Source organism: Trachemys scripta, chromosome 7, assembly GCF_013100865.1.
Source record: "Trachemys scripta elegans isolate TJP31775 chromosome 7, CAS_Tse_1.0, whole genome shotgun sequence".
NCBI lineage: Eukaryota > Metazoa > Chordata > Testudines > Emydidae > Trachemys > Trachemys scripta.
This window is the reverse complement of record NC_048304.1, coordinates 121,285,359-121,573,716: the sequence shown is the minus strand read 5'-3', so window position 1 is coordinate 121,573,716 and position 288,358 is coordinate 121,285,359. Positions and strand designations below refer to the sequence as shown.

The following is a 288,358-nucleotide window of genomic DNA, read 5'->3' as shown; positions in this document are numbered from 1 at the left end:
CAGAGTGGGAAGCTACCTCGGCCATATTTATTTATTTACATACCAATGATAGCCATAGCAACAAAACACTATTTGCAAAAGGGATGCAAAATAAGATTGCATAAGCAACCCACAGTGGGGTTGCATTAAATACCAGCTGGTAACCTACTCAACCGGTAACTTCCATGCACCAGTGCTCCCACAACCACACCCCAGACCAGCAGCTCTAAGGCCAGGTCTACACTACAGACCTATATCACTATAACTATGTTACTCAGGGGTGTAAAAAATCCACACCCCTGAGTAATGTATGCCAACCAAACGCACCGTGTAGACAGCGCTACATAGCTACCGTCTCTTGGGGAGGTGGATTAATTCTGCTGACGGGAGAGGCTCTCTCATCAGCATAAGAACATCTTCACTTAAGCGCTGCAGCTGGGCAGATGCAGCGTTTTAAGTGTAGACCTGCCCTTAGTTAGCCCCCTTTACAGCCTCTGGGTATTGGAAGAAAGCCACTTACAGTTAAATAGTTATCAGCCCAGGGTGGAGAAATGGAGTGATTTGCTACTGTTTCTCACACCTGCAGCTCTGCCACATGCCACCTTTTTAGGACTGAGCCCCTGGCTTGGGTTTATTAAATTACGGTATTTAAAGGAGCTCACACCACAGTGAGCATTAACAGTATAATGGATGGAATGCGTGAGGAACACAGTATTTGTATGTGTGTATATGAGTAGGGTATAATGTTTGTGTGTGCATGGGAAGGGCACGGTGTGTGGGACTGGGAGGAAATCAGACAGGGTATAGTACTGATTTGTATTTCCGTTGGGTGGTAGTGTGTGTGTGTTCAATTGTAGTTACTTGGTCATGACTCAGGGTACTGTTTGTTTGGCCGAAACATCATTAGATCTGATCTTCTGCCATTATGAATGGCTATACCATGAGAAGAGGCATTTTTCAGCCCCATCCTTAGCCCCATGGAGCATTAAAAAAGCCAGTTAAATACAAACACAAATATCAATACCAAGACTGTATGTTTATTTGGCTTTCTGTGGAACCTGGATGCTCCGCCTCAGTAATTAATGCTTGGCTCCAGTTCCGAAAAGGAATCGGAGCAGACGTCGGAAGAGGTTGCATCTTCAAACAAACAAGAATCTAATTACGCTTGTGGGGCACAGACCTTTCAATAAAGTTGTTGGCTTAACACCACCTTCTACCTGGCTCCCCTCTGGGGCTGTTTGAGTTCTAAAGTATTTTGATACAGTGATTGTGTTTCTTCAACCAGTGGGTGGTCAACACAGCCAGCAGTCTGAGAGCTGCAAGAATTCCTCACAAATGCAAAAGAAGAGAGGTTTCACCCCAAGAAAATAGCGTCAAAATGATCTGGCAATTAAATGCAACTTGCTCGGGTGACTTTAATTTGGAGGGCTTGCCTCCACACAAAAGTTGTACCAATGTAACTACATTGTTTTAGAAATTTATAGTTAAATCAATGCTCAAACTGAGTGCAGACAAGCTCTGAGACCGTAGCTAAGTACATAAATCCACAGTGCGAACTTTGGAGAAACGTACTAGCGGTGCGGTTATTCAGGATGAGTTCTAGGAAGCAAATGCCTATTGATCTCTCATGCCCCTAACTCTTCCTGAACATTGATCCTGGGGGTTATAAGAATCCCTTCTTCTTATCTTCAAAAAAAGTGAGAGTTTCATTTTCACTTCACTATTCAATATGCAGGAAAAACATCCATGACAATTTCTGAGAGCTGTGTGCATGCATCCATAGGGAAAGTAGGGATGAGATTTTCACACTCAATATTGGCCTAAATCTTCCCCCTCTGACATCAACTGACTTTTTATAGGAACAATTAGCCCAATTTTGAGCACTTTTGAAACCCCACCTTAGATCACAATTAACTGCCTTAAACCCCTAACCATTCAAAAGAGCGCACAGACACTCAAACCACACTGAAGTCAATAGGATAGCCAGCCTCTTTGGGCTAAATTCAGCTGGTTAAATTGGGTGCAGCTCCACCAACTTCCATCAGTTTCCAGTTGACTTCTATCTGGGACTGGGCCAATGCCCATTGGAGTCAATGAAAAGATTCTCATTGACTTCAACACATAGTGAATTAGGCCCCATGGAAACAGATGCAGTCACTAAAGTGTCAGAAAGATATTGACAAATCAGAGGAAATTCAGAACAGAGCAACAAAACTGATTATTGGGCAGGAGGGCCTGACTTGATTTAAGGAACGATTACAAGAACTGTCAGTGACATTCTGCACACATGAGCGGTAGAAACAATGAGATGAAACTGAGCAAAAGAAAATTTAGACCAAATATCCACACACACAAAAAAAGCCATAACAGCCAAAGACTCTCTCAGTGGAAGTCCCAAGATTTCTTTGTCCCATCCAATTTTAAATGACTCAGGCATCTGTTATCAGGGAAATGGATGATGTGTCAACTTCTTATGCAAGTTTCAGAGTAACAGCCGTGTTAGTCTGTATCCGCAAAAAGAAGAAGTGGGCTGTAGTCCACGAAAGCTTATGCTCTAATAAATTTGTTAGTCTCTAAGGTGCCACAAGTACTCCTGTTCTTCTTTTCTTATGCAAGATCTGCTTTCACTCTGCATTCAAAGTCAGATCTGCAGGCTTTACTAACCAAAAAAAGCCCTTGGAGAGTGAACTTGATTCTTTTTTGGCTTATGCATTATTTAAGAATTGTTAAATAAATTCTATGGCAGGACAAACTTCTGCCCTCAGTGGCACAGATATCGTAAACCTGGAGTCACCCTATAGACTTAAGAGAAAAATTGGGCCAGCAATGTTACATAGATGGAACCAAGGGCAGATGTGGCCTGTAGAACCGTTATTGCTGGTGATGACATGTCACCCCTGGTGTGAGACATTCAGACCCCAGGGCTTGCTGGGGGGAACCCCACAATTTTTTACCTGTAAATGGATTAATGTTTAATCTGGAAATTATGGAGGCACATGTAACATGTAACCCCATACAATGCCATTTTTACAGTCACTTCTCAATGGAAGTATTCAAATTGTTCCACTTTTCCCACATTTCTCCCATTACCTTGCTCCCTGTTCTGAGATTTAGGGCCTATCCATACAAGGGATATTTGTACCTGGGTAGCTACACCCGTACAGAGCCCCAGGTATATACACTGTACTGGTGTAAGGGTTTGTCTATACAGCAAATTACTGTGCAGCAAGCCAGGGTGTGAATCTACAGTGCACCAGCTTGCCATGCAATAACATCCCATGTGGACATTGTTACAGCACACTGAAAATCCAGGAGTGTTGTTACACTGTCCATTCTGGATGTTACTACACAGCAAACTGGTGCGATGTAGGTTCACACCCTGGCTTGCCACGCAATAGCTTGCCATATTGACAAGCCCTAAGCCGGGGTTTGCAACCATTTGAAAACAGGATATACAGTACTACAACTCTGTGAGCCCCGCTTTTCACCACTGGGGGGCTTGCATTGTGTCGATGCATAAGTGTAGCAGCACCAGTACAAGTTTTCCCACAATAGGCAGGCCCAGCGTTTCCACATGTAAAGATATGCTGATAAACCCAACCCTATTTTCCGGGCTTATCCCTTTTGGTAATTCTTGTTCTGCATCAACACTTGGATGCAGTTTATATTAACATGCTTTGATTTCTAACCTTGTGAGTGACCCCGAGATGTAGTGCGGGAGCAGCAAAGCCAGGGCCTGGGAAAGGGAGCAAAACTCCTTGAGGCCCTTACAGAACAATGACAGGTCTCCGGGGATGTTCCTATTCCAAATCATGGAAATTCTTCAGACAGTGCCCTACAGAATGGTGGGATCTCTTCTTCCTCCGCCCCCTTTGGAGTAGAGGAGACAGGAAAGTTCATGTAAACTAAGAGGCCCCCAGATTCACAAAGCCTGAACTGGTGGCTGCAGTCCTTTATTTGTGATCAACAGTACATGAAGGAAAACTTCAGCAAGTCTGATGATTTCTATATTGGTTATGTGGTTATGTCTCTGGTGGGAGCGAAGAGGATAAAAGCATATACAAAATGTATTTGGACAAAACTGGCCTACTATCTTTCACATAACTCCAAACTCTAATAGGAGTTAGAAAGATGGGAATTTTGCACTTTAGTTCAAAAGTTATTAGAATTTGGGAGCGTTTAAAACTAGCTTTATCTTCAAATTGAAAACTGAATCAGGAAATTTACAGCATCTTAGATCTTTGGTTAAAATCTCTCTCTCTGCATGCATATGTATAATAGTTTCTGTCAAACTGCAGGGGAAGATTGACACTGTGGAGCTAAATTAGGAAAAGCCAGCCTATCCCTCCAGAGGACTGGAAGGATATAATGCTAGCTACCATGGGCCTAATCCACAGTCTTTTGAAATCAGTGGGAAGCCTGATTTAAAGCACTGAAGTCAATGGAAAGACTGCCATTAACGTCAATGGGCTTTGTTTTAACGAGTTTTGGATCAGGCCCATGAGCAAAACGCTAGGAGAAACGCATCGTCTGTGATTGCCCAAGGTTCAAAGACTTTTGGGCTGACATTAGAAAACTGATGCAAGAGTTAGGTGAGGGACAGATCGGTTAGACCGCCGTGATTATGGTGTTAAACTAATTTTTAAAAGACAGGATTTAATACACATTTTGTATGTGGAATATGAAACGTGTTTGCATAGGCTATTCCTGAAACCTGCAGCTACAAAGCTCTGAACTCTCTGTATCATTCTGTTTCTTTGGTAAGTCAAATTATCATCTCGGTGCTCTCATTTCCTCCTACTCTTCTCCCAACCATCAATCATCTTGACATACTCTTTCCTTTCCCTCCTTCTCCTGCTCTTGGTTTCCTGGCTGCTAACATGCTGCCTGCCACGTTCAGAACATTCTCTCCCGATCCTCAGCATCCAAATATCTTCTGTCTCCTTCTGCTCATGGCCAAGGTGCCATGGAAACCTAAGGAAATGGATATCACCTGTTCCTCTTCAGAGGCACTGTTCCGTTCCACTCACAGAGACAGTATTGTAACGTATGCAACACTGGCCACTTCTGGAATTAGCAGCACAGAGGCACACAAGGTACACACACTTGAGCCGCGCTAATGGAGGCCCTCCTTTAGCTCAAATGGCAGCAGGGGCCTGCACTTTGGAGCAGAAAGACCTGAATTCTATCCTCAGCATCAACTGGAAGTTTCAAATGGGCAGGGTTTGCAGCACACTGACCAATGCGATGTCCAAGGTGGCTACAGATTGGAAACAATATCTCTGGGTCCAAACAGATATCCCAGTGGAATGTATTAAAGCAGAGTTTATATTGTTGTTATATTGCCTCTCCAGATAACGATTCCCCCTTTACAGCCTTCACATATCAGCAATCATGCAAATGCAGGTAACAGACTCGGTTACAGTTAGTTCAAATTAGTTCTCACAGTGTCACCAAGGATACAAATTACCTAAGAGTCACTTAAATTTTATTTAATTTCCTTCCCACTTGCAGCAGCAATTAGACGACTTCCCATCCTTAGCCTGGAGTTACCGGCACGCTTCAAGAGAAGAATGCACCCTACAGAACTGTATTCTTCGGGAGCCGGTCTCACAATTGTTAACTCTCAGCTGCCAGTTAGATTAGGATCAGTGGCACTGGGCTACTCTTAAGTAAATATTTAGGTAGGAGGCACTGACTACACATGCTACACAAAGTCTTTGCTTTCTCCTGGAAGTTCAATAGTGGCACATAGACTAGTTGCAGGGTAATTAGTTAATAGGCAGACTCTATTTTAAAGACTAAGGACCAGATCCTCAAAGATTAGTTTGGTGTCTAAAGACACAGAGGTGCCTAGCACAATTTTCAAAAGCACCCAGGCACCTACCTCCCAATGGGAAAAACCCACTAGAGGATCTCTGCTTCTTTAGGTACCTCAGGGCCAGATTTGTAAAGGTGTTAAGTGAGACGAATGAGGCGAAATGTTTCTCCAATACTCCTGTGATTCTATTGCAGCAGTTCACATTTAGAAACTGAAACAACAGTAATACATTGCACTTCTCCAGCACCATTCTGAGAAGTGCTCAAAGCTCAGTCACGAATTAACCCTCTCAGCCTCTTGTTAGATAGGTAGGGGTTTAGCATCCACATTTTGTAGAGGAGAAAATTGAGGAAGAGACAGGTTAAGTGTTTTAGCCAAAATCACGCAGAAAATATGATGCAGAGTCAGAGATTGAACCCAGGTGTCCTGAGTCATTCTAGTCTTGGCTTTATCCCATGAACATCATCCTCCCTCTTCAGTGAACCTTGGAGTTCATTTTTCCAAGCATTGCACTGGTGTTTGGTCATGCAATTTTGATTAAACTCTTAAGGGAGTCAAGGAGAGAAAGGCCTTTTATACTGATACCCTTTAGCACCACTTTGATAACTTACCACAGCAATCCGCTTCCAGTTTGCCTATCAGTCTAACCCAGGCCAGCCACGAGCCACATAAAAAGAGCGTTACTCATTTTCAGGAAGCAAAATTTGTTTCTGCAAGTCAGCAGTGGTCACCTTGACGCAAACCTTTTATATTATGTGTCCTATTGAAACCAGAAATAAAATATGAATCAGCAAAACAACGATAAGCATTTACATTCCTGCCAGATTCAGTGTCTAAGGGCCTTTGGAACATTAAACAAACCCTTCCTGTGTATCCTCTAACCAGAATGCTCTCTGACGCTTAGCCAGTTCAATGGATTTACAAACATTTCACTTTGAGAATCACAATTATAGCTGGCTTCATTGACCACCCAGTTAAACAAAACCTTGAGATATTCTATAATGGTTACTTAGGACACAGATTTGCCTATTGGAGATTAGAAGTGAAATTTTCAAAAGTGCCTAAGAGATTTAGGAACCTACATTCCATTTCCAAAAGTGATTTAGCTACTTAGGAGCCTACATCTTGTTGGCAGCCTAGGGAATTTAAGCTCCTAAGGGCCAATGTTACTTTTTAAAATGAGCTTTACGCTCTTAAGTCACTTACACACTTTGGAAGTTTATCCTAGATATCAAGTGCATTTTTACAGTCATTCACAACCCCACCAACCTACTAATAACCCTCCCCCCGAAGGCAGTATTGTTATTTACCTACGCACCAGATGGGCCTAGGCCCCAACAAGAAACAACGTTCTCCAGACTGAGACCCAGGACTTGATTCTCCACTGCTCTGCGCAAAGCTCTGCTCTGTTGAGGGGTAATGGAGAGGGCAGGGTTATCCAGCCCTGGCTCAACCTAAACTTGGGGAAGCAGAGACTCTAGCCCAGAGTCCCAGGAATAGGGTAGACAGAAAATTAAAATAAAATGCTTCCATTTTGATTTGACCTGGCCCCGTTTGTTTCACAGCCGCTCTCCAGCCACCAGGATGTTTTGTCCAACACATTCCTATGCACAAACACTTGGTGCCTTGGACATCAATATTTACTGCTTGGGGTGGCAGTACTAGACAGCCTGCAGGTGGATTGGACTAGGAAAACAACATTTTTATTCTGACCCCAGGGCAGCAAACAGGTTACTCCAACTGTTACCTGAAGGCCTGACTGTGAGACTCACATGCCTACTGCCCCTGTTATCAACAACTACTTGCTCTGTAATGCTTTTCCTGAGCATTTATTTTTATGAGCAGATTCATCTGTTATGTCAGTATCATACTTTAAATCAACCCAGCTGTTTCTTTTTGCAATCCCCATTCAATCCATACACGCTGCTTCCAACTCACAGGCATAAACCCGGGCTGCATTGAAAGCTACCAGCAATTATTACGAACTAAAAAAAAAAAAAAAAAAGACGACTCCAGAGAGGAATGTTTGCAGTACCTAATGCAATGCCCCTGCAGCGTTATCAGGTAACAAATCAGGGTGGTTCTAAAGCTTTGGACTGGAAGGCAACAAGCTGAGCTCAGAGAGGAGACTTTCACAGATAAAGGAGTTATCAGTTTGCATGCACACCTACAGCCCTCTGCAATCAGGGAGAAGTCAATCCCAGGCCACATGGCCCAGGGCTAAACTGCCAAGGAAAAGATAGGGGAAAAGTGGTTCGGGGAGAGCCAAGCTAACCAGCCACTCCCCACAGCCCTCTTTACGCAAGCAGTACGGCACAACAGGGTGTGAGCTGAGCGCTAATAATTTACACCATGTGTGCGTGGCACGAGGCAGCAGGTTGAGTGCCATTAAGCACGAGGTGTGAATTACATCATCATAACTCACAGCCCCGGAGTCCCTTATTTCAATTAGCAAACGGCTCTGAGCAGACCGGCTCAAGAATTTGTAATTCTCCTCCCCACACCAAACTCTTAAATACAGATATGTCCAAACCTCACTCATTTCATGAGCAGCGAGTAGAGCTATCAGGGCTGTGCCTTCCTTAGAGATTTAGTAAAAAATAAAATAATTATCTGCACACACAATCCATTTCCTACCTTGGAAGGACACAAAAGACCCGATCCAAAGACCTGATTCCCGACATCAACAGGAATCTTTCCATTGTCTTCAATGGACGTTGGATCAGGCTCACAGCACGGTGGGCTTCAGCTGTAGCACGGAAGGTGTTGAAGTACACCCCGCTGGCTAAGACCCTGAGAGCCCAGGGCTACGAGGTCCAGATACACACCCTGATCGTGGGAACCCTGGGCTCGTGGGACCCCCACGAGCCAGTTCTGAGAGCGTGCGGAGTCGGTCGACGCTACGCCCGGCTCATGAGACAGCTCATGGTGTCTGACACCATCAGGTGGTCCAGAGACATTTATACGGAACACATCACAGGACACCGCCAATACCACACTGAGTAACTGAGACCGCCGACCAGGGAAATAACCCACTTCCTTCCCTGACGAACTAAGGGACGCACCCCACCCATGTACTTATCCACTACACCGATACTGACTTGGACTCCTTATACGTTCCATGGGTGGTGTACCCGAGCCCACTTATCCACTGACACTTTAAAAACCCTTGCACCCCAATCTGGGTCTATGCCGGTTATGCGATATGTATGTATCTCTTCATCCTTGCAACCGAAACCTGTTACTCCCCATAACCCAAGCCTGACCCCAGATGTCCAGTACCTTCCCTCTTCAGTTGTGTATATTTCATTTTAAACATTAACTTTAATAAAATTTTTCTTTCCTTCCTCCTTTGCCGTAGCTGCTGTGTTTACTCCTTACCAGGAGTGGCTGGGGTCTCTTCCATTTCACTGTCACTTAAAGCTAAATGGGGGAACTGTACAAATACTCCAGATTCAGAACTTGATCAGGCAAAACTCCCACTGAAGATAAGAGTCCTGTTGAAGTCAAGGAGAGTTTTGCTTGAGCAAAGATTGCTGGATCAGACTCATGGCAGGTCACCAGCCGGACAGGCTGTCATAGTTTTAATGGAGCAATTTACACCAGTTTAGGATCTGTGCCTTAGAAGTGTTCTCTGTCACAGAAAACACTTGAAAGCAGCTACACCACTGCTGAAGTGCGATAGAGCCAAATGCTAGTCACAGCCAACTCACTGGGAGATTTGCCATTCTCTTCAGTGGGGTGAGGATTTGGCCCAAACTTAGGGAGACCAGATGTCCCGATTCTGTAGGGACAGTCCTGATTTTTGGGTCTTTTTCTTATATAGGCGCTTATATATTACCCCTCCACCCCCTGTCCCGACGTTTCACATTTGCTGTCTGGTCACCCTACCCAAACTACAGAAAGAACCTAGCTTGCAAGGTCAGCTGCCTGCAAAGTGCCATTACTCACATGAGGCTTAGGTACAAAGAGAGGAAAATGCCGAGCTCCTTCTCAACTTGGTAGTGGCATTATACACCACTTTGAAGGCAGCCAGGGTTGCTTTCAAGTTTGCACTTAAAAAAGCAAAATTGGGACCACTGGAAAGTCAACCAAATCCTGCTGTAAGCAGAAGTTTCTGAGTACGGGCTTGTCTACACTGGCACTTTACAGCGCGGCAACTTTCTCGCTCAGGGGTGTGGAAAAAACACACCCCTGAGCACAGCAAGTTTCAGCGCGGTAAAGTGCCAGTGTAGACAGTGCACCGGCGCTGGGAGCCACGCCCCCCGTGGAGGTGGCTCTGCCACGACTACACAAGCCACGTTAAAGCGCTGCCGTGGCTTTAACATTGCCAGTGTAGACTAGACCTAAGTCTACCACAAACAAGAGTCAGGCCTGGTTTGGAGAAGCTGCTGACGTTCTCATTTGGGGGAAGACTTTGAAAGACCCAGAAGCAGACAGAACTAAAGTAGGAATTATTCCAGACGGGAAAGCTGCCGGTTTTGAATCCAAAGAGGCACTATTATACTCAAATGGTCCCTTTTTTCTGTTGACCATCCAAACTGCTCTTGAATGCAAGAGAAAGAAGCCAATTAGAGAACTGCTTCATGATATAAAAGGGGATAACCCCCAGCCCTGCTCCTGCGGGACAGCTGTGCACACTGCAAAACCCAGCACCATAACGGATGTCCTCCAGGAGAATCTCAAAAAGGCCAAGGACTGAATGTGTTCAGAGACTGAACTATCTACTCACCCCTAAATGGAAGTGCAGCATAGCAAAGTTTACACTGGCGCATCCCATGATGTCCCCAGAGTTGACAATGGGGCATCTTTCAAAAGCACTAAAGTATATATTTAAAAGACACTTCCATGGCTACTAAAGGTGGATGTGACCTTTGCAACAAAGCCTAAACGCTTCCAGTTCTTCATGGTTATAAAAAGATCTCCACAGCAACCATCCATTTTTTCTACACTAATATGCAACATGCTTTGCCTTGGCCACAGGAATATCATCTGCTAGTCTTCCCGACGGTGGAGTCAGCCTGGAACATACAAAGCAGAGACCCTGCATGTGCTTAATTCTGCTCCATCCAAGCAAAGATAAACATCTTGAACAAAACCACCCACTGAAATCACTGTAACAGCAGCAGTTTGAGGCCCCAATTCACCAAGGCACTTAAGCACGTGCTTAACTTTAAGCACATGTCTAAATCCCATTGACTTCAGTGGGATTTAAGTACTTTGCTGAACTGGGGCCTGAGTGACCTTCAAAATTCTCCTCTTTTCACAGGCCCTAAATACAAAGAAGTGGCCACTCACACTCCAGCCCTTGTAAATGTGACAGTTGGTCTTGAGAGCTCTGAGGAGAACCCCACCACTTGAAAGAAGTACCTGCCTATCAGAGATTATTATGGCCATTCTTGCCCAATGGATCTAAGAAGGAGCTTAAAATATGTTGAACTAGTTTGGCTCCATGCTGCCTATTGCTGAAATATGGAAAAGCCGCCTCCAAGGCGCAAATTACAACCTACAGACCTGGGAAACCAGCAGCAATTGCACTTGTCCTTGGACAGTAACACCGGCCAGACCACTTAGAATCCTGTCTACCCTCTGACCAACGTGAGACCTTCTCTTTGACTTGAAAACTGACTCCAACACATCGTTGAATTGCAAATCTCTCCGACAGGGAATGATTTAAAAGTGAGGTCTGCAGCTAGGGATCTGAGCCAAAGGCTGCATCTGGCCACAATACTGAAAGTCAGTTCATAGAATCATAATTCCCCAGCTAATAATCTCACAGTCTCCAGTGAAGTGTGACATAAAAACACAACCCCAGGAATACCATTGCTGGGTTACTTTCATTTTATTTTTTTGCTCAAAGGGCACCTGATGTCCAAGGCTTGGGTTTTATCCCTTGCTCCAGTAGAATTGGCACCAGGATCTCCACTTCCGAGGCAGGGAGCAGAACGCAGATACCGCCAGTTCAAGCATCGCTCCTAACGTTTTTCCAACCATTGTACATATGAGCCAATCCCCCATCCTCTCTCCCCAGGGCAGTTGCAGTTATGGTACTCACCCTGCAAACTGAGTGGGAAGGGAAGACGGTTTCCAATACTGCGGCTCCAAAATCAGCAGCTGTGACGTCGCTGCGCATGATACAGCCGGAGCCTCCGTTAGGGAGCCAAACGCATCTCCCCCGCACATATACAAACACACCAGCCTGACGTGTCACGGTCTAGAGCAGTGGTTTTCAGCCTTCTTTCATTGGTGGACCACCACAAAACTTTGAATGCAGGTGCAGACTTCTTTGGAAATCTTAGTCTTTGGAAAACATAGTCTGGGGACCCCAGGGGTCCGTGGACCACAGGTTGAAAACCACTGATCTAGAGAATGCCAGCAAATGCAACAGCTTGTAGGTCTATTCGTAAAGCCAATTCACATAAGGCTTCCTGAACTTCCATTGCCTTGAAATGACATTTCAAGCCAGCTCTGGCAATGCAAATGCTAAATTCAACTGCAGTGCTTAGAGTAGACGGGAAGTGATCCTCATTCTTCTAAAGACTTGTCCCCTACACTCCTGGCCCGGTCTACACCAAGCTTATTGCTCTTTATAAATTTCCCACTTTTTGTGTAGACCTTAGTTTCTTTTTGGAGGTCTCTAATCCAAGCCCTCAGGCCCTACCTTGCTTAAATGATTAGATCAAAACCTAAAAGCGTGTGGCAAACAGCAATGAGTAACGATATGCTCGGGATGTAAAGCTGTTGCTGGTTGATTTCAGTAGTAACTTGTCTTTGGGATGAAAAAAGAAACCTTTAAGGGATCAACTAAGGCTGACAACTCCTCAGTCTTCTCTAAGCAGAGGAGAAAAAGAAGGAAATGTCCAGAGAAAGCTCAGGATCTGGTGGCACGAAGCACCTAAATTTGGAACATGCCACCAAAATGTTTCTCTTTTACCCCTTGTAATATTCCTTTGGGAGCTGGAACACTCTGTAGCTGAAAAGGAGATTAACTTCTGCAACATCCAGAGATCCCAATCTGGGTGAGGGTAGGGGGTGAGGAAAAGGGGAGATCTACCAAAAAAAAAAAAAAAAAAAAAAGTTTTTGATGGGCTCTTAAAATGTAAAGTAGAAAGTCAAACTGTGAGAACTCTCTCGAACAGGCTCCCTCCCATCTGGAACATCAGCATTCGCCCTCAGAACTCGGGGCAGGTAAACCTGAAAGCACCAGATATGAAGATGTTCTCCTGGCAAAGCAGGGGTGGGAGGCCGAGATTATTTGGCTATGGGGGGAAAAAAGGGAGCATTTTTATACAAAGTTAGTTTACTGTCTTAGGCTGTAGCCAGTGCTCTCTCACTGCCAACTGGCTACTATTTTCCTATTCACTACAGAATACTTATTTGATTTGCAAGGTATTATTTTAAGGCATGATGTCCTCTTGGAATGTACTCTGATACACTGAATTCCTTTTAAACCAATCATTTTTACTCCCCTGATCATTAGCAGCACCTGGAATTAGTTAGGTGCTGTTTGCAGAATCCAGCCAGGATTCAATGCCTGCTCAGCAGAGCTAAGCGTTCTCCACTCAGTACCTGTTGCACACACAATCCCAACAGCGTTATGCTTTAGAGGCAGTGCGTTGAGAACCAGGGCTCCAGCTGGGCTGTCAAGGTCTGACAGCAGGGGCTAGACTGTGTCCTTCAGAAGCACATAGGTTTATGAAAGGGATGGGGAGGCACTGAACCAGTAGCAGAACGCCAAGCAGGCAGAATGTCTTTGCAGTACTAATGGGAGCATGGTGATGAGCAGCTCCGACACCTCCTTTCTGCGGAGGCATGATGCACTCCCCACTGCATCAGCCCTGGCCCACCAGCCAGTATAGGGTGGGCAAGACCATGTCCCCATTCTGCCATGCCCCACTGGGGGCTGCTACTACTGCTCACGTGCTTGCATACGAGGAGCACTAGCACCCACGTCCTGTGCAACTGCACAAGTAGCGCTCTTAGTGGGTGTGATGTCTCCCTCCGGTGGCTGGCTCCTATAAGGGTAACCTGGCCGCTCCGGGAGTTGCTCCTTTGGTAGGAGCTTTTGATTTCAGTGCCGAAGGACCCAACTTGAAGCCCGGCTTGTGAAAGTGGTGTTTGTACGGAAGTAGCCATCCTTCGTTACCCAGAGAAAAGGGAGGGCTTCCTGTACTCTTTTCACCTCCGCCCACCCATACAGGGGTGACCATCTATTGACACTCCAGCTCCCAGATACCACATCATTCTTCAGCTGGCCCAGAAGCAGCACTGATGAACTTCTGAGGCAGCCTTTCAAATCATTTTGAAATACAAACGCTACAGAGTGATCTTGATTTATCGCGGGAAGCTCGTATAGAAACACGGCAGAATAGCAGCACATCACGTTTAATAAATCCACTCCTCTAAACAGGGCTCCCAGGGCAGGATTAACATGCAGCAGCTTGTTTGTGGCACACTCGAATCCTCTGTGATATAAAAAGACTATTGACCTGTATGGCATGTTGAGCTATCAGCTGAATCACGCACGAGGATCTTGTTCCTAAAACATTCTCTCTCTAGCTTCCCACCCCATGCGCGCACACGCGCGCACGCACACACACATGCACACACACACACACACACACACACACACTCTCTCTCTCTCTCTCTCTCTCCCCCCCTCTCTCTACTACTACAAACCCACCATGGACAGAACAAGTGTAATAACAGATGCTTCAAAATGTCAACTCCAAAGGTAACCACGGTTGATAGTCAGAGATGCAGGGCCTCATTTAAAATCAAAGGGAAAAGGATCAGTTTTCTACATCCCGTGCCCCGTAGTCACCTTTTCCTTGATCACAGCCATTCAATAAGGAAGAAACTGAATATGGTGTTTCTATGAACAAACTGTGTTTGTGTGTCAGGGGTTAAAGCATGGGGGATGGCAAGGCCGTCTGCAACAGCAGCCTCAAGAAGAAACTGTCACGCAGTCTGCACCACCAGGATTACAGAAAATGTCCTCAGCAGTTGCCAGGGTAAAAACTTTAAAAGAAAATTGCAACAATCTGAAGATTCTGGAGTATCAAACTGCTTTAAATTTGTTCCCGTTGGGGCTGATAGAATACAAAGTGAAGCCCTGGAGTTCTGCCAGCCAGTCAATATTTTTACGACTATCAAAGCAAACGTTAAAAACAAATCAAAACTTAATGCTCAAATTCAGTGCTGAGTTAATGTAGCTCCACTGAAATCAATGGAGTGATACCAGGCCTGAATTTGGTCCTAACTCCTATGGTCTGATCATGGGCATTTAAAACTGTATTTGGTTTAAGAGAGAAGTCACACCGGCCTAAAACCCATGGGACAGATTCTGAATTACACTGGTGTAAATCCTGATAGTCATTGGGGGGACTCTGGATTTTCCGTTACAAAGTTTATAAATAAACACCACTATACAAAACCTATCAACTATAACAGTATATAGACACCAGCAAATCCTGTGTAACCTTCACAGTGTGCATTACTCACCCAAACAACTGCATGATCTCAGGGTCTTAACACTCCCTCTCTCTGCACATCACCTCCTTCTCGTCTCTTAACCTGGTACCCATCCTGCAAATGCTACCAACCGTAGTGCTTACTACCAGGAGTACTCGCCATTCAAGTGACTAGAAATATGCCTGTGTGCAGTGTTGTTGCAGCCATGTCAGTCCCAGGATATTAGAGAGACAAGGTAGGTGAGGTGATATCTTTGGCCTAGTAGTAGTACCAACAAGGCAGCTTACGTCAACCGAACTCTGCAAGCGTCTACACAGAAATGTAGCTCCCACCAATGTAATTTGCCCACTACACCGACTTAATAACTCCACTGCTGGGAGAAGCATAGCGCTTAGGTTGATGTAGTTAGGTCGACGTAGCATCAGTGTAGACACTGTGTTGCTTACATCGACTGTTGCCTTTCAGAAGCCACCCCACAATATCCCACACTGACAGCTGCATCGGTGCAAGCGCTCCGGGTGAGGACGCGACCCGCCAACACAAGGACAGTAACGTGGACATGGAAAAGCAATGTAATTACTGTGGCAGCTGTACGTCAATGTAACTTAACTCAACTTAATTTTGTAGTGTAGACTTGCCCTTTTATTGGACCAACTTCTGTTGGGAAGAGAGACAAGTTTTCGAGCAACACAGAGTTCTTCAGCTTTGGGAAAGGGACTCAGCTAAGTCACGGTTAGAGTGACACAGCTAACTACAAGATCAAACAGGCAGAATATGTGCTAACTACTTTTGATAAACTATCAGTTTGATCTTGTGTTTAGCTGTGATGCTCGGAGTATCTTTCCCAGATCTGAAGAAGAGCTCTGTGCAGCTCAAAAGCTTGTCTCTCACACCAACAGAAGCTGGTCCAATAAAAAAATATTACCTCACCCACCTTGTGTCTCTAGAAGTATTCCTGGCAGTAAGCACTACACCCCATAGTAAGGCCTGGTCTACATTAAACAAAATAAAATCAACCTAGCTATGTGACTCAGGGCTGTGAAAAATTTCATGCCGTGTGCGATGTGGTTGTCAACTTAGCCTCACTTACACTGGGAGTTAGGTCGACAGAATTCCTCCGCCAACCTATCTACCACCTCTTGGCGAGAGGGATTAACTACAGTGATGGAAAAAACCCTTCCACCGACGTAGGAAGCATCTGGTACAGATGGTACAGCGGCCCAGCTGCAGTGCCGTATCTGTGGTTGTAATGGCTGTAGCGTAGACCTACTCTACGAGTTTGAAGGAGTGGGCTCTCAGATTGCAAATACTTGGTAACACAACACTTAGTACATGTGATGTCGCCCCCTAGTGGTTGGCTCCAGAAAAAGCTTTATTTGTCACGTAAATTGCCCTGCACCTATATACTGTGTTGTGTACATGGCAGAACTGATATCAGAATCTCATTCAGTATTTTCTGTCTATCCAGGTTCTGATATGGACAGTTAATGAGACCTCACTGGTGCTGAGGAGGTTCTAATGTAGGGTAAGCACTTTAAACATTTGCAGGCAGCAGAGGGTCCTTTACAGCTAGACTATGGTGAATAATGCAACAGCATTAGTCCCTTATCAATAAGTGAGACCAAGGGCACCAGAACAGGGAGTCAGGGGGTCATGGCCCTCCCACTTTTTACCGGCCATAAGGGCGAGCCATTGAGGGGAAGGGGTAGAGAGGAGCGAGCAGGGGGCAGGGTCTTGGGGGAAGAGGCGGCGTGGGAGCAGGGCCTCGGGGGAAGGGTCGGGGTGAGGGTGGGGCCAGGGTTTTGGGTGCCTGTGGCCCCTCCACTTTTAGGGACCTTCTGCCACTCCTGAGTGAGGCTGGTATGGAAGACCAGACTTTAGCTCAGCAGGGGATGTTGCCTGGCCACAGAGTGGTGGCAGCCATTAACTTTACAGACTAGTAATAACCCTGTGGCACTTTTAGATGCCTGGTGGAATAAAGCCATACAAAGTGGCCACGGACATTCGGTGCTATGGACTCTTGCTGTCTAAGCATGTTGTTGTTTTGGTTTAGAGCACGACTGGTTTCTGCAATGCCAATGTAGTTATTGAGCGTCCCAACTTTCTGCTACCTTAAGTCAGCACAGAGAATGGGGAACCACCACTGTTCTCCACTTAGGAGAAAGCTGGCATGCTGAGTTACTACAAGGCAGCAGATAACACGTGCAAAAGAACCATGTGCCCCTTTCACATTCACTCTGATAAGCCAGAAGGGAAGCAATAGCAAGCACACAAGTCATTGGAAAGGAATTTGTATGCTGGTGGTTTGTGGTGTGGTCCACACTGCCTGTCAGCATCAGAATAACTCCTGACAGTTTCTCAGTGATTTCACCACCACAGAACATGGCGAAAGCACCGGTCTGTTTCATACCATTCATGTCTCTCCTCCAGAGCTATATAACTGGGGTGATTTACACAGGGTTTCACACAGAGATTTAAGTGCACCTCCCCTCCCCCATGTTACAGGTACAGCTGATCAAAAACGGGATAATTTCCTGGTTTTGTTGATGTTTTCAGTCTTTGCACTCAGTGAAAATTTTTCATTTCAAATCGAATGAAATCAAAATGAAAAAACTTTTTTGTGGGGGGATAGGTTGGTTTTTTTCCCTTCCTGTTTTCTAATTGGGGGGGAAGGAAACAACAACTCAAAAAAATGTTCATTTTGATTCCATTCAAACTGCAATTAATTTTTTTCAGTTTGAATTGTTTCACCAAAAAATTGGAAACATTTTGAACAACGTGTAAGTGTTTTGATAGGTTCTAACTAGAGAGAGCTGCAACCACATATGGGGAACGAGGTATAACACATAGTGTACACTAGTTTAAACACTTTCATCTTGCAGTGTAGTTTCCCAGATGAAGAAAATGCACTGTAACTGACTAGCTTTATCAAGGTTCTAGCAAAGGGGTGAGCAAACTACAGGCCACGGGATTGCACCCCCGTGGCGCTGCGGGCCCCTCACCGCTCCCGGAAGCGGCCGGCACCATGTCCCTGTGGCCCCTTGGGAAGGGGGGGCAGAGGGTTCCGCACGCTGCCCTCGTCTGCAGGCACCGCCCCCGCAGCTCCCATTGGCTGGGAACGGGGAACCGCGGCCAATGGGAGCTTTGGGGAAGGTACCCGCAGGCGAGGGCAGCGCGCGGAGCCCTCTGCGCCCCCCCCCCCCTTAACTCCGCTGCGCACCGCTGCCACCCCGGAGCTGCTCAACTCCTATTGACTTTAATCAGAGTCAAAGGAAACTCAGAGTATTTCATTATCAAGCTCAAACCTGACAGACAGACTGATCCCAAACAACATTTCTAGATTCTGTAATTTGGCCAAGCTGTGTATTTTGCTCTTAAAAACAAACAAACAAACAAAAACAAAAAAACAGTGCCTCTGACAGGCAGAGCTCCTATTAATTGTTCTTTTGTTCTGCTTTATCACTTTCTGCCTGAATTCTTCACAGATAATTGAAGCATAAAAATGCTTTTCCTCCACCTTCTTAAATTGAATTCTCCATCCCTTTATGTTAGACTTGAGCGGGACAGGACTGCAAGCATCTCACATGGTGTTATACCACATATGAAGCAACTTATCCCCATGTGACAGGAAGTAAACTGATGTAACCTTGTTTTAAACAGAGTTTAAAACAACATAATATAGGGAATTAAAAAAGGAACTTGTTGCACAGTCTGGGAGTTAATTAACCGAGCAGGTGACTTGCAGCAGTCCATTTATGTACTAGGGCCTTAGTTTTAGAGTTTGGGCTTGTCTTAGCAAACAATTTAAAATGCATTTAAGGACCTGATCCTGAACTTCTTACTCAGGCAAAACTCCTATTAGAGCCTATAGGAGTGTCATAACTATAAAGGGAAGGTTAACAGCCCTCCTATATATGATACTATATAATCCCTCCTGGCTAGAGACACCAAAATCCTTTTACCTGTAAAGGGTTAAGAAGCTCAGGTAACCTGGCTGACACCTGACCCAAAGGACCAATAAGGGGACAAGATACTTTCAAATCTTGGTGGGGGGAAGACTTTTGTTTGTGCTTTTTGTTTTGGGGGTTGTTCGCTCTTGGGACTAAGAGGGACCGGACATCAATCCAAGCTCTCAAAATCTTTCTGAACAAGTCTCTCATATTTCAAACTTGTAAGTAACAGCCAGGCAAGGTGTGTTAAGTTTATCTTTGTTTTCTCAACTTGTAAATGTTCCTTTTGCTAGAGGGTTTACCTCTGTTTGCTGTAACTTTGAACCTAAGGCTAGAGGGGGTTCCTCTGGGCTCTTTAAATCTGATTACCCTATAAAGTTATTTTCCATCCTGATTTACAGAGATGATTTTTACCTTTCTTTCTTTAATTAAAAGCCTTCTTTTTAAGAACCTGATTGATTTTTCCTTGATTTAAGATCCAAGGGGGTTAGATCTGGACTCACCAGGAATTGGTGAGGGGAAAGGAGGGGGGAATGGTTAATTTCTCCTTGTTTTAAGATCCAAGGGTTTGGATCGCTGTTCACCAGGAAATTGGTGGAGAAGTCTCTCAAGGCTACCCAGGGAAAGGTTATAGTACTTGGGAGGGAGATATTCTGGGATGGGGAGGAGGGGGGTAGACAGAGTTTCCCAAATAACTCAAATAATTTGGGTGGTGGCAGCAAAAGCAGATCTAAGCGGGTAGTTAAGCTTAGAGGTTTTCATGCAGGTCCCCACATCTGTCCCCTAGAGTTCAGAGTGGGGAAGGAACCTTGACAGGGAGGGAAAGGGCCCAATCCTGAAGGCTTATATGGAGACTGCAAAAGACCTAGATATTTTAATCCCAGGACACATTTTGTTTCTTGTAAGCCACAAGAATCCCCCTCGTCACCCACCCAACTCTTGAAACCCAGTGTCACTCTTATTCTTCCATTTAAAGAAAACTGGATGGGGCTAATATCTAAGCCTGTAGACACCACTATTTAATTATGTCAAACCTTTCATCCACAGAGCTAAAAGCTTCTCATAAAAGTGGATAAGTGTTATCATCCCCAATGTACAGTGGGGAAACTGAGGCAGAGGGGAAGTCAGTGGCCTGATTTCAGTGGGGCTAAACACCAGCAGCTGTCAACCATTTCAATGTGAGCTGCAGCTGCCCAGAAGCTCAGAAAAAAACAGGCTGTAAGTGATCTGCCCAGAGTCATATGGGATGTCTGTGACAGACACAAGCATAGAACCCATGTCTCCTGACTGGCCATCTCCTGCCCTAGCCACAAGACTATCCTTTACCCTCAGTAATTGTTCCTGTTGCGGGCGCAGTTATAAACAACTCTAACTTTTCCAAGGGAGGACGTGCATCTGGCTGCTATAATTAGTTTATTGAAACTTCTAATAAGTCAAGCTTCCATATGCAAGCTTTTCCTTAAATCATTCTCCCTACTGCTTTATACAGTCAACAAGGAGGAGCTAGGGCAAGCTACAAGCCTGTTAATTGCGGAGGCATTTGAGGGTCATTAGCGTCAGTTACATCACTTTATACTGTCAGCCTCCAAAGAGAGCCCAGATTTCAAGTAGAGGAATATCTGCCCTGTCTGGGGCTATCTGTTCCAGGCTTCTGGCCTTCAAACAACTCCCCTCAATCGCTCCAAACTCACCATCAGATGCAAGCTCCCCATAGACCGGGACACACTCAACTCAAAGCAGCACGAGATCCTGCCAGAACAGATGCAAAACCTGCGGACATATCTCCACGGCTACAATGATCAATACCCCTCACAACACAACTTTCCAAATTCATGGTCCTACACATGCCTATCACAACATGTGGTGTACCTCATCCAGTCCATCAAATGCCCCAATAACAACTATGTGGGTGAAACTAGACAATCCCTACACTTTTGAATGATCTCTCACAGAAAAATGATAAACGACAAAAACACCCCGTCACCTGTGAGTGAACACTTTTCACAAAGCCATCACCCTACAGCTGACCTCTCAGTCCTCATCCTCAAAGGAAATCTGTACAACACCTTCCAAAGATAAGCCTGGGAGCTTAAATGCATAACTTTGCTAGATACTAAAAAACATGGACTCAACAGGAACACTGGTTTTATGGCTCATTATAACAATTTGTAACACACATCCCTGCCTGTTACCCTTAACTGCCCTCTTCAGACCCCTTATGTATAACAATCTAACCCTCAATTGCCCATTTCGTTTCCAGTGCCGTCCTATAACACCTGTTACCTCTTCTGCTTATCAATCTGCCCCCAATTTCAGTATTTAGCTCAGACTCTCCAGTTTCCTTCTGCAGACCTGAAAAAGTCGGTGTAGTTCGAAAGCTCCTACCTTCCACCAACAGAAATGAGTCTGATAAAAGATATTACCTCATCCACCTTGTCTAACTCTCTGAACACAGCCAAGATTTTCCAAATTAGCTACTGATGTTGGGTACCCAACCCGAGACACCATGAACTTGGCTTTCCATAAATGTTGAGCAATCACAGCTGGATATGAGTCAACAGTGTGCCCTTGTTGCCAAGAAGGCTAATGGCATTTTGGGCTGTATAAGTAGGGGCATTTCCAGCAGATCGAGGGATGTGATCATTCCTCTCTATTCAACATTGGTGAGGCCTCATCTGGAGTACTGTGTCCAGTTTTGGGCCCCACACTACAAGAAGGATGTGGAAAAATTGGAAAGAGTCCAGCAGAGGGCAACAAAAATGATTAGGGGACTACCCCAGCATCAGCCGGTGTGGCTGGCCCAGGGGCAGCCCGAACTGCTCAGGCGGCCACACCGGCCGCTGCAGAAGTCCCGGAATCTGATTTCTGTGACCTCAATGACAAACTCACAGCCTTAGCTATTATTGCTATGTATTATCATTAGGGATAGCTCTGTGGTTTGAGCACTGGCTTGCTAAACCCAGGGTTGTGAGTTCAATCCTTGAGGAGGCCACTTAGGAATCTGGGGCAAAATCAGTACTTAGTCCTGCTAGTGAAGGCAGGGGGCTGGACTTGATGACCTTTCAAGGTCCCTTCCAGTTCTAGGAGATAGGATATCTCCATTTATTTATTAGTAAGAAATTAAACAGTACATTTAAACAATGGTAAAAGTTTCCCACTTTAGGATAACTCCTAGATGAAAGGAGAGTGTGACGCTGCACTCTATATGATTTTATAAAAATATGCTAATGAGTAAATATAATGTAACTGGAATATGCTTCATGCAAAAGGTCTCTTGTAAGGTATCATTACAAAGCTTATAATCTACTGAGTGTGGTCATCCTATTTGTATAAATGTATCACTCTTGTATCTGAAACTAGAAATATGAAATATAACTCTGAGGGCCTATTGTAATTATGCAAGTGTGGGCCATTAATGGTTGTTTGGAATCTTGATGGCTCCCATTAACCAGGACAATTGACTGTGGATGGCTCTGTTTGCAGGCAAGCCTTCCTGCAAGTCAGGCTGGGAGGAATGAAGGCTTGAAGTCTTACAATGACATATGATCATGTCACCTGAACTGGAATCCATCTTTAACCCAGTGTCTTTCCATTGAGAAGGAGGGGGTGGGAACCCAGAGAGGGACAAAGGATTCCTGGCTTATGCAAAAGATATATAAATGGGTGGAACAGAACAAAGTGGAGAGCCATCATGAAGAAGCCCCTAGCTACCACCTGAGTTGGAACAAGAGCTGTACCAGGGGAAAGAATTGTGCCCAGGCCTGGAAGGTGTCCAGTCTGAGAAAAAACTTACTGAAGCATCTCTAAGGGTGAGATTATCTGTATTCAGTATGATTAGACATAGATTTGCGTGTTTTATTTTATTTTGCTTGGTGACTTTGTTCTGGCTGTTACTATTTGGAACCACTTAAATCCTACTTTCTGTATTTAATAAAATCACTTTTTACTTATTAATTAACTCAGAGTATGTGTGAATACCTAGGTGGGCAAACAGCTGTGCATCTCTCTCTATCAGTGTTATAGAGGGCGAACAATTTATGAGTTTACCCTGTATAAGCTTTATACAGGGTAAAACAGATTTATTTGGGTTTAGACCCCATTGGGAGTTGGGCATCTGAGTGTTAAAGACAAGAACACTTCTTTAGCTGCTTTCAGTTAAGTCTGCAGCTTTGGGGCAAGTAATTCAGACCTTGGGTCTTTGTTGGAGCAGACGGGCGCGTCTGGCTCAGCAAGACAGGGTGCTGGGGTCCCGAGCTGGCAGGGAAAGCCAGGGGCAGAAGTAGTCTTGGCACATCAGGTGGCAGCTCCGAAGGGGGGTTCTGTGATCCAACTCGTCACAGAGAGATGTTGCAATTTCAGCAGGCAAAAGCATGGAATTTCTCTTTTAATTACCAATGGAAACCACAGTCAGTTCAGTTAACACTATCTTAATAGCTTTCTACCCTTTGATGCCTTGATCACATCTTTTGAACACCACACTTGAAGCTTAACACTGCAGAGAGCACTTATTTTCATAATGAAAGGGAAATATTTTTCTCTGTCCATAATATTTAGTTATCCTGATAGGCTGCATTGACTGAGCTTTTTATGTTGTGTTTTCAAGTTAATGTTGATTTTAAAGGAGGCCTTAAGGTAACACATAGTGTATATCTCAAAGATAAATATTGTAATCAGTGTGTATTTGAGTGTGTGGATAGCACTCTTTGAACTGTTAGCAACCCGTTTCTAATTAAATAGATACAAAGACAAACACACAGACCTTTCTTTTCCTAAAGGCATGAAGAGGTACATTAATCTTTTTCCATTTTAATTTTAAATGAAAAATGTTCTAGCTCAAACACATATTAAATCTTTGTTTAGCGTGACAATGGATCCAGTGCTGTACAATACACAAAACCAAAGAAAGTCTCTGGTTTTAGATTTTAAAAGAGAGACATGGAGAAGAGACAGTGGAAAATCCAGAGGTGGGTTAAGTTTTTGAAAACTATTAATATCACAATGATGTTTTATGAGTGTCTCAACTATCTATAGAAAGTATAATGATATGGTCACTTGTAATAAATTATTCAGACTCTAGGAGTATGTTTATAATGTGATAAAAAGCATGTGGCAACAAGTCTCAGAGCATGGATCAGCTGATTCTGGCTCTGGGACTTGGGCTGCCAGGATATAAAATTGTAGTGTAGATGTTTGGGCTCAGGCTAGACCTGGGGCTCTGAGACAGAGCCCAAATGTCTACACTACAATTTCAGTCAGGTCTTTTATTGCAATGTAGACATATCCTAGAAGACTCTATGTGCTGTATAGAATTCCTGACCGAGTGCAGTCCCTGGCAAACAAAAGAGACAAAGCTGGAACTTAAGCTGTGTGGAAGGCTGTTGTCTGTTAAAGTAGAGGTTTTCTTTAATAAACACCTCCCATTTAAGAAAGACTTGGGCTACATTTACACTATAGCTGTGCTGCTGTAGCGCTTGTGAGGGAGACGCTCTAAGCCAACAGAGAGCTCTCTTGTTGGCTTAATCACTCCTGTCTCCACGAGAGGCAACGGGGGGGCTCAGCTGAGGAGCCAGGACGAGGGGGGAGTGGGGGACTCGGCTCCTTACCTGGCCTGCAGAGGCCGGCGCGACATGCTGGCGCGGGGCGGGGACGCTACCCCCCTACAGGGGCGAGGAGCCGGCCGGGGTCCCCCCCACAAGCCGATAAACTTTACATGGCCACTGGTGTGGCCCCAAGCCGCTCTCCCCCGCCGCTGCCGGGGTCCGGAGCCCTGCCGTCTACCTCCTGGGGGAGCAGCCCCCTTGCCAGCCCCCCTGCCTGCCCGGTGCCCCTACTCACCAGCTCCAGGAACTGGAAGCCGGCCACCACCCCCTCCGTCCCAGGCTTGTGCTGCCATTACAGCAGCAAGCCTAGGAGAGAGGAGGAATGCCACATGCATGGGGAAGAGGCGGGGCCAGGGTGGGGATTTGGGGAGGAAGCCAATGGGGAAAGGAGGGGCGGAGTCGGGGGGGGGGGAGATCCCTTCTGGGAGGGCAAAATTGCTTGTTTGTCCAGTGTCCTGACCGCACATCGGTCGGGACACGGGACAAACAAGCAAATATCGGGACAGTCCCGATAAAATCGGGACGTCTGGTCACCCTAACCTGAAATCTTCTCCCTACTTACAATCAATCCCCCAAACTGGGTCTTGATTTTACAGTTTGCACTTTCCTCTTTCCAAATGGAAAGAAATGACATTTTCTCTAGTCTGTGTTACAAAAATTAGCAATGAGGGAATGACTTCAGGATGAAGGTTTGTATTTCCTCACTCAGTGCCCATTTCCTCACTCTTTTCACTTTAAATCAGATGGCAATTTGCATGTGTGAGATTTTTACTCTGAACACTGCAGACCTTAGGTGAGTTTATTGAAACGGGGAATGAAGTTGTGACGAAACAATTTCCTATATGCACAAGCCCTTTGAACATAATGAGTGCCATATGGACGCCCATGAGTAGAAGACATGATCAATAAAGCTCATAATCACACTGGTAGAAACTTTGAGTGCGCCCCCCACCCCATAACAGTATCCACTGACCAGTAACCATGGGCAAACCCTTACAGCACCTATTGTACAGAGTCCCAATGCTTTGTTTTAAAGAGCTACGGGTAATGTTGGACACACTTCAGCATCAGCTTTCAGTGAACAACAGTAACAAGTATCTGCTCCTTCAGTTATATTCATTTACTGACACCACAACCAGGTTTCTGACATCACTGTAGTTCCCGTGGCAAAAAACTGACATCACAAATGTAATATGGCTGGGCTAAAAGAATCTCTCTGGAGGAGCAGGCTAATTAGATAGGAGAAAGTTTTCATGGAGACACATACCTTAGCAAAGATCATTTTGAGGGGAATTTAGAAAATCTATGAGCTTAATTAAGGGTTAGGTAAAACAACAATAAACTGGCTAGTGTGTGTCTGCACCACTGTCCTCTATTGGCTGGAATCAGAACTGCCCTATTGTGTGCATGTCTTAGGCCCTTGACTCCTAAGAGCTGAGAAATTCTCCAGCAGCTCATCGCAAAGAGGCGTTTTGTGTCTGGAACAGAGCATCAGAGTTCTGTCCCCCTGCCACAATGAAGTTCCAAGTGCCTGTGACATTCATTCATATACAGTCACGGATTTGGTAGAGTAGGTTTAAATTGCTGTGTGTGAGAGAACCTCTGGGGATTTCTTGGCCCATGGTTCTGGGTCTTAATGGGAAGCAATACTGTTGTATAGACAGGTAGCACTGATGTGGCTAATGGTGGTTCTGAGCCTGAAGTTAATTCTGCGAAAGGCACAGTCAGTATTTTATATAGAAGACCGTACAACCATGATATTTATGTGCCCAACAACCATTAGGCAATGGATATACCCACAGAGGACTAGACTCTCAGGCGGTGTCTACACAACAAGTGCTACAGCTCCACAGTTGCAACACTGCAGCTACGCTGCTGTAGCACTGTAATGCAGATGCTTCCTACATCGACGGAAGGGTTTTTTCCCATCCTTTTCCAAAAGGCAGTAATTAGATCGACAGAAGAATTCTTCCATCAACCTAGCTGCGTCTACAGTGGGGGTAGGTCGACCTCACTATGGCAAATGCTCAGGGTGTGAAATTTTTCACAGCCCTGAGCAATGCACCTAGGCCGATCTAATTTTAGAACATAAAAATGGCCATACTGGGTCAGACCAAAGGTCCATCCAGCCCAGTATCCTGTCTACCGACAGTGGCCAATGCCAGGTGCCCCAGAGGGAGTGAACCTAACAGGCAATGATCAAGTGATCTCTCTCCTGCCATCCATCTCCACCCTCTGACAAACAGAGGCTAGGGACACCATTCCTTACCCATCCTGGCTAATAGCCATTAATGGAATTAACCTCCATGAATTTATCCAGTTCTCTTTTAAACCCTGTTATAGTCCTAGCCTTCACAACCTCCTCAGGCAAGGAGTTCCACAGATTGACTGTACGCTGTGTGAAGAAGAACTTCCTTTTATTTGTTTTAAACCTGCTGCCCATTAATTTCATTTGGTGGCCCCTAGTTCTTATATTATGGGAACAAGTAAATAACGTTTCCTTATTCACTTTCTCCACATCACTCATGATTTTATATATCTGTAGCATATCCCCCCTTAGTCTCCTCTTTTCCAAGCTGAAAAGTCCAAGCCTCTTTAATCTCTCCTCATATGGGACCCGTTCCAAACCGCTAATCATTTTAGTTGCTCTTCTCTGAACCTTTTCTAATGCCAGTATATCATTTTTGAGATGAGGAGACCACATCTGTACGCAGTATTCAAGATGTGGGCGTACCATGGATTTATATAAGGGCAATAAGATTCTCCGTCTTATTCTCTATCCCCTTTTTAATGATTCCTAACAGCCTGTTTGCTCTTTTGACTGCCGCTGCACCCTGCGTGGACGTCTTCAGAGAACTATCCACGATGACTCCAAGATCTTTTTCCTGATTAGTTGTAGCTAAATTAGCCCCCACCATATTGTATGTATAGTTGGGGTTGTTTTTTCCAATGTGCATTACTTTACATTTATCCACATTAAATTTCACTTGCCATTTTGTTGCCCAATCACTTAGTTTTGTAAGATCTTTTTGAAGTTTTTTGCAGTCTGCTTTGGTCATAACTATCTTGAGCAGTTTAGTATCATCTGCAAACTTTGCCACCTCACTTTTTACCCTTTTCTCCAGATCATTTATGAATAAGTTGAATAGGATTGGTCCTAGGACTGACCCTTGAGGAACACCACTAGTTACCCCTCTCCATTCTGAAAATTTACCATTTATTCCTACCCTTTGTTCCCTGTCTTTTAACCAGTTCTCAATCCATGAAAGGATCTTCCCTCTTATCCCATGACAACTTAATTTACGTAAGAGCCTTTGGTGAGGGACCTTGTCAAAGGCTTTCTGGAAATCTAAGTACACTATGTACATTTTAGGCGTAGACCAGGCCTCAGTCTTCTCTCTTTCCTTTTGGATTTAATTTATTTTTTTTTTAATCCTATTTTTCTTTCTCCTCCTCCCTCTTTCATTGCATTCCTTCTTCCCTCCATCTATTTGCCCCACTGTGGATCGACCTCAGAGAGATACCACTTCTGGGGAAAGTGTTCACCTGCCCTCCTAAAAACTGCTGTTGCTATAACTAAGAACATTGGCCGAGTTCCACCGCAGGGGTGACCGCACTGCACTGAGGTGGGGAGGATGGTGAGTGATCCCTCCATATTTCATTGTGCAAACGGGCTACTCCTTCTGGAGGAAAGATGCCATATAAAGACGATATGGTATAAGACCAGGCAGCAGCCCAGTTTAATGCAGTCACCCCCACCATGCCCCAGCATGCCCTACTTGGATTGCCACTCCAAGCACAGTGGGGAAAACAGAATCTGCTACTCCACCTGCTTTTTCACTTATGAGCAGGTAGGCTGGAAGTAGGTAGAGAGGGCTAGGGAATAGCTCCAGCCCCCAATGCACCAGCCAGCAGTGCTGGCAGAGCACAGGAGGAAGTTGTGACGCACTCCATATGTTTTATGGAAATATGCTAATGAATGTGAGTATAATGTAACTGGAATATGCTTCATGCAAAAGGTCTCTTGTAAGGTATCATTACAAAGTTTATAATCTACTGAGTGTGCTCATCCTATTTGTATGTATGTATCATTCTTGTATCTAAAACTAGAAATATGAAGTATAACTCTGAGGTCCTATTGTAATATGCAACATGTGGGACATTAATGGTGGTTTAGAATCTTGATGGCTCCCACTGACTGGAACAACTGGTTGTAAATGGCTCTGTTTACTTGCAAGCCTTCCTGCATTCGTGAGAGTCACCTGGTACTGGAATCCATCTTAAACCTGGTGCTTTTCCATTCAGAAGGAGGGATGGGGACCCAGAGAGACAAAAGATTCTCACCTTGTGCCAAAGCTATAAAAGGGGGTGGAACAGAACAAAGGGGGCTGCCAGTCATGAGAAATCCCCTAGTTATCACCTGAGCTGGAACTAACAAGGACTGTACCGGGGAAAGGACTGGGCCCAGACTAGGAAGAAATCTCGTCTGTGAAAGAAGCTTATTGGAACATCTATAAGGGTGAGATTTACGTTTATTTAGTTTCTTAATGTATTAGTCTTAGACTTGTGTGTTTTGTTTTATTTTGCTTGGTAACTTACTGTGTTCTGACTGTTCTTACTTGGACCCACTTAAATCCTACTTTTTATACTTAATAAAATCACTTTTGTTTATTAATTAACCCAGAGTAAGAGATTAATACCTGGAGGAGCAAACAGCTGTGCATATCTCTCTATCAGTGCTATAGAGGGTGAACAATTTATGAGTTTACTCTGTATAAGCTTTATACAGAGTAAAACAGATTTATTTGGAGTTTGGATCCCACTGGGAGCTGGGCGACTGGGAACTGGAGACCGGAGTACTTACTGAGCTGTTTTCAGTTAAGTCTGCAGCTTTGGGGGCATGGTTCAGACCCTGGGTCTGTGTTGCAGCAAGCTAAAGTGTCTGGCTCAACAAGACAGGGTTCTGGAGTCCCAAGCTGGCAAAGAAAACGGGCTCAGAGGTAGTTTCAACACATCAGGTGACAGTCCCAAGGGGGTCTCTGTGACCAAACCCATCACAGAGGAAGTATTCCCCATATTGTAAAGAGGTGGTGCAAAATATTCCTCTCCTGCAGAGGATGAGCATGAAGGGAAGGAATCGTGACTGTCATATTGCTAGTGAAAATTAGTGGCTGCATTCCACCCCAGAGGTAGCTGCACTGCAGGGAGAAGTCAAGCAATTCCCAAATCACAGTTTCTTGCCATGGCTCCCCTGAAGTTAGTCCAGCTGTGTGCCCCCTCTTTCACAAGGCACTGAGTGAAGGATCTATCCAGCCCTTAGTTATTACATAGGAATGGGTCCTTCCCAAACAGCAGATCCAAACAACCCCCCAAGTTTGAGGGGGGAAAACAAAAATCTAGCTCTAGATCTGAATCCTGTGGCCTGGACCAGCCAGCTAGGCATCCCATCACAGCATCAATGTGCTGCTCTCTACAGCACAAAACTGACTGACTGACTGGGGAGGGTCTTTACTCTCCCTCGGGGATGCCTCAGCTGAACTGCGGAGGGAATTCTGGGGGTTTAGACCCAGCATACGCGGTGGTCATGCCCTCTAAAAGAACAGCAGAAACAAACCTTGGGCACCCCACAAAGCTCTATAAAAACAACTTTGTTTTAGTTACTCTCCCAGCATTTCACTCTGGTAACACTCCCCAAACAGGAAACATTTGCCAGGATAGCAGTGTCACTTTTATCACCATCACTCTGAGCTGGCTCTAGCAATCTAAACATTAGGATGGATTCTGGAACTTATTAAAAACTCTCATTAAAAAGAAAACTACATTTTTAGCAACTAGAAGATAAGATACACAAATAGAAAAGATGGGGGGAGGTTAGAGTATTCTTCGGAATATTAACATCTTTTTAAATGAAGCAGAAAATAAATAAAGGCACTCTTGGTTAATAAGAATAGTATATATAGGTTATCTGCCTTTTCTCCTACCCGCGGGAGTACAGTAATTCCTCACTTCATGCTGGCCTGGTTAAAGTTGTTTCATTGTTATGTCGTTGATCTATTAGAGGACATACTCATTTAAAGTTGCACAATGTTTGCTTATAACGTTGTTTGGACGTGGGGGCTTGGAACCAAGGTGGGCTGGCAGCCCCCCCATCAACTCCCCTCCACACACAGCTCAGCGCCTCCCGCCTTCTGGCAGCCCCCAGGATCAGCAACTCGCCGCTCCCTCCTCGCGCCTCCCACCTGCAGCAATCAGCTGTTTTGCAGTGTTCAGGAGGTTCTGGGAGAGGGCAGGAGTGAGGACGCGGCACGCTTGGGGGGAAGGGGTGGAGCAGGGGCGCGAAGAAGCAGGGCTGGGTGGAGCGGGGGCGGGCTTGGGCAGAGTTGGGGGTTGAGCGCCCCCCAGCACTTTGGAAAGAAGAGCAAGAGGAGCAGCTGGACGATCCATCCTCTTTCACCCTGACTCCACCACCTCAACCCAGCTTCACAATCATCATTCCTGAGTAGAGAGAATGAGGGGAGATTTGATAGCTGCTTTCAACTATCTGAAAGGGGGCTCCAAAGGGGATGGATCTAGACTGTTCTCAGTGGTACCAGATGACAGAACAAGGGCTAACGGTCTCAAGTTGCAGTGGGGGAGGTCTAGGTTGGATATTAGGAAATGTTTTTTCACTAGAAGGGTGGTGAAGTACTGGAACGGGTTACCTAGGGAGGTGGTGGAATCTCCTTCCTTAGAGGTTTTTAAGGTCAGGCTTGACAAAGCCCTGGCTAGGATCATCTAGCTGGGGGTTGGTCCTGCTTTGAGAAAGGGGTTGGACTAGATACCTCCTGAGGTCCCTTCCAACCCTGATAGTCTATGATTCTATGAGTACAGTATTACATTGTTTGTTTAAAACTTATACTGTATATGTATATAATGTCTTTTGTCTGGTGAAAAAAAATTTCCTTGGAACCTAACCCCTCCCCCCTATTTACATTAATTCTTATGGGGAATTGGATTTGCTTAACATCGCTTCACTTAAAGTTGAAATTTTTCAGGAACATGACTACAACATTAAACAAGAAGTTACTGTAACAACAAATAATAAAATACCAGCTGTTTGAAATACAGAACCACATTCAATCTAATGAGGAGTTGCAGTTCAACTGAGGGATGAAATGGAGTTAGTAAATGTAATAACACCCCTTAGCACATTTTTCTTCTCTAGATTTCAAAGCAATTTAAGGGTATGTCTCATTAGTTCCCTTTTTACACGGAGAATAAACGAAGGTCCCAAAAGGTTAAGTGACTTGCCTAAGGTCACACAGGGAGGCGAGGGCAGCTGGGAACAGAACCCAGGTCTCTGGACTCCCCAGCTCAATCACTATGGGGTGGGAGGAAAAGCTTTAAATGTGTTTTATTTTGTTTTTACATTGGGAAGGGAATAAATTAGGTTGATTTCAAGGTGGGAGCAAATACCATTCCCTGGGGCCCAGCACAGCAAATGACCGTGGCAACAGTCAGTGTTTATTTTGCGGGGAGATTGAAGTAGAATATTTTGTCTGGAGCAGGAATTATTGTGACAGGTCATTATTCAGACATTAGGAACCTCAGTCCTTCTGTCCACAGGACCCCAATGGAAATTTTGCATGCAAAAGAACTGCAGGACATGGAGAAGAGTTTGTATTTTTCTCACCTGTACCTTTAAGATGCACAAGAAAGGCTGGTTAGTCAAAAACATCTTCAAAGAGTGCAAAGAAAATATTTTCTGTGATTAATTCTCTTAGTTTTATGCACCCTGTGCTTTTGTATAGGCCTTTTAAGTGTTACAACAAAGTAAGTTTTATGGACGGAGTTAGACTGGTTAACTTTGGCCTTCATTTTTCTAAAATAAATGACAGCTGGTGACAATCACCTCAACCCCTGCCACTAACCCTCATCTGCCAATGACTGTAAGGAGATACAACGGGATCTCACAAAACTGGGTGACTGGGCAACACAATGACAGTTGAACTTGAACATTGATAAGCGTAAAGTAACGTACATTGGAAAAAATAATCCCAACTGTACATATATGATGATGGGTTCTAAATTGACTGTCATTATTTACCACCCAAAACAGAGATTTTGGAGTCACCATGGATAGTAAGCAGCAGCAATCAAAAAGGCCAACAGTGTGTTAGGAACTATTAGGAAACGGATAAAAAAATCAGATGGAAAATATCATAATGCCACTATATAAATCCATGGTGCGCCCACACCTTGAATACTGTGTGCAGTTCTGGTCACCCTATCTCAAAGAGGATATAGTGGAATTGGAAAAGGTTCAGAGAAGGGCAACAAAGATGATCAAGGCAGGGTATGGAATAGCTTCCGTATGAGGAGAGACTAAAAAGACTATGGCTATTCATCTTAGAAAAGAGGTGACTAAAGATGAATATGATAAAAGTTCTATAAAAACATGAATGGTGTGGAGAAAGTGAATAGTAAAGTGTTATTTACCCTTTTACACAATACAAAAACCAGGAGTCACCCAATGACATTACTAGGAAGCAGGTTAATACAAACAAGAGGAAGTACTTTTTCACACAATGCAAAACTAACCTGTGAAATTCGTTGCCATGGGATGTTGTGATGTCCAAAAGTATAACTGGGTAAGTTTATGAAATATAGGTCCATCAATGGCTATTAGACAAAATGGTCAGGGACACAAGCCCGTGCTAAGGGCGATCTTATATAAACCAGAGTACCAGAAGTCGGGAGTAAAAGACAGGAGTGGATCACTCCCAAATTCCCCTGTTCAGTACACTCTCCCTTAAGCGCTGGTACAGGCCACTGTTGGAGAGAAGATACTGGGCGAGATGGACCATGGTCTGACCCAATGTGGCAGCTCTTCTGTTCTAACACTGCCTCAGAAACCAGGCCCAATATCTTGAGTGTGCTACCATAAATTTTGTCTTACCCTACAGCGTAATGGTTTGTTTCCTTGCCTTCATAGCTGTGGCATCACCAGGGTGGTTTGAACTGGGAGCCAGAGGTAACTGATGTGCTTATAAGTGCATCAGTTTGTCTTGGCTAAGTCTATTTTTAGGAACCTTAAAAGTGTCTGGTTTCCAGACAGTGGGTGCCCAGCACTTTCTGCAAATTCATGCCCCTTTAAGGTGTCTTAAACTAGACATCCAAAAATCCCTAACCATTTTTGAAAATCTTGGCCCCTTATTTCCTAGCTTTGCCATCAACTTGCTTGTGAAACCTTGGGCAAGTCATTTCATCTCTCCGTGCCTCAGTTTTCTCATCTGTAAAATGGGGAAGTGATCCCCTCCCCTGCTTCACAGGGGTGTTCTGGGGCTTACTCATGTTCGCAAGGCACTTTGCGAGAGTAGCCGAGGGGTTTTTAAAAGTGCAAAATATTGCTGCACGCTTCATAGTGCTATAAAAATGTAACCAAAAGTATTATCCTCATTTTTTAACATTTCAGCATGCTCTTCTTTTGTATCGAACACCAAGGTAGACGTAAGTGCCTGCTGTCTTCTGTCCGAACTGAATTCCTTATAAAAAGGAGCTGCTTTCCCAGTGTTATTCACCAAACATGCACACTTCTCACAGCGGGCATGTCAGGCTGCCCTGGGAGCCAGACCCATCACATGTGGTGGCACTTCAATTTCCTTGGATGCCTCATGCTCCAAACACACTGAGGATCCTAACGACAGTTACTGTGGCTCATCTCTCTGGTGCTTTCGCATGATGCGCATGTGTCCGCATACCTGTGAGACTGCTCTAATGCTCGTAGAGGAGCTCTACAAACGAGAGGCACAATGTAAGTGCAAATTATTGTTATTATTAGAATACGTATGCAAGTCCAGAGCTCAGGACACTACCAAATCTAGCATCGAAATCAGATTAAATGACCTCACTTTATTAAAAACATATGAGTGGTAAGTTATTATCTCATTTTACTCTGTTAACTATTAGCTGCTGCCATATAACATTCTGTTAGCACTTGTCTAACATAGGTATGTGAAATGCATAAATGCTTTGAATCTCTCTCTCACACACACACGAACACTTTGCCAAACATCTACAAGCCTTGCCCTCAATTCAAGATGCATGACGCAGCCTGTGAGAACTAAAAGGGATACCAGATGACAGCTGTTTAGATTGTCAGCGTCAGAAGAGGTCTTTTGGAGTGGAGGCTGGACACGTGTTTCCTTAAGCCATCAGCACAGTATCCTCCTTGAAGGAGACACTGACAATCTCAACCAGCCAGGGACTCAGTATGGCCATCAATTTCAATAGGAGCAGGAGTAGGCCTTGGGTTTCCATGACCTCACAGCATGGTTTGGCATCGTGGGGGACTGAAATCCTGAGGTTTGTCACAGACCCCTTAAGAAGCAACTGCCAAAAACAATTAAAAAAGAGAAAACAGTTAAATTAAAAGGAAAGTGACTTTAAAAGAGAGCGCTTTTGAAACTCCAAAGCACCAGGTTGGGGCCATTAGCTACACAAACTGGCCAACGAAGAAGCTGGTTTGTATCACCACGGTTATCTCTCCTGATTTGCAAGTGACGTGGTGAGCTGAGATTCAGCCTTTATGTGCCCGCCAGCATTCAGGGCTCCAAATTACACTGGCTCCCTTTCCCTCTGCTCCAGACTCTGGAAAACTCTTGTTATCTTTGGCCTTTGTCCCCCTAAAAACTTTTTCAAAGACCCAATCTGGAAATACTTATTGTTATTGCATCCGAAACAAAAACCCAGGCTGCCTCCCTCCCCAGCTCTGCTACCTCCCCTTTCACAGAACCAGGGTGAGCTTACAGTGCATTACCTCCCATTGGTGCAGATTTGCTGAAGTAAAGTGCTCTATAAACTCTGCAGAATGTCTGTACCGGTGGCTGATGGCTCTCTTTTAAGCTACCGTGCCTGTTCCCTACCAAAAAGCCAACCAACGAGTGGGTTATCTGTATGTTTAGAATATTAAATAGACACCATCTGCTTAAGTAACTGAATAAGATTAGAGACTCATTAAATGTAATGTGGGAACCTCACAAGATCTATTTTCTCCTCTACCCTTTTGCAAGCCTGTAGCATCATTCAAGGCTTCAAGCCTAGCTTCTGTGAGACAACCCTAAAGGAGTATTGTTATAATGGAGGAATTCACTCATCTCTTCTTTGCAATAAATGTCTACCCATCCCTAGGCACCAAGTGTTTTCAAAGGGCTGATGCCAGGGATAGTCAGGAGTCACGCCAGGCTAAAGCATCCCATGCTTATGTTGAGTGGTACCTTACTTGGCAAATAGTCCTGCTGCACTCATCCGAGTAAGGGTGGCTCAATCTGGCTCCTTGTGACCTTGAGCAAATTTGAATTATTCTGTGCCTATATCCCCCTCTTTAAAATGGGCATATGGTAATGCCTATTATACACTGGCTTAGCTAAAAGCTGGGATCCAACAGGATGACTGCCTCTTCACAGGAGTTGGTCCAGTAAAAGATATTACCTCATTCACTTTGTCTCTTCAATCCATGTAATAATATCCCAGCTGAGGCATGTATTAGCATTCTGAAGCCCCTTCTCCACCCAGATTGCTACACAAACCTACTTACTATTTTATACACACACACAGGCAGTGTTGCCAACTCTAGTGACATATCACGAGTCTCCAGATGTTTGGTGTTTTACTTAAAGCCCCAGCTTCTGGAGTCAGGTGATCATAGGAGAATCTCCACTTTCATTTTTAAAAATGAAGTAAGTTTCTAGCCCTCATGTTTGTGGAGAAAAAGCTTGAAAACGTGACCCGAGTGCATCCTAAAGGCTCAGAAACCAGTAGGCAGATATATAATTTTAAAAACTCTCAATTTTTAAAATAAGTTCATAGCTTTTTGGAACCTGGCTCATAATTTTTGAGCACTTGGGGCTGGCAATACTGAACGTGCATCAATTAATCTGTGATACTTTTGCTAGTTTGTGATGGGTGTATAGCCTTAAAAAATAAAAATCCAAGTGATGGATGTTAAAATATTTTGGTTGTATTGCAGCCATCATTATTATTAATTTTCTGAATTGCAGTAGCACCAATCAATAGGTGCCCTGGCCAGATCGGGACCCTATTGTGGAAGGTGCTGTACAAACACATTTCCTCGCCCCAAGGAATTTACAATCTGTAAGATAAGAGATGACAAGTGGGAGCACAAGGGAACTGAGACAATTATGAACAATGTGATAAGCAGTGGTCAGAGCACAGGCTGTGAATCCACTCTCACTCTCTTCCTTACCCCCTACCCACAACCCCAGTCCTATGATGAAATGACTTCCAGGGAGGCTCAAACCTTAACAAGCTCCTTCCACCTGCCCTAGCCCATCCAGTTATTTTATGCAGGCTCCCTACCAGCAGATATTTTGCTAGACGCTCTTATTTACCCACCTTATAAAGAGGAGCTGAGGCTTAAAAGTGTTTGGGATCCGTGGATGAAAGGCACCAGATAAGTTCAAAGCATGCACATGTATTATTAGTAATACCAGCCGCTAGACCTGTACAAAAATAAATTGCCACTTGACCCGCGGCTGGGAAGCAGAAGTTCTCCAGCTGCCAAGACCTAGATGTATGACATTGGCCTGTAAATGTGCGATAGTGTCCCAAAGCGAGAGGTACTATGCAGCAGAGGTGGGAGCTGGAAGTGATTATGTGAGGTTCACTTCCTTAACGTGTTTAATGTTTCTTCTAACCTTAGCTGTTCATGACTCTACAACTCTAATATTAGCAACCTGCAGTGGGTTTAGGGGGTTTGGTTGGCGTGATACAGTTGAGGAATATGCTGGGAAGGCACCAATTTCATCTCACTCCATATAGCACCCGATTATGCCATAATTCCTGCCCTGTGGCCAAGAGCTTGACTCTTGCTTCTCCATTAGCCTCTTATGCCTAGGAGGGAGGAATACTGGATCTGCACACAAATTGGGGTCCCTCCTTCACCACACCCAGCTGGCAGGAGTCTTCCTGCCTCCAGGCTACCTGGCTAAATTAAGAGATAATTTTGGACAGAGCTCAAAGTCAACAGAAATGGATCACAACATTCTGGCTCCAGGAGACACTATAATCTAAGGCCATGTCTACACTACCACTTATGATGGCAAAACGTATGTCACTCGGAGGTGTGAAAAAAACAACAACTCTGAACAACAGAAGTTTCGCCAGCGTAAGTGGCAGTATACACAGCGTTATGATGGCGGGAGACGCTCTCCTGCTGGCAGAGAGCAGCTACACAGGCGATCTTGCATAGGTACAGTTGTGCCACTGTAAGCTCGCTAGTGTAGACATGGCCTGAGTGTCGTTTTGTTTTGTTTTTTAAATGATCCATTCCTGGACATTAAGATTGCAATTAAAACCTTTGCAATGCAACCTGATGCAGTGGTGCCTTCTTAGGTTTACAGACAGCCTAAAACAATAGTTCTAAGAAAGGTCTGAAGGACCCAACTCCAGTTTCTGTGTTAACTCTGAAACCTGTTATATTAATTGTTAATTTGGCTACTGATCTTTTCAACAGAAACATCCACCGAATGTGCTTCTGTGTGGCATGATATTAACAGAAGCTAGAGAAGGGGAAAAACCTATTAGACTACTTGATCCATCCACTGGGGTCACTGAAAGATTGTTCCCTATAATCTGTTTTCCAGAGCTTTGTCCAGTATTGATTTAGATGTCACAAGCAATTTAATTTCTACTCTCTCTTTTGGGAGACAATTCCACAGCCTAATACATCCCCAGAAAAGACTAAGGTTTCAAGTGAAGAAGCTGCCACAGCAGGAGATACAAAATAGAAATATCTTGGCATTTTTTTTGAGACATGAACCTGGGCTTCAAAATTGGGCTATAAATCCCACCTACATGAAGGAACGTTTGGATTTGAGGCTTTGTTTTGCTACATTTAGAGTTGGAGGGCGGGTGCAATGTTTGGGTATGGATCTAAACCTCCACAAAGCTTGGGCATTTTCTACTCTAAGGTTTTAGTTCCGGCCCATTTCTCTCTCTTTTTATTTAAGAAGAAAATTTCTAATAGCAACAAGTTATTAGCACACAAAGTTTTCAAACCCAGGTGCCTAGAATTAGGCACCTGAATAACAGTGGCCTGAATTTAGAAGTGCTGAGCATCCACAAATCCCACTCAAGTCAATGGGAGCTGCAGCTCTGAGAATCAGAGCACTTTTGCCTGGGGATTCAGGACCCTATCTTTACACACTGACAACATTGGCCATGGTTTCTAGAACCTCTTCAAAGTTTTCCCATGAGGCTGCACTGGGCTTTTGACCAGCACTTTGCGCAAGACACAGACCACATTGAGAAGAAAAAGCCTGGGAATTCAGATAATGGCCTGCAATGAATGGGCATTCACTGACTCCAGCGCTGCTGACTTGGCTGGAAAGCCTGGCTTCTGGTAAAACCATGACGTGCTACTAAGTTTACTAGGAGGGAAATCCAAAGAGTTGGAAACGGGCCTGTGAAAAAAGTGACTTCACAGCTTTCTGACAGGCCAACAAATTAAAGACTATTGTCACTGGGGCAGGGCCAGGCTCTCCTGGAGTCCATCCAGGAGTTTGAGGTCACTGAGAGACTCACGAGTACGTCAGCTAGAGTACATTGCCATGTCATCTTGGTCACCCTGCGTTCACCCTGCGGGACCTTTTGTTTAACCCTTTGCTACCCAGCTGTGTAATAGGAATCTGGCGCAATTCTGCAGCAGTTTCCCATTTACTTAGAAATACGCCTGCGGTGAAGAGAAACTGGACAGGCCAGGATATTTGGGGTGCATTACAGAATTTTTCCATCTTTGGGTTACCTGTTCTAGGCTAGCTCCCTGTCAACAATGACCAACAACCATTGCTGTCTAAGGCGATTTGGTATCTTGTATGAACGGAGCTGATGGGTCTTCACCCAGTTCCTAGAGAACAGGTGAAAATCCACCAACATAGCTGTCACTAACTGGCTGTGCTTGGTTAGCAACCTCAGCCAAGGTCTGAATGGGTAACATCTCCTTCCCCCCCTTGGTTTGTACACTGGCTGTTTGGGACAGAGTGTCTCTCTTTGTACCTGTCTAAAATGCAGATGACTACAGTCGCTGACATGGAGTTGTCCGTGGCAGAGTCCACGCACTGAAATGGAAGTTCCAGACCAATATGCCATTAAGCAGCATCAGGGCTAGCAAACAACTGCTGCAATACAAATAACAAACCATTCTCCTTCTTGGGGTGGTTTCTCAGGGACAGACACACACATATGCACAAGACAGGGTGCAGGTGGGTACAGAGAGAACTCCACACTCTAGTGGTTTCTATCCAGCACTAAATTCACTCTAAATTTAGTGTAGATGGTAAAGAGTGGAATATTAATATGTATCTTCACAAATCAAGCATTTAAATGCTGAAATTAAAGTCCCCTCCATACATCTCAGAAATGAGTTGAAAGTCAACTATCCAAAACTATCCACAGTGTATTACATTTGTACTACCAAGTAGGCAGAATCTAAAGAAAAATTAAACAAAGTATTTTCTATAGCAATGATGGTTTGAGGATCACCTCAAGTATCCAAAATGAAGACATTCTGGAGTTTCAGTACCTCAAACTGCTTTGGAAATAGCAAGATTTCCTCCACAGTAAAATAACTCGTCTTCACATAGGGAAAACATAGTGTGTTGTCCTTATACTATGACTTTTCCCCCCACAGCATTAGGGAGAAATCACTAGTGCGTCTGCCACATCATTTTAAGGAGTAGAACTGGAACTCAGGAGACCTAGATTCTATTCCTGGCTCTGCCACTGGTCTGCTGAGTGAACTTCTGAAAATCACTTCACCACTTAATGCCTCAGTTTTCCCATCTGTAAAATGGGGATAATGATACTGATTTCCTTTGTAAAGCACTTGGAGATCTACTGATGAAGAGTGCTATAGAAAAGTTAGGTATCATTATTATTAAAGGGTCTATTATTTGTTTTTTAATCCAACTCATACAAAGAAATTGAATATAGGCCAACACTCCTGACAAAAACCCATCAGCCTGCTGAGCCTACACATGAACTACTGGTGGTACAATACCTTGATTACAGACAGAGTTTTATTCAAAGATGCCATGAGTCGGGAACATGTTTTAATCAGAATATAAAGCACATATTGACTCCTACCAAAGTCATACAGCTTTGCGGATGCTCCACACCTCTCAAAATCAGGCTGTCACAGGGTAGCTGGTCCTATGGATAGACAGAGCCCAGCTCCCCTGGACTGATGTGAAAGAAATCTGATGAGGTTCAACAAGGACAAGTACGGAGTCCTGCACTTAGGACGAAAGAATCCCATGCACTGCTACAGGCTGGGGACCGACTGGCTAAGCGGCAGTTCTGGAGAAAAGGTCATGGGGATTACAGTGGACGAGAAGCTGGATGTGAGTCAACAGTGTGCCCTTGTTGCCAAGAAGGCTAATGGCATATTGGGCTGCATTAGTAGGAGCACTGCCAGCAGATCAAGGGAAGCGATTATTCCCCTCTATTCAGCACTGGCGAGGACACATCTGGAGTATTGCATCCAGTTTTGGGCCCCCCACTACAGAAAGGATGTGGACAAATTGGAAAGAGTCCAACGGAGGGCAACAAAAATGGTTAGGGGGCTAAGGCACATGACTTACAAGGAGAGGCTGAGGAAACTGGGCTTATTTAGTCTTCAGAAGAGAAGAGTGAGGTGGGATTTGATAGCAGCCTTCAACTACCTGAAGGGGGGTTCCAAAGAGGATGGAGCTCGGCTGTTCTCAGTGGTGGCAGATGACAGAACAAGGAGCAATGGTCTCAAGTTGCAGTGGGGGGGGGGTCTAGGTTGGATATTAGGAAACACTATTTCACTAGGAGGGTGGTGAAGCACTGGAATGGGTTACCTAGGGAGGTGGTGGAATCTCCATCCTGAGAGGTTTTTAAGGCCCATCTTGACAAAGCCCTGGCTGGGATGATTTAGTTGGGGTTGGTCCTGCTTTGAGCAGGGGGTTGGACTAGATGACCTCCTGAGGTCTCTTCCAACCCTAATCTTCTATGATTCTATGACTGGAGCAGTTGAGCCCAATCCAGCTAAATAAAGAGGGCTGGGCTACATCTAGGCCTGTAAAGGGTTACTAGTAGGCAGCTGGGAAGAAAGGACTGAAGCAGGCTGAGCCCTGGTCAGCAGAGGCCACACTGGAGTGGAGCTAACCCCTCTGGTGAGTCCCTGGAGCAAGGAGTCCCAGGGCTGAAGGATGTAACCCTACAGCTCCAAGAGGGGAGCAGAGCTGGAGGAGACAGGAAAGCTGCCAGGAACTGGAGAGCCAGAGACCCCTGGGAGGGTAGTCCTGAAGCCTGGTGCCAGGTATTGACTTAAGACTGTGTTCTGGTTGTTTCTTAACAATGGTTAAGAAAGAATAAACCTCCTTGACTGGGACTGGCCCTGGCAGCACATGTTAGGACATGGTCTGCAGTGTCTCTCCCCTCCCATTCCCCCGTGACACAGGCGCTAAGGCTTTATAAATGACAGAACAGAGTGGCTGGGTGAATTGATATTAGGATCAGGACTTTCTATGTTTCTAATCCCAGCTCCACCTACTGTGAAATCACAGGATAATTGCTCAACAACCCCTTGTGCCTCAGTTTACTCATTTGTAAAATGAGGTTGACCCCAACCTAGTTACCCAAGGGAGCTGGGGGGTTCAGCAATGTGTCGGGCACTTTGAATATGAGAAGGGGTGTATGGGTATTATTATTATTACTGTCAAACAACTGAGTTAATACTGCACATGTTTTCAGTTGCTTTTTAACCCTCCCTACCTCAGCCACCGCTATATTTTTTAAAACAACATACTATATTAGAAACGAGGCTGGGCCTCTCTTGGTCTACTCTGTTCACAGGTCTGCACACACCCACAGCAGGTTTCCTTCCACAGCTTCTGGGTTTCCTCTTTCCTGCTCTCAGGAGCTAGCTCAAGAGTTCATTTTAATCCTTTCGGGGAAAGGTTGAACTCTGCACCCTGGGTATCCTGCTATTAATTGATTTATCTCGTTAGACTGACCTCACACTTGGTAAAGCAACCACCATCCTTTCATGTATTTATACCTGCTCCTGTATTTTTCACTTCGTGCATCTGATGAAGTGGGTTCTAGCCCACAAAAGCTTATGCCCAAATACATTTGTTAGTCTCTAAGGTGCCACAAGGACTCCTCGTTGCTTTTGCTCAGTAAAGGGGAAGTGAAGGGGAAGAAGATCACTTAACCTGCTCTGCTCTTCCTGTGGCTTCCCTCCAGGAAAATACTTAGCAAGTTCTTGTTTGTTTATTAGTTCCAAGTGATTTTAATGCTGAGGAAAGTTGCTAGACTGATAGCCCTGGACGACTACAGGACTTCACTTAGCACAGCACTACCAGTGACTGTGCACGCTTTCCTATCTCAACCTAGTGCTAGAAAGCCTGACGGACTACCTCTTGCAGGAAGAGAGCCCAACGTGAAAGCATCTGCTCCGGTAGTAACTGGACTGAGACCCTCAGCTTGTGTCACTTGAGGCCAGACAGCTGTCAATGTCAGACAGAACTTGTCACCAATCTGGGGAGTATGCATAAATCGCCCCCCCCCCAGCAATTCTCCAGCTACCAGACCTGGGGGAGAGCTCCAGACCTCTGCCTTGCAGCAGGGTGGTGAGGTAGCAGCTTCTGCCCAGCTGGGAGCTGGGGTCTTAGGGCTTCAGCCCTGTGGAACCCATCTGCCGGGGCTTGGGGCTTCAGCAGGAGCAGGGCAGAAGCCCTGAGCCCTATGGGGTGCCTCCTGCGGGGCTGAAACCCCGAGCTCTGGCAGGTGTGCTCCAGCTCTTGAATTTCTGAAGATGTTCGTATGCAGCTCGGAGGGTCAGTAAGTTTGGCCACCCCTGCTCTAGTGTTATTAAATAGCTTCCATGCAGCTTGCAGGCATTTCACTGCTGTGACTGTTCCTTTTAATTTCCATTTACCTAGCTTCCTCATTTTTGTTTAGCTCCCTTTTTTTGAAGTAAAATGCTACTGTGGTGGTGAGTTTTGCTCGCGTTATTGTTTTTTGTTTTTGGTATTCCCCTCCGCCCCCCAGCAATTATATCAAATTTAATTATATTATGGTTGCTATTACTGAGCAGTTCAGCTATATTCACCTCTTGGACCAGATCCTGTACGGCACTTAGGACTAAGGCCTGGTCCCCACTAACCCCCCCACTTCGGACTAAGGTACGCAAATTCAGCTACGTTAATAAGGTAGCTGAATTCGAAGTACCTTAGTCCGAACTTACTGCGGGTCCAGACGCGGCAGGGAGGCTCCCCCGTCGATGCCGTGTACTCCTCTCGCCGAGCTGGAGTACTGGCATCGACGGCGAGCACTTCTGGGATCGATTTATCGTGTCTAAACCAGACGCGATAAATCGATCCCAGAACATCGACTGCCTGCCACCGGACCCGGAGGTAAGTGTAGACGTACCCTCAATCAAAAATTGCCTCTCCCCTTGTGGGTTCCAGGACTAGCTGCTCCAAGAAACAAGTCCTTCATTATAACTTACAAAACTCATTTCTCCTGTGATGAACAGAAAAGACAAGTCTATAACAGCTATTAGTAAATTGGTCAATGTCCTGAGGTCTACACAGTGCGAGTGTAGACACCGCATTACCTAGGTTGACAATAACAGTCCTCCCGCAGATATTCCACAACACCCAACACTGACCGCTCTGGTCACAATTGTGAACTCCACTGCCCAGGGGTCATAGATGCACTCAGTCTTCTTCAACCCTTTAAAGCTCCATGAATGTTTGAAATTGGCAAATACACTAACCTGTGTGTGTTAAACGAGGGATGCTATTAAGTAGTCAAGAGTTTGTTTAAAAAAGTTTTACAAAAGCCAGTATTAGGTTACTGTGCAGGACTCTGTGTGCTTCATGAACTATTTCTACTGCATGCCCAAGGCAAAAAGGTATCAGTTTTATTTACAACATGGTACCACTTGACTATTCTATACAAAGCTCTCAAGTGTCTTCCAGCATCCCTACTCTTCCCTGTCATCCCTGAGAACTGCTCCCTATTGTGCTAGCAGGCACTGACTCAGGGGAAGTGACATAAAAAAGGCAGATAAAAAGATGTATAGTAGAAAGTGTCCAGCTGTTTCCTCCCAAATGACTAAATGAGAGAGCTGGTATGTCACTTCCTGCTGCAGGTAGAGTCACATTGAATCCTTCTTCCTGTTTAATTCTTATGGAATGGGAAGTGGCTTTTAGGAAGACAATGACATAATCCAAGGGCTCGTAACTTTTCTAGTTGTGTATTTTAATCCATTACCAGACGCTTTAACCACTAGCCAGACTGTCTTCCAATGTAAGGGACAGAGACAGCAGATTTGAGTTCTATTACCAGCTTCCCCCACCGAGTCACTGAGCTTGGGGAGTTAGCCTTTTTCTCTTCAATTGCCCCATCTGTAAGAGACGCATAATACAGACCTAGCTCCCAGCAGGGATGCTGTGACCACGATTAAGGCTCTGATCCTGCAAGCTGCTTCACACATGGACCCTTACACAGTTCCTTTGAAGTCAGGGAGGTTTGATGCAGGTGCAGGAGCTTGCCTGCGGAGGGCAGCTTACAGGACCCAAGTGTTTGTACAGCACCTTTAAGTGTAGGTAACATTTTCAGAAGTGCCGGTGTACACGCCTTAGCAGCCTAAAGCCTTTTCTACATGTACAAGATGCATCCATTTAACTTAAAATTTTAAGCGACTAACTGGGGGGCCATGATCCTCCCACTTTTTGAAAGTGGATGGGCCTGGCCCGTCCACTTTTCATCATGGGCCCCGCCCCCTGCCCCTCCTCTTTCCTCCCACCCCGCCACAAGGCCTCGTCCCCCCAGCCAGCAGCTGGAGCATGGGCAGCAGTGGGGATCCCCCCCCCACCAAGAGCAGCCCTCCGCTCTTACCATAGACAGGCTGTAACTCTTCAGCCCTGCCAGAAGCCGGTTTGAGGTAAGAACCACCTGGGCAGCTGTGGAGAGCTGCAGACCCTCCACCTGCCTTCAGCAGGGTTCTGGGGGGGGGGGGGGAGAAACACACATGGGCCAGGGGCTGCTTTTGGGGGGGGGTCCCCCAGCTCCAGACAGGTGAGTGGGGCCAGGGAGCACAGGTCCCTCCCAGCTTTGCCAGGGCCTGGGGAGGGGAGGCAGGGGCAGGGAAATGGTTTTGGGAAGGCTCCACCACTCCTGCCTCCAGCAGCTGTCCCACAATGCCCAACACTGACCGCTCTGGTCACAATTGTGAACTCCACTGCCTGGGGGTCACTGGGAGCAGAAGCTTCCCCTCACCCTTTAAAGACCTTCCATGAATTTTTGAAATGCCTTTTCCCGATTGCCCAGCTTTGTGAACACACCTAGTAAATGTCCATGTTTGTGTGCAACTGCCCAGTTGACCGTGCCAGCTTCACCCTCCAGGCAGTCTCCAGCCTGGAGGAAACAGGACCTATTGGCTCTCTGGGGAGTGCAAAGAGAAGAGGCTGTGAGGCACAGCTACAGACCAGCCCTAGAAATGTGGATATCTACGAGCAGATTGCACAGGGGTATATTCAGGGGAAGGGGTACGAGAAGGATGAGCAGCAATGCCACAGGCAGACCAGAAGCCCAGGGAGGCAGAGAGCCAATCCAGTGCCAAGCCACTGACCTGCCACTTTTACAAAGAGCTGTACGCCATATTTGGTGGAGACCCCACCACCCTGCGGACCACTGTGGATACCTCCGAGAACCCCGGCCGTAAATTGCGAGGAGGAGGGATCTGCAACTGGGGGGGGGGAGTCCAGCTATGCTGAGAGCCATGGCCTGCTTGAGACTCCATGACAGTCCAGTCAGTCCCAGGAGTCAAGCAGAGGGAAGCCCAGTGCAGAGGAAAGAGCCTTAGTTAAGTGTGAAAATGTATTTTCCATTACAATGATGTACCAATGGCGCGCCCTCAGCCATAGGTGCACTGAGCTCTTTTAACAGCCCTTGTGTTTGGCTGTTCCAACTCAGCAGACAGCCACTCCACCTCCATCCTGGGGGCAGCTTTCCCCCCCCCCTTTGTCTTACAGATAATATGCAGGAAACAACACGCAGCTATAACCATTCAGATATTTTCCTCACAGAAACCCAGTCTTGTGAGTAAACAACACCAGCGTCCCTTCAATCTACCAAAAACACATTCAACTGACATTCCGCACCAGCTGAGCCAGTAGTTGACTCTTTCCTTGGTGCTGTCGAGGAGGCTGACGTACATCTTCATAAGCCATGGGAGCAAGGATCAGGCTGGATTCCCCAGGATCACTACTGGCATTTCAACATTGCCAATGATGAGCCACTGGTCAGGAAATAGTGTCCCTGCTTGCAGCTTTCTGACCAGTCCTGCGTTCTTGAAGATACGAGCATCATGCACTTTCCCTCACCAGCCAACATTGATGTTTGTGACATGTCCCCAGTGACCCACCAATGCTTGCATAACCTTGCAAAAGCAGTTCTTTTTATTGATATACTCTGGGACAAGGTGGGTTGATGCCAAAATAGGGATGTGCATATCATCTATCACTCCAACTCAGTTTGGGAACCCCGCTGCTGTAGATCCACCCACTATACCTTGCACATTCCCAAGAGTCCCAGTCCCTCATAGCAGGAGAAAATTAATCGCCCTGCACATTTGCATGACAGTGGCCCCAGAGCAGATTTTCCAACTTCAGAATGGTTTCCCACTGACTGCTAGCAATCCAGCAATACAAGTGTCTACAGTGCGATCACCTCTAGCTTCTCCACTGACAGCGCATCTCTCATTCTTGTATCCCTGCACTGGAGGGCTGGGACAAGCTTGGTGCAGAGATCCAGGAACATGGCCTTTCACATTCAAAAGTTCTGAAGCCACTTCTCATCATCCCACACCTGAAGTAAGATATGATCCCACCAGACAGTGCCTATTTCTGAGACCCAGATGCAGTGCTCCACCATCTGCTCCGTGAATGTCACCAACCACCTTGAATTGGTTTTCGCTATGGCCCACAGCAATCTGTCTTCCTTGAAACTGTCATGTTCCCCGCTGATGCGGTTTCTTACAGCTCTGCAAATACTGGAGGATCGTGCGTCCTGTGCTTGCAATGTTCATGACAATAGTGCAGAGCTGTGCAAGTTCCAGGCCTCTGTCAGAGCTGGATAGCAGTGCAAAGGGCCACGAGAGATTTTTTTTTTTTTTTTTTAATGTGTGAAAGTTATGGGATATGGCTGGCACTATGGGATGGAGAAAACTGCATGGTGGGAACTTGACTCCTTGTTCCCAGTTGCCCCGGGTGACTTATTTCTGCCCCAGCAGGCATTGCCAAAACTTTCCAAAAGACAGTGCACTGGATGGTGGTGAGTGGCAAACGAGGCCACCTACCCATGATGTACCACACTGTGCATCAACACAAGCTCTCCCGGTGAGTACATACAGCACCAACGCAAGGAATCAACTATGCATGTGGAGTGATATACTAACTGTGGCAGCTTTATGCCAGTGTAATTTGCGTCAGCCAAAATTTGTAGCATAGACATGGCCTCAGATCACCCACACCAGCTTAACTAAATGGAGTTGAAATCACACCTTCAGTGAAACTAGTGCAACTTTCTTGTGTAGACCAGATCTATGTCCCTTTGAAAGCAGGCAGGACTCAGGCTCCGAAGTCACTTTTGAAAATGCTAACTCATGTCTAAGACACTGCTAACAACTAACTCAGTTAAAAGCAGGAATACTTCTTCAGATATAAAGGGATATTCCTGTCTGAGAAGCAGCTCTGAATCACTGGCCTTGTGGGGTTTCGTGTTTGTTAGCGTCCCCCTAACTCCAGAGCAGATTTGTCCATTTTAGAAAGGAAAAAAAAAAAAGGCATCCACTTTCAATTTCCAGCTCTGCAAACTCAACCTGGCCTCTGAAAGTCAGGGTAAGCCCCTTTTAACCCATGAATAACCAGCCACTAGGGTGACCAGACAGCAAATGTGAAAAATCAGGACGGAGGGTAGAGGGTAATAGGTGCCTATATAAGAAAAAGACCCAAAAATCGGGACTGTCCCTATAAAATCGGGACATCTTGTCACCCTACCAGCCACACATTGTCATACCTGTGCAGCCCCCCCGAAGACAGAGGGCAAAATTCAATCCTGCAGCTGGAATTTAGTTAACTATTCCATTGATGCATAAGCCAGAACGGAATCCAGCTCCCACTCCCTTGTTAGCTCTATAGGGCTAACAGGAATAGCAAGGATCTTTGTCATTAAAGCAAGTAGATAGGACTCTGAATACACAAGGCGAGCAGATCTGGTAAGTAAGTTGGTAAAATGTTAGTCAGTCAGTTTTTCAGAAATGCCCACATTTTACAATAATTAGTGTGACCTGCCCAAACTTGCTTGTGACATTGAGCCAAATCCTACCCTCCCTTCACAGAAGAAGCAAAGAGTTGAACATCTGAATAGAAACACTTATTCCCTCACTACATTAAGAGATTAATAATCACATGCATTGGTTGACAATCATGTTCAAACAGCTTGGGTGAAGTGGTTACAACTTCTATTTACAGGAATTCATGCAAGATCTATAGTGTGAATCATATGGAGATCACATTAGGAAACAATTACTCTGGCAAGGAATTAGAGATAATATGTGACTCAGATGGCTGGAGCCAGCAGCACTTTTAACTGTTTCAGTTGCAGAGAAGGTCTAACCAGTTCTGTCTGACGTCACAGGCATTTTACCTTTTCTCAGCCTGTGTGCTGTACTGCAACCAAGCACCACTGTCACAGGAAACCAAGAGATGCTGGAAGAGAAAATTTGTACCAATGTGCGTGTCCATTACCTTGGGATCTCAGCATAAGCACTCAAGAGAGTACAGTGATGACAGTAGGATAATACAGATCATCACCATACATCTGGTCAACTGTGGAGGAGAAGACAGCTGACATAATGGCGAGGCCATTAATTTGAGGATATGGGAAACAATCGGGATACGAAATACTTGCACTTATCGAGGCCTTGTCTATCCTACAAAGGCTTTGCTGGAAGAGCTGTACCAGAATAGTTATTCTGGCAGGGGAGACATGGTGTACGCCAACAGATGGAGTTTTTCTTTCAGCAATGTAACACCACCTCCACAATGACATTAGCTAGGCCAACAGAAGCATTCTTCTGTCAGCAGAGTTGCATCTACACTGGGGGGTTTGCCAGCATAGCTATGTTGGCTAGGGGGATGTGATTCTGCCCCCCCCACACACACACACACACTTCTGACCAAAACAGCTATGCCATCAAAACTCTGGTGTAGACCTGGCCTGATATCGGATGCGAAGTTGGAAATGGATGGAGAAGATAACTTCCTCTCATCTCCTGTAACAGCAAGAGATTCCAAATCTAAGCATGCCAAATAAGCAGAAAGGCCTGTATGGTCCCCTGTATGGCAGCTAGGGAAGGATGGAGGAGAGCAAGCTCTGTACTTAAGGCGACCTGCAGGGAAGAGAAGCTGTGTCCCTTTTTTTGCTGTTTTATGGATATATACAGCAAAACTGGCTGTTTTTGTTTTTTTAATATAACAAAGACACATGAGAAATTCTGGTCTGGTCTTCCCTGGATGGCTCTATGGTAACTGGAGAAATAGGGAAATTGCCCTGAAAGTGTCAAGAGGAGAAGAGATTTTAAATCGTTGTATAAAATGTAAGGTCAACTCCACCTGTGAAAACAGATTCAAAATCGGAAGATTGGCAGGGTTGTGAATAAGGAACAGGTTTTGTTTCAAACTGTAAATGATGCTCTAGGTTTTAGATCTTTCACATGTATCCTGTTAGTTATAAAGAATAAAAATAAACCTTTGTAGGTAATTTTTTAGGGACCAAGTTATGATTTTATTTATCTTGCATCTTTTGTAAGTTCATATAGTGTTTTATTTACAGTTACTAAAAACTTCTACATAGAGATCACAACACAGCAATAAATTTCAGCCACCTCTGGGGAGACACACAGCCGCCATATAACAGAGTCAGTCACAACAACGTTACACAGGAATTGAAGAACAACTCTTTATCCAACATGAAGTAATGGAGGAATAAGTACAGAGTGCAATTGCTCAAGTGGCAATCTAACAGGACATCAGGGTTAACACCTCCACTCTTCGAAAGCATACACAGGACCTATAATTACTTAGGCTGGGAGCTTTAGCAAGAGTACAGCCCGGAGGGGATGTGGCTGCAGGCTAACTGCTCAGAATGCTTAAACACCAAAGTAAACTATGCCTAGGGCTTTGCCCTGGTTTTTGAGCTGGACTCACAAGGCTACAACTACACTGCATGTTAAGAAGTGTGATGACTGATTCGTCTTCTAGAACATAAAATCAACTCTTCTAGGAAAGTCCACTAAACCAGTGTTGGTTTTGAGAAGAACATGCAAAAAAGGGTTATGTAACTAAAACCCAGACAAAGTTAGAGAATTCAAAAGCCTTGTCTAATTGATGTGTATGTTTCAACCCCAGGGCACAGAGGCACCAAGGGAGCCTACTCTATTGCATGCCATCAGCACCTTTAGGCAACACCTCCACACAACAGGGACGGACATACTGTAGTACTGATATCTTGGGAGGGTTTGCAGCAATCCCTGTCTGATGTTTCTCCATTTAGCAGTGAGGTGTGAAGACAGAAGGTGAAGTAGACATGAAAAGGAAACAAGTGTTGAGTCTGCCTTGATAACTTGGCAAATACATGTTTCAAAACACAAAGTCTTCTTAAAATTTACAAGACCAAGGAGCAAAATGCTCACTTGATGCCTCAGCACCTCCTCCTTGGCTAACTCCAGAAACCTACAGCAGCCGTGTCCTGCTCTGCTCCCCACTGGACCAGAGCAAGCACTGCACAATTTACTGAATTGGATCAGGGTTTAATAGGGGAGTTAAGGGACCCCTTGCATGCTGAACTGGAACTTTGCTGAGCAAGTAGGGCAAGTCCACCTTAACAATAAAAGGAAACAAACAAAAAAGAAGCAACATCAACACAATCTATTTGGGGTGATGAAAAACTAGTGGGGGAAAAATTACAGTGAAATCTCTATGACAGTCCACACTTATTAAGCTTTGGAGTAGCAGCCCTGTTAGTCTGTACTAAGAGGACTCCTCCCCCCTCCTCCTCTATATATAGTGTATGAACTTATCAAGTACAGTTCTCCCCCTCCTTTCATAGAAGGTCACCTCCATTAAACAGTCTCTATCTTACTTACTTGTATGGCCACCCATTCTCATAGTAGCTAAGCATCTTCCAATCTTGTGTGTATTTAGCCCCACAACCCCCCTCTGAGGCAGATCAGTGCTATCATCCCCATTGTGCAGATGGGGAACTGGTACACAGAGAGGCTAAGTGACTTGTTTAAGGTCACACAGGAAATCTGAGGCAAAGCAGGGAACTGAACCTGGATTTCCCAGGTTAGCACTCCACTCACTGGAAAAGCATCTGTCCTAAGCAAGCTCTAGAGATAAAGTGGTTTCACAATACTCCAGCAATATATAAGAAAACTATCAACTACAAAATTGGGAGAACTATTTTGGAATATAGTCAACTGCACGGACTTTAAAGGGGCTCCTCTAAAAGACACCATGTCTTGCATATACTAAAAATGCAAATTTTTACCCTCCTATGATCTAGGGAGCAGATGGAAAGATATTACTCCCCACTGGAGTTCAGCTCAAGATGCAGTTATGGTGAGTGACTTGCAGGTCGACCCACTAGAACTGTAAATCTAACAGATTGCAAATGTTTGATTTTGTATATTAGCAAATTCCACTGCAGTGGGGGTTTTGGGGGAGGGGACTGTTGCTTTTGGCATGGAAAAGTATTTTGTAGGGATTTAATGGGCACGTACAGAAAACAATCCAGCCGATATCACTTTACCTATATGCTCTTGAAAACACTGCAAATATCTGTTGAATGATGGGGCAATAAATGACTCTTAACACATTTGCTCTTATAATAGGATTTACCCCTGCTACAGCATGCAACATGAATCAGAGGGTAAGCATGTCAACTTGTCTGTACTCACATAGTGCTTAGAAGGGTTTCTCCTTTTCTCCACATCCACCACATTTGCGTCCAGCACGCTGTAGGATAGCATCTTCACACACAAAAACCAGGAAAAGCAAACAGGGCCCAGCTGTATCCTTGTATTATTATTATTCTTTCAAATCAGCTCCTCACCGTCCAGAGGATTTCCTAGGAAGCTGGGAACCTGTGCCCTGCAGAATAAGAATTTTTTAAATGTCCTAAACAAAACAAAACAAAACAAAAACGGGAGGAGGGGGGCGTGGATCAACTTCCAAAAATCTTTTCCTCCCCTAGATTTCACCCCCTCTTGGTAGGTTTATTTCCAAGACTTATTCCTCTTTGGGTGGAAATCGCTAATAGTTAGGAGGGAGATGACAACGAACACTGTCCAGATTTGTCCCTCCGCGAAAAAAAAAAGGGGGGGGGGGAAGAAGAGTGTTTTCAATTGCTTCCAAGAGCTGGACTAGATTTCCCCTGGGGGGTGGGAGGTAACACCCAGAGTCAGTGTCCAGGTGGCTGTCCTCCACGCGGGGGGGAGTGTGACGGGTGGTCTCCAGCTGGCTCTACCTTGAAGGTAGATGGGGGGCTCCGCGGCCCCCGGGGAGGTAGCTCCCTTTTGCAGGATGCCCCCTTGTGTCTGTCTCTCCCCCTGCCTGCCCTGCAGCGGCCGCGGCTTTGTATCTCCTGCGCCCCCGCTCCGCAGCCCCGGCCCCTCCAGCTGCGGCCCCCGGTGGAAGGAAGCGCGGCGCGAGCGGGGCAGGGATGGAGCTGCTCCCCGGGGCGCAGCGGCAGGCAGGCGTGCGCGGCTCCCTTCCCCACCGCGCTCGCTCCGGGGCTCGCTCGCTCGCTCGCTCCCTGCCGGGCCGCTGCCACCGAGCGCTCGGCTCTGAGTGCGGCCGGCCGGAGAGCGCGGCCGGGCAGGGAGAGGGGCCGGCGGGCGAGGGGAGGGGCTGGGCAGGAGGGGAGGGGCTGGCCGCTGCCAGGCGGCAGGGGAGGGGTCAGGTTCCCAGGCAGAGATAGGGGGGAGGGGTCTGGGGGGGTCGCCCAACCCAGCTAGGGTATAGGATCATCAGGGACAGCAGGCACAGGGGTCTCCCCTAGAGGCCCCATGGGACAGCACAAGGAAGGGGTGTGAGGGTTTCCCCCCACCCAGCACTCTAGGCAACCAGCAGTAGAGGCCCCCCAGCCACAGCAGGAGGGCTGGGGTCTCCCCCGCACACCCAGGCACCAGCTGTTGTCCAAGACACCCCATATGCATTTACATTTATTATTTTTAAATCCTAGTCAAAGCGGCGGGGAAAGGCTGGTCCAGCTGGGGATTGGCTAGGTGTTTTCCCTTGGAGCTGTAACAGTGCTCAGATCCCAGGGGACAGGCACAATAGCTTAACCCATAAAGCCCCATAATACCCCTCTGCGGGAGGCTTAGCAAAGGGAGAGGGAGTAGGGACTAGTACTTAGAGCAGTGGCCTGGAAAGCAGAACTGATGGTTTCTGTTCCCACTTCTGCCCACTGATCCACTGTGTGACATTGGGTATGTGGCTTCCCTGCTGGGAGCCTCAGTTTACACAATACGTAAAATTGAAACAACATTTACCCTCCTCATAAGGCTGCCATGAAATCTCATTATAAGGACACTGCCTTCTCTCTGTAGTTAATATTGCAGCAGGCTTTGCATTATGAGATTTTAAGAAGTTGGAGGGGGCAAAAATAGATCTTGTTCATTTAGCATTACAGTAGTGCACAGGGGCCACACTGAGAAAGGAGTCCCATTTTGCTAGGCACATTACAAACCCAGACTAAGGGAGCTTACAGTCTAAATAGAGAAGGGAAATAGTCTTATGGACAGGTTTCAGGGGGTGGGGAATGGAGGCCCAAGCAGATGAAGGGTAGGATTTTCAACAGCTCTCAATGGTTCCCTACTGCTTTTGGAAATTCACCCCAAGTGACTTGTCCACAAGTGTCATGTGTGACTTTGGGCAAGCTGAGTATAGACCAACTCTCCCATGTCACAGTCAAGAGCTACAAGTGCAAAACCACCCTTCCTCCTTCAGACAGAATTGTTGCACTGGCCCCAGGCTGACCTGCATAGATCTGATCTATGTCCAGGAGATAGGACAAAAATTGAACGGACATCAAGCAAGCCTGTTTCTCCAACTTCCTGAAAACCCATACTGCTTACATTTTTTGTTTGAGGTCTAACATTCCCTTCCCCCAGTCACATTTAAAAGCCAGCTTGCCCTAGAAATTTCAGAATGCTTTTATTCACAAGAACTTCACAAGATCTAATGCATATGATTACTTTGGAGACAGTCACCTCAAAAAAGGAAGTTATAAATACTCCGGCTGCCTTTAGCTATCTTTATAGAGTTCATTAGTCCATTGCCAAATTCATTAGTTTTTTACCCCTGCACAGACTGGACTTATACAACATGAATACCCCAGATCTTTAAAAAAAAAAACCAAAAAAACCACACAGACCAAGAACGCACCCAGACCAAGGTGGAAAAAAACCTTTATGAAGATAGAATTATGTATTGACTTCTTTATAAAAGCTTTATGACAGGCTTAAGGTTGTAAAGGTGCACCTTTAAAACTGTACACTTTTGTACATGATTAGAATATAAAAAATGAATATGTTAGCATAATGGCATTACAAAGCAATAGATATTCAAAATCCTGGAAATTCAAAGCAAAGGGTTAAAGTTTAATAAAGTGTGAAAGTCAATTCATACTAGGTTTCCACAAGCAACTTTTAAGGCAGACCCTGTATCATTGCCGACAGCATCCGTGGATGCAGATCAGTAACCCTGCAGTCTCTGGCTGTGGCCAGGGGGGGACAAGGCCTGTATAATGACATCTCTTTTGCCCACACAAAGAACTAACAACTAAATAATACCTAGTTCTTATACAGGACTTTTCATCAGTAGGTCACAAGCCACTCTGCAAAAGGAGGTCAGGACCGTTATCCTCATTTTACAGCTGGCGAAACTGAAGCACCAAAAAGGGAAGTTACTTGCCCAGGTCACTCAGCAGGCCAGGGGAAGAGCTGGAAATAGATCCCAGGTCCCCTGAGTCCCAGTCCAGTGCTCCATCCACTAGGCTACACTGCCTAAAAGAGAACTGGTCTTATCCAGGCTTTAAGAACATCTCTCAGATTTGGGCTCCTTAAGCCATTATTATTTTGTATTGCAGCAGCCAATGAGAAACCACTATCAGGAGCAGGTGCTGACTGTGCTAGGTCACACACACCTAGTAAGTTACAGTCCCTGCCCCAAAGATCTTCCAGTCTCAGTAGAAAAAGTGAAAATAATGGGTGTAAGCAAACATACAGCGGCTGCTTGACTCTGCTGGGGTGAAGCAGGAATCCAACCCTTCCCCCAATCCCAACTGCACAGTTGAATTAGGTACCTCACAGAGGTGGAAGGTGTGTTTGGTTTTTACCTCCCTGTGGAGCAGCAGATATCATCTGCTTCCAGACAAAGTATATCAGACCAGATGGGCCAGCAGAAAATGCTATGATCCCAACAGCACATATTTGCTATTGCCCTTAGCTGTGTGGGGTTGCCACTAGATTCCACCTAGGAAGCAAACTCTGGGCCTAACTGCACGCATGAGATCAATGCACAGCAGTAGGCAGAAGGGAAACATGGCTTCCCAACATGTTAATTTGATCTCATTTCACCTTATTGGCTCCTCCCCCCCATTTAATTCCACTCACTCTTACCTCCGTCTCCTCCTGCTTTCACAGGACAACCCATCTCTAATCCTCCTTGTACTCGACAAGGCATGGATAGCAATTATTTACATTAGAAACCATTTCTGTTTAGTCTAGCCAAAGAGCCCCTTGTGTGTAGCGCAAACAAAGAAAATTCTTCTATGAAGATGTAAATATCATTCAAATAATCCATTGATAAGCATAGCAATGCCCAGGCATGTTGTTATCTATCTGGGTCTTGGTCACATTCTTTTTACACAACACAGTTATTTTAAAAAAAGCCCCTCTTCCCCCCCAAAAAAACCAAACAAACAAGCAAACAAAAAACCACCACACAGATTCCTAACTGGAGCAGGTCAAAAATGATTTCCAACAAATTTGACTTCCCCTCTGCCGCCCCCCCCCCAAAAGTCAATTTTGTCAAAAGTTCAAACTTTAGTTAACAAAAAAAAGTTCTCAGTAACTATTTGTCACAAAAAATATTTTCCCAACCCCCTCTGCTGCTAACCCTTTGCTGTCCCTCTTGTTAATTTGCATTTCCTCACCTTCCTGCTGCTTTTCTAGCCCTTCTTCCCAGTGATATTTTATTGACATGTGGCCAACGCTGGCACTGGCAGTTTGGGGTAAACCTGTGAAATGATTGTGCTCACCGGCCTGCTTTTCTTTCTCCTGTTACCCAGCCCTTCCACAGTTCCCAGTCCATCATCACCCAGTTTCCTCCTCTGCTCTAGTCCCCTTTCCTGCACTCTCCTCTATTGTCTCATTCATTAACACTCTCCACCATGCTCTATGCCCTACCTATTTTATTAAACATGTTTCACTGTTAGCTTGTCCTCCCCTTGCCAAGGCTGTTTAGGACAAGGACTGGTTTTCAGATGCATGCGTGTACAGCATCTAGCATAGGGGTTTTCAAACTGGGGGTCGGGACTCCTCAGGGGGTTGCGAGGTTATTACATGGGGGGTCACAAGCTGTCACCCTCCACCCCAAACCCCGCTTTGCCTCCAGCATTTATAATGGTGTTAAATATATAAAAAAGTGTTTTTGATGTATAAGGGGGGGGGGGGTCGCACTCAGAGGCTTGCTGTGTGAAAGGGGTCACCAGTACAAAAGTTTGAGAGCCCCTGATCTAGCACAACAGGAGCCTGATCCCAGACTGGGAACTCTAGGCACAATGGTATTATAAAGGATAATAAAAGAATTACAACCCCCTTGCCCTTTTTGGGGCTTGGGAAAAGCAGCTCTCTCATACCAGTCAGCAGCACAGAAAATGAAAGTGAACTTGACTGCCTATCCTGTACGTGTAAGCGGGGGAAGGGTCCCGCTATGGTCCCAGGGAACTTTCCTGGCTTCTGCACTACCCCGGTGAAATGGGCTAGCAGAAGGATCTGAGTTCTTGCTCCCACTTCCTTTAACCAGAGGCTTACCTGCCCTCGAGGACTCCCCTACACTCTCCTGTCTGGCAGAGTCCTCGTAACCCCAACAGGGCTGGGCCCAGGATTCCTGGGGGGCTCGACCCCAACCCTGCTGTGGTCACCTAGGTCAGGGGCGAGGGTGTCCCCACTCCAGGGTACTCTCTCCGCACTGGATGCTTTCCTGACCCACTGATCATTACATACAATTTAAAGCAATACTGTTTATTTAATTAACAATTAGTTTAAAAAGGAATAAGGAAAAATGGGAAAGGTTAAAGGAAACACGTCACCCCGCTCTGTGGCCGGGAACATCACAAACAGTGTCTCTGGAACGTCAGGGCAGGTCACAGGCTGTTCCTTGTAGGTCCCAGGCTCCTTCTCAGGCCCTGGCTGTGCTGCAGAGATGCTTCGGGTTGGACACTTGCTCTGGCGGTGGCCACACACTCTCAGGCTCTCGGTGGCAGGACCCTTCTTCCCAGCATCACCCCCGCCCTGTCAGGTTACGATCCCCCTCCAAGTCTGGCCTGCAGAGTCTCTTGGCTGAGGCGTCTCCCTGCGTTGGGCCCACTGCCCAGGGTCCCCCTCATCTCCCCAGCTGCTCACCGCACCCGGCTCCGGACTGCTCCAGCTCCGGCTCCAGCTCCAGCCCCGGCTCCAGCTCCAGCTCCACTCTGCCTCAGCACGGCTGCTGCTGCTGCTCTGCCTCCAGCTCCCTGGGCTGCTTGTCTGGCCCCTCTGGCTCCGGTTGCTGCAGCTCTGCTCCCAGGGCAGCTCTGCTCTCTCTGGGCTGTGCTCTGGCTTTGGGGCTGCAGCTCTGCTCCCAGCAGCTCAGCTCGGGCCCCTGCTCTCTCCTTAGCTCGGCCCCACTCTGTCTGACCCAGGCCATTCCAGCTCACATGGAGGATGGGATCCCCCCCTGCCCTCCTGACTCCCTGATTAGCTGCCCGCCCTGTCAATCAGGCTGACCTGGAGCATTGGCCTCTCCCCATTGCCCCTGGGGACTGTCAGTCTCAGGCTCCTGATTTCCCATCGACCCTTCCCCTTTTGGTACTGGGAGCTAGCAACCCAAACACCCCCACTGAATGTTAGTAAGGGGATAACAGTCCCCTTACATATGCTTGGGACCCAAGGAGAGACTGGGACACAGGAGAGAAGGAAGAGGAGTTATAGGGCTAGGAGCTTGACTGACTTGCTTGGACAGTCAACTCCGAATCCTGAGCTGTCACCGTATATCTAGGACCATCCAGACATGCGCACCTAGGCCAAACCAGCACGTTTACAGCGTCCAGGGCCGGCTCCAGTCACCAGACGAGAAAGCACGTGCTTGGGGCGGCACATTGTAAGGGGGCAGCATTCTGGCCAATTCTGGGGCGGCCAGCCCAACCCTGCAGGGGCACGAACTAGCGATCCCCGCCGCTCACCGTGCCACCGGGCTCCCCGGGACGCGCCACTCCCCGCCGCCTGCACCGGCCTCCGCCTCCCGCGCTGCTCTGAGCCCGGCCCGGCCGAGCCACCTTTAAAGGAGCGGCTGAGCCAGCACCTCCTGCAACCCCTGGGCACTGGAAGGAGGGAGGGTTCTGCAGCGGCCCGGCGGGCAGCGGTGGCAGGGACAGTTCTGCGGTGGCCCGGCGGGCACCGGAGGGAGGGAGGGTTCTGTGGCGGCCCGGCAGGCAGCAGAGGGGTGGGCCCCACTGATCCGAGCACCGTTTGCACTGTGCCGAGCCCCGCTGCAATGCTGACCCCGCGCAGACGTCGCAGATCCCAGCCAGCGCTGCCTGTGTCGGCCCCCGCGGAGCCTGTCCGGCCGGGAGAGGCACCCCAAGGCCAGAGCGGGGAGCCCCTCGCCTGGCTGCGAGCGGGTTGCAGCGCCTGGCAGCCCAGGGGTGGAGGGAGCAGGTGGGTGCCGCCCTTCACCCCCCTGCAAGCTGCCTTGACTGCCCCCCACGCGCTCCCTGCGGCTGCCATGTTGTTGTTTTTTGCTCCGGCAGTCTGACCGCTGTTGTTTTTTGGGTTTTTTTTGCCTGGGGTGGCAAAAAAGCTAGAGCCGGCCTTGACAGTGTCACCAATTCTTGGGATTTTATCATAAGTTTATGATATTTGGTGTTTTTCTTAAAGCCCTAGCTACTAGAGTCCTGTGATTAAGTGAGAATTTTATTTTCTTTAACATTAATAGCCCTCATAGTTGCAAGGCAAAGCTGGAAAATGTGACCAAAGTGCACATTAAAGGCTTAAAAAACAAAACAAAAAAACCCAAACCCCACACACCACAGAAGGCAATACAGAAAGAACCCAATTAAAAAACCAACCAACCAACCCTTGATTTTTAAGCCACTATAATGGGGTCTTGGGGACATTTGGGGTTGGTAACAATGGAAGGGATTTGGCTTCCAGCAGCATCACGAGGACACATCAACTCTTAGTTATTCTCTAGAGGGTAGAATAGAAAAAACCCTCCATTTTGCTCATCAGTAAGGGGAGCTCAGATGACATGAAGCATCTGACTCCATAGAGGGCCCCCCCACACACAGCTGTCCTAGTTACCATAAGCACTGGTCAGAAAAAGACACCAGTCCCTGAGGAGGGGGTGGAGCATGGGCAGGAAGAGAAGGAGCGAGAGCAGGGCCTCGGGGGAAGAGAATAAGCAGGAGCGGGGTGTCAGGGCGAAGCGGGGTGGAGCACCCACCAGGAAAACCAAAAGTCAGCCCTGTGTGTACATGTACCCAGCATGTTCTCTGTTCAGCATCAGACCTGTCTGCTCAGGGGAATCAACTGCTGCTGGAATGCCCCCTTCCCCCACCTCACGGCACCTGCTTCCATTGCCTTTCACCAGACTGAAAGTAGCTCTAGGAAAGTTGCCAATATTGGGTGCAGGTCATCCCTCTGAAACCCATGCCATGACACCAGTTGCAATGCAGGCCAGATAATAAAATGAGGAGCATGGCTTCCCGGAACTACGTGGATTGTAGAAATGGGTTTAGATCTTTCCACCCATAATCCCCAGTGAGTGCAGACAGGTTCTCCCACAACACCCAGTGAATGTAGTCCTAGAGTGGTGTGGTTTGCAGTCATGCTATGAACCATGGGATACCTTCTTCCAGAAGTCATTGCATCTAACGTGAGTCAAGTGCAGTGCAGTGCTGTGCCGGGCGTGACAGCATCCTGTGACACACAATTGTTAGTTTACAGTGTGGTCACATCAGCCTGAATCAAGAAAAGTACATTGAAATGGACTCAATTGGCGTGAGCCTATAGTGTAGCCACACACTAATATTATTAAACCTAGAAAGGGTCTGAAGAGGCAGGATTCATATCAGGATTAGGTTATGTCTACATTACAGCCTACATTGGCAAAACTTATGTCGCTCAGGGATGTGAATATTCCACCCCCCCGAGTGACATTAGTTCCACTGACTGAAGCGTTCACGTGCACAGTGTTATGTTGGCGGGAGAGCTTCTCCCACTGACATAGCTTGTGCCGCTCACAGAAGTGGTTTTATTATGCCCACAGGAGAGCTCTCTCCAGTCAGCATAGAGCGTTTCCACCACTCGTGCTGCAGCAGGGCAGCCATACCGGCACTGAGACAGCATGAGCTGGCATAAATCCCCCATGCCCCAGGCAATTCAGAGCCAATCTCACTGTGGGAGAGCGAGCTGGATTCTGCTCTGATTGCAGCTAGATTCTGATCCCAGAATCTTTTTGTGTTATGGTCTCCGAGGAGGAACGGGGCTTGGTTTTTCAGATTTCAGGAAGAGCTGTAGTGCTGGCAGTTTAAAAATCAAGAAAAGAAAAAAGGAGTTTGATGTGTAAATTAAAAGCATGTGACCAGGAAACCAGTGAGAAAATAAACACGGGACAGACTTCTTTTTGTTACACATTTTTAATTCCACTTATTATGCACAGCATATTGCAGCACGTAAGGGAAGTTCCCCTGCATAATGGCTAGTCTTGCCTACCCTATCAGGGATGCTAGACACAACACAGCAGGGTAAGGACAGCACTTCAGCCTTAATTTTGATTTTCCCTGACTTCTTTTTGCCAGAGCTGGACACCTAGGTCTGATCTTGGTAAGTGCCTAATGGCCACATGTTCCATTAACCAGGATGGGATTTAAAGACGCTCAGTACCTCCGGAGTATGAAGAGCACCTATTAGGATCCGTCCTTGGGGGCAACATTTCAGTGCTGTGCATGGTTGATTAGCCATACGACTCATTATTGGCAACAGCAGTTGCATGCATAATCCCCCCAGGCATGGTGCTAGAGATATGCTCTTTAGGGGTTTTTGGCTCTGATATACAATAACACAACACAGAGCCTTTGTTATGTTCCCAGCTCAGCTACTGTATTAATAAACCACAACTTCTTAAAAAGGCCACTTTCTGTGTGGTTCTTCTGCCGTGTTACAAAAAAATGTCTCTCTATATACATCACAAAAGTTGCAGAGTTGTTATCATTCAAACCTCAAATTCTGAAACACAAAACAAAACTCCACCTTTCTGTATTAACTGCATCCCATACTTCCTGGGAGATTCCTTAATTTCAAAACAAGGCTCGCTGTGGGGATTAAAAGGCCCAGCTAATGTGGATACCGTGCATGTCAGGTCAGGAGTGGTTCTGAGAGGAAAGCCCATGAATAGCTGGCTTTCCCACGCCCACCGTGAACGTGGCAGCATGCACCCAGCAGCCTCCCCACCAAAGAGCTCTGCTTTAGCAACACCAGGTAGATCACACCATCAGCTCACATGCATCGATTTAAAATAGTGGTTGTGAACTGAAGTAACCATTCTCCTAGCTTGCAGTGCCAGTGCTTTGTCAATGACTTAGAAAAGCCTTTACTTACATTATAACAGAGCAGCTTCATCCATCGTACTTAAATTATAGATTAACATCGTATGAAGCAGCTATCTCAGAGCTTAACCTCTTTACTACTTAAGCTATTTTCCAGACCTCATGTTTTATTATACCAGAGCCTGGATATTTCAACCCTCCTAAGTGCATGTTCCCTTTGGGATAAAGGTAGCAAGTTGAATATTAAATATTCTAAGTACGCTCTGTATTTTTCCCATTGTTATCAAGGTTTTGAGCATACCTAGTGACATGGGAAAAATACTTCTCTTCCTCAAACATTAAGCAAAGGGCAATTTTAAATGAGGCAGCTGCAGTTTAGCATATTGATTTGGAGTCTGAGAGTCAGGACCCATGGAGCCTATTCTCCACTTTACTACTGACTAACTATTTGACCTCAGCCAAGTCACTTAACCTCTCTATCCCTCAGTTTCCTCATCTGTAAAATGGGGACAGTGATACCCACCTCCTTTGTAAAGTGCTTTGAAATCCAGTGGTGAAAAGAGCAATGTGTTATTAATCCATATTTATTATTACAACAAAATCTATTAACATTTTTCTTGTTGTGTATTTTCTTCTAATTTTGCCTCTGTATGTCTGAATATTGATTCATCTTAACAGCTTTTTAGCTTCTAGATGTGTATTTTTAATTCCTGTATGTCTTTCCTTGTGCCTTATTCTTATTAATTTACACTCTGACATCTAATAGTAATTGTTTTTTTGTATACCCTGGAGAAGTTCAAATACCCTAGCTACCAATACCCAAAATATTATAATATGTAGAGGGTGAACTGTGAATAGTAAAATGTATAATTTAAAACCTTATGAAAAGTTTATTAAGGAAACTACAGCAGGATTTTAAATGACAATAATCACAAACACACAGCTATAAGGGAGTCCCATTGTCTGTAATACGTATTACTCAGCACTGGAGAGCGCTAGTATTTTCCCAATCGTATGCTGGAGGTAATCTGCTGTCTGTAGAGTCTGGTGATCTTCAACGTCACATGTTTCTTAAAGGAACATATTTTTAGTTCCCAGAGGAGGATCTCAAGCTGACTCCAGCTTGCATCCACAGTGACACTGCCTGGCTAGATGCATGTAAGCATGCTCTGCTCCCTGTGCAAGTGACCTTTTGTATTTTCAGTTGCCCTCCCTGGTAGTCAGCCCATGAGGAGGACCAGTATCCCTAGTTCAGAATTTGCCATGCATTAACGGAGACCATTGGAAAATGCAATTCCCACCAGGCTGGTCTGGAAAATTAAATTGCAGGACATGTATTGTTTGAAAAAAGAAGTATGATCACATGGAAGTGGAAATCTCATGGAAAGCAAAGCACTGGACTCTTTCTAGCAGTCCCAGTTGAAGATGCCCTGTCTCACCTGGAGACAGTACCACGGATTGCCAAACTGCCCTGGTTTATTTGATTCACACATATGGACATCATGGAGCCAGGCTCTTTCTCAGTGGTGGCAGATGACAGAACAAGGAGCAATGGTCTCAAGTTGCAGTGGCAGAGGTCTAGGTTGGATATTAGGAAACACTATTTCACTAGGAGGGTGGTGAAGCACTGGAATGGGTTACCTAGGGAGGTGGTGGAATCTCCATCCTGAGAGGTTTTTAAGGCCCAGCTTGACAAAGCCCTGGCTGGGATGATTTAGTTGGGGATTGGTCCTGCTTTGAGCATGGGGTTGGACTAGATGACCTCCTGAGGTCCCTTCCAACCCTAATCTTCTATGATTCTATGATCAGAGTTATGGTCTAAGCCATGGCCCATGTATGGTGACCAGACATCCTGATAAAATCAGGACTGTCCCGATATTTAGCTGTTTGTCCCGCATCCCGACCGATGTACGGTCGGGACGCCATTTGTCCCGATATTTTGGCTCGGGGCTGGAGGAGTACACTGGTGAGCGCTCACCTGGGGTCCTGACGGTGCTTATTTGGGGCAGCTCCCAGGAAACGGTGGGCTGCAGGACCCTGCGGCCCCTAGGCACAGAGGTGGCCGGCGGTGGTCTCTGCGTGCTGCACCTACCACAAGTGCTGGCTCCATTGCAGCCAATGGGAGCAGCAGGCACGGACAGGGTGCAGACCCCCCCGGCTGCCCCTGACCCTGGGGCGCTGCATGCTACTCATGCCCCCAAGTAAGTCCCGCCCCCACAGCTTCCAGTGCCTGTGGCTCCCCCCCCGCAATGTGTCCCAATATTTTGTTCTTGTCATCTGGTTACCCTAGGCCAATGGGTGGCAACAGTGATGCCACCCAAAAGTCTTTGTTCCAAAACTGTAGACCTCTGAACTAGAGGACACTTTCTCTCTATCACTATATGATGGGCTTTTAGTTGTGGGCATGCTACCAGTAAGCATTGGTATACAGACACTTAGGCTATGTCTACACTAGCACTTTTGTCAGTAAATCTTTTGTCGGTCAGGGGTGTGGAAAAAACACACCCCTGAGCGACATAAGTTTCACCGACAGAAGCGCCGGTGTGGATAGCGCTATGGTGGTGGGAGACCATAGCGCTTGGGGGGAGGGATAGCTCAGTGGTTTGAGCATTGGCCTGCTAAACCCAGGGTTGTGAGCTCAATCCTTGAGGGGGGCCATTTAGGGATTTGGGGCAAAAATCAGTCTGGGGATTGGTCCTGCTTTGAGCAGGGGGTTGGACTAGATGACCTCCTGAGGTCCCTTCCAACCCTGATATTCTATGACAGTCTCCCACTGACAGAGCTACTGTCACGTGGGTGAGCTCTCTCCCATTGGCAACAGAGCAGCTACACGGGAGACCTTACAGCAGCGCAGCTGTATGGTACATCTGTGCTGCTGTAAGGTCCCTAGTGTAGGCATAGCCTTAGTAATACATTATGAATCATGTTGAGCTCTTTCCATATTGCATAGGTTGATGGCAGATGTTCCCTTTAGTGCTCTGTTTCCATCATTCAGTGATCAAACATTTTTCTTCCCCTAGAGGTGTTATGTCCACAAAACACACCTGTTAAGGTTTATATTTAAAGCCTCAGGTTGCACGCAAGGCAGCAACGCCAAACTGGCATCTGGCACTGAATCCATCCAAGGAACGTGCCTGTGCAATTTTTATTTCTTCAGAACAGAGGACAGACTTGCACAACCCCCTAAACTAACATTTCTTTACAAACTGCATCCCAAAATGATTAACTTTTGAATTAACTGATAATAGCAAGGGAGAGAGACATTAAGAAATACAGTCCTAACTGGCCCTTTAAAAGTCCACCTGGAGATTGTCTGCCCTACTTCTTTAACAAAAAGAGAGACGCACCCTGCAGGACAGGAGAAACAGTAAAAGGGCAGGACTGTATATGCAAAGGGAAGGGAGGGGGGAAGAAGTGTCACATTGTATTATATAATTTACCCAATGGTTTATGATAAACTTTGCATTACTCCAATCTCTTTCACTCATTTCGTTTGCTGTCTTCCTAATTGGAGAAGATAAAAGAATGCAACCACCATTGCATTTAGCACTTACTACTTGTTTCAGATGCCTGAAACCTTGTTAGCTACTTATTTGCAATAAGCCAGATACTGACCAAGGCAAAGGTCTGGTCTATGTTGCAGACCTATAAGTGGTATAACTATGTTGCTCAGGGGTGTGAAAAATCCACATCCCTGAGCGACATAGTTATACTGACCTAACCCCTTGTGTAGACAGTGCTATGTTATCAGGAGACCTTCTCCTGCCACCATAGCTACTTCCTCTTGGGGAGGTGGATTAACTACGGTGATGGGAGAGCTCTCTCCCATCAGCAAAGAGTGTCTTCATTAAAGTGCTTCAGCGGTGCAGCTGCACCCAGGCAGTGTTTTAAATGTTGACTTGCTGTAAGTAGTGTCTGTTTGCTCCTGTCTGTGTTTCTGAGGATAGTCTTCCTTTAGGACTTTCCAACAAGAATTTCTATTGCTATCACTTGCCTCCTGTGATGATTGTCCCTAGTTATTGGCTTTGTAGAAATGCCTGAGAGACACAGTCTTCAACCAGGGCCCCATTGTGCTAGGTGCTGTACAAACACAGAGCAAAAAGATGCTTCCCACCCCAAAGGGCTTACAAGCTAAGTATAAGACAAGAGACAACAGATGGATACAGACAGACAGGAGAATGTGAGGAAAAAATGAGACAATATTGGTCAGCATGACAGGCAGAGGGCTCAGCACCCCAGCTGTCAAGTTTTTTATAGGCATCACAGCAATGGAGAATTACACACAGAAGGGGCCTGAATGATTTAATGTGGGCAGGGGGCTGGAGGAAGACAATTCCAAACACTCCTCACCCCAGGCCAGAACACAGTTAAAGTATGCATGTTCAGGAAACAAGGGGGCCGATCTAGGCTAACATGACCCTATCATTGAGAGAGGCGTTACGTCTGTCCTCCTCTCTTACTTCAGTGTTCTTCCTTTCCTTTTAGCAGGATCTTTGCCACGAGGAGGAACTTCCAATTCAGCAAGTAACTGAAGTATGTGCCTAATGTTAAGGAATAGGATTTACTGGCGTTAAGCATGTTGTTAATTACCTTGCTGAATCAGTGCCTCAAAGGTAACAGCAGGGCTCCCCTCCCCGCTCCCCTTTATATCCCGTTAATTAAAAATGGATGAGAAAAAAAAATAGCAACAACACTAAATCCTCTAAAGCACATGGATGGCTCAGTCCCACCCACTCACCTACTGTGGAAGCTATACAAGTGCCCTAGCAAGTTTGCAGACCGGTAAACAGATCGCTCCCATAAGCCTGACTGAGCTGGCCCGGTGGTGCAGTTCGTGTTCTTGGAAGGGGAGCACCCATTTTTCTACTAAATAATCACAAAAAGCAAGCCAGGGCAAGAGCTGGATCCAAGCATTTGCAGAGCTTGTTGGGCCATCTTAATTGGCACCGTGCTGCTCAGTGCGTCTGTGTTTGCAGAAAATAATTCCTCTAAATAATTTCCTTTACTTGAAAATTCCTTAATTCTTGGCTGTATCCTACTTGCTAATCTACATGAATCTTCTTAAGTTAGGCTCATCTTAACCTGTATTTTATTGTTACTAGACCAGCATAGTCTTTACACTACACATTACATATATAATTACAGGTGTAACCGGTAGCACCATTTATTATTAAGGTTGCCTGACACTCCCCATTATAAGACCCTGTTTTCAGTTGCTTATAGAACTTTGCCAAATTTTAATTGTTTGGGCTGAAATCTCCCATGCTGGGTGTCTGCCTTAGGCTATTATTAATTATTATTGACATTTCAGTCCCATTCTGCCATTTCTAAGAATGGGACTAGAGAAAAATGTTTTTTTGCTGGTGCTAAATTCTGGTGATTTTTCTTTGTGAAGTTCTAGAACCCCATGCTTCGGCAGAGGGATTTAAAATTTGGCAGGGCGGTGGTCTTTGTGTCAGGAATGTGCCTTTATCATCCCTGTGAAAATCTGCCCAAAGTTGTCAGAGTTATAAGCTCTGAAAAACTGCAGATTGCACTTATGCAGAAGAGACTTCCTAGAGTTTCACAGCTAAAAGTCTCTGAAGATTCCATCCACATGAAGCATCATCCAGCCTTGGGCTGCAGGAACTGAGCTGGACTGTCCCTGTAATTGCATTTTTGGACTGTGGCAGGCTGAATTAAGGCCAGGCAGCCCAATTGAAAGCAGAGGCACATGTCGGTCCTGTGTTCTCACAATCACCAGCTGCTGCCAAGGCACTGAGGAAGCTGGCCTGTTTGAATTCTGAGGGGACAAGAGCCAGAGCTGGGGCAGAGAGAGGATTGGGATGGGTGGGAGGGAGACTGGGAACTAGAAGCAGGCAAGGAGAATGGGACAGTGAACCAGTGCTACAGGAAAAAGAAAGACTGGGGTGGGGGTGGGGGGAGGAGAGAACTAGGACTGATTGGGCAAAGAGTCTGGGACAAGGGACTTGGAGGGGGAAACAGACTTAAATGAGAAGCCTGAGGAGTGGAAACTGGGATGGCATAGGCAAGGAGACTAGCCAAAACAGGAATGGGACAGGGTAGAAGGGGTAGAGAAGAAGGGGATCAAGCTTGGGGGAAAGTGGGCACACACACAAAAAAAAAAATCTATACTGACTGAAACACACTTCCCTCCGCAGCCTAGAACGGAACTCAAGATTCAGGAGTCTCACCCTTCCTCTACTCTCAGCAAATATCTGTGAAATGCAGTTGGAAAGTGTTTCATCCCCCCTGGTAGTGCTGGTCCAAAGAGAGAATAACAACTTACTACTGCTATCAGTTATTCCCTTACCTGAAGTGGCAGATCTACAGGTTTGAACCCTGCGGATGACCCATCTGAGTGTCAATATTATGCTACAGAATGGAATTTTTGTCCTCCCCACACATGTGCTTTTCTAAAAAGCTTGGGAATTATACCAAAAATTATATTAAAAGATTAATGTTACAAAATCAAGCATTCAAAAGTTACAAAATGCCAGAATAATGGGTGTTGCTGGATTTCCTAATTACTGGATGATGTGTTTTTGGGTGTAATATGTAAAGACAAGGTCCCTGCCTCAAGAAATTGATAATCCAACTAAGAGGCTGGAGAGAGAGGCCATTTAGAACTCTGCCTGCCTCCAATTTATAATAAATTATTCTTCATTATTTGTATTACACCAATGCCCAAGAGCCACAGCAGAGATTGGGGTCCCATTGTGCTAGACATGGTACAAGCAAAGCAACACAAAGGCTATAGCTACAATACACAGTTTACAGTAGCACAGCTGCACTGATGCAGCCAACATAGTGCTGTCCACACCAGCGCTTAGGTTGGTGTAATTTAAGTCGCTCAGGGTGGTGGCTTAGTCACACCCCGTAGCAACACAATGTATACTGACGTAAACTTAGTAGTGTGTACATAGCCAAACACAACACTCTGAAGGGCTTAAACAGACAAGCAAAGACACAGAGAGAGGAAGTGACTTAAATCAGAGAGAGCTGGGATTAGAATCCACATCTTGAGGCAGACAGATTAAGTGTTTCGCCCTAAATCTCACAGGGAGTCTGTGACAGAGCCTGGAAGAAACCCATGGCTCCTGGCTCCCCATCCCATGTTTTAACTACAAGCCCATCCTCCCTCTTCTCTGTATTTATATTTTGGCAAGTTGAGGGTGGATAGTCTGAAGATAAAATTAAGTTATATTTTGGGTTGACAGCCTTCCTTTATAATATGGAATTGCCTGTACTTTTTTAAAAAAAAATCCTGTTTCTCCCTTATTTTCATAGTCAGATTAATAGCCACTGAACCTAAACCCAGGCAGAGCTAGCAAAATGCCACTTATTACACTCCCCACTGGCACACTCTGATCACAAAGCACCTAACTCTAATTCCAGGTGCTCTCCTTCTGCCTGACCAAAGGGAGGAGGTTAGTGGCACAGAAAGGTGGCCAACTTCCATTTCCATGGATACACAAGTCAACAGCTGAATATTTTGAACCCTACTCCTACCCCCTTCCTTAATTTTAATTCCCAGGCAGTTTCCATGGAAATTTGATCACTGGAAAACAAGGTAATAAACGCTGACTGATTTAAAAACCTATTACACTTACCTGACTTTTGCCAACTTAACTGTTTCTATAGAAACAGGAACTGGCCATCTAGCAGTCCCAGAGTACGAATTCATGCTTGTCAAGTCCACTTAAAGTACACCTTTGAAACAGCTCCATAGCAGGCTACTAATGACTGTGTTGCCTAAAGGGTTTTAAATTGAACAAAAACAAAGAAAAGTACTTTCACTAAATTCCTCACACCACCACCAGTTAGGCCTAGTCTAAACTTAAGTTTTACTTTTGACAGACTATTTTGGTTTGGGATGCGATTTTTTTTATCCAATGTAGTTATGCCATTAAAAGTCCTAGTGTGGACAGTCACACTAATATAGTTACTCCCGTTCCTATACAGGAAGGGGAATAAACTATACCTGTATAAGGCTGGGTCTACACTACCCGCCTGAATCGGCGGGTAGAAATCGACCTCTCGGGGATCGATTTATCGCGTCCTGTCAGGACGCGACAATCGATCCCCGAATCAACGCTCTTACTCCACCAGCAGAGGTGGGAGTAAGCGCCGTCGACGGGAAGCCGCAGAGGTCGATTTTGCCGCCGCCCCTACAGCGGGGTAAGTCGGCTGCATGCGTAGCTGAATTTGCGTATCTTAAATCAACCCCCCCGCCCCGTAGTGTAGATGTAGCCTAAGACACCTTTATATTGGTGTAACTGTGTCCACACTGGGGGGTTATTTATTTACACTTTAACTATACCAGTATAATTAAAGCTTTACAACTTCCAGCATAGAAAAGCCCCAATTACATCCCAACCCAGTTGCCTAAACCTCCAGCTTCCCATTGCCACCTTCTCCAATGTCTGTACAGACATCTGCAGCACACAGGGGCATTGCTGAATTCAAAAAAATCAGCATAAATACACAATGGATATTATCCTAAATGGATTATTCACTTTTACATGTAAAAGAAAACAAACCTCCATTAAAGCTGCTACAGAATTTACATGATGGCACATTGGACAACTGCAGAGATCAGGTGGAAAGAAGGGGGCCCTACTGTGGACTACGTGGGGCTTTGATAACCATCTGCTTGCTTGACAGGGTGTGGTGCAGATTCATTCATTATGGAATGTAAAGTATATTGAGGTTCCTGGATGGAAGGTATAGCAGGGCAAGTTACTAAAACAAAACCAGAACCAGTGCACCAATGGATCTCGCTCTGAAGTTCATGAAACTTAGGGCTTGTCTGCACGTACAGCGGTGCAGTGGCACCAAAGTAGCTGCACCACTGTAGCACTTTAGTGAAGATGCTACTACGTCAACGGGGGAGAGCTTCTCCCATCGGAGTAGTTAATCCACCTCCCCGAGAGACGGTAGCTATGTCGACGGGAGGGCTGCCTACACCAGGGGTGAGGTCAGAACAACTACCTCGTTCAGCTGTGTGAATACTGCACACCCCAAGCTATGTAATTATACCAATATAAATTTGTAGTGTAGACCTGGCCTCAGCTTCTGAGCCCAATCCTTTTTCCCCCTCCCCCGCAAGGCTCAGCTGCTTGCAGAATTCCTCCCCAATGACTGCTCAGCCCACACCCTCAGTTCTCTCGCCCCAGATAACCAATTCCACTTCCCTTTTACACTGGCAGCAAAGTCCAATACATTTCTCAGCAAGTCAGCAGTACTCATTTAATCCTTTATCAGCAGAATTAACATCTGCTAACGCAATGGGATGGTTTAAAAAAAAAAAAACCCACAAAAACAAACAAACAAAAAAACAAATGGCCAGCCTAGGTCTCTAAGGGAGAGGTGGCCAGTTACTAGCATTTGTCATGCCTAACACTTGTCCACTAAAAAAAATAGACTACGGATCCCCATTCACACTCTTCCCAAAAACGACCCCCATTTGCTCTGAAAACTCATTTCACCTAGGCCATTTAATAACCTAGGTGAAATGGCTATTAAATATTCAGTTACTACTAAGGGGGAATTCAGATTCTAAGCCAGGAACTGACGTCCCTATACCTTCTATTCTTCCATGGGCAGCCTCTATTTTTTATAACTGAACCTCTTCAAATAGTATCAGAGCTGAAAACAAACACAAAATGCCCTTCCCCCTTTGGGGCTTAGATCAGACAAATTTATTTTAGTGGACCAGCTGTAATCAAGCCCGACTTTTTTCCTACTAGATTGAATCATGACCTGGACTCCACTCCCTGCCTTCTTTTATTATAAGAATGTCTCCCGGACAGTTCTGGTTCTTTTTTAACCCCCTATCCAATCTCCTTGTGAATAAATACATCCTTTCTGCACCTGTCTGGACACATGCTGAGGTCTGGGGACAGGGTATATAATGTGGAGCAAAAAACCAAGTAGTAATAATGCAAGGAATAACAACAGCCAACTGGGAAATTGGCAGTCAAGATCCACAGGAGGCGGGGAAATAGATGAAGTAGTGAGTCAAACATAACTTTGCACTCAGGACACATGCACCATCTAAAGCGGATTTTTCTATAGACATCTGAATGCTAATGCCACATGTTTCATCATGCCTTTCTATTTGCCTATATCCCACTTCAGCTACATTTCAAAACGAGGCGTATAATGTATCACCAAACCAAGACACGCACACACCACTTGCTGGCTTTCCAAGTACATATATCTGGTTTATTTTTCTCTGCTATGCTGATCTGCTAAATGTAGCTCTGGGGAGATTGCTATTTCAAGTGGGAGACAGAGGAACGAGGCAAGCAGCACTTTTTACTCATTTCAAGTTAAAGACACATTCCTCCATTAATGGAACAGATTAGTTAGAGCAAGCCTCAAGGAACCAGTCCTGTAGGTTTAAATGCTGAGCAGCACTGGGCGTTGAACCTGGGCATACATCTGAGTTTTAATTATTCTTGGTCAGATGTCCTACCCATTAGCTTAGTCAATGCTCGCTTTCTTTCATTCAATGTCATTCCACAAATTTCAGTCCCCATCCAAGCACAAAGAGGTGATACTGGCCTTCCTAACTGTGGCAGGGATGCAGAGCAAGCAAAGAGAGGGGAGATGAGACTGGTGCAATTCCCTGACTTCCCATGGTTTTGGCATGCTCTTTTCCATGAACTTTTGTTTCCTGGATCAGTATTTGTCATGTTGAGAGCTATTTACAGAAAAAATGAAGTAATGGCTGATTTGTGAGAACAGGAGCTTAATTTGGGTCCAAATTAATCAACAAGAACTTGTATTAATATCTGGAGGGATCCGAACACGCTTTACAAGCAATGGGCTAGGTTGTTCCTTATGGGGAGGTAGGAGGAGGTAAGTATGCTTTTAGGAGACACATTACCCTTGCCTCCTAGCTAGCTGCTGCTCCCAAAAACCCCCCTTGAGTTGGACATGCAAACTGGGGAAATGCGCATGAGATCATGCTGGCACTGACGGAATGAAGGCTACATACAGTGCATGCCAGGTATCAGAAAGTGCCTTCCACTGGTCTTTACAACACACATTTAAAAAGGGAGACAGATCTACTTAGAGAACATGTATTCGAAAGCATATCCGTCACATGGAGACAGGTCACAACACTGCCGTCTTTAAGCACAGATGAGACTATTACTATAACCAGTGGTCTCGGTAGTAGCAACTTAGGGCTGTTAGAGCACATGCACATAGAGGTGCCATTAGGCTGTACCACTTGGAAGTACTATGGTTGGAGAAAGAGAAGCATATCAGGAAGAACCGTGATTGTATTCAGAATGTTCACTTCTTCAGGTAGCTTGCACCTAGCAGACTGTGATATTTGGATACTGTACAACAACTTTCACTCTCTAATGATCCCTGTATATTTTAATTCCTGGAGTAGCAGAAATCAGCATGGGCTTTAAAGCAAAGCGTGAGGGGTGTATTTTTTCAAGGAACCAGAGTCAGATGGAACCAATAGCATTTCTGAGTCAACATTCCACTTTCCTTCTCCAATTTAGCTTCTCAGTGTCATTGCTGAGTCCTTTCTACTCTTTCTGGCAATGTGGTTACTGGGTTAAATTTTGTTCTGCCTGCACCATGCACAAATAGATGTCCTGCATCTTATTTCTTCTTTTCAGAAAGCCATGTAGTATTCTTCCATGGTGCTGACAATATCACTGTTTCTCTCCAGCAGGTTCAGGACACGATGCATCACCATTTCACTTAGATAAGGACTGTAGGTCTGGCGAACACAACACAAGATGTGAAGAAAATGGCAGCCCTTTTCAGCATCTGTAGAAACAAAGGTAAAATGCAGCCAGGGTGGAAAAGACCAGCATAGGTTTCCAGTTGCCTCATATCAGCTATCACAAATACAGATCAGTCACGTACACACAAATGCTGTTAGACAAGAGGAGGGCACAGGGGTTAGAGCAGAGGTCATGGACTTTAGAAGGAAGGGGATCAGGGAGCTGAGTTTGCAGTCCTTACATTGGCTAATGTTCCCATTAACTTCACTGAGAAGTGCCAGTGTTAGGGCTAAAAAATAATCACGAAAACATGTTATCGGTTAGACAAGACTGCCAGAGAAGGCAAGGAGCTCAAATACACGCGGGCACAGCCTGAACAATGGTAATGAATTTGGGACACCACTCTTTGAGTTGTAAATCTCCATCTACAGTCTCTCAAGCTATTCAGTCCCTCAGTCTGCAGCTCACTCAGAAGAGACCCAGTGGAAATTCTTGTCCACATTTGACTGGTCTGAGTTTTAAAGCTCCAGTCTAAACCCAGCCAGTAGTGAATGTTTACCCAATGCTGACACCTTGTGGCCAAGGTGTTGCATTACACCTATTTTATACACCAGCAAAACAAATGAATAATTCTACATTTTACAAAAACAACAAGGAGTCTGGTGGCACCTTAAAGACTAACAGATTTATTTGGGCATAAGCTTTCGTGAGTAAAAACCTCACTCTATGCATCCGAAGAAGTGAGGTTTTTACTCACGAAAGCTTATGCCCAAATAAATCTGTTAGTCTTTAAGGTGCCACCAGACTCCTTGTTGTTTTTGTAGATACAGACTAACACGGCTACCCCCTGATACTTGTCTACATTTTACAGCCTCCTCAGGCAATTGCCTGAATAGAAGGTCACAGATTTTTGTGATCTTGGGTTTTAGTGACTTTCACATTCCATAAAGAGGAGTGAACTGAAAGGCTTTTTACCTACAAAGGACTTCTCTTACAACAGTTCATAGATTCCAAGACCAGAAAGAATCACTGATCATCTAGTCTGACCTCCTGTACAACACAGGCCATGGGACTTCCACAAAATAATTCCTGGTCTATAAAGATGCCCCTAACCCCTGAACAACATGACATTTGCTGTGCTGCCTTACGGCGAAAGCCTTCCCCTATATTCAGCCTGGGTAAAGCCAGAGTAAGTGGGCTTTGCTCACCTGGTTCACATGATGCATGGAACAATGGCAGGAGAAGAGTCCCCCTTCCCAAGTGCAGAGCACTGCTTATGGCCTGCAGCAGTGTCTGTGGCTGCTGCATCCTACCCATGGAAGGGGGATTTGGCTGGAGGATCCATGAAGCAGGAGCTCTGCTAGCCACACCTGTAACACTTTCCCCACCCCATTTCATTATCTAGTGCTGCAGGATCACCGTGCCTCCCAAAAACTGAACTGAAGCAAGAAAGAGTCCAACAAGTGGAACAGATTTCTCCCTCTTCTTGGGGACATCAGTGGAAATAAGCATTAAAAGAGTGTGCGCGCGAGGTTCTGCTCTTCCTGCTATCTCAGTTGTAGCAGAACAGATGAGGCTGGAGTACTGGGAAACTAACACTTAGTTGGGAAAGCTGTGAGGTCTGTGACTGTTCTTCCCACCTCTAGAAGGAAAGGCCATATAGGTCTTGAGCCACCTGCTGAGAAAGCTCAATTCCCTGCTCTCACAAGTGTGACCTGTGAGACTGACAGTTGCATAGCTGCTGTGCAAGATAAGATAGGCCTAAAAGAGAACCTCTTGCATGGAGCGTCTTAACTGGTTTCTTAAAATGGAGCGAACATTGTATGAGTGCAGTACATGGAATACTGAGATAATGTGCTCTTGGTAGCTAGTGTTGCTAAAGAGATGGATTACTGCACTTTGGATCAGTTGGAGGTTTGTTTTAAGAAGGCCAGAGCACTCATTCCCAAATACAACATGCTACAATGGCCCAATCTAAGTCATGAAGGTATGACCCAGCTCATCATCCAACAGTAGGCAGAGGGAAGAGGACATTTTTGGCAGCCATTGGTCCTCGTATGTGCAGAAGCGTTGAGCAGCCCAGAATCACTCCTGACCATTTGAGGGCAGATTCCCTCTCTAGTGGGAGATGCTGAAATGATCTTCATAAAGTTACCCTCTTACTTCTCACTTCTACCCACACACTTATCTCAGCCAAGCTCTGAGATAGGCAGACAACAACAGTACTATCATTGGCAGAGATGAGCGAGGTATAGAGCTGGCAGTCATTGCCCATCATCAACAATTGATACAGGGATGCCCCAGGTAATTTCATGTAGATATTTGGCAGCATGGGTGATAAAACAGAGCCCTCCCTGGTCCTGATTTCAACCTAGCAGATAAAACCAGGGAAGAAGCTGTCTTAGGAGCCCTCTGTTTTGTCATGCCTCTGGAGACAAATTCTAATGACAATTCTAGCTGCCTTTGGGCCATGCTGTCAGTCCCAAGCTGGCCTCTCAAAGGGTGTTTGTTGTGGACTTGGTTGTTTGCGACTGCACTTGTTCCAGACCAGGACTGTCTTTGAATTGTATTATAGAATAGTTTTACGGGAACCTCATTTAATCATATTCTAGGACTCATATAGTATAAGAGTTTATTCATTCAGGATGTTGGCTTATACTATAATAACTCACATCATATTTACAAACTGGTTGACTGACAGTTTATCTTAAAAGTTAGCAGAAAGATAACTGTAATTAGCTACCAAAGACTGAATAGACAAAGATTTCCTTTCTTGAAAGAAGCTGTGGGAATTTCTTTCAACTAGTAAGAGTTGTTGAGTTAGTGCCTTTCAATTATCTCACCTCAAAGTAGGTTTCCACAGTTCAAAGTGGTTTGTTTGGTTACCCACAACCACCAGAGGGCATATGAGAGCCAGCATAGTGCACAGTACCGCCTTTAAAGTCAACAACATTGACCACACATTATTTTATCCATTTTTTGTGGCCACAGGCTATTTCTGCTTTGATCTCCAAGAGAACTTCAGCCTTTCCAGTTGATTGCATGACAATTCTATATTTTCTGTGATCATATTAGACAAACAATCCTACAGAAAGCCAACAGAGTGATAGAAAACAGACCTGAAAATTGTGTCCTTTGCAATACAAAATAATTTACCACGATTCTGAGTCAAAGAAAAAAAATCAAATTAGCCACTGATCAGATTAAGCAGACGTATTTGTTCTGAGACAAGCATCCTGCAGCTGTAATTTCATCAAATCTGAAACTAAGCAGAATCATGCCTGGTCAGTATGCAGATGAGTGACCTGCCAGGAAAACTCAGGTTCTTCATGAAGCAGAGTTGGTATTTCACTAGTTGTCACTCCTTGCTTGGACGCAGGAGAGAAAGGATGGTGTTGTGGTTAAAGCACTGGAATGAGATTTAGGAGATCCTGGCTCTTCCACTGACTCTGTGATTCTGACCAAGTCACTTAATCTCTCTGTGCCTCGGCTCCCTGTCTGTTCAATGGGGCAGAATACCTCCTAGCCTCACAGGGGCGCTGTGGGGCGTTCAGATAGTAGTGTAGTAATGGGGAGGGGAGCAGGTGCTGCTGAGTAATAGATACCGAACCAAATGCCCCAAGATACCATTAGAAGCACTATGCTGTCTTCTGGATGAGATGAAAAATAGAGCCCCTAACAATTTATGGGATATTTGAACATGTCTCTCAGAATTATTAATGAATTCCCGTAGCACCCAAAGTCGCATATCAGGATTGGGGCTCTAGTACACTAGGTGGAGTACATACACACCCCCACCCCCCACCCCACACCCAAGGAAGACAGCTCTTGCCTTCAAAAAGTTTACATTCAAATTTAAGGCAAGACCGAAGAAGTGAGGGTAGGAGGTGGACAGTACAAGGTAGCTAGCCAGTGGAACTACAATACATACACAGTGAGATAATGTTACAATACATTTGGAAGTCTTTTTCTAAATAAAAATATCAGCTATTTCAATTGTCCCTCTGTCTAGTCATCCTTAGTTGGCAGATTTCTTGTAGGCATCAGCAGAGATAGGCTACTAGCAGCACTAATGTTGGTGTCCAGGTACATCAGGCAACTATATTCAGACATGCCAAGTTACCCCAGTTATTCTTCTCATTCCCTCCTGGAAAAACTAGTTTAGTGCTGCTAGCACAGAATAGCTGACATGTTCTAGCTAGACAAGGTAGGGGTGAGAAGAGCTCTGTGTAGCTTGAAAGCTTGAATCTTCCACCAAACAAAAGTTGGTCCAATAAAAGATATTACCTTACCTAGCTTGTCCCTCTCATCTGCTGGGACCAACCTGTCTACAACACTACAAACAGTGTTTGAGCAGTTTATACCATGCTGTTGTATACTGTGTCCACAAGTGGCTGCATTTCAGCGATGAGTGAATGATCCCCATGTGTCACATTCTGCCAAGGGTTTTGGAATGAGAGGAGTAAAAAAAGCACTATAGCAAATGTACATTTATCATTAGGACAGGTACCTCAAATCAAACAAGTAATCGCTATGGCAATGACACACTGGATTTGGGAGAAAGGGGCAATTTTAAAGGCACATGGTCTGCTAAGAAATTACTATGTGTGATCCCTATGCACAGGGACCACACATTGTCTATCCATCACTTAAAGCCTATGGTCTATGGATGAAATCCTGGCTCCACTGTAGTCAATAGGAGTTTTTCTCTTGACTTTAGTGGAGTCCGGATTTCACCCTATGGTCTTAAATGGGGCGTGGGCCCATGGCATAGGGATCAATTTCACCTAAAAATTTCCTAAAAATCTACTCCTTAGAGAAGGCAGCTCAGTCCACACTATCCCTTTTGTGACATCTCCCATACTGACACAGCTGACAAAGTTTGCCTATTTATTCAGCAGTGTAAAGCTACCAACCACTAGGGGCTGACCTAGCCCCATTTAACTCTGTTCCTTCTGAAACCTAAATCCTCCACTGGATTCAGATCCAAGTCTCCAGCATTCACAGTGAAAAGCAACAGAGGGTCCTGTGGCACCTTTAAGATTAACAGAAGTATTGGAGCATAAGCTTTCATGGGTGAATGCCCACTTCATCAGACGCAAGTAATGGAAATTTCCAGAGGCAGGTATAAATCAGTATGGAGATAACGAGGTTAGTTCAATCAGGGAGGGTGAGGTGCTCTGCTAGCAGTTGAGGTGTGAACACCAAGGGAGGAGAAACTGCTTCTGTAGTTGGATAGCCATTCACAGTCTTTGTTTAATCCTGATCTGATGGTGTTAAATTTGCAAATGAACTGGAACTCAGCAGTTTCTCTTTGGAGTCTGATCCTGAAGTTTTTTTGCTGTAAGATGGCTAGCTTTACATCTGCTATTATGTGGCCAGAAGTGTTCTACAGGTTTTTGTATATTGCCATTCCTGATATCTGACTTGTGTCCATTTATCCTCTTGCATAGTGACTGTCCAGTTTGGCCAATGTACATAGCAGAGGGGCATTGCTGGCACATGATGGCATATATAACATTGGTGGATGTGCAGGTGAATGAGTCGGTGATGTTGTAGCTGATCTAGTTAGGTCCTGTGATGGTGTTGCTGGTGTAGATATGTGGGCAGAGTTGGCATCGAGGTTTGTTGCATGGGTTGGTTCCTGAGTTAAAGTTATTATGGTGCGGTGCATGGTTGCTGGTGAGAATATGCTTAAGGTTGGCGGGTTGTCTGTGGGCGAGGACTGGCCACCCTCCCTGATTGAACTAACCTCATTATCTCCATACTGATTTATACCTGCCTCTGGAAATTTCCCTCTGTTGCTTTTTACAGATTCAGACTAACACGGCTACCCCTCTGATACAGCATTCACAGTGGCTGCACATTTCAGAATTGACGTGCTTTCTCCCTGCTTAGCTTTGTCGCCAGTTCCCATGTTCAAGACAACTCTAGGCCTGCCCTGCACCAGGTTTTTGGCTGCACAAAGAAGAGAGGGAGGATAAGACAGACTTAAGTTCGGGTTCAGGAACAAAGGGAAAGGGCTATTCTAACTGAGTGGCAGGAGGAGATACTGTTGTCTATGATGGGTCAGCACTGGCTCAGAGACCAGACCACACAACTACTTACGTTTGGGTTTTCGACAATCTGCTTTGACAACACCAAGGATCACGTTGTGTAACTCCTTATCCTGGTCAGTCACCTAGAAGATGCAAGAGAAATTGCTGATTCACAGCAGTCTATTCTGCAACACATGAACTACGAAGGTACATGCTAGCCTAACTTTACCGTGACTGCACCTTTGCATTTGTGCTATATACAAAAATAGTCAGTTCCATCTTCAAATTATTCTTTTTATAAGCAAACAAACAAACAAACATTAATAACAATTAGGTGAAAGACAGGACATAAGAATCATTCCCAAAGGAGGGTGAGCAATGCAACATGTAAGTGCACTAGTCTGCTATTTCTAGAGCACAGGGTTCCAATCCTACTTCAGCTAACAGGGGATAGGAGTTTGATAGGTCCCATCCTTTGTTGGACATCACAAAGCCACCATGTAACTAAGCAGCCTAATGAAAGAAGACCGAGGTCTGGAACAGCCTGGGATGCAGCAGGTTAGGACTGAATTGCATAGGCAAAGCTGGATTTTGTGGAGGGAACATGAGCGCTGGAATGTAGGTGGTACAGCAAGTTTAATGTGCATTGGCAGAGCTGCATGGGAGAGGCTCAGCATTGCAGTAACAGACCATACTGCAGGTCAGGACTGAGGTGCAGTTGCAGAGCTGAAAGGAATGTGTATATGTGGTATGTGGTAGAACTGCAAGTAGAAAACTTACATAGCACCTGTCTCGGCTACTGTTGGCTTTAGCCCCTGCTCTTAGTCTCTCATTCTCATGAGCACTAGAGCTCAAAAATCCAGATTTCTTTGATTTTAAGGTAATGGCTTAAATCCTAATACGAGTCAGATTTATGCAGTTTATTGGCCTCAACAGTTCCTCTAAGGAGAAAAACATGAGAGACTCAGCCTCTGCATCTCTGAAAGCCATAACATAAGGCACCTACTGGTATAAAGAAATCACTCAGAGGGACTTGGAAACCCAATGGAGAGGGAGTCAGAGTGCTACCTCTAGGTAAGGAGAGAGCCACTCCTAGCTGAAACTAGGTTAGACCAAAGGAGGTGGTTCCCTTTGCATTCACTTGATAGATCCAGTGCCTGTGGACCATAAGGGTGTTGTTGCTTTGCACCTCTCCTCTGGGAACGTGCAGGATGGTCTCACTGTGTGGTAACATCTGATAAATGTGTGGGGTTGCAAGGGGTGTCCACTGCAGTTGCTGGTCACCAAGAGGCAGCAGCTGTCTAGCTCTCTCAAACACGGACACAAATAAACTGACAAGATATTGAAGAGAATAAGAAGCAATGAAGAGAGCTAAAACTTCTGAACATGTAAACAGACCCCCCAGGGTCCATCTCACCCTGTTGAAAGGGCCTTTAGGACTATGTGATTCAATCATATTGCAGAGCGCCTCCTGCCTGATGTGACATTCATGACCTCTGGTTACACATCTCCATAACTGCAATTCAGTTCCTTACATGATATACATCCTTGGGGCTATTTGATTTCTGGAAAACCACTCCTTTTTCCTGCAGCACCTTTATTGCCTCCTTGAATGCACTGTGAATCAGTTTGGAGCTGGGTTCACTTTTTGAATCCATCTGGATGGGGAAAAAAAACGAACAAACAACATACACATAAGATGTGAAATATTAGCCCTTGAAATCAAATTCCCTTTGATTTCAATAGAGCCAGTATGTCAGCCAGAGTTTTTAGACAGACATCTTCCTGAGTAAAGCCAAGCCAGTTCCTCTAGCTCAAGAGTTCATAAGTTATATCTATTATATGCAATCTAACCAAATTCTCAGGCCAGAAGGGAATCACAGATGTGTGTCCCTGCATGACAGCAGAACCACCCAAGTCACCTATTGCCTTCTTAATTCTTTGCTGAAATGGCTGCCACATACAGCCACCTCTTCCTTCCTTTGGAATACTGCAACCCCCAAAGCTGCTATGCTGCTTGCAGATTGGGAGACTGATTGACTGACTAACTTCCTTCCTCCATCTGCAGCCACACGTACACTTAGGTTCTGATTTTGACAGATCTCACAAGTTAGGTAGGAAGGGGCGGGTGGGTTGATCAGTGCTTTGCATAGGTGACCTCCAACAAGAATCTGGGGGATGGTGACACTTTTCTCCCTGAGTCAGTCTCCCAGAGAAGGAAGGGAATGGGGGAGGAGTGGGTGGGGAGACGGATTTGTGGAGGGACAGAAAGGGAGTGATGGAAGGGGTGGAGGAGAGGTTAAGATGCTGATGTGCTGAGACCACTACCCATCAGACTGACCAATATTGTCTCATTGCTGCCTTGTGCTCCCCCATCTATCTGTTCTCTTGTCTTATACTTAGAATGTAAGCTTTTCTGAGTAGGAACCATTTTTCTGTTCTGTGTTTGTACAGTGCCTAGCACATTGACCTGGGGTCCGAAGTGATATAGTAATACAAATAATAATAGTAATGAGTGGTATGCAATATTGCCAACCCCAAGCATTAAAAAAAAATCACCAGTCAGACCCCCCAAAATCATGAGATTTTATAAAAATAAAAATATATTTCTTATTTGCCTTTTTTTAACCTTTAGGATGGCACTCAGGTCACTTTTCAAGATTTTTCTCTACAACCCTGGAGAAATTTTTACAAATAAAAAAAAAAAAAAGCCATGAAATTGCAAAAACTAAGATTCCCATTCACGACTCCAGGAGCTGGGTCTTTAAGGAAGCAAACAAATATCGCAAGAGTTGACAATACAGGTTTTGCAATAGGAGGGAAGCAACATAACAACAGCCATCCTGGGTCAGACCAATGGTCTATCTAGCCCAGTATCCTGTCTTCCGACAGTGGCCAATGCCAGGTGCTTTAGAGGGAATTGAATGATCCATCCCGTTGTCCACTTCCACCTTCTGGTAGTCAGAGGGTATGGACACCCAGAGCATGGGGTTACATCCTTGACCATCTTGGCTAACAGTCACTGATGGACCTATCATCCATTAACTTATCTAATTCTTTTTTGAATGCTGTTATAGTTTTGGACTTCACAACATATACTGGCAAAGAGTTCTACAGGTTGACTGTACATTGCATGAGGAAGTACTTCCTTCTATTTGTTTTAAACCTGCTACCTATAATTTCATTGGGGGACTCCTGGTTCTTGCATTACGTGAAAGGGTAAATAACACCTCCTTATTCACCAGCAAAGGGTAAGAGATGCATACAAGGTGAAGAGAGCTGTGGGGAAGACAGGAGGTGTGTTAAGGGGAGTAATTTTGAGAGGGTTGGGAACAAAGCGCTGTACTGGGGAGAGAAAGAACATGGCAGCAAGAAGAAGAAGAAACAGAAGTCAGGGGCTTGTGGAGTGAAGAGGAGACCTGGAATCGAGGAGTCTGTACTGAGAATGCAAAAAGTGATGGGATTTGCAGAGGAAGACGTGGGTAGGGAGTGAAGGAAATATAGTGAGAGTCAGGAAGAGCAGAACAAGTAAGGGAGTAGGGAGGGCTAAAAGAATGGAAGGACAGTAAGTGGAGCGGAAGGAAATGGAGGATACCAAGTAAGGAAGGGAAAGTAAATGGGGGTAGGAGAGAAGAAAGGGCTGCATAGGAAGGAAAGGGCAAGACCACTACCTACTCTTTTCTGGGAGCACCTCACTTTCCACCCTGCCAAAGAGGAGGTTACTCACCCTGTGCAGTAACTGACGTTCTTCGAGATGAGTGTCCCTGTGGGTGCTCCACTACCCACGCTCCTTCCCTCTATTTCGGAGTTGGGGTAGCCTCCGTTGTAGAGAAGGAACTGAGGAGACCGCCGCGCATGCGTACTATTAAGCTAGACTCAGAGCGGGGGAGCAGGCTCTGCGCATGCATGGCCGGTACAAGTACTGATACAAAAATCTCCGAGCAAAGGCGCAGGGACGCACCAACACCTGGAGTGGAGCACCCACAGGGACACTCATCTCGAAGAACGTCAGTTACTGCACAGGGTGAGTAACCTCCTCTTCTTCTTCGAGAGATGTCCCTGTGGGTGCTCCACTCCAGGTGACTTAAAAGCAGTGTGTCTCAAGGAGGTAGGGACTTCGGATCTGATAGGAATGCCATAGATAGTATAGCTCTGCCCAATCGTGTATCAGAGAGAGGGCCCTGAGTAAGGGCATAGTGTTTAACACATGTGTGTTCAGAGGACCAAGTGGTTGCTTTACAGATGTCGGCCAGGGGAACTCTGCGTAAGAAAGCCACAGAGGCAGCCAGAGATCTAGTGGAGTGAGTTCTGATGCCGGCTGGAGGTGTAACCTTCTTCATCTGATAGCACAATCGGATGCACTGAGAAATCCAGTTTGAAAGTCGCTGGGTAGAAATAGGAGTCCCTTTGGAACGCTCCGCGATGGAGACAAAAAGAGTCTAGAAGAGTTTCTAAAAGGTTTGGTTCTATCCAAATAGAAGAACAAGGCCCTGCGTATATCTAATGTATGCATTGTGGCATCGAATGAGTTCGCATGTGGTTTCGGAAAAAAGGTTGGTAGGTTTATCGGCTCATTAATGTGGAATGAGGAATGCACCTTTGGAAGAAATTTGGGGTGTAATCTGAGGGTAACCTTGTCCTTGAAAAATAGGGTATATGGTGGGTCTGCCATAAGAGCTGCTATTTCTCCTGCCCGTCTGGCGGAGGTAATTGCCACTAAAAATGCTGTTTTCATCGAAAGGTGTAAAAGGGAGCACGTGGCTAGGGGTTCAAATGTTTGTTGAGTTAGGCAAGATAGCACTAAGTGAAGGTCCCACGGAGTGGTAGGTGGTTTAATGTCTGGGTATTGGAGTCCCTTGAGGAAACGCTTGGTGATTGTATGAGCAAAAACAGAGGTATCATCAATTTTGTCATGAAAGGTTGTAATAGCAGCTAAATGGACTCGGATGGAGCTGAAAGAAAGGCCGGATCGCTTAAGGTCCAATAGGTAGTCAAGCATGAGCGGAAGAGATACCAACATGGGACAAAGTTGTTTAGCTGAACACCAATGTGTGAATCGTTTCCACTTTCGTAGATAGGTGGTGTGAGTAGATTGTGTTCTGCTGTGTAGGAGCACTCTTTGAACTTAGTCAGAGCAAGCTAGTTCGTTTTGGGAGAACCATGTAGGAACCAGGCTTTGAAGTGAAGCATGGACAGGTTGGGGTGAAGAAATCAGCCGTGTTGCTGTAATAGGAGGTTCGGGATGAGACGCAACGGAATTGGTGGTCGAATCGACATTCTGGTGAGGAACAGAAACCACAGTTGTCTGGGCCACGACGGGGCAATCAGGATCACCTTGGCACGGACTGTTCGTATTTTTATCAGGACCCTGTTGGGAACCGGTATTGGGGGAACTGCATACAGTAAGTTTCGGTGCTATGGGATCATGAATGCGTCTCCCAGGGAATGTTTGCCCAGTCCCGCTCTGGAGCAAAAGTCAGGATATTTCGTGTTTTTCGCAGTTGCAAAGAGGTCTATGATTGGGTGACCCCAAATGCGGAATATGTTGTGAATGGTTTTCTTGTCTATCTCCCATTCGTGATCCCAGGGAAAGCGTCTGCTTAGTTCGTCCGCTGTGGTGTTCATCACTCCGGGAAGACAGGCAGCTGATATCCGGATGTTGTTCGCAAGGCACCAATTCCAGAGCTTCATAGCCTCTGTGCAAAGTGAGTGGGAGCGAGCCCCTCCCTGCTTGTTTACGTAGAACATGCATGCCATGTTGTCTGTCATTATGCGTACATGGTGATTCCTGATTAGTGGGAGGAAGTGACAGCACGAATTGCGTATGGCTCGAAGTTCTAGGACATTTATGTGCAGAGAGGTTTCGGTTGAAGACCATAGCCCCTGGACTGTGTGGTGAGATATGTGTGCACCCCATCCTGTCAGAGATGCATCGGTAGTCAGTATGAGGGATGGAGCTTCCTGAAGAAAGGGGACTCCAGAGCAGAGGTTGGAGTGAACTGTCCACCACAGTAGAGAATCTTTGACTCAGAAAGGTATGGAGAGAGTCTTGTTTAGAGAGTGCACATTTGGTCTGTAAACCGTGCTCAACCACGCTTGGAAGCACCTCGTGTAGAGTCATGCATTTTGGACCACAAAAGTGCACAAGGCCATGTGACCTAGTATTTGGAGACAGTCTCGGGCAGTGACCTGGGGACTGTTGCGAAGTTTTGTGGCCAGTAGGCTTATGGAGTTGAAGCGGTCGGGTGGGAGAGATGCCAATCCCACCCGGGAGTCGAGGTATGCTCCTATGAACTCCAGATGTTGGGTGGGGCATAATGTGGATTTGTTTTTGCTTATTTGCAGGTCTAGAGATAGGAAACAATCGACAGCAAGTCAAGTGAATTGGAGAGCTTCGTCGAACGTTGAGGCTTTGAGGAGGCAATCGTCAAGTAAGGAAATATTATGACCCCTTGTTTCCTGAGGTAGACAGTGACTACAGCTAGGATCTTGGAAAAAACATGAGGGGCCGTGAACAGTTCGAAGGGGAGAACCCTGTATTGAAAATGTGTTGAGCCAAGGGTAAAACATAGGAAGCGTCTGTGGGACGGGTGTGTAGTCACATGAAAATAGGCGTCCTGTAGGTCGAGGGTTGAAAACCAATTGCCCTGCTCCAGCGCTGGGATTATGGTAGTGAGAGTAACCATCTTGAACTTTTGCTTTTTGACAAATTTGTTGAGCCGCCTGAGGTTGAGGATTGGTCGCCATCCCCCAGTTTTCTTTTCTGTTAAGAAATAATGGGAGTAAAAACCCTTCCCTTTGTGTCGTTCAGGCACAATTTCTATTGCTCCCAGTTGAAGGAGATGTTGCACTTCTTGGAGGAGTAGTTGCTCGTGAGAAGGGTCCCTGAAGAGGGACGGGGAGGGTGGATGGGAGGCAAGGAGAGGAAGGGGATGGAGTAGCCAATTGTAACGACCTCTATAACCCACTTGTCGGTGGTAATGTTCTGCCATTGATGGGAGAATTGAGAATGGTCGTAGGTGGTGTCCAAAAATAGGTGTACTGGCTGAAGTGGGAACGCTGTTTTCTAAACCCTCGACCAAGCCTTCAAATTTGTTTATTAGTTGGAGGGGGTTGAGGCGCCCCCGCAGAATTAGGACGACGACGCTGGAATCTCGGTCTCTGGCATTGCTGTTGTTGTTGTTGCTCCTGTGATCTATGGAAGTGTTGTGTATATGCGGGGTAGCGTGGACGTTGGTAAGTTTGATATCTATATTGTCGCCTTCTGGTCATAGGTGTCTGGAGATCTAAGGATCGGAGGGTTGCCCTTGAGTCCTTCATTGGATGAAGTACGTCGTTTGTGGTGGAAGCAAAGTTTTTCACTGTCAAAAGGAAGATCTTCAATGGTACTCTGGACCTCTCGAGGAAAGAAAGAGGAGGAGAGCCATGACCCTCGGCGCATGACCACTGCTGTGGCGGTCGATCTTGCTGAAGTATTGGCTACATCGAGGGCCGCTTGAAGAGCGGTACGTGATATGATTTGTCCCTCGGAAACCAGAGCTGTGAATTGTTGTTTCTTCTGTTCTGGAATGTCATCAATAAAGTTCATGAATTTATTATAGTTTCTGTGGTCATATTTTGCGAGAACTGCAGTATAATTAGCAATACGAAATTGTAACTTTGAGGATGTATATACTTTACGACCAAAGAGGTCCAAGCGTTTACTTTCCTTGTTGGCCGGGGTGGAGCGGGAATACTGTTGTTTGGTCCTTTGGTTCACTGCATCTACTACCAATGAGTTTGGCACCGGATGGGTAAAAAGGAATTCAGAGCCCTTAGAAGGGATGAAGTACTTCCGGTCCGCTTGTTTACAGGTAGGTAGGCTTGTAGCTGGAGTCTGCCAGATGGACTCAGCAGGTTCTAAAAGGGCTACGTTGATTGGTAATGCAACCCTAGAAGAAGAAGAGGGTTGTAGGATGTCTGTTAACTCATGCTGTTGTTCAGGGACTTCCTCCAAGTTAATTCTCAAGTCACTGGCCACTCTTTTTAAAAGGTCTTGGAATTTTGAGAAGTCATCTGACGATGTTGGAGGAGGGGGAAGTAAGGCTTCTTCAGGCGTAACCTCCGGCTCTACTGGGATAGGAGCAGGACTTGGTTGATCCTGCAAGTATGACAGTGCTGCCTGGTGTCTTGTGTCATTGGCAGGTTCGTCAGGTAGTGGTGCTAGGCAAGTGTTGCGCCTGGTTGAGGTGGAGTAGCGCCTGTGTTCTCGAGGGTATGGTGCCCATGGGGCCCAATATTGCCATTGTGGTGGGTTGGTTCACGCCCCAGGGTGCAGGATCCTGAGAATAGGATGATGGGATTTTTCTATGACCTCTGTTGACTGGGCTCTGGGGATGTGAGTCTTGATACTGTGAAAAATCCCCCTGTGGTTCAGCTTCCTCCTCACTGGAGGAAGGCTGTTCAGACCCTGACGCAGCCATTGGAGAGAAGCAGGCATTCAGCAGGGGTGACTGCAGGATGGGTGACACAAACAGATCTCTTGACTGAGTGAATTGCAGTGCTGAGGCTCCTCTTTGAGGTGAAGGCTGTGCAGGAGGAAGTTGCAGAGAGGAGACATTCCTCTGAGCCGGTGTTTTGAGTCTTGGCTCACTGCCAGTCAGCTCCGCGGGTGTCGGTGCCGTGGCCGGTGCCGGGAGAGCAACATCAGCCTGCAGGGGTTCAGGCAGGTTGTGGAATGTTGGCACTGCGTCCGTCGGTGCCAAAAGAGAGGCAGGCAGCTGGAAGCCTGAAGCCTCGGCACCGGAGCTTCACGCCGCTGCCGCAGCCTCAGGCGGGTTTTGCGCAGTACCGGAGGAGCCCAGCTCATCAAATGTACTCAAGTGGGGGAGCACAGGCAGGGAAACTGTTGATCTGCCTGAAGAGATTTTGTGTCTCATAACCTTCTTTGGTGACGAAAGTTGCCCTTTTTTTGTAGTTTTTTTGAGCTTCTTTGAGGCAGGGGGCTGTGGCGGGCAGCGGAGCCGGAATCAGCGCCTGGGTCCGAAACTGACCCCAGGGATTTCTGAAGGAGGAGCAGTTTGAGTCTAAGCTCCCTGTCCTTCCGTGCCCTGGAGCTAAGTTTGCTGCAGTGGGCACATCTTTGGGGAATGTGGGTCTCCCCCAAACATTTTATGCATTGTGAATGGCCATCTGACAGAGGGGTAGCCTCCTTGCAGGTAGAGCAGCGCCTAAAGCCTGTGGAGCCAGGTATGTCTGAAGTGGCTGCGGCTGACAGGAACGATTTTTTTTTTTCCCTTGTAACAGATAGAAGCGATAACTAATTATAACTGACAACGAACTAATAACAAACTAACTAACTAGAAGGCAACTGTAACCAGAGGAAAGAATTTCTTAATGAGTCTACTGAGCTCTGTCTCAGGCCGGGACGGTAGAGAAGGAACTGAGGAGACCGGCCGCGCATGTGTACTATTAAGCTAGACTCAGAGTGGGGCGGGGGTAGGGGGGAGGCTCTGCACATGCGTAGCCGATACGAGTACTGCTACAAATATCTCCGAGCAAAGGCGCAGGGACGCACCAACACCTGGAGTGGAGCACCCACAGGGACATCTCTCGAAGAAGAACCCATCATTCCCATCCCTTCTCTCTTTCAGACAACTCCCTTTTATGCAAGCAGACTGTTTCAATGACCCGTCTCTCACGCCCTTACTGGCTGGAAGCATCGTGTTCACAATGTGGCACCTTTTTTTGGGTGTAGAGAAAAACTTGCTTTGCTTTACAGCGACCCTTCTGGCCAACTGAGGAAGCACCTCAAGGACTTGTCTTCACTACCGGGGTATGTCGATCTAAGTTACGCTACTCCAGCTACGTGAATAATGTAGCTGGATTCAGTCAACGTAGCTTAGGTCGACTTACCCCGGTGTCTTCACTGCGCTGTGTCGACAGAAGACACTCTCCAATCGACTTCCCTTACTCTTCTTGGAGAGGTGGAGTACCAGGGTCGACTAGAGAGCACTCTGCCATCGATTTAGAGGGTCTTCACTGGATCGATTGCAGCAGCATCGAGTTCCCTGTTAGTGAAGACAAGCCCTTAGTGGCTTTTTTATCTGAGGTCTGGACGGATGGGTTTGAGACTGAAATAAGGGAAATTGGGCAATTATTAGGTTTCTCACAGGAATGCACAGCCTCCCCACTCCCCCCTCCCACACACACCCCTCCACAAAAGGGAAGAAACATTGCCCTTCTAGATGCTGGAATAAACCTTCAACAACAGGAGAAACTGCTAGCAAAGTAATTGCCTCTTGCAAGGTGCTGATCAATTTTTAATGTGAAAGCAATGAATCAGGGAATCAAAGAGAGAGAGAAACATCTCCAAAGGAGTGTGATAATTATTCAGTTTGGTCTAATGCTGACATCCCATCAGAGGGAGATAATTAGGAACATGCTCCGTGTAAGCTGACACGTGGCTCAGCTTGGATGGATACTGAAAGAGAATTATTCAGGATGTGTGCCGAGAGATTGATAGAATTGAACAAACAGAAATAGGCTTTGGAATGAAAGAAAAAAAGCAACAGTTCCTGCTTATCGAAGCCTCTTTGACACACTTTGAACAGGCCTAAAACAAGTATTCCCTGGGACAGCCGCCCTTCCAGGGGACTCAGTAGGCCCCCTGGAAGGTAGAAGGGCATTGGCACAGAAAATTACAGGGGAACTCAGGAACAGGAAGGAATCAGCCATTTTTCTCTATAAAGTGTCCCAGAATGCGTCCCTTCCTCTTCACCCTTGGACTTGGTTCATGGTTTGGTAATTTTCTTCATTACTGCAAACTCCTCCCCTGTTCCGGACTTTCCAGACCATCTCAGACACCTCTGCCAAAAGCCCGTTTTCATTTGCTTCCCCCAATCCCTTCTTCTGTCTTCCACAAAAAGGGACTTCACTTTCAAAGGAATCCCTAAAACCTCTCTTGCCTGCATCTGTGGCCTTACCTCCTCCAACCTACCACCCAGGTGTCTCTGCTATAGGCTTTCTCCTATTCCAGACTGTGCTTCGTTTCATGCCATTCAGGCTGCTTGGAATAAGCCTCTCAATGTATGTCCAAACCCTTCAGCTCTTGTCCTCCAAAGACACCCCATGCCTATTCCACAAAACATTACAGCTACAGTGACCATACACTTTTTGGTATCGGGATGTTTAGTATCCCATTTGTGCCACTGGACTAAGCTCTTATAGGCAGGGATTGAGTTTTCTTTGGTACAAGTGCACCAACTGTACAGCACTATGTGCATGTACGAGGTTATAACAAATAACAAATCGGACAAGGAATCTCTGGGCAGGTAACCCTGCATGATATCACATCCCTGCCCCTCCTCCTGAAGCAGGAGGAAGGCTTGACAATTGGAGAGATAAAAGGTAGCCGTTAACGTTGTGAAGTCCTGCAGAACGACTCATCTAATAATACTTTATCCCTCTATAGAGCAGCACATCAGAGGGTCTCAAGGCATTTTGTGAACATTAGTGATTCACATCCTGATCGAAAGCACCGGAAACAGAATCCTATTGACTTCTGTGGGCTTTGGATCAGATTCTTAATCCTCATCGTTTCCACGTGAGCGAGGCAAGATTACTGGGCTACACTGTCAAAATGACGAGATTTTTTTCGGGTGCTCAACTTGAGACATATTAAAAAAAGAGGCCAGATTTCAGAAAAGTGCTAAGAACACGGGGATCTGAAAATCAGGTCCCTTTAGGGTATGTCAAGTTGAGTGCCTAAAAATGGAGGCATCCAAAATCGCCCGTCACTTTTGCTTAGGCCACTCTCTCTATTCTACACATGGGAAACAGAGGCAGAGTTTAAATAATGACTTCCCCAGGTCACACATGGCGCTTGTGGCAGAGCCAGCAACAGAATCCAAGTCTGTCAATTCTGTGCTTTAATCACATCCTCCCAGCCTCACATTGCACCACAGGCTGGAATTTGTGTAGCCAGTTATTCTCATCTTATGCCTTTCAAAAAAGTTATCCAAGCAATAACAGGTCAAGGTGTGCAGTGGTGCACGGATTATCCTCTCTGCTTGAGAGGAGTGTTGAAGACACAGCACACCTGGGGGTATTAAGATATCCTGATATAATGGCACGTTATATTGTTTGTGTCGACTTCTCTTTGCTTTTCCCACAGTGCTTAAGGCTGGGCTTAGAGCGGGTGACAAGTTCAGTAAGAGAAACTTGGCTTGTCAGGCCTAACGTCATCTTGTTATCATATCTGCACTACTGTCTCAACAGGGGGACATAAATCTATGCCAGGAAGCTGATAGACCAGCACATGAGTATCAAGTATATGCAAGAGGCAGGACACACAAGAAACCCAGGCCTGGAGTAAATATAAACAGCATTTTAAATTCTTTGTTCTAAGTATTTGTCCCTGTTGACCTTGATGTTATAATCAGTCGAAGAAAAGTATAAACAGACAGATCTGGAAAGCACAATTCCAAAAGAGCTGTCCAAACTAGTGACATATTACCAAGTGGGATGGTGTTATTAAAATAGCGCACTGTACAGCTTCATAATGGAGGAAGTGCAAAGAAAACTGCTTAACTCAGGAAACTAAACCACAGAGTATGATACAACTGCGGCCACTTGGTTGCGAGCCACACCAAGGAGCTATTTATTCCAGTTCAGGAACTGGATGGATAAAGTTGATATATAATTTTCATTCAAAGAACCACCAAATTCTCGTTCCTCTGTCAAACAAAGTAGCACTCTTAGCTGGACTTGGGGTCTTCGTGGACATGCTAAATACTGGGTGACATTTGTCTCTACTTCCTGCTTGTAATCCTCACTGCAGTATTTATCTTGTCTATTTTTGAAACTCACTTTTTCCCTCAACAACTGATGGGGGAAGTGATATAACTCAAACAGAAGGGGCAACGCTTATGGGGGGAAGGTCCCCAAGTTTTTTTAAAACAATGTTGTTAGCAAGAACCAATATGAGTATCAGTTTATTAAATAAACACTTTTTTAAACCTAAGCCCTTTCAGTCTTTAAAATTCTAAACATTGCAACCTTGTGCTAGAGAATGAGACTCACCAAAAGAAACCAATTATATATCAAAGTCTAACCGAGTCCTACAGTGTCTAGGTTAAGTGCAAGAAGTAAACAAATATCATTTATCAGGGTGTGCTTGGTAGATTTACATTTTGGGCATCTTTCTATAACCCTTTAACTCCATATCCCTATCCCTTCTGTAATCATTTGCACTGGTGCCAAGTTGATGCAAGACATTACAAAAAATAAAAATAAAAATCACTTCTATAGTGGCTTTATAGCCACTTGGCACTAGTGCAAATGGTTGCCAGGGCAATGGAGAGTCAGTCCCATTGGACTTTTTTGTTGAGGATCACTCAGCCCTTTGCAGGTTACAAGAAATGGACACTGTCCAATGACTGAGTAGATGGGCAATCTAATGCTCTTACAAATGGGCATTAGCAGGAGCAGGTCTGAAGATGTGTACATCACAGAACAACTGCAGGTTTTCCTTTTTACAAACAAACACTTTGTAAGGTGGATTAATGGTGAAAAGCATCTGGGAGAAATGCTGTTTTTCAGGAGGAATGACTGGGTATCTGACTCCCTGGGATTTATAAAAGTCACTTGCACTGAGAGCTGCAGCAACAGGGATTTATATTATGACCACCCAGTGCAACTCCTTCACTCCTCCCCCATTAGGACTCGACTGTGATGGGCCCTTTAAACACACCTTTCCGTACTCTGAATGGCTTTTGTAAACCATTTATCCTGTTCCTTCTACAAATGCTGTGACTTTTCATCCTTAGTCAAAATTATCATTCCTTTCTAGAATCCAGATGGTTATAAACTTTTAGTTTGAATTATTTTTAGCTGGTTTGGAAAAAGTTTATGCCCAATCCTGTGTTTGATGTTCTTGTACCGGTTTCTCTAGCACAGACTGTCAGGCCTCCTGTTAATATTCATTCTTCTTTGCTTTGTTAAAAATACCACAACAACAAAAGCTCCTTTAATAAAAGAGGAAAAAGAAAATAAATGGTCTCCAGGAAGCAACCACTAGAAAGCAGTTTACAAAACAGTGGGGGGTAGTTTTCATTATTATTTGAATTCAATGAAGAAGTTTTTTCAGATTTAAATGTCTCTCTACAGTGTTGCAAATCTAAAACCAGAGTTTTATGCTAGCACACCAGAAAGTGAAACTGATCAATGCAGTTTTCCCTGTCTATGGACAGTGAAATGCAAAAGTGAATCAACTTTACTAATAATCAGGTTTAATACTCTCAGCTGTTATTAGTAACACAGCTGAGGATTTAATTATATATGTACATGGGCCAGAGCCTCAATTCATGTAAATTAGTATAGCTCCATTAACTTCAATGGAGAGACAGCAATTTATACCAGTTGAAAATCTGGCCTGTGATTTTTATCTCAATATGATAACATTTTCAGCATGTTACACACGCATTTTACCATTTAGCCAGCATCAGAATGAGAACCAGAGACCATACTAGCATATTATTGGAAAGTGTCCCATTTCTCAGTTTCTTTATGTACAGCTGACTCCAATTAGATCTAGGCTTCTGATCTCCGCTCCATCCCACAACCCTGGCCTTGCACAACTGGAGATGTCCAACAAGGAGAACTTGTAATAGGAAGCAGATGTCCACCCACTCCTTTGTAAGTTTAAGCCTATTTTAATATATTGGGCTTCAATCCTCTCCTTGATCAAGTTCAGCACTACCCAGGCATGTCCCACAACTGTTTCACATTTGGGGACAATGTATACCTTCAAGTCAGCTGCACTGCTATGGGTACCCGCATGGCCCCACAGTATGCCAACATTTTTATGGCTGACTTAGAACAACGCTTCCTCAGCTCTCGTCCCCTAACGTCCCTACTCTACTTGCGCTACATTGAGGACATCTTCATCCTCTGGATACATGGAAAAGAAGCCCTTGAGGAATTCCACCATGATTTCAACAATTTCCATCCCACCATCAACCTCAGCCCGGACCAGTCCACACAAGAGATCCACTTCCTGGACACTACAGTGCTAATAAGCAATGGTCACATAAACACCACCCTATACTGGAAACCTACTGACCGCTATACTTACCTACATGCCTCCAGCTTTCATCCAGACCACACCACACGATCCATTGTCTATAGCCAAGCTCTAAGATACAACTGCATTTGCTCCAACCCCTCAGACAGAGACAAACACCTACAAGATCTCTATCAAGCATTCTTAAAACTACAATACCCACCTGCTGAAGTGAAGAAACAGATTGACAGAGCCAAAAGAGTACCCAGAAGTCACCTACTACAGGGCAGGCCCAACAAAAAAAGTAACAGAACACCACTAGCCGTCACCTTCAGCCCCCAACTAAAACCTCTCTAGCGCATCATCAAGGATCTACAACCTATCCTGAAGGACAATCCCTCACTCTGACAGATCTTGGGAGACAGGCCAGTCCTCACTTACAGACAGCCCCCCCAGCCTGAAGTAAATACTCACCAGCAACCACACACCACATAATAAAAACACTATCCCAGGAACCTATCCTTGCAACAAAGCCCATTGCCAACTCTGTCCACATATCTATTCAGGGGACACTATCATAGGACCTAATCACATCAGCCACACTATCAGAGGCTCGTTTACCTGCACATCTACCAATGTGACAGATGCCATCATGTGCCAGCAATGCCCCTCTGCCATGTACATTGGCCAAACCGGACAGTCTCTATGCAAAAGAATAAATGGACACAAATCAGATGTCAAGAATTATAACATTCAAAAACAAGTTGGAGAACACTTCAACCTCCCTGGTCACTCAATTATAGACCTAAAAGTCGCAATTATTCAACAAAAAAACTTCAAAACCAGACTCCAACGAGAAGTTGCAGAACTAGAATTAATTTGCAAATTGGACACCATTAAATTAGGCTTGAATAAAGACTGGGAGTGGATGAGTCATTACATAAACTAAAAAACTATTTCCCCATGTTAATTTCCCCCCTACTGTTACTCACACCTTCTTGTCAACTGTTTGAAATGGGCCATCCTGATTATCACTACAAAAGTTTTTTTTTCCTCCTGCTGATAATAGCCCACCATATATATATATATATATATATATATACACATACACACACACACCCCTCTACCCCCATATAACGCTGTCCTCGGGAGCCAAAGAATCTTACCGCATTATAGGTGAAACCGTGTTATATCGAACTTGCTTTGATCCGCCGAAGTGCGCAGCCCCACCCCCCCGGAGCACTGCTTTACCACGTTATATCCGAATTCGTGTTATATCCGGTCGCGTTATATCTGGATACAGGTGTATATATATCTTACTACTGTATTTTCCACTGCATACATCTCATGAAGTGGGCTTTAGCCCATGAAAGCTTATGCTCAAATAAATGTGTTAGTCTCTAAAGTGCCACAAGTACTCCTCGTTCTTTTTGCTGATACAGACTAACACGGCTACCACTCTGAAACCAGTGCCTTCAAGAGATCTCATACACGGTTATTTCCACTGTGTATCTAGTTTTCATAGATCTATGAAAGTTAGAGTTTGAACAGAGCCTTTATTAGATTATGTAGTACACCCCTGCAGCAAGCATAATATGGTTCCCTACAATAGAGTTTTCCGGCTCTGCTCTCCAGTCCATTTTAAATGCCTAAAGTTACAGGGCTTCCCAGGTATTGTCAATAATTCATGCCTATAGCTAAAGGTCAGGAATTGGCACCTAAATGTGCAGAAATGGTTGAAAACCCAAAACATTTCCACTTGCACAAATCTGATAGCAAGCATGAAGCACTATTTTCCTACTCAGCAATCAAAAGCCAGCAATTACTGCACTTACCTGCTGAGAGTCAGTCCTGGACACAGGCTGACTGGCCAATGACACCAAATCGTCAACTGTTTCCAGCTCCTGTTGGTAAAAGGTCTGAATTCTGTTCTCCAATAAGAAGTCTTTCACTTTCTCGCTCAGCAAGTCAATTGAGCTTCTAAGGTTCAGACCACCTGGGGCACTATAGGAATACAAAGCTTTTGTCACAAAACAAAAAGTACATAGCCAAGTTTTTCAAAAACAGGCACCAGTTCAGAGGGTGGGATTTTCAAATGTGCCTAAGCAGAAGTCAATAGAATCATAGAATCTCAGGGTTGGAAGGGACCTCAGGAGGTATCTAGTCCAACCCCCTGCTCAAAGCAGGACCAATCCCCAGACAGATTTTTACCCCAGTTCCCTAAATAACCCCCTCAAGGATTGAGCTCACAACCCTGAGTTTAGTAGGCCAATGCTCAAACCACTGAGCTATCCCTCCCACACTGAGCTATCCTTGGGTACTTCGTTAGGTGCTCTTGAAAAATCTCACCACTACATCCTTATTTAGGCACCAAAATAAACAGCCTGATTTTCATGTGTGCCAAGTATTCGGCAGCTCCCATAGAAGACAGGCGATATAATAATGTTGTGATTTTAAGGTCTGATCTCTCATGATCTATGGTGTCAAGAAACAAAGATCTCAGACCATTGGAAAGGGGGATTCATAGCTTTCTGATGGAATAAAGCTTCTGATTCTAGTCCATGGAAGCTGCTGGGTGCTCAGCACTTTTGAGATCCAGCTACTTGTTTAGGCGCCCATTGTTGAAAATCTTGACCATTTATAGAGATGCTCACACAGAGTAGGAAAACAAATTGTATTCATTTTGCAACTTCCTTCTGATGCTAACCCATATTTTCCTCACAAGTACTACTAACATCTTAAACTTGGGGGAAGAATTACAAGTTGTCTTTTTCCCCACTTAACTCTGCTAGAAAAACACTATTTTCTCCTTTACTCTCTCTCCACGCCCAATCCCCAAAACCAAAACGAGGAATGTCTACCCCCAAAGTTACGCAGATCTGAGGCACAGGATGACATTCCTTCCTGGACCAGTGACAGGTCTAAATATCTGCTCTCTTTCAACCCATCAGGGCTAGAAACAGGCGCTTTACACCAGTTGAGAGAGCTAGGAATCCTCCTTTCTAAAAGCATTACATTTTTGTTGCTAGATTGATGTAGGCTGATCACAAAATATTCGTAGAGTTCAAGACCAGAAGGACCATCAAATCATCTCGTCTGACTTCCTGTATATCACAGGGCATTAAGTTTCACCTACTTAGCCCTGTATGGATTCCAGTAACTTGCATCTAGCTAAAGATTATCTTCTAGAAGGGCACCTAGTCTTGACTTGAAGACTTCAAGAGAGATGGAGAATCCATCACACTCCTTGGTAGTTTGTTCTAATGGTGAATCACCCTCACAGTTTAAAAAAAAAAAAAAATCACAGATAAAATACCTCCCTATTCCTACCCTTGGATGTATAGACCGAGGAATAGTGATTAGCTTTTTTGACACAGCATTGCACTGGGAGCAACCCCTCTCCCCCAGGTGTACATGCACCTCTGCCAATAGAAGAGAGCTTGTGTTGTTGTTCAGCTATGCTGGCAGAAGAAATCCTGTCGGCTTACGCTGCGTCTCCAACCATGGGACTCTGCCAGCATAACTATGCCAGCAAACATCTGTAGTATAGACAAGTCCTGGGTGTGAGTGACACATACACACGCCTCCCCTCTTTCACAATTTCTAAGGAGCTGTAAGTATGTAAATCCATTGATTCATGGCTGAATATTGGTGACATTATAACAGAATTCTTGGAAACCTTCACAATCCATCACTAACTGCAAGCACTCAGCAGCTGAATTTCCAGTGATCTGCCACACACCATCCATCCATCTCCTTGATGCTCATCCCCTACAACAACCCTCCACCATTCCTTCCATAATAACTTTTTCAAGGTTATTTCCATCTCTATGCCTAATATGATCAAAGGACATAAGTTTGCATCTGTTGATTTCCGACACTAGGGTCTGCTTCTCTCCAATAATATTTCGAACACAGGTATTTGTCTTCATGCAAGAGCCTTTGCCAGCACCACATTTCAAAAGCTTACATTTTTTCCTGTCAGCAGTAAAGCTTCCCATGATTCACATCCATAAATCTCTATGGAGAAAGTTAGGCTTTTCACCAGTCAGACCTTTATACATTGAGATGCCATATTTTTTCCACACTTAAGGGAGGCCCATAGCTTAGCAAGCCAATCCTTAGTTTTCTTCCTTGGAACAGCCTCTCTGGTTGGATATATATGATCTCAGATAATTAAATTAATCTACTGCCTCTACAACTTCTCCGTTAATCATCATGCCCACCTGCATCCTGTTTTTGTTAGCTGTGTCAACACATATGCATTTTGTTTTCATCACATTCAGGAACGGTCCATATTCCTCACTAGCTGTTTTTACAGACTCTCACATTTGCTGTAGTATCACATCAGTGGCTGGAGCAAAGAATGTTGTGTCAAAGGGCTGTACCCTCCAAAGAAATTAGTTCATACTTTTAGTTGTGTATGTGCAGAGGTGGGGTTAATGGGAGATGTCTTCTAATGTTTCCTGTTTTGGTCTCCCGCCCCAAAAGATCTTGGCCATGAAAATCCAAAGGGCAGCCTTTTCCAGTGCAAAAGCACACTGCACAACAGCCTTTGCTTTTAATCTGGTTACCATGACATTCATCTCCACGATGGAGATCCACATTCAGTTCTGCTAAGGGGTGTGGGTATTTCACACCTAGCTGGACACCAACATCAGTATCCTGTTTACCTCTGTGCCTCCTCTGGGATTTTGAAAGGCTTATCATAAACTTCTCTATAGAGGCATGGGAGCTCCAACATCCTTGAAATCTGAACCTCACACATAGGATCATCCACTTTATCTGCAAGGGGGGGGAAACAAAAATTCACAAACATGACCAGGACTTCAATATTAATTCACTAGATGAGCACAGCTGAGCTGCTACAATATTACATATACACTGGAACAGCACAAGAGAGTTTCTCATGCCAAACATAGCTGGCACATTTTGTTCTCTGCTATTCTACAATAAAGAAAAAATGTTTTATGTTATTACTTAACCAAAAGGCAACCATAAACCAAGTGCTTTTTATCTTGCCAAAAAGCAAATGATTGTTATGATAGTTTGGGGAATGGATGTGTCCAGTTTTGAATTGGTTTTATGAACACTGTTTGCACTTATTACAGTCATTCTGAATTGGATCACCCACTAGATAGCAGGACGCTGACATGTAGTGAAGAGCTACGTGTGGGAAGTGTGACAAAGCAATCAAGAGGCCATCAGCATTGAATGATCCTCCCCAGGTGGAACAATGGGTTCCTATCTGCAAGGCCTTGCAGGTAGTCTCTGCACAGAAACCTGTTTGGGGAGAAAGGGGAGCTGGATTCCTCCCTAGCCTGAGCACATGGCTTGAAGAGCTGCAGTTTCCTCATTTGCCTATCTGACAGAAGGGCAAAGACTATTTTAAAAGATGTGCTTCTTCAAGTCAAACAGAAGACCCAGAAGCAGAAGCACCAATATAGGAGGGGCCAGGGGGCCATGGCCCTCCCACTTTTAAAAAGCTGGGAGGCCTGGACTATCCACTTTGGTAGTGGTCCCACCTCCCCCCCTCCCGGCCAGGCCAGGAGCCGGAGCCTTGCCAGGGAGCCTGGGAAGCTGTGGGGGCCATGGACTCTCTACCTGCCTCAGGTAGTGGGGGGTGGGGGGAGTCAAGAGCAGCTCCCCGCCCATGTCCCCATCCCACAGGGCCCCCCCGCCCAGAGCAGGAGGGTCCACCCCATCCCACAGCTGCCCACGTGGCTTTTACCATAGTCCAGCTGCAGCCCCCCCAACCAGAGCCAGGGCCAGGTAAGAGCCATGTGCAGCGCATAGGCAGTTGTAGGGAACTGTGGACCCTCCTGCCCTGGGTCCATAGCTCCTGGCCTGCTCCGGCTTCTTGCTTCGCTGGGGGCAGGGCCTCAGGCAGAAGAGGAAGGGCAGGGGGCCCCGCCCCCCCACACTTTTGGGCAGGCTCTGCCACCCTTGCACAGAAGAAGGGACCTTGCCTCCTTAATGGACATGAATTAAATAGAGAGACTCACAGAAAGGGCTGAGATCAGACAGAAAAGGATTGCATTCAGTAGCTTGTTTTCCATTTATCTGTAACTCTCTTGTGCTTTCTAAGCGTAAGGAGAGTGAGTATGAGAGTGTGTCAGTCTTAGGGCATGTCTACATTACGATCCAGCAGGGGTCGATTTATCGAGTCTAGTGTAGGCGTGATAAATCAGCCACTGAGCACTCTTCCGTCGACTCCGGTATTCCACCGGAGCGAGAAGTGTAGGTGGAGTCGACGGGGGAGCATCAGCCGTTGACTTACTACAGTGAAGACACTGCGGTAAGTAGATCTAAGTACGTCGACTTTAGCTACGTTATTCACGTAGCTAACGTTGCGTAACTTAGATCAATTCCCCCCCGCCCACTCCCCCAGTTTAGACCAGGCTACGAAATTCCTTTGCTAAGCCTGTGTTTCCACGCTTTACTGCCATGTGGTCCCTGAAGGATGCAGGAAACCAGAGCTCACACTGCCACATTAATTCTGGGGTGTGGGGAGGGAGGGGAACATGTCTAAACAACTGGGGGGCTTGGGAGGGCTACGGTACTAGTTCCAGGGTCCAGGCAGCTGGACTTGGTGGGGGTCCCCGCTGTCAAACAGAGGGACTGAACCCAAGACCCCCAGAACTAGGAATTGTGACCAGTCACTATCCAGACCCAGGTGGTTTCTCAGCACATGGGATTGGGCAGTTGGATTCCATTACAACAAATTAGTGTCAGTCTAGAGAATGAGACTGGACCAGGTTGTGACAACTGTCACCTATTTTTCCAAAGTGATGTGGATCTGGGTGAAATGCAGTGTAAATGATCCATAATTTACATTGCAAGACTTTAGGAAGGTCCCTTCCCTAAGTCAAAGAAAACTGAAGTTGAATACTGAAACCACCATAACAAAGATCACAGTATCTGGATAGCATCCTTATACACATTATGGTTATTATCTTCAAGAATAGACTGTATGTTGGGGGTTTTTTTAGAACAGTGGCTCTCAACCTTTCCAGACTACTGTACCCCTTTCCGGAGTCTGATTTGTCTTGTGTACCCTGAAATTTCACCCAACTTAAAAACTATTTGCTTACAAAAATCAGACATAAAAATACAAAAGTGCACAGCACGCTATTACTGAAAAATTGCTGGCTGTCTTATTTTTATGATATACACCGGACCCTCGCTAGAATGCGCGTCTATATAGCGCGAATTCGCATATAACGTGGTTGCGGCCACGGATCCCAAATTTAATTACTTTAATTGCAATTCATTTTAACGCTGTTCCCGCGTTAATGCAGTACCGTGCATGAATCCCAAATCCCGCGTTCTAGCGAGGGTCCGGTGTAATTATATAATAAATCAACTGGAATTCAAATATTGTACTTACTTTTCAGTGTATAGTATATAGAGAAGTATAAAAAAGTCACTGTCTGTATGAAATTTTAGTTTGTACTGACTGTTAGTGCTTTTAATGTAGCCTGTTGTAAAACTAGGCAAATATCTAGATGAGTTGATGTACCCTTGTAAGACCTCTGTGTACCTGATTGAGAACCACTGTTTTAGAACATCTACAAAGAAGAGTCATGTTGTTCAGTGAACCGTACCGTGGGACTAAGATTATGTTGCTTATTAAAAACACATTCAGTTTCACCTCGAGAATTACAATGCAGAAGTATTAGATCAGAAATCATATCAAACATAGGATGTATGAAATGCTCTGAGATAAAGCTGAAGCGAAGCTAATAACTTAATATCCAGCACTGCGATCTTGTCACAAGTTCACTTAATTATTGTGTTGTGGTTATTTAAGAGAAACCGATACTGCTCACAATAGATGGAGGCCTGAATTTCTCGCTGCTCTCTGTAGATTCGGATATGACCTCGGACTCTGACAACATCCCCAATTTCCAGCTTGGTTTTCTGGAGCACCTCTTCCTGGAGCTTCTTCATTTGTTCAACTAGATCACTGCTGCAAGATGTGCCTAGTTCTGATGCAAAAGATGTTGGGTAATCAGAGATAAATCTTAGAATGATGCTTTCGTTGTCACAATTTCAAGGCAGAATTATCAGAGAAGATCAGCTAAGAGGAGACGGTTACTTAACCTGTGCAGTAGTTGAGGTTCTTCAAGATGCGTGTCCCTGTGGGTGCTCCACTTCAGGTGTCAGTGCATCCCGGCACCGTTGATTTGAGATTTTTGGTAGTAGTGTCCATCTGGGTCGTGCATGCGCAGTGAGACGTTGGCACCTCATCAAGTGCATGCATGACCCGACGCCCTCTGTTCCTTCTCTACAGTACAGTCCATACTGCGAACTCCGAAGTAAAGGCGAGGAGTGGGTAGTGGAGCACACAGAGGGACACACATCTTAAAGAACCTCAGCTACTGCACAGAGTGAGTAATCTTCTCTTCTTCTCCAAGTGCTGTACCTGTGGGTTCACCACTTCAGGTGACTGAAGAGCAGCGCCCTTGTGTGGATGGAAGGGGCTTCGGAGTTGTATGCACAGTGGAGGCTAGCACCATGAGACCTAGCATTGTGTCTGAGCTTGAACCTTGAGTAATTGCATAATGGTTCGGAAATGTGTGTTCAGAGGCCCAGTGGCCGCTCTGCATATGTCTACGACTGGTACGTTATTTAAGAAAGCTATTGAGGTAGACACTGATCTTGTTGAATGGGCGCTAATCCCTGATGGGAGTTCTGTTTTGTGCTGTTGATAACACACATGGATGCAATTGGAGATCCATTTCAATCATCTCTGTGTGGATATTGCAGAGCCCTTGGAACACTGTGTTGTGGAAACAAAAAGTCGGGGGGATTTTCAGAAGGGCTGTGTTCTGTCCAGGTAGAATATTAATGTGTGCCTGACATCTAAAGTATGTAGGACAGCCTCTTGTGTTTTCCCATGGGGTTTGGGATAAAATTTAGACAGGTGAATCGGTTGATTGAAGTGTAAAGAGGAATTCTTTTTTTCCAAAAGGAAAAAGGAGATGGGAAACTATTAACAAACTAAAACTTAAATATCACTAATTAATTCAAACTATTTCTCATTATTTTCCTATGCTGTCGTCGACACTGCTACGGAGCTCCATTTCAGGCTGAGAACAGTTGAGAAGGAACTGAGGGGGTCAGGGCGCACGCGTGCTAGATGTGGCTCCAACGGCGCCGCAAGACAATCACTGTGCATGCGCAATCCAGAGGGACACTGCTACTCCGATCAATGGCACCAGGACGCACAAACACCTGAAATGGAGCACCCACAGGAACAGCACTTGAAGAAGAACCGAAGTTTCATGGTGCCATCTTATTAAAGAGGGCAGCATGCTCGGCATCATTGGAGTTCCCAGGCAGCACATCTCTGATGTGTCCGTTTTTAGTTTAAGGCTCTGCAGTTACTTATTTGTTTTTTTTAAAAACTATTCAGGTATTGTTCTTCATGGAAAAACACATCTCAATTTCTCACCGGGAACAAAACCTGAACTGTGATCAAAAACAAAGATTTTAATTGTAAATTGGGCATCCCTTGCAGACTGTTAGGCTCAGCAAAATCAGCAGTGCTGTCATATAGGGGGAGGGATAGCTCAGTGGTTTGAGCATTGGCCTACTAAACCCAGAGTTGTGAGTTCAATCCTTGAGGGGGCCACTTAGGGATCTGGGGCAAAATCAGTACTTGGTCCTGCTAGTGAAAGCAGCAGGCTGGACTCGATGACCTTTCAGGGTCCCTTCCAGTTCTATGAGATAGGAAGGAATATCTCCATATAGAAGGGAAAGCCTGAGTCATCTGAGGTAACACAAAAGCAGTCATGTGGTGCCATTTTGTGCCTGTAATGATGTGAATGTATCTTGACAGATCTTCACATTTATGTAACACCTTTGCTTGAGAGTCAAGCTGATTCCTTAATTGTTTGAAACCTAAAGCGTGATCCTGGCAGCTACAATCATGGCTGCAGCAGGCTGGAAAAGAATCTGCCTGTTTCTTCCAACAGATGGTTTTATAAATTATAAGCTATTTTACCAATGGAAAGAGATTATCCAAAGAAAACAGATCATATTCTACAAAAAGGTAGCAGCACCATTTGCTAACCTGCTCAGAACGAACACAGACTAATACACCTTCCAGAAGAAACTTGGTGGCCTTATTGGCGTATTATATTTTGGAAATTAATGCTTTACCTTGATATACTTATTTGGGAGTGAGACATGCATTAAAATCAGCTCTGTTAAACACACAGGGCCAAATTATCTACTGGTGTAAATGAGCACCGTTCCACTGACTTCAAAAGTCTTCCACCCAGTTACACCAGCAGAGAATTCTCCCCCTCCCCCAACGTATAACTGACCTCAAGGGTGACAGTGTGATATCAGTTATAAATGTGTCTGATCTAGAGCCTCTTGAATTCAGTGCAAGACTTCAATGGACTTTTCCACACCCCTAATCTGAGTGTAAAGCAGTTAAGGGAGTAGCAAGGGGGGAAAATGCCTTAGGAAAGGAAGCCAGACATAAGTAAACAATTTCACTACTACTGATCTCCAAGGACTGCATCACCACTTTTTTGCAGATTTGGAACAGTTCAGCTCACTGAACAATTTCCTTCATGTTTTCAGGTGGTTATAGGCTATTTTCATGGCACTCAATGATGGTCACATACATGTGGGAGCAGGAAAAACAAATATCCACACAAACTGAAAAATGGTGGGCACACACATGCATGATGTATCAGAGAAAAAACAGAACAGGCCACAAAAGTCAACTGGTTCGGTTTGCAAATTGCAGCTGTAACAAATGGCAAGTTTCCAAGATTTTTTTTTTTTTTTTTTTTTTTTTTTTTACCAGATGAGGTCACACAATGGGCCATAGGAAGAAAATTCTTTGTACTGTCAAACAAACGCTACATCACTCTGATAAGCAGTGGTACTAATGGTCATAGATGCAATGTTATTGTTGGCATCACCATTAGTAACAGCACAAGACGACTGTATAGGGAGAAACTATGTTACAGGGTAAGCCTCTCAAAGCAGCCCAGACTATAGGATGTACTTGTAAATATTCTTTGTGCCTGTGAATGCAATTTGCTCTTGTGTTGACTTGATAATTTACCATACAATCTGAAAAAAAAAAAAAAAAAACCCACAACCCACACAAATGGAAGTGTTATTAAGTCACAGCTGAAAACTGTTATGTATTCATACATTACCTGAGAAAGGCTTTTCTGCTTCCCTGAGATTTTTCCAGCAGATGCAGTTTATGACCCCAGTACTGTCATCCACTGTAAGAGAATTGCAGTAATCAAGGAAACAATTGGTCTTGGCATTCCAAGAGATCTTAACCCACAGCACAGCCCTACTTGTTTTGTCAGTACCCCTTTGGCTCAGCCATAGAAGGACACGTTATTTGCATTATTTTTCTAAATAGTATAATACTTCATCTTATTCTGAATCACGTGCCAAAAGTAGTCCTCAATTTAGACTTTTGCAGCATCCTCTCTCTGCATCTATTGAAAATTGCACTGCAAATGTTAACTCAAATATTTTAAGTAAAATCATAAACACACTGAAACAAAACCCATCTACCATATTCTGCACATCTACAGCCCCTTTCATCTTAGAGTATCTTATATTAATTAGGCCTTACAAAACCCACACAATGTAGGCAAGTATTACTACCCTTTAACATTTAGACTGTAAATTCTTTGGGACCAGACCATGTCTTTGTGTGTATGTATGTACAGCACCTAGTACAATCCTGATTCAATGCCTCTAGGTGTTATTGCACTATATTATATATAAAAATGAAGTTAATGGAAGCAGAAAGGGGTTTAAACTAACATTTTCAAAAGTAGCTTCTAATTTTGAGTGGTCAACTCAAGGCAACTTGGGTCCGATTTTCAGGAGTGCTGAGCGTCCATAAATTATTATCACCGCGCTGCTTGGCACCTCCAGCCCTATATCTCAAGTTGGGCATCCAAAACAATTGAGGCTCTCAAAATCAGAGGCCACTTTGGAGAATGCTGGTTTGACTCGTCCAGGGTTACACAGCAAGACAGCCACAGTCAGAAATAAGCTTTGGGAGTCCTGACTCCCACTCCTCTTCAACTAACCATGATGAAACTAGGTATTCTCTCAGAGACAGCAGAGGACACACCAATGTTCTCAATACAACTCTTTTTCCCCTGCCCCCATTCCAATTCTTTTTTAAAAGGTCAGAAATGGAGCTGTCAGACCTGAGGCAGAAAGATGGTCTTAGAGTTAAGGAATGGTACTGAGATATACAGGTTCTGATCCTGCCAAACAGAATTCTACCATGACCTTGGGCAAGTCACTTAGGCCAAGATTTACGAAGCTGGGTTCCTAGAGTTTCGCCCCTATATCTATATTTAAGCACAGAAATAAGTGGTCCGATTTACAGAACGCTGAGCACTCACAGCTGCCCCCTGAATTCTAAGTTTTGGCCTTTACCTCTGTGCCTCATTCCCCATCCAAGCCTCATTTGCTGATTGGGGGCAATTTACCCATTTTAAGGTGTGCAGCAAGGCTTAATTCAATGTTTTTAAAGTACTTTAAGATTCTCAGATGGACTAAGTCACAGAACTGCAAAGTGAAAGAGACAACCCTCACAAATGCAGGCATGTATTTAGGGAAGAGGTTTTTCAGAAGCACAAATGGTAGTGAAGGCCCTAAATACCACTGACTTTCAAAGAGAGTTGGGCATCTAGCTGCCATTTGTGCCTTTGAAAAGTCTTCTCCACCGTTGTTCCAACTGCTCAAATATCTTGGCAAAAGTTGAATGCAAAAAGGTCGGAGGAGAGCAGGCTAGATGATAGCTCTATTCAAACCTGTTGATCTAGCATCCGAGACCTTAAGTCCACACATTCTCAGGTTCTTTTGTTTTTATTCTTCTGTATCCTGCACTGGTCAGATGTCTTGAGCTATCTTAGACCAATATGTGGAACCCCCTTTCCCTTCAAGTGTTCTTGCAAACTCAGATCCTTTTATTATTATACTGCAGCAGCATCCAACCATGCCAACTGCTTGCCAAAAACAGAGAAGACAGACAGACAGACAATCTAAACACAGGAGACACTTTAGTATTTGAAGTGATGTCCAATACAAGATCTCATTAGATTTCTGACTTCACTTTCACCACGGATCATCCTTCCACCTCTTATTTTAGGTATTTACATGGTCCCTATTACCATAGCAGCTGAGTATTTCACAGTCTTTAATCTCTCCTCACAACACCCCTACGAGGCAGGAAGTGTTATAATCCCCATTTTACAGATGGGGAACAGAAGCACAAGAGATTAAGTGACTCACCCAAACCCATACAGGAAAACTTTGGCGAAGCAGGGAACTGGATGGTGATCTCCCCAGTCCCAGGCATATGCCATAACCACTGTCCCATCCCACCCTTCCTCTCCTCAGGTGCCCACGCCAACCTGATGTGCCATCACTATTCCAGTGTGCCCTTCTTTACAGCAGAAATTCCAATTTAGTACAAGGGCCTGGAAGGAGAGTTTAAAAAAAAAGAAAAAAAAAGCTAGGTTAGTGAAAATGTCTGAAGTTTGGGAGAAGTTGGAGTGGAGGGGAGAAGCTCCTTGTGGATGAAGGCAAGGACTGGTGCACTGGGGAAGCATAAATATTCTATTATGAGTGGGGTAGAGAGCAAGTGACTCATCTTATTGAACAGCAACCTTTCAGTCAGTAAATAGCATGGGTGGATTCAGAATCCCAAATAGCATGCCTTTGCAAAACAGGATGGCTAAGGCCCAGTTTTTTAAAGCTATCTGGCACCTAGAGATGCAAATAGGCACCCAGTGGATTTTCAAAAGCTCCTACCCACCTAAATGCCAATGGGAAAATTCCACTACACACCTATCTGCATTTTTGCACATCTAAATACCTTTAAAACTCTGGTCCTAAGACATGGGGGCAAAAGGAAAAAAAAACTAGAAGGGATCCCTTCATGCTAGTAAGGAGAAAAGGGAAGTGACTTCCCCTTTGCAGAAACCATCAGATCTATTTACATTTGATAAGAGTTTTGCATACAAGTTAAGAGCAAGAGTCTGTGTTCCTGGATTCTATTCCCTGCTCTGACTCACCCAAGGCCACACAGCAAATCAATGATACTTAATCATGTCTCCTTAGCTTCCCCGCCTGAAAAACAGGGATAATACTTTCTTGCCTTTTTAAAGTGCTTTGAAATCTTCGTCTGAAATGTGTTATAAAACAGTGAAAAGTATAATCAAGAAAGAGTGTCTTTTCAAGAACAGACAATGGTCCAAACCAATGAGACAACTTCTAGGTTCTAACGGTTATGAAGGTTGGAATCCAGGAAATGCTAAGAAACAAAAAAACTCTTCTTACCTCCATAGTTATAGAAGGCATCTCGTTCTTTTGTTAGAACCACTGTCCCAACAACATCCACCTGTCTTATTGGATGTCCATTATAAAAGAATATACCTATGGAGAAAGACACAGAATATTTCCGTTAAGTGTGACCGAATACTGCTTGCAGGAGTTCTACATTGGTTAGCCATTCACGTCATTAGAAAGAGGATCCTCTTGTTCTTTCAATGAGTTTTAAAGTTAGCGAATGTTTACTTATATCAAAAATACCTGATCGATGAAAATGGGAAAAAATAGTTGTACTAGTTCATGGAGTACACTGAGGCACAGTACTAGTGCCACCCACTTACTATGCTAAAAGGAGATGTCAACAGTTTTGAATTTTGTAGTCAACAGACACTACAGGTCTTCATAATTTGATCCTCTCTCTCCTTTCTTGAATATTTTGACTAGCTGCAAAATAGTTAAATGTGATTTTATTTGTCATCATTAGGCTTCAGAGTAAACGTTCTTTTAAATAAATATGAGCAGTTTATACATCTCCCTGTACTTCTATTTGAGGCTGTCTACAGATTGAGGCAGAAATCACTGAATCTTTTAAATTTTTAAGGCTATTTTCACAACCAAAAGGGCTAAGAAAGGGACCATTTAAAATAGACAAACTTAGATTCTGAAGCACAAGATGCAGGTATCAGGGGAAACTACTAGCTCATTTAACCACTGCAACCAGTCCCCCCATAAAATATCCCTTCCAGACTTCATTTCTATGCTTCCATGAAACAGACTTTGACAACGCTATTGAGTATCAAAATATGTCTGAGAAACCTCAAAGCCCTTTTGTCAGCTTCTGCCCAGCATTCACTTAAGAAATACGGAAGCCACTATGACCACCCAATACCTTTATCGAGAAACAAAACTAAAAACGCTTAAGTAAACACTCATGCGACATGCCATATATACAACCACAGAATGCATTAGTGCTCATACCATCAGAACAACACACTATGTAGAAAGGAGAGAAGGTAATTCAAGAGATTTAAATAACTTGGACTGCTAATTATTTTAAATGCATATATTACAGTATCTTCCATTTCAAAAGATTGCAGCCCCACTGAGATGCAGACCCATATGATATGGACAGCTGGCAACTAGCATACGACACGCTGAACAAAACTAGGAATTGGAGAGGGAAAGATTTGGCTCAAGACACCAAGGCAAATCCCTAACCTTATGAAGGAAGACATGGGATATTTTAATGCACATACAACAGTCAGGAGGTCAGTTTAATGTGTGGAATCAAAACTGATTAAAACCCTAAAATAACCTATTCTACATAGCCAGAGACATAGCCTGAACAGGTCTTCAATAACCTTCAATGGGCCTGGAATTAACTTCTTCACATTTCTGAGTCACAGGCAAGTTTTCAAGGTGATGCACAAGTGTTTAGCCACACAATTTATATGGAAGTTGTGCTGACAAAAGCTCACAACATGCATTGAAGAATTATCCACTGCTGTGATCTCAGAGCTGGGTGTATTTGTTGTGCAGCTGCAGATAAGGGCTAGAGTAGGAAACATTTACAGGACTGACCACTTTCCTTTTGTCTTCTCCCTATGTTTAATCATAAACAACAATTAATGCTTATATAGAAAAACTCTTCCAAGGATGCCAAGGCAGTTTATATACAGTAATTATACTTCACCACCCTTGACATAGGCAAATATTACCACCATTATGTTTCAGCTGCACTGTAAACATCTCAGGGCGGGGACTGTGCCTTGCTTCACTTTTGTACAGTGCAGAGGCAGTCCTCGGTACATTATTCTGCCCTTTTCACAGATGGGAACATTGAGGCACAGAATGACTAAGTTGTGCAGCTGGGAGTGCTGACTCCCAATCCCTAGAAGAACATACAGAAAGCCACCTCACTGAGATTTAAACAGCATTTGCCAGCATTTCTTTAAAGGGTGACATACTGGTGTTTTATATTGTTGAGTTATTTAACTGGATGGTTTGAGGAACTAAATCAGGAGTTTCTCCATCTCTAGGTCACTGGTTCAAACTCTGCTCAGAATGGTAGATATCAAAATCCATTACCAGCTACCAGTCACCCTGTGGCCTGCATGAAGTGAAGGATATTCTCAATCAAGCTCTTAGTAAACAGCTATATACATTTATAATTTTTAAATTCTCCATTACAGTTATTTCGGATATAACTCACATGCTTTATTCTGCAGCATTTGACTTTGTTTCTTGAAGGGAAAGAAGGTAAGGTGAGAAGCAGTGTGAAGGAGACATAAATCTTAGTTGGACACTCCATGTCTCTACACACATGCAGAGAGCAGGTCATGGCAACTCAGAAGGACCCAGAAGTTTCCAGAACAGGGTGTGGCAGTGACTTGATGCGTTCAACAGCTGTTTGGAGGCCGTATATGATGTGTTCACTGTGGGCAACCCAACTGGATGGGTCACCCTTGGAGAGCTGAGCTGGAGCATGTGTGTGTGTGTGTGTGTGTGTGTGTGTGTATGCGGGGGGAGGTTATAAATATAAGAGTTACAGACAGCTCTGTAGACTGTCAGTGGCTGATCTATGCAGGACCAAGAGATGTGTCTGTCTGCTGTGAGAATTGGGTCTCAGTCCCTGCACCTCTTTGGATACAGGCTACAGTCTTCTGTTTCACCACCACCTGAGAGAACCAGTGAGCCAGTAAACCAGAGCCTGGAATGGTGTTGGTTGTGGAGATCCCCTGACAGGATTCTGAAGTGTTTAAAAGGACTGAGATTCTGCCATTTCTCAAGCGCTGAAAAGTCCACGACACACGTTCCATACTATCAGAGGGGTAGCCATGTTTGCTGCTTTTACAGATCCAGACTAAGAGTCCTGTGGCACCTTATAGACTAACAGACGTATTGGAGCATGAGCTTTTGTGGGTGAATACCAACTTCATCAGATGCATGTGATCCGACGAAGCGGGTATTCACCCACGAAAGCTCATGCTCCAATACATCTGTTAGTCTATAAGGTGCCACAGGACTCTTTGCTATTCCATACTATGGTCACACTATAAAGACTGAGAAATCACTCACAATCAGAGGAGACGTGTTTTGATGTGTGTGAACTGAAGTATAGAAAATGTTATGCTGAAAACTTGTATTTGAATGTTTGTTACAGAAACAAAAAGGGGGAAAGTCAATATATTAAATACCAGTAGATGTACTGTCTAGTAGCTTTGTTTAAAAGTTATGTATAATATCCAAAAACTTATTTACAAGGTTTTGAGTGCACCATGTTTACACTTGCTAAGCAAAACAGAATACTCTTTGAAAATTCCCTGGAAATTATTAATATCCATTTATTGGGTTTTACATACTATAACCCTAAGATTTAACTCTGTGTAATGCTTTCCGAGAAGTCTTTAAGAGACAGAACTTTGGCCTGTGCTTCTAGAAAAAGTTGCTGAGGTACAGGAAGAAGGGAGTGTATAGTTCTACAGAATATAGCCTGTATACAGAGTTATCTAGTATATAGCCTGGCCATCACTCTGTCCCCATTACAAAGACTGTCTGAACAGAGGTATAATGGATAGATCATACATGTGGAACTGCCCGCTGACCTCTTTAGGGTCAGGGATCTTAAAAGTTTTGATAAAAACTGGAGCCCCGTATCTTTAACTGAGCAGTACAAAATCATAGAAGCATAGAATCTTTAATGACTGCTGTTAGTGAGCCTGCTTTTATACTATTCATAGCTTCCCTTTTTTGTTGATAAGGTGCTGTCACACTGCAGAGTCAGTAATCTGGCTAGCTGCACTTTAACACTGAAAAAGAGGCTCATTTCCATGCTGTAATTACATTGTGTTGTTGCATTTGACACCCACTCTCATTTCAAGGCGTCTGGGGCATCACAATTGCTGCTTTTATCTGGGTGGTTTTCAGCCTTCATGTCACCATATACAACAGGAGAGAAGCTGGCTGGGTTTACGTTTTCCCCAGTTCTGTTCTAAGGGATTAGTCATGGTTTCCTAGAATCCTAGCAGTTAGATCTGGAAAAAGACTTATTAGATCATTTAGTTCATACTCCCAGTGCCAGTGCAGGATCATTCCATACAGCACATTCTTTAGTGAGCAGTACAATCCCGACATAAATAAATTTGAGTGATGGGCCTTCCGGCCCTTCCCTAGGGAGTCTGTTTCACAATCAAACAGATCTGACTGCAAGGATGTTTTCCCATAAGTTCAGCCTATGTTTACTTTTTAATTTCCTCCCATTGCTCTTTGTGACGACCTAAGTCATTCCCAATTATCATTAATGACTGGTTTTTAGCCAATTATATACTTAACAGCATCTGGTCTTTAAGAAAACCATTAGAGGGGGGAATTTTGGCAGCAAATGTATACATATCCCGTTCCCCCACCAGCCTCCCACCGAACACTTATTTGTGTATGGTTCTATTCCGATGGCATTGAATGTGGGGGAAAAAGACATGCTGGAAGGACCTGGGATGGTTCATATAGTGTGTGTGCACACGTGCAACCCCCACCAAAGAGATGGACAAGAGAATTAGGATTGTTTGTTCCATGACTTTTCATCCTTATATGGCACAGCAAAGTCTGTTAATATACACACATGTACACACGTGCGCACACACACACACCTGCAATGACCTTGGTTGTGCAAAGAGACAAATCCACAGAAAGTGGGGAAAACTTGCATGCCCCAATTTTAAAAGGGTGGCATCTTTATGAGCACCTTATTTATAAGATTAATGACAAAAATTGTGGCAGATGAGGAATCTCTCTCAAATAAAACCTCATGGCATACAAATGAGAAATATAAGAACATATTTGGGAGAGGAAGAAGTGCTGTAGTTGTCTAGGACGTTAAAAGAAGAGCAAGAGTATGTTTGTTGATGTTCATAAAATTTTTATTCTTCCACTGTGTGCTATTATTAATTGTTTTGCAGAAGCATCTAGAAGCCCCAGTCATGGGCCAGGACCCCACTGTGCTAGGTGATGTACAACACAGAGAACAGAGAGAGACAGTCTCTGTATTATTGTTTTTAAATCAAGAAAAGATTAAGTAATTAAAGATGACAGTCTGTCAATTCTTTGAAGGCAAGGACATTCTTTTCATTGATGTGTGCATAGCACCTAGCACAATGGGGCCATTATCTCAGATTTTAAAATACAAGATTAACCATCAGCAGTAACTCCATATTTGGTCACTGCCCCAGGTCAACAGGTTCTTTGAAAACACCCATCATATCTATTTCCACAGAAGTAAATATGCTGGTCTTGTACACTCCATGTTGTCCCTAAGGGCACAACACTAGATGTCAGGAGAGCATAACAAAGCTAGTTCTTGGCTTCCGGAAGGAGACTAGCGTCATTCCTATTGTCAATGAAAAGTTAATATATTAACAAAAATCAAGAGCAGTGCTTCAAGGGTAAAGCAAGCCAAGGACCTTCTTTTATTCAAGGGGATAAATATATATACCTAGCTTTTCTTGTAGATAAACCTACTCAGGACTAGCTGGTTTTCATGATTAACTCTCTAGGTTTTCCTATGGGTTTTCCTTCCCTTGTCCCTCCCCACAAGAACAGTCTTAAATCCTGCCCGAAATACTTCGGGGTACATAGACCCCATTATAGCCTGTTTAGGTTCTTCCTAGTGATAACAGCAACCCAATGTCAGCCCTATGCTGCATTAGAAAATGTATATATGTGGGCGATATTGGCTGGAGCTCCACAGGAAACAGACAGCAAAGCATACAATTTCAAACAATGGTTAGGAAATAAAAGGTGTGGCATAAGAGTCAGCACAGAATGAACCACAAGGCTTTCCAAATACATGAAGTATCCTTCATTCATATGTAGAAACCAAACAGGCAAAGCCCATTCCTATTTCTTACTACCTATGAATGTGCCCAGACAAAACACACTGCTTTTTTAAAACATTTAAATACAGTAAAGTGGCCACCTTTCAACATGAAGGCAATAAAAGAAAAGTCTGGAAACCCTCCATAAACATTTTTAAATGGCTTGAGGGGGAAAAAGCATAACAATTTTTTTAAACAATTAAGCTTTATTAGATCCTAGCAACACACATACAGAGAAAGTTAGTGAAGCCTTTCTGTTCTGCCAAACAAGTCTCTTAATTTTAGAGAGATTGTTTCATACCAGTTAGAACAATGGAGAAGGCATCAGGTCTCCTAAGTTCCATTTCCAGCACTGCCACTACAATTCTACATAAATTAATACACGTTCTTTGACCTCTGTGTCTCAGCTGTCCTGATGGAGACAATACTGACCTACCTCACAGGAGTGTTGAGGACTCACTCAGCAACGTTCAAGAAGACTCTGAGATCCTTGGACAGTCAGCGCTACATAACTAAGACTGCAACTTTGTAAAGCTGATACTGTTCTACAATAACACCCATTACTAATTAAACCCATTACATTTCTATACACACCAAAGAAATCAGACACACATACCTGGAACCTGCTTAGATTCTTTCATTTCCTTTATATCCTTAATGTAGAGTCTTGCAAATGCAGAAAAGACAGGATCCAACCCCCATAACAGGGAAGGCATCTCTGCTTCATACTTCACAGGGTTGGACTGCATTCAGAAACCAAGTGACCAATTCCCATGAACAAGGACAGGCTGGGGATTGCTGATGATCTTTATCTACACAGGTAAAAAGATGCTATTACATACAGCCCTCAGAAATTGATAGTGAGTTTCCGGAAACTGTAGCACAAAACATGGTAAAATATCTGCTGTACTAGCTTACTAGAAGTGAGTGACCAGTAGTAGCACCAATAGCATTCTGCCATCAACTCCTTCAAATTAAAACACAAATTAAGGGGATTTCCCTACAGAAGTACAATGATAGAAAGATGTCCAAAATATATTTCACTAATAGAGTTGAAGCATCACATGCCTTCTTTTTACCTTTTTTACTTTTCTATTTCTCTTTTTATTTATGGTTTTCTTCCTCTTCCCCCTCACCCCATAAAAAAGTATCTTCCCCTATTCGTCTGCTTGAATATTTTACTGAAAAATTAGCTTATTTTATTGGAACAAAATGAAAGCAGCCACCTCTTCCCCATTTTGTCCCACAAAACCTTCAATGCTTCATACTGGTTACCTCCCCTTCCCTTTCATTCTGATTACTGTCTTGTTCTCTTCTCTCACCACCATCATGACTAATTTAGACATCCCACGAGGCAGATAATTTCAGAAAACAGGTGTTCTGCCCAAAAATACCTGCCCGGGGACACCCAGTAGGAATTTTGAGCCTTAACATGCATTTTTGTTAACTTCCCCTTTGCTGGCATTTAACTTGTTCCTGTAAAGTACTCCAGGTTGCCCCAGAGTATGAAAGGAACGGTAAAAAACAGCTCTATTTGTCCCCTTTTGCTGGGGAAGAACAAAAGAGGAATACCACTCTCCTTCAACCTCCCCAGTTTTAAGTGCAACAGTCATTCATGCTGATATAAAGGTGAAGACATTTTTATTGCTCAAGTTCCTCAATGCAGCCACTCCCTTTTGTTTATGCAAAATTAATACCAGTTTGCTGTGCCTGGATTTATTTTTGTTTCCTCCTTCCACAGGCAACTCTACTTTCTTCCATGCTGACCCTTACATATGGAAGGCCTTCCAAAACCTACTCAACCACCCTCTCCTCATTAAATCCCTCCACGAAGTTAATGTCTCCCATGAAACCTACAAAGGTGTGAATTACATCAGAGGTCTCGACTTTTTTCTTTCTTATCCCCTGCCCCAACATTCTATAAAAACTCCACAGCCCACCTGTGCCACAATTGTTTTTCTGCATATAAAAGCCAGGGCCAGCATTAGGGTGTAGCAAACAGGGCAATTGCTCCCGGCCCCATGCTATAGGAGGTCCCGCAATGCTAAGTTGATTCAGCCCCAGGTGGCAGGGCTCGGGGCCACGGGCTTCAGCCCCCCATGGTGGGGCTTTGGCTTTCTGCCCTGGGCCCCAGCGAGTCATGCTGGCCCTGCTTGGAGGACCCCCTGAAACCTGCTCACAGCCCCCAGGGAGCCCCAGACCCAGGGTTGAGAACCGCTGAACTACATGATGTTTAGATCAAACCCTACCAAGTAGCATACATGAACTAATTCAGTCACTGTATGATCTTATCAATTTAACTCTGGCCCACCTCACCCGTCCCTGTTCCTTTTTGGAGCTGTACTCACCATTGCTCATTATGCCTGTATGAAATCTAGATTGTAAGCTTTACAAAGCAAGGTTGTTGGCAAATTGTGTGTTTTGTAGGGTACCTAACACGCCTATAGGCATGGCAAAATTATTACTATCAGAGGTCAAAGCAAGAGATAAGAACAGCCGTCCGAGTTCAAATGCCAGAGCTCAGGATCAAGACAGAGTCAGAGCGAGGAACTGGAGCCAAGGGACAGACGTGGAGTCAGAGAAGGCAGGAGCAGGGTTGTTTCAGAAGCAGGAGTGAGGCTGGGACAGGACTGGAACAAGGCAAGGTGCAGGGCAGGGTCTAGGTTGGAGCAGGACCGAAGCAGGGCTTGGAGTGAGGCAGAGAATTCACAGGCCTGTGCATTGAGCCAGCCAGAAAGCTACTGCCTGGCTTAAGATCTGGCCTGATAGCTTCCTAAGTGAACCAGGCAGCCTAGCGGACTCCTCAGACTGTCAGGAGTCTGAGCAGGTACAGCCGCAGGGCCTTATTCCTGACACCAGATTAGAGTGAGGGGAAGCAGTTCCGCTTAACCCTCTCCCACCCAGAAGGAAGAAGGGTTAAGATATCATGCCTGTCTCATGATGCTATGATATAAACTATTCAATTTTAGGGGCACTTCTTCCCTGGAAAGTAACTTAACACAAGCAGATGGTTTTGGTTCCCTAGGGAAATTTTTCTTTTTGTATAAATCAGTATCTCCCAAACAAAAGTCATCAGGTATATTCCACACATTGAATTCCAGCATCTGTCACAATTTTACAATAGAAGACATTTCTCTGAGCCAAGCCCAAGATGACACTTCTAGACCTAAAAGCAACAAGGGAAGAGTTAGGCAACAAGCAGGTCTGACTACATTTTACTGCATAAATTCACATGTGCTGGGGGTGGAGCAGAAGAAGAAAGTCAGCAGTGGCACACGTGAATCCCTGGGATAATTAATGAAGGACTTTCCATCAGTAGCCCAGGAAATAAGGAAGTATTTAGGACTTCAATAGCAATTACTGTATTTTAAGGATGACCAAACATTCCCAAAAGGTATATAGGTTGGATGGGCACTTTCCTGAAATCCTGGCCCCGTACACAGTTTGCATGAAGTGAAGCATCTGCCCTCAACTTTTCCTTCTCCCCCATCCAGCAGAGAGAAGGATCCAGCATGCATTGCTCTAATTTGAGCAGTTTACCCTGTTAGGGCCTACTTTGGCAATTCTTTGGTCCCCTAGAGATCTAAAGGAGAACACAAGTATACAGGGACTCATGATGCTATACCTCTCCACCCCTGCTGTGACTTCCATTCATCTAGTATCATGGATCTCCACAACAGTTCTGTATTGAATTATCCCTGTCATTCCTTATAAGCACATTGGGAACATACCACCATCTGGGCTTACCTTAAGAAAGGCCTCCCTTTTTCTCTCCTACTCCAAGAGAGGGATGGAAAAGAAACTTTTCAATGCACCTACTGGGCAATATTTTTCATTACTTCATGCACATTTATAATGTCATTCACAAATGTGCTTCCGGCTAGGAGAAGAGAAGAAAGAAAAAATAAGTTAAAACAAATGCTGTCTGCCCTACCCATAGGAAACTTGACCCTAGCTCCAAGTACCCTACCCATAGGAACCCTAACCCTAGGCCAAGGACCCCTACCCATAGGATCCCCTAATGCCTAGCTAAAGTACATGGTCTTCCTATGTCTGAAAATTGACACCGGAAGTTTTGACACTCGAGGCAGAGTATCCCAGGGGTTTATTAATTAGTAAGTCACCTGGGGAGAAAGTGGAACTTTCCATTATTCTAGTAGTGGCTTTAAACGCCTAATTAGTACTGGTTAATTGTTATCTGGAAGGAAGATAGCAGCTACCCTGTAAACTGAAGGTTTAGGGACATAGCAGGTTCCCTGGAGATGTGTAGATATTTGTGCCATTATCGATCACAATGCTAACAAACAATTCTGAGTAGATGCTATGCACACTTAATACTTTAAATACCAAAATGCTGTGACAATTCTTAGCAATGCAAACACGACAGAGCCCCACCAAAAGGTTAGCCCCTCTTGGACTTCATTGCATACACATGGTGTAGACCTTAGGGCAGTGGTCCTCAAACTGTGAGGTGTGTCCCTATAGGGGGGTGTGGAGGAATGTTCGGGGGGAGGGGGGGGACAGTGGGGTCCAGGCCAACCCCCACAGGGGGCAGGGAAGGAACGTCACATAGCCCCATTCTGCCCCAAGCTCCGGTCCCAGCCTCAGCCCTTGGCTCTGACCACAGTGCAGCTCCACTCATGGCCCCGATCCTGGGTCCCCGGCTCCAGACTCTGGATCCCACGCGGGTGCACACAGATTCCATTATGGGTTGGGGGGGCACAACATAAAAAGTTTGGGGACCACTGTCTTAGGGATTTTGCTGTTGCAGTGTTAGAGCTTCAGTCCCGCTGGAGGAAGAGAAAGGCTTGGATGCATGAGTTTGTTAGATATAAAAAACATTTCTACTCCAGAGATAGATGGTACAGCCACAATAAAAACAAAAACAGGATAGTCCGCTGTTTGGAGCATTGTATCATGGTTCTTAGATTCCAAGGCCAGAAAAGACCATTGGGATTATCTAGTCTGACTCCCTGTATAACACATGCCATAGAACTCCCAAAATCATTCCTAGAGCAGATCCTCTAGAAAAACATCAAATCTTGATTTTAAAATGGTCAGTGATGGAGAATCCACAACGACCCTGGGTAAACTGTTCCAATGATTAATAACTCTGTTAAAAAATTATTTCCAGTCTGAATTTGTCTAGCTTCAGCTTCAAGCCACTGGATTCTCTCTCTGCTAGACTGAAGAGCCCATTATCAAATATTGGTTCCCCACATATATACTTACAGGTTGTAATCAAGTCACCCCCTAACATTCTCTTTGCTAAGCTAAGTAGATTGAGATCCTTGAGTCTACCACGTTAGGACATGTTTTCTAATCCTTTATCATTCTCTTGGCTTTTCTCTGAACCCCTTTCCAATTTATCAACATCCTTCTTGAATTGTGGGAACCAGAACTGGACACAGTAATCCAGCAGCAGTTGCACAAGTGCAAAATACAGAGACAAAATAACTTCTCTATCCCTACTTGAGATTCCCCGGTTTATACTTCCCAGGACTGCATTGGCTCTTTTGACCATAGCATCAAACTGATCAGCAGGGCCTGCCAAACAGTTGATCGGTGAGTGGCTGGTTGGTGCAGAGCACCCGCTATTATTTTTCCAGGGGTTCTCCAGCCCCAGAACACCCACGGAGTCAGCATCTAGGATAATTACCCATAACTATATAAGAGTTATTGTTGAGCAAATAACTTTTTGCCATACTACCAGTACCCAGTTCACTGCATGTACAGAATTTCCTGTGAGGCATTAGTGCATCATCATAGAAAGGGTATTATATGGATTGGAGGAAAAAATAGTCTTGTATCGGATTACCAACCTGATGTTTACGTGTACTCTGTGATGAATACTCTTGTGACTGGGACAGTAATCTGCTAGAGAAACACTTTGTTTACATAATACTGTGTCATACTGCATTTCTTTTACAATAGAACCCCTAGTGCTGCCAATCGATCCTTGTGAGCAGATCTATATAATGCACGCAAGGATCAGAGACATAGGAAAGGCACTATGGAAGTGCAAGATTGGAGGATCTTGAACCATTTTACAAACATTAATTAAGCCTCACGACATCATTTTATTCCCATTTTGCAGATTGTGACTTACCCAAGGGTTACACAGGAAGTGCAAGGTAGAGCAGGGAATAGAACTTAGTTTTTTCAATTCCTTGTCCTCTGCTTTAGTCACAAGGCCATTCTCCTATGTATCAATAAATCAGTAAAAATACCTGGAAAAGAAATAAGTTAGCTCTATAAATTTAGTAGACGTTACTGACATCTGTGCATTTACTGTTTATGCAGAATAGCCAGCAGCAATAAGCTATCAGACATTTACTAACTATTGACAGCTTGGCAGAAAGCTCCATTTGCCTTCTGTATCTTAAAAGGTATCTAAGAATCATGCTTAAGACTATTTCTGCTCCTACTAATTCTGTAACCTTTTTGGAGTGAGAGCAGGAGGAGATAATTAATTCTCTATCACTTGCAGTGCTGTTGGAATGAGCGAAAGAAAAGAAAAAGAAAAAGAAAGAAAGGCTGCCATTAGGATGGAGGGGAGGGAGAGTTTGTAACTTCATTATTCCCTGAGGAAAAATAGACAAGGCAGAGGATAGCTTTTTTTGGACCAGCGAATTTATTATTTGTAAAGCACCAACTATGTGAAAATTGAGAGCAAGAAGATTCCAGGTTCCTTATAAAGGTATTTCTTGGACATGAAATTATTTGTATTACTGTAGTGCCTAAACATATATTATGCATCATTTATTGATCCAAATGTAACAGGATATTAGCTTCCTCGACAATGTTGTCTGGAAGATAGAGCAAAGAACTGAAAGTCAAGATTCCTTATATTCCCAGCTCTGCCAAGGACTCACTCTGTGACCTTAGGCAAGTCATTTAGCTTCTACATACAGTATTTTAATTTAGCCATCTCTAAAATGAGTATAATACCTATCTGGTTTTAAAGCTTAATTTAATTAGTAACATTGAAATTTTGGGTGGAATTGTCTACCATTAGTTATTCATTAAGACGCGGTAAAAGACTTCCATACACCATAGCAAGTTTGACCTAAATTCTGCAGCAACGTTCCCTGGTTTCTGTGGTACTCTGTGCACATGCTGTCCTAGTGAGTTAAAGCAGCAGCTGAATTAAGGTCTAGTCTACAATTCAAAAACTACTCTGTTTAGGGATTGAGTTACAACAGGGTAGTCTCCTACATCGTTCAAATATGATTTGATGTTCAAGTGTGATTTGGTGTTAAAGTATAGGTGAGATGGTACCATGTTTTAACAAGGTCTAGGGTTACCATATTTCAAGTTCCCAAAAAAGAGGACGCTGTGGGATTGGGAGTGGGAGCTGAAGGGGGAATACAGTTGGGGGAGCTGGAGGGGTTACCTGCAGCAGGGGTACTCACTGGAGGGAGGGGCAGTGTCACTCTCTGTCGTGATGGTAGGGCAGCTGGCACAAGCTCACGATGCAGGAACAGCTGTCAATCAGCGCCTCCCTGCAGGACTCCAGGGCATGGGTGGACAGGATCTGGCAGCTGTTGTGGTGGTGACGAGGGAGGAGAGAATGGACCAATCAGTTGCCAATGCAGAGGAGGAACCAGTCAGGAAGGGGACCAATCAGGGCTCTTTCTGAGCTGCAGCGTCTGCTCTGAAAAAATCGGGACATTTGAAAAATCCCACCAGGACAGAGGATGGAGTCTCAAAAAAGAGGCAATGTCCAGGAAAACCTGGACGAATGGTAACCTTAAGTGTTAGACTTTAGTAGAACCGTTCAACTTTTTTTAAACACAGTCCAGTTCCATCTCTGCTGCAAGAATAAACCATGTTTTAAACACATCAGGAGTTGGCAGGGTGGCCCTAGTATCAAGTCTCCCCAAACTGTAGTTGTTGAGTGTAGATAAGAGTTCATTCTAGACAGAGTAATCTTTAAGGCCCCAATTCTGCCCCACGCAGGCAGAAAATGTGACTGGAGTCAATGGGGCACCACATAGATGCAGGGATTTGCCCACCCAGAGCTCCTTGCAGGATTGGGGCCTAACTTTGCTTTCACTTAGAGGAGAAATAAAAGTAACTTGATCCTGACCATTTCTAAACCCGAGCATTTGGTTTCCACATGGAAAGCGTTTTCTTGTATCTTTATCACGTCCCTAAATGAAGGCTTATCGCACTTCCTGTCTGAAGACACCTCTTGCAGCAAAAAGATTTGCAGATGCATCTCCAGAAACAAGCCTGTGAAAGCTGAGTTGAATGGGAAGAATTGCTTTGAGGCTTCCTTCCACCTCACAGACACATTACTTTCAGTTTTACCTAGGGCAATCCCCTGACCCATTCAGCCATGTGAAAACAAGTTTCTGTTATGCTTCTCAAAGATTAGCTTCTCTCACACTGCTTGTTCTCAGGCTCTGTTAGCCAAGGCTATGAGAAAGATACCAAGAGAATGTTTTGCTGAACTCAATAAAGTTCATATGGGATAAACTGTATGAAAGCAGCTCAAACAGCTACAACTCTTTGCAAAACAGATATAATACAAATTGGGATAAAGTCAGCAATTTCCTGTAGCACTTCATTATAGGAAGCCATTGCTGCGCCTCATCACAAACTACGGTACATTTAGGCAGCCTGAGATCAAGGCCCTCCCTCCACTTTCTTCTTCAAAACAAAAATATCTGCTATGATATACAAAGATAAACAGCTCTGCTCGGTAAAGACAATGTTGTATTTCAGTTAACTGCAGGCCTTCCAAGGCTAGAAAAGTAATAGTCACTGTCAACAAGAGCTTCTGGATCTGTGTAGATTCTTTTGATACGTTTCTTACAGCTAGGGTTACCATACGTCCGGATATTCCCTGGACATGTCCGGCTTTTTGGGCTCCAAATCCCCGTCCAGGGGGAAATCCCAAAAACTCATAGACTCATAGACTTTAAGGTCAGAAGGGACCATTATGATCATCTGGTCTGACCCCCTGCATGCTGCAGGCCACAAAACCGTCCCTACCCCTTCCCTGGACTCTGCTGTTGAAGTCCCCAATCCTGTTTTAGGTGGCTTCAATCGGCAGAAACCCTCCTGCTAGAGATCCCTGCCCCATGCTGCGGAGGAAGGCGAAAAACCTCCAGAGGCTCAGCCAATCTGCCCTGGAGGAAAATTCCTTCCCGACCCCAAATATGGCGATCAGTAAGACCCCGAGCATATAGGCAAGAGTCTCCAGCCTGACCCCTGTCAGCCATTGTACAATTTACCTACCATTGCTTGGTTTTCCTCGACTACTATGTTTTACCATTAAACCATTCCCTCCATAAATTTATCTAACTTAATCTTTAAAACCAGACAGGTCCGTCGCCCCCACCGTTTCCCTCGGAAGGCCGTTCCAATATTTCACCCCTCTGACGGTCAGAAACCTTCGTCTAATTTCAAGCCTGAACTTCCCCACGGCCAGTTTATATCCATTCGTTCTCGTATCCACATTAGTACTTAGCTGGAATAATTCTTCTCCCTCCCTCGTATTAATCCCTCTAATATATTTAAAGATAGCAATCATATCCCCCCTCAGCCTTCGCTTTGTCAGACTAAACAACCCAAGCTCCTCTAGTCTCTTTTCATACGACAAGCTCATTCAAGTCTCCCTGCAGGATATCCCTATCCTCCTCCGAATTTACAACGCCTCCCACTTTTGTATCATCCGCAAACTTTATCAGCCCACTCCTGCAATCGGTTCCGAGGTCAGTTATAAATAGATTAAATAAAATGGGTCCCAAAACCGAACCTTGAGGCACTCCACTAGTAACCTCCCTCCAACCCGACAATTCACCCTTTAATACGACCCGCTGCATTCTCCCCATTAACCAATTCCTTATCCACCTCTGGATTTTCATATCGATCCTCATGTTTTTCAGTTTAACCAATAATTCCTCATGGGGTACAGTATCAAACGCTTTACTGAAATCCAGGTATATCAGGTCCACCGCATTTCCCTTATCTAATAAATCCGTTACTTTCTCAAAGAAGGAGATCAGATTCGTTTGGCACGATCTGCCCTTCGTAAAACCATGTTGTAATTTATCGCAATTGCCACTAACCTCCAGGCCCTCAACTAGTTTCTAACCCTACTTAGTTGTTCTCAAGCTGCAGATGATGGACCTCTGGTAGCGTGGCCGGCTCCAGCTTTTTTGCCGCCCCAAGCGGCGAAGCGGGGGGGGGGGCGTAGAGAGATAAAGCCAAGATTGGTGGCACTTCAGCAGCAGCTCTACCGCGCCGCTTCATTCTTCGGTGGCAATTTGGCGGCGGGTCCTTCGCTCCGAGAGGGACTGAAGGACCCGCCGCCGAATTGCCCCTGAAGACCCGGACGTGCCGCCCCTTTCCATTGGCTGCCCCAAGCACCTGCTTCCTTTGCTGGTCCTGGAGCCGGCCCTGTCTGGTAGCCGATGAAGCACTTTCTGATAATCTGGGGACTGGAAGAACTGGCTGGTCACACAGTGCTGGCTCTCCTAACCCCAGCTGCTAAAGTCCAGTTTCTTTCCTAATATTAATTTTTGTGTAAGCAATTGCTGTATTTGCCACATGATGTTCTGATTGAATGTCTCATTGCCCCATCTATATGTTAAAATATGCAAACTATAAAAAGATTTGAGAACCCCCGCTTTGCAGTATTTGTGTTTCCCCAACTCTAATGTAATTAGCCAGTCTCCAGATTCTGCTAAGCCTTTGCTGACTCTCTCTGCCTTGTAAAGAACATTTTGAGTCCACTAGGATGGCACCAAATGGCATGTAATAAGATTTTCTGAGCGCAAATACCTCCTGGACCATTCCCTACCACAACTTTAATTTGCTCAGATCTCTTGGCAAGTCACTCATTTAGAATACTGATGTTATGGATATGCATGACATTCGTGACTCCCTATTATTGCTTCACATACTTAGAAACGGTAAACAAGCATCCTTTTGATAAGCAGGTTTGAAATGTGGTTTGGTTTAATTGTACTTCAGCTTTTGTAAACACCACTCTAAATGTTGCTGAAATTTTATTTTGCATCTTTTCACCACAAACCGCCTCCATGAATTACAACAGATACAACATGTGTAGCTCAATCAAAAGCTGCAGAAATTACTGGATGAAATTATATGGGCTTGTCTTATGCAGATAGTCAGACTAGATGATCCTAATTGTCTCTTCTGGTCTTAATGTATTAATATTGTGGTGATCTGCACTGTAAATTAAAATCCCTTCATTCTGCAAATTAAAGATTCCAAGTCATTTAAGAAAAAGGAGGAATAAAATCAGTTTGCTAGTTATCTGTATTCCAAAAAGCAGATCCTAGTGTCCAACGGTTTGCATGAGCTATTGTTGAACACACAACAGCTGCTGTGTTTTGCCTAAACAATCACACTATTAGTATCTATTTCATTACTATGGAAGCTTAAAAATGCTAAATAAAACCATTTTTTATTCTACAATATAATGGTATCTTTGCCTTCAAAAATAAATATTGGAGAATATCTATTATGAAAACTCAAGTAACCCAAGCAACATTCTGCATTTAAAATTATGGTTCTTTATGTTTAATGTATCATTAAACATGCAACCCTAAAATGCCATTTCTTTTAAGTCACTTTTCACACACACACACACACACACCCCAAAAACAACCAACAACCATAAACTTACCTGTATTTTAACTGTTTCCCAATTCTAATTTTGTTCAGACTTTCAACTTTACCTTTGCATTAATTAATATTTAGTGTCATTATTTCCTTTGTGTTACTAACCAAATTTGATTCTACCACATTGCATCTTGTGATTAAAGCATATCTTACTGAAAAACTAATAGTCTTTAGTAATTTTTGTGTGTCAAAATGTTCTAGATTTTGGAAATAAATTTTACTGAGAAATGGGGGATTTTTTTAAATGGTATATGTAAAGAATCAGATCACCTTCTAGACCATGTTTACAGCAAAACCTGAACTAGGTTGACTTGGTGGCCTTAATATAAAAAAGATAATTTAAAAATAACCTAGTTACAATAGCGTATCACATTACAAATTGTTTTATCTTGAGACTCTGGAGCCCATCAGGACATAAAAGAACATGTCATCAATTTTGGAAAGAAGAACCTGTAGTATGGAGGAGGGAAATCAGATTTGGAACAAGAAAAGCCATGCTTGTAGATATAATATGTTCAGAAATGGTTGTGCCATTGTTGACTGAAAGCAATATTGAGATGCAAAGCAGTCTTTATCCCTTAATAAATTCCTAATCCTAACTATTATGTGAACTAGTGAAAATTTTAAAGCCACAAACAAACAAAGCAAATCAGCTTGTGCTCCTGTGCAAGAGGAAAGGTCTAATTACCATTTGGTGGTAAGACAACCGTGGTGTAGCATTTGCAGTGCATGCTTTCATGTGACTGAACTAAGCCTTTTAATACTTATCAGATGGATGGTGCTCTACAGGATTTAAGTACCTTTTCTCATGTTCATATACTGCATAATGAAGTTTTGATCCAATACCCTCAGAAGAGCTACAAGATGCCTTTGATTTAAATAAAAGATAATCTCAATTGATTAAAACTGGTTAAAGGGACTAGAGTATTATTATTCCTTTTGGTAATATTATAGACATTTAATTAAACAAAAATAATTATATGTTATTTCTAAAGAAAATCAGATTACCGATTTACTGGTGTACTTCATTAATGCTGTGAAAGACTTTTATAAGAAGTATTTTAAAATGTTCAGTTTAATATATAGGTATATTCCAAAAATAGTGATTAATATTTTTTGAAAGATATACCTATTTAAAACCTATAGGTTCCCCTGGGAACAGTAATTTATTAGAAGTTATGCTTGTTACTCAATTAAGAGATTTACCTAACAGAGATCTACTAAATGCACACTGTAGTCAACATATTCATACAAAAGCAACAATCTTACAATAGGAAAGTTAGAGGAATATACATTTCCTAATGTAGCCAGCTGTCTAATGTAAACTTATTAGTCCACTGGATATCACATTTTGAGCTACACATGTGTATTTGAAAGGGCTTTTATCTGACATAGTAATGTTTGAATTTCAAAAAAAGGGAAGTTTGATTATGCAATTGTCAAGCAGTTGATGCATATTCACATTACATCTATGAGGCAATACTTAGTTTATCAATTCTAATAAGCATAGCAGCACAGTTTAGCTGTCATATTGTATGCAGGATCGACAGTCTATTTCAGCATCCCATTCCTGAACGTGACATTGTAGTTAGCCAGCTAGAAATACGGGGTCAAATATATAACTTCTGTAACAACTCCACTGAAGTTAATAAGTTAACCAGGAATACATTTGGTCTAATACATTTTGCTGAAGTAGAAAAAAAATCCCTTTTTTCAATGTCAGTTCTTAAATAAAAATCAAATATTTGATAGCCCTTCAAGGATTTGCATCTTTAAAATTTCCCAACTTTATTCAATGATATTTAATTTCAAATGAAACCAACTGGATAAAGTGTATCATCTAAAGGTTTCTAGGTATGCTGATAATTTAGTAATGTTGACATTTTATTTGTCATTCAGCCTCAAAATTTAACATCCAACTGAGATGAAGGCAGCTAGCTGTTTGCAGACCCTACAAGGCAGCCCTACATCAGTTCCACATTGAGAAGGATTTATTCACAGACAGAAGGGCTAGTAATGTTGTTAAACAATCTAAAATTCTGCAGAAAATACCCACTAAGACCCTAGGCTGCTGGTGTGTTGAGCTCACTACCTTGTAATTGATGCATCAGTCTGCATCAATTTGCTGCCTCTTGCCTTACGCTTGGACTGTAAACTCTTGGGGCAGAGACTGTCTTTTTGTTATGTGTATTTACAGCACCTAGCACAATGAGGTCCCAGCCCATGACTAGGGCAATTAGGCCCTACGATAATACAATCAATCAATTTGTAAGCAGGGTCTGCACTTGAGCTCTCCCCTGGTATTTAGTGATGAGCTGAGGAAGAAGACTTCATGAACCCACCTTGTTTGCATAGCTATGTCCATTCTGCCTAGGAACGCAGCATGACGGCAATGTTTTGCTCAAATGATCATTTTTCGCTGGTGTTGGATTACAACTCACCTTGTTATTGGGAGCAAGGCTAATCATAGAATCCTAGGAATGGAAGGGACCTCCAGAGGTCACCTAGTCCAGTCCCCTGCACTCATGGCAGGGCTAAGTATTAACTAGACCATCCCTGACAGGTGTTTGTCTAACCTGCTCTTAAAAATCTCCAACAATGGAGATTCCACAACCTCCCTAGGCAGTTTATTCCAGTGCTTAACCCCTCTGACAGTTAGGAAGTTTTTCCTAATATCCAACCTAAACGGACCTTGCTGCAAGTTAAGCCCATTGTTTCTTGTCCTATCCTCAGAGGCTAAGGAGAACAATTTTTCTCCCTCCTCCTGGTAACAACCTTTGATGTAGTTGAAAACTGTTATTATGTCCCCTTTCAGCCTTCTCTTCTGCAGACTAAACAAACGCAATTTTTTTCAGTCTTCCCTCACAGGTCATGTTTTCTAGACGTTTAATCATTTTTGTTGCTCTTCTCTGGATTTTCTCCAGTTTGTCCACATCTTTCCTGAAATGTGGCGCCCAGAACTGGACACAATATTCCAGTTGAGGCCTAATCTGCACAGAGTAGAGCGGAAGAATTACTTCTCGTGTCTTGCTTACAACACTCCGGGTAATATATCCCAGAATGATGTTTGCTTTTTTTGTAAGTGTTACACTGTTGACTCATAGTTAGCTTGTGATCCACTAGGAGTCCCAGATCCCTTTCCGTAGTACTCCTTCCTAGACAGCCATTTCCCATTTTGTATGTGTGCAACTGATTGTTCCTTCCTGAGTGGAGTACTTTGCATTTGTCCTTATTGAATTTCATTCTGTTTACTTCAGACCATTTCTCCAGCTTGTCCAGATCATTTTGAATTTTAATCCTATCCGCCAAAGCACTTACAACCCCTCCCACCTTGGTATCATCCGCAAACGTTATAAGTGTACTCTCTGCCATTATCTAAATCATTGACGAAGGTATTGAACAGAACTGGACCCAGAACTGATCCCTGCAGGATCCCACTCAATATGTGCTTCCAGCTTGACCGTGAGCCACTGATAACTACTCACTGGAAATGGTTTTCTAATCAGTTCTGCACCCACCTTATAGTAGCTCGATCTAGGTTGTATTTCCCTACTTTGTTTATGAGAGACAGTATAAAAAGGCTTACTAAATTCAAGATATGCCACCTTTATCACTTCCCCCCATCCACAAGGCTTGTTACTATGTAAAACCCTTATAATAAAGGGTTGTTATCCTTGTTGTGTGAACTAAGGGCATCAGAACTGTGTGTGGCATACCCTGATTGAGGGACTCACCCTCAACTAATCTGCACTCGCTAGACAGGCCACAAGAGTGCCAAAGAACAGTGGAGTTGAGAGACAAGTGGGGTGGGGACAAGTATTTGGTGGTGTGGATCCTAAGGATCCTAAACACCATTTGACTCTTCCTCTCTCCACTGTGTAATAACAGAGTGGATTAAGACTCAGTTGAGTCTTTTGGTGCAGACCAGTAGAGCTGAAGACAATGATAACCAGGTCTAAGCATTAGACTTGCTTTGGGCAGTGTGTCTGATGCAAGAGGCTGCCCAGTCTGCACTAGCAGTGAGGTTTCCCCGTTAACAGTGGAAATCACTGACAGCTGTGTTACATGGTTAAGACATTCCAGAGCATGCGGTGTGGCGAGCAGCTGGCAGAGCAGCTGATGCCAGAGCGAGTGCCTGGACAGTGAAGCAAGCAAGGTGCCTACCCTCCACCCCTGCCCAGGTTGGGAGGTGAACTCACACAAATGCACTTCTGACCGCTGGGTCTTCACTGACCATGGACAACAACTGTATGGTGGAGAGAAAAGGGAGGGGCACATTAAAGGAGCTTTTGGTTGTTGGACTTTAAACCTGAGGCAAAAGGACACTGTCCAACATACTCTGGGTTGGGTGTTTTGCTCACAGTTTTATGCTTATGAATCCTTCTTGCGGCATTTTCCCAAGTTAATGCCAGGTTACTTCCCTCGTTTTTATTAACATTTTCTATTCTACACTCAGATGCTGTGCTCGCGAGAGGGGAAGTATTGCCTCTTAGAGGCACCCAATGGGTGGTGTGTAATTGTGCCAGATTACTGGGTGTGGGCTCGAGCCGGTTCTGTGTTGTATGTTGAAAAGGAACCCCTAGATATTGAATCCAGCCCTACTTGCTGCCGACTCCAGCTGGCAAAAGGGTTACAAATTAAATAATAATAAATGTGTTCTGTGTATTGAAGTTTTCACAGCACAAATACCAAATAATTCCATAGCAGTTTCCCCAGATTAAAAAACAACCCTATATAAATCCATCAGAAGCAAACAAGGAGCCATGCAATGGATTGTTTCAAGGTCATTGTTATGAGCCAGAATATTGATTCAGATTAACAATGTAATGATAGCCCTGGAACCTGTTCTTTCAGAGACTGACCTCCAGCATTACTCTTTCTTCTTATCTGCCCCATAAATTCCTGAATTATTTCCATTATACAAACAGAGACTTAATGACAGCAATCAAGAATGGAAAAAAATGGGTTTGTGCCTTTCTATGGATTCTTTATGAACTAGCCATGAAAGTGTCCCCCCACCCCCCGGAATGAGGGTTTCTTTTTACCCTAGATTTAGCAACCACACTCCTTCAATTAACAGCTGAGAGCTTTGCATAGGCACTGCTGAGTCATTCAAGACTTCCAGCAAGAAATGGGAAAATATGATTTGACATTTGTGACTTTTTTGGGTGGGAGTGGGGCAGAAAAACAGCCTCTCAGGCCTTCCTTATACATCAAAGAAACTAAAGAGGGTACAAATCCATTTATTTTCTCATATTCAGATCACCGTTACTGACCTGGGTTTGTGTGCATGCACTCTCTGATGATACTAGAAACTCCTCACAGACTTTGCTGTACGGGACTAGCAAGTCAAAAACAAGACAAAGAAGTGCGTTATTTAGGACTGGTAAACAAGTGCCTAGCACACTGTTGGCACTTGTTATGTAAATAAAACTAGAGCCCAGGAGAAGGGGGCAGCATGGTAAAGAGTGTGAAGTTGAGAATAGGGAAGAGGTCTCAAAGGGAGGAGTAAAATGTAGAGATTAAGATGAGCATAGCCAGGAAGCGGAAAAGAGAATGAAATGACAGCAGAGACGCAGGTGAAGAAAGTATTACATAGAAGCCTCTAGGTGAGCTGGAATGGGCTTAAATTGATGTGATAAGAGACAGTGAGTGAATGGAGGAATTCAAAGAGGAGGGTGACATGGTCAGAGCAGTGGGAGAGGCAGATGGCTGATGATGCAATGGGAAGAGATGAGAAGCAGGGAGGTCAGACAGATGGTAAGTGGGCTGTAGTCCACGAAAGCTTATGCTCTAATAAATTTGTTAGTCTCTAAGGTGCCACAAGTACTCCTGTTCTTTTTTTTGGTAATCAAAGTGAGATAAGAGTAGCTTACGGACAAGGGTAAAGAAAAAGAGTCAAATGACACAGACAAGATAGATATTGGAGAGGTCAATGGAAATAATTTTGGAGATGGCAGCTGACACCAAGAAGAGATGTCAGAGGGGCAGCTAGAGATTCAAGAAAGGGTTGGGTGTGTAAAAGAGAAGAATTAGGAGTTACCCTGGTAAAGATGGTAGCTGAAGCAACTGAACAGGGTAGAGGAATGACCGGACTCTGAGAATGGGGAAGCCATGAAGGAAGAGTCAGTAGGGCCTGAGAAAAAACAAGAAAGGGTGTCACACTGTGATTAAGTGTCACACTGTGATTAAGTGTCAAAGGTGGCAGACAGATACAGGAGGATGAGACTAGATAGGTCCCTTAGAGTTAGATAGAAGCCAGTAAAATTGGTGACCTTGTTCATGGCAGTTTCAGTGGAGTGGAGGCAATGGAAACCCTTAGACAGATTGGAAGAGATCACCCAAAGAGTGGGTGGACAGGAAATCAAGACAGCAAAACTTTAAAAATAAATAAATAAATAAAATGCATACACTACACAGTTAAGAATTTTGGAAAGGTGAGAGAGGAAATAGGGCAGCAGTTAGAGGGTCATGTTAGTTTGCAGAATATTTTAGTTTTATCTTGGTGCAGGGATCACAAAATAAAGCAGAGGAGAGATCAGTTAAAGGGTAGTATTAAAGGGGGAACTAGGGACAAAGGGAAGTGAGAAGGAATGAGGTCAAAGGGGCAGACAGACTTTAGAATAAGAAAGTAGGAGAGAGACTTCAGAGTCGGAAACAAAGGAGGTGGCAGTGGAATTAGGGTTTTAGTGATGGATCAGGAGTGAAAGATATTTCTAGGTCAATATATTCAATGCAGAACCGAAATAGTTTTCTTTTTGCAAGACTTGACGTTAATCTGCTTCAGTGAAATAAATCCCTGACCAACTTTCAAAGGCTACTGAAGTAAATTGGTGAAGGAGGAATTGTAATTTACCTATTGGTCACTTTTACTTTTCATCTCTAGCATTTGGAAGCATTTACAGTTGCTAAAAACCTCTTGCCTCCAGAAATAGATTGAGTTCCATATATCCTACTCCAGACCAGGAAATCAGTACAAATAGGGAAGGAGTTGCTACTGCCACTTAACCTTCATCTTATAGTGTATATTTTTAGGATTGTCTGGCAAGATATTACTCTGTTATAGCAGAAATAAGGGAAGAGAAACTTGTGTCTCAGACTTTCCATGACTTGGTCAGATGACTAAAGGGAGGAGTATAAAAATATTGCTTGAGCATGCAGGAGTGTAATCAGGAATGCCAAAACACAACTGGAGTTGCAGCTAGCAAGGGATGTGAAAGGTATGTTAGCAACAAGAAAAAGGTCAGGAAAAGTGTGGGACCCTTAATGAATGGGTAGGCAACCTAGTCACAAGTGATGTGGAAAAAGCTGAAGTACTCAATGCTTTTTTTGCCTCGATCTTCACAGGCAAGGTCAGCGCCCAGACTGCTGCACTGGGCAACACAGTATGGGGAGGAGGTGAGCAGCCCTCAGTGGTGAAAGAACAGGTTAAGTACTATTTAGAAAAGCTGAACATGCACAAGTCCATGAGTCCAGATATTATGCAGCCGAGGGTGTTGAGGGAATTGGCTGATGTAATTGCAGAGCCATTGGCCATTATCTTTGAAAACTCCTGGAGATTGGGGGAGGTCCTGGATGATTGGGAAAAGGCAAACATAGTGCCCATCTTTAAAAAAGGGAAGAAGGAGAACCTGGGGAAATACAGACCGGTCAGCCTCATCTCAGTTCCTGGAAAAAAATCATGGACCAGATCCTCCAGGAAACCATTTTGAAACACTTGGAGGAAAGGAAGGTGATCAGAAACAGTCAACATGGATTCACAAAGGGCAAATCATGCCTGACCAACCTGATTGCCTTCTATGATGAGATAATTGGCTCTGTGGATATGGGGAAAGCAGTGGACGTGATCTATCTTGACTTTAGCAAAGCTTTTGATACGGCCTCCCACAGTATTCTTGCCAGCAAGTTAAAAAAGTATGGATTGGATGAATGGACTATAAGATGGATAGTAAGCTGGCTAGATTGTTGGGCTCAATGGGTAGTGATCAATGGCTCGATATCTAGTTGGCAGCCGGTATCAAGCGAAGTGCCCCAGGGGTCGGTCCTGGGGCCGGTTTTGTTCAACAGTTAATGATCTGGATGATGGGATAGATAGCACCCTCAGCAAGTTCGTGGATGACACTAAGCTGGTGGGAGAGGTAGATATGCTGGAGGGTAGGGATAGGGTCCAGAGTGACCTAGACAAATTGGAGGATTGGGCCAAAAGAAATCAGATGAGGTTCAACAAGAACAAGTGCAGAGTCCTGAACTTAGGATGGAAGAATGCCATGCACCGCTACAGGCTGGGGACCGACTGGCCAAGCAGCAGTTCTGCAGAAAAGGACCTGGGGATTACAGTGGACGAGAAGCTGAATATGAGTCAACAGTGTGCCCTTGTTGCCAAGAAGGCTAACGGCATTTTGGGCTGTATAAGTAGGGGCATTGCCAGCAGATCGAGGGACGTGATCATTCCCCTCAATTCGACATTGGTGAGGCCTCATCTGGAGTACTGTGTCCAGTTTTGGGCCCCACACTACAAGAAGGATGTGGAAAAACTGGAAAGAGTCCAGCAGAGGGCAACAAAAATGATTAGGGGGCTGGAGCACATGACTTATGAGGAGAGGCTGAGGGAACTGAGATTGTTTAGTCTGCAGAAGAGAAGAATGAGGGGGAATTTGATAGCTGCTTTCAACTACCTGAAAGGGGGGTTCCAAAGAGGATGGATCTAGACTGTTCTCAGTGGTACCTGATGACAGAACAAGGAGTAATGGTCTCAAGTTGCAGTGGGGGAGGTTTAGGTTGGATATTAGGAAAAACTTTTTCACTAGGAGGGTGGTGAAGCACTGGAATGGGTTACCTAGGGAGGTGGTGGAATCTCCTTCCTTAGAGGTTTTTAAGGTCAGGCTTGACAAAGCCCTGGCTGGGATGATTTAGTTGGGGATTGGTCCTGCTTTGAGCAGGGGGTTGGACTAGATGACCTCCTGAGGTCCCTTCCAACCCTGATATTCTATGATTCTATGACTACAAAAACCTTTCATCTGAGGATCTGAAATCGCTTTACAAACATTAAGTACAAGAAAAAAGTGGAACTACAACATGTCAAACCTTATTGCTCAATTACTGAGTTTTTATGGCATCTCTTCACCACATACTGGTACTTCATTGTTTATGTGATCTGTAGATCTCCTGGAACTTGGAAGCAGGGAGATTGTCTACATACCAGTCTAAAGCACAAAGCACATTTGGGGCTTTATATAATGTGTAATTCTCTATCTATTGACATGGTTACAGGGCTGGCTGCACCTCTACCTCTCCCCGCTTCTGGTCTCTGAGTGCACCAGGTCTCAGGCCTGGTGCCTTTACTTGTCCCAGGCTGGAATTGTGCAATTCTCCCCACTCATAAACCAGGCCCTGGGCTACAGGACCTTGTGCATCACCTCCTTTTTATTTTGCAAATCTGACTGAATTTAAGTACCCACAGTTCTTCTTTCCTTCGGGAGTCTGTGACCAGTAATATATCGTGATCAGACAGCCTTCTTAAAACCAAAGTATTGTTTATTTTAAACAGTAGGAACAAAGCTTTTAGAGAAAAAAGGTTTTAAAAACAATCTACACTTATTTCTCTCTGACTTAAAGGCTTACCATCCGCTGACGGTAACCTTGGCAGGCCTAACTTTTTCAGAAATCCCAGAAGGTGCCTATCTTAGTTTGGTTGCCCCAAAATGCTCCTCTCCTCGTACCTCTCTTTTGAGAATATGTTCCTTTTTAAACCTTTTGATCTCCAGTATGTGTGGGCCTTTTCCTGCACTGGTATTATCTCATAACATCCCTCAAGTATCTGCAGAGAAGTAACTTATCTTGAGCCATTTGTTCACTCTCTGCTTGTCTTTACTTACAACTCATATTAAACTACACCAAAATATCCATAGAATAAATGGTCTAAGAACCAGGTCAACATACAATATTCATAAATTATTTCAGAGCAGTTCCAATTCCATGACACCCATATTACATAGGGATAAACTGATGCACAGAAGGGTAAAGTGAATTGCTTACAGAGTAAGTTAGTCACAGGACACAAGAGTCCCAATTCCCTAACCCCTGCTCTATCCAACAGAGCATTCTCACAACTACATTCACTCTCAAGCGACACTAGAAAAGTTCCTGTCTATGGGCTTGACCCACCTACTTCTGACATAAGCTCTTGGGCTTAATCCAACTTCTGTTGAAGAAAATGGTAGCTGGACTGGTTTTAGGGCTACAGGATAAAACTTGTGCTTACACTTTCCACTTGTTTTGATGTCCTGTCAATGGACTGGGTCAAAGGATGTTAATCTTGGTTTGGAGCCAAATATCAACCTTTGTAAAAAGCAAGCTTTTACATAACTGAATGCCAATAGAAATGCTTTTTAAAAAAAATTCAACTTTTATTTTTAAAACCAAACTGACTTTGTTATTATTCAGCCTGAGGGAAAATTGGACGGTTAAAATCCGGAGATTTCATAATTTAAAGTGGGAAACATTGAGAACCCAGGAAAATCAATTTTTTAAAAAAAATATTCAGCCATAACGGTTTCTTTCTCCAAACCATCTTCATGCAACTTCCAAATGAACCTGGTAGCTGTGACTGGCCAATCGGAATCCAGGTGTGGTGGGAAAAGAGAATAGTCTGGATGGCTGTTGTCATTTTATCACTACCTCACATCCATAACTGGGCAGCACAGCTCTGGTACCTGCCACCTGTGTTGGGAAGGAGTCAACACAGAGAGAAAAACTACAAAGCCCAAGATTCTCCTTGAGATCAGTTTTACCATCCATCTCCTCAGAAATATTTGGGAGGCCCCTTGTTCTGTCAGTACTAGCAAATAATTCTGGACTGGTAATAGAACCTTAGGTCATGCAGGACATTGTGTTAATACTTAGATTAATCGCTCTTTGGGGCAGGGACTGTCATTTTGTTCTGTGTTGGGACAGCATCTGGCACTATATGACACCGGTCCATGCCAGGGGGTTCCTGAGTACTACTGCAATACAAATAATATCCTTATCACTAATTAATGCAATGTCAGCAACTTTGTGGAACTGAAAGATTTTCCATTCCTCCACAAACAGTTTGATGCCAAGTTCAGCTCCTACCTACCGCTCTGCCCTTGTTTCTTTTTATTCCACTTCCCCAGTCTTCATTGTGCCCTTCTCCCATATTAGCTGTGACTTATTCCATGCAATCTTCTTCCTAATGTACCCCCCCACCACGTTATCATTTTCTAAGACCCTACTTAAATAATACTTCTTTCAAGAATATTTTAAGTCCTAGCCCTTCCCATAGTAGAGAATAAAACAGATGAGAGACTTAAAAAAAAAATGTAACTAACAAGAAGTTGTTGACATTACTGCTCAAGCTGCTTTTCTATCTGAGGTCTGGTCTACACTATAAAATTAGGTCGGCTTAGCTAAATAGCTCAGAGGTTTGAAAAATCCACAACCCTGAGTGGCATACTTAAGCCAATTTAAATCCCTGTGAATTCTTCCATCAACCTACCAACTGCCTCTCCGGGAGTAGGATTACTTACACCGACAGGAAGTCAGCATAGATAACGTCTACACTGAAGCACTATAGCAGCTGCAGCTGTGCCACTGTAGTGTTTCAAGTGTAGACAAGCCCTAAATGGTTAGAAGCTAATATAATCATTGTAATATCTTAGTACTATACCTCATGGGACATTCATGAATTTATATTCATCCCTCCGTGAGATAGGAATGCATCTTCATCCCCATTTTAGACGGAGAACTGAGGCACAGAGAGATGAAGGGTCTGATCTTTGGAGGTCCTGAGTATCCAGAATGCCCAATCTAAGTCCATGGCAACTAGAGGTGCTTGGGAATCTGAGAATCAAATGCTACACCGTTTGCCCAATGTCACACAGGAAGTGACCAAGGTGGGAGGCAGAGGTGGGAATCCAGCTCTCTCAAGTCCCCATCCAGTGTCTCAATTCAAGGCCATCCTGCCTCCCCTTTGCATTCCTACCCCTTGTTTAGGATTGTCTGTTTGACTTGGACAGCCAGCTCACCTTCTTTGTGCGTAACACACCAGACACTTTTTGTGTCATATAAACAACAGTAGCATTACAACAGGATCCCTGACACAGTGAGGGGGGGAGCAGGAGAAGCAAGTAGGGGGCCCTGCTGTGACCCCAAGCGCTAGTCTAGAAACCACTCTGCTCCAGAAACCAAGTACAGGGCCAGAGCCTCTGGCACAAGCCCCCCCTCCAGCTAAACTGCCCCCTGCCCCCCCAAACTTACACCCTCCCACCCGCGCGCTCTCCCATCACGCCCTGGACCGTGTGCCCTCCCTCAGGGGATGGAGGCGAACCACCCACACCCTGCCCCAACCTGTCCCCTGCCCACGTCGCTGCCAGGGAGGGGCCAACGGGGGGGGGGTCAGGAAAGGGGAGTACACCCGTCCCCTCCCCCCACGCGGGGCAGTCAGAAAGAAGGGCGCCCCCCCCCCGAGGGAAAAAACTCTGCCTTACCCGCCCGAGAGCTCAGCGCGCTCCTATTGGCCCCTCGCGGGGCTCTCCGGGATCACGTGGAAGAGGACGTTAACGACCGTTCGGCCGTTTAAGCCGGCCCTCTAACCCCGCCCTTTTCTCCAGCCGGCGAGTGAGCGTGAGGGGAGGGGAAAACGTCTCCGGGCTCGCCTGTCCGTGCGCAGGCGCCAAGGGGGGGTGCGCACACGCGCGCGCGCTAGAGAGGTGAGGCCCGGCTGGGCGAGCGCGCCGCGAGAGACGGTTCCGGACATGGGGGCGAGAGGCGCGCGCGAGCGAGCGAGCGAGTGACTGACTGAGGGAGAAGACGGAGGCCGCCGCGGCTGGAGGAGCCTGACGCTCCGCCCCTCCCCCAGCCGGCCCTGAGCGAGGAGACGCCGGTTGCCGCCCGGAGAGAGAGCGGCCGCCTGGGCTCTGCGCCGGTGAGGAGGAAGCGGGCAGACGCCGTCTCCTGCCCCGGGACCCTGCCGCCCTCCCCGGTGTAACTAGGGGGACCGGACATCCCTTCCTCGGGGGCTGCCGGGGGACCCCGCGCCCCTCAGGGAAAGGAGGCGAATCCCACTGCGGGGAGAGGGGGCCCCAGGTGCCGGCTCCCCCCCCGCCGCGCCAGCGAGCCGTCTCCAGTGGGGTCGGAGCCTCCACCCAGGATGTGAGTGAGGAAGTTCGTGCTTCGTCCCCACCCAGCCTCGGACGCTGAAGCCTCCGTTCCCGGAGACCCGGGCGCTTGTCGCCGATGTGACGGCCCCGCAGCCGGCTGTTGTCGAATAGCGATTCAGGGAGAGACTCGAGGGGGGGGGAAATAACCCAGCCCGCTAAGCACCGAGGGGGATCGCATCCCGCCCCCTGCCTCCGCGCTGCACCACCGGGCCAGGGGCTTTCCACGCGCGGCCGCGTGGGGGGCTCGTGCGGGGCAGCGCACCGGCAAGACACTTCTGAGCTTTTCCCTTGGTGGAGTGAGACCTCGTGAGACGCTGCTCAGAGAGCTGCTGCTGTTCCCACCCTCTGCGGTTTTCTTTTCATTTTGGAACAAGTTTGGTTTTTTTTTTTTTGAAGGGAGGAAAAAATGTCTTTCTTTAACTTTCGTAAAATCTTTAAGCTCGGTGGCGAGAAGAAAAAGAAACAATATGAGAACGTCAAGAGAGACTTGAATCCGGAGGAGTTCTGGGAGATTATAGGAGAGCTGGGAGATGGTGCTTTTGGTAAAGTGTTCAAGGTAAGAGAGAACTTGACAAGTGGCAACTAAGCCTCATGTGATATTGGTTCTTGAAATAAGTGCATCGCAAGCTTACCCTTCTATACAGCCTGTTGTCTGAGGATCTCAAAGCATCCTTCTAACCTAGGTAAGTATTATGCCCATTTTACACTTTGGGAAACTGAGGCAAATAGGTTGTGATTTGCCCAGTCACATAGCCAAACATTGACAGCACTGTGCTACCTGAAATTCCTAATCATCACAAAGAATCATAGAAACTGGAGATGGAAAAGTCCTATTAGGTCATCGGCCCGCCCTCTCCTCCAACCCGCCACTGCTGAGTTGTTCCCTGCTCCTGCATTTTTTTTCCCTCCAGTGTTTTGTTCAGTCTGGCTTTTAATCTGTCAAGGGATAGGCTTCTCTAGTCAGGCATAAGCTCAGTTTTCTTTCCCTGGCTACTTTATCAAACTTAAAAGTAAAATAGATTTAAATGTCTCTTATAGTAGCATGAGTGCTGATCTTGTGATATTTTTAATGAGTTCATTTGCCTTAATAGAATATCTTGTTCTCTTATCAGATTGAATTAAATGCCCCAGGGCTATCCAGGTTTTTCTTTTTTTAAGGATGTGTGTGCTGGCTGTCCTAACTTGTTTCAATGACTTGATATAAAATGTTGAAATATAGCAATATAAGTTATATTTGTATAGGCTATTTACTATCTGAAACTTCACAGAAGAAACCTACATTGTAATAGTTTTAAATTTGTTTCATAAAGACACTATCAGATGTCAAGAAATAAACTCATGCCTTCAAACATTCTTCTCTGCTGACTTTGGGTTTCACACAGAGTGTCAATGCCTCTAGTTTGTTTTATGGAGTGCGTGGTGTTTGATGTTTCTTGATGGCAAGGAGGGAACTGCAGCCTCAAGCTCATTAGGGAGCAGATATGATGCAGGAAGGTGATATCTTGAGCAGATTCATGGGACAGGGATAAAGTGTAGAAAAAAGGATGATGCATTGTTGCTGGAAAGTAACTGTTTCAGTCAAGAAGTTTTCATGTTTAAAATACTACATTTCAGTGGGAATACAAAATGGTTTACACCAGGGGTTCTCAGCCTTTTTCTTTTTGAGTCCCCTTCCCCCCAGCATGCTATAAAAACTCCACGGCCCACCTGTGCCACAACAACTGTTTTTCTGTATATAAAAGCCAGGGTTAGGGGGTAGCAAGCAGGGCAATAGCTTGGGGCCCTATGCCACAGGGGGCCCTACGAAGCTAAATTGCTCAGACTTTGCCTTCGGCCCTGGGTGGCGGAGCTTGGAGCTCCAGGCTTAAGCTCCAGGCAGTGGGGCTTTGGCTTTCCGCCCTGGGACCCAGCAAGCCTAATGCCAGCCCTGCTTGGCAGACCCCTGAAACCTACTCGCGGCCCCCCAGGAGGCCCTGGATCCTGGTTGAGAACCACTGGTTTACATAGTTTTCTTTTCCTCCAGCAAATAGCTGCTATTCTGGACAGAAGCAATCCTGGCATTTTCTTATGTTTCTTTTCCAGATTGTTAGAGGGAATAACGCTTACCATTAACGTTTTTTTAAATTGCATCTGTTGCATGCTTTCCTTTTCATTAGAGCCATGTCTGCGTACAGCGCTGCAGTGACGTAGTTGTACCGATACAGCTGCGCCACTGCAGCGCATCTGTTGAAGAGCTCTCCCGTCAGTGTAAAAAAACTCACCTCTGCGAGTGGCAGAAGGTATGTCGATGGGAGAAGCTCTTCCACTGACATGGCACTGTGCACACAAGCGCTTATGTCGCTGTAACTTATGTCGCTTGGGGGTTGTAATATTTACAAACCTGAGCAACGTAAGTTTTGCCGACATAATCTGTAGTGTAAGATATAGCCAAACTCAGAAAACTTCTTCTAATTCCAGAGTCTGGTTTTCAGGACTCTTCTATGTAAATAACATCCTTTTAAAGGAACACAGAACTTGATTATTTTATTTTTTTTAAAGCAAAGTTGAGATTTTCAAAGCAGGGATTGGTACATCTTCCAAGAAAATGATTGCATGATGTGTATCTAAATCCGTTAGATTGTTTTGAAAATGTCAATCAAATCTGGGTAAAATCATGTAGTGAGCTCCCCTGAGAGCAGCACCAGTGATCTTGTGATACCAGTGCATGATGCAGAACAGTGAAATTGTTCATTTTGGCATTTTGAGTATGAACGAAGTAAACCTAATAAGAGATTTAGCTCCCCCCACAGTAAGTACACATTTTTCAGCAGAAAGTGTGACTTCTAATTTGATGATGTCTCTGCATTCAGAAAACAAAACTTTTAAATGCTGAAGTTGTTCACAATTTTAACAATTTTCAAACTAAAAATATTTTTAAAGACTATTGGTATTTAGATTATAGTATTAAGAATGACACTTGGAATTCCACAGTCTTGTGAGAGAACAAGTAACAAACTTTTTTAGTTGAATGCAAAAATCTGTCAATTTTCACATATTTTAACACTACTGAAAACTCCCTCAATTTTAAAAAATGGAAAGTGGCAGATAACTAGCAGTAGGATTGCTCATATTTTCTGAGGAAGATGTCTAAACTACACATCCTATATGTATTGTAGCTTGTTCACTGAGGCTGTTACACAGAAACTTCTTAGTTCCAAGTGTTGGAGTACGTCACAATCTTAACTCCTTTACATATCCTGGCGGTTTCTAAACAGAGACGCATAACATGTTTGACTAAAATTATTGGAAAGATGTTGAATTATTTCAATAAAGCAGATCCGTTGCCTTTTAAAGACAATTTGTATTTAGTGATTTATAAAACAACGAATTCATACCAACACATTTTGGAAAAACTACTTCCTCGCCTCCTTCCTCCCCTCCTCTCCCCCGCCTCCAAATTATCTTTCTGAGCATGCCATTCTTTGCTAATGTCATTAATGTGCTTTAGTACTCTGTGTGTGTGTGTGTGTGTGTATATATATATATATATATATATATATTACTAACTACATCTTGAATACCAATAAATGGTTAAATTACAAAGCAAGTATAAATAAATCTGCTGAAAAGTGATTAGAGCTAAGCTTTATCTGGCATCCAGAAGGGGGTGGGGCAAATAGAGCTGTTCAGTCACAATTCCATTCTGAAACTAACAGCCAAACCATGTTAGTTAAGTAGATCCCGGATCTCAAAGCCTTTTTACCCAGTGAATCTAAATCAAGCCACCTTTGTTATCTTGCATAAAAGCAGTGAAGAGTACTCAAGTGTCTTCTCATAGAAGTATTAGTTTTTATTCCTTGAGTGAACATAATTTTCATGGATACCTGAATGTCAGAAGCTTAAGGGAAATAACATACTACTTCCACAGCCCAGTTTTCTCTGAATTGGATTTAAGTAGACTAAAACATCGTTTTATGTTAAGACCCTAGGAACCTTTGTGTAAATGTCCGTATTCTCAAAGTTTCAGCAGATTTACAATAAAAGAACACTAAACAAATCAGATTTTGTTTCTTGGGTATTTAATGCAAAACAAAGATCAGGGTGCTTACTTGATATAGCTTACATTTATAGAAACATCTTTTAAGTAGTCATAATTCATTTTCAGTTGACAAAATATGCTTAAGCAACCCCCTAAAACAACATTTTTCTTGAATGTATTTGTTACTATTGGTCATATGAAATTGACTTGATTAATTTTATTAATGTAAATTTATTTAATACAGGATATATTAACCTAACAAAATGTAGTTGAAGTCTTTAGGTTATCTAATTTGTGGGTTAAATTTTTTTCTGCTAATGGTATGGTTCTTTTTCTCTTCCTAATCATTTATCTGCTTCCAGTTCAATTCAGTTTTATTAGATTGCATATGACATGTCTCTTGCAAATACAAAAAGAAAAATATACACAATCTAAAACAAAAACATCCATATAATTTAAAATGTCAATCAGAAATGCATAAAAACTCTTCTTTGGTACAATGCTAAAAGACCAAAAATTGCCACTGATGTAATTACTACTAGGGTTTGAGAAAATACTTAAAACATCTTTTGAAATGATGTTAAAAAAAAAAAAAAGGGAGAGGTAAAATCCACTGTGCTCTCAGAAGCTGAAAAATTCTGTAGTTCAAAAATAATGAGGTAGCTCTTCCAACACTCTAGATTTACATGGGCAAAAACAAAAATGTGAAGGAACTTGTTCATATCTGCCTCTAAGGATAGCAATTTCCATGGTTTGGAATCTCGGTTAAATGAGGATTTGATAACTCATTAAAATAAAAACATGACCATCTTCAAAGTAGAGAACCAAAAGGCAAACTTAGACTCCTGAATCACAGCCAGATCTTCTTTTTGGGTAATATCTTTCACTGTCTGTTGGAGTAGTTGATGATGCTGATTAAAATATATTGACAATAACCGAGTAATATAAAATCTCAAGCTAGCTATAATAAATTGGAGAGTCTTATACCATGGAAACAATACACAGGTTGTTCTTCCCATCTCCTGAAGGCAAAGATGGGGCAGTCTATAATCTGAAAGAGTACAGATCTTAAACCAAAATTTAAGAAAAGCAATACAAGCTCTACTATGTACAGTTCTACTAATAAAAACACCTACCATGTCACATAAAAGCCAAGGTGGAGGGGGTGAGAAAATGAAGGAATAAAGTTTCTTAAAAAATTATTTGAATGATCGCTAAGTCCGAAACTTGGCCTCTAAACCAAACTTCGACCCCGCAGAGAATCTGCCTTATTTCAGCATTACAAATTCCTGGCGCTGTGGCAACTCTGTTCCCCCATGCAAGCAGGTAGAACAGAGCACCCCTTGAGCAGAACTAAGGGCCTTTTGTTTTAAGTCTTTATGATAACGTGACGAATGGCCCGGATGATGAAACTTTATCCCTAAGTAAGTAAAAGCAGAGACTTGTTCTACAAGGTGGCCTTCTATCTTCCACTCAATTTCAAGAGGATTCTTCCTAAATATCATGATGATGGTCTTATTCTAATTGAGAACCAGGTCTCAAAGTGCACTAAAAAGATCTCATAACTGGCAGAGTCCTCTTGAAGTTAGCAATAAAACAACCATGTCATCAGGATAACTCTTGTTACTATATTCCAGTTCAATAAATAGTACAAACTTTCTGGTCCTGAAAGCATTTGTACTGATCTGCTCATGTCGTCTTAGCCCGGGCAGGCTGAAATGGGCTATCCATGCATTCAGGTTCATTAACTTACTGAACTTCTAAATAACATTTAGCAATATCTTTGATACTAGTTAGTTTTTAATTGAACTATTTATAAGTTTTACCTAATATTCCCACTGTAAATATCTCCCAGCTAGATCAGGGTGGCTACATAACTGGAGACTGCTGCTGGTCTTTCTCATATTATAGGGATGGTTAAGGTTGGATAAGGCTTTTCATTCTAGTTAGTTTTCAGGCACTCAAAACTTCCACTTTTTAGGCAGATTTCCTGCCCCCCCCCTCTCTTCCCCCCCCCCCCCCCCCCGTTTGCTGTGTGCTGGAGGTTAATTGTTTAGGGAGTTTGAACAAAAACAATTGTTACTTCTGAGTATGAGGAGAGTGGAGGGGGAAAAACTTTCCCTATTGTTTTTATATATTTGAAAATTTTCAGGGAGAATGAAAATCACTTTTTTTTTAGGGGGGGAAATAGTTCTGATACAAATTCTTTGATTTCATCAAGGTCTGACTCTTTGGAAAATCATTTTGGGGATGGTCTACTCGTGGTTGTAGCTACAATTTAAATTGATTTAGAAAGTGATTTGGTTAAATTGGTGATACTTATGTGGTCTCTCTTTTTTCAGATTAAAAGGCCATATATTTAATTCAATTCAATAAGGAATTATTTTAAACTAAATCAATATAGGGAACTCAAACTGAAATTAAGAGCTACCACATAACAGGTTTCATCAAATCACTTTATAAACTGATTTATTTAATATGGTGTTCAGATTGTGGGTAAACAAGCCTTTGGTGTACATAATGTTGTTCATGGGTTGGTCTTGCTATACTCCTAAAATTCACTGCTAAGGATCCTGTATTTTACATGTATGCATGACTAATTTAACTGCAAGAATGCCCCACTTAGCCCTCTGAATCAATCAGAAGTGGCCAGGATCCACTTCCAGTTTAATCTGCCAGTTTGGCTTGTGAGAAGAAAATTACTTACCCTTCTGTAAGCTAATGAAGTGTTATGATCTTTCCTAACCTCTAGGAAGTGTTTTCCACCCAGGCTCCTCTAGAGGATGCTCTGCCAATAAGTCTACTCCCTACAATCTCTTGGCCTAAGTGCAGTATCCTATTTCTATATACAGTTGTTCATCAGAAAAAGTTGTCTTGCAAATATTTTAATTCTTCAAAAATGTTCATGCTTCTTGTTTTGTCCAGTGTGATAGACCCAGACCAGTTGGGAACAGCAGAGTAGTAGAAGGGAGATATACTGGCCACTGGATAAGCAGTTTTCTGTTCCCTGAGTGACCAGAGCAGGGGCTGCTCCAGGCTAATGAGAACACCTGACTCCAATTAACCTGCTAAGAGTCAGGTGAGGCAGTTAAGCACCTGACTCTAATTAAGGCCCCTCTGATGCTATAAAAGGGCTCACTCCAGTCAGGCCAGAAGAGGTCAGGGGAGAGGAAGTGCGTGTGCGGAACTGGGAGCAAGAGGTGTGCAAGAAGCTGAGAATGAGTAGGCGTACTGCTGGAGGACTGAGAAGTACAAGCGTTATCAGACATCAGGAGGAAGGTCCGGTGGTGAGGACAAAGAAGGTGTTGGGAGGAGACCATGGGGAAGTAGCCCAGGGAGTTGTAGCTGTCGTGCAACTGTACCAGGAGGCACTCTAGACAGCTGCAGTCCACAGGGCCCTGGGCTGGAACCCAGAGTAGAGAGCGGGCCCGGGTTCCCCCCAAACCTCCCAACTCCTGATCAAACATAGGAGGAGTTGACCTGGACAGTAGCTTCTACCAGAGGGGAAGGTCTCTGGATTGTTTCCCGACCCACAGGGTGAATCTGTGAGGTGAGCAAATCCGCCAATAAGCGCAGGACCCACCAAGGTAGAGGAGGAACTTTGTCACACCAGTTATTGTCCTAGGTCTAGGGTTACAAAACTTTGGCTCATGTTAGATGTTCACAGGACCTGTACTGTTTTCTTATCAGAATTCAGAAAATCCAAATCCTGTTTTGCTCTATATGAAGGCAACAAGAGTTTCCCAACTTCATTTTTGACTTGGCATTTTTGCTGGCTTAGCATAGGTATACGAAGTGGTGAAATTTCCTTGGCCTAACAAAGCCCATTCTTCTCTCTACTGTTGGTTTTTGGGTTGAAAGAGAGAAAGTTGTCCAGAACAACCACAGTCTCCAATTTTTCCAAATTTTCTACTAAACCTAATCTAGACTGGAAAATGTTTGCTGGTACAGTTGTACTGGGAAACCCACCTAATGTAGATGCAGCTTATATTGGCAAAAATTACTTTTGATGGTATAATTTATACAGTTTCCCCAAGCAAAATAAGCTATACCAGCAAAAGCACTTTTATGCCTCTATATGTGTTACGGTGTTTTGGGGTCCACCAAGACTAGCAAGGGATTCTGTCTCTGGCTGCCCTGTAACCTTGGGTGGGGATCTTTATGCTGTGCAGAAATAGTTCAGATCCTGGACACCGGTAGCAAGCCCACAAACGTAAGGTCTCAGGCTCTCACCAGCCTAGTTACTCTTTGCAGGGTGACACTGTGACATTACCTAGGGTACAGTCTGGACTGATAGACAACTGTGTCCCCTCAATTCCCCAGTCTGGGGTGCCTTTTACACTACTTTGTTATGAGAGCAATCACTTCTGGTCTGCTCTCACACTGTCTCCAGCATGTAAATCACTCCCAGCTATACTGTGAGGGCTATAGCCAGCCACTCATGAATTACACTGCAGGACAACACCAGCAAACTTCCAGTCCCAAACTTCCCCCCAGTAATGTGCATCTTGTATTGCAGAGCACCCTCCTGGACAATACAAGCTCATATAAAGTCAGTCATTTATTAATAGAAAATGATATGCACAAATCTTGTTATCCCAAATGGAATTTCCCAGACACTTCAACCCAAACACATTGGTGTAGATAAAACAACAAAACAAATGTATTAACTACAGAAAGATAGATTTTAAGTGACTACAAGTAATGAGGTATACAAGTCAGACTTGGCTACAAAGAAATATAGAATTTTTTTTTAACCTGCCCCCTCTCTCCTGCCGAGGAGTGGCCACTTAATCAGGTGGTGATCCATTTGATTTTGTTGACACCTGGATGAGGCATTTGGCTAGCCTTTTGTCTCTGGTGAACTTATTTGTGACTGACCTCCAGAACATATTGGAACATGTCTTGGTTATATTATACAGTGAAATCTTATGTCTTTACTAGGGCTGTCAAGCGATTAAAAAAATTAATTGTGCAATTAATGATAGAATACCATTTATTTAAATAGGTTTTGGATATTTTCTACATTTTGAAATATATTGATTTCAATTATAACAATAAAAAGTGCACAGTGCTTACTTTATGTTTTTGTTTTTTACAGTGCAAGTAGTTGTATAAAAAATACTATATTGTTTTTCAATTCACCTAATACAAGTACTATAGTGCAATCTCTTTAGAGCCTACAAATCCACTCAGTCCTACTTCTTGTTCAGCCCATCGCTCAGACAAAAAAGTGTGTTTACATTTACGGGAGATAATGTTTCCAGCTTGTTTACAGTGAGAACAGGAGTTTGCATGGCGTTGTTGTAGCCAACATCGCAAGATATTTATGCGCTAGATGCACTAAAGATTCATATGTCCCTTCATGCTTCAACCATCATTCCAGAGGACATGCATTTCATGCTGATAATGGGTTCTGCTTGATAACCATCCAAAGAAGTATGGACTGACGCATGCTCATTTTCATCATCTGAATCGGATGCCACCAGCAGAAGGTTGATTTTCTTTTTTGGTGGTTCGGGTTCTGTAGTTTCCACATCGGAGTGTTGCTCTTTTAAGACTTCTGAAAGCATGCTGTACACCTCGTCCCGCTCAGGTTTTAGAAGGCACTTCAGATTCTTAAACTTGGGTTGAGTGATGTAGCTATCTTCAGAAATCTGCATGGGTACCTTCTTTGCTTTTTGTCAAATTTCCAGTGGAAGTGTTCTTAAAACGAACATGTGCTGGGTCATCATCCAAGACAGCTATAACATGAAATATATGGCAGAATGCAGGTAAAACAGAATAGGAAACATACAATTCTCTCCCAGGGAGTTCAGCCACAAATTTAATTAATGCATTCTTTTTTTAACAAGTGTCATCAGCATGGAAGCATGCCCTTTGGAATGGTGTCCGAAGCACAAAGGGCTACATAAGTGCCATGCGAACACCTGTTCTCGCTTTCAGGTGACGTAAATACAAAGCAGGCAGCATTATCTCCCATAAATGTAAACAAATTTGTTTGTCTTCAGCCAATCACTAACAAGAAGTAGGACTGAGTGGACTCGTAAAACTTTAGAACCTACATTGTTTTGTTTTTGAGTGCAGTTATGTAACACAAGGTTCTACATTTGTAAGTTGCACTTTCAGGATCAAGATTGCACTACAGTACTTGTATGAGGTGAACTGAAAAATACTATTTCTTTTGTTTGCCATTTTTACAGTGCAAATATTTGTAATAAAAATAACATTATAAAGTGAGTACTCTTTACTTTGTATACGCTGTTGTAATTGAAATTAATATATTTGAAAATGTAGAAAAACATCCAAAAATATTTAATAAATTTCAATTGGTATTCTATTGTTTAACAGTGAGATTAAAACTGTGATTAATTGACAGCCCTAATCTTTACATAAAATATTGCCACACATGTTTTACCAGGAAAATAATGATCAGCAAATCATGAGTTTTCAAATGATATCTTACACAGTATGCTTTGTACAATATTTAACATAGTCTTGTATAAATGGGTCAGTATAGGGGAACAGATCCCAATAGTGCTTCCAATCCCAAGTCTCCTTAAATAAATCCTTCCTGATTTCTTAAGTACCAGACACTCTGACCTTTCCCCTGGTTCATTACCCCTGATGACGTGAAGCCAGCCTCCCCAGGTATCCACTTACTTTAGCATACGCACTCAATGCAGTTTGCACACCAGAGACCTGATTGGGGTAAAAATAAAAGTTTATTCAATGAAAAATCACAAATTAAAAGCTAAAATAGTAAGGGGAAGCAAACATCTACAAGTTACACAGAAAATAAACATAAAAATGCAACTTCAAGTTTTACACTTTCATATTAGATAAAATCCCTTTCCTAATACAAGTTATCTATGGCCTTAAGACATACCCTTTACCTATAGGAGGGATCCAACATTCACAGACAGCCTCCTGGCCGGAGGCTGTCCCTCCAGTTCTGGATAAAAACCTTCAGTACCACCCCTCCCCCACCCTCTAACCAAGAGTCACCATGGACTTTCAGAGTGGGTAAATTCCCTCTTGATTTGATAGCCAGGATGGTCTGTGTCTTCTTATTAATCTGTAATGGTTTGGTTTTGTATAAACACTTGGCTTGGGAGGTGCTCACTGCCCTGCTGTGAGGTGTAGATGAAATTGTACAGATTATGAGCACAGTTCTCTATATACATAAATACCTATATTCATAAATAGAATCTGTATAAAGCTCATAATGACTAAGTTCAGAACATTACAAGCTTTCATAAAAGACTGTACTCAATATACTTTTATAGTACAATAATACAGTATGCAATCAGTTGGCTTAACTGTTCATTTTGGGGGTTTAAAACTTCTGTTCTCCCCTTAGGACCCTGATTGTCACACCTTTATATACACTAGGGATTTGGCTGGTGTAGAAATGTGGGCAGTGGTGGTGTGTTTTTTTTTGTTTGTTTTTAAACACAAGTCATCCCCCTAACAGACATTTTCATACTGGCAAAAGTTTCTAGTGTAGATGTGGCACACCGTATTCACTAGAAAATATGTTCTCTCAATAGAGACTTATTGAGATCTATCCCAGGCTGTTCCAGTCCTCAGGTGTTTTGTTTATTGGGACTGAGGTTAAATTAACCTTCCTTTACTGTTTTATTTATATTAGGAAAGTGGCTTCACAGTGAGGGTCTACTTATTATTATTGTCTCTATCCTAGCTTGTAACTTTTGTCTAATACATAAAGGAGAAGTTCTTCTCTTCCTTCTAGTTTCTTTTAGGGTGTATACCCATTTAGTTCCATTTAAATTTTGCATGCTGCCATGTTTTACGTTAAAGTTTCAGCACTGGAAAAAACCTAGTCTGGAGTAAGGAGGTGAGTGGAGTTGAATTGGCAAGCAGATCAAAAAATAAGTTTTTGATTGGCTATCATGTGAAATCTGAAATCTGCACAAGGAGTTATAACCCATTGGTCTGCATTTGGAAACCCTGGGGCACAGGGAAAACAAAGCAGGTAGAAAATTCTTCCTTTATCAAATTATTGGTATCTTCCATTCCAATGCAGGTGAATCAGTAATACTAATCAAATGAAGCTAAGTGCACCCAGAGATTTTAGTACACAAAAAATCAGTGGAGGATTTTTGGTAGTCTTGATTCAAAATTGTTTTTGTATTTATAAAATATTTTGCTCTAATCTGTCTCGACTCATAGCTTCATGTATAAACTGAAAAAATGCATGTTTTTTCTTTTCATTATCTGAACATAAGGTCTGGAACGGATAATAGCTTTCTTTGTTGTATTCGACTATTGCATAAATACATGTTAAATATGTCAGTATGGGGAGCAAATAGTTTAGACTATTAATATATTTGAATATAAGTGAAAAATAGCCTTATTGTAACGGATGTAGGTGTTTACTGTTAGGCTGTGTTGGGAATTTCATAAACAGCTAGACGCAAATTAATTTCTCCTTTTTAAAAAAAGATATGAATAGTGAAATAATGAAATTGCACTTGTCACGAATTCAGATTGGATTTCCATTTAGGTACTGTTACTTTTTGTCAGAAATGGGCAATGAGAGGTGGAGAAGAAACAAGTCAGGGTACATTTATGCTACAAGCGCTGCAGCTGCACCGCTTTAGTGTAGATCAGGGGTAGGCAACCTATGGCACGCGTGCCGAAGGCGGCACACGAGTTGATTTTCAGTGGCACTCACGCTGCCCGGGTCCTGGCCACCGGTCCGGGGGGCTCTACATTTTAATTTAATTGTAAATGAAGCTTCTTAAACATTTTAAAAACCTTATTTACTTTACATACAACAATAGTTTAGTTATATATTATAGACTTCTAGAAAGAGACCTTCTAAAAATGTTAAAATGTATTACTGGCATCCGAAAACTTAAATTAGAGTAAATAAATGAAGACTCGGCACACCACTACTTACTACAGTGATGGCAGGGGTTTTTCCATCGCTGTACTAAATCCACACACACACACCCCCGAGATAGGTAGCTAGGTTAATGGAAAGAACTGTCGACCTAGGTAGCCTACAGCAGGGCTTAGGTCAGCATCACTATGCGTCTCATGGGTGTGAATTTTTTACACCTTTGGGCGACCTATCTAGGTTGATCTGCGTTTTAGATGTAGACCACACTTCAGTTTATTTTTACTCAGATGTAACATGAATTCTTAAAATAACAGCATTGTTTACTGTTATTTAATTAAAACACTTACAAACTCATATTCTTTATTTACTCTCTACTTCCTAAGTATAGCTCATCATTGCGTTAAGCAGGCCTAAGGAGTTTGTCTTCTGGATATGGCTTTTGAAACAAAGATGAAAGCTTACCATGTGTAGAAAACTAAGGATTTTTTTTAGTCTCACTGATCAGCTTGGTCAGCTGCTCAAAGTCAAAACTATCCTTAATGTTGCAGTGCCCCAGGAAGTATGGAGAGAGAGTGTTAACTTTAGTTTTCACACTATTGTAAATCATTTTATTAAAGAACATGAGACTATCAGGTAAGAATAAGGCAGTCTTTCTCATGATTAAACAGTAAGAAACAGTCTTGTTGCACATAGCTGTGTATGCTTCCTTGTTGCCTCTGTCACTTTGGGGTTTTGAGAGGGAGTGGGTAGAGCAGGAAAAACTTACCTACAACCAGTAAACTATTGTCTGAGAATTTTACTATTTATATTTTTAATGGATCCCTACTGAAGATGGTCATCTTTCTTCTTTATAAAAGGTTTCTCTTCATCATACCCACACCAATGAAATGTTTTAAATAAGCAAGATGGATACCACAAGTTGTTTAATGCCCCCTCATTTTCTGTATATCCTTATGTGTCATTTGGTGTATGAGAGTTATGCACTGTGGGTCCTGATCATATAAATAATATGTTGTCTACATTTTACTCTTGAATGCAGTGAGCACGCAAGGGCACAGAGGATAAATATAGAATATGTTCATGATCACTCCCTTTCCTTTACCAGGCAGTCATCTTTTCCAAAGTGTGAGCTCAGCTATATAAATTGTTCTGACACTCTAGTTAAGTACCTTATTTGAAATAGGAAACGCTTACTTTAATTTCTGATGAGCTTTCTAGTACTCTGCATCACCTATACTTACAAAATTTCTAATTTTTAAGATCCAGAAATCTATGCATAGTCTATTATAGTTAACAATCTATCTGTAACATCTTGAACTGTTACTGACATTTTTATTCTCCAGATTGTTTGTATATACTTTATATAGTAGGACAGATGCAACCATTTAAGGTTGTACAGCCATTTCCATAATAAAGTCCTATTTTCGAGCTGTCATAACTTTGAACAGTGTTTAAGCATTACATTTTTCATGATCTGTTTATGAAGTTGTGTTTTCTTGAATGTTCATCCTCTTCTGAGGGAGAAAAGTTCTTGATTTTGCTTGCTTTTAACAGGCCTTACATTTAAAGTGGCTAAAATTTTAGAGTTGCATCTTTGGTATGAAAATAGTCCTCAGAGGAGCAATACACACACATTCTAGGTGAAATTGTTTTACATTTGACTAAATTATGAAAATCATACTTGAGAGAATGCTATACATGTGTATATTTGTTTTGGATTATTTAAGTGGTGCACGAGAAAACTTTTTGCCACTCTTCTTTGGTTAGGGAACTGAGGATGGAGTTCCTGGTGTGGGAGAGTGAGTTATGTTTATCCAAGACTATACAGATGGCTCCCTTTCAGTGGTAGTTCTGTCTGGGAATCTTAGGCATTCTCTTTGTGGTATGAACATAAGTACGAAAACTTTGTATTGTTCCTCTTTCTCTCAGAAAAGTACTTTATTTTTCATTTTTATTTCCAGTGCAAAAAGAAAATGATTTCCTTTTGTCTGTCTTCCTTCCCACTCTGGTTTCCTTTCTACCCCTATCCAAGGAAGTGGAATCCCTGAAGAGAAGCTGAATCTTCAGTTAGATGCATCTTGAGTTCAGGAAATAATACGACTACTTATCTCTTATATAGCACTTTTCATGAAAGGGACATGAGTGGAAATGCAACATTTCCCAAAAACCTGAAGTCAGGTGATCCACTTGCCTTTTAAAAGCCTGAATAGAGGTCTACAGTAGGGCATCTGAGCTCTGAGGCGCTGCCCTGGGTCAGTCTTTGGAACAATCTGAGTGTAAATTTTAAAGATGTTTCTGTATTGATTTTCATACCTATTATTCCAAACAGTGCATCATCAGTACTGGTATAGACAAAGTTATACCTTTTTACCATTGTCTTTAACCCTACTCAGACCATGATAGTAGAATAACTTTTGCCATATTTACACCAGAGGTTCCACCATTGGTGGAGGGTTAACTATGGAACGCAAGTCATGAAAATTTCTAAGGTAAACAAGGCTTAACTGTTCTCAAGTCTGTGTGGAACTAAAGTCTTGTTTAGGGGACTGTTTAAATATATATTTGTTTCTCTTCTTGTTAAGAAAAGACACACAAGTCCTTTTATTAGCTAACCCTAGCTACTCAATGCAGTGACAGTATAGCAATCAAAAAGCCTTAAGTGATTCAAACAGGAAATGAGTCATAGCCTATGATACATGTTTTGGGAAACCCTGGGTCTTGTAAAGGGCATTCTTGTCCAATGACATTTGTCTTTCTGCAGCCTTGATCAAGGGTGGCTGGTAGCACACAACCAAGTCATACCTGACGCAAGGAATTTATACCCCCCCCCCCCCTTTTTTTTTTTTTAAAGCTCTGGAGCCTGAAGTATCACCTTTTTAGTATTTTGCCTTAAAAACAACAACAAAACCCCCTAAGTAATGAATGAAATTAAAAATTTATATGGCTAATGCCAGGTTGCACAGTTTTATATGAAGAAATATCAACATTAGTTATATGCGTATTCTTACTTCCCTTTATGCTTGTCTTTTGATAGTCTGTCACATTTCGCCCAACCACTTAAGTACACTTACCATCTTCCAGTAGGAGGTACAACTTTGTGTAGGCCAGTTCATGATATTGTACTATGTGAATATTACATGGTAAACCATACTTAGATAACTTACTCTGTGCTATACTTCACTTTCTAGTAAGTGAAAATGTGTTACCATACAAAGCATTGTAATTTAATTCTAAATCCCGAGCTCTTTGAATGATTAGATTATCAGTGCTGCTTCACTAATACATGTTGTAGTAGCTCCCTGTGGTAATTTATACAGTTAAATATTTAATACTTGTGAAACTTGCACACAGTTTTGGGATGGTTTACAGAAAAAATCAGTATTCATTTTATTGGTGTAACTATAAATGTTTAACATTCAATTCCACAGTGTATAAGTATCTATTTCCACTCAAATATTTAAGAATGTTTAAAAGAAAGCACATCCAATATATGCTGAAAATATTTAGTGGTGTTTGTATTCTGACCTGCCATAAAACTTAGCTAGACCAGGCTCAGTAAAACAAGGAATCATAAAATACAAGTGGAAAAGTAGACTTTATTTGTATTGAACAACAGCTCAAGGTACTGCAGTAACAAATTACTGTTTAGAAATTTGTCTCCAAAGGATAACTAATATTGAATATGTAGTCACACATACTGACAAAATGCATATATTAGAAAATTTACATAAACCAGAAACATACAAGGATGAGCACTGAAGAATAGTAAATTGCAAGATGCTGTACATGTGCAGTTTCACTTGTACAATACATTATGCTGTGTTGGAAAAATATGATCATATAACACACTCTAAACATGTAGACACCAAGTTGCAGCATTAAGGTTGAACATTCAACTTTAAAATTTCCTGATGTATGTTTTTGTGTGCAGCCTTACTCCTACATTGACAGTTTTTCACATTCCATGTTGCTTATATGTATAAATACATGTATATTTATATAAAACATTTATTCAGGAGGATCTGGAGAGATCCAGGCTGCTTCCCTTAGGCTGCTCAGTTATATTTTAAAAGCCCATTGTTGTCCTTTCCGATTGTGTAACCATTCTTTGAAACAAATATTCAAACTCAAAATCTGGCTACAGGATGGTACTTTACTGGCCTCAGCACATCTTCATACATCATAATAATGTCTGTTTACTTTTGGTGAGTCTAATAGTTTACCTGTCAAGAAGAAAGTAAACCGAGTGAAATTAAAACATTGTGCTACGATACAGTAACCAAACCAAATTGATAAATTAACTTGCAGTAGCATGCAAAATGTCCCAATCCCTTTTCAAATGCCAAGGAAGTCATAGTTCCACCCCTAAAAACCTCACAATTTTAGAGAGAGACAACAAGCCAATCTTTTATGCAGTTAGTGTTGTCAGTTCTGAAATCTAAAGTACATTAAACTGAATGAGACAGTTTAAAATAAATGGAATTTAATCTTAAAATAACATGGTCTGGTGTACATTTTGTTCATTTCATATTTCAATAAAAACTTCAATTTTGTTTAAATTAAGCTAATGCAAAGTTCTAAAACAACTGCAAAGAGCAAGAATAGTCAAAATCAATTGTGTTACTGCCTAGGATCTGCCAGTCTAGAGCTATTAAGTTACTCTGGTGACATGTCTGTTTCAAGTAGGGCAGGGATTAACTACTGCTTTTCTGTAATGACTGTTTTTTAATCCGCCTAGTTTTCGTACAGCTTCATAATGAAGGCAATTGCAGTTGCAATTGCCAACATGTCTCCTTTTATTTCATTCTTATTCTTGAGCAACAGATGAGCAATTCTTTCTTGGTTGAGGAAAGCAAAATGTCAAATTGTTCTTTACAAAGAGCCCAAAAACTTAATGCTTAAAGGACTGGATCTTGTCTTGAGAAATATTCAGCCAAGCCCTTGACTCTCCTTCTAGCAAGCAGTCCAGTGAGGAAAAGAGCTTTAGCTTTGGCCAGGATACAATAAGCTTGATAAGACGTGGACTATGCATTAGGTAATTTATTCTTGCTGTGCCCCACATGTCTCATGATACTCTGAGCACAGAATTATGTTCCAGAATCAAAGCTTTCTTTTAAAAAAAATATTTCTAATTATTTACACAACTTTGCTAATGCATGGTAGCCAACCCAAGGTAAAATCCAAGTGAAGACAAGTCAGTTTGCAGTTTTCACCCAAGTAAGGCCTTGTCTACACTACAGAGTTTTGTTGACGAAAGTCCGCTTTAGTCAACAAAACAGTGCAGGTGTACAAACTACAATGCTCCTTCCGCCAACAAAATTATCTTGTTTTGTCAACAAAATAAAACCACCTCAATGAGAGGCATAGAGCTTTTTGCGGCAAAGTTAGATAGAAAAAGTGTCAGTGTAGACACTGCATTTGATTATGTTGCTGTAAATGGCCTCCAGGAGGTGTCTTACAATGCCCGTCCTGACCGCTCTGGTCAGCAGTTTGAACTTCGCTGCCCTGCACTCAGGTGCACAGGCATCTGCCCTTCCCCCTTTAAAGGCCTGGGAATTTTTGAAATTTCGCTTCCTGTTTGCTCGGTGTGGACAGCAAACATTATATCTTCCCAGCTGACCATGGTAGTGCCATGCAGCAAACGCTCTCCTGCTTGGAGCACATCTGAGTTATTGGATGCAGTCCCAGCTTTGCTCCAGCCATAGGAACTTCAGTACCTATGGTCAGACTTCTCATGGCATGTTGAAGACGGGCTACAAATGGGACATGCATCAGTGCTGTGCGAAGAAAAATGAGCTGAGGCAGGCGTACCAGAAGGCGCTGAAGACGTGCCGCTTCTGTAAGGAGCTAGACGTCTTCCTTGGTGGTGACCTCAAGAGCCCTGTGGATACTTCAGTGTAGCTAGAGAGAGTGGACAGCAGAATCAACCCCAAGGATGAAGTTGTGGATGAGGAGGTAGAATTGGAGGAGGATGTGGAGCACACAGCAGAATTGTCCAGTGGCGCGGCGAGTCAGGATCTCTTTTCCACTCAGGAGGGATCTAACCGGCCCCAGCAGTCCATCTCTGGTGCACATGATGCAGGAGAAGAGAGCTTTGGTAAGTGATCTTTTTGAGTTGATGCTGCTTGGTTATCTGAGGTGGAGCTGTCCTTTGCTCCCTATATTCTAGAAAGGAGGGAAGGGATAGAAATGTACAAGACAGTCATCATGTCAGCTGCTCTGTGAATGCCAAAATTAAACTGGTGTTGTTTCTCTCCATGGCACATAGCAGGTCAGGCACCTCTGATACGTGTTCAGATTGGGTGCTCATGATATACTGCATGACCAGCCACGATGTGTTCATAACAGTGACCACAACAGTAGAGAGCAGTGCAGGATTCATCCTTTGAGACAGATGGCAGGCTCTCGGTAAACAGCAGCCATTGAAAAATGCAGTGAAACACAGAAGCCTATGTAGTGATGGGATGGAAAAAACCTGCATCATGGGATGTTGAGCATGCCCCCATGACGCACTGTGATCCACTTTGCCTCCCCACAACTCCTAGCTGCAACAGGTAGCAAGTAGCACAGTGGGATAGCTACCCACAGTGCACTGCTCTGTCTGTCGATGCTAGAACACCACCTGTGATCACGCTCTGCCGACAGGAGCGTTGTGTGAACATGCACAAGTGATGTAATTATGCCAGATTTTGATCATTGATGTAACTTGCATCGACAAAACTCTGTATTGGAGACAAGGCCTTAGCTGTTGGAGGTAAAACCTTAGGCCTGCTCATAAGACTATGAGGAAAGCCTAGAGTTTACCTCAACTTGCTAACTTGTGTGAAAACAGCAAACTGACTTGCCTTCACTAGGATTGTACCTCTTGTTAGTTACCATGTATTAGCTAACATGATTTAAGAATACACCTTTTTTCCTTGTGAAAATTATCCCCCAAGTCTATAAATACTGTAGCCTGAAACAATAGCTCAGAGATGTGAACTCCTCATTTATCTGAGTAGGGTGGTAACTCTGAAATTTAATAACCATTTAAATGGCAACGCTTAACTGTTTCACTACTGATAAGCTTAGTAAAAATATCCATTTTAAGGCTGCCCTAAAGACACTATACCAGCATAGCAGTGTCTTCATTGCCCTCTAGTGTTGATGCAGCCTACACTACTGCTGTGGGAATTCTGTGCCAAAAAATTAAAAATTCTGCACACAGTATTTTCAAATTATGCATATTTTATTTGTCAAAATAACACAATGTAATCACACCAGTTTCAATTATTTTTGATAATTTATTTCACAATACCTGTCAGCAAGTATGTCTGTAACAATACAGACAACAAAACAGATTCAGAAAATGTTTTTTGACAAACAGATTCCTTGCTAGGCATATTAATACAGAACTCTGAGTAATAATTCATTTAAACTACTATACAAAACCATATTTCCCGCACACACACCCAGAAGCAGTGCAAAGGCTGGGGGGGGAGTCAGGAGTAACAGAGGAGCTGAGGGACAGGGAAATAATTTCTGGGAAGGAGCCTGGGTGGGAAAAGTATGGAACAGGGTTTTGTTTTGTTTTTTTGGTGGTGGGGGGAGGAGGAGGACTGTTAGGGAACTTCCTCCATGCAGACCTGGCTATCCCCAGCCTCTCCGATTCAGTCAGGCACTTGTGTCCCTCCACCCCCACTCAGATACCCACTCCCCTCATCCCTATGTGGCCCTGCACCCCCTTGTGTCTCTCTGCCCCCACTCAGACACCCTCTGTCCCTATGGAGCTCTGCACCCTGTCCCCCATCACCATATGGCCCTGTGCCTCCACTCCCATTTAGCCCCTCTCCCACTAGCCCTTATGAACCCCTGTCTGACATGCACACACACCCACCCGGCACCCTAGGCTGTCTTTTTCCCCATAGCACCCATCTCCTGACCTGGTCTGACAGGCGCTGTGAAGAAGGCTCTGCAGGCTCTTTCTCTTCCCTAGCTGGCTGGGAGTGCTGCTGTGTACCACAGCACCCTCTGGTGGGCAAAAGGCAGATTTGCAGTAACTTTTCAGCAGGAGCTTTTTTGTGCAGAAAAAAGCTCAAAATATGCACGGCTCATTAATTATGCACACGTCCAGTGGTGCAGAATTCTCCCAGGAGTACTACACTGACAGAGGGGTTTTTCTGTTGGTGTAGGAGCATCACCTCCCCAAACAAGGTTAGCTATGTCAATGGACGCCCTCTTTCAGTCAACATAGGTGCGTCTACAGAGGGGGTTATGTCAACTTAGCTACATCAGTTGGGTGGGTTTTTTTTCCCCACAGCCTGACCAAAGTGTCTATGCTAATATAACTTTTCTAACATCTTAAACTTCCTCCTATGTCTTCCAGCTAGCTAACTAAATTTCCAGCTTTGCCTGACAACTTTGCTGCTGGAGTTGTGTTGATAGTATAGAGATTTGCTGCATATTGAAAAGATCATTTAATATAAAGTATGAGCAGCTGTATTGGTTATTACTTGTTTTCATATTTAATTCAATAAAATTCTGCATTTTTAAATTTCAGTTACGTTGCTGGTGAATTTCCAATCTGTGGGCTCAGAAATCATGGAGCATTACCTTAGATCTTCGCTTCAGATTCTATAGAATAGATGAGTTCTTGGTTATAATTAAGTCCCTGTAAACCAGACCCTTTTCATAGAGTCTCAGTTTGGGCACTCAAATCACTAGTTACTTTTGAAAATCTTGGCCTTATAATTTAAAGGCACAAACCAAGAAAAACAGAATTAAACAAGATGGAATTAACATGGAATGGAGTGTAGCCATTAGAGCAAGAGCACCTTCTCAGAGTGATGAGTTTTCAGTAGCTTATTGAGTAAAGAGACACAAGACCACTCACAAATGTTACTTCAGAGATTATTCCAAACATATATCCTCTGGCTTCTTTCATTTCAGAGTCTCTTCCCTCTGCTTTTTAAATATGCTACATTAACCTCTGCTCAGAGAATGAAACATTGACAAGATGCCTACGACTCATGACACTAAACCTACTTGTGACAGGATAATACAGACGTTGAGAAATCGTGAAATATAGCTGAAATGCCTTGGGGAGAGGTGTACCCTACTGCAAAGAAAGAGGGTTGTCCTGAGATTGATGTGAAAGTGGAAATACCAAACAAGATAGTCCCTGCCTCAACGAGCTTTCAGTCCAACAAAAACAAGACTCAATGAGTGTAACAGAAGGAATTGGGGAGGAAGGATGAGGAAAACAGTAATGAGCTTCTGCCTGATGAAAGGGAAAAAATATTCCCTCCACACTGGAGGCTCCTGGCTCTTAGCAGGGGTGAGGGGATATAGGCAGTTTTAAGCAAAATGGCAATATAAAAGTCATAATTCTCTTAAAATGAACATTTTTGCAACATTATTAACATTTCGTACACTAGTATGAAACACTTGTTAGTTACGCTTATCAGGCAGGAGTAGTTCATTATGAGGATGCTTGGTTTTCCCCAGTCCTGAATTCACCATTAACCCACTCAGCAATAAAGGAGTTTTAATGGAAAAGCCATAATAAACAGTGTGATAATGATAGCTCCTCCCCCTTAATAATTATAACAAGTTAGTTACAAAAAGATACAAAACTCCAGAACTAGCTACATATAGTACTTAAAACTATAACATCTCCGTTATATCAGAGGAAGGACATCTGTCATGCTTCTGCCATTCATAAACATACAGATAAAATCTCTAATTTAATATAGCTGCAAAGTTTGCATAAGGGCAGCCATTTCCTCCTTGCACATTTTATGCATAAAGCTTTCCAGAGGGTTTTATATTTTATATTTAACATTTATTTCAAATTATTCCAATATGCTTTATGAACTGATACTAGCTGACACAGCAATTATTGTGTATACCAGTGGTGTGGCTACATTATAAATTAAATTCAGTAGGTGTATAACAGTATACTACACAACAACACTACAGAACATATTAAAAGGAGTAATTTAGGTAGGCATACTGTAATAAGCCAACTTGTAATTTTGTCAGTATTCCAGGGTTAACACCCATACAGTTATGAATAATCACATGGGAATCTTTAATGGATACAATTCATGGGTCCATCTCATTTGAAAGACAGCATCTTAAGCATCATATTGCTCCTAAAACCATGCTGGGATAGTGGTTTTCCTTTGAATCTGAGTGAAGAGTCCACCTACTGAATCCTGAACGCCATTTTTGCAGCACTAGGTGTTCCTCAGAGATCTGTCATCCAAGTGCTGGCTCTTATCAACCCTTTTTCTCTTGTGAGATATGGCAATATCAAAAACTAATGGAGATTCAGTGTAAGCTTCGTAAAAGAATCAAAAGACAAAATCAAAGTACGTAATTGCTGGAAGTTTTATTTTTTAATATATTTTTAATTTTGCACCTCTTGTTAAATGAACATCAGCATAGAATTGGGCAGAAATATTTATGTTTACATCTTTATTCATAAACTGTAGAAGATCTGTGAAACACTAGCTTAAATATATCATATAATTTTCTTTAATTCCTGTCAATTTTCCATTTGTTTACAGTTGGTTTATATTTTTAAAAAAGCAAATTATTTTAAAAAATTCTAAAGCTTTGTGGCAGGCAGCAATTCAGCAATACCCTCAGAATCCATTAAAATTTTCTTAACATTTTACTTCTTGTAATATTCTAAGCTTAAATTTCTCCAAAAACGAGTTGTTTTCATATTGTAAAGAGAATTATCAATCAGTTTCTAACACTTTTTAGGAAACAAAGACATTTTGGCAGTGCCTTTTTTCTTTTGCAAGTTGATAAAAACATACCCTACTTCCTCTTCATTAGCTCAGAAATAAGCATGTTTTTATCTGAACAAAATAGCTTTTCAGCAAATAGAGATAAAGTGCAAAGTATGATGACAAAGAGTATGTACATAACAAACCTCGTAAGAAACCACAAAAGCCAATTTCCACATGGTATTGATTGTCATATTTTATGATTAATATGGAATCTTATTTTACCACTGCTTTCTAACAATATGAAGTAGTTTGTTTTTCATCAAATATCTTTTTGTAAAGTATTGCTAGTCTTAATTTAGCATAAGCATGTCTTTGTAAAAGGAAAAGTATACATTATTTTAACTAGCTATTGCTCACTTTAGCAAGGTAGAAGGCTGCAGTGCTTATACAGTGATGTATCTTATTTCATTTAGTCTTTCAGCTCTAGCCATCTACCTCTGTTTTCACACATCACCTCATAATCCTTTAATCTAGTTCAAATTACAGTATCAAAAAATATTAAACAATTACCCTCCCCCCCCCAAATCTCCTTACTTTGAGCTAGCAGTATGTATCTCTTATATAAGCAACTCAATTGAATGACTTGTGCTGTACTCCCTTCCCCTCTACATAGGTATCAAAATTTGCCATCTCACTGTTCACCACCTTTTCCAGAACATTAATGTATTAAATATCGCAGTCCTAGTACAGATCATTGGGCACTTGACTGTTATCCTTCTGCGATATTGGAAATATACCATTTAATTCCACTCTGTTTTGTGCCAGCCAGTTTCATAACCATGACAGTACTTTATTCCTTGTCTGTGACTACTTAGTTTCCTTAGTAACTAGTGCTGTCAAACAAATTAAAAAGATTAAAAAACCCCACAATTAATTGCAATTTTAATCGCACTGTTAATAATACAATACCATTTAAATATTTTTGGATGTTTTCTACATTTTCAAGTGTATTGATTTCAATTACAACACAGAATACAAAGTATACAATGCTCACTTGATATTTGCAATAAAAAATATTTGCACTGTAAAAAAGATAAAAGAAAGTATTTTTTAATTCACCTCACACAAGTACTGTAGTGCAATTTCTTTATTGTGAAAGTGCAACTTACAAAAGTAGATTTTTTTTTAACATAATGCACTCAAAAATAAAGTAATGTAAAACTTTAGAGCCTACAAGTCTCCTCAGTCCTACTTTTTGTTCATCCAATCACTAAGATAAACAAGTTTGTTTACATTTATGGGAGATAATACTGCCCACTTTTTAGTTATGTCACCTGAAAGTAAGAAGAGGCATTCACATGACACTGTTGTAGCTGGCGTTGCAAGGTATTTACATGCCAGATATGCTAAACATTTGTATGCCCCTTCATGCTTCGACCATCATTCCAGAGGACATGCTTCCATGCTGATGACAGGTTTTGCTCAATAACAATCCAAAACACTGGAAACTGACACACATTTATTTTCATCATCTGAGTCAGATGCCACCAGCAGAAGGTTGTTTTTCTCTTTTGGTGGTTGGGTTCTGTAGTTTCTGCATCGGAGTGTTGCTCTTCTAAGACTTTTGACAGTATGTTCCACACCTTGTCCCTCTCAGATTTTGGAAGGCGCTTCAGAGTCTTCAACCTGGAATGATGGTCGAAGCATGAAGGGGCATACGAATGTTTAGCATATCTGGCATGGAAATACCTTGCAAGACAGGCTACAAAAGTGCCATGTTAATGCTTGTTTTCACTTTCTGGTGACATTGTAAACAAGAAGCGGGCAGCATTATCTCCCATAAATGGAATAACATTAAGTGTTAGAGCTTTGTAATCGTCATCATATTTGACTGGGTGTCTGAGTGGAGGCCTAACTTCCTGTTTGCAGCAGCTATAAGAAAAACATGTCGTTATAAACCAGGATGGGTCATCAAGACTATGATTATTTTAAACAGCATCTTCCACATTTACAGCAAAGCAAACAAATGTTTAATTCCAGCCTTAATTAGCAAAAATGTAAAGGTTTTTAAATTCAGCATTACTTTCTAATTCTTAAAAACGAGTCTACTTTGCCTACTTACTCAAATTAGTGTTTTTCTGGCAGATTGTTTCAATAGCCAGTGAAGTCATACAGTATCCCACTAGAGAACAGGCAGAAGGAGGGAAAAGGGAGAAGAAAGATTCTCTAGCCTGTATTATCTCAGCAGTGTCTGTAGTTGGCAGAGTAAGAGAGCATGGCATAGTTAACCCCTCTACAGTAGCAAACAGCTGGGCAAAGATCTAAATTTCAGAAACCTAATTGCAGAGGGTGCTAAGAAAGATCATGGAGGTGGGGGGACAGTTGAGTCTAGGGATAGTGCTCTGGTACCTTTAGTGTCTCCCTTTCCCTAGAGATGAAAAACTGTATCAGATTCCCCAAAAGCTGGTGACCTGAAGAAGAAAGTCTCTGATATCTTTGAGTCCTTATCATAATCCTTAGGACTTGTAATAATAGTAACCGGGATTCCAGGGGAGCCACACTGAGGTCACTCAGTTAGCGTGAACTGCAAAGAATGGGGCAGACAATCCCCAAAGCTGGAGGATATTCCAATACTTAGATTTACCAAACCAGCACAAAACCAGAGTTCAAGTTACTTGGAACACAAGGATCTGGGAAAGATCAACATGCAGGGAGATCTGTCAGTACAAACAGAACAAATGTGGATTTTGTTGCATTTAGACCACTCAGTGGTATTCCTATGTTTTGAATTACACCCCTACCTCGATGAAACGCTGTCCTCAGGAGCCAAAAAATCTTACCGCGTTATAGGTGAAACAGTGTTATATCAAACTTGTTTGATCCGCTGGAGTGCGCATCTCCCCCCCCCCCACCCCCGGAGCAGTGCTTTACCGCGTTATATCATAATTCGTGTTATATCGGAGTAGAGGTGTACTACTTTTTGTTTTCAATCACGATGAAGTTGAGCCAGAAAGTGATACTCCTGCTGTTGTAAAACTCAGTGATTCCTATCAAACTCTTAAGTATAGCTTTATTTGAAAAAAAAAAAATCAATTTCAGAAATGCTTTATAGTTCGCATTTTATAATGAATGCAAATTTTAAAAAGTCTTTTGTTATGCATTTCCCTGCGAGTTAGGCAATTTTAGAATTCTTTGTCACAGGCAGATCTACAGATTCTAGACAGTGGGGGTATGTCCACACTGCAATTAAGCACGTGCAACTGGCCCATGTCATCGGACTCAGACTTGTGGGGTTCGGGCTATTGGGCTGTTTAACTGCAGTGTAGACATTTGGGCTTCGGTGGGAGCCTAGGCTCTGTGACCTTGAGGACACAAGCCTGAATGTCTACACCACAATTAAACAGCCCCAAAGCCTGAGTCAGCTGACACAGGCCAAACATGAGTGTTTAAATGCAGCGTAGACGTACCCTCAAGGTCGTGGACTCTGAACTCCAAGGAGATACTGAAGAAAATAAATTTCTGCCCGTTCTGTGAAAATAAATTTTTGGGTAAGTAGATATTTGCATTAAGTAAGTAGATATTTCATCTTTACTATGCACAGAAAACATATCAGTCTGGTTTTATTGTGGAATTAGATACCTATTTTATCTTTCATTTATTTTATCTATCATTAATTTATTAATGATACAATATATTGAGTGCAGTTAGAGTACAGGAAGATTTGACTTTTGCTCCTTTTGCAAAACATGAAACCAATACAAACAAATGATAAAATACCTTGGTTTCACCTTTATGTTATCAGACATTAGAATATCTACCTCAGTAATTAGTTTTATGTTTTAGAATAACTTCATACAGCTATGAATGTTCTGATATTACTGTGGAAAAACAAAAAGGCAAATGTCAAGACTTTTGTTTTGTTTTTACAGTTCACTTTTGGAAGTGCTACTTGATATATAAATTTACTACATTCTTGTCAAGAAAATCATATCCTCAACATAATATAGTAGTTTTAGCTGATTCATTCAAATTATATTCTAGCATTGCTGCACGTTGATGAATACATATGCTCTGACTAAATGTCCATCTTAAATAAGTAATGTTGTTGATGTGGCCAAAAAAAAAAAAAAAAAGGCAAGACTATTTGAAAATAATTAGGACTATTATTTTACTGGTGATATTTTTCCCCCCATAGCTCAGATGTATGGAAATGTTTAGTCATTTTATTTTTTGATAGTAATACACTAGTAAGTGACCATTTCAGTTCACAAATTGAATGAACCACGTTTTTGTGTGCATGTTTATAAACCTATCATTTGTGTGTTTTCCAGTTTTTCCTTTCAATAGAACACCCAGTTGAGTTAAGTAGATACTTGTAAATACTGATCTACCTTTTAGTTTTAATATATATTTTACAGAGTAATTGAATAAATCATTGAGTTTTAATGGAACACTCTCAACTTGGAAATCATGTTTAAAAATTCTTATCTGTGGGTATTACAAGCAATGTCTAAAATTAGCATAACTAAAAGAGATTAGAGGAAAAACATCTTTTTAAGGAGTTTTTGTGCATTTGTGATGGCACTTTGTGTATAGTCAGTTTCATGGTTTTTCTTCTATTATCAAGAGAATTGTGCTTCAGTCCTGCAACTACACATTTGTGGGCACAGGGGTTGCTCTGCGTGGATATATTTGCAGCATTGTGGTCTTTGCCAGTTTTCCGTGTTGCTTTTGTGGGTCTTTCAGACAGTACTTGGTGAGGGAAACCTTCTTCTTTTTTAAAAAAAAAAAAAAAATTAGGGAAACATGATTGTTTTAGAAATTACTTTTTTCTCATTTATTGAAATTGATTAGATTCCAAATTTATGGTGTCACTTCAAAAGATTTTTTTTAAATTGTATTTTTGTCCATTTATGATGTATATAGACAGACTTAAAGGCTTTTGTTTTACTTTTATGATTGTTTTTGATCTTAGAAATATATCAAAACGTCCAGTCTCATCTTCTCTAGTTTTACAGGATTACTTTTTGAGTATGGTGAGCTCTCACGCTTTTACTGAATGTTTAACAAAGACTTCCCTTCTTCCAAATATTTGTTAACTTTGGTATTAAAAAGGTGTTGTTAAAAGCCAAACAAAAACCAGAGTTTTAAACAGTCTAACTACAAATCCTTTCCTCTCTCAGTTGCTCAGCTTTCTGGGTTTTGTTGCTTGTGATGGCATAATTCCATTAGTTCTCCATTTGCTGGGGGACCTCTCTACACCAAGAACATTTTCTAAAAGTTTCCCACCATTGCTGTATGCAGTTCAGCTACCCCTGTGTTAGCAGTATGCGACAGGCTGCCAGAATTTTCAACATCCTATTAAACACCACCAGCAGCAGGTAGACATCTATACTAGAGCTCCCAGTTATGCTAACACTGTTGGAGCTAAACTGTAATTATCAGCGGCATGCCATTTTGAGACATTTTTCCTAGGATAGGTCCATAAAGTTTTACAAGGTCAACAAACTTTAGTTTCCTATCTGAAAAACAGAGAGTTTTTCTTTATAAAAGGCACAATCCTCTACCTCCTCTTTTTCCACTTTGTGGTTCCTTTCTTAACACTCCAAGATCCAGTGTAGTTTTAGTTCAGTTAGTAAGATCTAAGATTGTAAACAAGCTTGTAGAGAAGGTTTTTAGCTTAGTGTGTTCTCAGAACAGTTACTTCTAACCTAGCAGGAAGTCAGGAGGTGATATCATCCTCCTTAGTCTATGATTACACTACAGCTTAAATCGACATAAATTATGTCACTCGGGGGTGTGAATTAGCCATCCCCTTGAGCGACATAATTTATGCTGATTTAAGTGCCGGTGTGGACAGTTCTGTGTTGGTGGGAGAGCTTCTCCTGCTGCTCACAGGGGCTGGAGTAATTAAGCAGATGGGAGAGCTCTCTCCCGTTGGCTTAGAACAGCTACACTAGAGAGGCAGTACTGTGGCCCATAGAGCATCCCAGGAAGCTGTCATAACTGAGACAAATCTTTAGTTACTCCCAGTGCTTCTTCAGCCCCAGGAGGATGGCACAAAGGTGGTTTAAAGCCACCTTACCCCATTCTTCATTTGAGATGTAAATTTTATGCTCTTCCTTTTATAGGGAGTACCAACAGTAACTTCCTTGAGAGATAGACAGCATGATGATTCAGAGAATGGAACTAGGAGTCAGGAACTCCTACGTTCTCAACTTATTTCTTCCATGGATTCTCTCTTTCACTACCCTGTTTCCCCAAAAATAAGACATCCTCCGAAAATAAGGCCTACTTACAGTTTTGCCTCTCGTTGTAATATAAGGCATCCCCCTGATAATAAGACCTCCCCGATAATAAGGCATCCACCGATAATAAGGCATTTTTCATTTCTGAAAAATAAGACATCCCCTGAAAATAAGACCTAGCGCATCTTTGGGAGCAAAAATTAATATAAGACACTGTCTTATTTTCGGGGAAACAGGGTAGGAAAGTTATCAAACCTTCCTCTGCCTCAGTTTATCCAGTATATAATATGTATATATTGTCTTCTGTGTGGTATGTTGAGGATTAATTAGTAAATGTTCGTAAAACATGTTGAAGATGGCAAAATGCTATAGTAGTTTTTATAGTAATTATTATAACAGAATCTTGAGGTGAAACAATTGAAGTTTGTCACTATTTTGAATGGGTTCAATATTGAGAAGTTCCTGTTTTAATGGTGCTGTGACTTCCTTTTACAGGCTCAGAACAAAGAAACCAAAGTCCTTGCTGCAGCAAAGGTGATTGATACGAAATCTGAGGAAGAACTAGAAGATTACATGGTTGAGATTGATATTCTGGCATCCTGCGATCATCCAAATATTGTCAAGCTTCTTGATGCTTTCTACTATGAAAACAATCTTTGGGTAGGTGTTTCCTTTTGTATACCGTTCTCCTATTTATGTAAAAATATTGAACTTTAGGTTTCTCTCCCCGCCCCCCCCCCCAACCTTCCCCCCCCCCCCCCCCCCCCCCAACTTAATAATAAGAGACTTTTTATATCATTATTCCATCAAATCTTTTCTACATCATTACTAATTATTAGGATAATTATCCGCCCCATTTTACAACTAACTTGCAAGTCGCATGATTACTGTGTCAAAATATCTAGCAAATAGGTACAATGAAATTAAGATATACAGAGGCATCTATTCAGCTCTGACTGTCACAGCAGCTCTGGTTCACCCTGTTTTGATTCTAAAACTTGGAATTTGATAGTTTATGTCCCTGTATAGAGAGGATTTGGACATTTCTTGTTCGTAACTGCTGGATTCAAGTTTTAAGTACACCAGCACTGTTCAGAAATAGATAACGGCAAAATTTGATAACAGGAAGATTTGATAACGGCAACCACACAATTAAAAATAAAATAAAAATTAGGGCTTATAGAGCCCAATCTTGTGAGATACTGATTAACCTCAACTTCCATTGGTTTTAGTGGGACTTGAAGGCACTCAGTAACTTCCAGAAAGTGCTTAGCATCTCTCAGAACTGGGCCCACAATTTGCTGACGATCCAGGCCTTTGAATGTACATGTATTGATTTCACAAATACAATGCATGTACTTAGATACTCTGCTAATTGTTTTGCAGTGAATTACATGTATATAAATATCAAAGTCATGTGTAATAAGATTATTCCACCTTTGTTCTTTGTTATCATCATTATTAGACTGGAATAGGCTTCCAAGGAAGGTTGTGGAATCCCCACTATTGGTGGCTTTTAAGAACAAGTGGCACAGGCACCTGTCAGGAGGGTCTAGGTTCATTTGGTCCTGCCTTAGCATGGTGGCTGGCCCTGTTGACTTCTGAAGGTCCATTTCTAGCCCTACATTTCTATGATTATTTATTAAGAAAGAAGTATACTTGGGTCTGTACAAGGAAGATAATCTTTGCCCTTTGGCGTTTACAGTTTAAATACACACACAACACAAGTTAGACAGAAAATATCCTAGGACACATAAATAAATGTAACTTTGATCACAGCCTTTTAAAAACACTAATGGATGATATCAGTTTTACTAATGTGAATTTGCATGGGAGGGTTTCATGGAAGAATTTCATGAACGAAGAGTTGAATAGGGAGAAAGTTCCATGTGCAGGGGGGGCCACACGAGAGACGAACATCAAAGTGAGTGGTTAGGTGGGATTCATTGGCAGAGTGAAGGGGCAAAAGGGTGAGTCGTTTGAAATAAAAGCAGAGACATAGATATGGTGGAGTTGAAGGTGACAGTGAGAAGCCTAAACTTTGTGGTAGGCAAAAGGAAGCCACTGGTAGGAATCAAAGACAGGAGTGATAGTTAGAATGACCAGTGAGGTAATAATCAGATAAATAATCCTCAAGAAGGATATTATCTATGTTTCTCAAAAAGATTTAAAATGTTTAGTTGTACATTTTTATTAGTTTGAAATGGGATACTGTGCTCCCTCTGTTTTTAATTAAGAATAAATGTCTTCAGTCCTATCACCTTTACTTGTTATTTTGTTAGCTCACTCAAGCTAAACAGGAGTCAGCCTTGATTAGTACTTGCATAGGAGACCTCCCTGGATGCTTCAGGAAGTAATATTAGTGATTTGGTATATGGCATTCTTCCCTCTGAGGCCCTGATTCAGGAAAGCAGTTAAGAAGTGCTTAAGTCCATCCCTATTAAGGACAGCACTTACGCATATGCTTAACTTTAAGCATGTGCATAAATACCAATGATGTTAATGGGACCTAACCATATGCTTAAAGTTAAGCACATGGTTAATTACTGTTTTGAGTAGGAATGCTTGCCTGAACTGCCTTTTATTACTCAACCTATGCCCCAGCAAAGAGGTAAATGCAAATTAATGTTTCATCCATTTGTAGTAATTAATAATCATTTTAAAATGCTCAAGTTCTGACCAGTTTGTCTTATCAGCTTTTATTCTTTAGTAATCAAATCTGTGTCTCCCATGTAGTAGTAATAAAGTGTGATTTATTTCTCCTCAGAGTCATAATCTGGTTTATGAAAATAAGCTTGTATTTTCTTCTCTTACGTTATTTTAGACCTGTGGCCCATAAAGAAAAAAAGACAAGTTAAGTTCTCCTGGGTAGCAAACTGTTTAACTGTTAATTTTCTAAAATAAGATAACAATCAGAAATGGGTATTAAAAATGGTTTCTGGCTTCCATCAGTTTTACAAACACCTTTTTCATCAAAAGGACATATACAAAAATGTGTATTAAACCAAATTTTATAGACTATATTATTTTATGTGGAATTTTTCTACAGTGAGTTTTTTGGCATTTTGCCTCATTCTTCACTTGTCTGGTTTGTAAAAACAAAACACTGCAGATGTGTAAATTGAGTAATGGTATGTGAATGTGGCAGGGATTTACAAAGATTCTACATATTAGTTCTTCATAATGCTGTTGTGAGGAGCAGTTAGTATAAGTATAGTGTCACATAAGTTGTAAATGAGTATTTAAGTATTTATTTAAGTCATAAATTGAGACTCATTTCTTTTTTAAGAAAAGTGTGTTCTGAGTTAAACATCAAGGTGTTTTCCCAGTGTATGATTGTGAGGAAGTAGTTGTCATATTGAACTTTTTAATTAAATATTCAACGTTTAATAAAAAAGAAAACTACTTCAGAATATAAAAAAATGAGATCTCAATGTGCTGAAAGGTGGTAGGTACATTGTTTAATAAAAAGTTTTAAAAACTATTGGCTCACCCTTCTTTCCATCCTTTTTATTATTTTTGTCCACCTTCTTTTTGTCTCTATAAATCAGCAGGGTTTGTATCCCCAAATAACTGCATTATACTTTTATATAATAAGAGACTTAGGAGCAAGGGTGTGGAATATTCCCAGTGTTACTAGTTATTCTGGGGCCAAGAAGACCGTTCTATGGACATGAATAGGAAGAAGGAGAAAAACAAGTCAAAGGGTTTTTGGTTTTCCCTTTAAAAAATGTGACAGGTCTATTTCCTTTGATTTTTGATGTCTTTCCTTTCATGTAAATGTTATACTTTTTCTGTTTCATCTGAAGGGGGAGTGAAGATCAGGCAGCTGTCTCTGGGCTGTTAACAAATGTTTTGGCTCCTGTACTCAGAATTTTCAAATCAGAAATGACTATATAATGATTATGCAAATCACACACTCAGCCAACCAGATTCCAGTTGACTTTAATCCTTTTATTGTGGAATTTATATACCTGGATTAACACATTTTGTCTGAGGATCTCCAAGCACTTTGCACACAATTTACTTAAGCCTTGCAGTGCCACTTTCAGTTAGCTAATATCACTGTTCTACAGAGGTTAGATAAGTGATTTATCAAGGTCACACAGCAAGCCAGGGATAAACGAGGAAATAGAACCCAAGCCTCCTGATGCCAAGTCCTGTGGTCTCTGACCTCTAGACAACACTTCCAATTCAGTACATTAGCTTTATTTTTAATACCTGTGTTTTTATTTATACACAGATCCTGATTGAATTTTGTGCAGGTGGAGCAGTAGATGCAGTAATGTTGGGTAAATACAAGTTTTTGTTTCAAATAATAATCTTTATAACAGGTTAAAATAAATATAATTCAATATTTGGAAGGATTTTACTTTTTAAAATTATATACTATTTTGAAATGCAGATATTTTGTTTGTATTTTATGCAGGACTATACTGAACAATATGCATTGTGATGATTTTAAAATATTTATTATGAGCTTAAAGTAGATATATCTATGTATATAACTCTCTCATCTTAATGCAAAGTAATTTTGTTATTTTTAACAGTTTATATTTCTCAAAAATCTAAATTATTTTTAATTAATAATTTAAATTATGCATTAATTTATGCATGTGAGTAACTTTAATCGCATGGACAACTTATTTATGTGATTAGTTGTCCATGTATTTAAGTCTTTACAGAATCTGGTTCTTTTTTCCATCTTAATCTAATTATGTTTTAAATAATACTTTATATTTCCTTGACCTGAGAGTCATTTTAATGACATTTCCGTATATTAAACAGAAAATTCAAACTAACTTTATAAATAGTTCATAAATGAGATGTTCCCAGATCCCAGGTGTGAAATCATGGCTCCATTGGAGTTAATGGGAATTTTGCCATTGACTTCAATGGGCCAGAATTTTTTGCCTAATGTTTACTTCTAAAACTAAGTTATCAGATTGACAGTTTTTGCTATGATTTATAATGATCAGTCTGGAAATTTATGTAAAAATAAAAACAAAAATGCAAAAGATAGGATTTTTTTTAATATTTGTGTTTGTGTTTCTCTTTCAGAACTTGAAAGGCCATTAACAGAGCCACAGATCAAAGTAGTTTGCAAGCAGACTTTGGAGGCACTGAACTACTTGCATGAAAATAAGATCATTCACAGAGATCTAAAAGCTGGCAATATTCTTTTTACATTAGATGGAGACATTAAACTGGGTAAGGCTCCTGCATGGAAATATACAAGATTTAAAAAAAAAAAACAAAAAAAAAACAGATAATCTTATGAACTTTTTTGTTTAAATTGTTGTTTGGCACTGTTGAGTATTTGTGTATTTAGGTATACATTATAGAAGAATTATAGTTCAACAGACATAAGTGATTTTTTGTTATTTTGAAAAATAAGTAAAGCTTGAGTTATCTTATTTATGCTTGGCAAACCTCCCATAGCGTTCAAAGGGAGCAGGAGCAGGCCTGGTACCAATATTGTTACTGAATTGTTTGAAAGTCAGGTTATGCTAGGTGTAAATACTTTTAAATTTATATATATATATATAATATATAAACAAGAATTTTATAGTAGGTTTATGGTAGAAACCTCAGCTCTTCCTTTTGCTGAGTTTGGCTATGGACAACTATATTTAAAATGTGTGAAAATAAAGTCTATAATAATTGAATTTCTTTAAATGTCTCCCACTAATATTCTAGGTATAGAAAAAATGTGATATGATCGCTGTTATTAATACTGGTGTTCCCTTTTCCCTACAGCCTTTTATACCATTGATCACTCCCTCTTCCTTAACCTCAGTGGGAGCTGGAACACACAATTGCTATGAGCTTTGTCATTTTTATTCCTAGCATTCTGTCTGAAGTAATCACCACCACCCAAAATTTTCTCTCCTGAGAATGCGGATGGTATAGAGAGGAAATCTCCATGAGGATTCCTTCATGAAAGCTCCACATTGTCCCATTGAGGGATGGAATTTGGTCCCTCCATCTAGGAAATGACTAAATGGCCCACCTCTAAATCTGGTAGATCCTCAGGGATGCACAGTTGTCCAGATCTATCTTCATGGAGGCCCTCTGCTTTTACACTGGCTTTGGGGCTCCAAGTAGCATTCCTTCACTACTAGCTTAACTTTGAAGTCAATTAAAAAATTCAGAATAGCTAAGCAAGTGCTTTGGTGATTCTGTGCCTCAGTTTTTCATCCCCAAAGTAGGGATGATAATCCTGCCTTCCTATTTGTCTTGTCTGTTAAACTTGTCAGCTTCAAGGCAGGGACTGTCTCTTCCTGTGTATATATACACAGCACCTGGCACAATGGGAACCCAATCTTGATAGTGGCCTCCCACTGTTTCCTTGTACTCCTCTGTCTGTGTCTACCTTTTGTCTCTTGTCTTCTACTTAAATTGTAAGCTTCTTAGGGTAAGTAACTTTTTTTTGTTTTGTGTTTATACAGCCCCTAACACAATGGGGTCCTAGTCCATGACTAGGATTGGTAGGGACTATATTAGTACAAATAAATAACTAAATAATACTATAATAAAATAATAATTAATACTAAAGCCTGAGGCTGTATTATCTTTTCTAACAAATTTCCACAGGATCAGAGCTAGGATGAGTGTATTCTTCTGTCTTTGCCCATTTCCCTTGTCCCACGAGATCTCTGCCTCTTCTCAGCCCGGATGTGAAGTTGGGTTATAGTGCTGTAGAGGTAGCTGAGACCCTACTTCGCAGAGAAATCTGAGTGGGGAAGTCCCCTTCATGCGTGGATTCAGTGGATGTAAACTGGCCCTTAAAATTCAGACTGGTCAAAGATTTAATTTACTTTACCTTTGAAAAGGAAACAGAGTCTGTATGTAAGAATGTGTAATCTCTTTCTTGCTCCTTGTACTATTTGATTTTTTGCTTCTGGTGGTCTTGAATTTAAGTGCAATGCCTCCTGTTTTTTAATAAATAATATGGAATTTCATGTGTGACAGTTTTATGAGAAACAATCAAGTTTTAATGTCTAATTTATAGTATCTACAGTCCTTTAATATTTCTGTTTTTATACTGGAATAGGCAGCTGCCTTAATCCTACACTTTTCTGTAAAGAGTAAAATTAGGCTTATCAAGTGTTGAGCCTATCACGTCATTTTATACAGATTGAAGCAGACAGCATATGGGTATTTTGTCTCTTTGGTCCAATCAGTACACTTTAATTAAGAAGAGTTAGAACATCTGCTATAGTAGGACACAAAAAAGTATCTCTTAAAAATAAATATACTTATTTTATAAATGAGACATGTCATGCTTGATATGCTATTTGATAAAATTTATTATAGGAATGCCAGATTTCTAATTTACATTTTACAATCAAAAGTGTACGTACATGCCTTTACTATTAGCCTTTTTCAAAGATTTCATACTGGGAGAACAGGAAAAAGAAAATAAATCCTAGTTTAGGATTTCTGAATTAGTGTAAAAATCAGAGATGTTAATGTTCAAGTTTAGTGTGATAATTTCATAGGCAAAATAAATAATTTCCTAATGGAAAATATTTTATTCCTTTTCTTCTAACAACAAATATTTCTCCTACCGGCCATTATTTCTGTCCCTCACATCCTAATCTTGGCATTAGCCTTTAAAGTGCTTTATTTTTAGCAGGGGAAGGCATTATACTTTTTTATTAGAGCAGTTAGTGAGCTACAACGCATTACTGATTAATAATACCAACATATTTAAATATTTTGAACTCTCACTTTGGAGTTTTAATATTCATATATGTATACTTTTTGGTCTGAAATATAGCTCAAAATGTCCACCTCTAAATTAGTAATATTTTTGTTTGCTTCAAGCGGATTTTGGCGTATCTGCTAAAAACACAAGGACAATACAGAGAAGAGATTCTTTCATTGGTACACCTTACTGGTAAGTGTGCAGTTTTGTTAACTTTTTAGCATGAACTAACATTTTAATATCACAGTTGATTATATAGCCTTGCAAAAGAATAATGTAAAGTATTGTAAAGTGTGCCATTTACTTTAAAATATTTAAATTTCATTAATATTTTAATTAAGTCAACAATTTAGAATGTTTTTGACTGCAGATGATAATGCTTCATTCTCTAATTCTATAAACCATTCTCTTTTGCAGGATGGCTCCTGAAGTGGTAATGTGTGAGACATCTAAAGACAGGCCTTATGATTATAAGGCTGATGTGTGGTCACTGGGCATCACTTTAATAGAAATGGCTCAAGTAGAACCACCTCATCACGAGTTAAATCCTATGCGCGTGCTGCTGAAAATAGCAAAATCTGACCCACCTACATTGGCACAGCCTTCAAAATGGTTAGTCTTTTAATGCTAACTTTTTTTTGTCAAGGGTTTTGGAGATTGACCCTGAGTCTGCAACGATGTAAGCACATTTAACTTCAGGCCCTTGAGTAGTCCTATTAAACGGTATGAACTACTCACATGCATTAAGTACTTATATGTGGCCTTGGAGGATTGGGGCCCATGACTTTACTTTTTGTTATTGCAGTGTCTAGAAACTTTCATATTAAAAAGGCTACAGTATCTTAGTATTTTGATATTGTTGGAAAACAGAGCTTGTTCTTTTTAAACATAAGATTCAGATTCAACAACAAATGTGTACATAAAGATTTTTAACTACCCTTTTTTAAAAAATGTGATATAGAGAAAAAAATCATGAGGAGGATGATCTGCTTAAAAAAAAGAGAAATGTTGAAGAATCCTCTTGAGGATTTCATACAGAGAATATACGTTGTTTGAAAAGCGTATGCCATTGCCCACTCAGTCATGACAACAGATTGTTTTCAAATGGTTAGTGCAAAGTATTACTAGGTGAATTTGCAGTTAGGAAGCATTTAAAACCAAGAACCATAAAATAAAACCTTTCTTTAAAATGGAACTTGATTAGAAAAAATGCCACTCAGGGACTAAAAAAGAACAACAGAAAGGTTAAGTTTGCACTTCACATGGCAAAATAATGTATAAACGGGTGTTGAATCAAGCCATATCACTTTACACAAAACAATGTGACAGATAAAGCAGTGGTTTTTAATATAGTGTAGATTATAAAACTTTATTAAGAGATGTTACAAGGTAAGCAATGTGCTACTTTCACTTTTAACATTTATTAGATTGGCTATCAGAAGATCAATATGCAGCACCTCATGGGCGTTTCGACTGTAAAACTCATTGGGTTAAATTCATATCCCTGGTATAACTCCATTGATTTCATTCGAGTTATGCCAGTGATTGTAACCAGTTAAGGGGAAACTGTTTGGGTTTTGGTTTTTTCCATTCTCTTGCCTCTCTTGCCTTGTTTTGAATGGGATGGTGAGCAATTGTAATGCAGTCATAAATGGGAAATTGAAAAGAATGTGTCACTATGCAGTTTGTGCAGGAGGAAAGGTAAAGTGGCAATCACTTCTTTGTTTTCTTCTGCAGGTCTTCAGATTTTAAAGATTTTCTAAGGAAATGTTTGGAAAAGAATGTAGATGCCAGATGGAATACTGCTCAGCTTCTACAGGTAAGAAGAGTTAGCTGCCAACAGGGCTATAGTACTTGGGTTTAATACATCTATTTAGAATCAAGACACTGCTACTCTGAAGTTCTGAATAATTCAAAATTAGATATACTTAATCTGTATTTAACATTATGGGGCAGATCCTCAGCTGGTATAAATCAATGGAGAGACACCAGCTTACACCAGGTGGAAATCTGGCCTACTATTTGTAAATTTTTATATGAAAATAATTCTTGTGTGCATCTATTTATGTTAATTCAGTGCTTCTCCCCCCCAGAAAATAAAAAAAATAACTAGCACTGGAAGGGACCTTGAAAGGTCATTGAGTCCAGCCCTCTGTCTTCACTAGCAGGACCAAATACTAATTTTGCCCAAATCCCTAAGTGGCCCCCTCAAGGATTGAACTCTCAACCCTGGGTTTAGCAGGCCAATGCTCAAACCACTGAGCTATTCCTCCTCCTAATGTGTAAAGTAGTTGTGTTTATATAAGCACTTGATTGCTGACAGATGTTTTAAAAGCTTTAGTCTTCCATCTGCTATAATGCTGTCACTGCAAAAGAGCTAACAGGAATAGATCTGACTAGATAAATTTGATTCTGTTTAACGTCAGTGCATGTTTACTTGTATCCAAAATACATTTGACATATGCTGAAAGGCTTTAAGAAGCAGGACCAAACAGAGAGAGAATAGTTTATGCAGAAAGAATATGAAGACAAGTAGTTGTTTTTTCTAAAGGAAAAATACAGAAGAAATTGATTGTCTCACAAATCTTTGGTCTAAAGGCAGCATTGTATTTTTCTAGATTAAGTACTTTTAGATAGTAAATAGAAAATTTATTGGGTGGAAGTTCAGGCATGGAATAAAAAAAATATTGAAGAAGAAAAGCAACCTTTTAAAAACTCTTTCTACTTTTGTTCTTTGGGTTGTTAAGGTCAGTATAACTTTTTTAAAAATTATTTGATGAGCTATCTGTATTTTTGATGAGTTTATTAAACAAATCTCCACATAAATATTTAGATATTGATTTTAAAACTTCTAATTTAAAAAATCTACATTAATAAAAAATGGTATTGGGTAAGTATTACAGTTTAATCCCTTTAATATCTGGGTATAATAGAGACCAAGATATAACCCTAAAAGAATTGCTACTTTTATTCCATTGTTATCAAAAATGAAATGACTGTTTATTTTAAAAGACAATTTTTTTTTTTTACAAGCATCCGTTTGTTACTGTCACTTCTAATAAACCAGTCAGAGAGTTGATTGCAGAGGCAAAGGCTGAAGTTACAGAAGAAGTTGAAGATGGTAAAGATGAAGATGAAGAGGAGGAAACAGAAAATTCTCTGGTCAGTTAAAGTATAAATTTATAGATATATATGGGTGCTTATTTTAATTACATTTTGTCTATGAAAAACTTTCTGGCACGCTAATTATTTTCGCAACATTTTTAATTTGTACTAAGAATGAATGTATTTTTGTTTTGTTTTTTCCCCAAGTATAGCATGCCTTCAGTGCAAAATACAGAAGTCAGAATTTATAAAAGTCAGATGATCTTAAGCTTCTTCAGGACAGAATAATAAAGAATATTATGTGCATGAATGGTGATTATGTGTGTACATGTGGATATGTAAGGCGAGAAGGTTGCTTAAACCGGGAGTGGACAAACTGTGGCTCGTGAGCTGAAGCCCCACGCCCTGTCGGGTGCCTCCCATGGGGCTGAAGCCCCAAGCCCCGGCAGGTACGCCCCAGCTCTCGAATTTCTGAAGATGGCCATATGCAATTTAGAGGGTCAGTAAGTTTGGCCACCTCTGGTTTAAACAGTCAAAGGCTTTTTGTAAAATAATACACAAATATTTAAATTCAGTCAAATATGTAAATGTATTAATGTGTAAGTGAACCGTGTATTTGGTATAATAACTAACTCTTGTATGGGTGAAGGTATGATATTTATGTTCTAAATTAAGTTTCCTGTGCATTTATAACTCGACTATTTTAAAAAAAAACAAAAATCTGTCTACAGGACAAACTCTGTAGTGGAGTTAGTTTGTGAGAAATTTAGATTTATAAGGATACTTCTGCCCGTCAAATTCAGTCTCTTACAGGGAGATGAAACCGTAGCTTTAGTACGATAATATGCTAATATCTTGTGAATAAAATATATTCATTTACATTATTTATATGTATCCTATTTAAAAACACATTTGACTTCCAATATACTGAGATTCTAAAATACTTTCATATTTAGAATTATTTTAGATTCATTTTAGCACAAAGAGTGTGTTACTACATGCTTTCTTAGGCAAAAAACGCTCATTGAGGTTTGCCTTAGTAGAAAGAGCAGGATCAGGCCAATATTTGATACAGTAGCTAGGCATAATTTACATAACATTTTAAATTATATACTGTAATCTCCTAATGGCAAATTGTAACAGTTTCATTCACAGATTATGGGGTTCTAGTAGTAAATATAGACAAAGATGTATCAGTATCGCTCCAAAAAGTGAAAGAATAATTATGATTTGAGATAATGGTTCATTAATATATTTGTCTGTATCTGTCTTTGTAGAAATATAATACATATTAATTCACAGTCTAGCAACAACAGTTGCTAGAGTTATGTTCACATAATTGTTTTGATTATAACTTCTTGTTACCATCCATTCATAGCTGCTAAAAACTTTTACCTTTTTAACTAAAATTTCTCATGCTTGGTCTCTGCCTGAAGGTGAACTTTTGAAGTTCGTGTAAAAATTGTTCAGCCATTTTTGAGTGAGAAGAGGTTAAAAAAAATACACTTGTCCAATTTTTATATCTATATACTGATATTATAATATAGCTATATATTTAAAAAACAAAGAAAATGTTACAACCTTCTTAAACATTTGCAAGTTAAAATTTGGCATGGAAATAACCCTCCTGGAGACGTAGTGCCATTGTTGAAAAGAAATTGTTTTTTTTTCACATGTGAGTGGAACAAAGCTGGCTACAAAGCAAAGAACCTAATCAGATGTATTGCTGCTAATTAATTGGGACCTCTGGGATGAGATCCTCATCCTCACTCCAGCCTTATTATTCTAAGTAAAAGGATCATGAAAGCCCCACTTCTGGCTATGGGAGGATTTCCCTGGTACAGGCACAGTGAAAACAGCCATGAGACTGCTTTCTGACTATCCCCTCACAAGCCCTGGCAAAGGGAACGTACTGGGGGGCATCTTGGGGCAGCACTCAGATTTGTGGGCAATGCTGTGGTCCATAGGGCAGCCTGGGGAAGCTGTGGTAACTTAGACCTGCCCCCAGGTGGGTTTAATTTATGCTCAGGTCCTCTCCAGTCCCTTGAGTAGCCCAGGATCAGGGGGGCAAAAAGGTGGCATAAGGCCAAGATTTTTTGTTGTGCCTCTTAGATGTGCACACAGAATCTCACCTCTGTGGCCAGAAGAACCATACAGGGTGTAAAGTGGTGGAGGAAGGGCTTATGAGGACTTTACAAGGTGTGTGGGTGCTGAGGCAAAGGATGTCCAGTGTCCCTCAGGGACTGAGAAAGGGCTCCTGTGAAATTGTAAATGAGTCAAAAGGTCTTTTCTACAGATGTAATAGTTCTGTGATTATGTTTTGTCAAATAGTTTGAGATAATGGAATTTATTTTTCCTGGAAACCAAGCTACATACGTGTAGTGTCTTTTCATATACATATCTCTCTGTGCACGAAATTTTTGTATAATTGTTTTCTACATAAATTAGAAAATAGTATTTTTTTTCTTTTTTAAATTCATTTTTAGCAATTACCAACAAACAAGCGTGCCTCCTCTGACCTTAGTATTGCCAGCTCTGAAGAAGATAAACTTTCCCAGAATGCCTCGATTCTGGAATCTGTTTCTGAGAAAACAGAAAATAATGCTGCTGAGGAAAAGAACATCAGTGTATTTCCAGATGATAAAACAACTGCTAATGAACCCAAGACAATTAAAGATGTGGAAGTTATTGACAGTGTGTCTGATACCTCTCCTGGAGATATTGTAAATGTGCAGAATGGGTCAGTATTAGTTGAGGAAGATGAGCCAGGGAAAACATCAGGAGTTGAAAAGAATACTGGAAAAGCAGAAGTAGTAAATGAAGACACTGGATCACAGACAGAAATAAAAGAAGTTGATACAGTGACGATATTAGAAACAAATGATAAACACAGTCTGAAAACAGAGGAAAGAAGTGCCATAGAAAATGAAGAGACAGATGAAAATAAACTGAAAATAGCACCTGAAATTGAAGATGCCAGTATTCAAACTACAGAAGTGATATCTAAAGAGACTGGAGAGAAAGAGGAGAAAGAAAGTGGAACAGATAGCCAGGAAAATAAGAATGAAGGAACAACGATAGAACAAATTACAGAGCAAAAGGATGATGGTAAATCTGAAGAAGTTCAGAAAGATGAGATGACAGGCAGCACTAATGAAACTCTGGTTAAAGGTGCAGAGAAAATGGCTGACACAGAGCAGGAGCCAATAAAAAATGGAGCTGACAATGCTCAAGAGACAGGCAGCAGTAGTGGAGATAAAATACCTGGGACAGTCCAGAAGCTAATGGAAAGTAGAACTGAGCATGTTCACAAGACAAGCAGCTTTGAAGAAACTCAGATTAAAAGTGGAGATAAAGTGACTGATACAGATCAGAAATTAGTTGAAAGTGAAAATGAAGATGTTCATAAGACAAGCAGCATAGAGGAAACTGAGGTCAAGGATTCAGGAAAAGTGGGTGATATAGACCAGAAGCCAATACAGAGCAAGACTGAGAATATTCATGAGACAAATAGCACTGAGGAAATTCAAGTCGAAAGTGTGGGTAAAGTGATTGAGCCTGACCAGAATTCAGAAACAAACGAACCTGAGGATACCCATGAGAACAACATTCAGATAAATGCAGAGCATTCAGAAGTTCCGTGTGATGCACCACTTAAGAACAAGCTTCAAGATCCTGCAGCTGAACAACCTAATGGTTCTGAACTCACTCCAATACCCATTATTAGTGTTAGCACCGAAGAAAATGAGGAAAAAGTTAAAATGGGTAATCAAGCCAGTGCTGAAACGTTACAGCAGCTAGAACCTGAGACACTAAAGGAAAATGATACAGAATCAGGCACTGGTTCCACAACTGATAATAATAGCATTGATTTGAACTTGTCCATCTCTAGCTTCCTCACTAAAAACAAGGACACTGGATCAATATCTTTACAAGTAAGTGTAGACAATTAGTTATATTTTTTTATGTAAAATCTTATATAGTAGCACCCTAAGACTTTCTTGGGGAGTTAATAATGCCGAGAAAATCAACCAATCAGAAACTAGCATAGTAATACTGAATCTGTACATTTATAGGAACCATTTTGCTAGGATTGAAGGTTGCAAATAGTCAAATATCAGTTGCATCTAAAACTGTTTTCAAAGAAAATATTGGAGTACATGGAATAGTGTTGTAACTCTGTGTACATGTGATTAGGCAGCAATTGCAAAGGGCCACAAAACTGCCACACATTTCCCTAAATCGTTGTAAAACTATGTTCCAAAATCTAAACTATCAGATCAAAAAATTGTTAATCATTACAGTTGTGAAGATAACCTTCAAAATGTGAACCAATACATTGAGACAGGAAATTCCAAAGAGCCGAAAACTACAGGATGATTAAGAGAAAGATTTGTCTTGTGGTTAAGGCTTGGGACTAGAACTCAAGATTTCAAGTTCAATTCCTGGCTTTATACATAATTCCTGTTGACCTGGGGTAAATCCCTTAACCTCTCCCTGTCATAGCTCAGTCTTCTCCATGTATAACTTCTCTCTAACCCATTGTTTGTCCTGACTATTTAGACCAGCGTTTTTCAAAGTTCGGGTCCCAACCCCATACTGGGTTGCAGCATGTAAGGCACTGGGTCGCTCTGGTCAGCCCCGCCAACTGGGACATTAAAAGTCCCGTCAGCGGTGCTGTCCAGCTAAGGCAGGCTAGTGCCTACCTGTTCCGACACTGCGCTGCACCCCAGAAGCGGCCAACAGCAGGTTTGCCTCAAAGGCGGGGGGCCACGGGGCTCCACACACTGCCCCCGCCCCGAGCACCAGCTCCGCACTCCCATTGACCGGTTCCCAACCAATGGGAGCTTGGGGGGCGGTGCCTGCGGGCGAGAGCCGTGCAGAGCTGGACCTGCTGCTGGCCGCTTCAGGCGCAGCGCGGTCTGCGGCGCCAGGACAGGCGGGAAGCCTGCCTCTGCACCCTGGCTGCACCGCTGATTGGGAGCTGCCAGAGGTAAGTCCGCAACCTAACCCCATGCCCCAATCTCCAGCCCTGAGTCCCCCCCCCCCAACCTTGAACCCCTTCCTCCACCCCAAGCCCTTCATCCCTGGCCTTAACCCAGAGCCTGCACCCCCACCCAGAGCCCTGACCCCCTCCTGCAGCCCAACCGCCTGCCCCAGCCCAGAGCCCCCTCCTACACCCTGAACCCCTCATTCCCGGCCCCACCCCGCAGCCCTCACCCCCACAGCCCAACCCTATGCCCCAGCCCTGAGCCCCTCCCACATCCCAAACCCCTCATCCCCAGCTCTGTTGGGTCGCGGGCATCAACAATTTTCTTCAACTGGGTCCCCAGAAAAAAAGTTTGAAAACCACTGATTTAGACTGCAAGATCATCAGGATAGCAATTGTATATTCAGGCTTTTCTACAACAGAAGGTGCTTTACCTATACTGGTATGAATGCAGTTATGCCAGTATAACTGCTGATAGCAATATATCTCATTCCTATTCAGCAAGAGGAACATAAGGCACATTTATATCCGTATAACAGTATCCATGGTATTGGTTTAAAAAAAAAAATCTACTCCCTTTTATCTCAATGAAGTCATAATTTTGGTACTGTGTAGTAAAGTGTAATAAAATAGTAATAAAAAGCTAGGAACTTGTTAGTCACGTGGTACTTGAAGTCATGAGGTATTGCTGAATTGAAAGGAGAATTTAATAGATTAATAAAATTGGAAAGTTAATGAAGCACTGTCAAGGCGAGGAATCTGGCAGTAATGTTTGACATTTGATCACCTCACTGATTCACATTAGAAGCAGGTCTTTGGTAAAATTTTCAAGCTGTGTTCAACAAACACTTAATGGCCAGAGGAGTAAGCCTAAGGACAAAAGGCTGGTGGGAGTTGCCACCAAGGTCTAGAGAGGCATTGTCTGTGGAGATTCTCACTCCTCTCCCCCGGTGCTACTGTCAGTAACTGAAGGGGAGAGTATTGGGATTCCTACCAGAGGTGTTGGCCATGGATACTGCCCTCGAGCTCCTTCTTTCATATCCACTACTGGCTTGTAAGTGTCTGACAAATGTGAAACCCTGGTTAAGGAATGAGAACAATTTGCTCTCTCTTTCTCTTCTCCACTCAGGAGCCTCTCCTACTCTACCCCAACGTGTTGTAAGGAAGGGGTCTGCTATATTGCTCCTCCCCGACCAACAATTTGTGTCCCCTTTTCCCATTACCTGCCTCTGTTTTTGCTGATAAGTTTCCCAGGCAGAAATGTAGGGTGAAATCAGCAAATCTTTATTCAGTTTCACTGCCACTTTTCAGAATCCTGGGGACATCTGTGAAAATGTCTAGTCTAGATGAATTCAAGGGAAAGCAATGGGGAACAACAATGGCAATAGAACTGTTTTCAGACTCAGGAAGATAACCCTGCATCAGTTCATGTTGGAAGATTTAAAAAATTGTCTAGATAAATGGCAACTTCATTTATAGGAAATAATAATAGCTTAATTTCCCCCTTTGCTGGCTAAGAAAAGTTTAACTTCTTGGCACCAGTAAGAGGACTTTTCAAGCTCTAGTAACTTGAGGACAATTTACTTTGCTGTATTGTATGCAGTTGTTCTCTATTTAGAAACTCAGTAATTTAATTTATCAGATGTAAAAAAGTGTTATTTAGTTGAACACAGAATAACAACATTTTCATTCAGGAAACTAGAAGACACAAGAAAACATTGAAGAAAACTCGCAAATTTGTTGTTGACGGAGTAGAAGTGAGTGTGACAACTTCAAAAATAGTTACAGAAAATGATTCAAAAAGTGAAGAATTGAGATTTCTTCGGTGAGTAAAAAAATCTCTAAATGACTTTGGAGACTTTTGGTGTTCCTTTTCCTTCCTGAATAACACAGGAAGAATCTTTAATGCGAGAGTGCTCTGGGGTTTGTTTTTATAGTGCATTGGGATTAAATTTAGATCTTGTTAGCAGAAGGAAAAACTGTTTATTTTAAAATAATGATACAAAAATCCAAGTCTAATCTTACATTTCTTTTTTAAAACTGGTATTATTGAGCCCAAATTGTTGTTGTGTTTTTTTTTTTTATTATTTTTATCTTTATTCACTTCCTCTCTTCTTTTGCCCCACCAACACTACTGCTCATTATCAGACGTCAAGAGCTGCGGGAGCTAAGACTTCTTCAAAAAGAAGAGCAGAGAGCTCAACAGCAGCTCAGTAATAAACTCCTACAACAACGAGAACAGATGTTCAGACGCTTTGAACAGGAAATGAAGGTTAGTTTTAATTTTTTTTTTTTTTTTTTTTTTTTTTTTTTTTTTTTGCACTTACATGATATAAGGCAGCTTTTTATTGAGTGAATTTAGTGCTCTTAAAAGATGCCCTATTGATGGACTAAGTGAACATGGATAGCAACAGTCTAGGCTTTTCCTGCTGAGGGTACTACTCTGTAATTCAGTGTTCATGTTTATTCAGTCCTTGTTCTCTCTACTTAGAGAGATTTTGACAGGTAGTCTTGTTGATCTCCCAAACTAATCAAAATGCTCGGAAATAATGCCTCCTAGTCAGCAGAGGGTGATAAAACCAGTTTTTGGGAGGATATCTTCCCCACTCCATTAATTGGTTTGCTCATTCACATACTTCAGTTGTTTTTGTCTCTAGCAAGCGGAAGAACATTTCCTTTACCAGATGTCTGGTTAGTCTGGGCTAAAGCAAAAAGACTAGGCCAGAGATATTCACCAATGTACATCTGCCTCTGCAGCATGCACTCGAGACCCCAAGAGTATGCAAGCCCCCTCCCTAGCAGCAGGTCAGCCCTTTCAGGAGTGCAGTATGACAAGTTCTACAGGAGCTCTAGGGCCTGGAATTGCTGGTAATGCTAAGTCCTCACACAACCAAAAATTGGAGGATACTTTTGCTTGAATTGTGTGGGAAATGCTAGTTGTGAGGTATCTCAGGAGAGGACCAGCAAGGTAGAAAGCCTATCCTAGCATGTCCTACAACCTCTGAGGGCACTGCCTTTGGTTTCCCAAAAGATCCTCTTCTCTGGGACCCTCCAGGAATTTCTCTCCTGCTTCTTGGTCCAGAGAGAAGGAACCTTAGCAGCAACAAGCAGGTGCTATCCCTGACCATCTCCAAATCAACTCCAGTCAGTACTGGGCTCTCCTTCAGCGCAGTTCCTGAGTGACTCATCAGAGGAATGAAATAACAGCTGTTAGCGCCCTCTGATCCAGGAGAGTGACTGCAGAAGGTATTCAAATGGTCACTCCAATAATGAAGGTCCTCTAGTCCCCAGGTCCTTCAAAGCTTACTCCTAAGGGAATTCTGCACCAAAAATTTTAAAATTTTGCACACAATATTTTAAAATTCTGCAAATTATATTTATTAAATTAATGTGGAGGCTCCAGCCTGGCATTGGGGAGCACAGGCCACTGGCTGCACAAAGGTGGGAGGTCACTGTGTAACTTCCTCCCTGGGACATAGACTCTGCGGCGAGCCTGCACCCAATCCTGACACAGCGCAAGGTTTGGGCCTGCCACAGAAACACCCCAGGGTCCTGCCCCTCTGTATGGGCAGGCAAGCTTAGCAAGGTAGGATCCATGTGTGGAGGGGCTTAATGTGGGGGGATCCAGGTGTGGGATGAGAGGATTCTGTGTGGGGCAATCTGGGTGGGGGCGGCTCAGTGGGGGATTCAGTTGCAGGGGGGATCTAGATGCAGAGGGGCTTGTTGGAGGGTTCTGGGTGCAATGGTAATGGGACTCTGCAGGGGGGTCCAGGTGAAGGTGGTTGGGCCTCAGCGGCGGGGGAGGAGCCTAGGTGTGGGGGATTCAGTGGGTGGTCCAGATGCTGGGGGAGTGGGGCTCAGTGGGGTGGGGATCCAGATGCAGCTGGTAGGAGCTTGGTGGGGTGGGGATCCGGGTGGCTTGTCGGGGTGGTCCAGGTGCAGGGGGAGTGGGGCTCATCGGGCAAGTTCTGAGTGCGGGGGCGCTGAGGCTTGGTGGGAGGGTCTGGGTATGGGGGGGTCTGGAGGCACGGGGTTGGGTGAGTGGGGGAGCAGTTCCATGTACAGGAATCCCTCCCCCTGCAGCTGAAGAGCAATGGGTGCAGGAAGCAGTGGGGTGGTGGGAGTTGGCAGAGCCTGCAGCTGGGGGAGAAATCTGGGGGGTGGGTCTGATCCGACCCCGGATGCCATGCAGGGGAAGAGGAAGTCCCGTCCTCCCCAGCCCAGCCGGGACTAGCAGCTGAGCCTGGCACAGGGTAGGAGCCATGAGCCAGGTCTTTCCCAGTCCTGCTTCCTGCCCCACAGTGATTTGCCTCTCTGACGGCTGCCCTGGGCACCCAAAACATACTGCTGGGGAGGGTCACATGACATCTCTTTTGGTTTCCCTTTGCTTCCCAGTCAGAAAGTCATTTTTCTGCGGGGAAGCAAAGAAATCTGCAGGAGACATAAATTCTGCACAGGCGCAGTGGCACAGAATTCCCCCAGGAGTAAAAGCTGCTTCTGTGGGGAATCAAAGGAATCGCCCCATCATATATGCACCAGATTAGCTTTTCCCCCACTACATCTAAATCTTCCTTTGCAACACATCAAAGTAGGCTTGCAGGCAGCCAGAACAGAAGACGCAAAAAGGATTCCCTTTCCCACAGGCAACTCCCCCTACCCCTACAAGCATGAGCATGCTCCAGCTTCCTTAAGAAGATAAGTAGCTCCTCCTCCTGCCTCCTACATAGCATAGGCCAAGGTAATAGTCACCTTGTAAATACTTAAAATAAAGATAGATAGCACAGGCCCCCTGCTAGACACACACGATGTTTTGACCTGGAGCTGCTAAATATCCTGTGCTATGCCTCCCATCCTCGCTTTCTCTCATTTTATGCACTTCCATATAAATTATTTCCAGCTTAATGTACTGGCTTTTGGTATGATTTGAGAAGTATTGCCCTGCTGTGGCTGACTGAAGATAAGGAATCTATTATTCACTGAGAGTGATATCTGTTAACTCAAGCATTAGAGGCCTGTATTTTTAGACTGTGATGATTCAGTTCCAGAGGTATGAATGTAAAATTTATATAGTAAATTGTGTCTGTTGTGTAATGCTTAAAGATTCGTAACACAAGAGGTCTCCAGGCATTTTTCAGCACTGGCAAGGCATGCTTTGTTCACATTCATTTACATTCATCACAAATTCAAAATTTGGTATACTACAATATGGAGTTCCCTAGCTAAGGTGAGCAAACATCATTGTTTTGACTGGACAGTTCTGCAGAACTTTCAACCCTCCTGAATTTAACTTCCTAGAAAAATATCAGATGAAATGGAATTATTTTACAGAGTAAAAAGCGGCAGTATGATCAAGAGATTGAAAATCTAGAAAAGCAGCAAAAACAGACAATAGAACGTTTGGAACAGGAACACACAAATCGCTTAAGAGATGAAGCAAAACGCATCAAAGCAGAACAGGAGAAGGAATTGTCCAAATTCCAGAACATGTTGAAAAACAAAAAAAAAGAGGTAAGACTCATTGATAATTTAGAAAGTAGGGGGCCTGGCCAAAGGCGAGCATGGTTGGACTCCCTGTATCCCTGCCATAATAACTTCTGGGGGCCATTCACAGCCATTGTAATTTTTTTGTTTTAGTGCATACAAAACAGCTAACAGACCGTTGAAATATTGACTTCCGCAGAAGTCACTGATTGATTAGCACATTTGTATCTTTCATATAATCTTTAAAATTAATACATTTTAATTTTGTTTGATAGCATTCCACAAAACAAAAAAGCCAAATTTCCCTACATTTGTAATGTTAGAATTTAAAAAACTATAATACAGCTTTGGTAACAGTTGAGTCATTATACCTACTGTAAGTTTCCATTTGTTTATCATTAAGCCCATATTTTGTAACTTGTCTGTAAAAGATGTAACCCTGGCAGGAGTTGTCTCTTCTGATTTTAACTCAATTGGGAAAAAAAAAAAAAATTGACACCTGAAAAGTTTTATGACTAATTGCAGATCTAAGTTATATAGTGAAACAAGTGAGTGAAGGATGATGCTGAAAGTCTAAACCAGTGGTTCTCAAACTTGTTCTTCGTGGGCCACTTGAAAATTGCTGAGGATCTCGGCAGACCACTTGGTGTTGTTTTTACCGCTAGCTAACTATTGTAAAGTGCTTTGGATAAAAGCATTATATAAAAAGAAGCTTAATAATAATCAATGTTTTTTTGTTCCACAAATAAAAGCGCACAACTCATATTTTAATATCCGTAGTCTTACCTTTCTAATGCGATGGATGTGCCTTCTCTCCTCCGCCGCCGCAGTCCCCTGAGCTGGGGCTGGAAAGGAGGGGAGTCTCTCCCCCGTCCCGCATCACAGCAACCCCCGAGCTGGGGCTGGGAAGAAGGGGGGTCTCTCCCCCGCCCACAGCAGCAACAGAGATGAGGCTGGGAAGGAGGGCCATCTCTCCGCCGCAGCCCTGGAGCTGGAGAAAGTCACCTCTTTCTCTGGGTGCCGCAGCCCTGCACGTCCCAAATTCCCCTACCCCTTCTTTTCACCCCATAGCCCTCTCCCACCTACCCTCTATTCCCCCCAAGGCCACCACTTCACCTTACATGTGTGTCTTCTCCAGGGACCAGGCACCTAATTAGTGAAGCCATACCTGCGCGGCTCCACTAATTAGGTGGGCGGCCCTTCAGTCTCTCGTGTGTGGCCACCCAGGCGCACACCTTAGTGGGAACTATCCGCGGACCACCTGAATGGAGCTCATGGACCACTGGTGGTCCACGGCCCACAGTTTGAGAACCTCTGGTTTAAACTGTTAATTTGCTTGTGTTAGCGCATGAGAAAGTGGTGTATTTACATATAGGTTTTTGTATATGAAGGCTGTATTTTATTTTTAAAACAATTGCATAGTTATAGTTCTGCATATAAGTGAATATAATTTATGCAAAAATAAGAGTAGTTATTAGATTAATATTCATTAATCTAAAAATCTATGGTGCACTATCAGAGCTTGTATGCAGAAGGACCCTATAGTATGAACATGTTTAGAAAAATATATATTTTATTTATTTTGAACTGTGCACTGGTATGTATTAATCATTTTTTCTCTTTTGCTGAACTTCTTGCATCTTTGAGTTTCTTTTTACTGGTGATTGGGTCTTATATGGGGAAGCTGGTGGAACTTAATGCTGTATACTGATCTAAAAAAATTTCTTTCTTGGAAACAGGAATAGCATGTGGTGGTTTGGACTCTGATTTCTGATGGGGCTTCCACTATTAAATAAACATTTGTTCTTGGAGGCATACTTTTTTATTTATGGTTCCGTGAGGAGATTTACAGTTTGGAGGAAAATGCAGTCAGAGCTCTAAAACTATCCATGTTATATTGGAGAGTATGGAAAGTATATAATGTTAAAAACTGGCAATATTTAATCTCCACTAAACAAAATCATCATATTCTTAGCAAGTTGCTTTATCAGATAATATTTAGAAATTAGCTCACCATTTTAAAGTGCACTATACTGAAACACATTTTATACAGTTTCGGCCTACCTGTAATGCAGAGTTTTTTAAGAATATAATAATTGGTGGGGGTGGTCGTTTCAAAGGTTTACTTTTTAAAACTGAATACTTACAGCCCTTTTATCTTTAGTGTGCTTATGTGCCTCTTTTATATTTTAAAACATACTATGTAAGTGTCATTTGTGGTTGAGAATATAGAAATGACATTGTATCAATTTGGATATGAGAGAATGTCAATGAAAGCTGTTTTTCAGTGGAAGTTCCTCTAAACTTCCACTTGTTTCAGATCTGTTACTCTGGGGCTAAAAATATTTTATAAAATTTCCTGTACTGTTTAAAGAGACCATTACTATTGCAGGCGGCTTTCTTAATCGATGGCTGTTTAAGTTACTGCATGAAAACACATTAATGAGATAAAGTAATCCATAGGGAGGCATCACTGGTTCTGAGAGCACTTCATTAACATTTGCATGTAAAATCAGATTGGTTTATGGCTCCTTTCTACGCTGCACTTAGACTCGCACAGAGCATGCACTACCTTTTCCTTTTTCACCAAACTAACACCTCTGCATGCTTTCCAGTACCTTAGTGCTTGAACTACACCTCTCATGTTCACAACAAATGCTTGCTGTGGAGAAAAAAATGTTATTTTCCCCACCTTCTGCATGCTTATACACTAGGTTTTTAATGAAGTGGAGAAAGCACCAAAAGAGCTGAGAAAAGAGCTCATGAAACGCAAGAAAGAGGAGCTTGCACAAACCCAGCATGCTCAGGTAACAGCAGCAGCTTCATGCTACTAAAATCCAAACAGCAGCATTAGTCACACAGCTTAATCATTTCACTTTCTTTTTCAGAGTGACTTTGAAATTTAATTTCTAACCCTTGACAGTTGCTCTGCTCCCTCAGATGCTCCCATAACCCTTTCCATAGAGTACAATGTATAATCAATTATATGCAAACTTGTGTTGATGTGTTAAAAAAGGTTAACATTCGGAAAGCTGTATTCAAATTAGAAAAATATCTTTATACATCCCGGGAAAACTCATGACATTGCCTTTTCAGCTGATAAGTATCTTGTGTGTCTGCATAATTATAAATGTTAGAGTAGAATGTCAAATATTTTCAGAATATTAAGCATAAAGGAGGAAAATAAGTATATAGAAAGTGTAAAATTAAGAATACTGTTCATGACAGCAGAGCATTTAAAGTAAACTGACTTAATTAAATACCAAAGTGAAATGGAAAGTTGCATGAAAACTTTAGAAGATTGCAAATATAATTCCACACCTTGCACCTTACTGATATTATCTGACAGAGCTGGAAGACAAAAAAAATATTAAATGTGTTCTTCCTTTGTAAGGTTTTGAATGTGCTATTCTACCTCTAGTCAAGGTTATATCACAAAAAGGGGTTTGGGATGAATAACTGAAGTAGGATTTAATTATTTTTTACAGGAGTGGAAAAGGTAGTGATGTGATTGGACTATGTTAATTGTGATTTGACTTTGAGGCATAGATGTTATATTTTATGGGCATGATGGGTTGAAATAAAGATGGGTGTACACCTGAGCAAAGTTCATAGCAAGTAGAGTTTTAGAACTACAAGTTAACAGATTTATTTGGGCATAAGCTTTCGTGAGTAAAAACCTCACTTCTTCGGATGCAACCGAAGAAGTGAGGTTTTTACTCATGAAAGCTTCTTATGCCCAAATAAATCTGTTAGTCTTTAAGGTGCCACCAGACTCCTTGTTGTTTTTGTAGATACAGACTAACACGGCTACCCCCTGATACTTGAGAACTACAAGTTGTCATATTTGTCAGTGGATTAATGGGTTTCCACTACAGCAAAAGCTTTGATAAATAATAAGATATCCTGATTAAGTTAAAAGATCCTAATTTCATGTCATCAAAAAGTACTGTAAGCATAAGAACATCTGCAGAAATTTGATTTCAAATCTGTAAACAGATCAGTTACGTACAAGTACCATTTCTACTGTAAATGATTGTTTGCTCAAACCATCTTCATATTCTCATGGCTGATGTATAGTAGTTTACCATCTTTGAAAGAAAAGAGTTGTTTTTGTTTACATTTTGACCTGGGAAGTATTGTATTGTATTCTGATCCACAGGGCATTGCTCAGGTTATGATTCAATCTTTTCAATTGTCTTCGTGTACACTCTTCAATGCACAAATGCAGGATGTAAGTCCAAAAATACCAAGAAGGGTTTATTTCCCTAATTTTTTCAACTTTGTGTTCTCTCCTATTTTTTTCTTTGGCTCATATGTGCTGATGAATTTCATTGTCTCAAAAATTGATGAGTGCAAATTTATAAAATTGTATAGTTTAAAAGTTCAGATTGATGCAGTGATTAACTTTGGACAAAACATTGTGAATTTTCTCTCTGAAACCGAAGTAGTCAATAATTTAATGATTTTATCATTTCAGCACCTGTGAGAAATTGAATGCAGTGACTAAATTTTATGTTGTGTGTGCTGTGAAATTTTTACCTTTGGGAAGTGGCATTTAGCATTTTCTTGCTAAATCGTAGGACAAAAACTTGTTACTACTGTCACAAAGAACTAATGTAACTGCTAAAGAGAAAATTATATTGTGGTCTGCCTCCTACACTAGCCAGCAAAGTTGCCAGTGAAGTTTTTCTCCATAATGTTTATTGCATGTGATGTGATAAAGATTGTGGAAAACATCTTCACTGGCAGCTTGGTTGGATAGTATAGGAGGTAGACCACAATACACAATCTTTAGTGTGCGTGATGTTTGGTATTGATGTTTGAAGCTGAAAGGACAGAGCTTATGTTTTTCAGATACATGGCTTAGCTTGCTGTGCTAGCCATTTTAAGAAAACCCTCTTATTTTGACTTCCAGTATAAACAGATCAGAACTATACGTAAGTGATTGAGGGAGGAAAGTCTCTTCCATAATTGCTTTTCTGACCTTGACCACACACTTCTAATGTAATATTTTCCCCAGGGGGTTGAAAATGTAAGACAGCATGAAAAAATACCTTGAAAGTCACCTACAGCATGTTTTACACAATGGCACCCCCAGCTATTCGAGTATATTAAAGCTGAATTTCTAATATATTTCAGTCTTCTTACTCTTTTCATTGAAAAGTAAATAATGTGGAACCCTCTAAAACTGTATTGTCATCAGTCCATTATTCTGTTTTTAATCTGTATCACTGACCCTATCTCTCTGATAATACCCATAACTAGCATTCTCCCAGATATTTACCAACTTGCTCCTCTTCCAATTTTATACCACCTTCTGCACATCCCATTCATCTGGTACCACAATAGCCTCCAAGTGTACCCACTTCAGTGTACCTATCCGACCCTGGAGAGATGGTTGTGAAAATTGCAGTTCATTGTCCAATGGGACACACACAAGCCTTATTTACTATTTACTGAACTTCTGTGGGAGAGGAAAATCATGTCTCTCTCAACAGTCATTATCAAGTGTGCCTGTAACAGATTGTTGATCCCAGATTTCAGTGTTCACATCTCTTCTCCATAGAGCTCCGTGAAATATTTGCTGCACTCATCTTACTTTAAAGATCAATAAGATAAAATGTTGCTGCAGCTGCTGCTCAAGCCCATGTATCTCATTTGAGTAACATCCACTAGCATCCCAGCTGTCTTCCCATCTCTCTTCTCTAGAAATCATCTTAAACTTCATTTCTTCCTGTATGAGAACAAATGCTCCTAGCTTTGCAACTTGGCTCATATCAAAGCTGTCAGCAACCTTTCCATTGACCATGTATTGGCTCTTTGTCAGTCATACTAAAAATGTCTGCTCTAACCCTCTCGCTATTTGCTAGCATTTGCTAACTACTGTCCTCTATCCATTGAGCCTTTCCATAGCACTGTTCTAGAGAAACTGGTCTTCTCTTACATGTTTCATAGAGTTTAAAGCCAGAAGGGACCATTAGACTATCTAGTCCAGCAGTGGGGAAACTACGGCCCAGGGGCTGCATCCGGCCCTTCTGATGTTTTAATCCGGCCCTGGAGCTCCCGCTGGGGAACAGGGTCTGGGGCTTGGCCCACTCTTGTGCTTCAGCTGGGGAGCGGGGTCAGGGGTTGGCCCTGCTCTGCGTGTGTTGTGGCTCCACATGTCCCCCCTCCGGCTCCTACATGTAGGGGCAGCCAGGGGGCTCTGCACACTGCTCCCATCCCAAGCGCAGCCCCCACAGCTGCCATTGGTTGGGAACCATGGCCAATGGGAACTACAGGGGCTGCACCTGCAGACGGGGCAACGCGCAGAGCCGCCTGGCCACGCCTCTGTGTAGGAGCCGAAGGGGGGACATGCTGCTGCTTCCGGGAGCTGCTTGAGGAAAGCGCTGCCTGGAGCCTGCACCCCTGCCCCCCTCCTGAGCCCCAACCCCTGCCCCATCCCTGATCCCTCTCCTGCCCTGCAAACCCCTTGGTCTCAGCCCAAAGCACCCTCCTGTACCCCCAACCCCTCATCCCCACCCCAGAGCCCGGACCCTCAGCCAGAGCCCTCAATCCCCCATCCCAACCCCCTTTCCAGCCTGGAGCCCTCTCTTGCATCCTGAACTCCTCATTTCTGGCCCCACTGCAGAGCCCTCACCCGTTCCCACCCAGGGCCGACTCTGGCTTTTTGGCCGCCCCAAGCAAAAAGAAAAAACAATCTGCAGCGCAGCCGGAGCGCGGATGCAGGGGAACTGGCTAGCGGAGTGCGGGGGGGGGGGGGGCGAGAGAGAGAGAAGGGGGGCGGCCAGGGCAACAGCTGGGCGCTGCCACGCGGCCCCTCCCGCGCTGCCGCCTGCCGGGAGGGCTCCGCTCCGGTCGGCGGGGAGGGAAGAATGAGGACTGCCCTGCCGGGGTTGCTGCAGGGCGTTCCCGTCCTCTGCGCTGTCGCCCCCTACAGGGCGTCCGGAGCAGAACAAAAAAAAAAAAAGTGGACGTGCCGCCCTAGGATTGGGCCAAATGCCACCTTGTTCAATCTGGTGCCCCAAGCACCAGCTTGCTCAGCTGGTGCCTGGAGCCAGCCCTACTCCCACTCCCCAATTCCATGAGCATTCATGGCCCACCATACAATTTCCATACCCAGATGTGGTCTCTGGCCAAAAAGTTTGCCCACCCCGATCTAGTCTGACCTCCTATATATCACCGGACACTAAATTCCACACAAATACCCAATGACTTAGACTGCGTCTACACTAGAAACTTCAAAGTGCTGCCGCAGGAGCGCTCCTGGTAATCCACCTCCACAAAGAGAAAAGATCCGAGTTCTGGGAGCAGCGCTCTGAGCCTGTCCACAATAGCGCTTTAATGCGCTCAAACTTGCTGCATTCAGGGGGGTGTTTTTTCACAGCAAGTTAGAGCACTCTAAATAAGGCCTTACTTAGACCACAGCTATCTTCATGCTTAGAAGCTTTGCTAAACCAGGCCTTTAGTCTATTTGTATAGTGCAAGTGCAGTAAAAATAGTCAAACTTGTTGGACTATTGCAGCAGAAACGCTTCTTTGACAGCCCCTAAGCAATGCATGTCAATTTTCTGAACTCATGAGCACTAAAACAAGGACACTTCCAACTCACAGTGTAAAAAAGTTACGTGTTGCTCTTCATAGAGCCTGTGCTTAACAAAATAATATACACTTTGTAAAGGTAACTTTCAACAACAAAAATATCAGTGACTATTTCAGACCTCTTCATTAAGTTATTGAACTCAACTTTACTAAGACACTTTCACTAACAAGTTTAGAAACATTTTATCGAAAATCTGTCTTATAAGTTTAAAGACAAAATTAACAAAAGATATGTATTCTCCTTATGTTCTTTTTTGTGTTCCACTAAAAATGCTGATTATGCTGAGATTGTGCCCCTTTCCATGTAACCAGCACAGGTCCATTTTTAAAACACCTTTTTCTTGTTTTGGAAAGTACGTTCAATGTATTTCATATTTTACATAAAACTTCTTGTCATATTTTGTAAGGCAAAGGTGTGCGTGCATGCTTGCCTGTATGTGTAGCTATATAAAAATGAGTCAACTGTAGAATGTGGATAGATGATAGTGAACTGTGTAATGTCTGTTTTATTTTGACTAAATAACTTAGACGTAGCCATGCCAAGTGTGCACACAAATAGGCTTTGAATAATAATCCCAAACAAATGACGACTGTTACACTCTTTACTACAGGTGACTTTATTGTATCAGAGTTTTTCTGGGTTGTTTGTGTGTGTGCATGGGGGCGGAAGTGGGGGGTTCCACCTTTGCAAATAAATATTTTTGTTATTTCTACGAATTAGGTCCTAGTCCTGCAGCTTGTTCTGCACGGGAGGCCCTTTGCACCTTAGGGAGTGGCACTCCATGCAGGGCTTTACCCACATGGAGCAAATTGCAGGACTATATCAATATCACTTTCTCAGTTTTTATTCCCCGGTGATATAAATAAATATACACATATGAAAAGTAATTATTTTATTTAAAAGTTATTTGAATAAATTATGTGCAGATAGTTTCTATTAGTTTATGAAGGCTTGTTAGCTCTATGCATTGCCAAATAAAGAGTAGCTAACAACATAATGATTCTACTTGGCTTTGAGTGAACATGGGTTCAGTTTTTAGCACATGGTTGGTTTTCCTTTATTGGCTACTGCAGGGCTTCTTCAATCCCATGCAGCTGCTGTCACGTTTGGTTACGTTATGTGGCCCTTCCAAAACGTAACACAGTTACATAAGCCGGATATTTCCCTCCTCTTTAAATTCTTCCCATGCAAGACTGCTCCTTATTAGTAGGACTTAGTACCAGCCCTTCCATGCATCTTGCATGACAGTACCATTAGCCAACCAAGGTCAGGAGCCAAGGCTTTCTTTTCATAAGCTTCCCACCTAAATTGGGCAGGAGAAACCACCAGGGTGGTATAATAAAGTTACTGGTGTTGACACGTTATTTAAGCAACAGTAGTAGCTCCTGCTGGTTCGGGGAATAAAAGGTTTAGATTTTGACCTCTTTTGCACTGCTGTAGATGCACAGTTTCCATCCACTTTCAGACCAGTTGCTAATTTAATTTGAGAAAATGTAAATTATTTTTTCTAATCAAACTCATATTACATTTTACTCTCATCATAGAAATAACTGCAGATTTTGGTTAGTTCATTGCTTTCTGTCTTATTTCTAAAAGTGTAATTAAATATTCTGTACCCTTTCTCTTTTACGGGATATCCCCAAAAGTGGATAATTTTATAGCAGATGTATTTGTAGGCCAAATTTTCATTAATGTGTTTAGTTTGCAATCTAATCAAGGGAACAAAGAGAATTGTTCTGGGAATCTCATTAAAAATTTAGTATGAATAGAATAAAGCAACTTAATCTATTTTCCCTGGTTTTTAATAGGAACAAGAATTTGTGCAGAAGCAGCAACAAGAATTGGATGCATCTCTAAAGAAAATCATCCAGCAGCAAAAAACAGAACTAGCCAATATTGAACGAGACTGCCTGAATAACAAGCAGCAGCTTATGAGAGGTATCCAGCATCAAATTTCTCCTTTAAAATTAGATTGTCTTCTGTTTTATATGCAACTTTTCATCTCAAAGAGAGCTGCTAGAGGAATAGTAAAGTCTGACTTAAATCTGTAAAATCAAGGACATCCAGAGTTAAAATTGAAACTGGAGTTAAAAGCATATCTTTAATATGAAACAGAACTATATTTAAAATGCCTTTGTTCTGCTAGCAGAAAAGTAATGTGTTAAAATAATTCTTTTTTGAGATGTACCTTGCCTTTTCTGACTCAGCCATACCTATTTATTTGCACAGTTTTGGTCACATAATTTTGAATTTTACTTATAACTCTATAAAGAAAAAAATTTACTCAAGACATTTCCAGGTAACGCTTTTCTTATACTATTTCTTAAATACAACGAATACAGTATTCATTGAATACTGCATACAGATGTGGTCTCATCTCAAAAAAGATATACTGCCATTAGAAAAGGTTCAGAGAAGGGCAACTAAAATTATTAGGGGTTTGGAACGCGCCCCATTTGAAGAGAGATTAAAGAGGCTAGGACTTTTCAGCTTGGAAAAGAGGAGACTAAGGGCTTGTCTACATTATCGGCTGGATTGACGGGCAGCGATCGATCCAGCGGGGGTCGATTTATTGCATCTAGTCTAGACAGGATAAATTGACCTCCGAGCGCTCTCCCATCGACTCCGGTACTCCAGCAGGGCGAGAGGCGCAGGTGGAGTCGATGGGGGAGCGTCAGCCATTGATTTACCCCAGAGAAGACACCGCTTAAATCTAAGTATGTTATTCACATAGCTGAAGTTGCGTAACTTGGATCAATCTCCCTCCCTTAGTGTAGACCAGGCCTAAGGGGGGATATGATAGAGGTATATAAAATCATGAGTGGTGTGGAAAAAGTGAATAAGGAAAAGTTATTTTCTTATTCCCATAATATAAGAACTAGGGGCCACCAAATTAAATTAATGGGCAGCAGGTTTAAAACAAATAAAAGGAAGCTCTTCTTCACACAGCGCACAGTCAACCTGTGGAACTCCTTGCCTGAGGAGGTTGTGAAGGCTAGGACTATAACAGGATTTAAAAGAGAACTAGATAAATTCATGGAGGTTAAGTCCATTAATGGCTATTAGCCAGGATGGGTAAGGAATGGTGTCCCTAGCCTCTGTCAGAAGGTGGAGATGGATGGCAGGAGAGAGATCACTTGATCAATAGCTTTTAGGTTCACTCCCTCTGGGGCACCTGGCATTGGCCACTGTCAGTAGACAGGATACTGGGCTGGATGGACCTTTGGCCTGACCCAGTATGGCTGTTCTTATGTTCTTAAAATTGTAACTATTGATCATTTTATTAGATATGGTGGTGTGGTATATATCTGTATTAATGGCTTCTTACAAATATGTTTTTATAATTTCTTTTAAATTAAAATATCCCTGTAATTTTAAATATATATGTGTAGATTAGAAAATATTATGTAGTACTTTCTGGAACAAACTTCCTCCTCCTCCAGCTCGTGAAGCTGCAATCTGGGAGCTAGAAGAGCGACATTTACAGGAAAAACACCAGCTTCTCAAACAGCAACTCAAAGATCAGTACTTCATGCAGAGACACCAGCTTCTTAAGAGGCATGAAAAAGTTAGTGCTGAGTTTGTCACTTTCCTCTATATTACAACCTTCAGTGGTATATTAAAATATCTTGTGATCTATACTACTAGTTTACTTGCATGAACCAAGTTGTTGTAGACAAGTTATGTAGCTTCTTTCTTGCTATATAAATCTCTCTTCTCTTTGTTTTGTTGCTTCAGTCAGTACATTGAGACACTTTGTCAAAGTTGTTTGACATGTTTGGTAATTAACACATTATTTATATTTCAAGCACTCAAAGTAAGCCAGGTTCCTCGCAATTAGGAGAGAGATATTCCTTATCCAGAAAGATTACAATCTAAATTTAAGACCAGATGTAACATGTGAGAACAGTAAACGATTAGGGAGCATAAAAGGGAGCACTGGGGTTACAAATATAGAAATTTATCTTCCAAAAATACATGTTTACATCTTTTCTTATGTGATCAGTCCCATCCATTTGCATAATCATTTGTAGTATCGGGCCTATAAAGTAATGGGTTCAAGATACGTCTTATGTCAAATTTAGCCCAAAAGTTAGATTTAAAAAAACAAGCTTTTAAAAATCAAAAACCAATAGAAATATTACCATTAGTGGGTTCTTGTTAGTATTGGTGTTTTATTCCAATAGAAGCAGGTGCTTTAAACAAATAGTTTTCTGCAGTGTTTAGAGTCCAATGACTCCAGCATTGTGTTACTGCAAGAGAACCTGAAAGTGCTGTTTGACCATATTTTGAACTACATTGCACTGGTGTAAGTCCAGAGTAATTACACTAAAGTTAGAGTTTTAATAACCTATGGTATTTTTAACATAGGTAAAGAGGTCTTCTTTAAGAATATTTAACATCAATGCCCCATAAGGCCCCAAGTTCAGCAAAATACTATAAGTAGGGCCCTACCAAATTCATGGCCATGAAAAATGCATCACAGACTGTGAAATTTGGTCTTTTGTGTACTTTTACCCTATCCTTCAGAGCTGGGCAGCTGGACAGCAGCTGCTACTGTCCAGCTCTGAAGGCAGCGCTGCCACCACCAGCAGCGTGGAAGTAAGGGTGGCAATACTGATGCCACCATACCATGCTGCCCTTACCTCTGCGCTGCTGCTGGTGGGGGCGCAGCCTTCAAAGCTGGGCGCCAGGCCAGCAGCCACAGCTCTCCAGCCACTCAGCTCTGAAGGTAGAGTGGTAATACCGAGAGAGAGAGAGAGAGAGAGACACACACACACACACACACACACACACCCCCAATAGCTTTACAACCCCCTTTTTGGTTGGGACCCCCAGTTTGAGAAATGCTGAGTCTTAAGGATTTACATGTTTATATTTTGCTGTTTTAAAAATACATGTTCATGGTTGTTAAAACATCATGAAATTTAAGATTTAAATATCTGAAACCATGAATTTCAAGATTTTTCAAATTCTATGATGGTGAAATTTACAAAAATGGACTATGAATTTAGTAGGGCCCTAAATATAAGCATGTGTTTCAGTCTGTTCATATTCAGCAATGAACTTGAGTATATGCTTGACTTAAATGGATTGGGACCTGATCCAAAGCTTTTTGGAATCAATGGAAAGACCCCCTTGGCTTCACTGGGCTTTGAATCAGACCCCTGCAGAAATCGGATGTACGTTAGCACGTTTAAGTGCTTTGCTAAATTGAGGCCTAAATGTTTAAAAACATGTTAGTCATATAGCAGTATTACAAACAATCTTTTTGTTCAAAATCTTTTTAGGAAACAGAACAGATGCAACGATATAATCAACGGCTTATTGAAGAGTTAAAGAACAGACAAACTCAGGAAAGAGCAAGACTGCCCAAAATCCAGCGAAGTGAAGCAAAGACTCGAATGGCTATGTTTAAGAAGAGTTTAAGAATTAACTCATCAGGCACTCCAGAACAGGATCGTGAGAAGATTAAACAGGTGACTAACAAACATCTGTAGTTTAAAATATCTGAAAGTGCTTGAGTTGTGAAGTTTTGAAGTATAGTTATATGTATTCAGTTGGTTTTTAAAAGGCATCAGTTTGAAGGCCTAGAGATATTACTCTGTACTGCTGCATGACTGTCCCGAGTCAGTCTTTTATGTATGTCAGAAGTGAACAAGGGCTTGAAATTCTGTGAAAGAAGTACATTTGGCCTCAGGATGTTATGAACTTTATATTGCTTAGTATTCACTTTCACAGACAACTTTTGGAATATAATTTTATTGAGTTTCAAAGAGAGTACCATCCAGTCCTCTGTACAGGTTTGATGGCCACAACTAAATTTGGAATATATATCTAAAATCATCCCACTGTAAAATGGAGACTGGATTGTTTATCATGGAACTCTACCTACTGGGTCAATCTGGAGCAGCCATTTCTACTTGCATTTAAGAGAAGTATTTGCAGTTGCTCTTAATCCTTCTTCAAATTTGTTTGTACAAATCAGTTTGTTGTGTGCCCCAATAGTTTTTGATATTTCCAACTTGTTTGCATATTATAAGGCGGGGTCAGCAACCTTTGGCACACGGCTCGCCAGGGTAAGCACCCTGGTGGGCCGGGCCAGTTTGTTTACCTGCCACGTCCACAGGTTCGGCTGATCCCGGCTCCCACTGGCCGTGGTTCGCCGTCCCAGGCCAATGAGGACTGTGGGAAGCGGCGCGGGCCAAGGGATGTGCTGGCCGCCGCTTCCCGCCACCCCCATTGGCCTGGAGCGGCGAACCGCGGCCAGTGGGAGCCGTGATCAGCCGAACCTGTGGACGTGGCAGGTAAACAAACAGGCCCGGCCCACCAGGGTGCCAAAGGTTGCCGACCCCTGTTATAAGGTTAGCTGAAATGCCTGCTGCAGATTAGATTACTTCCCCAGTTGAGTATAATCCAAGACATTTAAATTGTTCTGATTTTTGGCAGCCTGTTTTTGATGCAATCATCTGTATATCTTCTAATTCTTGATTAGGAATGATATTGATTGCTATTTTTACAGAGACCCCCAAATTAGTAGGCACTCTGCAGTACTAGTAAAATATAGTTCTTGCCTTGAAGATCATACCAGATAATTTTAGGCACCAACCATCCAGAGACTTAACACATGCTTAACTTTACATACAGTAAGTGATCCCATTGAAGTCAATGTGACTCATAGACTCATAGACTTTAAGGTCAGAAGGGACCATTATGATCATCTGGTCTGACCCCCTGCATGCCGCAGGCCACAAAACCGTCCCCACCCTTCCCTTGACTCTGCTGATGAAGTCCCCAAATCCTGTGTCTTGGTGACTTCAATTGTCAGAGAACCCTCCTGCTAGCGATCCCTGCCCCATGCTGCGGAGGAAGGCGAAAAACCTCCAGGGCCTCAGCCAATCTACCCTGGAGGAAAATTCCTTCCCGACCCCAAATATGGCGATCAGTAAGACCCCGAGCATGTAGGAAAGAGTCTCCAGCCTGACCCTTGTTAGCCATTATACTATTTACCTGCCATTGCTCGGTATTCCTCAGCTAATGTGTTTTACCATTAAACCATTCCCTCCATAAACTTATCTAATTTAATCTTAAAACCAGACAGGTCCCTCGCCCCCACCGTTTCCCTCGGAAGGCCATTCCAATATTTCACCCCTCTGACGGTCAGAAACCTTCGTCTAATTTCAAGCCTAAACTTCCCCACTGCCAGTTTATATCCATTCGTTCTCGTGTCCACATTAGTACTAAGCTGGAATAATTCCTCTCCCTCCCTGGTATTTATCCCTCTGATATATTTAAAGAGAGCAATCATATCCCCCCTCAGCCTTCGTTTTGTCAGACTAAACAACCCGAGCTCCTCTAGTCTCCTTTCATACGACAGGTTTTCCATTCCTCTGATCATCCTAGTGGCCCTTCTCTGCACTCGTTCCAATTTGAGTTCATCTGGGTGACTACTGAATATGTAAAGTTAAGCACATGCATACATTTTTGAAGAATTGGGGCCTTAGGTTTGATGCAATGAGTGAAAGTATATTAGGTGAGAGGGAAGGATTACTCATTTATGGCTTATGCATGTATTGAATGTTTAATTATTTTTTTAAAATATAGAGCCAGATTCTAAACTGGTGCAAATCCGTTTGCTCCATTAACGTCAACAGAGCTTTGTTGATTTACACTAGATGAGTTTGGGCCCATAATAACTATAATTGACATATTTTAGGGGCCTCATGGAAGAAGTGAGTTTTAGGGAGGGATTTGAACAAAGATGGAGAAGTGACATGACAGAGAAGAGATGGCGGGGAAGAGCCTGCCTTGGATAAGGGTATATTGGAAAATTCAAGCAGTGAGAATTAGGAAATTGCACTGATGACTTTAATCTTATGTTGTTCTGTCCAGTTATACTATAAATCCATTATGTTCTTCACAACCTTGGAAAAGTCATTTGTAATACCTGCATTGGGTACTACAGTATAAATCACTTACTCTTTGTTTTTAATTTTAGTTTGCTACTCAAGAAGAAAAGAGGCAGAAAAATGAGAGATTGGCTCAGCATCAAAAACATGAAAATCAAATGCGGGACCTTCAGTTGCAGTGTGAAGCAAACATCAGAGAACTGCACCAATTACAGGTTAAACATATAGGGCATAAAATAAGCAGTGTATGAAGAGAGTCAAGTTAATCAATACAAACTGAGCAAATTCTGAATTTATTGATTAGGAAAATGTTTTAATGATGTTTTTCTTACATAATTACCCATCCATATAGAAATTAATGCGATCCCTTTCTAAGGGATACAGCATATTGTACTCTTGATTCATATCCATAACTCAGTTAATGATAAAGAGATTTACTTACACACACACACACACACACACACACACACACACACACACACACACACAGAATATGAACTGTAAGGGAATTTTACTTGTGCTTACCAACCTTTTGTTTTAACTGCTACTTTCCTTTGGCAACGTTTCTTTTTAATGTGTTTTTTTTTTTTTTTAAATCAGTATTCAAAACAGAAAGGCAGCTCCATCTTCTGTTAGTTGAATTTTCAGTTGCTGTGAGTGATGTCAGTACTTCACCATAAGAGCAGGTCTATAGTACTGCATGCAATGAGGTCTGTCTTGCAAAGGGCAGGTTGCTGATTACATCTGCCGTTCTGGAATATAACTACGTTTTCAGTAATACAGGCCTCGATTTTTGGTCCTTTCATGACATGTATGTTGTAAAACCAACTGCTGCACACCATGAGTCAGATCCTGTTCCCCTTAAGTCTGTTTTCTTCTGCTCCAGTGACATAAGGCAGATTTAAAGCAGGAGTTAAGTGACCAGCCGATTATTCCCCTTGCAGTGGGAAATCCCCCAGCGGCATAGAGCCAAGGAAGCTGGTGCTACACCACTCTCTTTCATAGCACCCTGTGGAAATGGGCATGGCCACAGCACTGATGTGCTTCAATGAGCCCCCACTGTAGGAACAGACCATTTGGGGGCCATTTCAGCTGGGTGTAAGTTAGAGCTGCCTTAAGGCTGCTCTGAGCTGTAGCAGGGGATAATTTGGCCCCCAGCTGGCTTCAGGAGCAAGATGATGGTGATTTGTTGCTCTTTACCTCTTTATCGTGGTGATCTGAGGCTCCCTCCATAAAGACATATCCCCTTTGACTTGTCAGTCAGCCTCAACTACTGGAATCAAGGGCTAAACGATTGCAAGCATAACTTTCAAACGTAATAAGGTCTTAAATTGAATCCTACAAAACTGCCTTGACTAAACAGCGCATGCAGTGCATGACACTGAATAGATTAGCCAATAACACACATACAGTGTTGAGTGACATTATCTTCTACACCACTGAAACACATTTCACAATATTTCTGATTATGCCGTATTTTATAACACAAAACCATTGGTTCTGTTGGAAACATCAGCTCTTGATAAGAGTGCGTTACGTTATAATAATTCACATCACATTATACAGTGTAAACTGATTTAAAATAATTAGGACAACATATGTTACTGTACAAATGGTTGATTGTCTAATCTGAATTAGTTTTATTTAAGGATTATCTGTCTTATTTTCAGAATGAAAAATGCCATCTACTGGTTGAACATGAGACTCAGAAACTAAAAGAGTTAGATGAAGAGCATAGCCTAGAACTAAAGGAATGGAGAGAGAAACTAAGACCAAGAAAAAAGGTAAACCAGGACAGTTTATAAGCAAAAGGCGGGTCCAGAAGATAAATAATGCATCAGACTCTGAAACTGGTTACAAATTGGACAGTACAAAAAAAATTCATCCCAGGAAAATAGTGAAACTGATGTACCAAAAATTCAGCAGAGCATCACCTTATCTAGAAGCCACAATAGATACAAGGGAGGCAGACAGGAGAGACTTGGAAGTTATCCACCTTTTAACATCTCCTAGAGTGTGTGCGCGTGCATATGCATGTATGTAAAAAATAAATTGGACCCTTAAACATAGCTGTAGCTATGGGCAAACTGTCCTACAGATGCAGACCATCCTAAGTGGTAGACTGTAAAGCCTCTGAATGCTCAGTTTGATATTAGTACATGATTTTTTGTGGTTTGTTGCATGAAGGTTGGGCAAATAACACGTTGGTATAGTGGATTTCTTTGTACTTCACCATATACACCTTTGTTAATCTGTTGTTTTTAGACACTGGAAGAGGAATTTGCTAGGAAACTTCAAGAACAGGAAGTTTTCTTTAAAATGACTGGAGAGTCTGAATGCCTTAACCCTTCAACACAGAGTCGGATTTCCAAATTCTATCCAATCCCTAGCCTGCACTCCACTGGATCGTAACTCTAGGAACTTCTGTAGATTTTCCTATTTGGAATTCTCATATCTTCAGCTTCTGCCGTGGTAGAATCTACAAATTACATCAGAGGACCTCAATGCTTTTAAGTTTCAGTGGAGACAATCAACAGTGTCATTGTCAAGATTTTTCCTTTTTGTTTCTGACTGGGGAAAACTAAATAGAAGAACTGTAATGGTAATATGATGTCATCCTTCAGATGTTTCAAGAAGAATTTTTTTTTTTTAATGAATCAGTCTCAGAAAATGTTATCTACTATTTTGACATTAAGAAAATAAGCTTAAAATATTAGATATAATCATAAAGGTCACAAAAAAGAAACTGTTACACAAATCATCATGTAAACGATATAATATTATTACTTCTTTTTTTAACTGTCTGATTTCTCCACTGCAGAATTTCACAACTGAAACTGCTGTAAAGAGGTTAAAAGTTTTGTCTCATTGAGCAAGTCATTCATAACTAGGGCAGAAACTATTTCTTCAAAACATACTGTTGAATTATAAGAAAAAGAGTCTTATGCTCAACATATTTAGTTACAGCATATGCCTTTAAAAGTTTTTAAAAAACCCTCTGGCATCATAACTAAAGCAACCAAACCTCCATTATATGTTTTGTCCATTAAAATCCATGATGAAATGGGGTGCTAGTTTCATTAATCCAGTGCCTGAAACACTTAAATATATTAATCTTTGCAATAGGATAGACTTTTATTGTTATTAAAAAACCTTCTTAGCATTGATGTTACTGTAAAAAAAAAAATCTTGCTGCTACTGCCATTTTTGTCATAAGTCCTCACCCTAAAATATTTTGCACTAAAATATGTAAAGGTGAAAAACCGCTAACTTTAAAATGCACGTTGTTATTTTCCTTACACATTAGAGGTGTTTACTTCTACAAACTGAAATAAAAACTATAGAATGTATTTTCAGAACATAATGTGCACTTTGCACATTGTTTCTCTAACATACTTGGACTGGGTAGGTGGATCCTTCTGTTCTTACCAAAGTCTGTTCATTTGAAACTCCAGAGAAGTGGAAGTGGCTGGTCATATTTATAAACTAATTGCTGAAATCTGATCTGAATAGAAGTGTTTTGAAATTTTTGTTTTAGTCAATTTATTTCATGGAAGGATTTAAGTTGAATATGTAGACAAACTACTTTAAAAATATGCGTGTGTTTGGGTTGTTTTTTTTTTGCCTCGTAGTAATTAACGTGTTATGATTTTTATTTTTCAGTTTCGTAGGTGTACTTCAGGTTATTTACTTGACTGATTTGCAGTGGGAAGAAAAATCAGAAATGTTTATCATGTAGCTGGTGGGAATGTAGCTGTATTAAAGAAAAGCGCACTCGTTGGAGGTTTAGAATTTGAGTCATATCAACACAGTATTATAAACTGTACATTGGTATGCCAAAGTTAAATTTGTAAAATAATATTTGCTTTCTGTCATTTGAGGTGTGATCTTTTAGTATCTTTGTAAAAGTTTTTATTTTTGTTTTCTTTTGCTAGCTTGCATCAGACATCTGACTGGTGAACATATAATGTTCATTTCATGGGATCAGTGTTGACGCATGTGAAGGAACTGATTATAAATTAATGTAGAATTTTAATTGGGCTTGGTTGAAATCTTGGATGCTGAACTTTTAGCTTGTTAATGCAGACAGTTTAAATTGACAGCACAGTAAATATAATTGAGAAATGCATGTTTTGATTTAAATTTTGTAACATTTTTGATAAGCATAACTTACTCTGAAAACTACTTTATAGCTAGCCTTAATTTCTGGCATTTCATTATATAAATATGTATTGTGTACTGGTTGTAAATTCACTTACCATATCATACTAGAATGTTATATGTTGCTATATGCAAAATTCTTTAATATGTTTATTCCAAAATGCTAGGGTGAAAAATGTCTTTGAAGGCCTTTACTTTTTAAGCTACACCTTTATAAAATGACTAGTACTAAATATATTAAATAGTGTTTATATCGCTATAGTCAACAGAACATCTGTGTGAAAAACTGTTTTTTGCAAAATATATTGTTAGTGATTAATTTTTTGTGAAGGGATCAGGCAGATTTTCCCCCTCTAAACTTTGTGTTCAACTCATTCAAAATGTTTAATAACTTCACAGGCAGAGTATGTATTTTCTCCTCACACTCTATAATATTATGGAGGTTTAAATGATCATTTGCTAATATATTTTATGACACACTATATATCTTGTTCTGCATCTGTAGGACTTTTTATTTGACTTCCACCACCTTCCTCACCTCTGTAACCTTATCCTTTCAGAAATTTCACAAATGAATTCATTAAAAGGATACAGGAAGGGAATGTAACAGCTGAAGCCTCATACAATGTTCGTTCAGGGTTGGATTTAGAAAATTTCCAATCATACTGCATTCATTAAATAACTGCAGTATTTTGAAATGTCTTGATAATGAAATCTAATGTAAAATTACCATTTGGTAATAAAATCTAGGGTAAAATCATTGTTTATGTACTTAGGCTTATAAAATTGCTTTTTTAAGATTATGGAACAGGAAGAGATGTACAAGATTGTTTTGATGCCTTTGCTCACGACACATTTAACGTCAGACTGAAGCCTGATCTCACTTATTTTCCAGATGAAACAATTTCCTTTCTCACTGAATTTGGTCTGCTAAAATCTCATTTTCCCCTGAAACAGCGTGGTCATAATTGACACTTGCTCATCTTTATTTTCCACCACATGATAAATACCACCAGGGCAAAGAACAAAATGGGGTTCAAATTTACAGGGCCGGCCCTAGGATTTTTGCCGCCCCAAGCAAAAACAATTTTGGCTGTGCCCCCCCCCCATTTTTTAATTACCCCGGCCCCGCCTCAACTCCACCCCTTCCCCAAATCCCCAGCCATGCCTCCTCCCCCCAGGCTCTCAAGCCTAGGAGGGAGGGAGGGAGGGAGGGGGAGAAGCGGCGCCTGCGCCGCGGCCACTCAGAGTCTCCCCCTCTCTCCCAGGTTTGAGAGCCTGGGAGGGAGGGCGAGTAGCGGCGCGCGAGTAGCGGCGCGCGAATCAGCTGTTCACAGTGCGCGAGCCGCAGCAGCAGCGGAGGTGAGCTAGGGCGGCCGGGGCACATTTTTAGGGGCGGCAGGGGTGGCATTCTGGCGCCGGCCATGCTGCCCCAAGCACCAGCTTGTTTTGCTGGTGCCTAGAGCCAGCCCTGCAAATTTATGACCTGCAACTGAACATTTCAGTTGGCCTCTTCGATTTACAACAGATCTTCACTTACTTAGCAAGTACAATTAGTCCCACCAGGGACTCCTTCCCCAGCAGAGGATATAGCATAGCACACATAATTTGCCTATGCTATCATAGTCACAGCGCTCTCATCTATATTTATCAAGTCCTAACTAAAGCTTCTCTGAGCTGATTATCAAACCAGATGGCTATTTTGGTGGAGTTGTGGGTTTTTTGGTTTCTGCAGGTGTAGTTTTGTAAACCATATCCACCAATGAGAGTTCATGATCTACTAAGGGCAGCGATGGAAACACTGTCATCATACTTAGTTAAAATTAAAATGCTCAAAACAGTGGAGAATATCAAATTGTATGAAACATTAGCGGGGTGACCTGGCTGTCCTGAGATCTTTTGTGTCTCTGATTTCTAACACTGGGACCTAGCCCCTTGTCATTTTGCGGATCCCCCAAGAGACGTGAAGGGCCTCTTTCTGCTGCTTTCTTTTCCTGGGGACGTAGGCAAAGTACTGTCCTGGATGCCCGTGGAAGAATAGCATGTGTATGTGCAAAAAGTCTTGATTATTGGTCAGTCTACCTGACAGATGAGCAGAATGTGGGAGGATGACATCAGTTTGGACTGATAAAAAATATTTCCGGAGAAAATAAAAAAAAATCTAGACTTCCATTTATTTTTTTATCTATTTTTAATACTACCAGAAAGTGGAGACTGAGGATGAAAAATCAGGCGCCTGAATTGATACAAACATTTATTTCACTGTGTCTGCCCAGAAAGCTAAGCAAACTGTGCTTGTCTATGGTAAATAAAACACACAAAGGGCACTGCATAGATCAAGGAGCGAATCAAACATTACCATTATCTCATCACAATTTTTGTTGAATGTTTTATGTAACTGCAAACCAAGTTGTTTTTGCCTTAGGTGAAGGATGCAGGGACATCCCCATGAGATGAATGAATAGGTCAACAATCTATGAATGAACAAACAAACAGTACTGGTCAGACAGCGGTTTTCATCAGTTTTTTTTTTTTTTAAGTAATTTGATTCCACAGCTAGCTGTAGAATATTGCAATAATTCTTCTGTAAATACAATCAAACACACCGTTTGTCGAGACATACTCCTGCATGAGCCAAAACAAAGATTGTACCAAGTGCAAGTGCTGGATGAAGGAGTCAGATGCATGGGAAGTTTTCACAACAATTAAGTGACATTTTATGCGTTACCTTGGCTGCAGCTTGGTCATCATTCCCCAACTGAGTGTGACGGCTCCACTATCTGTTCAGATTTTATACAGCAACATCAGTGCCCGCAGCACTCCTCTGCATAGCGGGCATGTGTCAGACATACTACATCCAGCTACCCACGTTTTGCGCAGCTCCCTTTGTGATGTGCTATGCAAATTATTTCATGAGCTAGTTTGCATATTTACAAATAATTTGTATAGAAACAAACTTTAGCTTTAAACAGTAGTGTGGATTTATTGATGGCGAAAGACAACCTGGCCACAGCGCTGGTAAACAAAGACCCTGGTTGAGCTCCACTGCAGGAGAGAAGCAGAGCAAGGTTCCCACACCCTGCCTTGTCAGCATGCTTTAGCCTGGGAATTAATCCACAGCTTCAAGCGGTCTCCATGGTCCATGTGGTTCTTGGGCTTTCCGGTGCGTCTGACAATTACTAACAAGCAGGCTTTGCACTCTGTATCGTGAAAGCTGGAGCAGAGAGACCCCTCAAACTCATGTCATATAGGGCCCACCAAACTTCCATTACATGCAAATGCCTACTGAGCTGGGCTAGATTAATACCAATGAAAAGCTCTGCAGACAATGTCCTGAGGCATCCAAAAAGTGTCAAGGGCAGTTCCTACACCTACACGCACATACAATTATTACCAACCACCTCGGTAAAAATCATAAGACAAATCCCTTAAAATGTGAATTGCTAAAAAATCATGAGATTTAAAATAATTAGTGTTTTGGGGACTGATCCTGATTTCTAAACTCCACAGAAGTTGAACACGTCCCTCCCGCAAGGGCCAGACTGACTGCATGTCTCACAGCAGAAAACCTGAAAAGAACCACAAACAGGAGCACACACCAATGTTTGGGGAAGCACCTCCCCCACTCTTCCTCCCTACTTGGACATCCCAATTCCCCTCGTGCAGCCCCTGGGCTGTCTCAAGCTTCCTGAGGGAGTTTCCCCAAGTTTTGACCCCTTTCTATGGCCAAAGTGCAGCAGAGTGCAACAGCCCCCATGCCAGCATGGCCCAGCATTCCCCTCTAGCCCCTTATCCCCCTCCGCAAGCCCCATATTCCCTCCCATAGGCCTGAGGCAACTCCCTCACCCTCAAGCAACCCCCACATTCCTCCCCCCCCCCGCAGGCCTGAGGCAACCCCCTCATTCCTCCCAGCAAACTCCCCCTCATTCTGCCCCAGCACCCCGCTCTCCTTGGTGGGATGTGGCCCGCCCAAAGTGCCTACCTCCCCTGTTTGCCCTCAGGGCCTCGGCGAGCAGACACTGTAGTGCAGCAACCTCAGTGGCCAACGAGGGGAAACCAGGCAGCATAGCCGAGCCGCTGGTCAACCCCCCCCCACCCCCAAATGCTACAGGGACGTGTTAGTCACAGCTGGTCCCCGGCTCCAGCTAGGATTGCCAACTTTCTAATCGCACAAAACTGACCACCCTAGCCCCGCCCCTTCCCTGAGGTCCCGCCCCCTGCTCCCAGACATGCTTTCTCCTTTGGTGGCTCGCTCTCCCCCACCCTCACTCACTTTCACGGGGCTGGGTCAAGGGGTCGGGTGCTAGAGGGGGTGATGGATCTAACTGGGGGGTGCAGGCTCTGGGGTGGGGCCAGAAATTAGGGGTTCAGGGTGTAGGAGGGGGCTCCGGGCTGGGTCAGGGGGTTGGGGTGTGGGAGGGGGTCAGAACCCTGGCTGAGAGTGTGGGCTCTGGGGTGGGGCTTGGGATGAAGGGTTTGGCATGCAGGCTCCAGTCTGGGGGGGTGGGGCCAAGGAATTGGAATGTGGGAGGAGGCTGCGGGTTGAGGCGGGGGTTGGGGTGTGGGAGGGAGTATGGGCTGGGGCTGGGGATGAGGGATTTGGGGTACAGGAGGGGGCTCTAGGCTGAGGGGATGGGGCTGAGGGATGCGGCGGGAGTGCGGCCAATGGGAGTGCGGAGCCAGTGTTCGGGGCGGGGGCAGTGCACAGAGACCCGTGCACCCCCGCCCCCCACCCCACCCCCCATCCAGGAGCCAGACTTGCTGGCTGCTTCCCGAGCACAATGCAGCACCAGGACAGATAGGGACTAGTCTGCCTTAGCCCTGCAGCATCTCTGACTGGACTTTTAATGGCCCGATCAAAGGTGCTGACTGGAGCCGCCAGGGTCCCTTTTCGCCCTGGCGTTCGAAGGAAAACCGGACACCTGGCAACCCTAGCGCCAGGGCATGGGCAGAACAAATGAACCCCCTGGGCTAAGTCTGGGGGCCTGGCAGTGGCTAACGGGCATGGACCTGCCCAGGTACTGGGCTGTGACTTCGATCACTAGCCCTGTTGTACCGGGGGAGGAGACCTGAGGCACAGGGTAGGGGAAGTGGCATGACCCGGTTCACACAGGGAGGCCGCACCTGAGTCGAGAACAGCCAGGCCAAGTACTGTAGCCACCCAAACAGCCTTTCCATCTTGGGTAAGCTTCTTCCTCCCGGCCCTTGGCCAAACCCTCTCCAGAGCAGTGTAGTTAAAGGATAACTGAAAGCTGTTCGAGAGCGAGGCAATTCAGTGTTACAGGTCCCCGAACAACCATCTCTCTCTCTGTATATGGTTACAGCTGCAGAATTTCACTGGTTAAACCACTTTGGAAGCTACAAAACTTTCTCCCATACCAAGAGGCATAGGTGTTGGAACTAGGGGTGCTGGTGCATCCCCTGGCTTGAAGTGGTTTCCACCGGGTTTACAGTTTGGTTCAATGGCTCTCATCAGCACCCCTGCCACGAGGAGCTTGGTAGGTTTGCCAAGTATGACAGTAAAAACACTGTTGCAGTAGTTAAACATGACACGAAATGACATTTTTAAAGGGAATTTTATTACAAAGAGAAGGGCTCAGCTTATCAAGTACAGGCATTGTGTGTACAACCCAATAGTAGACTTTATTTATTTAAAAACATTGCAAGCTTCTGTGTATTCAGAAAGCCGGCCTGTTCAACACAGCCTTTGTGCCAAACCCTCAGAACAAAGTGACACAGGAAATAAATGGACCAGCTAAAATCTGCTTTGTAGCATGGCCTTTCACTAGAGTTAATGAATGACACCGATGGCTGGTGTTTAAGCTTTGAATGAAAAGAAGGTTGGTTTCAGTAAGATATATCATTTGGTCTATGAAGCTCAGATACCAAACCTGCCTAGCAGATAAGCTCCCAGTTCCAGTCTTAACACCTTTAAATGGAAGAAAATCAGCGTTTGCTAGCATACATCCTTGGGATTATCCACAGGGTAATTCTGGAAGTGAGTATACCCTCCCAGATAGTGTGTGTGTGTGGGGGGTGCTATTGAACTGTCCCACAATTAAAATGGTGAAGTGAGACTGTGTGTGTCAAATGGAAAACTGCATACAATTCAGCCTTAAAATGACTGGCGCTTTAATTTCTGTAGTTCATAGAGCCCTTCCAGTTAAGCCATCACATGGCTAGTTTTGCTGGCCCTTTTCCCGCCAAATTAGCCCTGCAATGATGTGATAAATTTAAGATTTTGAAATAATCAGATTGCTGAAGAAATGAAGACGATGTCAGCGGGACAAAGGGGGCCATTCTCCCCTTGAGCCATGTGCTAACATTAAGGGAAATCATGTGCTCCAGCAGACAGTTGGCTGTTGAGGTTGACTGGTCACTGTACAATCAATTAGGACAGTGACCGCTTGGCACAAAGAAAGCTCACATTGATAATTCTCCATGATGAGATGGGAAGTGCAGAAAACAGGCCCAGAGATGGGTCTGCAGATGGCCCAGAGTTACCATCCCACCGCATGCCGTGTTGTGCTTTGTTTGAGACAATGTACCCTGACGTCGTTAGATGTGTCTACCCATTGTGACACTGAGTCTAGTGCTGATTTCCAAATGTAGGCTTGCTCCGGAGAACACAGGGTTAAAAACACACTTTAATTGGGAGGTTTACATTAAAAATGCAATATTTCCCCCCCCCCCATAAAAAAGAACCATATAAAAATATTTTTTTTAAAAATCAACAAATTATGTTTTAACAAAAGTGCTTAAGTTCGAACTCGCCCCACACCCTTCCCATCTTGGCAATGCTGTTAGCAATTGAAATTAAAAGCGTATTTGGCAATGTGACTTGCATAGTGTATGGGCGCCCACCCTGTGTGTGTATGTATGTCAATATGTGGTAGTGTCGTATGAACTCCCTTTGTACCATTGGCCTATAAAAGGACAGGCTGTGGTAGCCATTTCTGGTGCATAATCACATGGACTTAACAAACGCCAAATGCATTTATGGGCGATGCCAAGAAAATGTTTTTGTCGACGGATACAGAGAATTCCACAATTGCCCCCACCCACCTGCTTCCCCTCCAAGAAATCCAGATCCCTGCAGAAGTTTGGCCTAGTTCCTTCCATTGCTGTGTTCATTAAGTGCGCTTGCTGATCGGACCACCCAACATGGCTACAGAACGCAGCAGAATGAAGAGACGCTCCATAGCCATTCAACAGTGACTGGTGGGAAGTACAATGAAACCTGTATGAAGGATGTCACCCCAGTGTCTTGAGACAACCTACTTCTGTGATTACCGAAGCCGCCCAATCACTTTTGTCCAAGCTTCAGTTCAAAACCTTGGCTCCGATTCTAATGTCAGAAAAACTGCTCGCCGCCTTAATCTCCAGGATACTGGATTTTTCTTTTCCAGGAGGCTTGAGTAGTTGGTTAAAGCAGGTTTCACTGTATTTAACTAAGTCTGGCCCTAATGCAAGACACCTGGATTGGTGACAAAGGAAGTCCTTACAAGACCTAAGATACGAATGCGGGAACTTGAATACACGTCTCATCAGCAGACAGTGTGTGTGGGGTTAATGCACTGCGAATGAATGGGAGCATATTCCCAACTGGTAGTTCTGTGTTGGACACGTACAAACTAGAGTCATTCAAAGCCCAACAACATCAAATTAAAAAAAAAAAAGACATCCTGAACTACCAAGTCTATGTGGTTAGTTGACTGACTAGGAAGGTTTTCTAGCAGGAAGCCAATAAAGATCAGGCTAATTCTCTACTGGATTCCAACATGGTGGCTCTGGATCCCGCGGTACGGAATACTGATCCTGGTGCTTAACTTAGACCCCGGCGCTTCTTCTTTTTCGTCTGCCAACAAATACTTGTTCACCTAAGAGAGAGAGGGAGACGGAGAGCGAGGGTGTGAAATGCTGTGTATCGAAAAGACAAAGTGAGGTTTTCATTAGTCACGGGAGATTGGTGGTTCTGGTGACAACTCAGCATTCACCTACCTTTCACTTTCAGATGAATAGTTACCCTTTGTTGTTGATAAGAATATGCCCTCCAGGTGACATTCACCCCAGTGCAGAGGGCATGTGCAACATTTAAGCCCTTATGGCAGGGTTTAGGTAGTGGTTATTTATGTAGGTTTCCATCAGGTTGCTCATCACCATGGTATCTGAGCGCCCAGGGCTGCGTGCAGCCTGTCTGTCTGGGTCTTAGTTTCACCTTTTGTGAACACGCCCATTATCCTACACTACAGCTACTGTATGGCGAGAGGTAGTTTTGGCCTATACAGACCTCCCCCCTTGTTCCTGGCCATACCAATCCAGGGGTTAGAATTCAGCAATGGAAAGGCCTTTCATGTCTGTAGGATTCCTTCACGTGTGCGTTACTTTGGAGTGTTAATATAAAGGAGTGATGCAAAAAGGTGCTCCCTAAAATTCAGCCATCAGTGGCTAGACCAGGGAAGCTTCTCAGTGCAGCAAAAGGACATGGTGGGGCGGACAAGCTGAAAATGATGGCTCCGTGCCAGCTCTGCATAGCCCCCCTCAGAGGAGGGTTGGGAGCATGCAAGAGGGAGCAGTATGGCCACTGAGACTGTGGTTATGTGCATCCCCTAGTGGCTGCTTATCCCTATGTACGGGAGGACTCCGTGTCTGCTGCCTCTGTTATAGCCCAGGGATGGGCTCCCTGACACAGGACAGGAGTGGATTTTGTTTTATTTGCTCTGCATAGTTTGCCCCCAGCCATTTACTCTGGCTTTGTGTAAGTGAGAGGGGTGGATGCTTCTCCACCAGGCAGAGAGGTCAAGCGACTCGCCTGAGGGTGCAGAGAAAGTCAGCGCTGGAGCCGGGATTCAAACCCAGGCTCCTGTCCCTTACTCAAGCCACCAGAAGACATTTTGCTCTCTCACTACCCACGAGAAGTGCAGAGCCCCCATCTTGCTCTGGGAGGATGTTCATACCTTTCTCTCCTTTCTCCCCCTTCGGGCCCCTGGGTCCTTGGGGTCCTGGAGGCCCCATTGGTCCAGCCTCACCTGGAAGAACAAGAGGAACGTATTTGCATTTCATCATGGTTATTCTGCAGGTCAATCCCCAGTTGCTTGCAGCAAGAAGTGGGCTGGGATGAGAGGGACGAGGGCTAGGATGACACTAGGGATCAGATACTGAAGGTGGCATATGTAATGCTCAACTAGAAGGATGCATGCTTCAGGGAAACCTCGCTTCACAGAGCCTGTGTGCCAGAGGTTACGGGAACTGACTGCAAGGAGGCAGCAGGATTGCAGGTCTTACCTTTGGGCCCTGGGTAGCCCATCTCTCCCTGCGGACCAGGTGGCCCTGGGATGGTACCATATGCTGTAGAGGAAAATGAATAAGAGCATCAGTGGGATGTGCTAGCAAACAGGCCCTTACTCTTGTTTCAGTAACACTGAACAGCATTGAAATGAGACTCAGATCAAGGCTTTCTGGAACATTTACCTAGTTTAAATAGTATTGGACGGGCTGTTTGGGTTTTTTTTTTATGGTTTTGTACGTTCAAGAGACACTGAGCCAGACTCTGAGCTCATTTCCCCTGATGTTGCTCTAGAATAATCCCGCTGGCTTCAGCCGAGCTTCTCCGGATCCACACTGATGTCATTGAGAGCAGAGCCTGGGCCACTCTCACATCACTGAGGTGGAAAACTGAGTAGGGAGGTCTTAGCTAAACATACATAGATGCAGCTGGAATCTGCAGAGCTGGTGCAGGCTTGCCCTTAAGGCTGTTGTAAAGGGTTTTACAAAATGTGATGGACAAATGTGGCTGTCCTGACTCAAGGCTGGATTGTTCCTGACCCTGTGCTGGTCAGCAAGGGAGGTAGAGGAGGGAACAAGTCTTCCTGTTGGGGGGAAGGGATAGCTCAGTGGTTTGAGCATGGGCCTGCTAAACTCAGGATTGTGAGTTCAATCCTTGAGGGGGCCACTTGGGGATCTGGGGCAAAATCATTACTTGGTCCTGCTAGTGAAGGCAAGGCGCTTGGCTCAACTCAACTCAATGACCTTTCAGGGTCCCTTCCAGTTCTGTACAATAGGGTATATTTCCTCCCTTTGCTTGTGGCACAGGTGACCAAGAATTTTGGTTCCTACTCTTGCAGTATGCAAGGGCCAGGGGATGCTGCCAATTAGAGAAGCATTGGGAACCCCACCCTCACTGAGCACCCAGCCAGCGTGGGGAGAGGGCGAGAACACATGATGCTCTGGGATGACCAGGGAGGGACCAAAGTGTCTCTTACTTCTGAAGAAGTCCACGAGGTCCTCGGTGACGTTGCCATAGTTTGCAAACACCCTGCTGATCCCAGGCGGCCCTGGGGGTCCTGGCGGACCTTGTGCAGCGTAAGTGACCATGTCCCGGAGGAGGCCTCGGCCTGGGGAATTAAACGCAGGGTTTAAAATAGCACAACACAGAGGAGAAAACCCCCTTCAGCCAGACGAGCACTGTGCCTAGGATGATTTGAATGGCAGGATACTGGCCTGTTAACATATCTCCAGCCCTGCAGGGTGAATTCCATGGAATAACCCTGAGATCCTGTTAGAGACGCTCTCTTCCGACAGGAGAAGATGAATCTTAGAAGGTCAGCGCTGCATGGGATTTCACGGTTGTGGAGCCGGCACTATTGTTTGTATTAAACGTCTCGGAAGAGTGTGGTTTTATTTTCCCTTCTAAATCGCCAGAGAACGGCCCCTGTGCGGGGGACCAACACAAGAGCCCAGCTACCCTGCGAGCCCTAGTTTGAGGATTTAAGAGGGACTTATGTGGTGCATTGGTTTTGCACTGGCACCTCTGCACAGGGGTCAATTTCACCCCAAGACAGAGGGAGGCAAATCCCCCAGAGCCATGCATTTCAGTGTCTTATCTGAGCAGGTTATTTTCATTTCCCCGGGCAGGTGAGCGCTGTCCCTTGCCTATTGCTAGAAATAATGAATATCAATTAATTCTGGCTGGTGTTTAATAGGCAAAGAATTCAAACATCAATCTACACCCAGTGTTTGTGGCTCTGCAGTCATTTGCTCCCATTGGCCCAGGAGAAGAAGTAGCACCATCACTGAGTCTGATTTTCTCCTCCAGCACAGCAAACCTCGCTGTGGACTCACGGGTTGGCAGGTTCAGCAGGTCAGTGCTTTGCACTGCTGGTGGCAGGGCTCAGTAGATCTGGGCCTTGCTCCCAGTGGTGATGGGCTCAGGCGAGACCTGCATCCAGCAGTGCACAGGGGGGTAGGAAGGGAAAGTGGTGGATGGTGGTAGATGGGCTTTGCAGGGCATGGGGGGAGGGAGTTGAGGTTTCACCATGCAGCGGGAGAAGGCTTCCCACTCACTCTGTATGCTCTCCGACACCCGGAGTGCCAGCTCATTGTAATCCAGCGATCCGGTGAATGACTCGCTGTAGGAGCCGCTCGAACTCATCGATCTCCTCTGTGTTCTTTCTGCTCCCAGGGATCCACTGTACGATCCGTCTGCCCCCACTGAGCCACCATATGACCCATCGCTGCCCATTGCGCCACGGTACGATCCATCTGCACCCTGGGATCCTCCATGGGACCCAGCCATGAGGCCGCTATCTCCTTTTGGCCCTCGTGGGCCCATAGGCCCCGGGGGCCCGGGAGGCCCCGAGATGAACCTTCGAACATCATCACCTGCAAAACACAACAGCGCTGATGGTGCTAGCAGACAGACACACAGATGCCACACGCACCCTGCTTCCCAAGGACAGAGTCCATGGGGCATTGGCACTGGTGGCCAACAGCCTGGGAACGCTGGGCAGTGGCGGAGAGTCTGCAACCTGATTTGTCTGCAGAATGCAGCCTGCGGCAACGCACTTCACTTTACATCTGCAAACTGCCCCAGGAGGCTGGCCGGTAGCCTGAGCCCCAGATGGGGAAACTGAGGCACGGAGCCCAAAGATGGAGGCTCCCCAGATTAAAAGACACTTTTTCAAAGGGTGCCCTCAGCGACCTGCCAGAACAGGACAGAGGCAAGGCTGGGTTCAGGGTGTACTTGTTGCTGGCTCAGACCCATACCCCCTTCCATTGCTCGTTAGGAAAATGCCTTCCCCATAAAAAATGACAGTAAAAAACATATAAGAAGTCCACCTTTAAATATAACAGTGGTGAACACTCATCGCCTCGCCAATGCCTTGCATCTCGGGATCACCAGAGGCTGTATTAGGCCTCAGTCTGGTGCAGAATAGATAAGGTGCAAAAGGTGAAATTCAGCCCGGGGCAGAGGTCTGGAGCAGGGACAAGGCACCATTTAAGTCCCGCTTCAGCCTTTGGGGGACTTAAATGGTACCTAGTCCTTTCAGTGAATTTCACTCAGAGCAAATCCTACTAGGTCATAGATCAGACTTGCCGACTATAACATTGACCAGAGCCAACAGTAAGCGGAGTGGGTGGGTGGTGAGATTGCCATCAGATACCAAGTCTCCTTACTGGTTAGATATTGGATCAGCTCGCTCCTAAATGTGTCGCTCAGCACGTTGTCAGTGTAGGAGAAGTGGCCAGTTCCTGACAGACCTGGTGGCCCTGGTGGCCCTGGAGGTCCTGGGGGTCCTGGTGGTCCAGAGACAGAAGCGTATCCCACACCTTGGGAGAATAGGGATGGGGAGAAATAATATTTTTGTGAATGGCAGGTGACCTGGCAATTACACTAGTTTTGGAATCTTGATTGTTTCAAGATTCCAACCCCAAATTCCACCTCTCTTTGTGCCCTGAAACGCAGACGTGGATGAGATTTGCAAGCTGCCTGGGGATTCAGTCCCATTTAATGAGCATGACACAGCCAAATCTCCTGGGGAGCTAACTTGCAGCCTAAATCTCCCTGCCGTCTCTGAATGCCATTTCCTCTGCAGGCCCAAACCCTTCCCAGCAGCTGTTGAGAAGAGCAAACTCCTTACTTTGCAGGTAAGAGGTGACATCCTCTAGGCTGAACGTGGAGAAAGAGCTGCCTGGCATTCCGGGAATTCCAGGGGGTCCCTGTGGCCCTGGAGGTCCAACAATGCCTCTAAATTCAGAGCCTGGAAGTACAATGGAAGAGAAAGAGTCATTGCAAGGCTTCCACCCCATTGCACCCAAAGCGTCGCTCCCCTGGCAGTAACATCTCTGCTGATGAACGGGCTTCACTCCCGCAATTCTATTTGCAGTAGGAGTGTGTGGGGAATCCAAGAGAAAGTGCTGTGAATGGCCTGCAGCGGGAACTGCCAGCACAGACGCACGCTGCACTGACGACACTGGGACGACGACTGGGCGCAGAGGCCTGTGCTGTGGTCGGTCCATCCCGGTGGAGAACAAGGGACCAGATTTGTATTTGCTTTGTCCAGTAGCAGTAGAGGCTCCACTCGTCACTCCATAGTTTGATGAGGGTTGGGGGCAATCTCTGTCTGTGTTTCCAGTCCTCACATGGAACAGACACCTCCTGAGCTCTCAGACAGAGGTGGGATTCCGGTCAGAACCCCCTGACCTGCCGATCTCCACAGCATCAGATGGAGCAAGAGCCCAAAGGAGACACTCATGGGTTTGACTGGGTACAAGCCACACACAGTATATTAGGGATTCCTGAGTTTGATGGAACTGTGACATTCATTCAGTGCAACAGCATGTCTGTAAGCAGAGTAGAACTGCTCATCAGAGGTTAGAGAGGGTTAACCAGGATGACAGGTGATACTAGAAATCCAACAGACTCTCCTATAGATGATGGTTGGATGGGAGGAGTTTAGTAATAACCTCCTCCCCCAGAAAAGTGTGCTTTTCCCTCAGCTGTTGGTTGTAGGAATCTATCAGTGTATATCAGCCTACAAAAGAATATCACTGACTAACTACCTGGCATGTGGCTAGCAGGGTCTGACACGTAGGGCTTACCTTGGAGTAAAGCTATTAGGTCACTGTAAGATGTGCCGGGTAATCCTGGAGGACCAGGGGGTCCCGGGAGCCCAATACTGAGTCCATTATCTAGGAAATGAAAAACATTTAGATGTGAGGATAACAGAGACATTGGCAGGCTAAACATCACATGTGCCACTGAAACATGATCACGATCACAGTGGGACAAACAGAGCTGGGTGGCTAATGTACAACCAATAATTCCTGTAGGGTGAAATTCACCTCCATGCAGGTCAATCCAAGGCTAAGGCCTATGTACCACTTACGATCCATTCAAATCAGGCCTCAGCTGATGCATAGGTCTTGTGCTGGCCCTCGTCACCAGATGGGACTTTCACCCATTGTGAATCTAGCCTCTTTCTCTGCTCCTGGAATAGCCTCATATTTACTCACCAAGTATCTCTCTAAATCTCTTAGTCTATGGACTGATCGTGCATATTCAACCTGTGTGGGTTGGTTGTGATTGAGCCAATGAATCACATGGTATTATTCCCCTGTTCCCTGATTGGATAAGCACGTCATGCTTTCAGCGCAAATGGGTGGATTTAAAATTTGGTTTCTGCAAATACCGGTAGCTCGCAGCTTTCAAATTTGCTTCGCCAAAATGTTTCTGCCAGTAAAACTTGGCCACACGGGTTGAACTGCTCCTAGAGGGCATTAGCAGCCTCTCGGGTGGGGTTTCAACTAAACAACCATTTGCCAACTAGAATGACAAAAAGCAGCTTTTCCCCGGAACGGTGTGGTTAATAGGGTCCAATCATTCAGGGCCTGATTGTAAGAGGTGCAGAACAGGGAACTGAACCAGGGTGTCCTGAAACCTAACCTAACCACTGGATCATCAACTTCTTTTCTAAGTTTCTCTAAGGAGACCTATGTGCTGGCCGTCACTATATATACACCAGCAATACATGCCTTCACTTAGGGCCTGGTACAAAGCCACTGAAGTCAATGGGTGCCTTGCCATTGACTTCTATGGCTTTTTGAACAGGCCCTTGGAGAGAATAGAGAGAACCACACACTGAAAAGGATCATTACTTGTTATGTAGCTTATAACCCTGCTGGTCAACTCATCATAGTTCAGCGACAGAGACAAGCCATCTCCTCCGGGTCCAGGCGGGCCTGGAGGCCCCTGAGGTCCAACTAGATACTGACGAACTTCTTCTCCTGAAAGGAAAAAGGAAAATGAGTCTTTTGTGCTGCTGGTTGTCCCCAAAGGGTGGGAAGGAATCAGCTGCTAGCATTCACAGTCTGACAGCAGGGCTGCCTAGCCAGGGACTTGCACTGAAAGATGGACGCTCAAACCCGCCGGCAGGAGGCTTCCACACATCCCAGCCCCCCATGCACATGTGCCTGGGTATTGTATCGGGAGGGGAGTAGCTCACAGAGTCTGGACCTCCTTCGAGGTGGGGATCCCCAGGCAGGGCCGCCCAGAGGGGGGGCAAGTGGGGCAATTTGCCTCAGGCACTGGGCCCCGCAGAAGCCCCGTGAGCCCTGGCCCAGCGGTGGTCCGGGTCTTCGGCCGGCATTTCGGTGGCGGGGGACCCTTCAGTGCTGCCGAAGATGCGGAGCGACTGAAGGGCCCCCGCCGCCGAAATGCCGCCGAAGACCCGGACTGCCGTTGGGTGAGTACAAGCACCGCAGCTCCCCCACTTTGCCCCAGGCCCCCTGAATCCTCTGGGCAGCCATGTCCCCAGGAGAAAGACATACCAGCTCTGTTCTCTTTGAGCTGCTGCAGGGATCTGCTCTGCTTGTATTTAACAGGCTGAGCCATTTCTTCAGAATCCGCCCATCCCAAGATCCTTCTTACAATTAGTTCCAGTTCTGATTGTATTTCCTTTGTCGTCGGTTCCTAGCAGGGCGAGCTCAGCTCAGACGCAGCGCCCGCTCCTGCTTTTCAATTGGATTTTCCAGCTGGCTTGACTCAAGCACAGAGAGGTCAAGTGATTTCCCCGCAGGGAGTCAGTTGCTCAGCCAGGAGTAGCGCTGTCTGCAATCCCTAGCTGTCACCATGATTTAAACCTCCTGCATCTCTCGGCCCTGGGATTCCCCTCTGCTCTGAGGCATGATGCGATTACATGATGAGCGCTCTCATAATAGAGATTACAGCTCTTTACTCTCAAACAGGAGCCAAGACTATCCAGAGTTAAATCATCCCAAACCAAGGGATAGAAACCCTTCATTTTAGGTTAGGAAGAAAAGGGCTAAGAAGAAAATTTCCCTGGGGATAGGTTGCACCATCGCAGCCTGCTGCAGGGTTTCTTCCTCTGATGCCGCTGGTGCTGGTGCCAGCGACAGGCCACTGGTCTGACCCAATTCCTATGTTCCTAAGCAAGCCCAGACAGTCCCGAGCAGCAATGGAATCTGCAGCCCTCACTGCTTGGGACACTCACTCTGCAGCATGGCCAGGATGTCTTCGTAAGTCAGGAATCTTGAGGAGGAGGAACTTGACATCTCAATACTGTAACCGGAGCCTGTGAGAATGGAAATGTTTCATGTCACGTAGGACGAAGACCGACATAAAGAGAGGCAGCTCGAAAGGAAATTGTTTGGTGTGCCAGGCGGTGACAAAGAAACGGACTCACACTGGATCAGGGGGTGCAGCTTAAAAAGGAATTTAGTGGCTCGGTGGGAAAGACTTTCCTCTCATGCGCAGGGTGATGAATCCAGGGCTGGATCACAACGTGGTCAGCCGGTAAGTATCATCCATGGGACAACAGAAATGAAACGAATGGCCTGCCACTTGGGAAAACATGACCCTCGCTCTCTTGACCTAGAATGGATTCTCTCTAGACAGCCAGAAGCGCAGGAGCTTCTGTCTCTTTGTAGATCCCTAGTCTTTGAAGGACAAGACAGTGGCAGACAGTCTGATCCCAGCAAGCAGACGGCAATACTGTCACATACGTGCTGCCCATAGTGACAATGGCAGATTACCCTCCCATCTGACTCTCCAGGGGTTTAGGGGGTTGAGGGTCTAGCGTTCAAATGGAGACTATCTAAAAGGCAGTAAGAACTGGCTAAACCTAATGTAAAAATGAGACAGGACACGGGACTCAATTTTGCCCCCTTCACTCATGTGGAGCCGCACGCCATTCTTTGTGTCGCCCCACTGCACTGATTACAGAGTCGGACATTTTATAATCACGTTGGAGCATTGCTCCATAGACACCAGGAGCCACTCCAGCGCAGGGCTCACCGGCAGGTCACATTCTGATCTCAAGTTACGAGAACAGGATTTGGTGCATAGAGCTTAGGTAAACGGGAACGTGGGGCTTACTCCTCATGGAGCTCACAACACGCCTGGCCAGCTCGGCGTAGTCCAAGGATTGTCCGTCAATGGTGGTGATGATTCCTGGTGGCCCGGGGGGTCCTGGTGGGCCTTGAGGTCCAATCAGATAACGCCCGATGGTGTCACCTAATGAGGAAAAAAGGTGACAGCCAAATCAGCAGCGTGAGAACGGTGTGACACGAGGAGAGACTCTATGGCAGGGTCTGAAGGGAGCCTGGTCATGTGGATCCTCCCGGGTTGCGTATTACGGACCATCGGAGGATGGTCACACAACACTGCTTCACTCACCGGACTCCCCTCTCCTCGGCCCGTGGCAGTGTAACACTACCTGCCTGCCGGGGAGGGTTTAGGCAGGATCCTTGCAGTAGGGGGGGCCCGTATCAGAGGGGCTAGTGCTCACTGGTGTATAGACTACAGAGCAGCAGGTTGGGTTGCAGCCCATGCCGGGTTGGCTGCCACACATGGGAGAATTAGGAAGGGCTCAAGAGTGGAGGAAGGCTGGAAGCCATCCAGGGAGGATGGGAGAGGGTGGGTCTGAGGGAACTCAAACCTTCGGTGGATCTGGGTCCTGGTTAGCTTCCCCCTCCCCTGCCGGCCCATGCTGGAGATGGGGGCACTGAATAATTTCACCTCCGCCATGGCCCGTGGATCTTGGGTGGTGGGACTGCCCGGAGCAGCTGAGTGACCAGCCCTTGTCAAAGCCCGACGTCCCTGGTTGCACTTACTCTGCAAGTACTCCGCAACGTACTGCTGAATCTCCTGCAGCGAGCCTCCAGCTGGGCCTGGGGGACCGCGGGGGCCGGGAGGACCTGGTGGACCCTGGCTGTATCTTGAGTTTGAAGATCCGCCTGAAGAAATAAAATAGGCCGATGGCTTTTAGTATCAAGAGAACAGACCAAGGACTGGTAAGGTCGGAGCAGGCACTGAACCCTTCCCCTGGGTGTGGGAAGAGCCAGGCTAGTATGGTCAGGGCTGGGAGGGACCCTAGTAAATCACCTAATCAGGCTGACAGAGGCACACAACACTGGAGCTCCAGGCTTTGCATTGGCTCCCAGTTCTCTTCCAAGTGCAACTCTGGGTCTTGGCTGTTATTATATGTAAAACCTTAAATCTATCTGAGCTATTTCTCTGGCTCATCACCACACCATCTGAACATCTCACAGACCTTAATGCATTTCTCCTCACAGCACCCCTGTATGGCAGGGCAGGCCTCTGATCCCCATTGTACAGAGGGGAAACTGAGGCACGGAGAGCGACTTGTCCAAGGTCATGCAAGAAGCCTGTGGTGGAGCAGTAACTGGACCCCAGGGCTCTCAAATTCTAGGCTCATGCCCTCACCACTGGACCAGGCGTCCGTTCCAAGCCCTCCCGATATGCCCTTCTCTGAGCCACCTCTCCCACATCCTGTAACATCCCCATCAGCTGGTAGGATCCTGCTGTCTGTCACCAGCATGAAAATCCTGGGCAGAGCATTTCCTATGATGAGCTCCGAGCTCTGGAATTTGCTCCCTCTTGCAATCTGCCAGCGCCCTTCTGTGGGAACCTTGAATCGGATTTATGGTTGATTTAGGCCACTGGTCGTTTAGTCAGAAGGTGGAGGACGGGAATGGTGGGGAATAATCTGTGTTGTGGTTTAACGTTGGCAATAGATACTGGGCCGAATTCATCCCTGGTGGGACTCTGCCAACGCATCCCCTCCACGACGGAGCTACAAGGGGCCCATGGCATCGAAAGGAACTGGGCCCAAGTCTCCGCTCACACTGGTGTGAATGAGGAGTCAAGGGAGTGACACTGGTCTGAGTGAGATCCGAATAAGACGCTTGGATCTCAGTGAGTCAGGCAGTCGAGGCAATGCCGTCCCAAAAGACTGGGCGGTTCTTGCCATGCAGAAAACGGAAAGGTGCGGTTCTGAAATTGTCCATTTTGGGACAGATGCTCAGGACTGCTGAAGGAGCTTAGGAGCACAAGTGCCATTGACTTTCAGTGGGACCAGCGCTCCTAAATCCTTTTGAAATTCTCCCCCATTAATGTCAGCATTTCCAGCTATACAGATAGAGTCTGATCCCCAACCAGGCTGCCCTTACCTGTTGAAGACCCTCCTGGGATGCCGGGAGCCCCTGGCACACCTGCATCACCTGGAAACAAGGGAGAGAGACACAGGTAGCCTGGGTCGGACAGCACAGGATTAACTCACCCCTTGGGTAGTTTATAATGGCTGATGTGCTGCATGTCCCCTTCCAGCCCCTGCACTGATTCAATCTGAGATGGGGTCATCCCACACCCAGAGGCATGATCATGGAGACTGGGGTGAAGGGACAGGGCACAAGCAGCCTTGGCCAACCCTGCAGCGAGGCGAGTAAGGGCCAGCAGCAATGCCAGACTGCCAGTGCAGTCCTGCTCCCTTGGTGCACCCAAAGAGGGCGGCAGGGCCATGCTTTCACCCTGCACCAGTCCAGGAGGAGCAGGCTGTCTCAGTGAGAGGCCTGGGTGTGAAAGGGCTGCAGGTTCAGGGCATGAGGAGGAAGAAGGGTTTTCTTTTCACAAACCTTTGTCTCCTTTGGGTCCTCGAGGCCCTGCGGGTCCGGGAGGTCCCTGGACGGCGACTCCAGAACCTGCCCAAGCAGAATGCCAGGAAAAGGAGTCAGAAGTGCACAGGCAGAAAAGCCTTGGAGGAGATCCTGGCCACACTGAAGTCAATGGGAGTTCTGCCATCGACTTCAGCCGGGCCGGGATTTCACCGCCTGGCTCCAGAGCAATGCAGAGAAGAAAGGCGTGTGCGCAGACTGACCTGAAGCAGGGATTCCTGGGAGGCCAGGCTGACCTGGGTCACCTAGATGAAACACACACAGAGAGGCCAGTCACACATTCCTGCTGTTATAGTACCCCCCACCTGACAGCAGTGCGGTACGCTGGAATCCTATTTACCTGTGAATCCTCGTGGGCCCGGTGAACCTGTGAACAGGAAAACAGAGGCGTTGTTAGACTGTTCACACCCACAGGCCCTGATCGAGTACGCAGAACACAATCACAGCATCTGATGATCAGGGCTGAACGGGGTATTTTAACCCCGCCAAGGGAGGGAATTTCCGCCCCCCCCCGTCTACAACAGCCAGCTTCCTACAGAGCACGGGTTTATGTTTACCACTCCCACATCCATGCATGTGACTAAGCACATCTGAGACCCAGGAGACCCTGCAGGGAAGCAAAGCCATGGGGGAGGATGAGCGCCACCTGTGACCATGTCAGTGACAGGTCCTGAAGGAATGGAATCGCTCTGTGGCGAAGGCAGAACAGAGATGGGTCTGGACAAGAACAAGGAAACCCAAGCCACATCGGATGCCATGCTTTGCAAATGGATCTTGTCCCTTTGATGGCAGAACCGAAGCTCTGGCTCCGAACACCCCTGAATCTTACGGGCACTTGAAATCTAGATCAGAACGTCATGGCTTGTCATTGGCCTGGCTCCTGAACTGGAATCTAGTTAGCTGCCGCAGAGCCAAGGGAGAATCCTATTTATTATTTGTACTCAACAAGGACAAGTGCAGAGTCCTGCACTTAGGACAGAAGAATCCCATTCACTGTTACAGACTAGGGACCGAGTGGCTAGGCAGCAGTTCTGCAGAAAAGGACCTAGGGGTTACAGTGGACGAGAAGCTGGATATGAGTCGACAGTGTGCCCTTGTTGCCAAGAAGGCTAACGGCATTTTGGGCTGTATAAGTAGGGGCATTGTTAGCAGATTGAGGGACGTGATCATTTGCCTCTACTAGGCATTGGTGAGGCCTCATCTGGAGTACTGTGTCCAGTTTTGGGCCCCACACTACAAGAAGGATGTGGAAAAATTGGAAAGAGTCCAGCGGAGGGCAACAAAAATGATTAGGGGACTGGAGCACATGACTTATGAGGAGAGGCTGAGGGAACTGGGCTTATTTAGTCTGCAGAAGAGAAGAATGAGGGGGGATTTGATAGCTGCTTTCAACAACCTGAAGCGGGGTTCCAAAGAGGATGGATCTAGACTGTTCTCAGTGATACCTGATGACAGAACAAGGAGTAATGGTCTCAAGTTGCAGTGGGGGAGGTTTAGGTTGGATATTAGGAAAAACTTTTTCACTAGGAGGGTTGTGAAGCACTGGAATGGGTGACCTAGGGACATGGTGGAATCTCCTTCCTTAGAAGTTTTTAAAGTCAGGCTTGACAAAGCCCTGGCTGGGATGATTTAGTTGGGGATTGGTCAGGGGGTTGGACTAGATGACCTCCTGAGGTCCCTTCCAACCCTGATATTCTATTCTATTCTATTCTATTCCATTCTATTCTGTGGTAGCTCCTTGGAGCACCATCATGGCCCAGAGCCCCATTGTGCTAGGCACTGTACACACACAGAACAAAAGGACAGTTTCTGCCCTAGAGATCTTCTGCATTGCTTATCAGTATGAGGGTTTGGCGCTGAGGCACTTTACCAGTGACTTGAAAAGCCAGCTCTTGGGGAAGCCTCATGATCAGTCGGAGCAGTAGGAGCTGAGAGAATGGACTCACCTTGGTCTCCCTTTGGCCCTCGTGGGCCTGGTGGACCTGGTGGGCCTGCGAAGAATGTTTCTGTAATGAAGAGAAAAGGGTTGTTTAATGTACACAAGCAGACACAGCCATGGAGTGGAGGAGCAGGACATGTCCCCTGTCTACATCCTCCTGAAGCCAGGGATCGCCGAGGGTTCATTGAACCGCAGAGGGACAGAGAGGTTTCAGAAGGATCCAACACAAGAATCAAGTGAAAGTTCCTACCTGAGTTGGGCACGAAGGAGCCTGGTGGGCCTGGTGGGCCTGGCGGGCCTGGTAATCCTTCTCCTAAGCCAGGGAGATAGAACAATACTCAGAAGGGAGGGCAAAGGCCAATGAATACAGCAGTCTGCATAGCAGAGTCGCTGGATTGCCAAACCTGGGGCCAGTTCCTTATTTCTCACTGCACCCCTATCCTGCATTAGTCAGTCATGCCCTGGTGTCATACTGGAGGGTCACAGCACGATACAAATATCAGGGGGTAGCCGTGTTAGTCTGTGTCTACAAAAACAACAAGGAGTCTGGTGCAGGGCTGGCTCTAACTTTTTTGCTGCCCCAAGCAGCAAAAAACAGCGCCGCCCCGCCGAGCCCCGCCGAGCCCGCCCTGCCGAGCGCCGCACCATCGGAACCCCCCCCCCCCCCCGCGCCCCGCCCCCCTGCCGAGCGCCGTGCTGCCAGAACCCCCCCTGAGCGCCGTGCCCCGCGCCGCCCCCCGACTGAGCGCTGCGCCACCGGAGTGCCCCCCGCCGAGCGGCCGGAGCACCTCCCACCCCCGCGGAATGCCGCGCCGCACCACCCCCGCCACCCCAAGATTGGCCGCCCCTGACCAGGTGCCGCCCCAAGCATGTGCTTGGTTGCCTGGTGCCTGGAGCCGGTCCTGGTCTGGTGGCACCTTAAAGACTAAGAGATTTATTTGGGCATAAGCTTTCGTGGGTAAAAACCTCACTTCTTCAGATCATCTGAAGAAGTGAGGTTTTTACCCACGAAAGCTTATGCCCAAATAAATCTGTTAGTCTTTAAGGTGCCACCAGACTCCTTGTTGTTTTAGCACGGTACAGTTAGGGTGAAACTCCATTTACAGGATGGTGCAGGAAAAATCCCAGAGGGCCTCAGTGCATTCAAATGGCCTTTTCACTCCTCATCCAGTGAAGCTTTACATATAGAGGAGTTTTCATTCCATAAGAACCAGGCCCACGCTGCTCAGCTCCTGGGGCTGCAGCAATCACCATCTACCTGCTAGTTTTTAAGTGCTGCATCAAGGCTAGACCGCTGGGCAGTTGAGGACTGAAGATGCTACAGCTGCAAAGCAGAGCTGGCACCCTTTCGCCTTTCAGGGTGCAGACATGACTTTCCTGGCCAAAGATTCCCCACCATCCTTCCCCCAGAGGCTCAGGGCCACCAGCAGGTCCAGGGTGTGGGGGGATTTTACTAGACACTTCCTTTCCCGTTATCGTAAAACTCCCCTTCTAGTGAAGTGTATCTGTATGAACACACGGGGTTAAGCCCTGGCCCCGTGGAAGTCAATGGCAAAACTCCCATCCACTTCCATGGGGCCAAGATTTCTCCCACAGAGTTTCAGAATTACTCATTTGGGGGCACGTGACAAATCGACTGTAAGCGGCCCCCTCCCCCCCATCCATGTATGGTGGGGAACAAGGTTTTACCTGCTGGGCCGCGAGGTCCAGGTGGTCCCTGGATGGAAGTGCCTGACAAAAGAAAAGAATCAGACGCATTCAAGAATATTTGCATAGCAAAATGAACAAGTTGAAAGCATGCTGCAGGCTTTATCCCACCCCTATGGCCCCTGTGATCTCTCCTATATACTGCACCGTATGTAATACTCTATTATAATATACATACCTGGGGGTCCTGGCGGGCCGGGGAGGCCTGCTCGTCCCAGTAAATCTGACGAAACTGAAAAAAAAGGAAATATTTTTGCTCTGGAAATATTGTTGCTATGTTGCTCATGAAAGCTATTGGAGTCAGGGGTGGATTAAGGCAAGATCCTTGGTACAAGGCCTCATGGGTCAAAGGGGACCTGAACATACCTATGATTCTGAAAGGACAGGGTAGGGCCTCCCTTGCTAGTCTCTTGGGGACCATGAGAACAGGCAGCAAGAACTGGGGCAGGAGAGCAGGGCCGGCTCTAGGATTTTTGCAGCCCCAAGCAGAAACAATTTTGGCCGCCCCCCCCGCAGTTTTTTTCTTACCCCACCCCTGGCCCCGCCTCAGCTCTGCCCCTTCCCCAAATCTCCAGCCCTGCTTCCTCCCCCCAGGCTCTCAAGCCTAGGAGGGAGGGGGCGAAGCGGTGCACGCACTGCGGCCACTTGGAGTCTCCCCCTCCCTCCGAGGCTCTCAAACCTGGGAGGGAGGGAGAGCAGCGGCGTGCGAATCAGCTGTTTCGCGCGCCGCGGCCGCTCGGGATCTCCCCCTCCCTCCCAGGTTTGAGAGCCTGGGAGGGAGGGGGAGCAGCGGCGCGCGAATCAGCTGTTTCGCGCACCGTGGCATGCAAGTGGCAGCAGCGGAGGTGAGCTAGGGCGGCCGGGGCACATTTTTAGGGGCAGCATTCTGGCGCCGGCCATGCCGCCCCTAAAAATGTGCCGCCCCAAGCACCAGCTTGTTTTGCTGGTGCCTAGAGCCGGCCCTGCAGGTGAGGTTGGGATGGACAAGGCCACCAAGGTAGGAAACAGTAAGGAATCTCTCTGGACAGTGAGGACTTGTGAGAAAGACCAGGGAGGCCAAAGATGCTGGGCTCGGATGACGAGACTTTTCAGGAGGCAGAAGAATTTTTAAAGGAGGGCCTGAATTTTTTGGTGAGTGGGGGAGAAGGCCAATTTTTGATGAATCTGGGCCCTGGATAGTCTTAATGAGAGATAGACTTCAGCCTCAAAGCTGAGATGTGAATCCCAAGTTCGGGGGTGTTCAGATCCAGGATTTGGGTTCGGCCCATTATAGAGCTATGGAGCAGTCACAAAGTTCTGTTCCAGATCTGAATTACTCCAAATGTAGTGTTTGTATATGGGGAGTGGATTGGGACCGCTTTTAGTCTTAATCCATCCTTGATCAACATCCCAGACATATTTACAAAAGCTTTTCAGAGCATAGTAGAATAATCCAAGGTATAATAAATAATTGTAATAATAATTGGTTGCATCATGCACAGTGTATTACATAAAACAAATAGATTTTCCCCAGGGGATACTGCTGTTAACTCAATTCTGTTTCTGTCACTTCTGCCTTGAAATTAACATTTCCTCCTCCCAGGGCCAGCTCTAGGCACCAGCGTTCCAAGCATGTGCTTGGGGCAGCACTTTTCAAGGAGCGGCACTCGTTTTTTTTTTTCGCTTGGGGCAGCAAAAAACCTGGAGCCGGCCCTGCCTCCTCCACATCCATTTATCGTGTCACTTTACGCTGGTTACTTCTTTGCAGCGGGCTTAGCATTAGCTTTGTTGTGAGCACAGGGCAGCTGCATGGTCTTGTGGCCTAATGACCAGAGCAGTGCAGTAGGACTCAAAAAGACCTGAGTTTCAGTCCTGGCTCTGGCCTGCTAGACCATTGAGCAGACAATGTCAATGCCCTGTGCCTCAGTTCTGTAAAATGGGGCCCTGTGCCTCAGTTCTGTAAAATGATACTGCCCTCCTTTGTAACGTGTTCTGAGCTCTACCAGTAACAAGTGCTAGATACTATTATTGTCATCGTATAGATACCTCAGCTAAACCACATGCCCACTCCGTCTACAACATATTGAGATAGAGGTATCTCAAGTTGAAGGACCCTCCCCCTGGGCTGGTCTCACCCAATAACTCTTCATGCTGCCAATAAAGAACGGAAGCAGCATCTCTTCTTACTTTGAGATAATGAAGTTGCAACTTCTGATTTGATGGTTTCCATAACGGTTTCACCTGTGAGCCCTCTCTCGCCACGTGGACCTTCATCAAGAACAGAGAGAGTGTGGGTTATTTAGCCAATAGAGGACGACCTCTACCTTTTGGGGGGCCTGCAAGGCTGCAGGCTAATGTACCAGCTACTGATCTCCTCTGACATGGCTTCAGATGTTGCTTTCTGTTACAATAAACTGGGTGACACAGATTCAATCCTTGATGGACATTCATCCAAATCTGGAAATTCCTGCATAATCTGCCATTATTATCAAACTCGGTTCAGGATCCATCTCTAACTCCCACCTTTTTACATAGCAGGACCCCTAGATCAGGACAATAGTCCAGATCCTCAAAGATATTTAGGCACTTAACTCCCACTGAAATCAGTTCCAATGGGGGTTAGGCACCTAAATACCTTGAGGGCCCATATAACAGAAAGGCAGCTTCGATTGGAACGTGCCCTACTAGAGCTAACGCCTGGATAAAATAATACTAGATGTATCTATGGCTGTAGCTTTCACACAGAAGATATTTGGGTACTCCCCACCCACTCCTCTATGGGGGAGAGACATGGAAATTGGGAATGTCTTAAAAGATTAATTAAAACTATGAACGCAGACGAATGAGCCAAAATGAAAAGATCTGCAGACAAAAGAGAAAGAGATTGTGCAAGAAGCTGAGAAATAAGGAGGGGGACTGAAAGATTTTATGAAAAAGAAAAGATGAATGAATGCAGTTCATTCAGAGGCAGGCAGTGTACAGTACCTTGCAGTCCGGGGAGACCAGCTGGCCCAACAGGACCTGGTTTCAAAGGACAAACAAAAAACGACTGCGTTAGATTTCCAGGGCTGTATTTAACAGTATCAGGGGACAATCGATAGGCCTTTGAAAAGAGCTGAGAACATCAAATAATACATTTGTCCACGCAAGTCAATTAAATCAGGATACAGGCATGAATTAATCAGCACGCCGGTGGATACAGGACGTTCTGGAGAGGTGGTTTTTAGTTCAATACCTGGCAAATAAAGCACATGCTCCATTTAGACTGGTGAAAGAACCAGGCAGGTACGGGGTATAATACAAAGACAATGGGCTTGATCTGCTCTGCCTTGTCCCTTCCCTTGCTGAAGTTTAAGAATAACAGCACTGAAGCCAAAAGAGTTACCCCAGTGTAAGAGGCAGACAGGTGCGAGAGGAATCAGCACCTCTGAGCTTTGCACTGTGACTCCGTTGTACTGGAGGGCGGTGACTGCATTAGGACGCTTCAGAAGGGGTTGAGGCTGGGGGCTTAGCATGGAGCCTGGGGCTCTTAGTGTTACTGTCTGGAGCAGGCACTGCTAAAAATCTCGTCAGCTGTTCTTGCGAGATTTCTGCTGTCTTGATGACAACTCTACCCAATTCAGGACTGGAAGATAAGCCCCTTCTGTGTCTGGATCTGAAAACAAAACTATGAGGTATGTGTGTGTGGGGGGTCAGATCCAGGGTATTTCCCCCCCCCTTCTTGAAATGCAAAGGGGCTTGGATTTGAGATCCCAGGTTTGACCCCACTCTGTGCATTAGATCAAAATGTAATGGCAGGTTCCAGGCCACAACCTCACTTCCTCCTGTTCTTCCAAAGCCTCCCTCCTACCTGTCCCTCTTGTATCCGTCTCCCACTCCCATCTTCACACCCTTCCCTGTGCTCCAAACGACCTGTCTTCCTTTTTAAAAATCCCTCCTTCAACTACACATGCCCATTGTGCTGCCTGTTTAAGTGAGGCCCAAGCCCTGGCCTTACTACTGCGGAGATCACAGAGGGCAGGAAAGGTGGGGAAGCTAATGAATAGAGAGTCCCTGATCTATGTGGCCTGTAGGACAGGACAGCTTGGCAGGGATAGGAAACTATGGACTCCAGAATGCTCCTTAACACTGCTCCAGAAAGGAAGAGTGTGGACCCCACCCAGCACTGGGAGAGCGGGGGGGACCCTAGCCATGTCCCCAAGCTGGCTGACCATACTCCTGTAGGCCCATGAAGCACCCCCATGGATGTTCACTGGGCCCCCACCTACTGCTCAGAAGCAGCATTTTCCAATTCTGCTTTGTGTCCCCTATCCCACCTGTAAGATGAACCAGCATTTTACCCTGAGATTGTTAAGTTCCTGGCAGGGCAGGGACCTTGTCTTTCTCTGTGTTTCATACAACCCCAAGCACAGTGCTCAGTAAATACACAATGGACAGCGATGCAGGCTGCACCTGTAACGAAGGAGCAGGGTTTCCTTACCTGGGACACCAGGTGGGCCTGGTGGTCCGACGGCTCCTGGTGGCCCTGGAGGGCCAGGGAGAGCAATAGTCGATGAACCCTCTGCAACACAAAAATGAGGCAGTTGGCGAACAGAGAAGAGGAGTAAATCTGCCACAAATATAATTTGTAACGAACGCTCTGAACAGTTTGATTGTCTACATTGCCACAACCGATTTAAATGATGCAAACACAAAAAGACCCTGATCCATTGTAGGCACAGGGTAACCAGGAAAATAGAAGGGATAATAGAAATTGGAGAAAATCATCAAAAACTGGGGCTGTTCAAAATCATACGTACCAGCAGTTATAACTCGGCCGGGAGCACCAGGTTCACCTAGGATAGAGAGGGACAAAAGAAGAGGGATCAATTAATAGAGCAACAAAACTTTTTGAATAAGTTTCTGATGGCATAATGGCTTCTGTTCTCATTCCCCTCAATCTTTTGTTAGAGAAATTATAAGGATAGGAGATAATGGGGGTAGAAAGAGACAGAGAAGAGAGAACTCAGCTCACCCCAAAAGATTCTTTAATCAAATGTCCAAATGCTACATTTGTCAGAATGCATAACGGGCCAAGTTCTGATCCTACATACAAGTGTGCAGCTTGCACTGAAGTCACTGGGGCTTGTGATCCTGTATCTGGGGGCAGAGTTGAGTCCAATATGTACATTTCAGAGGGAGAGCTACGCTGATGACTTCTCTGGAGAACACCCTGTTTCTATGGGCTTCAGGAGACTTTTGTTAACTCCATTATTCTTTTTTCTTTTTTGAAACCACTAGGTGCCACTGTTGATCCAGGCACTGGTCAGGAGACAAGAAAATCCTCACTAATGCAAAGTACCTAGAGAATAAATGAAAGCCTGGTTTGAATCCCAACTTACCTTTAGCCCCTGGTGGACCCACGTTGCCTGGGAGTCCTGGTACGAAGAAACAATTCAAAATTGTGAATGTAAATATTTTTTTTTCCAGATAATTCCCAGAATTGTAACTGTGGGTTAGTGAGAAAAAACCCCACCCAGTCACTTGATCCAACCATTTATTCTCCGACATTTATAGCAGGTGCTTTTAAAAAGTTGTTGATTGCACCTTCTTTGCTTTATCAGAGGACCCTTGATACCACTGCAAGATGGTGCACTGAGGAGTGTCGCATCGCTGCTGGAAATCCCCAGATTTCTAGTGATGGCTAACAGGATGGTTCAATTATGCACAAGGACCTGGAATGCCTTCCTAGTAACTCAGGGTGGGATTTTCAGAAGCCTAGTGGGACATGGTGCTGCCAAATAGCTTGTGAAAATCCCATCCGCAGTAACTATCTCAACACCCACTTCGATTCAGAAACCTGTGAGTCACCATATTAGAATCCCTATTTTGACCTGATGAGGGTGAAGATTCCAAGGAGTTCCTGAACTAGCATCCAGCAGAAATATATTTTCTATCATATGGGTGTTGTTTATTTACTCAGGACATCTCAGCCCAGGTGCTTCTCCAAGTCACCTACCCATAGCACTGCCCAAAGTTTTCCCTGGCTCACAGGGTTTTGCTTTACTCGGTGGGACATACCGAGACTGCCTGGCCTTTTCTAGCTCTTATCATCTCCTCACCAGCTGATTAGCATTAGCTCATTTCCCCAATGTTTTACAAAAAGGAAAGTAAGTGAGCTTAGTTCTGGTGAAAATTTCTAGGCTGACAGCCCTGGAGGTTGAAATCCTTCATTTATTCACAGGACATCTACATTATGGGGAAAGGAAATGCAAAGTTCTTCCCCTTAGCACCCCACCAATGTGACTTAACCCTGTTCTAGAGGTGCAGCCATGATAATTCTACCATACCATGATAATTCACTCCTTGGCTGGAAATGCAAACAGTGGGGCTAGCTAGAGACATCTATGGTGGTAGCTTTGGTGATGGGGACATCTGGTGACATGGAATTAGACTGAAACAATGAACAGATTTCACAAAGACCATTGGGCAGTCACCAAATGATATCAAGGCATGGTCACTACAAAACTGGGCTGGGAGTGGATCCTAGCATTTGGGAGAGGACACCCCAACCTTCTGATGTGTCCTTGTCTTGTCTAGGGTTCCATATGCGGAACGCTGTGCAGCTGAGACAGCTACCAGATTAGTGAGGAAGTAATGTGGATTTAAACTGTACTAAAGAAAAACTGTCTCTCGTGAAGACCCATTCCTCATTACTACAGCACATTTCAAACTGGGCTTTCCTAGCATTTAAGAAAATATCTGTGTTAACCTAAAAAAATCTGGTCAGCTGAGCTGCCCTAACTCCATAAACGAAACTTGGTCATGTGTGAATATATGCTGTCAGTCTCATATCTCGGCTATTTTAGTGGTCCTTACACCTGGGTCTCATGTAAGGATAACAGGCTCACAAATGTGAGGCTAATAGGAAAGTCAAGGTGCTACAATATGCTGGTGATAAGTCAGAATATGGCTAAATGACTTACCTGGGGGTCCCTGCGGTCCTGTGAGACCTGGAAAAATAAAGGCAAAAATTCTAAGAGATTTGGAAAAATGTCTTTGGGGAAAAACAATAATTTTGTTTATAATTATGGGCAGCTGTGCAAATCAGCCTCCATAGATGTGTGTGTAATCTGCAGATTGCAAAGGGTCCAACATCCACATATCTTCGCATTTCATCACAACGTCCCAGCATAGAACTGGCATAGACCCATGTAGCGTTGGCAAGCAGGCAATCCCTCCAGATGGGATGTGTAACTCAATGGCCTTGTCTAACAATAGTCATTTTTCCCTTTCTGCTTTTACCTGGCTGTCCTGCATCTCCAGTGGGTCCAGGCGGTCCTCGCATTCCTTGCATTCCCATGAGACCTTGTTCCCCTAGGGATGGTTACCAAGACAACATAAACATACTCAGCTTCATGTACCCAATAGTCTAGAGACTGCTGATGTGAAAAGAGCCAACGTTCCAATTGTGGGCCCCACCCACAAGTCAGTGGGCATGCTGGCACATTAAGCAGGTACTTTTATGCCTAAATGCCCAATTTAAGCAGAGATAGCAGTTGGTAGCCAAGTTTGAAGTGCCGTAATTTCCTTATTTCAAATGTGAGATATAAGGCCACTCCTGTGACACAGCACGAGTCAGGTGATCTCCAGGAGATCGCATAACGGGTATCTAGTCACTCGGGCTTTTGCTTGAAATGGGGAAGTGACTGTGCAACCATAAGGAAAATACACACGCATTCTTCAACAAGAAAACTTCAAAACCAGACTGCAACATGAAGCTGCAGAACTGGAATTAATTTGCAAACTGGATACCATCAGAGTAGGCCTGAATACAGACTGGGAGTGGTTGGGTCATTACAAAACCTAAACTTAATTTCCCCAATACTAATTTCTCCCTACTGTTACTCACCCCTTCTTGTCAACTGTCTGTAATGGGCCTCTCTCTTACCACTTCAAAAGTTATTTTTCCTCCCCTGGTATCCTGCTGTTAATTGATTTATCTTGTTAGACTGACCTAACACTTGGTAAAGCACCCCCATCCTTTCACGTATTTATACCTGCTCCTGTATTTTTTACTTCATACATCTGATGAAGTGGGTTCTAGGCCACGAAAGCTTATGACCAAATAAATGTGTTAGTCTCTAAGGTCCCACAAAGACTCCTTGGTTTTTTTTGCTGATACAAACTAACACAGCTACCACTGAAACCTGACACATTTATCTGGTGCTCATGCTACAGAATGCATATGATAGTTGATTCTTAACTTCACTCTAGTGCCTTGGATACACACGGCCCATCTCAGGTGAGGCCAGGATGATGGAGAACTGGGACACAAGGATATTTAGCCTCCCGTAAACATCTCTCAGTTCAGTGTTAGATGTTTGATGGCACACTCTTGTACTACTATGTTGAGAGGCCAGGGCCCCAAGTCCATCACTCCATTGACTCCGCTACTACGTCAGTCACCATCTCAAGTTGCAGGCAAGTCACGATGTAGTTGATCTTTTGTCTCTGATGAGGGGTAATGGGTGAGAAAAAGGAAAAAATAGTCACCTACCTCTTGGGCCTTGGTGTCCATCGGGGCCAGCTGGACCTACCCAAAGATAAGAGCTCATTAGGGATTGCTGGAATGGTCCCACAGTATACCCAGTATGGTGAATATTCCCCGTGTGGTATAACTGAACACAAGACTATGGCTTTCTATTATATTATGTCTGAATAAGACCTTGACTGGGATCATTGATGGTTCAGTAACTTTCACCAAAAGCTTAAAGGTAAGGACCACTTTTATGCAAATATAATCTAACCAAAGAGATTTGTGGGAAAGACCTGGCAATACATACAGTACAATTCCACTGCACAGTTATCTCCATTCCAGTCCTCACAGAAATGGACTATCCGTGGGTGGAAACAACACCTATTGTGTTCTCTAGAAATGTTGCGTCTGTTCTTTGTTATTTACCTACGGATCCTTTAGCTCCTGGCTCCCCTGGAGGACCAGGCAACCCTCTTGAGCCTGGCTCGCCTGCAATCAAATTAAATTAAAGTGAATAAAAATAATGTTGGTGAGGAAAGATTTCATGACGCTCAACAACATTTGCAGCTTTGCAAGCTAAAGATAGTATTGACAGGGCATTCAGGCCTCGTGATTCATGGTGCCGCGTGATCACCTCTGGGAACTGGGAGGGAGTTTTCCAAAATGTACAAATTAACTGAGTGCATTCCAGGTGAGGGGGAATCTCTCTGAAGTAATAGGTATGGATCCCTACCCAGGGATACCTGATTATATGAATCAAGAATATGATCAGATATGGCAAACCTTATGTTCTAATGAACAAAAATAATGTCAACAATAACAATATTTTTACATCTTTAAAAAATAAGCAGAGCAAGTTTGGATGGGCAGACTATATTCCTGCATGCACATTTTTATAATAATCCTCTTCATATTTTAAAGCCAGTATTAATTCCAGGACCCCAGACAAGAAATGTTTATATACTGACCTGTCAGACCACGAGGTCCTTTCTCTCCATGGTCACCTAAAGCAAACACAAGGGGAAATATAACTTCATGTAATTCATAGATTCATAGAGTTATAGATTCCAAGGCCAGAAGGGACCATTGTGATCATCTAGTCTGACCTCCTGTATAATACAGGCCATAGAACTTCCCCAGAATAATTCCTAGAGCAGATCTTTTAGAAAAAATACCAATCTTGATTTAAAAATTGTCAGTGATGGAGAATCCACCCTTGGTAAATTGTTCCAATGGTTAATTACTTTCACCATTCAACATTCATGCCTTATTTCCAGTCTGAATTTGTCTATCTTCAACTTCCAGGCATTGAATCTTGATTCCAGGGGGAGGGATAGCTCAGTGGTTTGAGCATTGGCCTGCTAAACCCAGGGTTGTGAGTTCAATCCTTGAGGGGGCCAATTGGGGATGTGAGGCAAAATCAGTACTTGGTCCTGCTAGTGAAGGCAGGGGGCTGGACTCAATGACCTTTCAAGGTCCCTTCCAGTTCTAGGAGATGGGATATCTCCATTAATTTAAAATTTATTTATTTTATTTTAATCTTGTGATATCTTTCTCTGCTAGACCAAATTGCCCATTGTTAAATATTTTTCTCTCATGTAGATATTTATAGACTGTGATCAAGTCACCCCTTAACCTTCTTTTTGTTCAGATAAAGAGATTGAGCTCTGAGTTTATCGCTATGAGGCATGTTTTCTAATGCTTTAATCAGTCTTGTGGCTCTTCTCTGGACCATGTCCAATTTATCAACATCCTTCATGAATTGGGGGGACGAGAACTGTTTCGCTGAAAAATTTTACTGTCAAAGAAAAGGGAAACCTGATGACAAAAGCATCAAATAACCAAAGCCAATGAGGTATGTAATTGATCCCAACCTGACATTGAGAGAACCAGGACAAAATATCCTGAGTAATCTAACAGGAAGAAAGTACTGACAAAAGTAATGTAATTGATTAGCATACCTTTGGGTCCGGGTGCTCCCAAAGCTCCTTTCTCACCTAAAAGATATAAAGGCAATGACTTAAAGAATAAATATTGTGGGCGTGGGGGAAGGTCTTCCTCCATCATTCCTCTCTAGAGACACAACATGACCCATCTCTTCTTTTGATGCTTCATCTAATCTAATCTAATCCATCATGCTCCTACCTATCTATGGTATTTCCAGGGTACCTATCACCATCACTGAGTTTATTCTTTTTCCTCCTATCTTTCTCCTATTATCCTCGGGGCCCAGGGTCAGAACCCTTCTCAGATATGACTCTGATTCACAGCTGGGTGTTCTCTTCTGGGTAGCAGTGGAAAAGCACAACATCTGTTACAGCCACCATAACTCGTCAGTGTAGCAGAAAGTGGGCTCTAAGTCTTACCTTTGCCCCCTGGGAGACCTGCTTCACCTCTAAATCCTTGAAGACCAGGAGAACCTGCAAGAAAAAAGGAAATTGGGGGTTTAATCATGTCCAGTCTACTCTACCGCTGAGCATGTTTTCTAAGGAAGTCAAGCATGCAGAGTGTTGTCACTCTGTCTTTTTGTTTCCTGTATGTTATAACAGGAGAATGTGGCACTCACCTGGTGGACCTTGTGGGCCAGGAGAACCTGTCATGCCTGTAAATAAGAAGTGTACAATATTTCAGCTACATTGTGATGGGAAGGAGAACCCATCTCCTTGGGTTTGCCAACAGGTGACTAGATTCCAGAGTGCCCCTAATTAAACAAGGTCCTCCAGCCAGTAGATGATCTTACATAATTTTCATCCTATACATCAGAGCAATTTAGTCTTGAACTGGGACTGTTGCGATCTATAGGAAACAGCTTTCCCTGGTGGTCCAAGCCATATCCTCTCCTCCTTGCCCAAGGCAGGAGGAACAGAGTTCCAGCTTGTTTCAGCGGGGAGCTGCTCTTTATGGGCAAAATTGTTCCTCTCAGTTACATGGGTCAGCTCCCATTGGTGTCTGTGGAGTGGCACCTACGTGACAGAGATAAGGATTCACCCCATTATTTCTAAAGGTTCAAAGGCAGGCAAAAGCCATCTGTAAGCTCAGGTGGGTCGCTGCCACCAGTCAATCATCTACGGCGTCACTTACACCTCCATAAAACAAGCCTTTTTCTAAAGTCTAAAATACTCCTCTTCCCATTAGAACATCTCGTTCTGAAATGGGGTTAGTTTGGGGGTAAGCCAGCTCATTCATCTGCCCACTGCAGTGAGGCACAAATCAAAACAGTGAGACCCACAACCTTCCACGCATCCTCCCACAGCTCCTAATTGGGGCTATTGCCCATGCAACCTCACTGCCATTTTCTGTTCACCACTGTATTTACCTTTGAGGCCAACAGACCCTGGTATCCCAGGCGGTCCTGCAGGTCCCTGATCACCAACAGCACCTAGAGAGTAAAGCATCAGAGCACATCATTAACCAGCCTGCCCATAGGCGCCGACTTCCCCTCTTTCCTGTGAGTGCTCAACCCCCTTCTGCCCCACGCCCCCACTCTGCCCCTTCCATGAGGCCCTGCCCCTACCCCACCTCTTCCCCCCCCTCCCTGCTCCTATTCCAACTCCTTCCCCAAATCCCCGCCCTGGCCCCGTCTCTTCCCTGCCTCCTCCCCTGAGCGCGCCACGTTCCCACTCCTCCCCTTCCCTCCTGGAGCGTGCTAACGCTGCCAGACAGCTGTTTGGTGGCAGCCGGGCGGGAAGTGCTGGGAGGTAGGCGGAGGAGCAGGGACGCGGCATGCTCAGGGGAGGAGGAGGAGGTGGGGCGAGGGGAGCTTGGCTGCCAGCCCCGGAGCACGCACGGAGTCGGCTCCTATAAGCCTGCCAGCTGCCATCCTCCACCCCCAGAAGGAACGCTAAGATTCAAAGGGATGTGTCCACAGTGTGGGGATCGCCTGCACCACACTGAGCTTCTCTTGTCCTCCTGGGCAGCAAGGCCAAACAAGCCTGCCGCTTGCTCCTGTGGGATCCGCTTGCTATAAACCAATTGTCTCTATGAACCTAAACTGGGCTCCCTTGTTTATAATTCCAGCCATCTCTTTCACCGTTCTACCCCCAGCTCCATGTGCACCCATGAAAATGCTGCTTTGCAGACAGGTATTGCATGTTTACACAGCTACACAACAAACCACCCGCCACGTCTAGTCTATTTTCTTCTGGGAGTCACCTTGAAAGACTGAGTGTTAGCAGCCAATTTAGTAAGGATCTGATTGTGGTATACGGCTCTGATTCCCCGTCGCTCAGTGTCATGATTAATCAGTAATTAAGACAACTGAGAACATATTATCCGGAAATGAGCCCATCTCATTGGGCATTATGACACACCAGAGTTTGAATCCTTCTAATGTCCCAGGACTTATCTCACTACACCACCTGGCGTCATTGTCTTCTGTTGTCAGTAAATATTTCAGTGGGGGAAAAATCGATCAGTCATTTCTGTGCTAAAAGATGAGTAAATCCAATACAACAGACAGATCTTTGTAATTAATTGCGGAAGCTACAGAAATTAAAAGATTCTTTTTGGTAGGACACACAGTCAGAACCACCACCCAGCACCAACCCTTTTGCCTTTTTGCACACACTCAGCAGTTTTCTGGTTTAGTCTATTTATTCAGCTCTGTAGTAGCTCTGGGCCAGAGCCTTTCGTTTGACTCTTGCCTCACCATTGGCAGAGATAAGGTAAAAATTAGCTGAGAGCCAAACCTCTTCGGGGTCTGCAAAACCCAACCCTGACTGATGAGCTTTGGCAAAACAAAACCCGACTGGTTTGGCCATTGTCGAGGTGGCACAAACCCGAAACCTTTCGGCCCTATTCCAAGTGGAGAGGCAGATAAAAGGAAACCTGGATCTGAACTATCAGAACTAAATCCTGACCACTGAGACTTTTGCAAAATCAGAACCGAGACCCATCCTCCATGGCCCATCTCTTTATGCACTGGGGATAGGACAGGACAGTCTCCTACCTCTGTCTCCTTTCTCCCCAAATCCAGGTGGTCCAGGTTCCCCACGAGGCCCTGGTAGCCCTTCTCGCCCTCTTTGGCCTGTGGGTCCTTCTCTGCCGTGATCACCTATGGAAAGCAAATGGCTTGTAATATAGCTTTATACCTTCCATGCAGTGAAATTCAGTGTCTCCCCTCCGCAGCACCCCCCGCAGCAGGACGGCAAGGGCCACGCTGGGGAGCTGTGTTTGCACATGCAGGTTGAGGGTATGCACATACTGTGTGAGTCTCCCACAATAACTGAGCTGTGATAAGCTCAGAGTAATCTGTAAGGTGGGTCAGTGCTGCTTACCCATGCTGCCTTTCTGTCCTTTCGGTCCCTCTGGTCCTGGGTGCCCAATCAAACCTGGGACGCCTGTAAGCAAAACACAATGTGGTAAATCTGCAGTTTTCCTGACTATGGACCAAGGGTGGGTGTCTAGGAAATATGAAAATAAGGGATTTGGAAATCCAGGACTGCAGAATTAGGGTGGTTGGGCTGAAAAAATATATTGTTTGCTAAGCACTGTATGTGTGCAGGGGTCTCTTACCAGCATATGGTAGGTAGGGTAGGGTGTGACAATAAATATTCTCTGGCTCTGAGAACATTCCTGTCCAACACGGCTGATACTGAAGGATGCGTGATTTTGTCTATAAAATATTTCTAAATATTTAACAGGTACAGGTCTGGAGGCCACATACCAGCCGAGCGTGAGTGCTGCTCTGTCATTTGACACAGGGGCGACATTTGCACGACGGAACGCCCACTTGTAATGCACACAGCTTTGCATGCACACACCCTTTGCACACACATTGGCAGGGCATGATCACTCTTGCAGGCAGCTGATAGAATTGTCACAGGCAAAACCCAGTTTGCAATTATTGGCCAGAATATTTCAAACGTGCCCACAGGTCTCAGTGCACCAAAATCGTGCAGGGAAACGTGCTCACACACAACCCAGGACAGGATGAAGCCTCGTGGCAAATAAAGCCTTTGAGCAGTAGGGCAGTGGTTCTGCCTGTATTTCAACACCAAGGGTATCAGAACTTCAAGCAGTATAAGACATTTGCAATGGCACAAGAGTTAAACTCCATGCAGAGCCAGCCTGGAGGGGTTTGAGGTGCAAAATTAATCCTAGCTGACTGCAGTGTCCCTGCGTGCACTGTTCAGCTGAAGTGCCACGGAGACTGGCGACTTGTAGAGCTCAGCCTACCTGGTGGACCAGGAAGTCCTTGATCTCCTGTTAGAACAAAGAAACAGACCATTAATGGGAAAACGGCTCTTTCCTTATGTTCCCACCTTCACCCTTTTGCTAGTTATTACCCTTCTGCCAAAAACCAGCGGGGTAGGTGCCTTGCCTTTGACAAATCAAAGACCCCAACATTCCTCAAAAGCACATTTTGATTAAATCAGATACCGTACAATTTCTGTCTTGCTTTTCAAAAGGGTGAGTGTATTTTTGGATACAAAGCAATACCTCTGATCCCCTCTACAATGCTCTCTAGACTCGGGTCTTTGCCAGGGGATACTATTGACAAGCGAACAGCCATGAGGCGGGTATAATAGGCATGGCTGTTTGCTTGTCAATACTATCCCCTGGCAAAGACCCGAGTCCCTGCTGCCCGACACCTGGGCCGTGGTGCCTCCCCTCTCCGCCTCTTCCCCTCCCTGCTCTAACCCTTCCCTGAAGTTCCCACGGCTCGCTGCTGCTGTTTGGAGTGAATCTTCCTCCTCTCCTCTCCTCCACCCCACCCCCTTCTCCCCTCTGAGGTCCCGCGCTCGTTCAGGGTGGTTATTTTTTATCGCCGGAAGAGCTCTCCCCCGGCGATAAAGCGTGATTACACTGCCCACGTCACTGCGCTGTAACATGGGCAGTGTCGACATATTACACAGTAGGCTGGTCTACACTGGGGGGGGATCGATCTAAGATATGCAACTTCAGCTATGTGAAGTCGACATATCTTAAATCGATTTACCTAGGGTCCTCACGGCGCGGGATTGATGGCCGCGGCTCCCCCGTCGACTCCGCTACCGCCTCTCGCTCTGGTGGAGTTCCGGAGTCGACGGGGGAGCGCGTTGGGGGATCGATTTATCGTGTCTAGATGAGACGCGATAAATCGATCCCCGATAGATTGATTACTACCCACGATTGGGTGAAAAAGTCTTCCAGAGACTTACTAGCAGAGATCACTGAAACTGTTAAAGGGCCATTGAAGTGGTAATGAAGCCATTTGACAGGCATTTGCCAATGCCCAGGAAGTCTTTGGCCACATTCAGCCGGCTTTATGTTGTAGGAAAATGTGTTTATTGGGGATAAAAACAGTTTCCAAATGACGACTCCTCAGTTATTCTCTGTACCCAGCAGAAGTAACTGCTAACCTGGCTCAAGGAGGAGCTGACCTAGCCAGTGAGTTTATTTCTTGATCTAGTCGTTTTATTCAAACCCAGTTTAAGTAAACGAGTCTGGCAGGGAATTCTGGGTGAGGTGATCAAACTACTGTCTTAATGCAGGCTGTCACTGACAAGCACTTTTTCAAAAGGAGCGATTAGGCTTCAGGTTGGTGCAGGTGGCCTGGCTTTTCGTCTCTCTGTCTCTGTACAGCGTACACCGAACTCCCCGCCATGCACAGGAGAATCTATCTGGCAAGTGAGCTACACCTGTTGTCTGATCAGTTCCTTTGGGGAATGTTATTAGTGCTTTAAGGTGAAAAGAGGAGAGGGTCTCGGGAGGAGGGGGCAACAGCAGGGTGAGGAGGCGAGCGGTGAACTAGCTGCACAGCAGGTGGTGGTGGAGGTCTCATGGCGGGTGGGGACGGGTCTGGCCGGGGGGAAGAGGGGAGCAGAGGGGGGATCTTGGGAAGGGGTGAAGAGGTGAGTGGCGACTCAGCCGTGGGCGGGGGCGGGGCCTGGGGCAGAGCAGGGGTGGAGTGTGGGCGGAAGAGGCAGGACAAGGAGCTCGCCTCCCCCAGGAGAAGTTTCACCCACCGCCCATGAGAACAGCCAACACTATCATTATCATACTTGACCCAGGGAACCATTTAGAAGGTGAGAAGCAGTCACCACTTCATCAGCCTCTCAACAGAACTAACTTCTTTGAGAGACAAAAGCCCTTCCTTCAGCTAAGTGCTTCTAAATCTAGAATTCTCACAGCACGTTGCCCGGGTATATGAGAAAATGTCTAATTTCAGACTCACCTTTGGGACCTTGCACTCCCATATCACCTGAGAAAGGAGAAAAAAAAATCAAATCAAGAGAGATCCAGGAGGTATTCCCAGTGATTGCTCATTTTGGGACCATCCTTTCTTCCTTGTTACACTCCAAACTCTCAGTGAGACCCCTGGGAGTTTGGGGTGAACATGGAATGCAGGATCGGGCCCTTCCCATTTTAACTAGTTGTGCCAATCAATTCCCTGGATTCACTGTGCAAATTATTAGAAGAACCTGAGACACAGAACAAAGAAAGGGAAACACAACTCTCCTGTACCTTTCAGACCAGGTTCCCCTTTCTCCCCTCGGAAGAAACCTGCAATGGGAAGTAAAATGGTTGTTAGATTTAATTATACAATTTTAAGTAAAACAATCTCTCTCTTTCTCTCTGAAGACACAAGGCTGCTTTTGACTCGATTTCAAGACTGGAGGCGGCATAGTCTAGCGGGCAGAGCATGGATTTGGAAAGTAGGAGCTCCCGAGACTGACAGGAGTGACTCCCCTTGAAATCAGCTGCACTCATCTCCTGCAGAGGAAGGAGAAATCAGGCTTTCTGAGTGCCAATCCCATTCCTGACTCTCTGACCTTGGGCAAATCACGTAACCATATTTTCTCCATCTGTAAAATACTGACAGGAGTGTTGTAAGGAATAATCAGTTACTTTTTGTGCAGTGCTTTAAAAACGATAAGCCTTATCAGTGCTGTAAGTATGATTCATAATTACACGGAACATTACTTTACAACCACCTTGATATCGCTGTCTTGGATAAGTAGGGTAGATTTAATCCCTCTGCTACTTCCATTACAGGCAGCATTCTAAGACCTGTACTTGCTTGCAGCATGCTCTCCCATAATAGGAAGGGTTCATAATTTGGCTATAGTGTGCTGCGCTTTGAAGGCCTCTGACAACTCAGATATGGAGTCACACACCTTACCTGGGAAGAAAGACTATTCTGCAAGTCTTTCCACTTATCTGGGACAGTGAACAGGGCACATTTTCAAAAAATGGCCACCTAAACTGCTCCTGCAAAACTTGCATATGCAACATTTGCATGTTCAGACTATTCATCTGTGCAAGCAAATCTATTTTTGCATGGGCAGTGCATGCATCTCTCCATATTCCGAATGCAAGTGTAGATTGTGTGAATGCAAATTTTACATGAGCAATTTAGACAGTGAATTTGGAAAATCTGAAACGAGAGAATGATAAGGGCTCAAGAGTTCACATTTGTCAGTGCAATCTGACTGCAGGGACAAGGGTGGGGCTGAAATGAAGTAAAATCAGATCTCAGTTACACCAATGTAAATCTGGAGTAACTCCACTAAAGCCAGTGAAGTTATTCCAGGTTGAGATCAGAATCTGCCTCTTCTTCAATAATATATATGGAATCTGGTAACACCATGTTCTACATGTCTTGCTACCTAATTGCAATCTTAAATCACACAGCAGTGTGGACAGTGCAAACGGCAGATCCACCTTTTTTTCCTGGTGAAGCATCTTTTAGCAATCCAGTCTCATGGAATTTCTTGGACTATTGCCCTTCTTACCTTGTCCTCTTTCCAAAGCCATTTTGCTCCTCATAAACAGCCAGAGAGCCTCTTGATCTTTATGACTGAAACCTGTAGCATAGTTTGGACCTTTCCCGACATCAGAAACACGGTACTCTTGGGTAATATCCCCATTGTGTGGATTAATTAACAGGTAGTTGGCTTGGGCTTTCTCCAGGTTTTCCACACGCGATTTCAGCTTCTTCATTTCTTCCGCTGAAAGGTTAAATTAAAGTAAAATATTAAAGGGGAAGGAGCAGTGGGTTTGATCCCCATAACATTTATTTCTAAAGGCAGAAGCAGGGGAAAGTTCATTGTCAACTAACATTTGCTACTGAATTTGGCGGGGGATGGGAGGGTAGGGTACGGTTATTCTGTGTATTTTGTAGCAGGGATTTCCACTGCTACAAGACATCTTTTGAACCTGTCGGCCTCTAAGAGGAAGAATTATCTTGTGGTCAGAGCACAAGAGTGGGAGTCAGATCTAAATTCTGCTCCCAGCTGTGCCATTGATTTCCTGAGTGATCTTGAGCAAGTTACATGCATCCCTTCTCTGGTCTCGTCTACACTAGGGAAAAAAGGAGTTTTCCTAACCTAAGTTAAATAACACGAGATAAAATCCTAAAGTGGAAAAGACAGTTTGTAGCTTTCACACAAGTTAGTTGGTTGAGGCAAAGCCTAAGGTTTTAATTCATAGTCTTTAATTCAACCTGTTTATACACGTGGAAACGACACACTGCCTTGTCTTCACTAGGATTTTACCTTGCATTAGTTACCTCGAGTTAAGACCCAACTGTTTTCCTAGTGAAGATGCACCCTGTGTGCTTCATTCCTCACATCTGTAAAACAGGAACAATACTGATTTCTATCCCTCGTATGGCTGTTGTGAAGCCTAATCTGCTAATGCTGGACAAGCGCCTTGAGATCCTTGATGGTCAGCACAAGAGACGTGCAAGGCTTTCTATTTATCACGTAAAGGCACAGACAAAGAAATGCGCATTTAGTAGCTAAATCCACACAACTGAAAGATATTAGACCCAAGAAAATTTGAAAGCTAAGCTGATCAAACATGGCTATTTCTGGGGACAGTGTGTACCGTGTTGGTACAGCATGGGAGAGCCGCTGGACTCCCAAGTATCCTCCTGCTGCATTTGTGTCCAACGCTGTTCAGTTCTTAACGGGAGGTGACACAGATCACGTCACGGATGGTAATAGACCCTGGCAGCACAGTTTGGGGCCGTGTCTCCAGAAGCGGGGGACCTGGACAGAAGTAAGGGGGCCGAGGCTGGGGCCATAGCTGGGGGCAGGCGCGGGGCTGGGAGTGGAACCCCGTGCAAAACCTGGGGGTGCTGCAGCACCCCCTGCACCCCTAGTTCCCGCGCCTATGCTGCCCAGAGGAGAAGTTTCCTAACCCTGGTCACTTAGAGGTTGGCTTTTGCCCTGAAGCAAGAGGGTTTCTATCCCTTACACATTATTTTTATCCTATCTGAGATATCTGTTGTTCTCATTATCCTAATCTTTGTCTTATCTTTTACTTACCCTTGCTAAGCACTCAGTGAAAGTAACTTCACAGGCTAATTATGTGCTCTGCAAAAAAGTATTGCATGGGACAGATATTATTACATTTTCTCTACCATCCATTATCTTGTTTCCCTCTGTGTTGTCCCTCTAAAGGGGGTTTGGATGGAGAGTTTTGCTTTCCTTCATTATCGATCCGGATCTGAACTTCTTCAAAGTTCTTTGGCCTGCTCTCGCTGTGATCTCTTACCCAAAGCGATGAGTCCGAAGAGCAATCCAAGGAGGAACAGCCAGGCTAGGAGCAAACCCAAGAGCCATTTCCACCAGCTACAGCAGGAACCACAGGGACACCAAGCTGGGGCTGCCCCTATCCCTCCCCCTCCATGATCGCCTCCAATTTCTAAAGTGGGAAAGGACAACAGCAAGGTTAATGAACAACTTCAATAGGAGAATAAAACCTGCAGGGGCAGGCCCATTAAATACAGCACTATGGAAAAACCTTTCCACTTCAGTTTGCACACAATGTGTGAAATTCGGACCATCCTGATGTCAATGGCAAAACTCCGCGTGATTTCAACAGGGCTAATGTTTTTTAAACTGCTGCCTTCCAGTTGCTGGTTGCCCCTACATTTGTGTGCTTGCACAGCGATGACACAATGAGTTGCAGCCATAGTTCTGCATAGCTGCTCTGATAACTACTTGATTCGCCCCTGCAGTCAAGAAGCGCGTCTACTCAGATTCACACCCACAACTGAATTACGGGTGCAAATTTTGCAGGTGCAGACTGTGCTCATCCTAAAACAGCAACCCTTATGAAAATGGCCTCCCCGCTTCGTTGATCACTTACGGATTATTTATATCACAGCTGTGTAATTCTTTTTTCCATTGAAAGTAAACTACGCTTTAATATATCCCCTCCTACTAAAGAATCTTCAAAGCGCTACTGACCTGCGTAAGTTGCTTTGTCCTTTGTTGACACGGATTTTAGACCTCCTGTTGTTAAAAAACAAAAGAGATTTTAATGATCTTTCTTTACAGGGGCCAACCACACCCAGGAGAATATGGACACAGCTAAAATACAATTCTGTTTACCAGTGTGTCTTTAGCACAAACTATTTTCCACAATGCTTTATTCTAACCACCTTGATATCCCTCTCTTGGATAAGTTGGGTAGATTTAATCCCTCCATTACAAGCAGCATTCTAAGACCTGTACTTGCTTGCAATATGCTCTCCCATAACAGAATGAAATTATGCAAGGCCATAAGCAGATAATAGTATAAACTACAGGAAATAATGGAACAAAATTGGTGCAAATCACATATTGCAGGTAAGCTGAGGTGAACATGGGTGCAAGCAGGAAAGTGATGTAACGTCACGTGTACTGAACTGGCATTCCCTGAGTCTGAAAAACAAGTGAAATTTACACACCCTGGGGATGAAAGGATGATGTAGCAGGAAAAGCAATTAACCGGAAAGTATAAGTGTAAGTAGGGGTCAGTTTACCCCTGTTACTAACTTCCTGCTACGTGTACATCTCTTTACCCTAGTGCATATAATTCACACTCATTTTACACACCCAGGATCTGATTCAACACTGTCACTCCAATAGTGTAACTCCTCTGATACCATTGAATCAAGTCTTATGTGACAAGCCAGCACAAGTCATTAATTAATTATTAATTATTATTATTATTATTATTAAGCATGTCTTTCCAGTAGCACCCCAATGTGCTAGGCGTTTTCCAGGAAGAGAAGAAGTTCCAGTCCTTGCCCCAAGGGCTTAAAATCTAAAGACAGACAAACAGACAGAGGATGGGGGGAAGGGAATACAACATATAAACAGAGAGGTCAAGCACGTGATTGACTTGGTCTTAATAATATGACACAGTTCTTTTTTTTTTTAAATAGGTCATACAATATTCCCGATCCCTAGTTTACCACTAACTTAACTAGCTCCACCACTTAGCATCAACATGGAATAGGTCCCTTTCTGGTTTGTGAATCGATGCATTCAACCACCAGGCTAATACACAGTGAGAGAGGAAATTAAGAGGCACAGGCAAGGGGTATGTTCAGATTGGACTGGAAAGGAGACCTGGAGGGCAGGTGAGGTGGAGAGAGCTAGGCAGGATGTCCCAGATGGTGCAGAAGAGGAAGCTCTGACACGTAGTGAGGAGAACATGTGCTGGGACAAACAGGCGATCGGTGCCAGAATGACCGTCTCTTACCATTTGTTTCAGATTTCAGGTAGGAGTCTGCAGCGTAAGAGGAAGAGAAGCCCTGCTTTTCTTTCTTCAAGGTGTCTTCTGCAAAGGATGCTGTGTGGAGTCCAAAGAGGAGTCAAATATGTCTTACCAGAAGTCAGACTGGACCAGATCCTCAGCTTGTGTAAACCGGCATAGCTCCATGGAAGTCAATGGGGCCATGCGGATATACACCAACTATAGCTCTGTCCCTTGGTCTTTAAGCCCTTGAGTTTTACAAGCAAGCTGGCTAATGGGCATGCCTTGTAAAGTTCTCCATGGAGTTTCATAGGGAGACTATGAACTTTGTCCCCATGTACCTGGTGGGAGAAGCTGCCCTCAAGTGGATAAGGGATGACATGGCAGCCCAAAGGTCTATTCTGCATTCCCGTGGCTTATAAAGTTATAGAGCCGAAAACTCTAGAGATGGAAAAGCCTTTTTAGGTCATTGAATCCGTCTCGCTGCTCACGCAGGTTTAGTCCCAGTGGTACCAAGGTTTGGTTCAGTGTCATTTTAAATGTGCCCAAGGGGTAGGTGTTTCGCCACTCCCCTGGGCAGACTGTTCCACAGCCGGATAGATTGCAATAGCAGTTTCCCAGAACCTGCCAGACTCTCACCTTTGGGACTATTTCCCAGTAATTAACATTCATTTCTAAGCTCCTAGCATGCATGCATGTCATGGGAGATGGTGGGAGGAGAACATACTTCCACTGAGCCCCATGCTGGAAGCACTGAAGACCTTGCCGCTGTCCTTCGTCATGATCAAGAGCTCCATCTCCTTCTTGGCAGGGACGTTCTCCTTCTCCAGCAGCAGGAACTTGCAGTCTTTACGCAGGATGTCGTCGCTCTGGGAGTTCACAGTGCTTCCAACTAGGGTGTGTGAAGGGAGGGGGGGAGTGAGAGAGTGAGAGAGAGAGATTGATTAGTGCGGAGAAAGGAGGTTTCAGTGATTAGGATGCTATCCTAGGATTTGGGAAACCTGGATTCAATTCTCTGCTCTGCCACAGGCTTCCTGTGTGACCTTAGGCAAGTCACTTTGCCTCTATCTGCCTCAGTTCCCCACGTGGAAAATAGGGATCACAGCGGTGCCCTACCTCATGGCGGTGTTGTGAGGATAACTACATTTAAGACTGTGAATAAGGAAGCCATATCAGATAAGATACAGAGAGCACTTTTGCTGAGAAAGCTTGTGGACAAGCCACAGCTGAAATGAAACCGTTTGGTAAAGTCCAGGCTCCTTTGGTGATGAGGATATGGATACCATAAGCACTGAGCTATGGAATAATCAGTCCTTTGGCTAGCAGAAGAGCAGCAGTGTTGAGCAGGTTTTCTGTTTATGCTAGCTTTATGCTGATTGCTGGTGAGAACTCTATATACGGTTTGGTATAGGTATATAATACATTCACATGCAAATGGAAAGTAGATCCACTGAATTGCTCGGTCTTCTAACAAAATGGTGTACAAAAACTAAACTTGCAAATGTACCGGCACAAAGTTCAGATTAAAGATAATGGGCCTGCTTTTACTCTGTTACCCTGGTGTGAATCTGGAGTAGTCATTGCTGCCTACTCTACTGTAATTTTGCAATATTTTATTGCTTTCTTAAAGGCCCACCTTCTGGAGTCCTGTGATTACATGACAAGCTGGGCGGTAATTAAAAAAAAAGTTTCTAGCACTCATAGTTGGGGAGAAAAGTTTGAAAACATGAACCCTAAAGGCTCAAAAACAAGAAGGCAAAACAAAAGAACCCAGAATTTATTTGTTAAAATCTCATGATTGTTAAACCAATCTGATACATTTTGAACTCTTGAGGCTAGTAATGCTGCAAAATTATGTACAAAACTAACCTTGCAAATGTTCAGGTTCCATATTAAAGATAATGGGCCTGATTTTGCTTCCAATTACTCTCGTTTAAATCAGGATTAACTCCAGTGAGGCCAACTGAGTTACACCAATATGACCGTGGCCTGGGGAAGATCAGACTCGGGCCTCTGATTTTCTAGTGCTGAACTTGCTGCTCCTTTGTTTTCATTTGTGAACAGCAAGAGTGACATCTAGTGGACACTCATAGACTCATAGACTTTAAGGTCAGAAGGGACCATTATGATCATCTGGTCTGACCCCCCTGCATGCTGCAGGCCACAAAACCGTCCCTACCCCTTCCCTTGACTCTGCTGTTGAAATCCCCAAATCCTGTGTTTTAGTGACTTCAATTGGCAGAGAACCCTCCTGCTAGCGATCCCTGCCCCATGCTGCGGAGGAAGGCGAAAAACCTCCAGGGCCTCAGCCAATCTACCCTGGAGGAAAATTCCTTCCCGACCCCAAATATAACACTTTGGTTAGTGATCTGTGTTTATTTCTTCTAAGGCTATTCCATGTGTTACAGTGGCCCAAGAGGGTGAATCCGAGACTATGTCTACACCGTAATCACTGGGTGGGGTTGCAACTGGAGGAGACATACTGGCGCGAGCTTTAGTTTAGCTAGCAGGGTACTGGGGCAGTGAAGCCGCAGCAGTGTGAGTTTCAGCAGGGGCTAGCACTGTGTGTGATTACCCAGAGTTCCAGGTGGGATCGGCTCGTACACTCAATGCCGAGGCACACACTGTTGCAGTTACATGCAGCACCTGAGCTAGCTAGATTAAAGTGACTTTGGGTATGTCTACGTGGGCTGCAATCTTCTGGGTATGTCCACACCAGCTGCAACCATAGATACTTTCAAACCATGATCTGCCCGCATGAGGACAATTGCCCACACAAATCATCAGCTACATACTGTCAGCCCTGGACTTCCATGAGTTGCAGACTCACCAGCTGAAGTGCACACTCCACTACCAGCCATGCCAGCGCTCTGGGAAGTGTTTTTCTTCACTCCGTATACTGCAAGACAGAAATCAGCAGAGACTAAAACCACAGACCTTAAACTCTCCTAGCCAGAGGAAGAGCCGCACAATTGCAGATGCTAAAGAAGCAGGCTGAGAGAAGGGGAAAAAATAGAATGGTTCCCAAAAGGAAAGAGGCCGGGGAGCCTGAGCTACCGACCCAAACGCACCTTGGATTTGATCCTGCAACTTTGCCCCTGTGAAAAGTTCTTTTGAAAGTGTATGGGACAACTTGCTCAGGTAAGAGCTTCCCCAGTGACTAAGGGCATGCAGGAGTGGGCTCATTGTTTGCCTTGGGTGCTGACAGTTGGACCTCACACTTGCAGGGCTGAAAGGAACACCCCATCCCATCCCATATGACACACCAGAAAAACTGCCAGAGGGAACCGGTGTTCATATTTCTTTAATAGGATCAATTAGAATTGAACACATTTTCTTCTCAATTCGAATCCCAATTACATTTCCTGTAAAGCACTGATTCCGCTCTTTGCACTGTCCCGTCTTTTAGACTGTGCATCCTGGGAAAGGCCCCTGCTGTGAATTATTTGATCATTAAGGAGTTACTGGGACATGGGAAGAGCTATTGCATAACAAAGCCACACAGATCAGTTACCCAGCCTCTCCTCTCGATGATTAAAATATCACTGACCTGTGGAGGCTGTGGTTGCACTATGAGTCATGGCTGCAGAGCTTGGAGCCAGGTTGTTTTGAACACCAAACACTGCAAAGAAAAATGCCCTGAGGTGAATAACAAGAGGTCGGCACTGCAACTGGCATTTGGACAAACAAAAACTAGGACCAATGAAAATAATAGTAATTACAGTGATTCCTGCTTGCAAAGGTAGAGTAGCAGGCCTGAGATGACCCCCCTCCGCGGACTCTAAATGAACTCAGCTGGCCAGCTGAATGTTTCATACACATTTGTGTTCATTACTTTCAATAGGAATTTTGCACACCTGTCACTTTCCCTTCCACAACTCCCCCACTACCCTGCCCCCCAATATCACCCTGTCCTGGAAGCCGTGGTCAGCTCAGGCTAAATAAAGGTGGCCATTTTGGAACATTAGACTTAAACAGACTTGAAGCGACCTGCCGTTGTCTCTGTGCTGTGTATGCCTTTCTGGAGGGGCTGAATTGTAAAAAAAGGGTTAAATTCACTGACCGATCTAGCCTGGCTAAGGGTGAGCCGAGGGGCAATGTGATAGTCACACCGAGTATGTGAAAGGTGTAGACACCATGAAAGGGAGAAATGTTTAGGGTTATGTAGGAGGGTCTAGCCAGGAGTAATGGGATGGGATTGAGCAAAGGGAACTGTATTGGGCTGAACATTAGGAAACAGCAAGGTCTGACAGACACTCATTTTTACTCCCTGGGGAAGCAGTGGACGTTCAAATTATTTGAAATGAAACATTTGAGATTTTCCTATAGGACACAATCCTGGATTTGTCTCACAAGGATAGACAAGTTGGCCTAACAGATGCTTTCCAAATAAATGACATTTCTCCCGAGACCCCAAATATTCCATCGCTACTTTCTAATGCCAATGACACAGGGCAAAGGCTGAAGTAACACCACTTCAGCCAAGAGAGTTACTCCAGGTGGACATGCTGACTGATGTAACTGTGATCAGGACCCGGCACAAAGAACGCAGCGAGGGGGAATCTAGGTGTCTTTTTGTTATACATTTCAGCTGATGTGCTGAGCTCCATGAAACGAAGATAGGAAGAAGAGAGAAGTCTGACCTGTTGAGGAACTGCTCAGCCCTGTGTTCAGAGTGGGAGAGCCGGGAGCCAGGTTATTTGGGACGCCAAACACTGCAAGAGGAGGAAAAAGATGATTTGGCACAGCAGAGAAATGAGATCCCAGCGCATCCAGGCAGATGGCTCAGCCCCCAAAGCCTGAGAGTGAATGGGTCACTAGGAAATTTCATTCCTTCATGAAAAACACATTCTGCTAGGAAACGTACAATAAACACACTGGGGGAAATCTAAAATCATGGCACAAAACACTCTGTTTTACTCTATTTTAAAAAGGGAGAAGGTTTTGATCTCAAAAAAGTTACAGTGACTGGACACGGTTAGGATGCCAAGTCCTTTAAACCTTAGAGGATCCATCACTGTTCCATTTGCAGCTAGAAAACAGCGGCATTGAGGACGACGCTTCCTGACATTCAGAAATGGGCCTGAGACACAACATTCAGTCCCAGCATTCACTCACTGAAGTGGGAGTTCTGGATGTGCAAGGAATGCAGGATTACACCCAATAGTCCTAATGTGGAATCCAAACCCTGTCATAACTCAAACACCCTCCATATTCCAATCCAATGTTGTCTTGTCTAAGAGGCTTGATTGTGAGCTCATTGAAGTCAATGGTAAAGCTCAGTGGCACAGGATCAGGCACTGTGGACGTTTGATCTCCATGAATAAGGGATTCAAAACATAATTAACGCAGAAGTAATTCCGGGGGCACAGGGAGACAGAAATCTATGGAGAACAACCAAGTGCATTTGCTCCCACCTCCACTATCCCTCCCCCACCCTCAACATCCCCTCGTCCCATGCACAAAACACCAGCAGCAGGACAAAGAGGGTCCCACGGTCTGTGCCCTGTCAGCACAAGTGGCCAAGGGAGTGGGGTGGTTACTGTACCTGATCCTGTTGAATGGGACATGGTGTTGACCAGGGAAGAACCCTGGGCCATGTTGTTGTGGTAACTGCCAAGGGAAGACCCTGCAGGCAGGGTGGAGGACCACATGTATGGAGGGAGGGCAGCATTCAGTATGGTTGTGTCGTATGTCCCCGACACTGGAGAGGAAACAGTAATGGGGTTGAGTGAGAGTGGTAACAGAAATCAGACCACCTACTCAGAGGCAGAGGACACACAAAGCCAGGTGTCGATCTCAGTTTCTGATCAGGTCCTGATCTCCAGTGCAAATCTGGAGTCACTCCCTCAGTTTCAACGGAGTGACTCCAGATTCACACCTGTGTAACTGAGATCAGCACCTGGCCCGCTATAGCCAAGCCAATTGTGAACCCATTAGACAAATACAGAGATTGCCTTAATTTGTGTCACTTCACTGTAACCACTTGCAAAGCACCTCAAGGGTTTAATCACAGGCACATACGATGATGCCAGAATACAAACTAAACACATTTCAGTCCACATCCTGGTGAGGAAATCAACATTGGATATGGATCCCCGGATTCTTCCATGACACTTCCACACATGGGCAACTATTGTATCGTTAATGAATGACTAGGAAAGACACCAGGTGAGTCAGTTCCTCACTAGGGTATTTGAACCTCTGCACCAAGATAAATATGAGAGTTGAGCCATTATTTGTTCTGTTAAACACTGGTAGAGTTCAGTGGTGTTACACCAGGGGTGAATTTGACCCATGATGCCTAAAGCACTATAGCAGGGATGGGTACGTGAATGAAAGATGACGTATTGGACCATTTTTGTTCCTCGCATAGCTCCATTGACCAATGAACATGTGGGGTTGGTGAGGCGCAGACTATTGGGCCAAATGTAGGGCATTCTACAGGGTGGCCTGTGGTAACGTCCATCTTGCTGCTTAGACCAAGACAGAGAATGGATTGCTTGGGGCTTTAGTCTCCATCAGCCTCAACTCTGAATTAAAGATGATGGCAGCTGGAATCTGCTCTGTTTTATGAAAATTAAGGGGGCCCTGGCAATTATGGCCCTGCTCTGGGCAGTATCTGGGCACCCCTGTGTGTAACTCCCCTTTTTGCATTGTTATTACACTCTGGAAAAGACAGCAAACATTTTTAACCTGAAAAGTTCCTGACATTGTTTTAGTTTTATAAGAATTGGCTGGAATTTCTATGTCACAAGCCACATGCTTTAAGTGAATCATTCCCCGCTCCCTGCACAGCCGGCATTGCTAACACCCCTCTGCAAAGCACCTGACTGGGAGCTCTCAGTCACCATCTTCGTTTCCACTACAGCTTTCTTGGGGATGGGAAGAGTGCTGGATGATGATCGTGTGGGGCTGACGCTGGCCGATCGACTCCCCTTCAGCAAACGCTTCACATCATCCAGTTCCGTCCCTGGCAGAGAAAACAGATGTCCAGACTAAGCCCAAAGCCACCACCCAATATAGCCTGCAACCAGAGATGCTCTTAATACTTGAACAAGTGAAAGAGAAGTGGTGTCCAGCAGGAAACGGCGCCATTTCCCAAAGCTCCTTAGAACTCTGCATTTGGCAAATGGCTGTCCCATCTCCAGCACTTCCCCCTGAAAGTGGATTAGGTAGGATAAAACACCAGAGGATATACAGCAGGGCAAAATCCTAAACTGGCTGGGGGGGCGGGGCGGGTAGCGGAATCCTCAGTAGGACTTTCCCATCTCTTTCTACGAAATCATAGTCTGATTGTCTCGTGAGAGGACTAGTTTCTGGGACTAGTGTTGCCCCCAATTCCTGGAAGGAGGTACTGATATCTCTGGAACTCCAGCTGGGATATCACTGAACACTGGTGACTCTCTAGGCTGTGCAAGGCACTGAACCTGTTTATGAAGTGCTCTTTTGTTGTTAATGCACAAATTCCTGTCTAATCTAATGCACTTTTCAGCAGGGTATAGAGGCACCCACAAGAGTGCAGGCTCACTCTAGTAACAGCACAGCACTATGACCAAGACCAAAGAACTCTTGTGAAGCCCCTCACTTTCATAGGGAGGCAACTGAAGTCAGCAGTGAGGACATAGGGTCCTTCATCATTGACCTCAATAGGAGGTTTCCCAGTCACTTCAATGGGAACAGGATTGGGGCCTTAGTGAGGAGAGGAGCAATTGGCAAAATGATTCTACCCAGGAGCGACTCATTCAGGCTAAATAAAACCGCCCTGGCAAAATACAGGTCTAGGCCACAGCAAACTTCCTCACTCTTCACACTTTAAATTAAAATTACTTGCAGAGAGTGAAGGGAGGCGGTTTCTCATCACCGCACGCACATTTTATGACACCCCATGTGCCACCCTGAGTGCTCAGCCCCAGAGAAGCCACTGGCACAGTTAGAGCAGAAATATCCTCAAGGCCAAAATGGTCAGTATTGGAGTTGGCTCTTGAGGGCTATCCCTTAGGAGGGGAAAACCATGCCCCCATGTTCACTCTAAAACAACGGCAGGGACACTTACATCTGGTTGAGGGAGAAGCGCTCTGGAGTCGTACTCGGATTTCGCTCTCTGCACAAGAAAAGAGGGTCATGAATACGGAGCGAGCTGAACTGGTGCCATGAGCAGGCTGCAAAAGCTAATTCCCCACTTCTCACTGTCCATATACATTATTATCTGTTAGGTTTGGGCAGCTCGCACAGCTTGAGGGATTGGTTTTATCGATCTGAATTTTTAGAAGTGGCTTTGGACTTTTGGGCCAGATTCTGATCCTTTCACTCCCACTAAGAAGTATTGCCCTTTAAGTTTTCACAGTGTTTTGTTCGACACTCTTGGTACCATATAAATACATTAATAAATCATCATAATGCACTGATTTTTGTTACATTGCATAGCATCTTATGTACCTCATTAGGGAGGTGCGACATTAATATAAGGCCTAATCTTGCAGCCCTTAGTCACATGAATAGTCTCATTGACATCTATTCGTTAATTACTTTTATTATATTATCCTAATGTGAGAACAAACAGAGTCACAAGGGACTTCTGAATTTTAAAGATTACTAGTTGCACTGGGGCTCTAATCGTTCCAGCTGTCACTCAGACAAAACTCCCATTTTCTTCACATGGACATTTACCTGTGTAAGGACTGGTCTGTTACTATTTGACGACTTCTCTATTGGCTCATTTCATGTAGACTTTCCCATACAATTTTTTATTGGGTTCTGCTTGATCCAAAAGAGCTTTGAAATACGATAGTCAGGTTGCAAAAGATAGTTTTTATTACTGGGGTTTACTCTCCAGCATGAGAAAATATAGGGTTAAACTGATTGGGCTGAAACAAACTTTAAATCTGGTTGTCCGGGAGCCAACTGGCCAGCCAGAGTGCCTGACACATGTTCCTCCAGATGAAAGCTAACAGTGCATGTACTAGAAAGAAACACTTCTTTTGGCAGTTGCGTGGAGAAGATGATAGATTGGGGCTATTTTTTGAAGCAATATGAAAAGCTGGAGCACGATCCTCCTGTGTCTGCTTTATTATGTGTGGGAAGATTCCCCAGAGATCTCAGGTTTCTAGAATGCTGGGAGAGACTGCAAAGATCTCAGGGAGAAGTAATTGGCAATTGCTAAGCTCTCTTGGAGGAGCCGTAACAATGCTCTTTGATTTATAGCCACAGCTCATATGAAGGTGGATAAAATGATTTGTACTATTGCTTTCTCACCAGCTGGGAATATAAATTAAGCTCTTCGGTATCAATTATAACCAACTTTTCCCCAAACGGCTGATTAATTAGTGAAAGAAAAGGAGGAAAATTCTATTTAACAGCTTAAGCAAATCAAGTTTTTACAAAAAGGTGTCTAAATGGACCACACTGCTTCAGTGATTTCCTAGTCATCCCGTCCACTAGGGCATACCTCTTAGGGGAATGTAGTTACTGTCTCATATAACGGATCTCAGTGGAAGAAAGATGAAGGGGGTTATTGTTATTTCCATATTCAAATACTTTGGAGTTGCTCACCTATTATAGTGATGGGATCATATACAGATAGATAGATAGATAGATAGATAGATAGATAGATAGATAGATAGATAGATAGATAGATAGATTGATTTATTAAAGGTGATGTATATATAAGACAGAGAGAGGCAGGAGGAGGAACAAGGGGTCACCAAAAAGCACATTCCAACTCACCTCGGCTTTGACTCCGCCCTCTGGTGTTGGACGATGCTGTGAAAACCAATCAGAGAAAAGCAATTTTAGACTCTATCAACTGTAACACATTTGAAAAGTAATGTAAGGGATGAAGCGTCTTATGTGAGATATACAGTTGCTCTGTTTAGCTGGGACATGGCATGGAGACACTGATCCCCAAATATTTTGGCTGCCATCACTTAGGTCGCTGCGTGTTTAACTGAAAATATACAGTTCTTAGTACTTCTGGATCATCTAGCAATTCCCTCAACACATCCACGGTTGGCGAATGCCCCTAATGATCTATCAAGAAACTTGATGGTAAATCAGAAGCCAATTTGGAGAAGAACCAGAGGATGTGTGCATACAACAATATCTCACTGAATAATAATAATGCCTGGATTGCACTGATGGGTGCTAATACTCAGTTATGGGGCAGGAAACTCAATGAGATCTCCCCTTAAAGTGAAGATCACCAGCCCAAAGTTGGGGATAGCAGATTTACAATAGAGCATCTATAGAAATGGTCTTTAAAGACAAACACTGATCAAATTCTGCTCTCAGTTACATGAACATAAATTTGGAGTAACTCCACTCATGTCATAGAGGGGTATGTGTCTGTCCTGGCTGCATGAGAACCCCCGAGCAGAGGAGAAGTTGTGGGCATAATAAGACATTGCAAACCCCTTCCCAATGGGCAGACTTTCCAGAGTCGTCCTTCCCCACAATTTGTCATGTGCATGGCATTATTTTTATTGATTCATGTCTTCCAGTAATGTGTTCTGCCAGAAGCCATAGAGCAGCCAACATGCGTGCCCTTGGCCTGACATTCACAGTGACAGTAATATAAGAACATACCGAACTCTTTTCTAGGGAATTCAGGAGAAGAATTTGCGCTGGAGCTCCCTGCAGAAGAAGAAAAGATTCCATGTTAAAGCTTTGCCAAATATTTATGCCCCAAGGTCATTAAGAGATTGTTTAATATATCATGTCCGTATCTTCCAAGTCTTAAGTATTGGCAGCGACGGGGTCACAAAGATTTCCATTTAAAAAGAACTGCTGAGTTTTATACTGATGAGCTGCTGTCATCCTCCAACCACAATAAGCGATGAACATTATTTGGATGAACATAATTATAAATAGGACTTTGTGGGTAATTTTCATTAAAGTGCATCCTTGTGGTCTATTCCATAATTGTCCCATATTGGGATTTATGCTCCAGGGAACAATCCTGCATTAGCAGGTTGGAACTGACAAGACAACCTAGCAGGGCACCTCTAATTCCCCATCTCTATGACAGATTCTATGATACCTTCATATGTTGCATTGCGGGTGACGTAGGTTTTTCTTTCAAAGGTTGAGCCGGGTGATTTGGGGAGAGTAGAGCAGGGAGACGGGGTTTGCCTGTAGCCGGAGGAGGAGGATGAATTCATTCGACCACTTCCACCTATAGGTAAAACAAAAGCCCCCCAGAAAGCAAAGATAATGCCTCATACATGTAAAGTGGCGCCCTATACTCTTCTGTGTTGGCATGGATGGACCTCACACTGAGTTGCAGAGGTAGGTTAGGGCTAGTGATGGGCTAGAGGCACAAAGTTTGGATCTGGCTCTGTTGAGCTTCTCCAAAGTTCAGGGGATGCTTATATCTGTGGTTTTAGTTCAGCTCCTTGTAGAGAGACACACCCTGCTACCTTTGAAGCCAGTGGGAGTTTTGCGACCGACATCAATAGGAGCAGGTTTGTGCCCAGGTTTGAGGAACCAGCCACATCCCCAAAGATGGGAGATCTTGGGATCTGGCTAGGGTTGTGGGTTGGTTTGGGTTCAGGCCCACCTGTAAATTTAAGGGTCAGTGTGACACAGACCACAAAAATTGTGGGTCACTTAAGTTGATCTCAACAAGTAGGGGATGCTGCTGGAACAGAAGCTCCATGAGGTAGGGGGCTATGAAAATGGAAAACATCCATAAATCCAAGAGACGGTGTGTATATTTGTGGGACTGCTCCCCTGACAGCATGAGGGTCCGTGTCCTTACTCTGCCGTTGCTCAGTTACTCTGCTTCCTAGAGAACTAGCGTAGTGGTGAACATGAGTCATGAACAAGAAGCCTGGAACTTGGATGCTGTTAAATCCAGGCTTAGGAGAGGGCTCCTTTCCTACTCACATCGGAGCTGCAGCAGAAGGGAGACAGGCCTGCATCTCTTTCGCTGCTCTGTGATGTGTGGAAGGACCTGACCCCTGTGTGAATTCTAACATTGGCATTCGAGTCAGAACCCAGAATAGAGTGTCAGCTGTGATTGAGCATGATATATTCATGGGGATCAGTGGGGGTGACAGAGGACTTCATCTTTCCATTAGTGCAAAGAGAATGTGTCCTAGGGATCTCAATAGAGAATGAGCAAGGGCCAGGACAGCGGTACTCACTTTCCCCTCTACTCCTCCCCGTCCCTCCACATACTGAACAGTTGCCTTTAGAAAATGTGATTGTTGCACATAAAGCAAATCTCCAGATAATTGGTGCCCGACCTTTCGAAGTGCTCGAGCAGTTCGAAAGATGGAATCTGCCTTTCATGGGAAATTTTGAGGTGACTTTCTGTTTTGAACCGGAATGAAAAGTTGAAACGCTGGAAATGTTTACCAGACAAAAAATTCCCCAAAGGTTAGAACTGAAACATCAGAAAGGACAATGCAGCGTTTGCAAACGAAACAAAACTCCAACATGTGGAAATGACACTTCTCTTGATCCTTCTGAGAGGAAAATTGAAAAAATTCATGGAAAACAACATTTTTCCCATGGAAAATGTCAATTTTGACAAAGCCGCATTTTCTGATGGGAAATTTTTGTGTGTAAAAAAACCATGACCAATCCTACAAGGTGCCGCACCCAGTGGGAACAGAAAGTTCTCAGCACCTTGCAGGGAAGGGGCTCTTGCACAGAAAGTGCTCTCATCACTTCCCCATGAATGTTTTCTGTGTTTTCCCTTGGCTTGGACCTGGTACCTGCCCCTTTTGCCCCCCCAATGAAGCTGCCTTTGCTTTCTGTTCATTCACTCTCCATTTCATCACTACCTACTTGAAGTCACGTAGCTGCTGCCATGGGTGAAAGTCCTCTTTTCCATTCCACTCCCTCCGCCGTGGGCTGTTTTGTGCCCAGTGCCGCTCCCTCCTTCTGTGAGAGACAAGCACACAATGAGACTTTCTGTGGCCAGAAGAGATGAGGCCAAGAGCAAAAGAAGCTGCAGGACGAGGCACCAGGCGCCCACAGCTGTGTTACGCTCCATTACAGAGCCAGGACTGTGAATGAGGAGGTGTCTTTGGAACCATGTATAGTAGTTGGAAGGAGTTATCAGTGTTGGGGAAGCCAGCCAGCCTGAACCTCTTCTCTTTCTCCGGGCTCTGACATTCCAGCTGCCCCGGCAAGGAAAGTGCTCAGATCATCTTCATTTTCCATCCTGGTTGCAGCAAGTCTCTCATCAAGCAATTGCACGCTGGTGCCAAGAGCACACAAGATTCACCCAGGATGGGAAAGGAGGTATAACTGACCCTTTATGTGCCCCGAGGGGATTCATCTTGAGGGAAGGCAGGTTTTGCTGCTGCTGCGCTCCCTAAGGCCATGTCTATATGTACAGCACTGCAGCAGTGCAGCTGTGCCGAGACAGCGCATGTTTTGAAGAGGGTCTATGCCAACAGGAGAGAGCTCTCCCGTCGGCATAGAAACCCCATCTCTGCGAGCGGCAGAAGATGTCAGTAGGAGAAGCTCTCCTGCCGACATAGCGCTGTGCACACGAGCGCTGATGTCAGTATAACTGATGTCGCTCAGAGGGGTGGAAGATTCACAGCCCTGAGCGACATAAGTTTTGCTGACATAGGCTGTAGTGTAGACATTTTTCTGCTGGCGGAAGAGAAACTGGGGGAGATACAGGAGCCCTGCCCGTGGCAGCTGCTGTGGAGATGAGCTAAATCAGCACACCCCATAGCCACTCTGTCTTTGTCCCATCCCCAGCCAGTGGCACCCTTTTTGGGTTTTCTTTTTTGGGTGTCCTTAGTTTCCTATGGGCCTAACATTTCTCAGCCTCATCCCTGGGAGCCACTCCTTCTCTGGAACCCCGCACCCTGGTGTAATCCCTGGACAGATCTGGTCTAAGAGCCTTCACAGACCATCCCTTGCTCCTTTCTTTCCCACTCAAATGGGCCCCCAAACCCTGTCTATTCTAATGATCAAGAAGCGCTTTTTCTGGGAGGCAGGGGGTTCTCAGACCTGCACAGTGCTTCTCTGAGGCTGACGCACTGATACATGAGGGCTTGTGAAAACCGCAGCAACACACATAAATTGCACGCATGTGCACATACACACACTGCTGAGGATGGACAGCACAATGTAAAATGTCTACTTACTTGGTGGTAAGGACGTCAGTCTTGTGGTTACTGACTCTGTAATAACTGGGGAAAGAAAAAGGTGAGGTTATGGCCCTGAAATCTAGCCAAGCGAGGTGCAAGTTTTATTTCATGTCTGTGGAATAATGGGACTCGAATAAAGAAAAATCTTTTAAGACGATAGAGCCAAACGGCTTTCCAGCCAGCTTTGTGGTAGCACACACTCTGTTTGTAGGCTTTGCTCTGGTCCTTGTCATTGTAGTAGCTGAGTTCCTCACAGACATTAATCAACTTGGCCTCACAACAACCCCTTGTGAAAAAGGGAAGGATTATTATGTTAAGTTTACAGATATGGCAGAATCAGCACTCAGGTCTCCAGAGTTCCATGCTCGTGCCTTAACCACAAGGCTATCTCTGCGGTGAACTATAAAGGGCCCTTTAAATGCTCTTGTAATGCCGGCAGACCCTGGTCGTCGTCCGGTATCAAACCTGGGATCTTTGGAGCTTCACGCATGAGCCTCTATTGCATGGGCTAAAAGACACTTTTCGCTTAGCCAAGGCTGTAGCAGACTCATCGATCTCTAGCTGGTCTCACTGCCACTAGAGGGGGAGAGAGCACCACACCAAGCACGCATGGGTTACATACTTCCCCTAGTTGAGGAAGTGCATCCCAAGCTTCAGAGACTTCCCAGTTGATACCCTGGACAAGCCCTCACTTGTAATGCTGCTAGTCCCATTCGTTGTCGGCTGGGATCAAACCTGGGATCTCTGGAGCTTAACATACTAGCCTCTATTGTAGGGGTAGTCAACTATTTTTTTTCAAGGTCCAAAATTTCTTGGTCAAGGTATAGTCAAGGTCAAGACTCCAGAGAAAATAATGAAAAAATAATAACAATAATGATCATAATAATAAGTAAATAAAAAGATTTCTGGATCTGTTCAAAAGCATGTGGAGGCCCAGATTTGGCTGTGATCCGTCTGTTCACTACCCCATCTCTACTGCATAAGCTAAAAGACACATCTCTTTTCGCCAAGGTTGTAGCAGATTCCTAAATCGTCTAGCTGGTCTAGCTGCCACTAGAGGGGGAGAGAGCACCACACCAGGCAGGCCTGGGTTACACTCCAGAATGTTCGATGTGGTCTCTGTTACTAGAGACATTCATGCTGTTCCATATTGTGGGAAGAATCAGGCTTTGAGACCTGAGATAGCTGCATAATTCAATTCTGAATCCAGGTTTGGATTCTAACCCCCTCTAAAGTTCAGGGTGTTCGGATCTGGGTTTTCTGGTTGGGGCCCATCTCTGACGATGAGATTTTGTTTTAAAAGCTTTTCTTACGTCTTTCGGAGACTTCTGCTCCATCCCGTTTGGTTTTCTTCGTTACTGAGTCCATACCATCACTGCCTGAGGGGAAAGCACAGAGACCTCATTGAAAGGGACACTGTTTCGTAGTCATTCAATATCAGCACTAGGACATACTGTAAGTAGAAGCCCGGTCACGCTATCAGCTGGCTGAGAGCCCCAAAAGTATCCAAGCAGGTAATGAAGCAGCAATGAATGGTTTGCTCAGACACTCAAAGGACCTTAGTGCAGAGTACCCCATCTAGTTGTTGGAAGGGTTGTAGCTTCGGGCTCTTTCCTTTTTCAAATCTCTGTTTCTTTTGTCATTAACTATGCCATTTAGTGCTCAAGGACTTGCTGGGGGACTTTAGTTGCTGCGTTCACTCACCCTCTCTACCAGCTTACATCTTTGCCAGCTGAAGATTTTGCAGTCCATCATATTTAAAAGCCAGCATAATTCATTTTTTCTCTTTGTTTTCTCACTTGTCACTCAACATCTCCCGGGAGAGGGGAACATCTGGAGATATTAGATTTTTGTTAACTGCGCTATGGACCATGTGCAATGGGGATCCACGCTGTTTAATATAGATCCACCCTGTACAGTTCATCCTATGTACAATGTAGATCCATCCATATGACCCTACAGAAATCCAGCCTCTGTCCATCACATGCATGGCTCTATGGATATACAGTGTAGGTCCAGTAATGTAGCCCATGCAGGACCCTATATAGAAGCACAGGGTATGTCCATATAAACTATATCTATCCAGACCCAGGCAGCATTGCAAGTACGTCCACCAAACTGATGCCCATACAGCGCTGTGGTTCTCTAGATGTGCCTGTGTGGTCCCTATGAATGCATCCCATGTGTCTTGGCGTCCAGTGGAAATTAGTGGCATGAATTATTAAAGAGGGAGTTTAGTGGTATTTACAATTGCATGGCCTAACGGTGAAAGAGTGGGGTTATTTTCTTCCTGCTCTATAGACAGTCTTTCAGTGTGTGAAGTGCCAGGGACATCTAATGGCCGGTCACTTTAGCCACAGAGAGATCATCACAGTCAGAAGGCATTCCAACTGGACCCCACGCTTTCCCCCCGTTTAACAGTGCCACATGAGTATTACTGGCTTGCTTGGCATCATCCTCCCTCTGAAACAGTAGGGGCCTACGATGTTCCAGCAAGCTCAGGGCTGACTCCAAGAGCCATCCTGAGCAGTTCACACACAATAAGCCCTGACATTCCAGGAGGACACAGGGAAGGCACACTGAGAAGGATAGAATGATAAAGCCAACAACAGAGATGCGAGTGAACTGTCTTGAAATATAGGGAGAGTTTAGATCTACATCAAATCCAAATCTTATGACTTTATGACTTTAGCGTATCTCTATAATTGCTTATCTCCAGCCCTGTCTCTGAGGTAAGCTTAAATCAGGGGTTCTCAAACTGGGGGTCAGGACCCCTCAGGGGGTCGCGAGTTTGTTACATGGGGGGGTCGCGAGCTGTCAGTCTCCACCCCAAACCCCGCTTTGCCTCCAGCATTTATAATGGTGTTAAATATATAAAAAAGTGTTTTTAATTTATGAGGGGGGGTCACACTCAGAGGCTTGCTATGTGAAAGGGGTCACCAGTACAAAAGTTTGAGAGCCACTGGCTTAAATCAAAACACAAGATCCAAACCCCAGCCCCACATATCTGTTCTGAGCAGGGTTAGATACACAATGTTAAAAGCACAGGCAGCTTCAGAAGTTTTGTCTACCCTATTGATTCCACCCTTGTTACCACTGGAACTCATTGCCAAATAGCTTAAGTGCAGAGACAGCTGTAGTCATTATTGAAATACCACCCCGACTTAATGCCTTGTATCCTTCTCTAGCCAAAAATATCATCCCAGGCAGCCCAGGTTTCTGTATGCCCAGGTTTCATAACACACCGGTACAACCAAGAATACTGCAGCTGGTAGGAAAACAAACATCAGCCGGGAGAAAAATCCCCCTGTGAGAAAGAACAATGCAGTCATTCAGTCCCCGTCTTACTCAGAAGCGATTCCGCCATGTCTGAGGAGCAGTCTCAAACGCTAGAAATGAAATTTTAATCTGTGAAAAGCATGGGAACCAAATCTGCAGGTGAACTCTCCCCACTGCTGCCAGGGACTCCATCTTATCTGAAGACTTGGATGTGTAAAAAGCACCATATTTAAGGGCTGATTCTGCACAAGATTCGGGCAAAATTCTACACCAAGTTCACAGGTGTTTGGTTTGAGCGAGCGCTCAGGATGAGGCCCTCAAGCACAGATGTGGTTCGCTTTACAGTTTATGGGTTTGATTCTTCAGTGCCTTGCACGTGGTGTCTTTACTTCCACTTTTGAAAAGTGAGGGTGAAACCCCACCGCTCTGACAGGAGAGCATGTTACCCTCACTTTGCACATATGTAAATGATGCCACCATGTGAAAGGCAGTGGAGAATCAAACACAATACCTGAAGGGAGAACGTGCTGTAATGTCACTGACAAATTTCACCTTTCCCATTTGATATGGCTTGTCTTTAAATAACTCCTGCTAGGTACAAAACTGCCCAGGAAAACAGACAGGATGGGTTTAGAAAGGAAAATATCGATCAATCACTCTGATTAGAAACAGGATAGTTATTCCTCTACCCTATACATTATGTAATTGTTCGGAACAGATTTTAGGAAGGCCTTACTCTGCTCAATTTAAGTGATAGCATGTTCATGGAGAATGTGCCCTCTTTCAATCATCAGTTAACCTGGGCCAGATTTTTAAAGCTGTTTAGGCACATACCTCCCATTGAAATCCCCTTGTCTTCTTCTTTGTTCCTACAAATAAACCCAACCAAACCATTGGCCTGATCCTGTCAACTGCAGTGGGCACACAACCCTTAGCAATTTCAGTGGGAGTCACATGGGGCCAGTACCTTGCAGCATCAGGCCTCTTGTGTATCGTGTCTAGAGAAAGCTCAGGGGGATTTTGGTTTCTGCAAGCCCCTATGACTTTAGTTTCAGTTTAGGGTTTGGTGAAATAATTTTCCTCTATTGTCTAATTTAAACTATTTTGTCTCCAATGGAAATTTAATTTTGAAACAAGATATTTTTCACATGAAATGGAAATTTGTGCTACCAAATAAATAAAGATTCAGGCTGAGAGTTCCAGCTGCCTGAGGGAATTGGAAATCACCTACGTGGCCATGAAAGGCTCAGCCTCTGGTTCTAGTTCTAGCAGGGGTAGGGTGGAGGGGAATTAAAGGCAGTACACATTTTCCCAGAAAGAAATGGATCTGGAACCTCAAACGTTTGGCATTCTGTTCTAGAACCCAGGACATTCATTTTAGCACGTGCATACCTGTACTGATGTGAGCCGTCCCGTTGACCACACTCAAGTCCTTACACAACAACTATATCCACTCCACACAGCGGCCCGCCACCATTCCCACTGAAATCACCAGGAGTTGTGACTTCAATGGGCTGACTCACATGAGTAAAATTACTCCCCTTCTTAAGTTTAGCGGGATTGGGGCTGACATTTGGAAAAAAAAGACTTCTTCCTTCCCGAAGGTGTGACTTACACCTCTCTGCACCAGGGAAGCCCTTGACCATTCACCACAAGGAGAGGCTGGTGTCTCCACTGCCCTCCTTCCTTTGAATTTCCACCAACACTTGCGGGTAGCTTTAAACGTCACTGCACTAAACTCAGCAGGTGGAAGCTGTGGGTGCGCTCATTGCGCTCACTTCCTGGCCCAGCCAGCTTTGTGGCCAGCACCACTGACTTTTGGAGACTGTTGTCCCTGGCTTTGCAACACTTTAGCCTTTTCCACCACCCGCAAGCTGCCCCAGAGTTTAACGCTGGCAGAAACCACCATAAACACTGGGTAAGTTAGTCACCGCTCCTCTCAAGAATTGGGAACATTCTGCTTTAACACTGTACAGGTAAAATAAGGAGAACACATTAAAATATATCCTTGCAGATAACTCATAAATCCCTAATGCCAGCTTTGACTGCAGGTGCATTTTGCTCCATATACCAGGTTTATCCCCCACACAGTGGCACTAACACAATTACCAGCCCTCTCTCCAGCACAGCTACACAACTTGACTGTCAGTCACTGCCAGCGCTGACTTCCTGCACCAACTCCTCCTGCGTGGATTCACATAAATATAGCTATGGGCGAGGTATGAGACAAAATGGAATAGCTCTGTTAAATCAGAGAAACCATCTGCAATTATCTCTGAGCTACAAGAAGAGACTTGTGAAACATCATAGTTCTTACGCAATGGCCCTAAGGATGCTTTGGCTTACGATGGGGCCTGAACTGGCCCCTGGCAGCCCCAGGGATCTGGCAAGTGAAGAAGAGACATGGGACTGGGAGCCAGGAGACCTCAGTTCTCTCACTGGCTCTGTCATTGACTCACAGTATGAGCCCCATGCAAGTCATTTCACCTCCGTGCATCTGTAAAAATGGGGATGTTGATAGTTGCCCACCTTTGTAAAACGCATTGATGTCAATGTATGTGTCCCATCATGTGAGCAGCTGAGTACTCTCTGAGAGGCAACCCCTCAGCTCAATTTGATTTCAGTGGGAACTGAGGGTGGTCAACACCTTGCAGGATCAGACCCTAAGGGTATGTCTACACGGCAAAGAAAAACCCACGGCACTGAATCGCAGTCAATTGACCCAGGCTCAGGCTGCGGGGATAAAAGTAACAGTGTAGACCAGGGGTCGGCAACCTTTCAGAAGTGGTGTGCCGAGTCTTCATTTATTCACTCTAATTTAAGGTTTTGCGTGCCAGTAATACATTTTAACATTTTTAGAAGGTCTCTTTCTATAAGTCTATAATATATAAATAAACTATTGTTGTATGTAAAGTAAATAAGGTTTTTAAAATGTTTAAGAAGATTCATTTAAAATTAAATTAAAATGTAGAGCCCCCCAGACCGGTGGTCAGGACCTGGGCAGTGTGAGTGCCACTGAAAATCAGCTCGTGTGCCACCTTCGGCACGCATGCCATAGGTTGCCTATCCCTGGTGTAGACATTCCTGCTCAGGATGGAGCCACGCTCCGAAACCCAGGGATGGGGGAGGGTTTCAGAGCCTGGGCTCTAGGCTAAGCAGGAACATCTACACTGCTATTTCCAGCCCCACAGCCTGAGTCCTGGGAGGCCAACTCAATTGACCTGGGCTCTGAGACTCGGTACCATGGGTTTTTCTTTGCAGTGTAGACATACTCTTAGTGTGCAAACTATTATTATAATGGTAGAGCCATACTGGGTGTCCATGCAAATATATTGCAGATAATCACTCTCTCACACACACACTTTCTCTCTGCTATTTTATACACAGTTTTATAAGCTATTTAACTGGTCTTTGTATGTGATGTGCACTCAGCAACACAGGAAAAGTTCCATGGCAGCTGGCCCTTTATGCTTACTTTACAGTTCAAATGATAAAGCACCTAGGTATGTTCAGCCAATCTCAGGTGCCTTAATTAGACGGATATTCCAATCCCTCTGCTTATTTTAGGAACTAGATATTACTTGCACGCAACATTAACAATGATTGTCCCATACTTCTTGTCAATAGGGGAACGTCTTAAATTATTTTATATTTATGTAAGCATATTGTAATGGAAACAATTTAAAATAGCCATGGATGTTGCACATTCTGTTAATTCCTACACTGACCATTTCTGTTCTCACATCAGATATCATTGCATTCTCATGTCAGGTGGATGGAACCCATCTCATAGACTCATAGACTTTAAGGTCAGAAGGGACCACTATGATCTTCTAGTCTGACCTCCTGCACAACGCAGGCCACAGAATCTCACCCACCCACTCCTGTAACAAACCCCTGTCCTATGTCTGAGCTATTGAAGTCTTCAACTTGTGGTTTAAAGACTTCAAGGTGCAGAGAATCCTCCAGCAAGTGACCCGTGCCCCACGCTGCAAGGGAAGGTGGAAAACCCCCAGGGCCTCTGCCAATCTGCCCTGGAGGAAAACTCCTTCCCGACCCCAGATATGGTGATCAGCTAAACCCTGAGCATGTGGGCAAGACTCACCAGCCAGACACCCAGGAAAGAATTCTCTGTAGTAACTCAGATCCCACCCCATCTAACATCCCATCACAGGCCATTGGGCATATTTACCGCTAATAGTCAAAGATCAATTAATTGCCAAAATTAGGCTATCCCATCATACCATCCCCTCCATAAACTTATCAAGCTTAGTCTTGAAGCCAGATATGTCTTTTGCCCCCACTGCTCCCCTTGGAAGGCTGTTCCAGAACTTCACTCCTCTGATGGTTAGAAACCTTCGTCTAATTTCAAGTCTAAACTTCCTGATGGCCAGTTTATATCCATTTGTTCTTGTGTCCACATTGGTACTGAGCTTAAATAATTCCTCTCCCTCCCTGGTATTTATCCCTCTGATATATTTATAGAGAGCAATCATATCCCCCCTCAGCCTTCTCTTGGTTAGGCTAAACAAGCCAAGCTCTTTGAGTCTCCTTTCATAAGACAGGTTTTCCATTCCTCAGATCATCCTAGTAGCCCTTCTCTGCATCTGTTCCAGTTTGAATTCATCCTTCTTAAACATGGGAGACCAGAACTGCACAGGGCCGCCCAGAGGATTCAGGGGGCCTGGGGCAAAGCGGGAGACCTTGTACTCACCGGGCGGCGCTCCGAGTCTGCAGTGGCGGCATTTCGGCAGTGGGGGGCCCTTCAGTCGCTCCGCGTCTTCGGCAGCACTGAAGGGCCTCTCACCGCCGAAATGCCACCGCAGACTCGGAGCACCGCCGGGTGAGGAAAGGGATTCTCAGCCAGGACTTGCGGGGCCCCTGTGGGGCCCGGGGCAAATTGCCCCACTTGCCCCCCTCCGGGCGGCTCTGGAACTGCACACAATATTCCAGATGAGGTCTCACCAGTGCCTTGTATAACGGTACTAACACCTCCTTATCTCTACTGGAAATATCTCGCCTGATGCATCCCAAGACCGCATTAGCTTTTTTCACAGCCATATCACATTGGCGGCTCATAGTCATCCTGTGATCAACCAATACTCCAAGGTCCTTCTCCTCCTCTGTTACTTCCAAGTGATGCGTCCCCAGTTTATAACAAAAATTCTTGTTATTAATCCCTAAAAGCATGACCTTGCACTTTTCACTACTATATTTCATCCTATTACTATTACGATCCTTTTAGCCCCACCTGTACTTCTTCTGCAATAATACACTCTCATCGAATGGTGAGATTATTGTTTAATGGAGCCGAAAACCTTTGATCCTATTTTATGTGAAGAATTTCACAGAACTCACTGATTGTGATAAAACAGGCTGTGTAAACAACTAAGGATTTAATTTAGAAACAAATGTCACTCCTTCCCTGATGTCTAACATGCTTCAAGGTGTTTCCTTATTGCGAGTCAAACCTTTTCAGGTTTCACTGTCCTTGGATTACTATCAGAACAAAACAGCAATATGCTTACCTTGACCCAACAGTCTAGGAATCTGACTATCCTATTCCACTTTAAAAGCCATTCAATTTCAGTTGATTGTCAAGTCATTTTTTGTCTCAATGGTTCCAGGATCTGAGGCAGTATTTGTGTGTGGTCTGCAAACAGCTGGCTAGTCTAAGTGGGAAAAGTATCATGAACTCTTGCCTTAGCTAATGGCATCCATTCGTATGGAAGCATAATCCACTGGATAGTGTGTATTATACTTCCCCGTCTGTGCCTGATTCACAGATAATGTGAGTATGTTGCTCAGACTTTGGTGAATAAAATAAATAGACCAGCCTATATGCTATGATATCACTCAATTAAGTGAAATGCAGGTCAAAGTCTGCTCTCAATCATACCAGCATGAATCTAGAATAACTCTATTGACTTCAGCGACGTTATTCTGCATTTACAGAAGTGCAAGATCAGAATCAGACCCTATGTGTGTTCTGTTTGCTTGTTGTATAGATTAATTTAAATGTTGATAATAATGCTGAATCAGGGGAGGTGCATGACCAAGATTTAGATATGTTGTAAGCAGGGCCGGCTCCAGGCACCAGCCGACCAAGCATGTGCTTGGGGTGGTACCTTGGAAGGGGCGGCCAATCTTGGGGTGGCGAGGGGCGCTCGGGGTTTTTTGTTTTCTTTGCTTCGGTGGGGTGGCGCTTGAGGTTTTTTGTTTGTTTGTTTTTGTTTCAGCGGGGTGGCACTGGGGTGGGGTGGGGCAGAGGCTTTGGCGGCGCGGCGCTCAGGGTTTGGGCGGCCCGGCGCGGCGCTTGGGGTTTGGGTGGTGTGGCGCTCGGGGGGAGGGAGGGGCGGAGGTTTGGGTGGCGCGGCGCTCGGGATTTGGGCGGCCTGGCGCGGTGCGGCGCTTTGGGGGGGGGTTTCGGCAGCCCTGTGTGGCGCTGGGGTGGGGGCAGGGGTTTCGGAGGGGCGGCGCTGGGGGGTGTGTGTTACGATGGGGCAGCACTCTTTTTTTTTGCCTGGGGCGGCCAAAAAGTTAGAGCTGGCCCTGGTTGTAAGGGTCAGATTCTTCACTAACATCCAGCAGCAGCCTTGTTGAAGTCAATGTGTGTTGTTTCTGATGGCAAGATTTGGGGCACTGCCTGGATTTTCTTTGCAGTGCATAATATGCTACTTTCAATAATAAGTCCATCTACTTGCATTGCTCAAAGGAAAACAGATCCAAATTCAAAGCAAGAACATTTTGTTCTGCACAAGTCACTCTTTCCTATTGTAAAGAGGGAGTTAACAATTCCTGTGCAATAATACTTTGCACTCTCCAGGAGTGGATCTCAAAGTGGGTAATTGCTATAATCACCATTTTATAGATGGAAAAACTGAGGCCCAGAAAGGCAAAGTGACTTGCCACTGAGCATCAGTGTCAGAGACAGGAATAGGACACAGGACTCCTGACTCACAGTACCAGGCTCTAATCACTAGATCATGCTGTGCAAAGGATTAAAAATGATTGGTAAACAAACATTTGCTGATTTTCACTGAACTAACTTTAAAAAGTGCGATATAATTCTTGGCCTCGTAATCTTAAAAGCAAACAAATGTGTCCAAAAGTTCATGCTAAATGACTCACTACTGATAAATAACTCTGCTTTTCTGGAACTGTTTTATTTAAAGCAAAGTTGGAGCCTCCCAGCACAAAACACCACTTTAAAGTAGCACCTGCTGCTGTCTGAACTGCAGATCAATGCACCTGGTGCCCTAGTATACCCCGAACCAGAGTCTACATCCAGCACCAGAGCATATAGCCTATCGTCCATTCTCTGATGTATTTCAAGTGTGTTCATTTTTTAAAGCAATCACAAAGCTCCTTGCATTTTGCAGTGTAGATCGTCTTTCTTCCAGATCCTAACACAGACCATCAATCTATGCACCATCCTATTTGGATAATGTTTTCACAATTAGTATTCAAAGAAAAATACCTATGTCTTGGTTTATATTTCCCACTTCTCAGCACATCAACCATTTTCACTTAGCATCCATTTAAAAAGCAACCCTGTCTTGCAAATTAAAAACCAAAGTAACCCAGAACATAAAGATTTGATAGTCTTTTTACATTGGATGTCCCATAGTAGAATGTACATTTCCTATATTTTACTTGAGAATACACGTTTTTCCCCTTTAGGAATACAGGCTTCCCCCTAGGAAAAAAAAAGGACACTTTATTTCTTCTTTATGTTACTTACCTATAGTTCTTCAATTAAAGACTGGAAATCCCTCTTTCTCCTCAACCGTTTCCTTTCTATCAAAATTGGCCACCTACTCTTTATACCACATCCCTACAAAGGTGTGTTGAGTCTGAGTGATCCTCCAGGAATGTTCACTTCTTCTTGTAGTTAATGTATTCTATCCCGCTCCCCCTTGTCCTTTCCCATTTCTTTGCTCCCAAACAAGTCCTGACAAAGGTGTGTCGTGGTTTCCTGCCTTGCTCCACCCTTCTAATTATCTGACACTCAACAACAAAAAAAAAGTCTGCCTCCAGGAATCAAACTTTATTGAAGGCAAGAAAGCATCTACCTGCCTGCTTAGATAGATTAACTATTTAGAGACATGGGGATCAAAGGCTGATGTCAGAGGAAATGTCCTATTATGGCTTTGCTTTCTCATACATGCTCTACACATTTTAGGTGTGAATTTCATCTGCATTAGCTTTTTGTGACAGAAGGTTTGTAGACTTCTAGCTGGCATCTCTGCAAGGGTAACTGAGGCTGAATGTTATGCAACTTGTGTGCAATGGGCCAGACCCACAGCTAGTGGATAAGTGGCAGAGCTCCATTGAAGTCATTGGCCCCGTACTGTGTTTAAGCCGCCCTCAATATTTATGCAGTATTCAGGAGGCCGTTCTGATAAGATGCACCAAAATGCATGAGGACAAACATCTCCGCCAGATTCCACTTATGCAACCCAACTGAGTAGGGGATTGGCACCAGTGTAATGGAGAGGAGATTGGGGTCCGTTATCTTTGGTTCCTTACATTAAGTTTTCTGCAGTGCGTAGGATAGTGGTTGGGACACAGTGCTTCCTGGCCACCCCAAAAGCTAGCTCATCTGCCTTCTGGCTGCAGAGAGCTGGGTGGAAATCTTTTTGGAGCTCATCACGGCAGCTCCTAGATCAGCCAGAATGGTCACTGCAGAGCATTACAAAGCACTCACCCTACCCCAGGAGGAGCAGGGCCAGTGCACAGGCCTGATAAACTGCATACAGTAATTAAATTAATTTAGGCCATAGGGCCTGATCCCTTGGGTCTGGCCAAACCACACTTAGCACAGGACCTGATGGGAGAAGGAACCTTACAGCCATCCGGCTCATTGCTCACTTTTAATGTCGAGCTGACATTGACCCTGTTTCTTCGAACTTCTCATTCAGTGTCACCCTCCAGCACAAGTTACAGCAGTGTGCTCTAACCAAGCTCTGCTGCCCAGGGCAAGAGGGCACAGCATACAGCTGGTTATTTCAGCGTTATGACTCCAAGGGCTTCCCCAACCCCACTGAGTCACTGGAGCTGCACAAAGGAACAGCACTGGAGTGGAAGGTCTGGGCCTTCGTTTTAAAATTGTTCCAGGACTGGAATACCCCTCCCCCCCCCCGCCCATAATCTTTATTTTCTACTTTTCATAAAAGAAATAAATTAAATGAGCAGTGATAAAAATCTTGCTAAACTAAGAAAACAAAAGTACATATTTGGGATCATTTGGTGAGGATAATGACTAAGAAAACGGATAAGTGCTTCTTGGCAACAGACTGTTTGTGGAACTGATTTGATGACTCATTTTGTCAATTTCTTATTGAATTTCCAAAGTGGGGGGAGGGGGAGATAACATAGATTCCTTAAAAGGAAACAGAAAAAAAAAATCACATGTTGGAAACCGCTGAGTCAGGACTTAAAAGGGAAGATTTGTGGGGAATTGAGTGGCTTGGGGGTGGGTAAAATTGTTGTCATCTGAGGGCTGTTTGATGGCCTCGGTGAAATAAATTGATGGTCTCAGTCCAGCTCCTAGTGGACAGGCAGGTGTCCATTCATATCACTCATCACAAGGTCACACTAGACACAAGGCCCTGATTTACAGAGGGGCCGAGTATTCACATCTCCAGCTAAAGTAAATGGGAACTAGAGGTAGTCAGCACTGCTGAAAATCAGGGCTTAACTGCCTCCCCAGTTTGACCGCCTCAGCAGAGAGCCCATGGACTAAATGGGTCCTGGAGTCTGAACTCAACTATCACCCTATACAGGTGGTCCCTTCGGGATAAGGAAAAGAGACATTTGTATTGAAGTGGGGGAGCAACTTGCATTCTGTAACTGAGATCTGTTCACAATGTGATTATTACAATGTGGGACACTTCTGAAGTTTGCTTCCTGGAATGTGCTCCGTGTTAGCTCTTTCTGGGTGCCATAATTGATGGAGCTGCACAAACATAAACCAAAATGTTTGGAATGACTGAGGTCTAGTAATGCCCACCCCTTGCCCTTGTAATAGCAGGAAATTGGGTGTACCTGTTTCTAAAGGTATCTCTCATTCATTGGTCCATAGTACAGCAAAAAAACCCAAACCAATGGTCCTGACAATTTACCCTGGGGAAATTCCAGTTAATCTGTGTCTTTGTTTTTGAATAGTCAATCAGTGGCCTCTAAACATTCCCTTTCTTTGAGCCATCTTCACAGATCCACTTGATTCAGAGAAAGATAAGATGGAAAGGAGAAGACTGTGCTCTGACATGAACAGTTTCTGGCTGTGATGGATGCAAATAAAGCTTTCTTCTCCCCAGAGTGCAATCTCCAATTTAAAGACTTGCCTCTCCAGACTGGCAAAATCCAGTGGAGGGACTTCGGGTCTGTCACTGAGGGAGACTTTCCATGCATCCTTTTGGGAGGGCACGATGCCAGAATCTCTCAAATGAGGGACTGCTAGAGCCATGCTCAAGAAGCCCTTGCCAGTGCTGACAATCTCACCCATTACTGGCCTGTCTCTAACCGTTCTGTTGTGGGGAGGATTACTGAGCAGGCTATGGGCAAAGCAGCTCTGGCACTATCCTCAGATTTCCTTTTCTGCTTTCACTCTGGTGTCAGGCCCGGGTATGGGACGGAGATTGCACTAGACTTGTTGGTCTCTGATCTCCTTCTATGGCTGGACAAAGCTCACGCCTCTGTGCTGATTCTTTTAGCTCCCTCAGCTGCGTTGATCCCATTGACTATACGGTGTCGATAGGTTTGCAGATCCTGGCAGGGATAGATGGAATCACTCTTGAGAGGCTCTTTTCATTTCTGAAAGCATCTACGGGGTTGTCTTATTGCTCATCTGCCCCAAGAATCTCTCAATAGGGGGTAAATATTCCAGGGTTCTGTTCTGTCCCTGTTCAATGTGCCAGCGGGGAGATAGAAAGGTGTTTGGGGTCCCAGTGCCCCCTGACAACACTCAGCTCTGAGTCTTTTTTTATCAGACATGTCCAGCGTGGCCTTTCAACTTTCCCAGCACCTGGCCAAAACTGGGGCTTAGATGAGTGTTAACTGGTTGAAGATCATTTCAGATAAAACACAGGTGATGCTGATGGGATGAAGGAAACAAGCAGAGGTGACATGGACTCCTTTGATGGTGGGAGCACACCTGCCTTTCGTTAATCAGGTTCACAATCTACGGGTTCTACTGGGTCCTCCGCTGATCTTGATGACCAGATTGCAGCAGAAGCCAAAGACCCATTCTAGCATCTGAGGACTATGGGGAATGTGTGTGACATCAGAGCTAGGGGTTGGCAGGGATGTGACACAGAAGCCACTATGGCAGCCCTAGGCTTCGTGAGGGCTCCCCTACACAGGGGTGGCAGGATACACTGGCTTGGATGTTTTAGGTCACTGGAGCAGTGGTGAAGCAGCGGGGGCAGGGCCTGTAATCTGGCCCTACGTCAGATGCATGAATCTATTGGAAATATAAATCAATGAGCACATAAGCAGCATGAAGCCTACCACTGAATTAGAATAATTCACACAACGCACAGTAAATCTTCACACAACGCACAGTCAACCTGTGGAACTCCTTGCCAGAGGATGTTGTGAAGGCCAAGACTAAAATAGGGTTCAAAAAAGAACTAGATACATTCATGGAGGATAGATCCATCAATGGCTATTAGCCAGGATGGGCAGGGATGATGTCCCTAGCCTCTGTTTGCCAGAAGCTGGGAATGAGCGACATAGGATGGATCACTTGATGATTACCTGTTCTGTTCATTCCCTCTGGAGCACCTGGCATTGGCCACTGTCGGAAGACAGGATACTGGGCTATATGGACCTTTGGTCTGACCCAGTCTGGCCATTCTTATGTTCTTATGTTAATAAAACAAGTGTGTCACACTGCATCTGTTGTGAGTACAGATGTAGCGAGAGTCAATGGAGCTATAGCAATTTGCAGCCTGCACTGAAAAGGATGTGATCGTCCCATACGGTAAACTCACAACGATATCTGTAAACGGGCTTCCATACTTTGCCAAGGCATGCCTATATCCTTTTTCTCCATACACAATGGGTGTTCAAAGATAAATCACTTAAACTGAACTAACTGGTCTGGTCACAGCGTGCTGTTGGCTCTCTTCTCATAACTTAAAGAAAACATGGTACATTCATATGCTGGAAATGTGCCTGGGAGCCAAATATTATTGTCGTCCTCAACTTGAAAGAGAGATGTTTATCACATAATGAAGATGTAATGCTTGCAGAAAAATGTTCAGGCAATTCTGTTCCTATTGACATGTTTCCATGGGGTTTGTGGTCAGTGATTCAGACTTGATTTTGGTTATAACATTGCATGTCCACACAAAGACTGTTAACAAAAGGAGAAGAAGACCACACCTATCTCTGTTAGCAACTACAGCTCCTAAAGTACCTCTGCTTTGCACATTCAAGCCATGGCAGCAGCTTAACCAATCAGACCTCACTCACCTATTCACTCGTTGACTCAATGGCTGGAGTCCACATCTTATGCATCACTTGAGAAATTCATCATGAGTAACCCAAGGCATGAAAGGAAGCCTGTAGGTGACTAGCCATTGCCTTTGGGGTACCTGGAGGGGAACATCCCCACAAACAGGGCTAGGATACAAGAGGGGAGGGATAGCCCAGTGGTTTGAGCATTGGCCTGTTAAACCCAGGGTTGTGAGCCCAATCCTTGAGAGGGCCACTTAGAGATCTGGGGCAAAAATCAGTACTTGGTCCTGCTAGTAAAGGCAGGGGGCTGGATTCAATGACCTTTCAAGGTCCCTTCCAGTTCTAGGAGATAGGATATCTCTATTTATTTATAACACTGTTCACTCAGTGAAGCTGTGGGCTGCTAAAGTACTCCACGACTTCAACCTTCAAGAGTGGGGATGCTGCCTATCTGCTTTCTATGTTCATTTCTTATAGAATGTAAGATCCTTGGGGCTGGGACCTTCTTTTTTTGGGTTGTGTTTGTACAGCACCTAGCACAATGGGCTCCTGGTCCATGATTGGGGCTCCTAATTGCCACTGCAATACAAATAAATAATAATACAGCTACATACCCTGGTAGGAGACCATTGGTACTAGTGCAATACAAATATATAATACATAATAATAATAGACAATGTATCTGTAGTTATTCCTTGGGTGGGGAAAGATGCTTTGGCTGCTGAAGTGCTGTACAGTGTCTCATAGCTATAGGACTGGCTCTGATAATATGAGCTTTTGTGATGGAGACAAAATACACCTGTGCCTTGTTTGGTACCCTTTGTTCTCTGTACCACTGCTGGCACATTTATGCTGACAGGTGTCAGGTTGCATGCTGGGATTTGACTGTCAGAGCCAGAAGTCATCACCAGTGCCATCCTTGCCTAGTGTGGCATATAGTTTCAAGTGTTAATTATTTCTGAACTACTTAGTGAACTAAGCATGTGGGGCAAACAGTATTTTCCTCATGACCTCGGACATTCCTAATGATGTTCCAATCTTCCACTGAGAGTGTGGTGATTAGAAATCTGCCATGGCAGCCCAGTGAATCACAGAAGCTGCCTGGGGATGCAGCAGTGAAGCAAATGAATCTGATTGCTGGGTCTCTGTAATGAAGTGCTGTGGGTAAAGGTTGAGATTAACTTTCCTTCTCTTCAATGCAGGGCTTGAGTGATAAGTAGCTGCCCTTGCCTTGTCTCTGTGTTAAATGAGCCCCCTGCAACGTGTGTTGAATGCATATGACTTATAATATATGGAGATATACCTATCTCATAAAGCTGCAAGGGACCCTGAAAGGTCATTAAGTCAAGTCAAGTCAAGTCAAGTCCAGCCCCCTGCCTTCTCTAGCAGGACCAAGTACTGATTTTGCCCCAGATCCCTAATTGGCCCCAAGGATTGAACTCACAACCCTAAGTTTAGCAGGCCAATGCTCAAACCACTGAGATATTCCTCCCCCCCAGATATAAGTGACTTTTATCAGTCACTTATATCTAAGACATTGGTCTGATGCTGTTAGTTACACGTGACGGTCAA

At 44.0% G+C, this 288,358-nt stretch overlaps 4 protein-coding genes and 1 long non-coding RNA gene across 14 annotated transcripts in view; 2 read left to right on the top strand and 3 right to left on the bottom strand.

The window, feature by feature from the left end:
* Positions 1-53,755, bottom strand: part of SH3PXD2A (SH3 and PX domains 2A) — a gene marked incomplete in the record, with an annotated part of 374,021 nt that extends 320,266 nt beyond the window's left edge. The window contains 1 exon segment of the mRNA XM_034775874.1: positions 52,888-53,755. Within this exon segment, the coding sequence (XP_034631765.1) occupies positions 52,888-52,959 (72 nt within the window).
* A 17,335-nt stretch (positions 53,756-71,090) lies between these two features.
* STN1 (STN1 subunit of CST complex) lies at positions 71,091-140,179 on the bottom strand. Of its 9 annotated transcripts, none has more exons than XM_034778003.1 (13): positions 140,043-140,177; positions 123,285-123,526; positions 121,979-122,099; positions 119,617-119,749; positions 116,486-116,681; positions 110,009-110,104; positions 106,840-106,911; positions 103,480-103,638; positions 100,321-100,432; positions 97,483-97,651; positions 82,140-82,262; positions 80,675-80,747; positions 71,091-74,609 (listed from the first exon to the last, which is right to left on the bottom strand). In XM_034778003.1, exons 5-13 carry the CDS (start codon positions 116,616-116,618, stop codon positions 74,452-74,454), a joined length of 1,095 nt encoding a protein of 364 aa, XP_034633894.1. In that variant the 5' UTR covers positions 116,619-116,681; positions 119,617-119,749; positions 121,979-122,099; positions 123,285-123,526; positions 140,043-140,177; the 3' UTR covers positions 71,091-74,451. The 9 variants fall into 9 exon arrangements, with proteins under 9 accessions (XP_034633894.1, XP_034633895.1, XP_034633892.1 ...); XM_034778004.1 differs by having other exon boundaries at positions 123,266-123,521; XM_034778001.1 differs by having other exon boundaries at positions 123,285-123,521.
* Positions 74,540-88,142, top strand: LOC117881119. Its single transcript, XR_004646696.1, has 3 exons — positions 74,540-74,623; positions 86,950-87,035; positions 87,879-88,142. It is a non-coding gene; the product is annotated as an uncharacterized LOC117881119 (long non-coding RNA).
* A 143-nt stretch (positions 140,180-140,322) lies between the features above and the next one.
* SLK (STE20 like kinase) lies at positions 140,323-212,302 on the top strand. 2 transcript variants are annotated; one of them, XM_034777999.1, is made up of 19 exons: positions 140,323-141,270; positions 171,072-171,236; positions 174,820-174,868; positions 175,638-175,787; positions 178,410-178,482; positions 178,708-178,902; positions 180,028-180,109; positions 181,324-181,452; positions 183,882-185,330; positions 188,080-188,210; positions 188,534-188,657; positions 191,714-191,893; positions 194,581-194,673; positions 201,280-201,409; positions 202,915-203,039; positions 204,763-204,951; positions 207,471-207,596; positions 209,052-209,165; positions 209,647-212,302. In XM_034777999.1, exons 1-19 carry the CDS (start codon positions 141,121-141,123, stop codon positions 209,791-209,793), a joined length of 3,801 nt encoding a protein of 1,266 aa, XP_034633890.1. In that variant the 5' UTR covers positions 140,323-141,120; the 3' UTR covers positions 209,794-212,302. The 2 variants fall into 2 exon arrangements, with proteins under 2 accessions (XP_034633890.1, XP_034633891.1); XM_034778000.1 differs by lacking the exon at positions 194,581-194,673 and having other exon boundaries at positions 140,327-141,270.
* Positions 212,303-218,040: 5,738 nt separating this feature from the next.
* On the bottom strand, positions 218,041-282,165 carry COL17A1 (collagen type XVII alpha 1 chain). The gene is made up of 57 exons (XM_034776266.1): positions 282,063-282,165; positions 272,353-272,418; positions 271,037-271,081; positions 269,715-269,810; positions 267,958-268,092; positions 267,504-267,551; positions 266,646-266,681; positions 264,976-265,023; positions 263,749-263,892; positions 262,468-262,623; positions 261,563-261,634; positions 260,470-260,541; positions 259,750-259,818; positions 257,647-257,811; positions 256,926-257,015; positions 255,644-255,688; positions 254,946-255,095; positions 253,178-253,393; positions 251,907-251,945; positions 251,617-251,643; positions 249,636-249,662; positions 248,735-248,797; positions 248,407-248,511; positions 246,775-246,837; positions 246,025-246,051; positions 245,825-245,878; positions 245,420-245,455; positions 244,427-244,462; positions 243,885-243,947; positions 243,480-243,515; positions 242,225-242,296; positions 241,906-241,932; positions 240,322-240,357; positions 239,740-239,775; positions 239,421-239,501; positions 237,926-237,961; positions 237,128-237,208; positions 235,140-235,193; positions 234,944-234,985; positions 233,505-233,567; positions 233,262-233,321; positions 231,656-231,682; positions 231,519-231,560; positions 231,277-231,342; positions 230,815-230,865; positions 229,456-229,578; positions 228,719-228,856; positions 227,835-227,915; positions 226,480-226,608; positions 225,424-225,513; positions 224,463-224,582; positions 223,999-224,151; positions 222,886-223,203; positions 221,805-221,936; positions 220,828-220,890; positions 220,500-220,571; positions 218,041-219,422 (listed from the first exon to the last, which is right to left on the bottom strand). The coding sequence occupies exons 2-57, from the start codon at positions 272,405-272,407 to the stop codon at positions 219,373-219,375; spliced, it is 4,461 nt and encodes a 1,486-aa protein (XP_034632157.1). The 5' UTR covers positions 272,408-272,418; positions 282,063-282,165; the 3' UTR covers positions 218,041-219,372.
* Positions 282,166-288,358: the final 6,193 nt, after the last annotated feature.

Excerpts from the sequence above, each read along its gene's own strand:
- COL17A1 (XM_034776266.1), bottom strand. The coding sequence starts at position 272,407 with ATGGACTCAGTAACGAAGAAAACCAAACGGGATGGAGCAGAAGTCTCC. Across the intron at positions 255,689-256,925 it reads CCTGAAATCTGAAACAAATG|GAGGTCTAAAATCCGTGTCA; the intron begins GTAAGAGACGGT and ends TTTTAACAACAG. Across the intron at positions 244,463-245,419 it reads GGGAGCACCCGGACCCAAAG|GTGACCATGGAGAGAAAGGA; the intron begins GTATGCTAATCA and ends TGTTTGCTTTAG.
- STN1 (XM_034778008.1), bottom strand. The coding sequence starts at position 116,618 with ATGCAGTCCAACCCTGTGAAGTATGAAGCAGAGATGCCTTCCCTGTTA. Across the intron at positions 110,105-116,485 it reads AGAATCTAAGCAGGTTCCAG|GTATATTCTTTTATAATGGA; the intron begins GTATGTGTGTCT and ends CTTTCTCCATAG. Across the intron at positions 97,652-100,320 it reads ATCCCAGAGGAGGCACAGAG|TGCCCCAGGTGGTCTGAACC; the intron begins GTAAACAGGATA and ends GTATTCCTATAG.
- SLK (XM_034777999.1), top strand. The coding sequence starts at position 141,121 with ATGTCTTTCTTTAACTTTCGTAAAATCTTTAAGCTCGGTGGCGAGAAG. Across the intron at positions 181,453-183,881 it reads AGGAAACAGAAAATTCTCTG|CAATTACCAACAAACAAGCG; the intron begins GTCAGTTAAAGT and ends ATTCATTTTTAG. Across the intron at positions 188,211-188,533 it reads GAAGAATTGAGATTTCTTCG|ACGTCAAGAGCTGCGGGAGC; the intron begins GTGAGTAAAAAA and ends GCTCATTATCAG.